The sequence below is a fragment of the Wyeomyia smithii genome, chromosome 2 (genome assembly GCF_029784165.1).
Source record: "Wyeomyia smithii strain HCP4-BCI-WySm-NY-G18 chromosome 2, ASM2978416v1, whole genome shotgun sequence".
In the NCBI taxonomy this organism is placed as follows: Eukaryota; Metazoa; Arthropoda; class Insecta; order Diptera; family Culicidae; genus Wyeomyia; species Wyeomyia smithii.
In genome coordinates, this window is record NC_073695.1 from 124,413,997 (window position 1) to 124,659,021 (window position 245,025).

The 245,025-nt window shown below is 37.6% G+C and overlaps 2 protein-coding genes across 5 annotated transcripts; both read left to right on the top strand.

The window, feature by feature from the left end:
• Positions 1-27,342: 27,342 nt before the first annotated feature.
• LOC129725763 (sex determination protein fruitless) lies at positions 27,343-194,952 on the top strand. Of its 4 annotated transcripts, none has more exons than XM_055681931.1 (10): positions 27,343-27,374; positions 37,407-37,683; positions 37,739-37,903; positions 187,150-187,545; positions 187,610-187,748; positions 187,938-188,555; positions 188,650-188,840; positions 188,903-189,381; positions 190,723-191,008; positions 191,394-194,952. In XM_055681931.1, the coding sequence occupies exons 1-10, from the start codon at positions 27,358-27,360 to the stop codon at positions 191,730-191,732; spliced, it is 2,907 nt and encodes a 968-aa protein (XP_055537906.1). In that variant the 5' UTR covers positions 27,343-27,357; the 3' UTR covers positions 191,733-194,952. The 4 variants fall into 4 exon arrangements, with proteins under 4 accessions (XP_055537906.1, XP_055537909.1, XP_055537907.1 ...); XM_055681934.1 differs by having other exon boundaries at positions 188,924-189,381; XM_055681932.1 differs by having other exon boundaries at positions 187,610-187,742.
• On the top strand, positions 191,751-192,377 carry LOC129719863 (probable serine/threonine-protein kinase DDB_G0282963). Its single transcript, XM_055671279.1, has one exon. It carries the CDS (start codon positions 191,751-191,753, stop codon positions 192,375-192,377), a length of 627 nt encoding a protein of 208 aa, XP_055527254.1.
• Positions 194,953-245,025: the final 50,073 nt, after the last annotated feature.

A 245,025-nucleotide genomic window follows, 5' to 3' on the forward strand; every position in this document is an offset into this window, starting at 1 on the left:
TATCATGCATACCTCAGCAATAATCCCTTGCTTGTAGGAGTAGATTACATAGTAACAAGAAGGGCTGACACTACAAGGCGGTGGGTAAGTAGAGAAATCAGCAATATGGTCTAGAAATCAACATTCGTTTCGCATGTAATAGTGCTTCTCTTCTACCCACCAATAGTACTTGTGAATGTATTTCAAATACGGCCGGGAGTTGTTTAAAACTAAAAGAAAATTGAAAACGGCGCGACAGTGGTCTTTTTTTATTACGCCGTGCAAGAATACATTATCAGTTTTGTTTTTATTCACATGTTTATTTTTGTCGCCTCATACTGACTGTTTGGAGGTCTTTTTCGCATATTTCATTTCTTGAACAAGGCGAAAGGCACGAGGCAAATGTAGATTCGTAGATATTTGTTGTATAATTTCGCTACATCTGTGTGTGTCGCATCATTATTTTCAGCAAAAATCGACGGGTGCTCTAGCATTAAAAGCTATTTGACACATGCACACTTTCGCACAATTAATGGGAATAAAAAGAATAGTGTTTGAAAATAAAAGGAAAAACACGTTTTTTTATCTGCCAGCTCTTCAAATTATGCCTTATCTGGTACCTTAAACTGCGGCAGTGTTGGCAAAACGGCTTAAGTTTTACTTGTTTTATAAATCATTTTCAACGTGGCGAAATCCAGGAAAATCGGGGAATGTCAGGAAACTCAGTTTTCGATCAGGGAATATCAGGGAAAATTTAAAACATACGGGAATTCGTCAAATTCCAACAATACGCCTACAAATGCGATAAGCCTTATTAAAACGCATCCCAAACTAAATCACCGCTTTAAATCTCAAAAACTGGTTTCTCATATTCTACTTGATGGTACCTGAATTAACAGCCATTAAAGTACAACGTGCGTTTCATAAATTATAATTATTTAACAGATTTGTCAGAAATTAACGTTTGATTTTTGTAGTACGTGACGACTTCTGTTTAACTTTTGGAGGTAAATTGAAACAGGTACCCGATCAGAGCTTGACAATGTCTTCATTAATATGGTAGCGTTAGCTTGAGGTGTCGCCGAATGCATTCCTCGGATCCCTGGAACAGATTTAATTGAATCGAACCTGGCAGCACTGACCTCTGGTGGATTTAATCGCTCGTTTTATCACAAATTTGAAATTTTTCTTTGAGTTGCCGAACCATTTCCTCTCCAGCACTTTAATTTGCTGACTAGAAACAGCCTCAAACAATTTTTTTAAAGTTTTTGATGCCTTGAGTAGTTTTTCTCCACTGTATTCATTCGATCGTTTGACGTTCAACTCACTAACAGGTGATTGACCAAGAGATTACAAAACCGTGTTAAGGCAAACCAGCTGTGTCTTTACTATACAAGTAAACGATTAAAACAGGTTCAATACAATTTCAAATAAAACAAAACAATAATGACATCGCAGAAGTGAGCTAATCATTTAATTTCCAACATTTCCATGTTGTAAATAATATAGTGTGAAAAATCCTTTTACTCAACTCATGCGGAGTTTCCAATTCTTCAGCTAAATGATCCAACTCACCAGTATCTATAACAAGGAAATTATGAATGTTAACTATAATGCTTGTAACATTACTTGTGCTGAGGTATACTATTTTCACCGATTGCTACACCTGTTCCCTGATCCATCATACTTGCGAATTAATCTTTACAACCTCCGCTCTCATTGGATGCATGTCTTTCGACCTTCTACTATTTCCTGATTGTTTTCATGAAACCTATCATGAAAACATGACGAAATGATTTTTAAATTTTTCTTACGAGCACCGCCATGGCAATTCAGCGGATTGCAGCATTGTTTATGTCTAGCTGCGAAATATTGGCCAAACTGTTTTTCATGGCTTCCGCATATAGTTTGCAAACGTTGAATACCAAACTTTGACCAAAATCCATTCTCGTGATGTTAAGTGCGATCGATTGTGATTTTCAGCTGTACACTTACTTTTTAAACTCTAACCTATTGAACACACTATTTTTTTCACTGTCGTGAAAACTCAAATCAACCTGCGTATGTTTTGACAGAAACCGCGTTATGAAAACACAAAAATAAACCATCAAAAAGCCGTGAGAAACCCACACTTGAGATGTGAAATAGTGCTTTTGTTTCGAGTGCGTTTCAACATTTGGTCACATTTGTTGTGAGAATTTTACGAACTCGTTATCTTAAAAGTTGAATATCTCCACAACGGCGCATATTGCATTTTGTGGTTAGGTAATTCTTATGTAAAATTTTCCGCTGAACACATTGGTGACATCAGATTTAAAAAAAAGTGGGGGTGTTTTGAGATAAACGAAGTTTTAGTTTTTAAACGTGAAAATATCAATATTGGCAACACTGTTTGCAAAATCTGATGATGCCATTCGATTGTAAATTCAATAACCTTTAAAAAGAGTGTCTAATATTGTCTGTAGCTCTTACGGCCTCTGAAATATGATGTTTTTCTAAAACATGGAAAGTGATTTTTTGTCAAAAAATACAAAAATGGAGGGCCCCGCAATTGAAGGGGGGTTGTCCGATTGACCCAAAACTATGGATTTTTCAGTTTCGACCTAAAACGAGTCATTTTATTCATTTTGAAGCGAATCGGAGAGGGTCGTTGCATTTGCGTGATCACTAGACATGGAATGACCCATATGTTACTTGTAACTTATGTCGAAATTGTTTCTGGGGTGCAGCTAGAAAAGGACAGGGCTACACTTTTGTCCTGTAGCTGTTTGCTCTTTTTTACTTTCTGGACTACACCAGAACTACACTTTCTCTGCCCCGGGCGGCACTTGAAACATTCACGAAAATGTGTTAAAATTACTTTGTTTTGGCTCTTCAATTCATGTGCAAATTGTATGCGGTGCAGACATGCAGCTGTAGTACGAGTACAAAAAAGACATAAAAATGAAGTAGTCAGTGTGTGTCCGAAATAAACTAGAAAATTTTTCTCTGCAATGGCATAGTATGACCAATCAGAAAAAATAAAAACATACAAGGTCTTGAGAAAATATAAAAAATATTAAAACAAGCACATGCGAACTATCTGAGAACCAACGATGAAAAAATCTAAATAGATGGTGATCTTAGCTGATGATTTAAGCACAGACAAACAGACGTACCGCTCAATAACGATTTCATCGACCAAAAATATAAGGATAATTTTGAAATTTTGCTTAGTGGGCAATAATCCGCTAGTGTCGCTATAAGCAAGCGTTATTATCAAAGACAAAAATCATCAGTAATGACGCTTGCAAAGACAAAAACCGTTTACGAAAATAAGTTAGTAGGCAATAAGCTCACATGGTGGCGTATGAGTGTAACGTTTTGAATCATAACGAAGATTTGTCTGTGATTTAAGTTTAAGAAGATAATCTCGAAAAATCACTTTTCATGAAAAAGAGTCTGCGAAGTGTGTGCAGCTGTCAAATTGGGAACGAATTCATATGCAGTAGATATTTTTATAAGAAAGCATTCTGGAGTAAAGCATCCATTTCTCGTCCCGGGATTCCGGAAATGAAAAATATTGATTTCTCTGGAATTCCTGAGAACCCGGGAAGTAAGAAAATTGCAAAGCTAATTAAAAACGCGACGATTTATTTAGCTTGAATTTTATTGTTGTCATATAGGAGAAAAGAAAATAGTGAAAAACGGCGATTGGTGGAATTTAAATTTTATTTTGTCATATAGGCGAAAAGATTGAGAATATTCATTGATTCAATGACTCGAATTGATGAAAAACCATGAAAACAATAAATATAGGTCGATCTTTTACGAAAACAAACTGAAAACTATTTACAATTTCAAAAAGCGGGAGCGATGACGGTCGGTCATTCACGAACCGGAGCATTAGAGTGCCAATGAAAATTGGCTCAAGAGTTTCGTCTTCCCGAAAAAGTTCCCATGCCATATTTGGAAAAACGCGTAAGCACAGGTTTGTGACATTTTTAATGTAACAAATGCTTTAGAAGTGCATGAAACGTCGATATTTGGTGCTATCTGTTAATGTCTATAAATTTTGCCTTTCTCCTAGAAAGGTAAAGCAATCACTTGCAAAACCGAAAGTATAAAAGTGCTCCAAAGGGCCGAATGGCATATATCACTCGACTCAGCTCGACGAGCTGAGCATTTTCTGTATGTGTGTGTGTATGTGCAGATTTTTAGCCTCACTCATTTTTCTCAGAGATGGCTGGACCGATTTTCATGAAATTAATTGCAAATGAAAGGTCTCTTTGTCCCATAAGACCCTATTAAATTTCATTGTAATCGGATTTTTAGTTTAGAGGTTGTTTCAAAATGTAAAAATCATGAAACATCATTATCTCGAAAACTACACAACCGATTTTAACAAAATTGATTTCAAATGAACGGGCTACCTGAAAAACCCTTAACTTTTGAATTGAATGAAGATTGAACATGTGGTCCAAAAGTTATGACAAGAAACGTGTTTTGAAGACTACCTAATCTCACTCATGTTTCTCAGAGATGGCTGAACCGATTTTCATAAAATTAGTGTCAAATGGAAGGTCTAGTTGCCCCATAAGACCCTATTGATTTGTTTTGCAATCGGACTATTACTTTGCCTGTTATGTTAAAAAATGTGAAATCCAGCTATGAAAAGGAACATATTCCAAAGACTACTTGAACTCACTCACTTTTCTCAGAGATGGCTGACCCGATTTCCACAAAATTAGTGTCAACTGATAAGTCTAGCTGCCTCGTAACACCCTATTGAATTTTCTTGTAATCGGACTGTAACTTCGTCTGTAAAGTACTAAAATGTGAAAATCACGAATCTTCATTATCTCAAAAACTGCACAACCGATTTGATCAATATTATTATCAGATGAGCGGGCTAGTTAAGGGTTAACTGATGAATTATGATTGAACACGTGGTTTCAAAGTTTGGCTGCCCTATACGTTCCCATTCCATTTGATTATAATTGAACTAAAGCCACCGTTATGTATTAAATTGTTAATAAAACAATGAAAGTCTATTATTTCACATGACTTATTTGAACATAACTAGTGTCATACAAACGAGTCATCTCTCAAACTTACAAATAACAAACTTCATAACAATTTGATATGTGGCTCAAAAGTTATGGAAAGAAAAGAAATTCAAAGACTATTTAAAACTATACCTGCTTTGATTGATATATTTATGTGGCCTCAACATAATTCAAATGTGGTTCTGTACTATTTGAACGTTCCAAAGTCATTGATTCCTTGCGATGTGTTCAAAGTCTGCAAATGCACGACGAATCGGCCATAGGATATGATCAAAGTCAAAAGACAAATCGTTTGGTTTATCGGTTTTATTGGTTTTATCGAAATGACAACATCCTCGACTTTTGGCTTCTGTACATCGCCCTAATTCTGAATATATTCATATTGGGTGGTATTCGATCATTTTCAGCAAATTTTCTAGCATCAATCTAACACCGGAAATACCCATATTGGGAGGTATTTAGTTATTTTGGTTGTTTTCCAGAAACTAACAGTGGTCGTCTTTAAATTCAAAATGGTGTCAAGGGTCAATGTTTGGTTTCTATGCATCATCTCGATTACGAAAATATCCATGTTGAGTATTATTTGGTCATTTTCGACTGTTTCCCATAAGTTGCCATTTAGCGATTCGAAATGATGCCTGAGGTCAATTGTTAGCTCATTGCATCATTCTGGTTCCAGAGATACTCATATTGGATGGTATTTGGTTATTTTAGGCTGTTTTTCACAAACCGGAAGTCGGCATCTTGGATTTCAAAATGGTATTTAATATAATTTCTGGCCTCTGAGCGTCATTCTGGTTGAAAAAACACCCATATTGGGTGCAATTTGATCATTTTCGATTTCAGCTGCTGTGTATCATTCTAGATCCGGAGATACTCATGTTAGACGGAAATCGGCCATTTTTGGCTGTTTTCCAGAAACCACAAGTTGCCATCCTACAATTCATAATGGTGTCTGAAGTCGATTTGTGGCTCCAGTGCATCATTACGATACCGAAAATACCCATATTGGGTGGTATTGTCGTTTGCCGCTGTTTTTCCGTAGCCGGAATATATTAGGATTCAAAATGGTATATGTGGTCGAATTTAGCTCCTGTGTATCTTTCTTGTGGTCCCCGTGGCTCTGTGGTTAGCGATGTCGAGGATCTTTTTGAACTGGAAATTTTCTCGACTCAGCACTGGGGCACGGTGTATCGTTGTACTTATCCTACACATGCAAAATGTGCCAAAAACAATATCCAAAATGTTGCCTGAGGTCGATTATGGAACATATTTGTTACCACTGAAAACATTCACCTGCCGAATATGGTTCCATTTAGTTGATTAGCTCGCGAGATGTGCAGTGCAGAAATTTGTGCAGAAACATATGCTTCCATAAGAGGGAGGGGCGTCGAACCATTATTGATATATTTATTACCCTTTAAAACATCCACATGCCAAATTCGGTTTCATTTGCTTGGTTTGTTCTTGAGTTGTGCAGAAATGTATGTTTCATTTGTATTGGACCCCTCCTTTCCAGAAGAGGGAGGGGTCTCAAACTATCATAGGAACCTTTATCTGGACCAAAAACCCCTACATACAAATTTTCACGTCGATCGGTTCGGTAGTTTTCGAGCCTATATGGATCAAACAGACAGACAGACGGACTACATTTTTATATGTATAAGTTACAACATCAATATTTTAGAATCTAAAGAGTGACATACATTCATTGGATTGAAGCGTTCATGTAAATCTATTTTTACAAATAAAAGTTTGAATGAGAAAGGCTGGGTCTGACCGCTAGGTGGATTAATTTAGGTTTTTAAGCTAGATACCGATAATTTCATGACTTACTATCTGCCTCTTTTCATCGGTTAAAAAGTGCAACTCTAATCGCTTTGGGACTCCACTTTCCGAAGTCCGACTGAGCTCAAATTTAGCTTGAAGATTTTTTTTCGAATAGTCGAAACCTTCTTTTTTAGATCGACAATTTGTCGAAATCGCACTCTGTTGAAGAAATAATAAAAAATAATGAAAATGAAATAACAATGCACTCAATAAGTGGAACTAGTATTAAATTCAAAAGAGAAACAAATATCACCAAATATTGAAATAAATTTTTGACCGAATTTTGTATTACTTTATTTTTAAGTCCTCAATATGTGCCCTCAAGGCAGCAATTTGGGACCAGAAGCCACATGGAAGCCACCACGTGGTTGACTACGAGTTTTCATTGGCACAAGACTCGGAAATAGTTAATGCGTTACTTATTTTTTGCCGTTCTTCTAGAAAGGTACATATATCAATCATTGGCAAAACCAAAGGCATAAAAGTGGTCCAGAGGGCCGAATGTCTTATACCACTCGACTCAGTTCGACGAGATGAGCATTTTCTGTATGTGCAACTTTTTAATCTCACTCGATTTTCTCAGAGATGACTGGGCCGATTTTCACAAAATTATTCTCAAATGAAAGTTCTAGTTCCTTTCTGAATTAAGAGTGTGTAAAAAATGTAATATTGATGTGCGGTTTTCACAGTCGAGCAAGCGTGGACTAGGGCTCCAAGATTCTTGTGTCTTGTTCGAACTGCGGTGATGGTGATATTTTTAACTGTCCTCTAATACATAAACATGCTCTTGGGTTAACCGTTGGACCGAATATGTACGAGTTTTGCGTGGGATCGGATGCCAACCGCGTCGAAGTCGCTGAGCATCGCATGGCCAATATCACGAAAAAGTCTAGACGCAGCCTTACATCCGACAAAAAAAGGAAGAAGAGGCAAATAAGGCCCAGGAAGGACAACTTTACGGCGCAGGGATAGCTGACTGATGGTGAAAAATTATTAGGGGCTTTACTATTGCGATTCTTAAGATTTAAAGCATTTTGAAACTTTAAACGCGTTTTTCTCAAAACCATGTTTTCAAAATCGGCGAGCAGTAGAACTGAAAAAGTTCACATCCGATTGACTTGAAATTTTAACTGTGGCTTCTTCATTAGATTATCTAGTGAAGTACGCACGATTTTAGCGATTTATTGACAACAACAAAAGTAATAAACAATAAAAGCCGATTTTTTTGTCTAAAAAGATTTTTTTCTTCCAAACCGTTGCGATTTTGCGAAGAAAAAATCTAGAAATATAATCATGTGTACTTCACTAGCGTATCATCTCCCAGCTGGTCTCGAGGTACGATGCTGGCCTAACAAGCCAGTCATCGTAGGTTCGAGTCTCGGCTCGGGAGAGACTGTTAGTGTCAGTAGGATCGTAGCGCTAGCCCCGCAATTGTCCTGTACACTTAACAGTTGGCTGTGAAGTCTGTGTATAATAAACAGAAGGTCGAGTTCCGATACGGAATGTAGCACCAAGGCTTTGCTTTGCTTTACTTCACTAGCGACACTTACGTAGATAATGGAAAAAATTTGGTTTTGGGGATAGGTGGAGTTGGCACGACTTCTACTGAGCGCCGCGGAACAACTTTAAAAAAAGCGTTTTACGGCAATCGCTACACAATCGCCATTTTGTAACAAAAAAAGCAAATTTCTTTTTCTACTCTGCAAGAGTTGCTTAATTCGTTAATATATTATTTATACACCTTACATCTCAAATATCCTTTAAAAAAATAATGAAAAAAGCCTTGTTTTTTGAGCATTTGGTGGATATTATCTTTTAAATCTACATCGCTCGGTTGTTATCTCAAAAGCTTTACGTCAGTTGGGATTTATCACAAAAATTGCTCGAGACTTCCCCACTGCTTAAAAACGCTTTATTGCTCGTTAGTAAGGCCACTGATCGAGAAATTCTCTCTAATTTGATTCCCTCATCAGCTAGTCTGGAGTTGACGCATCGAACGTGTGCAGTAGAGATGGTCGGGTTGGCTTTTTTCAAACCCGTACTCGACCCGTACCCGATTTTTTTTTCAGTTGAAACCCGAACCCGACCCCAACCCGAAACTTTTTTTTTTCGATCAAACCCGAAACCGACCCAAAAATTTTATTTTTGTTAAACCCGACCCAAACCCGAAACTGTGAAACCCGAACCCGACCCGAACCCGAGTTTTTTTTTTGGAGGTCGACTTTTTGTACCAATTTGAGGCTGCCCTGAAGCTTTGAGCGTTTGATGGTATTGAAATATTAATGATTTTTACAATTGCATGAAATTAGACATCATTATCTTATAAAAATGCTTATTTGGTATAGTCGGGTTTCGGGTTTTCAGACCTAAACCCGACATTTTAAAACCCGAGGCCGAATTTTTTTTCCACCAAACCCGAACTCGACCCGTACCCGACACCTTCAAAAACTTTTAGACCCGAACCCGACACTTTCGAAAATTTTCAAACCCGAAACCCGACCATCTCTATGCAGTAAAGGTTTCTGCGATTTGCACTGAGAGATCTTCCCTGGCGGGATCCTGCAAATCTTCCACCGTATGCAAACCGTTGTTGTCTACTTGGCCTTGACACACTGAGACGTCGAAGGAGAATTCAACAGGCTGTATTTATTGCTAAGATAATGAACAAAGTAACTGACTCCCCGAAAACGATATCCATGTTAAACTTCCGGGATCCATAGCGAACCCTTCGCTCTACCGGATTGCTGTAACGAAACTATCATCGTACTGCATTTGGATGCAACAAACCAATGTCTGCCTGTATTCGTACCTTCTCTGTTGTAGAAAACTTGTTCGAATATGGATAACCATCATTTATATTCAAAAGAAGATTAAATGATACCTGACTTTTATGATTACCTGACCTGACCTGACCGCACAATATTCAGTCACAAGTTGAATTACATGAAATAGATAAATAAATAAATATCTAGGGATTTTTATTTTTCAATTTTAACAATTTTTTTACTTAAATTTAGCTTCTCTACTATTCAATGCAATTTTTTCTTGGTTTTGCCTATCTCCTAGAACGGTATAGCAATCACTGGCAAAATCGAAGGTATGAAGGTGCTCCAAAGGGTCGAATGGCATATATCATTCGACTCAGTTCGACGAGCTGATCATTTTCTGTATGTGTGAGTTTGTGTATGTGTGAGCGTGTGTGTGAAGGTACAACTCTTCAATCTCACTCGATTTGGCTGGACCGATTTTCATAAAATTATGCTCAAATGAAAGGTCTAGTTGCCCTATAGAACCCTATTCAATTTTATTGTAATCGGATTTTTAGGTTGCTTGTTATTGATCAAAATGTGAAAATCACAAAAGTTCATTTTCTCAGAAACTGCACAATCGATTTGATTTTAAAGAGATGGCTGGACCGATTTTCACAAAATCAGTGTCTTATCCCTTTCCGACCGAGCTCACACAATTGTGTAGGTAAAAATGACGGAAAACAAAACCCAAATCAAAGCAATTTCTATATAAAAACACTTGCTTGCTCTGGTTTTTTATTTTTCGTAGCATCGCGATGTTGACACTAGCTTTGTGAGCAATAAAACAATGAATAGGATGTTCAAAAAGCGAGAGAGAAGGTTTTGTTTAAGTTACCTACTACCTACGCAATTGTATGGACCCGGCCGGAAAGGGTTATGGAAGGTCTAGTTGCGCCATAAGACCCTATTGATTTTTTTTTATTGCAATCGGACTCTTACTTTGCCTGTTATGTTTAAAAAATGTGAAATCTAGCTATGAAAAGGAACATATTTCAAAGACTACTTGAACTCACTCACTTTTCTCAGAGATGGCTGATCCGATTTCCACCAAATTAGTGTCAAATTAAAGGTCTAGCTGCCTCATAACAAAAGCAAAACCTTGTTGCTACATTTCGATTCGGAACATGACCGTCTGTTTATTTATACACAGACTTCGCAGCCGACTGTTTAGTGTACAGGACAATTGCGAGGCTAGCATCGTACCTCGAGACCATCTGGGAAATTCCTTTCTTCTAAGATGGTCAATAAGACTTTTTTTTATTTATTTTTTTTTATAAAAATGTTACCTAAACAATTATGGTATTTTGAACATGGAGACATAACAACTCTTTGCAAAAAGGTTGTCAAAACGATTTATCTACAAACGGCCGAATCACAAAAGGCCGAATTTCAAGCGGCAAAATTGAGAACTTTGAACAATTTCCTGCAAATTGAATGATGATTATTTGAATAGAACACTTTAATTAATTATACTACTAGCACAGACTAACAGACATTACACTTTGAACAAATTTACAATAAAATCATCGTTCAGATCATACCAGTACTTCACGAATCATGATTAAAAGCAAAGCAAAGCCTTGGTGCTACATTCCGATACGGAACTCGACCTTCTGTTTATTTATACACAGACTTCGCAGCCGACCATTCAGTGTACAGACAATTGCGGGGCTAGCGCTACGATCCTACTGACACTGACAGTCTCTCCCGAGCCGGGACTCGAACCTACGACGACTGGCTTGTTAGGCCAGCATCGTACCTCGAGACCATCTGGGAGATATAAATCATGAATATCACTACTTAAAACACAACACACTCGTGGCCTCCGGCCAACTCGATTGTCCGTAATCCGGGCAATCCAGCAGATTAGTTGTTTGCATACGAGAGGCCGCCGCTTCTGACAGCGGATCTCCGGCCGGCTCGGCCATCGCCTTGGTGCCTTGCCCTTGATTTTGCGGCAGAGCCGCATTGATATGGTTTCCAATAGGGATGTTTTTTTTTTTTTTATAACTCTAATATTTATTTAGGCCCAACCGCGAAGCATAACGGGGCCGAATGTCTTTTGGAGTAGGGAAAAGCCAGCTTGAGTAGAGCCTGTATCCCGACTGCTCCTCCTCAAACAGGCATAAAAACCCTCTCATCTTTTCTTTTTTATAAATACAATTTAAAAATACATGTCATTTAAACCTACGACTAACAATAACATTAAATTTCTTCTCTATGTTAAATATCAATTCTTAATACTATTCATTGAGGTGTGATGGTTCCTTATCTCTTCGAAATCAAAACTTATACCTAAGTTTGGTGGATCATGTCTCTCAGAAAGAAGCAATGATTCATGTTTCTAAAAAAGAATAACACAAGAAAGAAGAAAAAAGGAACAGAATTAGTGTGAAACTTTTTGAGGGTAGTTGTGTTGGGAAAAATAAGCAGAAACAGCAAGGAGATAATCAAATTTGATATTTGATATCTTTTAAAAAGTCATAAATAGGTATTACAAGCGCGGGGTTGCGGCTAGCAAGCGCATCCCGTACCTGAATCGTAGACGTCACTTTCTGTTTTTTGAGAGAATCTTTAAGCTTGGTCCTTGCTCTATGATACTTTGGGCATACGAAAACTATGTGGTCGATGTCTTCGTATCCTCCACATTCGCACATATTACAATCGACCAAGTTAATTCGATAGAGGTGTGCGTTTGCAACATAGTGATTGGACATTAGGCGCGAAATAACTTGAATGAAATCCCGAGTTAAATCTAACCCTTTGAACCAAGCTTTTGTAGACACTTTGGGCGAGATCGAGTGCATCCATCGCCCAAGGTCGTCTTTATCCCACCTTTCCTGCCAGTTTGCCAGGGCCATTTGTCGAGGCAGGTGAAGATACTCGGTATAGGTGATCGGTCTATCAAATATATCTCCTTCCATGGCACCCCTTTTCGCTAATAGATCAGCTTCTTCATTGCCTGGGATTGAGCAATGAGAAGGGGCCCACACAAAGCAGATAATGAAAGACCGATCAACCAGCACTTCTAATATCCGTCTAATTTCTGGGAGGAAATAGGACGGGTGCTTGACCGGTTTAATCGATCGGAGAGCTTCGATAGAACTGAGGCTGTCCGAAAAGATGAAATAATTGCCTGGTGTCTTGAGCTCGATAATTCGCAGCGAATTGTGTATGGCAGCCAATTCAGCTACGTATATGGAGCAAGGTTGTGCCAATTTGCGGGATATGCGATGATCCGTGTTGAAAACGCCATATCCGGAATGTCCATCCATTACAGATCCGTCCGTGAAGAAGGAACTATCTTCTGGAAGGTGACCAAATTTTGTCGAAAATATTGATGGCACAACTGTTGGTCTGAGGTGTTCGGGGATTCCATGGATTTCATGTTTCATCGTCAAATCAAATACAACAGAAGAATTGTTAAGCGATGGTGAAATCTCACGGTATGGAGCAACAGCCGAAGGGTTTATCTCCATAGACATGAACCGCTGGTATACTGACATACAGGGTTTTTGAACAATTTCCAAACATTTCTCATAGTTCTCGATTAGCATTGGGTTTGCTATCTCCGATCTGATGAGAAAACGGAGAGCCAGCTCGAAAAGCCTCTCTTTAAGTGGTAGTACCCCCGCAATGACCTCTAGAGACATGGTATGTGTCGAATGCATGCAACCTAGAGCGATACGCAAACAACGGTATTGTATCCTCTTTAGCTTCAGCATGTGTGAAGCTGCGACACCTCTGAAGCATATGCTGCCGTATTCTATTACGGGCAGAATCGTGGTTTGGTAGAGTCGTATCAAGTCCTCTGAATGAGCTCCCCATGTGGTTCCTGTTACCATCCTAAGAAAATTAATTCTCGGTTGGCATCTTTGTTTCAGGTAATTGATATGTTTTTCCCATGTGCACTTAGAGTCATACCATACTCCTAGATACTTGAAGCTAGGTGACTGAGTGATGGGTTTTCCGGACAGAAGTAGCTCGAAACGAGGTGGTGGTCGCTTCTTTGAAAAGACTACCATCTCCGTTTTTTCAAGCGAGAATTCGATTCCAAGACAACTGGCCCAACCGGTCAGATTATCTAGCGTATTTTGCAGGCTGTTTTTCATGTCTACAGCTAGAGTCGCCGTGACTGATACAACGCAGTCGTCAGCTAACTGGCGCATTGTACAGCCGTCCGTCAAACATGTGTCGATGTCACTGATGTAGAAGTTGTACAACAGCGGACTCAGACAAGAGCCTTGGGGGAGACCCATGTAGCTTGTTCGTGTTATTGTTGAAGAACCGTGGTTGAAAAGTAAATGCTTTTCAGACAGCAGGTTGATCAAAAAGTTTGTCAATATAGGGGAGAATCCTCTTTGATGCAGTTTCTCGGAAAGAATTTCGATTGAAACTGAATCAAATGCGCCTGTGATATCCAAGAAAACCGAAGTCATTTGTTGTTTGCTGCCAAGAGCCATTTCCGCTTCTGTGGCTAGCAATGCCAGGCAATCGTTAGGGCCCTTGGCCCTACGAAAGCCGAACTGGGTCTCTGATAGTTGGTTAGTTGATTCTGCCCAGTTGTCGAGCCTACGCAGGATCATTTTTTCCAGCAATTTGCGTATGCATGAGAGCATTGCAATCGGCCTGTACGAGCGATGATCTGCAGCAGGTTTGTCTGGCTTTTTGATAGCGATAATCTTAACCTGTCTCCAACCTTTCGGGACCATATTGTTCCTGATAAGTGTATTGAACAGTTTGAGAAATCGTATCTTGGCCGAATCCGGCAGGTTTTTCATCAAATTAAATTTGATCCTGTCCGGTCCTGGAGCCTTGTTCCTGCAAGACGCGAGGGCAATTGAAAATTCCAGCATTGAAAATTCTGGTTCTTCAATCGCTGTTGTGTCTCTGAATTTCTGCTGTGATGGGACAGCATCTGGGCATACCTTTTTTCGCGAAATCATATATCCAACGTTCAGAGTATTCATTAGCCTCATTGTTGTCGGACCTATTGCGCATTTTCCGAGCCGTATTCCAGAGGTAGCTCATAGAAGCATCTCTGGGTAACGTGCTTATGAAATTTTGCCAGTACGATCTTTTTTTCAGCTTGTGTAGTTTAGACTGTTTCAGTTCCAGCTCTCTAAACTGATCAAAAAGTTGAATGGAATGATCTTTCCTGAATGCTATGTATGCTGCTTTTAGAGTTTTTTTTCATCTCGGTGCATTCTTTGTCCCACCATTGTTTGTTAGGACGAACTTTCAACTTGTTCTCAGGGGCGGGCCTCGTCTGAGATTGCAACGCGCTATCTAAAACTAATGTTGCAAGGAAGTTGTATTCGTCGGATGGAGAAAGCTCTTCGTTTGTTTCGAGCCCCTGGGATATTATGTTCGAGAATTTTTCCCAATCAATATTCCGGGTGAGATCATACTCTACTTCGACTGTGGTAGCAGACTGGAGCCTGCTCATAATCGAAATACTTATTGGCATATGGTCGCTACCATGGGGATCTTGAATAATCTCCCAATTACAATCCAAAGCTATTGAGGAGGAACACATAGACAAGTCTAAAGTGCTATCTCGTACTGGAGGCCTTGCTATTCTTGTAGCTAGCCCAGGTATATTCAATAGGGTCATATCGAACTCGTCTAGTAAGCTTCCAATAAGAATAGCCCGGCTATCATCACCAGGTGCTCCCCACGCCATACCGTGAGAATTGAAGTCTCCCAAAAGGAAGCGTGGTGTCGGGAGCAGTTCCGTTATTTGTGTTAGCTGCAGCCGATTAATATTAGCTCTGGGTGGAATGTAGATTGATGCGACAGTGAGGCTCTCACCAGCAATTGTTATATGGCAAGCAACAATTTCTATACCATCAATTGCTGGAAGAGGAATTCGGAAGAATGGGTAGCATTTCTTGATACCAAGAGCACTCCGCCATAAGAGTTTCCGCGGTCTAAACGGACGATATTGAAGTTTTGAACTGTTAGTGTTGTATCAGTTGATAACCAAGTTTCCGATAGCGCGAAAATATCGCATTTGCTATCGTGAAGCAGGAGTTTAAATTTATCTAGTTTGGGAACCAAGCTTCGACAGTTCCATTGAATGATCCTTGTTGTCGATTCGTCACTTCTGTTGTCTGGTTTAGACATCGAAGGATACGAACGCGAGGAGGGGCCATTTGGTGCTTAGTTGCTTACCCAACATGCAAATTGTTGGAAGCCAAGCCGAAATCATACTTTTAAGAGCATCGGATAGACCAAAAGTGGTGAATATCCATTCAACAATCATTTTGAATGAAATACGTCCATCAGAAGACGGTATTTCTGGTTCCGATGACAACTTAGCTGTGGGAGCAGCTCGTTTCCCTGGGAGTTTGGTAAATTCTTTGTCGCAATCAACCTTAAAACCTGGTGGTGGCGCTTTAGCATTTTGCTCAAGGGCGGGACCACGTGGGGTATCATTATGCGTCTTCTTCTGTTCCTTTTTAGGGAGTTTAGGAGAAGATGCACTTGGCCGTTTTCGCACAGCTCCGGTTGACGGCAGAGGTTGATAGTCCTCTTCATCATCATTGGAATCAACGTTCTCCAAACTGGAGTAACGATTTTCCTCCTGCTGTAACGCAGTCTTCAGCATCTGTGCGAAGGACTGCTTACTGCGTAGTTTGGTCGATTTTTTTAGTGCGTCAGAGCGTTGTTTGTATTTTGCACAAGTTTCAATTTTGTGTGGGTCGCCACCACATAGAGAGCATTTTGCCTCCTGTTCGCTACAAGCGTGGTTACTTTCTTTAGTTTCCCCACACTTGCAGCATTTAGTTTTGTTGCTGCAGTAGGTTTTTGTGTGCCCTAGCTGCAGACAATTTGTACACGACATGACTTTTGGGATGAAAAGTCGTACCGGTAATCGAAGCTTGTACAGCTCGAAGAAATCGGGGATCACTTTTCCTTCGAAAGTTACTCTAAAAGAGTCATTCGGGGAGTAAGTGCCCATGTTGTTCTTAGAGTACATTCTCCTGCACTCTAGAATTTTGATTTCCGGAAGATTTGGATTTTTAAAATACCCAAATCCTTTCAAAACTTCTTCCTCTGTGAGATCGGGTTCTGTTATTACGCCCTCGATCTCGATTGCGCGTGCCGGAATATATACCCGGTATTCAATTGTAAAGTTTTGATCTTCGACGACCGCATTTGCATGTCCGAGATCAGAAAAAGTCGCTTTTAATTTATCAGCTTTGACTTTATAAACCTCAATCAAGCTGCTGTATTTTGTGCGGAGAGCTTTACAGATCTACACAACCTTGAGGGGTTTGTTTTTTGGCCGGAAAAATACTACCCAGCGGAGCCCGGGTTGACCCTCCTGGTACTTTTTAATCCGCGTTGGCGCACCAGTGGGTGTAGTAACCAAAGCTGTTTTGCGAGGTCTTTTGCGCTTTTTCACAACGCCAAAGAACTCACCATTGTTATTTTCGGGTATTTCCGAAAAGTCCATCCCGGACTCATCCACTTCAGAGGAAGATGAAAGGTCCGGGGTGATAGACAGTCCACCTACCGCCATTTACGGTCGTGAACTGTCTGTTCTCAAATGTTATCAAATGCACAGTTTTAATATGAATGTAAAGGTAATCACTTTATATAAAGAAAGAAATACAATGGGGGATCGGAATTTGTATATATATATATATATATATATATATATATATATATATATATATATATATATATATATATATATATATATATATATATATATATATATATATATATATATATATATATATATATATATATATATATATATATATATATATATATATATATATATATATATATATATATATATATATATATATATATATATATATATATATATATATATATATATATATATATATATATATATATATATATATATATATATATATATATATATATATATATATATATATATATATATATATATATATATATATATATATATATATATATATATATATATATATATATATATATATATATATATATATATATATATATATATATATATATATATATATATATATATATATATATATATATATATGTAAATATAAAATACAGCAGAATGTGTGAATGAATGTATATAAAGGAATAAGAGAGAGAATGAAAGCACTTATCTTGTATGTAGATGTAATTCGCTTGCACCGGTCGCGTTACCGCTGCACTGAATGAACGCTGAGCGGCAGCGCCCCTTACTTTCCTTTGTTGGGGTTCCACCCCAGTTGAGTCGACCTTCACTGCTGCGGGACGGGCAATTTGAAGTCGAACCAGCGCGACACCTTTCAGCATTCGCGCCAAAAACAACCACGACGCCACTACCACTACTGCGCAGGCGAGCACTAAAACAAAACGGTATATGTATCAGCGTTAGCTGTAGAGCACACACGAAAGTCAACTTCCTTGTACGGCAGCCGACTAAGCAATGAAATAGGGATGTAACGCATATCCGCATCCGCATCATGTATCACGAGATATCATGCGGATGTTGAAAAACAATATCACTTTATAAAATTTTGTAGCAAAATTTTCCTTGGTGTGTTTGCTGCTTGTTTCTATAGCTTTTGTACTGGGATGCGATTTGTCATAAGCGAGAATAAGCGAGATGGAACAGCTTAGATGTTACGGATATACGCATTCGCATCCGTAAATGTGGAACACCCGCATCCACATCTGCATCTGTAATCACACATCTGCTTCCGCATATGCAGATGTTTAAAAAATCACACCAGTAACATCCCTGGTTTCCAAAAAAAAACCAAATTAATCCCCCTAGTGGTCAGACCCAGCCTTTCTCATTCAATCTTATTATTTGTTAAAATAGATTTACATTAACACTTCAATCCAATGTAGGTATATCCACTCTTTGGGTTCCAAAATATTGATGTTGTTTCTGAAGTAATATTTGAAGTATAAAACATGAAATTTTACGTAATGTTAGTGCTTACGAAATAGCGAAATAAAAAAATTACTCTTAATTTTGAACAGTAATCACGAGCAACATCGGGAACGTTCGAATAGTACTATACCAAATTTGAATTATGTTCAGGCCATATATTCTGATCAAAGCAGGTATAGTTTTCATGGGCGTAGCCAGAGTTTCGAATAGGAGGGGGGGGCAAGTTCTTCAAAATTTTAGAAGTAAAAAATTTCATTTTTTTACTAACACTAAAATAAACTAAACTGTGGAGACCGAAGTAAAGCACGAACGCGGACGGGCGCAATTTTTCTACTGCGTCACAATTTTCTCGCTGAATATTTTTAATTTATTGTTTTTGGTTGAAACAGCCGATATTAGTCAACACGCAGGTCGCAGTATTAGTCAAAGTGCATGAAGATCAAGCGGATTAAAAAGCCTCTTAAAACTTAGGAAGTAATCGAAACCGCCATTAGAAGAAGTTTTCGCTACAGGAGCCAACGAATGTCCTAAGAATTTTTCTCTTAAATTTATCCAAGCTGAGTGATACTCGACAGATGAGTATGATCGATTAAGGACACAAAATAAGGATTGACTGAATAGGATCTGGATCGAATTGTAGATGGTGAGAGCGTTCTTTTTCTAGCTTAGTATTTTTCTATAATTATGTTTAATATTAGGGCAGTACGGCAGGTGGATTTCTGCAGATCTGTATCGCGTTGTTGGTAGAACTTATAAAAAGTAAAAATCAAACTAACTCGATAAAAATTCATCGGTTTGCTAGTACATATATTCAAACAACGGATTCAGATTCAGCATATGTTCTCGTTCCCCATTGCCTACCATGGCAAATCCTGAATTTGTCTCACCCCATCTTACTACAACAAATAACGGTTTTGATCGCGCAATAGGCTTCTGAACTTTCAAATTTGTATTTCGCGTAATATGCATCAGTTATAATAAAGTTACCAGAGCTGTACCTTATTAAAACAATTCCTATCCTGTAATACTCGTAGAGATGCAGTGGTACCCGCGGTCTCTAAACAAAACGAGTATCACCATCCCTTTCCTTCCCAAGTAGTACCGCCTTTTGGTCGTGGCCGGCGTCGTTATTGGTCTGTGGTAAAAGTTTTCAAGTACTGGCTGTGTTAGTGTAGACCAGACTAGACTAGACTAACGCTAAATTAAACTAAACTGTAATTAAATTAACACTAAATCTACCGTAGAAAGATAACTATAACAACGTCGTTAACTAAAAAACATCTTCCTTTTATCCTCCGTAAATCGCTCCAGCGCTAATTCAGTAAATTTTCTACGATTGTTGTTAACCATCTGCCGATGAACACTCAGCAAGCAGAGAGCACTCAACCATTGTTGACCTCAGCCAGGTTTTCACCCGACGCAATGTGCTAAACGAGAGCTCAATCGTGCTTGTTTTACATGGTGAAGCAAGTTCAATTTTAATTGCTTTCTCAGTCGCAGGTAAGAACGAACGGGCTTCAGCAAGCAAGTCTATAAGATCCCGTTCTTCCTAATTCTTACCGTCTACTCTCATGCATGACTCATGCTGCAATGTTGATACCAGACTTCCACCTCTCCAACAAAACTGTTAACGTCATAAAAAAATACGAAAGCTCCGGTTTTGCACTTTAACTCTTCTAACGACATGCATATTACGTTAGCAGGATGCAGCGAGGACAACGCGTAGGCAAGTGCACTATCTTCCATGAACCGTGTTTCCTGTGAGGTTATTAGAGAATTAAGGTAAGGAATTGTCAATGCTCGATTCCAATACTAAGCTAGTTGATGCAGGTGGGTTTGCCCGGTACTTTTGCCGCTGCAATGTCCTTAGTGGTTCAACTGAAAAAACTGTGCAATTCCACGCAAGATAGGGCAAGCATTTCAATCAATTATTTTTGATCTGGCTGATATTTTACACAGATGTTTCAATGGGCTAAAAATGTCGTTTCGTGCTAACGTATGCGTTAAAAAAATGGATTTTTTTTCGGATGGTGGTAAAAAAATAACTAAGACCGATAATTAGGTTTGATTAATTTCCTATGGAGGAAAATTATGCTAGCTAACGTGCAGAAAAAAATCTACGATCTTGCGTGCGGAATTTCGGCAGGTAACCGGAACGTTCGCCATGGCGGATAAAAACATGCGTGTAGGCATGTTTTTAAATTCTTTTTTCATTTTATTTCGCGACAAAATTGTTGGAGTAGATCTTACGCTTCAGGCTTGCCAGAAATCTTCAACGAAACGCAACTTGGGGACGTTGGGCGGGTTCACCAACTTGGGAACCACATCGACATTTAGCCGTTCCATCTCCTCAAATGATCGCCTCGAATAGTGAGCCGTCTCCAGATCCGGCCAAAAAACCGTGTCTTCGGTCTTATGGTATTTTTTGGTGAACGACGCTACTTCCGGCAGGTACTTCGTACTATAAATTTCCCCGTTCTCGGCCAGTCCGGAGCAAAAGAAGAGCAGCTTTGACATACCCTTCACGCTGATTGTCAGCCACAGCAGCGCCGTCTTGGGAAACTTGGTGTGTAAAAGAAATTTCACCTTAGTACTTACTTTTTTCGTGTGGGAAGTAAAATACAAAGTGCCCTACTAGTCGTTGCCATCCAGAGTGAAAATCGGATTGACCATCTTATTCAGGCGCTGCCGCTGCGTCATTGCTTGCAGCTCCGAGACTAGTGAACGGGACTGCTTACTAACATGTATGGCCAAGCGCTCGCAGCGATGTAGCCACTTTTCCCTCGGTCTTCCTCTTCAGCATTCTTTGGAGCTTCTTGTCGCTCAGGGTCGTCGGCCGTCCGGAACTGGGCTTTCTTTCAATGCTCTGATTGTTGCCCAATAGTGCCAAGATGTTGTAGATGCCGGAACGGGCGTATCCGGTGTCCACGAACTGCCGCACGATGTCTGTTTTCGACGCGACGTGGGTACCGTTATTTAAACGGGCAAATCAAATTTTTTCTGATGACTCATCGGTTAATATGATTGATGCTGCATGCAGCGTTGCCAGGTCATTTTTTAAAAAATCTGGAAAAGGCAAAATAAAAATCTGGAAAAAATCTGACAGTCATTTCGTGGGGTGAAAGGTTAATTTTTCGGATAAAAGTCGTGGTGAACGCAAAATTTGAGGTGACAAAATTGCAAAATTTCGCGCCAAAATTGAAGTGATGACCTTTTGCGGAACAGAGAAAATAAAATCTGGATAAAATCTGGATCATCCATGAAAAATCTGGATAATTTGACATCAAAGCTGTTTACCTGGATACATGTCCAAAAATCTGGATAATCCAGCTAAATCTGGATACCTGGCAACGCTGGCTGCATGCGTAGTTTCGTCAGTGTGTGTAAAAGTAAACCCATGAAAAATTGGCAGTTTTTGTCCATTTTTTTAGCGCAAACGTTTTTAGAGTTATTGAAAAAAAAATTCTGCACCAATGCCAGCGATTAGGGGGGAGCAACGCCCCCCCCTGCCCCCCCTGGCTACCCCTATGATAGTTTAAAATAGCCTTTGAATTTCTTTTGTTTCCATAACTTTTGAACCACATATCAAATTGTTATGAAGTTTGTCACTTGTTAGTTCGAGAGATAACTCGTTCGTATGACACTAGTTATCTTCAAAAAAGTCGTGTAATCTTTGAGATAATAGACTTTCGTTGTTTTTACAATTTAATACATAACGGTTGAAATGTAAGTCCGATTATAAACAAATGAAATGGGAATCTATAGGGTAGCCAAACTTTGGAACCACGTGTTCAATCATAATAATTGATCATTTAACCCTTAACTAGCCCGTACATCTGTTATCAGTATAGTTCAAATCGGTTGTGAAGTTTCTGAGATAATGCAGTTTAGTGATTTTCACATTTTGATACATTACAGACGAAGTTACAGTTCGATTACAGTAAAATTCAATAGGGTGTTATGAGGTTGCTAGACCTTTCATTTGACACTAATTTTGTGGAAATCGGTCCAGCCATCTCTGAGAAAAGTGAGTGAGTTCAAGTAGTCTGCGGAATGTTTCTTTTCAAAGCTGGATTTCACATTTCTGAACATAACAGGCAAAGTGAAAGTTCGATTGCTAAACAAATTAATAGGGTCTTATGGGGCAAGTAGACCTTCCATATGACATTGATTTTATGAAAATCGGTCCTGCTATCTCTGAGAAACATGAGTGAGAATAAATAGTCTCCAGAACACGTTTCTTTCCATAACTTTTGAAGAACATGTCCAATCTTTATGAAATTAAAAAGTTAAGCGTTTTTTAGGTAGTCCGTTTAAAACCAATTTTGTTAAAATCGGTTGTGTAGTTTCTGAGATAATGAACCTTCGTGATTTTCATTTTTTGTTGAATAACATGCAAACTAAAAATCCGATTACAATAAAGTTTAATTGGGTTTTATGGAAAGAAAATCGAGTGAGATTATAAAGCTGCACACACACACACACCCGAACATACACACACATACAGAAAATGCTCAGCTTGTCGAGCTGAGTCGAGTGATATATGCCATTCGGACCTTTGGAGCACTTTGATACCTTCGGTTTTGCCAGTGATTGCCATAGGCAAAAACTAGTTGTGTAATTATGGTGAATGGCGAACGATGAAAAATCGGCCGATTGAAATTTCGGCCTTTTTTAAATATTGATATATTTTGGCCGTTTATGATTCGGCCGTTTGGTGCTATCCCTCAAAGACGGTACATTTTAAAAGTATTCAATTTAGATTTTTGTGTTTCTCTTTTTTGGAAACAAACAAATTATTTTGGGAGGATGAAACAGTTATTGACAACTTGGGGGAAATTTCAACTGCTTTTAGTTTTCATTTCTTCAAATTCAAAAAAAACCGGCATTATTTAGCTATCATTGTTGAATTTTTACAAAAAAAGAAGTATATGAAACAAGTGTACTTTTGGCGTGGGACTACATCTTTGTTTTCTATACTGGGATGCATTCTGTAAAATAGGAAACGAAACTGGCAAATGTTACGTCAGATTTCAAACGAAAATAACAGCATAACCACATGATGGATAACAATAACCAATATATTGTTGGATAGATGAAACGTGTAACAATTTTATAATACGCTAGTCATTTTTATTATTTCACTGCTCAACGGTGAAAACAATAAACCAATCACACGCGAGCATTCCTAGCACAGACGATGTGAATGGACACCAACCATTTCCTGTGATATCTCTGTTTCAATATCAAAAAATGGACAGTCTCCCCGTCCCAACAGGTCAATTTAAGATTGCTTCCATGAACTTAGACTAATTTGAAGTCTCGAAGGTAAAGATCTTTCGAAAAGTTTTAAACAGAGTAGGCAGTGTGACTTTGCCCTCGTATCCAAGTGAGTTTTTAAACTTGCTTGCACATTTATTTTCGGTTTGCACGTAAACCCTACTAACAGTGTTTTACACTTGAGTTGGATTTGAGTTTTAATCCTGTATAACAACAATTGCATAAAAATTGAAATGCGATGAAATTCACGCCTCGTCTGCTGCAACAGTTTGTTGCATTGTCCTTTGAAAGCATAAATTCGATTTAAAAACAAAACTCATCGCGTTACATCATCGCCTGCATCGCTGGATACATCGTGCACTGCATGCATTGCACGCATTTAAACTCAATCGATCACAGTGTGCGGTGCAAAAAAACTCAAACTATCGAGAGGAAGCAGATACAAGTTGGATTCAAATCTGGAAAAGTGTTACTCAGTTCAACTTTGCACGAGTTCATGCCATCACTGGTTTTAAAACAGGCCATTTACTTGAACGATTTCTAAACCTGATGTCAGAGCATAATAAAAATCGATGTCTAGAAAGAAAACATGCTGGTAAAAGCAATAATACCGTACAGTATAATATACATATTATGTAAAGCAGAGCGTCGCTGGTCTCTCGTCGCCTGCAGTGGTACACGACTTCTATTTTCGTGAAATCAAGAAAAACTGCAATGCTCCTGCATTGATAGTGATTAAAAGTTAAAAACATAAACTACTCAGCAAGAATTGAGCATTTCTGCAACGGTCATAAGATTTTTCTTTTGCATTTTATCTTCGATATTCACTAAATGATCGTGATCGAAAGAGTAGATTTTCGAAAATACAAATTTATAGAAGTTTAAGAGCAAGCGATGATATATTTTCTGTTTTCAACTTAACAAATAATATTCTTACGTATATTAGCTGTCTTCGTAATACAGTGAATGTAATTGTTGGCAAGTGAAAAAAACTTGTCAAGCAAAAAACAGAAATTGATCATTTCGAACTTTAACTTCCTTGTAATTGTCGATTGTTATGATTTTTTGCTGGAACTTGTTCATAATTTTGTTCAACATATCTTCTTATGGAAAACATAATGAGTGAACCTATATAACGGCTTCGAAATTATTTTCATAATAAGATTTATGTAATATATTTAATTTGATTACAGTTAAATAAGACAAAATCATGTATTATGATAAAGTGGGTATTGTTGGATTTGGTTTATGAGGAAGTAGAGTTAATCCTGATTCAGACGCATTGCGAGAAATTCTTGGTGCTTCTACAGTAACAACGACATCGACTTGTGCCTTGTTAAATGAATATTGTTCGCACAAATAAAAACACTACACAATATCGTTAAATGTAATCGAAGTTCTTTCGAGTGTTGTTCAATATATTTCTAAAAATAAAATTTATGGGGAGGCTGCGTATAAAAAAATACTTAAACCACAGAACAAACGAATTGTTGCTGTCTGCAGATTCTGTAACCTTTGTAACTAAAAATCCTTCTAATTACAGTGTGTAGTCCCACGTCACCATTTCATACAATCCTAGGGCTGTATACCTTATAGTATTTAAGATATTTAATTATTATTTTTTTAATTGCTTCCTTAAATCATCAAAACAAGTTTTATATATTAGTACCATACATGAATCATCAATTCATTTTGTTCACTCAGCAACGACTTTTTGTTGTTTGTTGCTTCAATTGTTTTTGTTTGGATTATTCTAGGTTGAACACATAATTTTTTCGGAGGTTTTGTTGAAAAGTCATACATATATATTGAAATTGTATATATATTAAAATTATTCAACACATTTGATTTTCTCGATAAATTTTGAATTGAGGTATTAACACCAGTGGATGCGAAAATTTTTAATCTATCTTTCCCGGAAAAAACAAAATAATTTGAATAGTTCATATTATATCAAAATTCTTTGTAGCAGCTAGCAAAAAACCAGTTAAACTTTGAAAGCCAAATTCCGGAGATAATGTCTGTACCGCTTGGTTCGGTTTGGCTGCACAGCAACTTTTAAGCAAAATACTGAAGATAGAGATGTCGCGGTATATTTTGATGCAAAAATGCAAATGTTCCCATATAGGGTTTCTTCGGGGCATCCCGGTTGTTCCGGGAGTGGACATTGCATCCTGTATTCAGAAATATGTCTTTCCGAAGATTCCTGGTGTGAAATCCCGAAGATAGAGGTGACGCATGCTATATCTTGATGTAGAAACGTAAATGTCCACTACTACAGGTTCCTCTGGGGACTTTTGGATAAAAAATAGCCATTTCTTGATGAGTTCTTGGGCGATCACTGACCTAAGCCACATTTGTGGTCAGAAAATGAGACTTATAGTTTCCAAGTTATATGATGTATGGTGTATTAAAATCGAATATTTGGCAAAGTTACAGCGTTTCTAACATGTTTAAAATATTGCCTATCCTACTTATTTTGACTATCCCCTTATAACAATGACGAAAACGAGGCAAATTATCAAAGTACTTGAATGAATCACGATCGAAGATTGTGAACACTTTTCAAGCAAGCAGGAATACACCGAAATACCCGATGTAAATATCTTTAATAAACAAACAAATAAACAAACTATTTCGATTACGATTACTACTACGATTATTTTGACCAATACTGTTATTCGACAGGCATAGGTTAATTCGGTATGTTTACTTTGCTGGGTTGGCTCGAGAGTTTCCCATAGTGTGCTATGAATGTTCTTTATTCAAAGCGATGAATTAATTTGTTTTTTTACAAAATAATCATTTCAAGTGGCACAATACAATTTAATGTTTACCCGAACCAGTTATAAAAACGATTAGTTAATATCTTTTACTGGAAATTTAATGCGCCTAATTCTATTATTAACATACTCAATCGTTACGAAAATGACGATCTACATAAAAGTATCATGGTAAATAAAGATTTTTTTTATCGCACTTAGCAAAAACTTGCAATTTTAATACGTCTATTGTTGATTAGCGTAGAATTTTGTTGTTATACCACATTACTGTACTATTTGTTCGTATTTATATTCGACGCCGACTGTTTGTACTTTACTCTGCAGGGTAGGTACGACATCACTTACGGCTCTAGATCACAGATTATAATGAAAAACAAGTCGCTGTGGTCGTACCTATCGGTGCTGGCAATGCGCGTTGTTCAATTGTATATTAAGGTCGTACTTAGTATGAGCACCAAGTTTATTACATTTTACACCGCGTTTGCCGTACAATGCACAACAAATGTTCTGACGTGTCGCGTGGCCATACCTTGGCGGTTTTGTTTAATTTTCTTATATGTTTTCCTGCTTGTTCTGCTATTTCAACGGGTGTGCTTAGCTCCATGCATGGAGAACTTTGGTTCCTTTAGTCTTACTCTTCTGCGCGAGCTTTTTAGTGCGTCGAAATTTTCCTATCGTAGTTCGTTTTATTTCAAGTTTTTCCCTTACACAGTCAAAGGATGCGTAAAAAAATCATGTAAGCTTTAGAGAATGTGGAAGAAAAGTAAACAGAATAACCCATATTAATATAGATAATAATAGCGTATTCTATACTTCGCGGTAACGACATTTTGTAGCTATACTGTTCACCCGCTTCGTTTCATCTGCTATAATGATCCAATAGTTGACCTTGAGAATGTTTGCATTGAAAATGATAAGATACATCATATGTCACTGGATGGTATTGCATTGTGCAACTATATTATTTTTTATTGTTGTGAAGAATTATACGCAATTTGTTTTGTTCTTTCTATCTTTAGTGAGGAGGACAGATTTATCTTTAATGGGGAAAAAAGATTTTAATTAATTATTATTCCGATCTTATATAAAATTCGTGCTTGATTTTTTTTGGGTATTTCACATATTTTGAGGTATGATGTATTAGACTGGGACACAGTTGTATGGGAAAAAAACTTTGGTGTAATTTTTTCGCTCCCATGCACTTTTCGTGTTCCTTATGGGTCCTGTAACAACTGTGTAACTTTTCAGATCGATCGGTGGAACCCCTGATTTGCGCCCGATTTTAAAAGTTTCCATACGATTTTATATGGGAAAATCCACTTTTTCAAAACTTATCCTCTATAAATTTCCAGTTGGCTCCTAAAACTATACCAGTACATGATATTTGTAGGAAATTTTTCTGGGAATAATTCTTCTGAAGACTGTAAGGCGCTACAAAATTTGTAGAAAAAGTTATTCAGCTTAAACTGATCGAATGTCTGACGAACGGCCCAACATTGAATTTTTCCAGCAACACTGCTGCAGCCTGCTGCTGTTGCAAACTCAACAACGTAATGAGAAACAGTTTCGCGTAGAATTAAGCTTGAAAGCGTGATTTTTCGCTCATAGTATCTTCGGAGAAAATGCTTAGAATACCAATCCCTATATTTGATAGTATTCGTTGTGTGATTTATACCCCTAAAAGTGAGAAATCAGCTTTCTAAACACCCCTACGTAGTGAAAAACATTTTCGTGTAGGATTAAGCTTGAAGGTATGATATTTTGTTCACGTTATCTTCATTATCGGAGAGCTTGCTTAAATTACTAACTATCCCCAGACAACCAATTTACGCGTATAATGCAAACAGTCATCGCATTGAACGTGCATTTATACGTAATAGTTACATCGCACAAGATGCTGCTAATGTTGCTTATACGCGCAAAAGTGGAGGCGATATGCGTGCATTTCCAAAATATCAAAAAACTATTACGATGAAAAAAGTTCATATATGTGACTTTAACTGTTAAAGCTTGATAACTTTTACGAGTTGTTCCATTATTAAATGCCACCCTACAACTTCATATTTGCGATTTGAAACGAAACTATAAGCGATATATGGGTTCTTTTATTACTTTATGCGACTTCACAAGTCAACATTAGCAAATTATTTCAGATATTTATGCGATGTTCACTATGCATTCCTTCGTATTTGTTTATTAAAACGTGCGATTAAATCACCTTCAAATAAAAAAAAATACAGCGAACAGAGTAGCAATTATTATGCATTATTTATCCCTTGCTATTCATATTACAAGGAATAGCAAATTACAAATGTCAGTGTTTAATTTTTACAATTCTTTTCTTTTTCCTTTGGGCACACGCTATAATATTTGGGTATCCATCCGGACTCGAACCTCGGACTCTTAGATTGTCAAGCATCATTCTTTCCTCTTCTCCGTGGTGTCGCTGTAGGAAATCTCTGAGTTTTGGTAATAACTTTCTAGTTTCATCGTATAAATGACCAAAAGACATCGTAAAGCATGAATCTAATTAGATCTCGTATTGCGAGTTAGTTTGTAAATTTCTGCGGGAACGTTCGTTGTTTACATTTCGGTTGAATTGTCATGGCCGCTCGATGAGCTGTGTCATTTGTTTGAACGAAATTGAGTGATTTTACCGCCTTCAACAACATATTATCAACAAAAATATTATGCTAAGTAGTGCATCATTGATCCGAGTTGTCCGCAGATGTTTTCTGTGGCTAATTTTTTGAAGAGCAGCAGCGGCGGGAAGTGACTAAATTTATACATATGTGATACGCTGTAATGCGGATGGTTTTCGATTTTCGCGCATATTCGTCAGTGTGTGGATTTACTGCGAGTTTAACCAAGCATTGGAAAAGTTAATTGGTTTTTGAACCCGGGTTTATTACCTAGTTGTCGCAAAGATTCCACAAAACAACGTTATATGCGAAGAAACATTCACATTGGTCATACAAGCTAATGATCTATCATAATATCTTATGCGATGTAAGCTGTGCAAACATTAGCGGCATCTATAGTTATAGGAAAATCCAGTCGTTTACGGTGTAACAAAATGATGCCTTTTGCGACTAAACATGAGACTTTTGGTTTTCGCGTATATTCATCACTTTGTGGAATTAATAAAAGTTTGAATATACATTATATGAGTTTATCTGTATTGCTGTGTGAGTATGTTACACTCATCGCAAGAAGTTCGCAAAATAACACCATATGCGATGAAACACTTGGTTGCTCATACAGCTATACGATAGTGATGTACCATAGAACTTTATACGAGGTAACCCGTGCAATCATATGCGATTTTTAGTTATCTAGGCTTGTTTTCATGAATTTAGTCATTAACGGTGATACAAACTGATAGCTTTTCCGACTAAATTTATATGCAATACGACGTGATACTGGACTCATCACTTTGTGAGTTTACTACGAGTTTGGACAGGCATGATATAAGCTTATGTGTATTACTATGCGAGTATGTAACACTCATCGCAAGAAGTTCGCAAAATAACACCATATGCGATTAAACACATACGTTGTTCATACAGCAATACGATACTGATGTGCCATAGAACTTTATACGAGGTAATCCGTGCAATCTTATGCGACTTCTGGTTGTCTGGGATCAAGTTTTAATGTAGATTGATTACTCCCCTAAAAGAGGGAAATAAACTTTCTAAACACCCACGTCGAATGACAATTTGGGTTCTGGTGCCAATTTAATAGATCATACCCTGGTATCTTTCAGAAAGGAGTTTGGTAGAAAGTATTAGTTTACGGTGGTTCGTAGTGACCTGCTGGCCATGTATCTGCACAAATTGTAACTATGTATCTACCAAACTCCTTTCTGAAAGATACCAGGGTATGATCTATAAAATTGGCACCAGAACCCAAATCGTCATCCGACGTGGGTGTTTAGAAAGCTTATTTCCCTCTTTGAGGGGGAGTCATCAATCTACATTGAAACTTAATAGTTAATATCTTAAGCAAGCACTCCGATAATGAAAATAACGTGAGCAAAATATCATACCTTCAAGCTTAACCCTACACGAAAATGTTTTTCACTACGTGGGGGTGTTTAGCAAGCTGATTTCTCACTTTTAGGGGTATAAATCACACAACGAATACTCTCAAAATATAGGGATTGATATTCTAAGCATTTTCTCCGAAGATACTATGAGCAAAATATCACGCTTTCAAGCTCAATTCCACGCGAAACTGTTTCTCATCACGTTGTTGAGTTTGCAACAGCAGCATGCTGCAGCAGTGTTGCTGGAAAAATTCAATGTTAAGCCGTTCGTCAGACATTCGATCAGTTTAAGCTGAATAACTTTTTCTACAAATTTTGTAGCGCTTTACAGTCTTCAGAAGAATTATTCCCAGGAAAATTTCCTACAAATATTATGTATTGGTATATTTTTAGGAGCCAACTGGAAATTTATAGAGGATAAGTTTTGAAAAAGTGGATTTTCTCATATAAAATCGTATGGAAACTTTTAAAATCGGGCGCAAATCAGGGGTTCCACCGATCGATCTGAAAAGCTACACAGTTGTTGCAGGACCCATAAGGAACACAAAAAGTGCATGGGAGCTAATATTTATTTTTTGTCCCACCCTAATGATGTATCTAAATATCGTCATTATCAATTATTAACTTTTTAACCATTGGACGGATTTTGGTGACAAAATAAAATCGAATATTTGTTTAGGGGCCATCCACATTCCACGTGGACAGATTTTAAACGATTTTGACCCCCCCCCCTCCACCTTCGTGGACAACTGCCATAAAAGCATAGCAAAGCCTGGTGCTACATTCCGATTCGGAACTTGACCTTCTGTTTATTTATACACAGACTTCGCAGTCGACTGTTTAGTGTACAGGACAATTGCGGGGCTAGCGCTACGATCCTACTGACACTAACAGTAACACCAACAGAGCAATTCGCTTGAACCTTACTTTATCACTATATAGTATATTACCGACACTTGTTTTAGATAATTCGCCCGCTGGCGACTGATCACCTTGACAGTCCAATGTAAAGAGAGCGACGTTAAGATATACTAGGCTCTTTTAGCCACAAGATTCCCGGACGAACCCGAAGTATTTTCGAAAAGTTTCGGTGGCTTTGAACGCTGATTCTACTTCTAGGCTAACCAGACGTACCGCTCTGAACGGGACAGTACCGTTTTTTCGAATATTTTCAACCGTCCCGTCTTTTTGTCATTTTGTACCGTTTTCGGAGACTCTTTGAAAAATTCTTAAATAGAGCTTTGCATTGAAATTTTCCTAAGCGGAAAATAAGTTTCCAAGCAGCCAGGGGCTCATTTCAAGATGGCTTGACAAAGTTTTTTTTTTAAATTCTTTTAGCACCAATATTTAGTGGTTAATTTGTGGTTTCGAAATCCAATTTGTGGTAATTTGTGGTTGAGTAATTTCTGAGAAATTTTCAGAAAACTGAGTCAAGCCATCTCTGAAAATGATTTCGCTTCAAATGAATCGGACAACGATGATATATACATCAATCGGAAGCTCTTAATTTGTGGTTCACGGAAATGTAGTTTTTGTAGGCATACTTCATAATAAAATAATTAAAAATCAATTATTTAAAATTTTTGAACATTGTTTACATTGTTTTTGTGAAGCACTTCACTATTCTTGAGGACTTTCACCGTCACCACCGATTATACAAGTCGAATGTTAGTCAACATTGCGCTTTGAGAAGAGATCTGGCACCTCTGACATATGAAATCCAGTTGCCGAATTGGCGATTTTTTCACCGCGAATCTCTTCCTCTGAGTATTTCTAGGTGAAACAGTATGTAAACAGCAGGGATACTATATGTGCAGATTTGCTGCGAAATGCAAATGTTGATCAATTAGCAGATATTTGTAGTTGACAAGCCTCCGTGTGTTTTACGTAAATTTCCTCAAAATAAGTGAAGTTTTACGCAGACATCGAGCGTAATTTTCTCGATCTTCGATCGAATCATTTCCGCAAATGTAGTTTTGCCGTTTACCGATTGTTTGAAAAAAAAAAAACCTAAATTAATACACCTAGGGGTGTGATCTGGTCTTTCTCATACAAAATCTATTATATGTTAAAGTCTATTAGCACATACGTTTTAACTCTTGGAATAAATTACAGCCTGATTATAAAAAAGAACAATTTTTTGTTTCGATAAATATAATATTTTGGTAACCAACTACGCAACTGTATTCGACTGTTGGGTATTTTAGAAACCGGAATGATGCCTGAAAGTCGGGAATGGGTAGGGAACGGTTGAAACGCATGGTAAATGCCCAAAGGTGTGAGTCCTGACTAGAATTAAAATTCGATATTTTCTCGTCTCAGGAATATGCTACTACAACTACCCCCTGAATAATAAAACAAAAAAGCTTTCTACGGCAGCGACAACTGTATGTCGTATATATGAACGACTGTCGAAATGTTCTAGATAACCCACTAGCACTACCATCGACAGGTGCCAGTACTATGCTCATCCAACGCCGCGTACGGTTGACAATAAGAGGTAAACAATGTTCAAAAATTTAAATAATAGTTTTTTTAATTATTTTAATATGAAGTATGCCTACAAAAACTACATTTTCGTGAACCAAAAATTAAGAGCTTTCGATTGATGTATATATCATCGTTGTCCGATTCATTTGAAACGAAATCGTTTTTAGAGATGACTTGACTCAGTTTTCTGAAAATTTCTCAGAAATTACTCAACCACAAATTACCACAAATTGGATTTCGAAACCACAAATTAACCACTAAATATTGGTGCTAAAAGAATTTAAAAAAAAATACTTTGTCAGGCCATCTTGAAATGAGCCAGCCAGGGTTATTTTTTAATATTACTGAGTACATTTTGTGCCTTTTTTACAGTATCGGACATCCCGTATCGTGAACTAACGAAAAAGTCGCTATTGAAAGTTGAGACCATGATAATTGTTAGTCAAAATCTCGTCATCTATGTGACAAATTTTAGGAACTCATTGCAAAAAATCACACTCTTCTACGCTAAATTTCATCAACGCTAAGTATCGTACAGAATCGGGTAGGTTATCAAAGCAATTAATATTTATTTGCATGCTCTAGTTGGTAAAATTTTTCAAAAATGAATTTTATTATGAATCCGGTTTTTCGAACTCATGATCCAATAGTTGTGGTAGTACCAATAGTTGCGGCATCGCTTTTAAATTCATCGTTTAAACTAATTAGAACCAAATTGCTTATGCTACATGTTGAAGAAATAATAGATTAAACATAAGTACATATGTTACTACAACAATATATACTGAAAATATCCAAATTACTGAAGAATACTGTATTTTTCAGAAACTTACCCGGAAGGCACCACTCACTACCCATTTTCTTATTTTGTCCACGATTGTTTTAAGATATGTGTGTGGTTTTAGTACGATTATTACTCATATAATTGTTTTCCCAGATAACAGTTTATTATGGAAACTGTTGCACAGATGAAGTTCGTTAATAGATGATCATATTATTTATAAATTACGTCCTCCACTATTGGATCACAGGATACACTATGCTCTTATAGTTGCGGTATGTTTCGCAATTCTGATTTACGTTTATCAGAACATATGTATGTGGGACTACTTGTGTATATTAGGGACAAGCAGGTTCTAGGGGACATACCTAAATGATGTAACTTATTACTATTCCATTTTTGAACCCCACCTTCCCCTGCCACCGTGTATTTACCGATACTTCATACATGATCGGCCACAAAAGCTATCGCTCTCACCCCTAAAATGCTGTATTATGCATTTCCTCTTATGCTATTATGCATGACCTCTTAATCGATGCTTACCCACTGCTTTTGGTCTTGTAATTCTTTTAACGAGCCTTTCACAGCTTCAGTCGCTCTTTTAGTAAACACTAACGTCAAAAATGTAAGCGCAAACATGGTACGAAGCAGAGGTAATAGACTCTAACTTCCAGTGTTGAGAAGTCTCCATTTTTGAAAAAAAAAAAATCTTCTGAATATTTCAAAATGAGCACCATTGGTCTTTCTCTTCAGCCAATTTCAGCCCTTTTCAAATGTTAGTCTAAAGACATTTTATAAAAAGTATGCAAAATTTGTTTTATTTTAATAAAATCTACATACCCTCACTGAATTTTGCCAACATCTGACCAAATTGGCGCAAAATCCGTGCATATATCAAGATGGCTTGACAAAATAATTTTCTTTAATTCTTCTATCACCAATATTTAGTGGTTAATTTGTGAGTTCGAAATCCAATTTGTGATAATTTGTGGTTGTGTGGTTTTCGAGAAATTTTCAAAAAACTTAGTCAAGCCATCTTGAAACATGATTTTGCTTCAAATGAAACGGACAACGATGATATATACATCAATCGAAAGCTCTTAATTTGTGGTTCACGAAAATGTAATTTTAAGGTCATAATTACTAGTGTTTGTACGTAAATTTGTGTTTTATTGTTCACGTAGTTCTACGTTTTGTTAAGGGGAGAGTCACACAACATTTTTGGGGCCCCCACAAATCGAGAAAGGTTTTTTCTCTATCAAAAATGAGATTCAAATTTCGATTTTCAGCAAGAAAATTTGAACCTTCCTTCAGTGATATTTTTCGCGAGCGCCAATATCACAACTACCTCCATAAGAGTTCACCTCGGATTCTCTTGGAATGACACATTCTAATACACCAATTGAATCAAACCAGCGCGCATGGGAGGTAAAGCAGAGAAAGAAAATAACCCACAAGTTTTTTTTAATGCATTGCTGTTGCTTACTTGTCCGAATCAGGGATACCAGATGTGCTTTGCAAAATGCAGATTTTCAGAGTCCGTGTGCAGATTTTACGGACCTGCAGAAGCAGGGCCGTATTTAGGAGGGGTCCCACATTTTGAGGCCACCACAAATCAAGAAAAAATAAACTTGTCTCAATAAATAATGGATTTTGAAAGTCTAACCCCCAATAATCAAATCCGCTTTCTATAAGTAGTTTCAGAGTCTAGTGAATATTTCCTTTGAATTACATGAAGAATTTAAATTTGAATAGCAAACTTGCGAAATACATGCTAAACTAAAATTGTATTGCGTATTAATTTGAGTCTAATGGTTTCGAACGCAACTGGGGGAGCCGTCTTTTTTCGAAGATGAAACTAATTAAAAATAGGTAGCGTATGAAAAAATCAAGGCTGTCGTATATGGCATTGTGAATTTGCGAATTGAGCGTTGATTTTATAATTGATAATTTTTCAGCGAAGACACTTTATAAAAAGTTGTTCTGAATTTCTGACAAACTTTTATTAGGTTTTCGTAGATGGATAAAGTTTATTCTGGGGCCCCCACACAAGACTGGGCTCCGGACCCCCCACAATCGTAAATCCGGCTCTGCTGCTGGTTCTGAAAAATAATCCGTCGAATTTGGATTGCTTTCCTTTAAAAGTACATTTTCGTTACCGGTATCCTTTTTACCAACAAATTTACACACATTCATTTTGCGCCTGGATGGCTACCTGAAATAACAAGTGTGTTGGCTTAGTTCCCCAAATCTCGATATTTACCATATTCCCCACACGCACGTTCAGTATAGCAGTGACAAACACCGCAAACAGCCAACGCCGCTATTGGCCAGCAGCGTCAACAACAAATAAACAAAACGTAGAACTACGTGAATTATAAAACACAAATTTCTCTACAAACACTAGTAGTTAAGACCTTAAAATTACATTTTCGTGAACTACAAATTAAAAGCTTTCGATTGATGTATACATCATCGTTGTCCGATTCATTTGCAGCAAAATCATGTTTCAAGATGACTTGACTCAGTTTTTTGAAAATTTCTCGGAAACCACTTTACCACAAATTACCACAAATTGGATTTCGAACTCACAAATTAACCACTAAATATTGGTGATAAAAGAATTTAAAAAAAATATTTTGTCAAGCCATCTTGATAAATGCAAAATCCGTCTCTTAGTTAACTTCGTGCATTTTTGTATTTACTTGCAAACCGACTTATCAACCTATTGAAACAATATGATAAATAGTAAAACAATCAAAAACCACTTCAAGCGAGGCAAATACCTTCTTTTAACCAAGCAAACACGAATGTTTTATATACCGCAACTAAAGGAACACCCATTCACAACTATAGGAACTCTACCGCAACTATTGGAACAAAAGCGTGTAACTTATTTTAGTTAATTTAAACCCTCAAAGCGGGTTTAAAGTCAATTTTAAGGTGCAAAATTATCGAGTAGAACTCATTTCAACAGAAAATAATGAAACGGACCAGCTAGATTCGTTTTTCTTAGCCAAAACATGGCTAAACATGCATAACTCGTGCTTAGCTCCTCCACTATTGGGTCATTTACCCTATGTCCCGTTTTTATTCCGAGAAAATCTGGTCAGCCTTTTCCCCCTGGCGAATCCTAGCCGAAAGAGAGCAGATCGTGAACGCGAAAATAAACAAAGATCACTATGGGCTGGGAACGGATCTTGAATGCAAGATTTGTAACTAAAATTGGATCGAACTTAAATACAATAGACTCTCTACAACCATTGTGGCTGTTCAGTACTGTATATAAAAGGATATTTCATCATTTTTCCCATACTGAATATTCATGTTTACCGAATATTCAATCTCTTTACTGTTCGGAAAGTGACTGTTTGTTTAGAGAAATTTAATAAAATAATAGTGAAAATTCATCAATCAACATGACAACTATTTTATTATCTTTACAGAAGCCGAAACGCCATAGTCCAAGTGTCGACCGAATATTATAAAATATCCAAAACCTATACCAAAAATATGGATGCCAAAGCAGCTACTACAGCACCTCAATCGTACCCAGCGACACCACCCTACGCAAAGGGTGCCCGTTCGTCGCACCAGTATTTTAGTTTAAGATGGAATAATTATCAGTCAAACATGACGTCCGTGTTTCATGAACTTTTGGAAACGCAATCTTTTGTGGATGTCACACTGGCATGCGAATACAATTCATTGAAAGCGCATAAGGTATATCTGTTTTGAATGAATAATAATAAAATTAAGTAAATTTCTCTGATTTAAGGTGGTGCTTTCGGCATGCTCGGCTTATTTTCAAAAAATATTGCTTGATAACCCCTGTAAACATCCAACGATTATTTTACCTGCAGACATATGTTTTTCGGATTTACAGTTTATCATAGAATTCGTCTACCGCGGAGAAATAGATGTTTCTGAAGCAGAACTACAGGTACGTTTTAGGGTATCAGTATAAAAACATAGAACTTTGCTGTTCTCTTACCAACCTCAAAAATCTGTGAAAATGGAATTCCGTAACGCAGTTGATTTTGTTAATATTGTTCCCTCCGTTTTTGAGGTGTGCAGTAACCACCATCATTTTAAACCAATTCAAATGAAAAAACAAATCATGGTTTTTTACACGATTTCCATGAAATTAATTGCAAATGAAATGTCTTGTTGTCCCATAAGACCCTATTCAATTTTATTGTAATCAGATTTTTGGTTGATTGGTTTCAAATGAACGGGCACCTAAAATACCCTTAACTTTTGAGTTTTATAAAGATTGAACTTGTGGTTCAAAAGTTATGGAAAGAAACGTGTTCTGAAGACTAGTTAATCTCACTCATGTTTCTCAGAGATGGCTGAACCGATTTTTATTAAATCAGTGTCAAATGGAAGGTCTAGTTGCCCCATAAGACCCTATTGATTTGTTTTGCAATCGGACTCTTACTATGCCTGTTGTGTTTAAAAGTTTAAAATCCAGCTAATTAAGGAACATATTCCAAAGACTACTTTTCTCAGAGATGGCTGACCCGATTTCCACAAAATTAGTGTCAAATGAAAGGTCTAGCAACCTCATAACACCCTTTTGGATTTTACTGTAATTGGACTGTAACTTCGTCTGTAATGTACCGAAATGTGAAAATCACTAAACTGCATTATCTCAGAAACTACACAACCGATTTGAACAATATTCATATCAGATGTACCGGCTAGTTAAGGGTTAACTGATGAATTTTGATTGAATACGTGGTTTCAAAATTTGGCTGCCCTATATGTTCCCATTTCATTTGATTATAATCGAACTTAAGCAACCTTTATGTATTAAATTATTAAAACGACGAAAATCTATTGCCTCGACTTGTTTGAACATAACTAGTGTCATACGAACGAGTCACCTCTCAAACTTTCAAATACCAAACTTCATAACAATTTGATATGTGGCTCAAAAGTCATCGAAAGAAAAGAAATTCAAAGACTATTTAAAACTATACCTGCTTTGATCAATATATGTGGCCTCAACATTATTTAAATGTGGTATCGTACTATTTGAAAATTCTCAGTATCGCTCGTGATTAAATTGTTCGAAATTGAATGTCATTTCTTTTATTTCGTCATTTTTAAGCACTAACATTAAGTCAAATTTCATATTTTATACTTCAATTACAACATCAATATTTTAGAACCCAAAGAGTGAATATACCTTTATTAGATTGAAGCGTTCATGTGAATCTATTTTTACAAATAATAGGTTTAAATGAGAAAAGCTGGGTCCGACTGCTAGGTGGATTAATGGTTTATTACTAAAAATTGTGATACCATACACAAAACTAAGTAAAACATACAAAATTGTGACTTTTTGGCTCAATTGGCATTTAACTCAAAATCTGAAGAGTAGGCATGTATTTTTTTCTACATTAAAATAATGTTCATTAATGTTCAGGAAACGCATGTGGAAAAGTAATGGTTTTCTGTTTGAAATTGACAAAAATGCGTAATACCAACAAAATCATGACTTTTTATCTCAATTCCCTTTCAACTCAAAATTCAAAGCGATTAAGTATGGCTTTTTTTAGGCTCGTTGAAAAGATTTAGTACAGACATTTGAGGGAATCTGACAAATAAAGCAAACGTGGAAAAATCATACAAATAATGAAATCTGATAAATAGAAATTGTGGAATTATTCTTCTTATTTTATTGAAATATGCACACGAAGTGATGTTTTCAAGTCCAGAAAATAATGGTGCATTTTGCATATCCACCGTATGCTATGTAGACGAATTCCGTTGCTGAAGACATTGTACGTGTTTGACCCAGTTGATCATTTGACATAATCTCTAGAACGATTTGTTGAGCCTAGAACGTCTAAAATATGTGTCAAGGGATCTTAAGCACATTTATTAAAACAGTTCACACTGCTGGACAACGTAATTCTATTCCCTTACAAAAAAGCACATGAAGCTGTTTCATTTGGATGATTTGGAGAACCTTGACCTAGAACATCTGATATGCAAGACCATACCTTTACTTTTACTCGAGCATGTTCTTTGAACATCTGAAAATATTTCCTTGCGGAAAACCCATGTTTTGGTTTAATGTGAGTCAACCATAAAAACTCAACATTTCTAATGGTTTCGACGTTTTGTGAACAGTAGCATCATATTTGAAAGAATTCAGATTTGTTTCTACTTTCCGCTAAACTAGATCTTTGGGAATATTTAAATGCAGAGAAGAACTAAGCGTAAATCGTCATTCTCAATTCTTTTTACGTCGGTTTCTTTTCACGACGCATCAAGAGTGACTTAAGAAGAGATGTCGCTGAAAACGACTGTAGAATGGCCCGAATCAACGTTGCCAGTATACCAGATAAATCTTGATTTTGCCAGATTTCTGTTTGCGCACCAGACAAACAGATAAACCTCAGAATCTGCCAGATATTTGTAAATGAGCCAGATATTTGTAAATAAGCCAGATATTTGCCAGATTTCATCCGCAGCGTCTCGCATAAAGGTCATTACTGCGAGATGGGTCGTGCCTGGCCTTTACCTACCTACACCCGGCGAGAGCAAAAAAAAAGGTCATCACTTTCAATTTTGCCAGGAATTTTATCCAAAAATGAGTGACAGATTTTTGCCAGACTTTTTGTTTTCGTTTTGCCAGATTTTATTCAAAATTTAGTGGCAACGCTGGCCCGAATACCAACAGAGGTATTTTCGAAACTAGGATTTGTGGGGTCATCCAACCCTAAAGAGACAATCCATATTTGGTTATCTATGGAATCGGAATGGTTCTCAGAGACTAATAAACAACTCCAGTCGCTATTTTTGTTTCCGTTATGGCTACATCCGATTTCTGCGCATTCATTGATGTTATATTTAAAGTGAAGTATAAGATACGAAATGTGACTTCATAATTAAATGATTTTTAATTTTGAAAACTTTGATTCCGACCTCGCCGGGAATGTTCAGCTAGTAGTTAACTAGTAGCTTGCTCCATGGAGGCCATAAGTGGGAAAAAATAATTATATAGTCATAGATATAGATAGATATAGACATTAGTAAGTCTCGGGGTGCAATACTAGTTTATTAGGGCTGTCAGTGTCAATGATGTCGTGATTTTAACCCGGTTAATGTCCTGAACAATTTGCTCCATAAAAACAAATCAGATGAAAAAGTTATTTTAGACTCAGAAGTAATTTTCTAAGAGGGAGTGTGTATTTTGTACACTCTTCAAAACACTGTTGTTTCGAACACTTTGGTTGTACAGAAAAGTGTCTAGTAACAAGTTACAACAAATAATACACTCAAAAATTTGTTTCGAACAAGAAAACTTGAAAATTGTACCAAACATTGTATTCCTCTCCGATCAAGTCATCTGCAAAGAATGGATTGTGTTCTATTGATTGCATATTTCAATAAATCTGTGTTTGTTGCTGGAGATCCACAAATAAGTCACGAAGCAGTGTATTTTCAAACAAAACAAAAATTTAAGGGAATATTAGGATATTTTGAAAATAGTTGCATTCAGAGAGTTAGTTTCCAAGAGCTTTATGATTTTAAATTGCTAGAATCAAATTGCATAATTGAAATTTGATTATTCTCAAAATAGTTGAAATTGAAAAAAAATCTGAAACTCAACATTTAAGTAAAAATTTATCTACTTCATTGTCATTTTTATCAAAACTTCTACGACCCTTTTATTTAAACTGATTCTATCGTTCAAAATCATTTATGTAATTATAATATTTTTAAAAATGTCAAAATTAAACATTTGATTAAAAATTTTACTTTCAGTAAAAATTAATTTTTTATTTATCCTGGACTTTTTACCAAAAGTTTCGTTTTGATTTTAAGCTTCTCTAGACATAGAAATAAGAAAAAAATCAACTCATGTTTTTGTAAACTAAAACTTGGTATTGTTTCATAGCCAAAAACTAGTTTTTGGCAGCATCCAAGTTACGTTCCGAGTTGGCTGTCAACGTTTTTAAAAAACTAAACCACTTCGGTACGGAGCTCAAATGAAACTGATTTTATTAAATTCAATTAATGGTGATACAGGTGCATGAGTTACAAATAATGTCTACGCGACACATTCCGTCGCCCTAGCACTGTCTACCTTCTGACTAAGCAAAAAATGTGTTTGAAGCTCGGTGCGCTGGGTTGCAAGTTCCTCCGGTGCCGTGTACCGACCTTCGGTGGTAATTACTCCCCTCCTAGTGTTGAGCCACCTGGGTCAATGGTCCGATTCCTAACGATGGCGGTTGATAGATTCGAATTGGTTTGGTATTTCCGGCCTCTACTGGTTGGTTAGCTTTGGATTCGTTTATGATGACTGCTGTGGTATTAAAATTTGTCTTGAATAAAATGTAGATGATAAAAAACGCTATTATGGTGAATGACGAAGATAACCCTCCAATTAGGGTCCAATGATGCGTTTTCGATGTTAATTGCAGGTTTTCTAGATGTTCCAGATTTCTAAGGTGTAATTTGCGTAGCGTGTTGATATCGGTAGAATATTCAATTTGGTGTTGAGTTACCTCCAATCCAAGAGAAGGCAGATATAGAGGCTGTTGTACGATTTTAATCACATGATTCCAGAACGAGAAGTTCTGAATCGCAACTGAACAATTTTGATAAGTGATCAGAAATGATCCCTGTAGTTTTCGGTCGGATACTCCACAAGTATTCCGTAGCGTGCCGTTTACTTCATTTAAAAGCCATTTGACGCATTTCCGTTACGATTTCGTGGTGTAGTATTTGTTCGTAGCTGCACTCACTATTTCGTCCAGTGATAATGTTGAATCTGCAATCGTCTTCAGTGACATCTTTAAGATCTGATAGGTTGCACAAACTCCAGTTGCTTAACTGTTTGCAATGGTTGTGTTTAAGAAAAAGCTTACCATTGCCGTAGAGATATTCATTACCGTCCAATCTGATTCGTTTCGAATTAGCAACTATTGACTCGATTTCCAGGTGCTGGTACGTTTCGTTGCCAAGATGAGGGATGTTGATAATGTACAAGATGATGTCTCCATTGGTTCCGATGGTGGTGGTTGCGAACCCGAGTGCTTCATCTAAAAATGCTGTATCTATCCCTTGCTTGATAAAAATCTGACCTATGAATTCTAATTCGTCTAGACTGAGCATTCTACTATTTGTCAATTGGAGTTTAGCCATTAATATCGAATTTTGGATGTTAGATATCTCATCGTTTAAAGTTTGCAAGTGTAATATGACATTCAAGATTTCGTATCATTTATCTATCGCGAATCCTGTTCTATTATCTGCCGTGATAAGCTGATTGATTGCTTCTGTTATGTTATTGATATCCTGATACAGTTCTGTGTTTATGAAAATCTGCTTGTTATTATTTTGGGTGAATTTACCAATGTCATAGTTAATTATTTTCAAATCGTCGGCGTCTGGGGAGCCGGACACCCATTTCCAGGCTCGTCCTAGTGCGTCCCATCGTTTGGTTCGTCTGCGTGAAGGTTGGATTTGTTGTAGGTTTGTCTCTACTTCGAGGATTTTTTTGTCTGAGTGTTGTTGTGATTTCGTCGTCATCTTGGCGTAGAAGTATTTTAGTCTTGACATCTTGTACGGTCTGACTGATCTTTGTGACATTGATTTCGTGTATAATTTTCCCATATCCTTCTATAATTTTGCAATTTTCTAGGTGAACTACTGCTACGTGGTCCTGATTAACATTCCGTATGATCAATGTACCTGATCCCGATCGGATCCTGGAATTAGACGTAGATTTATATTTTTTACATTTGTTTTGTGCAATTTTGCTCCGGCTTCGTTCTGAAAGGTTACTTCTTTATTGGTTTGAACGTGCATCTTTTTGAAAGGTTTTTTATGTTTTGGTTTTATAATCTTATCTTTGACGTAAACTGGTTGATCTGTTTCTAATGTTAGTGGCGGCTGTCTAGTTCTATTAACATTTTCTAGCTGTTTCGCTTGTCTTTCTTTGAGTCTAACAATGACTTCGTCGTATGTCTTTTGTCAAATCTGTTCTAGTGCGTCAGGGTCAGTCTGTGCGTTGAGGTTTCTCTGGATGCCAAAAAGGATTTCTTTGGGTGTTTTTTCAAGGTAGATGAATGGATGGAGTTATTGTATTTTTCGACGACTATATGAATTATGTTACGGGGTGGTAGTGACGGAGTTAAATTTTTCTGAATTCTGTATAGCTCGATGATAGTCGAATGAAACCGTTCCACCGGTCCGTTCACTTCGGATTTACTGTTGGGTGTGAGGTAAATTTAGACATTTAAATTTAAAAGTTTTCCCCGGATATCGGGTGATTGAAAAGCTCGTTCGTTGTCCATGACTATGGAACGAGGAACGATGAAGTTAGTGACAGTTTCCCATATAGCTTTTCCAATGTGAACAGCGTGTCTCGATCTGATAGGAATCATTCGTCCATACTTACTGAACTTATCGATGCTGGAAAGGAAATAATTGGATTCGATCTGGAAAATATCTAAATGAAGTATTTCATATGGGTGGTTTGGAATCGGGGTTTCTTGCAAAGGAATAACTAGCGGTTGACGATCATATTTCGAGGTATTACAGACTCAGCACTCTGCGGTAACCTGTGAATGGATTGGTAATAATAGTTTCAGGATTAGCATCAGTTTGTTCTATTATGATTTGTGATCGAAAAGCGTTAAGCGGAGCTTCTGTTGAAATAATGTAATTTGTGTCATCGTCTTCGCCGGAATGTTGAGTCGGCGTTAAAGAATGGATTTGGATACGACTGAGGGCATCAGCTACAACATTATTTTTGCCAGGTTTGTATATGATTTCGTAATCATGTTTTTCGATAAAATTTCTCCAGTTCACTAATTTACGCTTGGTTGTTTTGGACGATAAATTGTATGTGAGTGGTTGGTGATCTGAATAAATTTTAACTTTTTGACCGTAGAGATAATTCCCAAACGTCTTTAATGCCCATACTATCGCCAATAATTCCTTCTCAGTAGCGCTGTACGCTTCTTCGGTCTTATTGAGAGTTCTGAAGCTAAAATGAATTGGTCTATCTCTTCCTGGTTCTCCTTGACTTAGAACGGCACCGAGAGCATAATCTGATGCGTCAGTCGTCAAAAGAAAAGGTTTTGAAAAATCTAGGTAGGTTAAAATGTCGCTGCTTGTAAGTATGTTTATCATGTTCTCAAAGCAGTCTTTTGCTTCTTGGTCGAATTTGATTACTTTGACGCTCTTGTCTCCCTCCCCTCTCAAGAGTTTTGTTAAGGGTTTCGCTATTTTGGCGAAATCTTTAATAAATCTCCTATAGTATCCTATCATACCCAGGAATCCGCGGAGTTGTTTCAAATTTCGGGGTATTTTTGAATGCTTTCGATTTTTTTTGTATTCGGTTTGATTCCTTCGTCTGTAATTACGTAACCCAAATATTCGACTGATTTATGGAGAAATTCTGACTTGTCGAGTTGAACTTTGAGATTGGCTTCCTGTAAGGTTTTCAAAATTATTTTCAAATTTTCGGGATGTTCTTCTAGCGTTTTTCCAATGACTATCACGTCATCAATATACACAAAGCATCGTTTTCTCTTAACACGTCGTCGATCGCGCGGTGGAAAATAGCGGGCGCATTTTTCAGGCCGAATGGCATACGTAAAAATTCGTATTTGCCATAGTTCACTAAAAAAGCCGTCTTTTCTATATCTACATCCTTCGTCTTGATCTGATGAAAGCCAGATGCAAGGTCCAAGGTAGTAAAGTATTTGTTTCCGCCTAGCTGTTCGTAATTTCCGGCATCGGATACTTGTCTGACATTGTTTTGTCATTAAGTTTGCGATAGTCGATTACGAGCCTAAATTTTTTTTCGCCTGAAGCATCATCTTTCTTCGGAACAATCCAGACGGGAGAGTTGCAGGCTTATCTGGAGGGTCTAATTATTTCATCTCTGAGTAATTTTTTTATTTGTTTCTCGACTTCCGATTTGTATGCCATGGGATATGGATATGATTTCTGATATACTGGTATGGCGTCTATTGTTCTGATTTCGCATTCGACGTTGGTAGTGCAGGTTAAATTTTGGTCGGGGCAGTGAAACACTTGAGCAAAATTTTCTATGATCGGGATTAAGCCTTCTCGTTCGGTTTTAGTCAAATGGGCTGTTCTGATTTTTCCTGTTATAGTTTCTGTATTCAACACTGTTTTTCTCTTTGTCGCCGTGGGATAGTAAAATTTCAGAGGTATACTTTTTATGAATCCAGAGTCACTTTTTATCTGCAATATTTGTTCACCTGTAATAAAGTTGAATCTTTTCCCGAAAATCATTTCTGTACCGATGATACCATCGAAAAAGGTATGAAAATCGAAAACTGCGAAGTCGAACACTTTCTGCATTAACGGGTGGAAGATGTTTGATGAATTTTTTTTGTTAACTGTTTCAGTTCCTGTAACTCCTTCAATATTTTGCTTGGGTGTGACTATAATTTTTGAACCGGAGGTTTTCGCCCATTTATTCGAGATGACATTTATGGCACCGCAGTCGACAAGCATTTTAAGAATGCCTTTCGTTGTCGGCACTTCAATATACGGTAAGCATTTGGTCTTCAATTCTATTTGGACAATTTGCTCGCCCAATTGCTTTCTTCTAAAAAATTAGTTTCGTCAGTCTCGTCAGTATCAAATTGTGTATTAGTCTCTGTTTCTTCCTGCGGCGGTTCGAGAACATCGAATTGCTCTTCGTTTTCGTAACCCTCGTTGGCCCATTTTCAAGATATTCGGTTTCTTCATCAGCGTTTACTACATTTGTAAATCTTTTGGGTGCTGAATTATGTGCCTGCATTGAGTCGGATGCTGGTCGTGTCGTTTCAAATGTCGGTCGGTTGCCGTAGTTTATTTGTCGTGTTCTTATAGAATTGTCTACTTCCATTGGCTCGGGTCGGGGTTGTTGTGGGTAAAAAGTTCTGGTGGGAGCGAACATGTTTGGTGTACGATAATTAAAAACGGTTGGTGTTGGTCGGAAATTATTGTTATTATTAAAATGTCTTTGCGGAATCATTGGTTGAGCTGGTCTATTCACGGGATTAGGTTTAGCAAATTGTCTTGGGGGTGGCATTGGTGGTTGATTCCGAGTGGGCAAGTTACTTCGTGGTGCTGGTAAAGGTTGATACGCTTGACATTGAATGGTGCATTTCGAGCATTTACGTTTTGATAATCTAGGGAGTAATGATACGCTTGCGCAAGATTTTTGGGTTTGTAATTTTTGCAAAACATTGAGAGCGGTTCGCCCAGGCCTCTCACAAACGTGTCCAGCGCGATCTTATTATATAACTTAATTATCGCGCTTTCGTGGCCGCGCCACTCGTCGTCCATATTCACAGCAGAGCTAATTAACGTGATCATCTCCGTTACTCTGCTGTAATACGTTTCAATCGATTCATATTTTCCTTTCGCCATATCCTTAAGCTGACCGTCGAGTGTCATTAAATCTCGTTTATCGGCGTAGTAAAGCCGAAGGGTGTCTTTTATTGCATCCCATTGAACTGGTGTATTATTAGTTATAAGAACATCACTCGCCTCTCCTTTGATCTTACGTCTAATAGTTTTGATAATCAAATGATATTGAAAACTTTCTCTTCCGTCAGCGAAGAGTTCTAGAATGTCCTCCACGTCGAGGATCCATTGTGACAAGTTACGAGAATTACCGGTGTAGTCGGGAAGATCCGTTACTATCGTTGGGATTCTACCTCGTTCAAAAAAGCTCATATTCGCGTCAATTTCGAATCTCCTAACGGGAACCGGTGTGGGAGATGGCTCGGGTGTCGGGTTAGCCATATTTAAGGATGTGAATAAATCTATTAATTCTTCCGTTCTAATATTTTTACTGAGAGACAAATTACAATGAAAACTACCCGATTTCCTTATTCTTCACTTTGTTGTTAATTTTTTTGTTGCATTTCTTAAAAATAACGTTGGTTACTTACAATATTATGGCCAGGATATACCACATAAGTATAGCGGGACAACGCCTTGGTCCTGAAAAATCCTATTAGTTCCGGGTGCTGGGTCCTTTCGGTGGGTCTCCTCGTCTATCCAAACCACAAATCACGAAGTTGATTCACGACGGAGCTAGGTCCGGATTTGGTAGATAAAACACTTAGAGCCGCTTCGCGCTCGCGCACTTATACTGTTACCGATTTAAGGTCCCGACTTCGGGCGCCAGTTACGTTCCGAGTTGGCTGTCAACGTTTTTAAAAAACTAAACCACTTCGGTACGGAGCTCAAATGAAACTGATTTTATTAAATTCAATTAATGGTGCTACAGGTGCATGAGTTACAAATAATGTCTACGCGACACATTCCGTCGCCCTAGCACTGTCTACCTTCTGACTAAGCAAAAAATGTGTTTGAAGCTCGGTGCGCTGGGTTGCAAGTTCCTCCGGTGCCGTGTACCGACCTTCGGTGGTAACTTCCATTCTCTACAATTCCTTCTCGCACAGTAAGTGCTCGTCGATCTCGTCGCTTCTACCTTGGCTCACGGGAAAACTCATTCAAGTATCTGAAAAAGTTATCTTTGCTAGGGGCACCAAAACTCACAGGAATTGTTAAAAATCTCTAATATTACATTTTTTCCAGTTAGAGCTCTTGGGCCAAACCTGTGTCTACCAGTGTTATTATACATGTTAAATATCATTTTGATTTACAACAGCGAGATAACAGCGAAAATTCTGTTTAAAATGTGCATAGTTTCGAAATTGCCCCAAAAATTTAATTCTCTTTTGAAAATAAAAAAAATTACATTTAGCCTTTTAAAAATTCCTGAGATTTCATTTAAATATAGATTTTCATAAACGAATATACAATTCAACGACTTTGTCAACAAAAATTTTAATGTTGTTGTTTAAAGTGAGAGTCATCTATCTATAAATTATAGATAGTATTTCGGTTTTGTAAAAATCAGCAATTGATTTTCATTGTAGTGTTCAATTGCATGTTAGGTTTTAGCAAGATGCACTTTTATGTTTACCATACATATCAGATAGATACAGATTTTTGGGATGGAAAGCATAGATATAAATATAATATACATAGTTTCAATACCACCTGCTGTCAGGCTTATTCTCGTTTTCTTGCGAGTCGAACTCGTACGGTAATATCGAAAATCAGTATTTTCATTTTCTTTCAATTCCTTTCAAATTAGTCGAACCATATTCAAATTCAAACGATACAGGGAACAGGGATGCCACATATACAGATTTTTGAACTAAAAAAGCAATACAGAATCTGTATTGCAGAATTACAGATTATTGTCAAAAATACAGATTTTACAGATTTTTTTGTTATACCGACTAGAGATGCACCGAATAGCACTATTCGGCCTTCGGCCGAATAACCTTTTTTCCATTATTCGGTGAGGCGAATATTCGGCCGTATATTCGGCTGAACACAACGTTGATCGTATGATAACAAAATAACCAAATGGGTATTATTTGAAGTTTAAATTGTTTCTTTCGCTTTCCAATTGTTCATGTACGAAAACGATTGAAAATTGTCCGAGCTATTGCACAAGAAATAATTAATTTTGCGTCTATGAAATAAGACACGCTAATCCGTGGCGCACCTACTATTGTTCTTATTTGAGTTGTCGTTTAAAAATAATGTTTTTGAGGATTATGATTAACACAATTTAAAAGTTTGTGTTACAACTACATTTTAAAATAAAATGCGAGAAATGAACGAGAACTGAGGATGTGACTTTGGCTCAGAAAAAATATACATCATCCAGACAAGACATGAAATATTGTGTGGAGATTGCGGTTCGTGTTTCGTTTTAATGAGATATATTCCTTTCTAAGCCCAAGCTACATCTTCAGTTTTCGTTTACCCCCGTTCAAAAAACTTTGCACTATACTTTTATATTATTTTCTGATAATCATTGGCCACTATTCGGCTTATTCGGCATATTCGGCCGAATAATAAACTTACCATTCGGCGAGCCGAATATTCAATAAAATCCAATTTTTGCTGATATTCGGCCCGAATATTCGGCGACCGAATATTCGGTGCATCTCTAATACCGACGAACTGAAATCAATTTCATGGTTAGAATTCGATTACACGATTGTCAAAGTTTTGTAAAAAAACATCAGGATTATGTTGGTATCTATGCAGAAGAAGTGGAATGAGACTTGGACGCAGCGCGAAAACTAACGTTTAGAAATATCTGTCGGGATTTCTATGCAAAGTTCGCGAAACAAATTGCAAAGTGGTGCGATTTCACCGATCCAGTTGTAAAAACGGCAGTAATAAGTAATCTTAAATCGTTCGTGAAATTGGTAAATTCCCCAAATTTGTATCAGCAACTGACCGACAAGGGCTGAATAACGAATATCGCACGTTTAAAACAAACTTTTTGATCGGAAGATTCATTGAAACAAATGACTTAACTTGGTCTGATATGTTGTACACCCTTAGACGGGATGGTAAATTTATGTTTTCGTTACAGATCATTTGTTTGATTTTTCCAAATAAATCCACATTCTTCGACTTGGTTAGAACACATACGTTCAATAACAAGTCTAAAGTCAGAAATTGCATAACCCCTGAGCTAATGATCTCAATTTTAAAAGCTAACAGCTAACATTGCAGACGAAGGAGAATAAATTATATAAAAGAATTTAAAAACCTGTTTGTTTCTTAGTTTGCTCGATACAGATTTTTAATACAGATTTTTTGGCCCGATATACAGATGTACAGATATTTTTGAAGAAAAATACAGATATAAATGTGGCAACCCTGTCAGGGAATCAAACGTCTTAGGTTTTTGCATAAAACTGCTGTAGAAAACCTGGCGCAGAAAACCATTGCCGAAGACGTTAGGAGTCCTAACTTAGTGTGTGTGAAATTTTGTATATGGGAGAGTGGGTTTTTTTTTTTAAACTCTAATATTTATTTAGGCCCAACCGCGAAGCATAACGGGGCCGAATATCTTTTGGAGTAGGGAAAAGCCAGCTTGAGTAGAGCCTGTATCCCGACTGCTCCTCCTCAAACAGGCATAAAAACCCTCTCATCTTTTCTCTTTTAAAAATACAATTTAAAAATACATGTCATTTAAGCTTACGACTACATTAACATCAAAGTTTTTCTCTTTATAACTAAATACTAATCCTTACTACTATTCGTTGAGGGTGATGGTTCCTTATCTCTTTGAAATCAAAACTTATATCTAAGTTCGGTGGATCATGTCTCTCAAAAAGAAGCGATGATTCATGTTTCTATAAAAAAGATGAACGAAAGAAAGAAGAAAAAAAACGGAATTAGCGTGAAACTTTTTAAGATTGTTGTGTTGGGAGAAATTAGGAGAAAAAGCATAGAGATAATCAAATTCGATACTTGATATCTCTTAAAAAGTCGTAAATGGGTATTACAAGCGCGGGGTTGCGGCTAGCAAGCACATCCCGTATTTGCATTGTAAACGTCACTTTCTGTTTCCGAAGAGAATCCATAAGCTTGGCCCTTGCTCTGTGGTACTTAGGGCATACGAAGACTATGTGGTCAATATCTTCGTACCCTCCACATTCGCACAGATTACTATCGACTAAGTTTATTCGATAGAGGTGTGCGTTTGCAACATAGTGATTGGACATTAGGCGCGAAATTACTCGAATGAAATCTCGAGTTAAATCTAACCCTTTGAACCAAGCTTTTGTAGACACTTTGGGCGAAATCGAATGCATCCATCGCCCAAGATCGTCTTTATCCCATTTTTCCTGCCAGTTTTCCAGAGCCAGTTGTCGGGGCAGATGAAAATACTCGGTATAGGTGATCGGTCTCAGGGAAAGTGGGTTCTCGCGGAACGTAAATTCCAAGAACCCTGCACGATAAAATTTGAAGAGTTAATTGAATTTTCTCTGTTTTTGTTGCCTCTAATGATTTCCTATGTTGTGTGCTTGGTACTCTAGCGATACATAAAGAGACGAGAGGAATTTGCTAATATAATTGCATAGCAGCTGATTACATACAATCGTTTTTATGAAACGAACGTTATCATGATGATTGAAAACAACTACGGGTTTTAAAGAACGTTATTGCTATTGTTAGTCGTAGGTTTGGAGGACATGTATTTTTAAATTGTATTTTTAAAAGAGAAAAGATGAGAGGGTTTTTATGCCTTTTTGAGGAGGAGCAATCGGAATACAGACTCTACTCAAACTGACCTATTTTACTTCAGAAGGCATCCGGCCCCGTTATGCGGTTGGGCCTAAATAAATATAAGAGTTAAAAAAAACTACGGGTTTTAAGTTTATGCTTTGCTGCATACTGATATACTGTAAATAGTAAAACTACAACGAAAAACTATAAAAATTAGCAGCTTTAATATACCAGGATTATACGTCAAAATGACGTTGTAGCATTTTGGCGGAATTAATGTTTTCACAGAGCGTGAAAATGTAATTTTCACATGAAATATATCTGTCGTTGCAAGAATGTGGACTTCACAAAGCTGTAGTATCACATATTTTAATCAATATAATACAAATTATAGGATAGGATATTAACAAACAACTTTAAAGTCTCATGTCTTAATTTAATTTTGATACCATTCAAAAAGTTTGTGGCTAATTTTAAAATGAAAAGTCAATGCGAAAATCACAATTCAAGTTTTAATGATATTTCTGAATATTTATATACTTGAAGATGGAAGCTGGAAATTTAGTACTTAGTATTATTTTGATTAATGACTACAGATGTCGTGCTGAATCAGGTTAGTCGAAAACTTTTCTAATTGGACACCCGAAAAATGTGCTACGGCAAGAGATGGCGCTATTCCACTGGTAGTATAATCAGAACTTCTCCGAGTATTTTCTTTTTTGACTAGTAAAACAGCTATCAGTTGCCTTCTATATATCTTATTTTATCATTATAGTACTTACCTCTACTACACGCACTCTTTATTTATTATGAAAACGTGTTTTTTCCATGAAACTCCATGGTGTGCCTTACCGCTATTCGTCTTTGAGCCCGTGATGTTGATTTTTACAACAGCTCAAAATTAAATCGAAAACCGTGTGTTCGAAAACGGATGTGTACAATATTAATCAGCGTAGATTAAAGTTGCAAAAAGTAGATTTTCCCATACAAATCTTCATACAAAATCGAAATGTAATTTGTCAATCGGAGTCACAGCTAATCGACTTCTGGTGAGCTTAAGATTTTTGAATCCTCAAATGGAATCAGTGAAATTTTGTTCTGGCTCTGTGCTATCAAGTTTAACATTTTCTTACAACGATAAAACACTTTAATACCTTTAGCCAAGCAACGACATCTAGTGCAGATGTAATAAGAATAATCGATAATTTCTAACAGTTGCGCTCGCTGGTGTGAAATATTAGCATATATTAGCGGCTGTGTCCTGCATAGAGCTGCGTTCGTATAACACGGCGTTCAAGAATATAATGCCACGCTGAGTTCAGCAGTCCTATAAAAGTGATCAGTATTTAACACCGTAGATTGCGCTACTTTGAGAACATAATAATAAGAACCAAGCTTGTGTGGTTGAATAATTTATACAGTAGTCGCATGCAAGGTTGTATCCTATGGAACTCAACAGTGGTACGTAAGCATCTGCAAAACTCTATAGATAGCGTTGCTTCCTGAATGTAAACGTTATTGACTAACGTTAGTGCAATGTTAATTTATTATTACGCTTTTTAACGATAGTGCTGAATTTCATGAAGATAGCGCTGGAGAGCCATTATATTTAAGATTGATATCTAGTTTTTCGTGCACCACAAAAGCAATTTTCTCAAGCAAAGTTGTTTAAGCGTCCGCTATTATGAACCGTAAAAAGTTAGATATTTTTTCGCTATTTTTTCAGGCTGGCTGCAGTATTGTTAGTTTTCGCCGTCATGCGACAAAATATGATAATAAGCTCGTGAAAATGTAAACTTTTTAATTCAGTAAGCAAAGTAAAGCCTTGGTGCTACATTTCGATTCTTAACTTGAGCTTCTGTATATTATAGACAGCCTTTGCAGCCAATCGTTTAATGTACAGGACAATTAGGTCCTAAAGTTTTACACGGTTTTCTGGTTTTTATATATTAGCTGAAAGAGTGAAGAGCAAAACGTAATTTTTAAAAAATGTTCATCTCTGTGGCTCATCGTTGTCCTTCGTTTTTTAAATGAATAATAAAAAACTGCTCGAAATGCTTTTAATGACAGTTCTCTGTCATTTAAGACATTTCGAGCAGTTTTTTCATTTGCCATTTAACCCTGGAAAGATAGTCTGCGTCAATTTGACTCGTCGCTTTCAGCAAAATTTCACTCATTTTTTCAAGGAGTGCCTCGGTTCTTTTTCTTGTTTTCTTAATCAATGAAGAAATATTATAACCTAAATTCTGGTTTTTGTTATTTATCGATATGTTCACATCGTAATTATCATTAATCGATAATTCATGAAGAAAAATTTGCACCACAGACTCTGTGCACGAAAATCTAACAAATATTGGTTAATTTCGGGATTTGGTATTAATTTCTTCAATAAGGTGCTATTCATAGACCCCCTCGCTCTCCATACCTCCATACCTAATTCTTAACACTTGTATGGATCGTAGACTCTGACCAGACCCTCCAGCTTAAACGTCTACGTTTATGGATGGTCCTTGGGTTCATGTTCACGGTCATCTTTCTGAATTTATATAGATGATTGAGGAGCAAACCGATACTTCCGGTATTAGAAGCCTGCTCACGTGAAATATGAATGATCTTTGGGTATTCACGTAGGTGATCAAGAAATGATTCCTAAACTTTATATCAACATAATGCATAGAACAATTTGTTTTTCAAAAGGGGGATCAACCGTACTTATATGAAACATCAGGCCTTTCCTAATTTCTAATCGAATTCTGTGGTTCTATAAATCAAACACCTCTTTGCGAGAAACTTTCTAAATGCATTTGTTTTTGAGATATTTTGGAAATAAGTCTGTTGAGTGAGATTCGTTTTGAATATGCCTTTTTCGTAAATTATTTGTGATTCTCGAGCAGTAACCATAAATTCATAAAAATGTATGCTCAATGTTACACAATTAAGCACAGCAAACAAATTGAATATAGCCAAAGATTTTATCTAGCTGCAGCGCGCTGTAAATTGTTTTAATTCCGAATCACCTCCTTCGATGATATTAATTGAACGTTTTATAAAAAATGTTTTCATTACTCTATATATAGACAGATGAACACCGTGTTGTTGCACTTTACATGTTTTTCACGCAATTTTCAATAGTTGCATATACTTGACAGGGTGTTCAATAGATTCGAATACACTTTAAAAATTGTGGTAAAATTTTTTTTAAACACGAGACTTTCTTTCCTGAAATAACTTATTTTTGAAGCAGTGTTTATCGAAAACCTTTACGACATATTAACTGGAAGCACAAACCCTTTGTGCTGTATTACGAGCTTGAGACGTTTTTCAAAAAAATATCGCACGCGGTACTCACATGGTCCATCATAATTTCGGCCTAGGTCTTGGAAATAAACTGTATGAATTGACCCATAGTGCTCACTATATGTTCGCTCTGCTTGGCCAGCAATAACCCATTCCCGGCGAAAAATCATTACGTGGTATTACTCAGCAACTACACGCACAACTGGGTTGTTTAGCTATTCACGGATTTCTGATTTTTATATATCAAATAGCTGACCCGGCAAACTTCGTCCCGCCTATTTCAGTGTTTAATTTAATAATTTTAAACATTTCAAATTTATTAATTCCTTGCGATTGGATTATATCGTTTAAAACTGATTGGTTTTATCGGAATGGCAACATCCTCAACTTTTGGCTTTTGTACATGAGCTCTATTCCGGATATATATTGGGTGCATTTAAGTTATTTTCGTTGTTTTCCAGAAACTGAAAGTGGTCATCTTCTAATTCAAAATTGTATCCAGGGTCAATGCTTGGCTTCTTTACATCATTTCGATTACGGACATATCCATTAGACTGGGACACAGTTGTATGGGAAAAAAGCGTTGGTGTAAATTTTTCGCTCCCATGCACTTTTCGTGTTCCTTATGGGTCCTGTAACAACTGTGTAACTTTTCAGATCGATCGGTGGAACCCCTGATTTGCGCCTGATTTTTAAAGTTTCCATACGATTTTATATGGGACAATCCACTTTTTCAAAACTTATCCTCTATAAATTTCCAGTTGGCTCCTAAAAATATACCAATACATGATATTTGTAGGAAATTTTCCTGGGAATAATTCTTCTGAAGACTGTAAGGCGCTACAAAATTTTTAGAAAAAGTTATTCAGCTTAAACTGATCGAATGTCTAACGAACGGCTCAACATTGAATTTTTCCAGCAACACTGCTGCAGCATGCTGCTGTTGCAAACTCAACAACGTGATGAGAAACAGTTTCACGTAGAATTGAGCTTGAAAGCGTGATTTTTCGCTCATAGTATCTTCGGAGAAAATGCTTAGAATACCATTCCCTATATTTTGATAGTATTCGTTGTGTGATTTATACCCCTAAAAGTGAGAAATCAGCTTTCTTAACACCCCTACGTAGTGAAAAACATTTTCGTGTAGGATTAAGCTTGAAGGTATGATATTTTGTTCATGTTATCTTCATTATCGGAGAGCTTGCTTAAAATATTAACTATCAAGTTTTAATTTACATTGGTTACTCCCCCTAAAAGAGGGAAATAAACTTTCTAAACACCCACGTCGGATGATAATTTGGGTTCTGTTGCCAATTTCAGATCTTTCAGAAAGGAGTTTGGTAGATACATAGCTACGATTTGTGCAGATACATGGCCAGCAGGTCACTACGAACAACCGTAAATGAAGTCTATTGAAAAAGAGAAAAAGAGAGTATTGATCTTTGGACGGGATGTTGGTTGAGCGGGCATCAAGGTGGGCCGCTGAAAGATCCGAAACAGCAGGAAAAGGGTAGGTTTTCGAAGTTTTTCTTAAGCTCCCCGTGTTGATTGCAAACCGCTGTCTGTTGAAAATATAAACATCTTTGGCTCAAACTAAATTTTTTATGACTGATAATTCTGCTAAAAAATACACCACGCAGGGCTATTCGTATTACCCTCCGTCGCTAGCTAAAGACAAAACACCGGAGAGCCATTAGTTTTGTAACTTTTTTAACTTCGGCACATGAAGCAATCTCCCAGCTGGTCTCGAGGTACGATGCTGGCCCAACAAGCCACTCGTCATAGGTTCGAGTCTCGGCTCAGGAGAGACTGTTAGTGTCAGTAGGATCGTAGCGCTAGCCCCGTAATTGTCCTGTACACTTAACAGCTGGCTGCGAAGTCTGTGTATAATAAACAGAAGGCCGAGTTCCGATACGGAATGTAGCACCAAGGCTTTGCTTTTTTTACACGAAGCAATCGAGGGCTTGCAGTTTTGGGGAACACACAAGCAGTGGTCGCCACGACGAGATCGACAATGATATAATAATGGATAGTTTGACGGTAGTCATCGCATACAACCACCTGCAATATTTTTTTCATATTTACTTTTGTAAAAATGAAGCGTTTGAAAAAACACGTGTCAGCAAGCGGGCTCCCGAGGGCTCACGAAGTCGGGAACACTCGGACCTGTGTTAGCCGAAGCTTCTGAAGGGCTGTTTTATTTAGAACACTGTGGGTTTCCGTTTTATATAAGCACTGAAGGGCAATGAAAATACCCTCCATGGCATCGCTTAAAACACACACGCAGTGGTGTGGTGGGTTTGGACATGCCTGGTTTCAAATGGCATTTGCTTGTTGACCGAGATCTACGTCACAATCCTAACACCTGCTTCTGTTCACCTTTTTTCGCTCCTAGAACAGACGAATGTCTTCTTCTTCTTCCTCACTTGTGTACACCTCATTGGTTCGTAGTGACCTGCTGGCCATGTATCTGCGCAAATTGTAGCTATGTATCTACCAAACTCCTTTCTGAAAGACACCTGGGTATGTACTATCAAATTGGCAAGTTGTCACACGACGTGGGTGTTTAGAAAGCTTATTTCCCTCTTTTAGGGGGAGTAATCAATCTACATTAAAACTTGATAGTTAATATTTTAAGCAAGCTCTCCGATAATGAAGATAACGTGAACAAAATATCATACCTTCAAGCTTAATCCTACACGAAAATGTTTTTCACTACGTGGGGTAGTTTAGCAAGCTGATTTCTCACTTTTAGGGGTATAAATCACACAACGAATACTATCAAAATATAGGGATTGATATTCTATGCATTTTCTCCGAAGATACTATGAGCAGAAAATCACGCTTTCAAGCTCAATTCTACGCGAAACTGTTTCTCATCACGTTGTTGAGATTGCAACAGCAGCATGCTGCAGCAGTGTTGCTGGAAAAATTCAATATTGAGCCGTTCGTTAGACATTCGATCAGTTTAAGCTGAATAACTTTTTCTAAAAATTTTGTAGCGCCTTACAGTCTTCAGAAGAATTATTCCCAGGAAAATTTCCTACAAATATCGTGTATTGGTATATTTTTAGGAGCCAACTGGAAATTTATAGAGGATAAGTTTTGAAAAAGTGGATTTTCCCATATAAAATCGTATGGAAACTTTAAAAATCGGGCGCAAATCAGGGGTTCCACCGATCGATCTGAAAAGTTACACAGTTGTTACAGGACCCATAAGGAACACGAAAAGTGCATTGGAGCTAATATTTAGGAGACAATTTCCCCTGAGCGTCATTATGGTTTAAGAAACACCCATATTGGGTGTTATTTGGTCATTTACGGCTGTTCTCCAGAAACCGGATGTCACCATCTTAGAATTCAAAATGGTGTCTGTGGTCATTTCTAGCTCCTGTGTATCATTCTGGTTCCGAAAATACTCATATTGTATGGAAATCGGTAATTTTTGGCTGTTTTTTAGAAACCGCAAGTTGCCATCTTACAATTAATGATGGTGTCTGAGGGCAATTTTCAGCTTCATTCTCGTTCCAGAGATACTCATATTGGGTGGTATTTGGTCACTTTAGGCTGTTTTCCAAACACCGGAAGTCGCCATCTTACAATTCAAAATGTTGTCTGAAGTTGATAGGTCGATTTGTGGCTTCAGTGCCTCATAACAATTCCGGAAATACGGAAATATTGAGGGGTATTTGGTCATTTGCCGCTGTTTTTCAGAAACTGGAAGTCGCCATCTTGGATTTCAAAATGGCATTAGGAGACAATTTTTGGCCTCTGAGCGTCAATCTGGTTGAAGAAACACTCATATTGGGTGTGATTTGGTTATTTTCGGCTGTTTTCCAGACACTGGAAGTCGCCATCTTAAAATTCAAATTGTTTTTTAGGTCGATTTATGGCTTCAGTGCATCATAGCAATCCCGGAAATACCCATATTGGGTGGTATTTGGTCATTTGCCGCTGTTTTTCAGAAACTGGAAGTCGCCATCTTGGATTTCAAAATGGCATTAGGAGACAATTTTTGGCCTCTGAGCGTCAATCTGGTTGAAGAAACACTCATATTGGGTGTGATTTGGTTATTTTCGGCTGTTTTCCAGGCAAGGGCTAGTAGCGAACTTGGAGCAAAATAATAGTGACTTTAGGGATTTTTTTCATTAAAATAGTGACCAAATAGAGACTAAATAGTGACAAAATAGTGACCAAAAATATACAATAGAGGGTTTTGGAATTTATTGTTGAACCATAAATGAATTGAATTTTATCTGAAATTTATGTCTTTAGAACATAGGATGTGCAATGATTTGTTCTCATAGAAAATAACTAAAATCTGTATCATAATTTCACTTTGAAATGGTTGTAATAACATCTTGTTCAATATATTCGAATACAAGTTTTCGAGTTATAAGTGTTGATGAAAGTACGTGAACGAATGTATGCATTCTCGAATACGCATTGGTGTTTTGGTGGTCTGTCAGTTATATTTAGTTCTTGATGTGCGATGTAACAAATCCGGAAAGTCGTAGTAAAACGATTTTTGGTCACTGACTGCCCTTGCACAATACTCAAACATCTCAAATCATGTGAAACTAGGCGAGATTTCGTTTATTAAACCATCGAAAAATACAAGGAAACATTCTCTTTGGGGGATCGTTGAAAATTCTGTCGGCCACGATCTGCAAGGATGCCGTAAGTCGTTAAATTGTGACTGTTATGAAGAAGCGTGTCCGGCGAAATGATAAAGTTCAGTTTGTAATTCCCACCCATTTGAGTATAACTATTGAATCGGTCCACAATATGTTGGCCGATTCTTTTAGAAAAAAAGGCTCGATAGAGTGAAAATGATACTTTCACAACTCGCTGTTCGCGAGTTCATTGTTTCTGATGAGTAACTATTTGGCCTGAAGTGTGACTGGTTACACAAAACAATCGAATGTGAGCAGCAGCAAGAGACAACATTTCAAAGTTCTGAAGGAGCGTTCCTCGATTGCAGAGTACAACTTTAGTGATGGTCTCGGGAGCAATTTGCAAGCGAGTAAACTTCCTCTGATTTTCATTTACAAAGACGCCGAATTTAATGCTGTTTATTATAAAACGGTAGTTTTGGAAAAAAACGTTACCCCGTGTCTTCGAAAACTCTTCAGAGCTAATTACTATATGTTCTAGCAAGACGGTGCATCAGCGCATACTGCGAACTTGACTCAAGGTTGGTATAGGGACAATTCGAGGGACTTTTTGAATAGAAATAAATTGCCGTTAAGTTCACCTGATCTCAACTCAATAAACTTTTTTACAAAATCTCCAACTTGTAAAACGATTAAAGCGGTTATCCAGAAAATCTGGGAATCCGTGCCGCCTGTGACAGCTTCCAAAAGCGTTTGAAGTTGGTTAAGCTAACTAAGTGAGGAGTTTTTTTTTAAAATATATTGAAAATAGCATTGTTCGTTCCGAAAATCTGCAAAAACAATACTAAGCCTGTTAGTCCCATCAATGATTTTCCACGCATATTTAACCCACCTGACATTTTCTAATCAAATTCGTCCCACTAAACACTCGTTTGTTTGATCTGGAGCATGGGACAAATATGCGTAGAACGGGTTATCATTATGGAATTTCGAAATGGTATCTGGTAAACACCGGTAGGTTCGGATGATTGAAAGCAAAATCCTACGAATTGAGTCCTCAACACGACTTTGCACAATATAAGCTCGAAATTTTTGAATCCACTTCAACCAGGAGGAACAGTTGATTTGAGACAAGCAAATCAAACTACAAACGTAATTTCACGCACAACACTGGTTTAAGACGCGAGTAGCTTGTAGAATAAACCTTTACATTCCTTTGCAGCTCTTAGACAATTCGTTTGTAACTATTCTGCACTGATCACTTCGATGAGAAATTTGAAAACATTGCCTGGCATGAAACTTCTATGATGGAAAAGTTAACAAAAATGCCTTACAAACCGAACTGTCCAAATATTCTGTAAATGAGAAGCAAGCTTTCTAAAGTATGTTGCAATACAACAATAGTTAATTTATACATTTAAAGCTAAAAAAGTGACTTTAGTGACCATTTTGTCGTAAAATAGTGATTTTAGTGACTTTTTAGCGTAAATAGTGACTTTTTAGTGACTAGGCTCAAAATAGTGACAAAGTCACTAAAAAGTGACTCGCTACTAGCCCTGCAGACACCGGAAGTCGCCATCTTAAAATTCAAATTGTTGTTTGAGGTCGATTTATGGCTTCAGTGCATCATAACAATCCCGAAAATACCCATATTGGGTGGTATGTGGTCATTTGCCGCTGTCTTTCAGAAACTGGAAGTCGCCATCTTGGATTTCCAAATGGCATTAGGAGACAATTTTTGGCCTCTGAGCGTCAATCTGGTTGAAGAAACACTCATATTGGGTTGTATTTGGTCATTTTCGGCTGTTTTCCAGACACCGGAAGTCGCCATCTTACAATTCAAAATGTTGTCTATGGTCGATTTGTGGCTTCAAAAAATTGAAGGGCAACGATAGAAAATTTTTGAAAATCACGTGTTGTTCAAAAAATGCAGCTTTTTCAGATGATATAAAAAACTGATATAGCTCAGTGCGTTTCGAGCCGTCGGACAGCTGTGAGACGTGTTTTCGGTTGCTTGTGGATTGGTTTTTGACTGCCTATAGCTTCAAGGTTTGTGTTTTGTCAGTGCGTCTTTTAAAGATTACCTGAAAGCGTCCAAACTTAACTCCGTTTTCTTCGTCAACGGCAAACTCGGTGATGATCGGGGAGAGGGACTCCAGAATCTGCTCCGGGGTTTGATACTGAGGCTGCTGCTGGGCCGCCATCTGCTGTAAAAGTTGGGTCATCTTGAGAATCAAAAAAAAAAAAAAAAAAAAAAAAAAACAGCGAACAGTTTGGTTTTCGCCATGGGCATTCCACTACTTATGAATTGCTCCGAGTTACTAATATGATACGAGCTGACAAATCTGAAGGTTATTCCACTTGGGCATGCTCTTTTAGGCATAGAAAAAGCATTCGACAGTGTTTGGCATAAAGGTTTGTTGCGAAATTGCAAACTTGAAAGTTTTTCAGTTTTGCTAATCAAAATTTTAAAGAATTACCTTACTGATCGAACTCTGCAGGTTGTCTATCAGAATTCAAAATCTGATAGATTTCCTATCAGAGCAGGTGTGCCTCAAGGTTCAGTCTTGGGTCCAGTCCTGTACAACATTTTTACTTCAGATCTTCCTGATTTGCCTCCAGGACGCACAAAGTCATTGTTCTGCGATGACATAAGCATTCCCGTGAAAGGAAAAAGTCTTTGTGTCATATGCAGTCGATTGCAGAAAAGTTTAGATAATTTTTCTTCCTACTTGCGAAAGTGGAAAATTTCTCCCAATGCTTCTAAAACTCAAATGATAATTTTTCCCCATAAGACTAGGGCTTCTTTCCTCAATCCAAACCATAATCACGTTATCAAGATGAATGGGTTTATTTTAAGTTGGTCTGACAAGGTTAAATACTCGGGAACAAATCACAAACAAATTTTTAGACCAGCAATGCTTTATGCTGTACCGATCTGGTCAAGTTGTTGTTTAACAAGGAAGAAAATGCTTCAAAGGATTCAGAATAAAATTCTGAAAATGATTTTGAAGCGTCCTCCTTGGTTTGGTACACTCGAATTACATAGACTTACTGGTGTTGAAACATTAGAAGCTATGTCAAATAAAATTATTAAAAATTTTCGACAAAAGTCGTTGCAATCCTCAATTGCTACGATAAGCTCTCTTTATAGCCAATAAGTTAAAAATTAAGTTAGTTGTAAGCTTACTTCCCTTTCTCGACAAGTAGGTTTAAATCCCTACGAATGATAAGTCCTTATTGCGAAAGCAAACAAATCAGCAAACAATTAAAATTACAATTTTTCTAATAGTGTTGAGAAGTTACCATTTGTGATTGGACACACATACTCATTATTTATTAACATTTACATAAATACTTAAACTACTAACAAGCCCTCTTATTTAAAACAAAACTGATAAACTGATATAGTGAAAATCACAGGAGGGTTGTGTGCAAAGCCACGACCGCAAGGTTGAAGTAGAATACTTTTACAAAAGAGTTAACCCGGCTGCTTGCGTGTCAGTCATTTTTTCTAGTAAATAAATGTTGACCGCTCATTGGCAGTATTGAAAATTCTGTGCAAATGAAGTTGAAGTACTACTCAATTTCAGTTAATATAAATACGACCTCACTGAACAGGAAAAGTACAAACCCTTTGCGGCGCAAACAAGTTTCAACAGTCAGAGTATATGTACATGTGAATTCAAATTAAGATAATTAACTTTTGGTTAAAGCTCAGAACGAGAAAATTTTAAATATTCAATTCATTTGTATGGTTGTCCTAAAAAGGACAGTTTGTTGTTGAAAAAAAAAATCGGATATGACGCTGATTGCATCTTTGTGTTACGCCGATAGCGGGAGTGGTGAACTTGCGTATGACGAAGGCATCGTATTACCTGTTTTATTGAATGGGAGAAAGAGGAATTTTGTCAAATTTTGTAAACATTTAATTCAAACAATATTACCAAATCGTAATCAGGCACTCTGATAACAAAGTTAAAGGCTGTTTTCACACTGAAAATCAGACAGCCAGCAGAAGTTTTGATTGCCAAAATCCAGAATGCTTGTGTAGTTGCCGAAATAAGGTAGAGCTTCACCGGAGGAAGGCCGAAACCCTCAACCGGCAAGGATGCTCCGATAGCAGGAAAATAGTGGTTTCGCATTCAGGAACGGCATCGTAGTTAGGAATTCTATTCTATTCACCCGGCCGTAGGTTAATGTACAGCTCTACTTACGGCTGTACATTAACGTACGGCCGGGCGAATCGGTTCGCGCCGCTTTTCGCGTTTAGCCTGGCAGAGGCCTAATGCGCACGGCCAACACAATAGTAAGGTGTTTTCACATTGAAAATTAGACACGGCTTTACTGGAGTAAGTGTTGGCAAATGCATCCACCGCTGATACCGCCGCTATCGTACGAAAGCGCGTCGTTTCATGTGGGGAATAATATCAACAACGAAAAATGACGCGCGTCTAAGCACACCCGAACTGTTTCGCCGTGCCGCTTCCATTTACTTCCTTATAACGTCGGCCTAATGGAAGTACCGGCTGCACCTACCGCTGAGGCTGTTACCATACTGCTACTGGTACCCAAAGTTATTAACTCTTCAAATTAAGTGTTTTATCTGTCCTCAAAAGAACAATTGTTCAATTCCATATCGGATATAATGCAATCGCATCTCTGTAATATTACCGACAGTAAAATTCTTCTGAACAAAATGATTCAACTTTTCCATTAGAGGAAGTGCTGGCTGATGTACGGCAAAAATCTCGTCCGATCGCTCGCGTTGGTGTTTAGCCTAGCAGAGGCCTGAGACGTGGTGACCAACCACAGGGCAAGTGATTTGTTTGATTTGAAGGCAGCCACCGCTATCCTCTGTTACTGCTGAGTGCTGATAGCTGCTGCGGTTCAAAATCGGTTGCTGGTCGCAACCTTTGAGCTGCTCTAACAGTGGGGGAATTAAGATACACGGACAACATGCACTGTGGAAGCTATTTTACATTCAGTAAATTAGACGGGCGAGACAGATTTAAAATGCTAGGATCCAACACAGAACGCTTGCTTGCGTTGTCAAAAATTATTAACTTTCAATGACTTGTTTATTTGCCTTGAAAAAGGATTTTTGATGTTCAAAATTTGATTTCCTAATGGCAATCTTCATGCTGCCCCAACACGGGGGGAATAATGGCAGTCTGGCGGCACACGCTGAGAAAAAACCGCGCTGCTCCTGAGACGTGGTGACCAACCACAGGGCTAGTGCTGCTGCTAAGGAAGGACGACTGCTGTTGTCGCTGTCTAGAACTATTATGAGCGGCTTCGGCTGAAACAGGTTCTTATATAAGCCAAATAGCATGTTTTCAATTGCAAGGTATATGATTCTGTCGACCGTGCTTGGGAAGCAATTATATAACGACCAATCAGAGGTCGAATTTTTCGATTTGACAAGGCTTGACTATTTTCAATAGTACAATAGTGTGAGTAATAAAATTAGAATTATCTTCTTTTGGGAAGAATCTTAGAAGATTTTCCAATCTATTGCTGCAAAAACAAAGGAAATCCATCGAATACTAACCGATTTATTAGCCGATTTATTGAAATTGGACATATTTTTCACTTGTTTCGGTTTTAGATTTTCATTTCACATCCCTATGTAGTCGAACTTCCTGAGAGAAGTATTCTACTTCAAAAAACTGATATAGCTAAACAACCCAATTGACACAAACTATATAATTGGTAAGCTACAATCAAAGTTTAGATGTCGGGTGATGCCATACGGCATCAATCGCCGGGAATGTTAAGGTCCGGGGAGCTGTGAGTTCACCGTTCACCGGTGCACCGTCCTGTTAAAGAAATGAACGATTCTTCCCATAGAGGTCCCGAAGTTCAGGGGCCACAATCTTTTCCAGAACATAGTCCTTAAAGCATACTGCTTTTGATAAACACCAGTGAGAGTTTTCCACGCCTGGATACGGCCCCAAACCATTGTATTCGAACTTATTGAACACCTTGAGGAGCAGTTTTCCAAAAAACAGGCAATTTTTTCAATTGACCATTTTCAATCTAGCTGAAACGCGTGAATTCGGAATCCGCGTAAAAAAAAACCTGCGTAAATTCTGCAATTTGAGTGAAGAGAAACCGAAATCCGCGCAAAAAAAAAAATACCGCGTGAATTCCGGAATCCGCGTAAAAAACCGCGTAAATTCCAAATCCGCGCAAAAAAAGTTCTTCCACCGCGCACATCCACCGAGTGTGAGGCCTACCACGGAGTTGACGTTCTCTTCCTGGTTTTCTACTGAATGTAGTTTTGGCGGCTCTCTCGTCAGGTATTCTGGCCACATGTCCAGCCTACTGGAGCTTGCCCCGCTGTATTACCTTCACGGCCTTACGGTCGATACCAGTTGTATCAATGTTCTGCTCTTCGTACTGCACCTTCAGAGGCGATGTCAAACAGTGAGTTAGAGAGCGCATCCCCTGCTTCTGTCCATCTAACGTTACGAACGCGGCTGATATCTCGCCAGTTATCCGCACGAATGAATTCGATCCCTCGAGCATCATACGGCTCAGCCTAACCAGTTTCTTCGGGAAACCGTATTCCAGCATTATCTGCCAAAGCTCGTTTCTTTTCACTAAGTCGTATGCCGCCTGAAAATCCACAAACAGATGGTGAGTCTGCCAGTCATACTCCCGGAACATCAAGGATTTATCGCAGGGTGAAAATTTGATACGTCGTGGAACGCGCTTGTCGAAAACCAGCCTGGTATTCCCTGCCTGGATGAAGGACCCCGTTAATCAATTTGTTCGTCCACCCAGCTGCTCGCTTACGAAGTTCGGATGGGATACCATCCTTCCTAACGGCCTTGCCGTTTTTCAGCTCACTTATCGCCTTTTTAACCTCCTATTGTGGTGGTGGCTCCACAGTTTGTTTCTGTCCCGTTCCTGTTTTGCTTGTCTCTGTCATTGCACGTGACCGGCACAGGGAAATTCCTGCTTCTTACTCTGTTGACTATTCTATCGAAACTCCGCACGTCGGTTCTAGCAAAGTTGTCCTCTGCTTTGGCGAGCACTCTATTTTCGGCAGCTCCGGTCTCCCTGTATCAGGGTCCATTTATGTCTTCCACTCGTTCCCCCTGCTGTTCTGCTTGGTATTGGTATTGATGATTACAAATATTTTTTCAGCTAGAATGGTTGGTTTGCTCGGCGTCACGTCTTCAGTGAAGTTGTAGATAAAAATTTTATCTTTCTGAAAAAAATACGTCGTAATTTAGAAGCAATTAATATATTTTCATCTAAAAAACTTATAGTTAAATTTTTTTTTTTTTAATTCAACTATTACACTGTTTAATATAGATGGTCGGGTTCAGGTTTGTAAATTTTAAAAAGTGCCAGTTACGGGTCGGGTTCGCGTTCGGTGAAAAAAAATATTCGGGTTCGGGTTTGAAAATGTCGGGTTCAGGTCGAGTTTGAGCTTGAAAACGCAAAACTCTACTACATGAAATAAATATAATTATGAGATAATGATGTCTAACATCATGCAACTGGTGAAATCACTAACTTTTTGATACCAATCGAGGTCAATAGCTTAAAGGCAAGCTTAAATTGGTATAAAAAATTGACCCCAAAAAATCTCGGGTTGGGTTTGGGTTTCGCAAAAATGAAATTTTCGGCTTCGAATCGGGTTCGGGTCGGGTACGAGCTTCAAAATCATCAAACCCGATCATCTCTACTGTTCAACACAGAGGTGGCCATAGAGCTCGAACTGGAAACATAATGTTGAAGCGACGAGCCCGGCGAGTAATTATTATGCGACACTTTGACGTCAGTTGTCGCGTTTTGACAATAGTTAGCGGCGCCAAATTTCACAAAAATGATTAAAAAGCTGTGGTCTTATTAGGGCAACTATTTTAAGTTTTAGGGCAGCATTTTTTTCGCTTTTGTCGACGAGTGTTAGTTGAACATTGAGGTTTGTCCGATCATGGAGAAATCAGAAAACTAATGATAAAAATTTTCATTTATTTTATCTGAGCCATAATGGTTTATTAGACAGGAGGTGAGCTCGCAGCGTCTAGGTTTTTGTGTGTGGAACCCCACTGCGATCAGTATTTTTTGTTCTTTATTGGCATTGTCCAAACATTTCTTGCTGTTCGCTGTTTTGTTTTTTTTTTTTTTTCCTTTTTGCAGTGTCACATATTGAAAAATGACCTGCTACGTGTAACACTGCGTATATTCACCCCTTATCATCGCTCCAAGCATGTTATATAAGCAAATAGCATGCTACGGGTAGATGAAGTTTCTGTAGGTTCAGGTTCATCTGGAAGGAGGTTTTCGTGTGGAGTAGCCTGAGAATAAACCCATGTAGTCCTTTTGATATCGGATGGTCTGATTCTACTTCGAACCTATGGCCACTCGCTTGTCAAAGTGGACTCTGTAACCATGCGGTTGCGAAGATCCCCACCTCAAGGGTACAGAGTCCGTTTTTAAAAGCGAATGGTAATTAGTTTGAATCTTAATAGATTCCAAACCGTTCGGTTATTTAAAATCGAAAAAAACTGTCCACGTGGTATGTGGATGGCCCCTACGGTGAATATTTTTTTCGAAAAAAAATAAAATTACTATCTACAACATTACCGAAGACGTCACATTGATCATACAAACCGTTCTGGCTCAAAAAATATTTGTAATCATTAATACCTTTTTTTACATAAGCACTTCTCAAAAATGAGTCCTTACTCAATAACTACAAGGTATACAGCCCTAGGTGTTGTATGAAATGGTGACGTGAGACTAAACACTGAAATTAGAGTGATTTTTAGTTACAAAGGTTACAGAGTCCGCAAACAGAATCGATTCGATTTAGTGATTTACGTATTTTTATTCTCAGCGTTACCTTAAAATCTTTTTTTTTAGAAAGAATTTCGTTTACACTTGGCAATCTTGTGGCTGTAGTGTTGTTTTATTCAAACAACATTTATTTGACACGGCACAAGCGTATCGTTGTTTTTGAATGAGCACCAAGAATTTCTCTTAAGGCATATAAACTAAAATTAATTCTTCAAAACTAAATCCAACCAAATCTCTCGAATCCAACAATACTAACGTTATCATAATGAATGGTTTTGTCTTATTCAACCAATATATATATATATATATATATATATATATATATATATATATATATATATATATATATATATATATATATATATATATATATATATATATATATATATATATATATATATATATATATATATATATATATATATATATATATATATATATATATATATATATATATATATATATATATATATATATATATATATATATATATATATATATATATATATATATATATATATATATATATATATATATATATATATATATATATATATATAAGGAAACATAAACAGTTATGTCAAACAAAATTGTCGACAAGTTCCAGCAAAAAACCGTAGCAATCAACAAATACAACGAAGGTAAAGTTCGTTTTTTTTCATTTGCTAACAATCATATTTACTGTGTTACGAAGACAATATACGTATTTTATTTATTGTGTTAAAAATATAAAAAGAAAATCTCGAACAATGTTGAAAAGATTCTGAATCAATCTTAGTAAATGGACAAAAAATCACGAGCACGAATCTCCGGTTCTTACTCTTCTATGAATTTGTATTTTTAGGAATTTACTCTTTCGATACTATGCCGGTCACGATTATTCAGTGAACATCGAAGATAGAATGAAATGGAAAAACATATTTTTTAAAACGGATGGAAAAATATTTAATTCTTGATAAGTAATTCATAGTTTATCAACATCAGCAGCAGTATTGCAGTTTCTCCTTGATTGCACACGAAAAAAATCGTGTACCGCTAAAATGATAGACCAGCGGTGCTTTGCTGACATCAGCTTTAATTAGGTTCTGATAGCAGGGTATCAAATTATTTAAGAATGGGGGCTGTTTGAAACTTTTCAAAAAATCTTTACCTTCGAGACATCAAATAAGTCTATGTTCATGAAAGCAAAAATTATAGTATAGAGAATGTCACAGTAAATGATTTGTGTCTATTCGTGTTATGACATTCATGACATGCTCGCATTTGATTGGTTCACTGTTGGCGTAAATTTGTCCTTGAAAGTTTTTATCAATATTTACCGCTGAGAAATGAAATGATAATGATAGCTATCGTATTACAAATTTTATCTATAAAACAACAAACTGGTTATTGTTATTCATCATGTGATTATGCTGCTATTATTATTGGAAATCTGATGGAATATCTCCCTGTTTCATTTCCCATTTTACAGAATGTACGTCGGAATTGAAAACAAAGATGTAAAAAATACTAAGAGCACAAAAAGACATTTTGAACCCAAGAAACTAGCCAAATAAAAAATAATAGTGCAAAAATATTAAAATTGGTACCTTTTGAAAATTGATTTATACTATTTCGAACGACAAATCTTCTATATTTAAATATCCGGAGTGATTCGCGTTTAGGGCGCAACTGACAGAATGTAAACAAATCGTTTTATTACACCATTGGTTTCGAAAAGACTCACACAATTCATGGCAAGAATCCTTTCTTTTGTATAAATCGATAAAATTATTTAAATCAAGTTTTTAGTAAAGGGCGACAAAACAGTTTACCCAAAACAAAAGATACTTTGGAACTAGGCCCTTTACATTGTTTTGAAACAACGGGCTTACTTGCGTAATATTTCGTAAACAGGCGACAGTAAAGGGCGGATCAATATTGTTTTCAAAATTAAGGCGCATTTAAAGGGGCGTAACTGAAGAAAAAATAAAAACAAGGCGAAAAAAGGTGGGCATATCTCGTTGTCAAAATGCTTTAAGGCGAAATACAGGTGGGCGAATCTCGTTGTCAGAATGATTTAAGGCTCATTTGAAAAGGGTTAGAAGAAAAGCGCAGATTTTAGCCATGAATGCACAAATTTAATGTAGTATTGTTAGGAAACTATAAGAGAGTGTTATTTTACGTCGATTTTTGGTATTGATGTCAATGTTAGTCACATCTTTTAAAATTACGATTTGAAAATGTACTTGCAAATTTTCAAACTGATATTCCCAAATGTTTATCTTTTGCCAGTTGCGCCCTTATTGCAAATCACTCCGGATATAGTAAGTTTCGACAGGCATATTCTTTCAAAATTTCCAAGAAATAAGTTAACTCGTTCAATAATGACCCTCCCACGTTCATCGTGGTAGTAATTATAAAATTATAATAGTAAATCCAACTCTCTTTTTGCACGGTTTTTTCAACACCTAAAGTAATACGGTTTTTCTTTACACGTTCTTTTATACGGGACGCATAATCAGCTCAAATCGTATTTCGATTTAATTGAAACAAAGGATTTGATTTGATGTTCACTCACGCATCATAGATCTACGATAAAACTCCGAAATCGTGCTTTAACCCGTTTGAATGTCCCGTTTCAATATTTCCATCATATGGTTAGAGCAATGACCACAGATCGATGGTTTTGCATCTTCTACTTAAAATTTGTTATTAGAATAGTAGCGTGTTGTATTTGTTTATTAATTTTCCAGTCGTTACGTCAGCGGTTTTAGAAGTGCACATATTATTTTCAGTTTTGAGCATTATTTTCCAAGCTCTGTCAAATCAATCCCTAGTAACGATGCAACTAGCAGGAACTAAACCGTGGTTTTATTTCTTTTTTTTTTTGTTGTTGAAGGACAACGAGCGTAATCTGTTGAGTTGTGTGCGAGGCCCCATTGGGACAATGTTTTAAACTGACAAAGGCATTCGCTTCGTAAGAAATCGCTGTACAGAACCTCGCGACAATGAAAAAAAGAAGCTTTTGTTCATAAAGTAGTAGAATAGAGATTGAAGTATGTAGAAACTTATGGTGGAAAAACATGTTTGTTTCGTCGTCATCGTCATACCCACCATTTAAGTTGCAGAGTAAAAAATCACGATGTTCTCCCTTGAAACATTACTATGATGCTATTCGCGTGCTCGAGAGGCACTCGCTATACTTTTGTAGCCCTGTTAGCATATAGACAGTGTGATAGGGAGAAAGCCTTCCTTCCGAAATCTTCAAAAGTTCTACCAAAGCATCGAAACATTATGGCGGTGCACTAGTGGTGGTCGTTCAACGTCTGCTGTTGCTGATGTTGAATACACCAACATAATTTCCAGCATACCAATTTCTTTTCATGTCGAACACTTAACCTCGTCCGCTTCGCCCGTTGCCTCAGGCCAATGACATACTGGCGCGTTCTGCGTTGCGGAGACGGTTCGCCTTGCCGTGGGTTAATGTACAGCGCTGAGTAGAGCTGTATATTAACCCACGGCAAGGCGAACCGTCTCCGCAACGCAGAACGCGCCAGTATGTCACTGGCCTCAGAGTGTCCCATCTTGTTCTTAGCTGTTTTTTTTTTTCCTGTACGAACATCGGATTCCTTTCGTGTTTTGTTGAGGCTTTCTGCATAGTTTTACTTATAATTCTCTAGATGCCTCATCATGTGCATACATAAAAAGCCGGTAAACTCATACACATTTACCTACTCAGCCAGTAAGCTCACCATTCATCGCATATGCTTTTAAAACGGCAGTGGTCGTTTTTAGGCATACCAAGGGATACCAACATCGCAGGTTGACTTGTTTAAACAGCGATCTAAGTATTCTAGCATTAATAATGCCAATTGCACACATATTAATCAAAAACAAATGTTTAAAATAAAAAGATCAACCAGTATCTCTCCAAACTGTGGAAATTAAAGACAGTTTTTCACTGCTATGTGCTATGTTTATACACGTTAATAGTTAATTTGAGTTTATTCATACACGTAACAGTTATCTAGAGGATTCATTTAACTAACTTGAAGCAGATTGGACAATTTTTCGGATTCTTTTACCAATAAAAACACGTAAGACGGTGTTATAGATGGTGAACATTTTGTAAATGAAATACGAAAAAAGCATGATCATACCTTTGCACAAAATATGCGTCATAGCTGAAACACGCTATACGTTATCGAGGGAAATTCGTTACAAAAAAACTAGTAATTGTGATTTCTGGAATATTCTACCGTTTCTAGCATAGTTGAACATAGGGTGTTCTACACAAACCTTATGCACCCTGGGACAATTATGCTTGGAACGGTAGTATGTTGTTTGCTTCCACCGTTTAGATTTTATGATTTACAGTAAAATGTTTGCACTTAAAACCATTACATTTTGAAATGGAATAACAAGAGAACAACGGTAAAGGAACAGAAAAAAAGAGATGCGCTAGTACGTACTTTTAAATATTCTAAATATTGTTGAGATTTTTTACAATATTCATGAAAATCAAAGAACATAATAAAATCGGTGTATTTTTAACAAAGTAACAAATGAAAAAAAATGAAAAAACATGTTATTTTAATCCCGATACAAGAGCTTCCTAAATTGGCATGCAAAAATGTAAAACTTTAATAATTTTTCTCTGATCTTCGCAAAATTTCTACAAATAAAATAGCGTAAGTTATAGCTTTTGCTGTGTAAAAATAAAAAGGAAAAATAAAGAAACCATCCAGTATTTTTATTTTCCATTTTAAATTATTTAATTCTTTCAACAACAATTAGACAATTGTTCAGTGCGAATTCGTTTTTGTAGGTAAAAATATTGAGCATGACATATTTTCTCACAGTTTGTCGATTTGTTTTTTGACAAAATGATTACTTACTTTACTTTTAAGGCGACAGACCGATAATAAAAAATAAAGATAACTTTTTCAAAAATGATTCCAAAAATGGTGGTTGACACGTTGACCTACTTGCTTCCTTCTAGAAAAATTGACTTTCGATTTGGTGTGATTTGAACATATTCTTTCCAAATGATGGCCAAGAAAATTGAGTGCACCTTTTTTTATTCTGCACTGAATAATTTTAACATTTAATTCAATTAAATATTAAAAGTGTACAAATGCACAGTGAATGATTACAGGTAGTTATCGAAATACGTCGTATCTGCGGATAAGTAAATTATTTACTTTTGAATTTGGTAGTAGAATTTTATACAAACATTTAGTATTTTCAATATTTAATACCATTCTACTAATACGCTCTAATCACTAATCGGGGTGCAACCAAACCGAACCAAGCGCCAAAAACATTATTTTGAGTATTTGACATTCAAATTTAACCACTCGGTGTGTTTCCTGCAATCCGCTGCACTGTACAAATGATTTTATTTTATTTTTCATAAAAGTTAGATTATTGAGTTTCATTGTGTTAATAACTCAACTTAAAAAAACTGGTTGGGTTTGGTTGCATCCCGACCAATTATTTTTCGAATATAATTCAATCGGAACATCAAAGTCAGTTGTTGATTTGGTAAAAAAAATACATCAGTCAATTGTAGAACTCGGAAATGTAATTTATTATCGTTTTAAATCAATAAGGTGCATGTAAATGATTGGTATAGTAGAGATGCACCGAATAATAGGGCTGAGAAAAAGTTATTTTTGAAAATTACCGAATATTCGAATTATCGAATAATGATTTAAACTAGACCTTGTCTAGGGTAATCCACTTCAATGCATGAGTAATTTGCTTCTTAATTTTTCTCATTTAATCATCATGTTCTGTTCAATATTCGGCCGTCCGTTCGGCCGAATATTCGGTAGAACAGATGACCGAAAATTCAACGAAACATGATAATAAAATGAGAAAAATTAAAAACCAAATTATTCTTGACTTAATGTGACTTACCCTAGACAAGCTCAAGCTAAAACCATTATTCTGTAAACTGAAAATTCGGTACTTTCCACAAAAAAAAAATTTTTCCCAGCCCTATTATTCGGTGCAACGCTATGGTATAGTGTCATGACATGCGATTTGATAATAGGGGTCTTCACATCGAGCTCGTATACGAATACCCAGCCGTAAACTGTGTATCTTTCATTACTCGTCAATGGAGGTGAGTATTTTTACGGCTGGGTATTTGTTTACGAGCTCGACATGAATACCCATAATTTCTCTTGAAATCTCGACTGAATTTGCGTATCTTAATTGAAAGCAGAAGCTTAACAGATGTCTTTTCCATCCCTTATAGATGGATATAACACCGGTAACTTGTCTTTCTGGATGGCTATGATTCTTACCACACCGTTTTTTGAATAGGTAAGAGTCACCAAATGGGATCGGGACTGCAAGAGAAAAAATCGAGTATCGTGTCGTGATTGCACCGAGGGAATGCCTTTTCCTACTCTCTCTTTCTCCTTCTGGTCATTCTCTCTCTCCCTCGTTTATAAATTACTCTTCTTTTCTCTCTCTTCAAATGGTGTGTAGTTCATGATAGACGTTACCTTATGTATTTTACATACTTGTATGGCATTTGTATGTACACAGAATAAAGACTGGCAGCAGCGTCGTGGTCGTTTTACCAACGAATAGTTTGGATTCGAATCGTGTATTCTCCACGAAACCGGCTTCTGCTCCGCAATCGAAATCCAACAACCGCGTACGGTGTTTGTTGTGTGTAGATTTTTCTACAGGGTTTAAAAATTAGAAATCACTGTTGTTAATTGGAATTTGTTCCGAGCCAAATTTGAACCGTTAATCTTTACTTCCAACAATCCTTTTTAGTATTATTTTAAACATCCAATCTTGATGGTCCAGCGAACAGCGAACACTTTATGTTTGCTATTAGTAAAAATATAACATAATATACGATTACAGCTTGTTTTGTTTCCTTTGGTCTTGTTCTGATTTCTATCACTAAAGTTTAGTTTGTTTCCAGTTGGAAGTAAAGCTCCGTTTGACACCGTGATACGAGTGATTGTTTTCTTGGTGGGGTTAAATCGTTTGAATCGCGATATTCATATTTCAAGAGGTATGTTAAGTTTTAAAATGGTGATCAAGCTCAGTTAACAGTTTACCGAAGATTTGGAGGATATTGGATCTGTCGGATAATAGCTTCCTATTTTTGTGTAGTAATTTTTGCCAGGTTCGGTGGAACGTGGAAAGTGTGGTCGTCGACTACGTCCTAATGTGTTGTAATTCAATTATTGCTGTGTTAGAAGGGAATTATACCCATTCTTTGAAAATCCTCATCGGTGTATCAACAAGTGCGGTTGTGTAGGATATTAAATTAAACCTTATTCAGGTAAATATATCAGCTATCTTGTTTTTCGATTCATTAGAATTAAAATACTTTAAATAGAAAGATATCATTTAGTAACCAAAATTCTCTGTTACAATACAATGTAATATTGTATGCAAATATTGTGCGGGCACATGTGCGTGTTTGTTTTTGAGTATGTGGGTGTCAGCATGCAAGAAGCATTCTGCGCGAATGCATATGTGTAGATTAGTAATAATATGTGAGCTGATAAGTGTGAATACTCATTTGAATAAGGATTAAATTATTATCAAAAAAAAGTTTCTAGTCAAAATATTGCTATGTTTCTCAGCACCAAACGATATGATCTTACAGTGGATCACATTTATTTGCGAAAATCTTTAGAACTGTTTCATACCTACTTCTATTGTACACAATGGTAATCTACTACTGGAGCTGCCTTTCTACAATGAAGTCGATCTGAAAAGTTTATTTGCACTCTGATCATTCGTATTGATACCTATTGCTCAAAGCAGATTAACTTCTATTTACGTGCATATTTGGATATAAATAAAAGTGTCAGTGAAAGATTGACTTTTAATCATTTTTTTCAACGGCTCGGCGGGTATCTTGTTAATTACACGTGTAATACCGTAAAAAAAGTAAATAAAAAACCAATTGTCCACTTTTCTCTTAGATTTTATTGAAATAATTTCCGTAATTTCTAGGCCCGCCAACTCACCGCTCAAAATGTGTGATTGCTATCTAAACTCGTCTTATTATATCCATACTTCTTTATTAAGGCAAGAATGATTATTGTTGTTCCAGAAATATGGTCGTTTTATCGATAGAGAATTGTATTAGCTAAAATTGAGAAGCGCTTGCAGTTTTTGCAGTTTGTCTGCGATCAGCCATGAAGCAACGTTTTAAGTATTTAGGTTCAAAATTTAATAAAACAAAATTAATCGAGACGATAATAGTAAAAAGACAAAAATTAAAGCTAGCAGTCCATCAAAATTTGTGACAATTATCCTGGCAGTATATCCTAATACTTAATAATTAGTTTTCGATACAAACAATCATTGTTTTGATGCTCAAAATAATGGTTGGGATTTGGTAGACTGTTTAAAGTTGGCTAATACAAAAGTTTCGAGGCACTCATGATTTCAATAAAATTTCTTCTTGAGATCAGAAGCATTATTGGCAAAAAAAGTTTCGAATTCGTTCGGAATGATGAAAACACAGTATTAGATGCCAAAATGTTCTTATAAAATAAATCACTTAAAATTTTCAGCTAAAAAGGTTGATACAGAAAAAATATACAAACTTTCGTTTTTTTTTTATCTTCTAAGATAGGTACAAAGTCTCCGGCAGCAGGTCTTCTGCTGTAGCAAATCCTGCCGAAGAAAACCACTATTAGGAGAATATAATAATTGACCAAAATATGACGACGTATGGTTGAGAAACGACTTCATACGTACATTTTTTTTTAAAAAAAAAGAGGCCCTATTGTGAAATTTCGATTATAGTACATTTGAATTACAATCTTTTTTTTGGATTTGACTCAATTAGACTTTAAAATTGAATGAATGTTTGATATCATTGCAAGAAAAAATTTCCAGAGGGGAAACAAGGACCACCACACAATATTGTAATAATTCCAATTGAACAATAATAATATACTGTAGAACCTCTAATATAACGTGACGCGTGAATAGTGGTTCAATATCGCCAGGCAAGAAAGAATGAGCCAATACAAAAATTTCATAGATATATTTCTGGCAATATTCATCAGATAAATTTGATAGCATCGGTTGAAGAAGTACACCTAAGCGGCAGGTCATATGAAAGGAAGGTTTCCTCTTAAAATTGCATTTTTTTTTTGGTTACTCATGCCGATCGTTTTCAAAAATATATTATAAAGATATTAAAATTGAATATCTGTGAGTAGTAGGTATTAATGAAAATTAAACCACAAAAAATTCTATGTTGAATAACGGTTTACGATAAACCATTACCTACTTTCGGTACATTCTGTTTCACTAACAGTGTCGAATGCTCTATAATAGCTGAAATGTTTGCTGGCGTCTGGCACGACTGCTGAGTCCCTACGATTAGTACGCGGTTTATGAGAGAGGTTGCAAATAGAAGTTCATGGGTAAATATTTTCAGAAAGCATAACCTCTATTGCCGCACCAACAGGGGCAAGTGCAAAACCGTAATCATGTGACTTCAAGACTCTCGGAAAAAGCCAACTGCACTCAACCGGGCGATAGCAATGGCTAGATGGTTGGCTGGTTTGGAGGTATTTATACCGGTAAAACTAACTGTTTCGGTTTCTGCCTGCGTGTAATAAGAAGAAACGAAAACCCCGAGTGATGCATAGTGAGAAGCTATTTTTCGAAATACTTTCCACCATTGGTTTATTGTGTTCGACGTTTTCGTTTACCTACTGTGCTTCAATGTACCAGCTTTTTCTTGCTTTCCTTACAGCCTATTGTATGAATCATTAAAGAGAAATAACCCAAGTTAAATAAAACTATGGTCCATTGAACAGGTAGCAAGAAATATAAATAAATTGAAGTTACACATCATTGTCATCAGCAAATAAAAACGCATAGATGAGAAACATGCCGATCGACAGTGTATTCTAGATTCTAATTGTCAGCCTGCTCTCCCAGAGACTACTACATCGTCAATAAGTGTAAAACCATTTGCTACTATTATAAATTGATGAAAAATGCTACACTTACCAATTATGTTTTTTCTACACTACTAGGTATAGAAAAGCTATAATTTCACTTCAAAAATAAACATTCGCAATTAGCATTAAGTTTGATTAAGGAAGCAATTTAACATATTCCAATTGATATATTTCAATCAAGATGGTTTCGAAAAAATTGAGCAAAAACTTGCGTGTGTTTCTGATCGCCAAACAACAACGCACTTTGTTTGCCTCTGAGCCAGAATAATAAGAAATATTTGATTGATTTCAAAATTATTTGAAACATTTATGTTTTCTGTTTGCAATTGTTTCAACATCACATCACGAAACAAGTAGTGTAATTAATACAGTAAGGGGCCATCCACATACCACGTGGACAGCTTTGGAGAGGGGGGGGGGGCAATGTCATCGGTCCATACAATTTTTTTAGAATTTATATGGGCAGTTGTCCACGGAGGGGGAGGGGGGGTCAAAATCGTTAAAAATCTGTCCACGTGGTATGTGGATGGCCCCTAAAGTATTTTTTTACACGGCTACGTACCGTGCAAAAAACGGGTAAAAAAGCCGCGTTATTTGCAAAAACGACGTAGAAAACCGTGTTATTTGGAAAAACGTCGTTGAATAAATCGTGTAAAAACCGTGTAAATATGTAACTGTGTAAAAACACCTAACTATAGTCTGTTACCGTTACTGTTACTTACTGTAACTATTCTACACGAGGACGAAAAATCGTGTAAAAACCCGTGTTCTTTAAAAAAAACGACGTTTTATTTAGAAAATCGTCGTAAAAAACGTGTAAAATTAAACCTTTCATGAAAAGAGTATGCAGAAGGACGCACGACGAAACTTCTTCAGGGCATCATAATTGGCGATATTTGGCAGGAGGAAGGAGGTTCGGTATAGTAGAGCGATAGCGTGTAAAAGGAAGAGTAAATTCACATAATACGCAAGCGTGGTTAAAACAACAATAATAAGCACACCACTTCTCAATAGCGGTATTGCTTAAAATAGAAGCGCGGGATACAGCAGACACCCGGGCATACCGGTCTAACAATAGATCAACGATTCTGGTCGCAGTGAGGAAGTACATACAGGAAAAAAATCCATGATACACGTTTCGCTAATAGTTACAGTAAATTTTATATTTCTCTTAAAAGATGAATCAATCAAAAAACCTAATGTTTGTGTTAATTTTGTCATTTTGAAATTTTTAGTTATTGATTACTGAGTTCTTTCATTTGTTTTTGGGGTGACCACTTTTTTAAATATATTTTAGAACATGCTTTGAAACTTTTTCATCAATCATCATACCGTGGTGACTTTCATCACTTCATTGTTTCGATAAATTTGGAATGAAACTTTGTTGCTTTAACAAAGTTTAACGGTCTAAAGCGACTGTGTTTATAAATACATAAAATTATATAGAAACCATTCGGGGGCAATTCACATACCACGTGAACAGTTTAGTAGGCAAATATCTAGTATTCATACAAAACTTTCAGAATATATATAAATGAATCACCAGAAAAAAGTTCACGTAGAATATACCTTATCCAATAGTCCAAAGTTGCATGTTACATGACATCTTGGGTTGTCGTTAAGAAGAAAACATGTAGTATGGTACAAGATTATTGGGATTCAACATTGCCTTTGAGGAAAAAATTGCAAAAAAAATGGAAATCGTTGTGATAATATTTTTTTATCCTAAGAACTAATCTAGGAACAAAATTGAAATACTTTATGTATCACAGCTTGTTGTTTTATATCGGCTTAAACCGTTTGTATGCAATAAAAATTGCTCAAAATCCAGTTTATTTTCAATTCATATTTTAGCATGAAAAACATTCTTTAAATAGCAGGAAATGCATGAATAGTGGCAGTGTACACATATCTTAACACAATCAGTAAAGATTACGACAGATCTTAAGCTCTACGAGCGCTTTTTATGACAAATTTAAAAAAGAGGTTGAGTGGTTAAAGTTACCCCGCAGAACAAAGTCACCTCGGTTTGCGGTATCTGTAACAGTGTTTTTTTTGTCATATCGAAAGGATTTGATTTTTTCAATAATGATTTAGTGAGCTTTTGATAGTCAACACTTTACACTGAATGCTTTCCAATCTATCAACTCAATCGGTTTAAATTAAACCGTAAATTTAAGGCCAATTTCAAATTCGAGTGAACTGGGTTACAACACAGTATTTTAAATCATGTGATACGCTCAGTCTTGGCATACTCATCGTGTGTAACAAAGAGGCTCATATAATTTGCACAGAACACAGAAGCATGTTGAAAAAAACGGATGAGTTGATTATTTTTTTCGTGCGCTGGAAGCAAATGCACACTGTGTAAAGAAAGTCAAACACGCAACATCAGAAGCTTGTATTGTGAAGAGCAAGCGCATAAAGCTCTCGCAGAGACTTTCTCGATTACAACTGCTAAAATATAGATAGCGCACATGTATTGCTATAGTGGTCCTCGTGGTTCTGTGGTTAGCGATGTCGGTCGGCTAGCTCTCCCCACACGGTTGTGATAATCGGGTTCGGTTCCCGATCAGGTCAAGGATCTTTTCGAGCTGGAAATTTTCTCGACTCAGCACTGGGGCACGGTGTATCGTTGTACTTATCCTACAACATGCAAAATGTGCCGAAAACAATATCGATAACGAATTCTCTCAACTAATCTAGTTGATCGAGACCGCATTAGCCCCCCAGGCTAGCGTGCGATATTGTTATTGTACATGTATTGCTCATTGATAAGGGCACTATGATGAAAATTTTAGCTGGTTAAAAACTTTTCTGGCTGTTTCCTTAATAACCTGTTCTGTAGCGTCTACGTAAAGCTCTGCGCAATGCTCACTGTGTTATGCTCACTGAGTTTTTTTACTATCACGGTGCAGGTCTATGATAAATTTAGCCCAGACACAGTTAATTTTCTCAACAGCACGCAGCTTTGGCTCGCCTACTCATATGTGTAGTTATATTCCACATTCTCTACGCGCAAAGGCACCGCTCAAGAACGTTGTGCTTTTTTGTTTGCTCATCACAATGCCTACTAACAAACTGATGTGAAGCAATTTATGTGTTGAAAAATGCACAAAGATGAGTAAGTGGACAAGACTGGATACGCTAGAAGAACTTGTAAAGTAGGCTGTCATTATTTTCGATGCTTTCATAAAGTAACTATGGTGCTTATTACGGGAGTCACTTCACGGTGAAATCAGAGTGAAGTGAACACAGCCCTATTACGGGACTCACGGTCACTGAAGTCAAAATGGAAAAGGCGACTTCACGCGTGGAATTATTTCACGACCATTTTGAACGGTGGAATGATTCCACGAAGATGGGGAAGGTTCAAAAAACGATTGATTTGTGATCTAATGATAAATATTAGATTAATTTTTCAGTAACGAAGCGAATCAGAATTGGATCCGTGCCTCAAAGCGATCAAAGTTACAACTTTTTGACTGATACAAAAAAAAAACTCTTTTACCTGATATATAAAAACAGAAATACCTGAAGGGCTAAACAACCCAATTATGTAACAACGTGTGACCAGGGTTGCCGGAGATGCGAATGTTGTTCTAGATGGGCACGAGTTTTGTATTTTAAAACATGGTCAAATGAGTTTCGTGAAGTGATGAGTGTGTGTTTTCAACATTATTGCATCCGCTCAAAAAAGCAAATGTCTGTGTTTTGCTCTAACGCAGTTTACAGATCGTGATGTGACGGCAAGATGCATATGAAGTCTTTAAAATCATCAACATTTGTATGCTGTATATGTATTTTTTTCTACTCTGTATGCGTACAACGAAAAAAACAAGTACACGCACACCGGCTGAATTGCAGATAGAAGAAGCTAGTAACATGTGCAACATATGCGAAGTATGTGTTGTTTCTTGGCTGGAGATGGAAAAGAATCATTTTCGACAAGTGAAAATTTTGCGTTGTAACGGCCATTAGAAATTAGATAGTCGCGCTTCTGTAACATGTGCAAAATATATGACAGTATGTGTTGTTACTTGACCGAAGAAGAACTTTATTGCTTTTTAAATAACAGATTTGTTACCAATAAGAACGTAGCTCTTTCAAATGACATAAAAACCTAATATAACTAAACAACCCAATTCCATTTAAAGTAAACACTGGGGAACGAAACAGTGGTGTTTCTAATTAGACATCTGAGGCTGATCGGTGAAATTTTGCTTATGCGTGGATAGAAGGGACAGAAATGAACCTACCTTGCAGGTTATATGCAGCGAGTGAAGTCTTGGTTCAACAACATGCATTGGTTCTTGGTTGCGCAGTCATAAGACACAAAAAGTAATAAAATGTTACTCATAAGTAACAAAATCTTCCTCGTTTGTCTTAATTTGTCATAAAGACCGTTCCGATAATTATAAATACACTTACGATCAACCGTCATTTCAAATAACGTGCAGTATTCAACCAAACGTTGGCTGCTCCTGTTTTTTTTTCTTCATCTATAGTTTATTTGACACGGCACAAATACAATTCAATGTTTAACGGCGCCAATTATATCTGGTAGCTTACTTTCTAAAGTATCTTAATAACTAAAAGCAAATTTTTTATCCTCGCTGCCGACTACGAGCTGAAACTAAATCTAACTTAAAGCTAGAATATTTTGCATTAAAAGCACAGGTTTGCTGTTTGATGGTTTTCATTGCCATGGGTAAGCAGCATATTAAATTTGTTCCGCTGCTGGGCCAAGATATTACGGGTTGTTTCCATCGGGCCTTGAGAGTATCGTGAGGGTCTGATTGCTGTTTCCGGATCCGGGGTCTTAACGTGTTCTTGTCATTTGGTTGGATGTAGGCGGAAGGGGATATGACTAAACTGGGGCGTGGATGGATTTCAGGAAAACGTATATAAGGGACATGTAGGATAGGTCACGGCTCGCCAAGACATCACGAACAGGAACAGCCGGCTGCCTACCTTCGGCCTGCAGGGAAGCTATTAATCTAGACCTGGCGTCACGGTGTACAGGGCATGACCAAACAACGTGCTCTATGTCGTGATAACCTTCACCACAGGCACAGATACCACTCTCCCCGAGCCCAACACGACGGAGATGCGCGTCAAATCTATAGTGACTGGACATAAGCCGGGACATCACGCAAATGAAATCCCGACCTACATCCAACCCCTTGAACCACGGGTTCGTCGATACCTTGGGGATTATGGAATGTAACCACCTTCCCAGTTCCCCCTTGGTCCAAGAATTTTGCCAACTGATGATCGTATTCCGACGTACAAATGCGAAAAATTCATTAAAGGCAATTGGTCTTTCATAAATATCACCGTTTGTTGCGCCCACCTTAGCCAAAGAGTCCACTTTCTCATTACCCGGTATCGAGCAGTGAGAAGGGACCCACGCTAAGGTAATCTGAGTAGATTTTTCGGATAAAGCACTCAGATGTTCTCGTATTTTCCCCAGGAAATACGGAGAGTGCTTAACATCTTTCATCGATCGGAGAGCCTCAATGGAACTGAGACTGTCCGTAAAGATGAAATAATGGTCCGTGGGCATTTTTTCGATAATCCCTAGGGTGTACTGAATTGCAGCTAATTCTGCGACGTAAACAGAAGCGGGATTATCGAGCTTATGGGAGACGGTTAAATTGTTATTGAAGATACCGAAGCCAGTGGACCCATCAAGAAGTGATCCGTCAGTGTAGTACATATTGTCGCAGTTGATGTTTCGATATTTATTGGAAAAAAATTTAGGGATCTGCTGCACGCGTAAATGATCCGGGATTCCACGAGTTTCTTCTATCATGGATGTATCGAAAAACACAGTAGAATCAGAAGTATTTGATAAGTCGACACGATTTGGAATATTCGAAGAAGGGTTAATATTATGGGACATGTGATTGAAATACAATGTCATAAAACGGGTTTGAGAATTAAGTTCGATTAACCTTTCAAAATTTTCAATCACGGGACGGTTCAAGACCTCACATTTGATTAGAATACGAGAAGACAGGCTCCAGAAGCGGTTTTTCAATGGTAGTACTCCAGCTAAGATCTCCAAACTCATCGTATGGGTCGATTGCATGCAACCCAAGGCGATACGCAAACAACGATATTGTATTCGCTCCAGTTTGATTAAATGTGTGTTTGCTGCGGAGCGGAAGCAGAAACACCCGTACTCAATAACAGACAGTATCGTTGTTTGGTTAAGCCTTATAAGGTCTCCTGGGTGGGCTCCCCACCATTGTCCGGTTATTGTACGAAGAAAATTCACTCTTTGTTGACATTTTTTCATCAGATACCTCACTCGTTTCGTTTTACCCATTAATTGTGTTTGAAGCTGAGCAGGTTCATGCTTCCTAGAAAAAACTACTATCTCAGTCTTCTCCGGAGAGAATTCGATACCTAGCTGTAAAGCCCAAGCAGACAAATTGTCCAAGGTATCTTGCAATGGTCCTTGCAAATCGGCAGCTTTGGCTCCTGTAACAGAGATTACACTGTCGTCTGCAAGTTGTCTTATCGTGCATGAATTTGCCAGACATTCGTCGATGTCATTTACATAAAAGTTGTAAAAAAGGGGGCTTAAACATGAGCCCTGGGGAAGACCCATGTAGCTAATGCGAAAAGCTGCCAAATCGCCGTGCGTAAAATGCATGTGCTTTTCGGTCAACAAATTGTGCAAAAAATTGTTCAAAATTGGAGAAAATCCTTGTCGGTGAAGTTTACCCGAAAGAATGTCAATAGAAACGGAATCAAAAGCCCCCTTAATGTCCAAGAACGCAGACGCCATTTGTTCTTTGCGAGCATACGCCAGCTGAATATCTGTTGAAAGCAACGCAAGACAATCATTCGTCCCTTCGGCACGGCGGAAGCTAAATTGAGTATCTGATAGTAGACCATTTGATTCGACCCAATGGTCTAAACGACGGAGTATTATTTTTTCCATCAATTTCCGGATACAGGATAGCATTGCAATCGGCCTATAAGAGTTGTGATCAGAAGCTGGTTTCCCTGGTTTTTGGATGGCGATCACCTTCACTAGCCTCCAACCCTGCGGTACAATGTTTTGCTCCAGGAACTTATTGAACAAGTTCAACAAGCGCCTCTTGGCATTGCCGGGTAGATTCATCAACAAGTTGAATTTGATTCTATCTGACCCAGGCGCATTATTGTTACAGGACAGGAGAGCAACTGAAAATTCTGCCATCGTAAAAGGTGATTCTATCGCGTCGTGGCCCGGAGACGCATCGCGAACAATGTTTTGCTCAGGAACAGAGTCCGGACATACTTTCCTGGCAAAATCAAATATCCACCGACTTGAAGACTCCTCGCTTTCGTTGACCGTTACGCGATTCCGCATTTTTCGGGCTGTGTTCCAAAGAGTGCTCATCGATGTCTCCCTCGACGTCTCGTTCACGAACCGACGCCAATATCCGCATTTCTTTGCTTTAGCCAAGCTTTTAAGCTTGGTATTAAGCTCCGAATACTGTATATAGTCGCCAGGTATACCTTTCTTCTTATAGGCCAAAAACGCGTCGGATCTTTGCGTGTAGACATCGGAGCACTCTTTGTCCCACCACGGAGTTGGAGGCCGCTCTTTGATCGTTACGCCGGGATATTTCTTCGTTTGGGCTTGCAACGCGGCGTCGAGAATCAAGCCCGCGAGGAGATTGTATTCTTCAAGTGGTGGATGATGTTGAATCGACTCGACCGCTTTTGAAATTATTTCCTCGTATAACTTCCAATCGATATTCCGTGTGAGGTCATACGGAATGTCAATTGGTCGCATGCGAGTTGACCCGTTATTAATTGAAATAAGAATAGGCAAATGGTCGCTACCGTGAGGATCGAGGATTACCTTCCATGTGCAATCCAACCGTAGCGACGTCGAACATAAGGATAGATCCAAAGCGCTTGGGCGCGCTGGAGGTTTCGGGATACGTGTCATTTCACCGTTGTTTAAAATAGTCATGTCGAAGTCATCGCAAAGGTTATAGATTAAAGAGGAGCGGTTATCATTGTAAGGGGAGCCCCAAGCCACACCATGAGAGTTGAAGTCTCCCAAAATCAAACGTGGCGAGGGAAGAAGTTCTATTAAATCAAAGAGCAGCCGTTGCCCAACCTGTGCTCTGGGAGGAATATATATTGAGGCAATACAAAGCTCTTTACCTTGTATTGTCATTTGACATGCGACAACTTCGATGCCTGGAATCGAGGGGAGGTTAATACGATAGAAAGAATAGCACTTTTTAATCCCTAAAAGTACTCCTCCATATGGGGTGTCTCGATCAAGGCGAATAATATTAAAATCATGGAAGTTGAGATCAATATTTGAAGTAAGCCAAGTTTCACAAAGGGAAAATGCATCGCATTTGTTTTTATTTATCAAAACTTTAAACGAATCAATTTTTGGTAAAATACTTGTACAATTCCACTGTAAGACAGAGATAGAATCCTTCATATACGCAGTTGAATTAGACATCGAAGGATACAATCGCTGCAAGGAGGGGCCATTGGGCAGTCTACTGCTTCAAAAATGATCTAACTGTTGGGAGGAATGCTGTAAGAAAAATTTTAATTGGATCGGGTACATTGAAATTTTCAAAAATCCAGTCCACAATGTCAGAAAATTTCACTAATCCAGAGTTTGTTTCATCAACTGGATGTGCAAAAGGAACAACTGGGGTTTTAGATGTTCCTGGCAGTGCTGGGAACTCCTTCTGGGACTTTAAATTTGCAAGCCCAGGAGGAGTTTGCTTCGGTTTTTCCGCAGCACTGTTTGGTTTGTTCGTACTTTTCATTACACTTTGTGAAATCTTAGGACCTTTACGGGGAAGTTTAGGAGAAGAAACATTTTTCCTCTTCCTAGACTCCCCAGGATTGGCATAAGATGTTCCCGCTGATGAATCGTCAGAATCGGTTTCATCAGAGGGCAACAGATCAAAGAGGTTCGATGTTATGGTAGAAGTGGTCACGGTCTTCTTCAGCATCTCAGCGTAAGAACGCTTTGAACGCTCCTTAAGTGACGCTTGATTTTATCTCTGCGCTGCATGTACACCGGGCATGTGGAGAGCTCATGCTGGTTTTCCCCACAGTGAATACATTTTCCAGCATTAACACTGCAAGAATCTTCCGCATGAGTCTCCCCACACTTGCTACATCGTGCCTTATTGCAGCAGTAGGCGGCTGTGTGGCCTAACTGCTTGCAATTGGTGCAATTCATAACACGGGGTACATACAATCGCACAGGCAGACGAACCCGGTCGATCGAGACGTGGCTAGGGAGTGCAGATCCGGCAAACGTAACGCGAAACGAGTCTGACGGAGTGTAAACTTTTTTACCGCAGACGAGAGACATGGACCGCAATTGCTTACAATCCAAAATCTTCGCCTGTGTTTCGGTATTTGTGAAGCAACCGGTTGCGCTTTTTAGGATACACTCGACAGACAGACTCGAATCGGTTATGACACCGTCGATCTCCACGTCTCGTGCGGGTATGTAAACGCGATACTCGCGTGTGAAGAGCTCAGAGCAAGCGATAGCATTGGCCTGTGCCAGATCACTGACCACGACACGGAGCTTGTTAGGTCGGACCTTGGAAATTTCGGTCACGGCCCTGTACCCCTTCGTCAGGTCTTTAGAAATTTGCAGTATGTTTAATCGCTTTGAATTCACTCCTGCCTTTGGACGAAAATAAACAGTATAGCTGCCCTGTTGAAATCCGTCCGGGTAAAGCCTGGGGCGAGGGGGGACTGGAGAATGAACAGGGGAGGGGGTAACAGAAGGGTCAGGGTCAGGGGGGTTCAGGGATGGTGGCACGGGAGGCGAGGGATCTATATCCATCGCGCTAAATGTAGCGCACTTGCGCTTCCTTCCAGTAGTGGTTGTCCGATCGTTCGAAGCTGCACCCAAAGCAGCCAGCAGCACCAGTACAGCAGCACCAATACAGCCACCAGCAGTGAGCCGGGTGTGAGATCACTCAGCACAGCGACACGGACTCGACTGTCAACTGATGGCCTTGAACTCGAAAGAATAATACACTCTTTTGTTTGGCTATTCGTACACACGGACCGGATTGTAATAGAACGACCACTTTGCACGTCCGTTTCTGTCGAGTGTTCGACGCGGAATGGCTGCGTCCTGTTGTTTACATCCAAAAGAAACAGATGCTATTATATTTTCTAACATTTAGTGCGAAATTTTGAAAATGCGTGGCCTTTCTCCCGAGACAAACTTCTGACCAAAAAAATGTGATGTGTTATCATGGATGACGAAACCTACATAAAACTGAACTATAAGACTCTGCCAGGACCGCAATTTTATACATGACCGAAGGGAAACGATGTCCCTGGACCAGTGAAAGCCATTTACACCGAAAAATTCGGCAAGAAGGTAATGGTTTGGCAGGCCATTTGTGAATGTGGGAAAATATCTCGTCCATTCATTACGAATGACACAATGAATGGTAAAATTTACGTGAAAGAGTGTTTGCAGAAAAGGTTGCTACCCATGGTTAAGCAGCATAACATTCCTCCAATCTTTTGGCCCGATCTTGCTTCCTGCCATTACTCTAAGGATGCACTAGGGTGATATAAAACAAATAATGTCACATGTGTCCCAAAGGAGATGAATCCTCTAAACCGCCCTAAAATTCGCCCTATTGAAACTTTTTGGGCTTTGACCAAGGCAAAGCTGAGGAAATATGTCAAACCAGCGGTCAATGTTGAAAATTTTAAAAAAGGTTGGCTTAAAGTGGTAAAAATGGTCGGAGAACACACTGTGCAAAAGCTTATGAGTAGTGTTAAGAGAAAAGTTAGATAACTCGCGTATCCTACGAAAAAAAATCCCAACTTGAATTGAAACTGGAAAGAAAACACTTATTATCTATATTTCAGAATAAAATGACCCGGAAAAATCCTGTATTTTTTGTTTTATTCAAGAAAGAAGATGTATTTATAATTTTCGGAACAGTCTATAAACTACTAAATAATTTCTTTTCGGGTCAACGCTCAACACCTACAAATGAATGGATGGTAACATATGAACAGTTTCTCAAATATAAAAATTGACTTTGCTTTTAGCTCAGTGTTTTAGTGTACTCTAATGAGGAACTTCTTGAAACAGCTGATTTTATAAAAGAGCTTCGCAGTTAAATTTAATATTAAATATTGCTACTTGTTTAGGACCACAAAAGCTCAAGTTTTGATATTATTGTTTCAAAAAGTGTCAAGTTCTTTTAAAAGCTTGCAGAATATAGAATGAAACTATACGTTTAGCATAAGAAAATGTGGATCTAGTCACATTATCCTTTAGATTCACCATATGCCTATCAAATGTTTTTATTTTTAAATTTGTTTGCCAAAATGCATTTTGTTTTACGAAAATCGGAACATTTTAAGAAATTTTGAGACATTGTTGAATTTTTCTCGATGGAATTAAATATGTTTATTTCCAATTTACTACATTACCAGAATAGCATAGCTGACGAACAGCACGGATTTCTACCGAAACGTTCCTGCACGACGAACCTAATGTGCCTAACTAGTTTTGTTGTCGACAGCTTTATCGAAAGATCACAAACGGACACGATCTACACGGACCTCTCAGCCGCATTTGATAAAATAAACCATCGTGTTGCTGTCGCTAAACTCGACCGTTACGGCTTCAGCGGCCACCTTCTGAGCTGGTTAAAATCCTATCTAATGGGACGTACACTGAGTGTTAAAATCGACGACGAAATCTCCCAATCGTTTTCCGCTACTTCCGGGATCGCCCAAGGCAGTCATCTTGGCCCACTAGTGTTCCTGCTTTATTTCAACGACGTTCACTACTCCGTAAAATGCCCTCGTCTAGCATTCGCCGATGATTTGAAGCTTTTCAACAAAATAAAACATACCACCGACGCCACTTTTCTTCAGCAACAACTTAACATATTCGCCAACTGGTGCGAGTTGAATCGAATGACACTTAACCCATCCAAATGCTCCGTGATCACGTTCACTAGAAAACTCCGGCCACTACATGTTGATTACACCCTTAACGGTTCCCCAATACGACGAGTCGAATTCATCAAGGACCTCGGAGTGCTTCTGGTTGAAAAACTCACCTTTAAACAACATATATCTTTCATCGTAGCGAAAGCTTCCAGACAACTGGGACTTATTTTCCGAATGACGCGTGATTTTAAAAATATCCACTGTTTAGTCACGCTCTTCTGTTCGCTGGTTCGGTCTTCACTGGAGTACTGTTCAACGGTCTGGATCCCTCACTATAACAATGCTATCCATCGAATTGAAAAGATCCAGCGGCGGTTTGTACGTTATGCCCTTCGAACGCTCCCTTGGCGGCAACCTATGCGTAATACTAGGTACGAGGATCGCTGTCAGCTTCTTCAGATCGACACTCTCCAACTACGCCGAGAAACAGCGCGTGCTATGCTAGTATCAGATATGCTGACATCACGAGTTTACTGCCCTGCCATTCTTCGCCAAATCAACCTGAATGCCCCCACTAGAACTCTGCGAAGGATGCCAGCGTTGCTATTGCCTATTCGTCGAACTAACTACAGCTCTAATAGTGCCATCATCGGTATACAACGCGCTTTCAACAGAGTATCACAAGCCTTCGATTATCATTTATCGTTTAGTGTTATACGCTCGAAATTTTTGTTACTGTTCCGTCGACTTCTATATTAGTAGTGTTAGTATTAGTAGTAGTAAATAAATAAATAATTACTAATCTTGAAAATTGTCTATTACTTATATTAGTTTGTCAACATATAAAATTTTTACCCTAACGCGACAATCTTCAATTTATATTAGAAAATTAATATTACAAGAATACCACATCAAGTTGAAGTTGATATTTGATTGATGTAACCATAATTTACATGTTCGAAATGCGAAATCTTACTAAATAAGTATTAGTTGTATTTACGTTACGGACAGAAACTGGTTAAAATTTTCAACCACTTGTAATCAATATCTGCAACTGCCTGCTTGCAGTCCGTGAGGTCCGATTGCACGATTCGTATTTCCGAGCATCTCACATTCTTGGTGGGTATCGTAATGTACAACTTCGTCTTCCAGCATCGAAAAACCATATGCTTTATAACAACATACGAAAGGCAAGTATTGGGTTGGATCGGCTTGGGCTGCCGCTGTTTTCCAAGAAATCGATTTTTTTTTTAGACGTCAGTCCAGTCATCTATATAACATTATGCGAAACGTGTAATTTTTTGTGCTTGAATCAGCCGAAATCGTGATTCCTGGCAAATCGAACAACGCGACACAATGCCGCCTTGAACCCAAACCTGAATGGCTTCCTCGTGGTGTCCGGAGTTGAGTGGCTATCTGTCTGCTGCGTGACTTCGATCGTTCGGCTTTCGGAATGTGTGGTGATTTCGATGAACAAGCCATAGATTTGTATATGCCCATGCCGTGCACAGACAAAAACCGACTGCTCGGTAGATTTTTTTCGTTTAATTATCAAAGAAACAGAAGATTTGTATTCTAAATAATAAAAACAATAATCTTTTCCATTAGTAAAGTAGTTGCTAACTCAAATAAAACAAATCGTTTTTAAAATCGATTATGAGTTCTTTTTCACTTGCGAACAGATATCTCAATTCGTAAAAACTCCGTATGCTTTCAACTAAGGCTGTGATTTGGATATTAGTCATCCTATATTTTATCAAAGAAGAATGTAGTTGCTTTTTCATTATTTTCACAACAAAATTAGCAGTTGTTTATAATTCTTTAAAAAAGCGCAAATCTGTATACAGCTCTCAAACATCGTAATGAGAATGGTCCATAAAACACAGGATGAAATACTGATATATTCTACTTTACTCGCATGTTGTTTCCATCTTTGTTGTCGAATGAACGCTGTACAAATGCGTAGAAGTTATGCATTAGGGTGGCAATGGAAATCAATTTTCCGAATTTTGCTTAAAAATAGGGCTCAACAGTTTTGTCTTCTCGAGAAAAGCTTCCATGCGAAATTTCAGCTCAATCGGACTTTGGGAACACGTGTCTGAAAGCGCTCAAAATTTCACTATTTAGAACGATGAAAAGCAAAGCTCAGTAGAACACATCTATCACATTTACTTTAAAAGAGTTCATGTTTGGCATGCAAAAAACAGTATTATCAACTATTCTAATCATTTGTGTTTTTAATTTCGCTCCGTTTACAGTTAACCGGAGTTTGTTACAAATGCCATTTGAAACTAGATTTAATTAGTCACCTTCGACAACATTTTTAAAATGATTTCTAAAACTTTTAACTATTTTTTCACTATTTTAGTAAGCAAACATATTCCGTTAGTTTAAAAAAAATGAACTCAAAAAAAAGCTTTATCTTTAACAAAATAGGTGTCCCAAAAGCCTTTTTTTAACCTCTTCAAGCTTTTTCGGAAGATTGCCTTTGAATCGTTATACTAATTCTACCTTTTTAACTTAACGAAACATTCTCGTAAATCTAATCAGTTTACAATTATATCCAGAAATATCCAGAAAATATATTCCACAGCATGTAGTTGGCGAGAATGCGAAAATTTTCGCATTCTCGCCAACTACATACATTGCCCGCTTTATTAAACTTGAAATGTAAGTCGTATGACAAAAATGAAATTAGTTCGTAAAGTAATATTCCACAAATTAAAAGTACTGCTCATTTGTACTGATAGCTAAGATACGCAGGCCACTACTAATTATTTCGAAATCAGACCATGTTATGCTCTGGCTAACAAACAATGTAAATTTGTTTGGTCAAGGTAACATACATCCAAATAAAATTAAATAACATTACAGCGTAAACAAAGAAACTCGCTCAAAAAAAGGTGTTGTGAAAAAGAATATAAGAAGGAAACACCTGATGATGAAAATGTAGAACAGACAACTTTATCAAGCGCCATAAGAATAAGTACTCATAAGAAGTCGAACTTGTTCTAGACAACATAAAATATGTAACTACTTACGAACCTGCGAGAGGAAAAGTGAAAACGATGCATAGACGGAGAACCGAGAGACTGCGACGCTAGAACTCGGTCGTGAAAATTTCACTTATACACACGTGTTTGACGTGCAATGTGTTTCGTACGCTGCTGATAGAGCTACGAGTGAACCGAGAATCAAGTTAGAAGGAAACGGAAAGGACGCGAATCGACAGTATTTATTATTTTGTTATTATTTTGATACGCTTTCCGTCACCTTTATAACGTATATGCATTTACGTATTGCGTGTTTTTGTATGACAGGATAACACATGTTTCCTGTTTGTAAACAAAAACTTGCTAGTATGATTAGGCATTTGGAATAGCTGCTAGCTTCTATTAATAGGTAAATGGTTTTCAATTTCCTACGCTTTTCAATTGTACAATCGTTAAGAAGATATTTTATCCTAGAACAAATGTGTGTGGGAGTAAAGAAATAAAAATGGCTGATGTAGATTTGATCTTTAATTTTTTTTCACTCAATATCTTCTGGTTGCATAGTTTAAGTTTGAGTGGGAATTTACAAAAAAAAAAAAACGCCAGAAAGAAAATCCGTTATCTAACCATTTCCTGCATATTTTTTGCAGCTAAATTCCAACTCGTTCTTGCATTGGTCTTTTAGCAGTGGCATGTGCGCCTTGAAGTGCTATTGGTGATACTGCTATGTTCCATATAGTGAAAGAGTGAGATTTTTTTTCGAAAATCAATACCCTATAATTACTGAGCCAAGCGCATTCAGAAGAAATAAAAAAAAGTGCTAGTACATAACAAGCTGGCAGAGTGCGATTTTCAATATAAAATTATTGGTATACAAGTAAGGGTCGGTATTATTCATATTGCTATATGTCTTTTTTTTAAGCAAACAAGGTTTTTTTCGTTGTGTGAATGCATTGGTGGTTGTGGAATGGGCAAGGGATTCATGCGGGAACCTGGAACGAATTTGGTTGAATCGTTCAGGATTCGGCTACATACGAAGGACTGTAGGCGAGTAAATTCGCGCAGGCGTGCATCGTTGTAACCAGATATGATTATAAAATAGATTTTTTCTTGTTTGTCGTGTGTTTTGCTCTTGCCTTTGGTGTCTTTTTGTACGAGAGAAATATTTCCTATTTATGTACGATGTTTTGTATATTCTTGGCAATACTTTGAGCACATAAACCACTCATACAAATTCATTCAAGCATTCATTACTCTTACTATTGACACGCATACAATGCAAGTAAGAAAAAATCGGGCCAACAGGGAGGTTTTATACTCGCGTGTCCATCCGATTAGAACCGTTGGTTAGTGAGAAAAAAAACGATGCTCTCACGACAACGACGACGTATAATTACGGTCCGAGAAAACGAAAGACGTTTTTTTATCGGTCGCCAAATCGCGAGAACAAGTGGACATTCGGTCGGCGAAAGGAAGTTGCGGTACCTGTCAGATGCAGTACACGATGAGTAGGGTGGGTTATCACAGTCAACGACGAAGGCACCAAGCAACCGACTGTGTTCTGAGAAACGAGACACCCGTACACAAAGTAGTGGCAGATGGTCCGAGAAAACTGCAAAAAAATATCCGAAGTGAACATGAAATGTCCCACTGCTAGCTCTTCCTTTCTCACTCATTGGTTGCCATAGCCTATCGCGATAGCCGGAGCCAAAGACATAGAGTGCGTGGTCAGAAGAAAAAATGCGCTCTGAAAAGCACATAAACATTCTTATATTTTTTCCTCTCACTCATCTACGGCTTGGGATATATCAGCATTTTGCCCACTAATAAAAGGTGTGTTTATGTATTACCCAATGCACAACTTGTCCGATTCTTTCGAAATATGACTCCGGCTCAGAGAAGGGCGTCTATTGTATTGATTATTTCTCAAGAAAGAAATTCTAAACTTTGGGAAAACTTATTTCGGTACGTTTGAAATGTTTAAGTTAAGAGACAGTATTTTTAAAATGCAACTAGAAAACTTTTTTACCTCGGGGCATAAGATTCTAAAAAATCAATTACTTATTTCAACTTATAACTTTCCTCCGGGTATTTAGAAGACTTGACTTTGAACACGTGTTTCGGGTTCATATTTTAGTTACTGATTATAATTGCAGCAGGTTCGAATAATTTACAAGGACTTCTCTACGAGACGCGCAGTGGCTCTATCTAACAGTTATGCAGTGTGAATTGCCATTGCTTGGACAGCGCCTCAAGCATTGGGAGCTACAACGGTACGTACGTATGCATGAGCTGTAACTCATGTGAAAGTATTGCAAAGCATGAGAGCCGACATGATAACCACGGAAACGCATTCACAAGAACGACGGGAACGAACGGTAAATGGTACCGTCTGTTTCCATTCCCTCTGGTTTGTTCGTGGTCTAGCCAGCTCTTTGAATCATGAAATATTATGTATATGTGCTAAAGATAGAATGACGTTTAAGCTTGACGAAGAGGGAAACACGCGTAATCACATACGTGGCAAACGAAAAGTGGTGTAAATAGCGACGCAAACAACAAACAATAAAAATCAGCTGTGCCTAAGGATTGGGGTTAAAACGCAAGCAATATTTTGCCAAAGTTCACAATCTGGGAAATACCGATAAAATCGAAAGAAAACATTGCTTGTTTACGAACGTCTACCAGAAAACGGAACATTCGATAATACAACAGTAACATGCACATTATTCTTGAATAGTATACACACACTTTCATATATATATATCTGTGATTCTGCTACCTGGTATATTTTGCATCTATCGAAGATCAAAAAGGGAACTGGAGTTTACTGCATTGCAACCTACTATTTATGATTGTTCTACATTTTACCTAATTGATTAACTGCCAGAAATGGTAAATATAACGTGACAACTATTCATTATTTCATCCATATTGTGTTTGTAAAGGTCTATGGTTCAACAGTAAAAAATCACATAAACAAAAAATACAAGCCTTGCTCATAACGGAATAAATCCGTTCTTATCGATTATTATGAATTTCGCGCATTCTGTTATCTTAGAACTACCTTGTATATTATTATGTTGTAATTGAAATCATCTTTTATTTTATCAGACGTTTTTTCGGTTGCTTGTGGACTGGTCTTTGACTGCCTATAGCTTCAAAGTTTGTGTTTTGTCAGTGTGTCTTTTAAAGACTACCTGAAAGTTATTTCCCATCAGTCTTTCTCAAGACTACCTACTTTTGAATTTAACATTTGTTTTAACTTTTTTCGTATCACCTGAAATGGCTGGACGGAAAAAGAAACCTCGCATCGCTGCGGGGAGGAAAAGAGAGGCATCTCTTTCTGACACTTCGAGTGTCTGTAGTGATAATCCTTTTGATATTTTGCCTGAGCAAGAAGCTGGTGAAATGGAAGTTATTAATAATGAAACTATACAAAATATAAAATCTTTAAAAAAGGAGAAAGTTCCACCTATTGTGGTAACTATTTCTTCTGAATTTAATATATTCAAAAGGAACTTTCAACGTTTGTTTCTGACGTTAAAGTTACCTATCAAATTGGCCGTAGAGGTGAATGCCGCTTATTAGCCGACTCAGTAAAGGGTCGTGATCGTCTTGTTCAGTATTTAACTGACAAGATGTACAAATTTTTTACATATGACACCAAGAACGCCAAGCCGTTCAAGGTTGTCTTGAAAGGTCTCACCAACGATCAAACCGTTGATGAGATCAAACTTACTTTAACAGAATTACTTGGCATAGCCCCTACCCAAGTAATTCTAATGAAACAAAAATCACGAGGCGAAAACAGTCAGAGAACTGGAATTTCCCTTGTTAATTATTGAATTCATTTTAACCGCAATGAGGTTAACAACTTCAAATTTTTTGAAAAAGCACATGCTTTGTATAATGTGCGTGTAAAGTGGGAAATTTATAGGAAGTATGGCGGAGGTGAAAAGCATATCACCCAATGCCGTACTTGCCAACGTTATGGCCATGGTTCCAAATTCTGTAACATGGACCAAAAATGTCTTAATTGTGGAGACTCTTCTCACAAAAAGGACACATGTCCTGTGAAAGAGAGTAAAAATTTTCGCTGTGCGAATTGTAACGGCAACCATATGTCAAATTTTTATCAATGCCCAGTCCGTTTAGCAATTGTTAAGGCAAGGCAAACAAAATTCAATTTCTCAATTAAAACCAACTTCAAAACAAAATTCTCCAAGCGTACCAGTGACGCATAGTTTACCTACTCCTTTGCATACCCGTTTAACATATGCACAGGTTACAGGTAGTTCGAACATTATACCGCCTAGTGTTGGTAGTTCGAAAATGACCGTTAATATGGGTAAGCAAAACACGCTAGAAAATAATTGTACACCTATCACTCCAGCTAATATTGCTACCGAAAATATTTTTTCTAATGTCAACTGCCTGGGGCCTATTACGGCAGGTAAACTTTCTTTTTTGCAACAGGCAATGTTCGATCTTATGAACGCCATGTTGCAGGCAAAATCAATGTTTGAAGCCATTCAAATAGGCACAAATTTTACTATTAAAATTGTTTCTAATTTAAAATTTAGCAATGATTTTAAATAAAACAATTAAAATATTAAATTGGAATGCTCGCTCATTGAAGGCCAATGAGAATGAGCTTTTTAATTTTTTAACAGTAAATAATGTGCATATTGCAATTATTACTGAAACATTTTTGAAACCTAACATAAAATTAAAATATGATCCCAATTACGTGGTTCATAGATATGATAGGATTCAGGGTTCCGGCGGTGGAGTTGCAATTGTTATTCATCGCCGAATCAAACATCGTGCTCTTCCCCATCTTGAGACGAAAGTTATTGAAACTTTGGGAATTGAAGTTCAAACTGAACTTGGGATTTTATTTATTGCCGCAGCATATTTACCATTTCAATGCACACGCGAGCTCAAAAACTATTTTCAAGGTGATTTACAAAAACTCACCAGAAATCGTTCGAAATTTTTCATAATCGGCGATTTTAACGCTAAACATCGTTCATGGAATAATTCTCAAAGTAATTGCAATGGCAAAATTTTATTCAATGATGGTTCTTCAGGATACTATTCTATTTTGTCTCCGAATAGTCCTACATGCTTTTCTTCTGTAAGAAACCCTTCAACAATTGATTTGGTGCTAACAGATCAAAGTCATGTATGTAGTGATTTGATCACACATGCTGACTTTGATTCTGACCATCTTCCAATAACTTTTTCTTTATCACATAAATCAGTTTTAAACCCTATGAGCTCTGTTTTTAATTATAACAAGGCTAATTGGGAAAGATACAAAACTCATATTGAGAGAAATTTCAATAATGAGCTTGATTTGCAAAACGAAGTGAACATTGATTCCGCTTTGGAAGCATTAAAATGTGCAATTGTTGATGCCAGGAATTATTCTGTTCCAAAGGCTCAAGTGAAATTTGATTCATCAATAATTGACGAAAATCTTCAACTTCTAATTCGTTTGAAAAATGTCCGCAGACGTCAATATCAACGTTCTCGTGACCCTGTTTTTAAAACTATTTATAAAGATTTACAGAAAGAGATTAAGCATAGATTTACTCTTCTGAGAAATCAAAATTTTGAGACTAAAGTTGAAAAATTGAAACCATATTCAAAACCATTTTGGAAGCTGTCGAAGATTCTTAAGAAACCTTCAAAGCCTATTCCAGTTTTAAAAGATGGTGAACGTTTTCTTGTATCCAATGAACAAAAGGCTCAAAGACTTGCTCAGCAGTTTGAGAGTGTTCATAACTCAAATTTGAATTTTGTGAGTCCAATTGAAAATGAAGTCACACGTCAATTTGATTTAATTTCTTCCCAGATTTTTTTACCTGCAGAAATAATTGAAACTAACTTGAATGAGATTAAATCAATTATTAAAAATTTCAAAAATATGAAAGCACCTGGTGACGATGGAATCTTTAATATACTAATCAAACATCTCCCTGAGAGCACAATGGAATTTTTAGTGAAAATTTTCAATTGCTGCTTCAAAATTGCATATTTTCCCAAATTATGGAAAAATGCAAAAATTACTCCCATTTTAAAACCGGATAAGAACCCAGCTGAAGTTTCAAGTTATCGACCAATCAGTTTGCTTTCTTCAATAAGTAAACTGTTTGAGAGAATTATTCTTAACAGAATGATGTCACACATCAACGAAAATTCAATTTTTGCAAATGAACAGTTTGGATTTCGCCATGGGCATTCCACAACTCATCAATTGCTCAGAGTTACTAATATGATACGAGCTAACAAATCTGAAGGTTATTCCACTGGAGCTGCTCTTTTAGACATAGAAAAAGCATTCGACAGTGTTTGGCATAAAGGTTTGATTGCGAAGTTGCAAACTTTTAATTTTCCAATTTTCCTAATCAAAATTTTAAAAAATTATCTTACTGATCGAACTCTGCAGGTTGTCTATCAGAATTCAAAATCTGATAGATTTCCTGTCAGAGCAGGTATACCTCAAGGTTCAGTCTTGGGTCCAGTCCTGTACAACATATTCACTTCAGATCTTCCTGATTTGCCTCCAGGATGCACAAAGTCATTGTTCTGCGATGACACAAGCATTTCCGTAAAAGGAAAAAGTCTTCGTGTCATATGCAGTCGATTGCAGAAAAGTTTAGATATTTTTTCTTCCTACTTGCAAAAGTGGAAAATCTCTCCCAATGCTTCTAAAACTCAAATGATAATTTTTCCGCATAAACCTAGGGCTTCTTTCCTCAAGCCAAACAATAATCACGTTGTCAAGATGAATGGGGTTATTTTAAGTTGGTCTGACAAGGTTAAGTCCTCTCATTAACAGGAATTCTATACTTTGTTTAAAGAACAAACTTTTGATTTACAAACAAATTTTTAGACCAGCAATGCTTTATGCTGTACCGATCTGTTCAAGTTGCTGTTCAACAAGGAAGAAAACGCTCCAAAGGATTCAGAATAAAATTCTGAAAATGATTTTGAAGCGTCCTCCTTGGTTTGGTTCACTCGAATTACATAGACTTACTGGTGTTGAACCATTAGAAGCTATGTCAAATAAAATTATTAACAATTTTCGACAAAAATCGTTGCAATCCTCAATTGCTACGATAAGCTCTCTTTATAGCCAATAAGTTAGCAATTAAGTTAGTTGTAAGTTTACTTCCCCTTTCCTGACAAGTAGGTTTAAATCCCTACGAATTATAAGTCCTAATTGCGAAAGCAAACAAATCCTAACAATTAAAATTACAAATTTCTAACAGTGTTGAGAAGTCACCATTTGTGATTGGACACACATACTCATTATTTACTAATATTTATCATAAATACTTAAGCTACTAACAAATCCCCCCTTATAATAGAAAAAAAAATCTTTTATTTTAATGCAACATTGATTAGTAAAATGTGGTGTTTAAAGTACTTGGTGATTTTGTTTAGGCAATTTGGATCTTATGGTAACTGAATTTTCATTTTACACTAAGATCTTTTCAACTATGTCGGAACCAAAAAGTCAAACAAACATAAAGATAAATTTCTATGTCTCTAAACGAAAACATTTTTTTTTAATTCTTAGCTTTTTTTAGCCGTGGTATTTCATAAGCTCAGTTGTAAGCTTATTTATACGATTGAAATGATTTAAATGTCACTAAAAACAATAATCTTGCTCAGTGCATTGAGCGAAGTGACCCATAATTGTTATAATGTTACATTCTTCGGTGCACAATTATTCAGCGTGCAACCAGACCGAACCAAGCGCCATTTTTTTTTTCAAATTTGAGTTATTAATACCATTGGATGTGAAAATTAATAATCTATCTTTCATAAAATGATATACTAAAAATTCTCTGTAGCAGCTTGCAGAAAACACAAGGGGTGGTTGAACTTTAAACACGGATTACTCGAAATAAAGCTTTTGGCACTTGGTACGGTTCCCAAGTAACAATTCTATAGCTACTTGGTTTTCTAACGGTTTTATCACAGCAATGAATATCACCAACGATTTTATGGCGGTTAAACCCGTTGCCAAAAATAGCAAGTCGTAATGAACACTGATAGCTGTCAATAAAACTCTAATAAAACTTCCAATAAAACCGGCAAGAGTCAATGCGATTTTGCTTTATTATTGGTTTTATTATTACTATCTATTGCCCCATAAAACCACTCCAGCTTGCTGTCATATAACATAGAAACCAGTTTTATTGCGGTCATTCAAATGCCCAGTTTTAACCTGTCAAACTTGTAAACAAATATATGCAGGCAATGATATACATAAAGGTGAGACAAAAGCGGCTGAGTTGGTTTAGTGTGATGCAGAATTCTGTCGCAGTCTCCGTAAGATGTGTGTAAAATGCTTTAGAGCATCTTGCAGCGCATTTGTAAACATGATGACGTAGAACTCCAAAAATCTAATAAAGTAACACAGCAAACTTAGTACTTTTCGGTAGTTTTTTTTTAAATTTTATCGCCAGTTTGGCTTGTTTTGGTTGAAAATAATTTCCTATGTCGTTAAATTATGCGTCCTTAAAAATAAGGTAGGGGCAAGACACTATTGATATATTTCGAAATATATTCAATATTCAATTAAACTAAGTATGTATCGTTGCATTTTTCGTGCACCTCTCTATTTATATCAATGTTTGTTGATTCCTCATTATCGTCGGTGTGATGTCAGATTTTTCATATAAATAAAGTTGTCTAGGCCCCAGGGATTTACCATATTTTTCTCTAATAATACAGGTATCCAACCTTTGCCGCACCTTACAACATATGTATCATTGAAATAGGCTTATTGCGGCTACGATGAATGCCTACTAATTACCAACCGCGCCATATTGATATTTTTGAAACTTTTTATAATCTTGAAACGAAAATCGAATCGTCGACTGACTAACAAATAAATTTAATATCCTAAGTTGATTTTGATCTATCTCTGTATTGAAGAACACGACTAGATTTTTTTTCTGAAAAACTGAGCTGAAACAATCCAATTCATTTTTGCTAACAATGAGATCATTTTTGTAAGCCCGTACTATTTTGATGGCGCATAAATTTTAAGCGCCTATGATCTCAAAATGCACGACAAAATTTCATGCGCATATGCTTGAGAGCTACAAAACCTACCAAAAACCCCTCCTTATTCCTTATCTTTCTACAATATCACCATCAAATAAAATCGATGCACGATGATAACCAACACAGGTAAAACATTTCTCCCGCGACGAGAGATTTCCTTATTAAAAAAAGTGGCGTGATGTTCTGGTGTGTGTGCAGGAACGGCACAACAATTCAACTTATTACGGTTGCTGTCAAGCAATGAAAAGTTGATTTGGACTTATTGTGGCAAGTAGCAGAGCGCAATAATGCAACCAAACTTATTGCGCTCTTAAAGAGGTAATGCCAGCTGCTTATAGTATGCGGTACTCTTTCCATGTGGTTTCAAAGTAGTTTTATTGCCATTCTTATAATTGATTCAATAGGCTTGGCAAGGGTGGGCCACCCGGCTGTAAAGCAAACCTATAGCGGTTATCAGGAGGTTCTGATAGTATTTTTAGTTTTAACAGCAATTTTGCGAAATTGGTCATGAAAACCGCTAAAAGAATGCAATACGACTTAAATAATTACTTGGGTTTGGCTGCACGCCGATCAATTGGGTCTTAAAGCCATCCCGATCAAACGATTATAACAAACGGGTAGCACAAATATATCTGAGCTTGATAGAAATAACAAAGCCTGTAATATTCTTGATAGGCCAGAATGATAAAAAGTACATAACTATATCAAATTCCGTTATCATACACTTGAATGTTCAAAAGTGTGTTTTTTAAAGCATATTTATAACAAAATTTGTTATTCAATTAAGAATATATTGTACATTCTAACTAATTCTGATCTTTTTCCGTCAAAAACCTTACAAAACTTGCTATAATTTGTAATGATCAGTAAGTAATATTGATAGATTTTGATATTTAAATTATTAACGAAACCAAGTTTAGAACACGAGTTGATACAAAAAGTTCGTGACAAAATATCAAGATTTGTTATAATCCTGATATTTTTGGCTGATCGGAATAGCAGTTTTTATATATTATATGAAAAAGCGGTGTTTTCTGAGCAAAACATGATTTATGAAAAATGTTTATCGTTTTCCTTCGATTACACTGTGCTACAAATAAAAAAAAATTGCAAGAACTTCTGAAGTGAGCTAGTGTAGGTTGTAGGTCTTGTTGAGTGTAACATTCGCTCATACTAGAAATTTTCCAAACACCCCCAAAATCTGAAGTTATGGTCAACATACGGTTTTTGGACCTCAGCGCATATAGTATTTTTTAACTCAGTAATTTATCAACCGATTTTCAATATATGAGCAGTTTCAGAAAGAGGACAAATAGAGATTTCAGAATATATACAGGTTTGTTCTAAGATGAATAAAACCTGTTAAGTTATTTGAGTTTATATCTAAATTTTTAGACTTTTTCACGCAATTTTTCGATTTAATTTTAAATTTGCCGTTTATTTTTGTAAGAAACATACCACAAATACACTATAATTTTGAAAGTATATTCAATTCCGAATCAAATGAGAGTAGTTTTGTGGAAATCGGTTGATATTTGGTACTAAAAAGAACTTTCCAAATTTTACAGCAATTAATCATTACAAAAATGTGTGAAAAATTGCGAATAAATTTGGAAAAATTTGAAAATAACATAAACCATCTTATTTATTTTAAAAGTATTCATCACATAAAGGTAAACTTTTTAGACATATTTATATATTTCAAATGCTCTATTTTTCGCCTCTCCAAAACAGCCAAAATATAAAAAATCGGTTATTTTTCGCCTCTCCAAAACAGCCAAAATATAAAAAATCGGTTGAAAAATAACCGTATTAAACATAAAAATGTGAGCTAAGGTAAAAACAGGGTTTCGAACATAACTTATAATTTTCGGGGTATTTGAAAAACTTTAAGTAAACGCGCAAGTAACATTTGACTAAAGCTACAACTCACACTAAGTCACAGCAAAAGTTTTTGCATTTTTTCATCATTTGTAGCTCCGTGAAATAATTGTGCGATGGAAGCCAAAAATTCTGGTTTTCCTAGAAAATATATAACTTAGCCAAATATCAACCGATTTTCAAAAAATTACTTTCGATTGATTTGGAATAGTATATAGTTTCAAAATTACAGTATATTTGTGGTATGTTTCTTACAAAAATAGACGGCAAATTTTAAATTAAATTGAAAAATTGCGTGAAAAAGTCTAAAAAATTAGATTTAAACTCAAATAACTTAACATGTTTTATTGATATTAGTAAAAACCTGTATATATCTTGAAAGCTCTATTTGTCTCCTTTCTAAAACTGCTCAAATATTGAAAATCGGTTGATAAATGACTGAGTTAAAAAATACTATATCCGCTGAGGTCCGAAAAACCGTATTTTGACCATAACTTCAGATTTTGGGGGTGTTCGGAAGATCTCTAGTATGAGCAAATGTTACACTCAACAAGACCTACAACCTACACTAGGTCACTTCAGAAGTTCTAAATCGCTGTAGCACCGTGTTATTGAATAAAGAATGAAAACTGCTCGAAATGTCTTAAATGACAATTCGTCCAGTTCGGTATATTCTTCATTTAATTTTTGTTGCCGTTCGTGTTTCGGCCGTTTGTAGGTAAACCGGGTTGAACCAACTGGAACTCTTCCAGTCTCCAGCATTTATCTTCCCGGGACGCCAGTTCAGTGTCAAGATAGGAAATGGTTTTTTGTGCTTATGCACCCTCTTTACTCTTATATTTTGGAGTTAAACACCTGCAGACTAGCTACCACTGGCGTGTTGATGGATGACCTGCCGCACACGATGTAGCTCTAGAACTATTTGAGAGGCGATTGCACAAACTGTACTCCAGGTGTCCGGATCTTCGAACATCTACCGAATTAAGTTGTCCAGTGTAGTGTCTGGCCCGCTCACTACCATCATGCAAAAAACGAGGGCATACGAATACCCCGCGTGCTCAAACCTATGTAGATATTGCCTGAAGCAACCATGGACAGGATTTGTGCCAGGGGGAAGTTCACTTCTTCATGGCGCATCTCGACCTATCCGGATACATCCGGAATAAGTCGGTGAGTCCATCCACCCTTCGCGGAATTGGACCATTCCCGCTGCCATCAGATCTGATCATCAAGATGTTCTTCTGGTACCTCGTATGTCCCTGTCACGTTGATTGAATCACTCTACATGCTCCTTAATGAAGATGCTGATAGGCATCATGCCGGACAAGACGCAGATCGAATGACACTGTTCGTTATGCACTGGTTACCTACGCGGCTTTTGAACGTAAGTTTGTCGTCAACCATAACTCCCAAGAGTTTCGATGATAGCTTTGAGGTAAAGATGCAATCTCCGACTCTGACCATTGCCTGTTGCTCTGATTTACGGTTATTCACAACCGTGACCTCCGACTTATGGTGCGCTAATTCCAGTTTTCCAGTCATCGACTTTGCGTATGCAGTGTGCGGCCGTCAACTCGACCTCTTCGATCGACTCGCTGTAGACCTCCAGTGCTGTGTCGTCCGCAATGCTGACGATCACAACTCATACAGGGTCCTTTAGCACTCCGTTGTACATAACAACACCAGGCCATGAAGATTAACCTAGTGTGGGCCATAGGTTGAGTCAGCAAATAGCTCTAACAAACTCTACTATCCGCGGATGGAACATTTAGCGGAACATCGCAGAACGTGCTTTCGTGTAGGCCACGAGTCAAGTTCTTGGCTTTTTTTCTGTTGATCCCTCTCATGTCCGACGTTCAAGTATCACAAACACAAACCATGTTGGCCAACCTGCCGAACATCCCAAACTTGAACTTAAAGTAAACATTGTTCTACGATAATCTGAATTATGTTTAAAATCTTTTTGTCTCTAAACTCTTTGCGTGAGTAAAGAACCTAGCTTTGTTCATCGAATTTTGTTTCAACGCTAAATCGTTTTTTTAGACGATGTTTAAATTTTAAACTAGAAAGTGAGCAGCGCGTAAGAGAACAAACTGTACGGGCTATACGAGGTTCAAGTTTTCGAATGAACAAAATGGATAATAAGGCTTGAATGAAAACTACACATCAACGAAAGTACACCAACACATGCACTCGTTTTTCATTTGCATTACGAAAGCTCTTGAGTGATCTGCGTACGTGGTCTCTCTTATGTCGAATTCGTTTTCGCGGTGTAGCTACACCGTCCCGGACTTCACTTTGCAGCTTGAAATGAAACATTTTCAGTGTCATTGCATTGGTATGCGTAATAATGGGATAGCTGTCAATTTGTTTTGTTTTGGTCATCATCGCCATCGTCATTTTGTCTCGTTTCCATTTGATATTTCCATCTCGCAAATGTGCTGGAAAAAATTTACCTGACACTTTACCACGTGGGACGAGAACCAAAACAGACCAGTTTTGACACATACGTGTGAATGTGTTGGTAGTATACTCTACTTTTTTCGGGTGTAGTCCGGAACAAAAAAGATGTAGTCAGAGACAGAAGAAGTGTAGTCCGAATAGTGAAAGAAAAAAAACATTTACGGGGTAAAAAGTGTAGTCCGAGTGTAGCTACACCGCGAAAACGAGATCGACATTAAATTGCAATGACGTCGAGAGAAGAAACAGAAAGGCATAACGAAACAGATGAACAGACAATGAAGGGAGATGGGGCGTAATGAATGTTTTCTCTCGTTGCCATTGGCTTCGTTCAGCAGAACGTTTAAACTTAAAATGTCTCGCCAAACATGTGAAAAGGGCCCATGTGCCATTTGTAAACAAGCCGCAGTTTCACATTTTCCAATGAACACAGGCTCAATCTACCCGTACAAATAAAATTGTTTGATTGGAAAATTTTCCTTCAATCAACAAATCTTATTTGTAAGGGTAGATTACGCTTGTATTATTCGAAAAACGAGAAAATTTGGCTTCCTTACGAATGGCCCTTTTCACATGTTTGGCGAGTTACATTTTTCTCGGCGCGTAAGTTTCCACCAAGTTGAAAATAAAATAAGAATGTTCATAATAGCATTTGAATTACAGATAAATTACCTTCGATGATTTTTCATACACTCTACTAATGTTAAACAGTTCCTTTTTTCCTGAGATTGTCTACCTGTCATATGAACGGAAGAGAAGCCTCTGCACGAGAGACCATCGTCTTGCCTTGAATCTCTTTGAGTTTCACCTTGCCTTAAAGCTCTTTAAGTTTCGAAGGGGCGGTCGTCCATGAATCCCGTCTGGTAGTGCTCCACGAACTGTTCCGCGAATGGTGATTGTCGACAGTTATGGCCCAGTGCAGCACTTTTTGCAGATGGGACACAATTCCTTCCATCCACTCCTCCGGCACTCGTTCCTCATCCCAAATCTTGACCCAGTGCAAGGCTCTAGCCAGTGTTTCTCCACCGCTCGCTAGGAAATTGGTTCACTTCAGCAGCTTTATTATTTTTCAGTCGGCTAATATTCTCCTTCATTTCCAGGAGATCAGGTCCTGGAATCTTGTTTTCTACTCGTGGACCAAGTTCAATTGTTGCGCTCTGCTGGATCGCCGTACAGATGCTCATCGGAAAGCTGCTTACACCTTTCGATCACCTCACACTCGTCCCTGAGGAGGTTGCCGTCCAAGCTCCTGCACATATCGGCTTGTGGCCAATGATGGTGATCGGCGATAAATATTCGATCTTTTTCAGCGTGCGAGTCAACTTCGTCTCTTAGTCGGTTCTAGCATTTATCGTACGATATGCCAGTCCGAGTGAACCAATTCGGAGATTCGCTGAGATAATTTATTCTCTCTCAGAGATGGAATTTCCAATAGCTCCACAAACCGATGATTCACTCTTCGCTGATAGAATCCAAGTGTCAACACAAAAGACGCGAGAAGAATCGCGGGCGATAATTATCGGAAAAGAGAAGTGTTTGCGATCGCTTGGACAATTATCCCCCTTTCTTTCTGAGTCGCAAGTGTTGACAGTAAAATAAGTTTTTCATCGTATAACAAAATGTTGCTTGCTGTTGTCATTGTCAAATCAATATCCCTTTGTTCGTCGGTTTTATTTGCATCGAAGTTTTGTTCACTGATGTATGTTGGACGATATCGAAGTTTTTTTAAATGAGCAAAAACCTGCACACATTTTGGAAAAAAAAATCCGCAAATATAAATAGATTCGAAAAACTTTGCAAGCTATGCAAAAAGTAACAACAAATATTTGCCATTTAAAAAAACAAGCACGCCGACCACATGCAACATAATTCTGAAACAATCGATTAGTAACAATTTACGATTTTTAACCTTGTGGCCATCGTGTGTCATAAGTGATTTCGTTTTCTATTACATAAAAGTATGTAAAACAACACTGCTCGACAAAAGCGAAAAACAAATATTGCTCTAACGATTTTTTTAAAACAAGTTACCCTAAAAAGTTTATAGCTTTTTAATCGTTCCTGTGAATTTTGGTTCCCCTAGTGTATGCAAAAGTGCGTCAAATTGCGGCAGAGTAATTGATCGCCGGGTTCGTCACTTCTACGTTGTCTTATGGGACAATTCATTTAAGTCTCTAAAAAGTTATCTTCACTAGGGTCACTGAAATTTACATGAATTGTCAAAACGCTATAATCTTTCATGTGTTTCTAGTTTAAGCTCTAGGGCAGCGGTTCTCAACCTGGGGTACGCGTACCCTTGGGGGTACTCGAAAGCCCTCAGGGGGTACGCGAAAGCAAAATCAGTAATGGCGGACAAAGCAATTTTTCTCTAAAATACTTCGTTTGTTTTTCAATCTTGCTCTTAAAACATGACTGCAGCAATCAAACAAACCATAGTTTTATTTGAAACCTAAACAAGACTACCACAACATGATCTAACACTACTCTCTCCCACTCTGCGAAAACATTCCAAGCCAGGGGGTACAACCGATATGAAGAATATCGCCAAGGGGTACGCGAACAAAAAAAGGTTGAGAACCGCTGCTCTAGGGCAAAAGCTGTGTTTACTAGTATAATGAATTCCATGTAGCATTGTCTTATTAATAGAACTTAACTATTTAATTATTTGTAATTATCTGTAATTAATCTATAGACGATTATTTATACATGATTTTGATTAAAAGAAATTTGATATTAATATTTTTTCAGGTAATAACAAATGATTCAAAGCTATATGCAGGTATGTTTTGTTTGCTTATAAAAACACATGCAAATAAATCTATTGATGCCGTAATTTAAAGCCCTAAACCTAATAGCAGATAAGTTCAACACCGCATTTATAAGAACCAAACTGATTATGTACAGTATTTTATGGTTTCCAATTTGACTTGTGTTGAGATGTTAGTTCTTACGTTGCACAAAACTACCAAATATTTATAATTTTTAATTTCCTTGAAAAAATTGGCACCATAAGTTTGAAGTGATCCGACGTTACGCGTTTTTCGGTACAGTCCCGCGTTTCAGCAGAAAGTCCCCCGTAAAAATACGTTCCGCGGAATGTCCTGCGTTCATCTAGAGTGTCCCGCACACCGTGTTTTTTTTGTTTCAAAAAATTTGAACCGCCAGATGTCACACATTTTCAATGGGACAGCGTTACTCTCTGAAAAGTGTCTCTACTACACATTGAACATCTACTTGAGTTGACTATTCTAAGCATTTATATTCTGATAGTCACATTTGTTTCTCACTTCGCTTGAAGTGTAAACTCGTGGATTTCACTTGACATGAACTGAACTGTAAACTACAAGCTTGTGAAATATTTGTGTGGTTCACAACGACTGATTTTGCTAGCGAACATTTATGCTGCTTCACTTGTTAAATTTTTCAGTTCGTATCAAACTGTAAGATTTGCTTTAGGGGTATATACCTTTTTACTCGAGAAAAACGAGGAAAGTTGGGATTTTTTTAAGCGTGTAGCACCTGTTTTATTGCATAAAAGTAGTAATTTTCTGAAACCTCAGTAAACCGGCATCAAAAAACACGTTTTTTCATATCATAAGAAATACCAATTATTTGTGAAGTAATGGCCGTTTCCCCAAAACCCTTTTTTTTCAGAGGTTTGCGGTGTTAACGATAAAGACCCAGCAGATTTACTGAAATAAAAAAAACTCATATTATTTCATTAGTTTAGAACTGTGCCGGGTATCTGAACGATCATTTTCATAGGTATTTTGTTTTGAGCGCTAAAAAATGGTTTTTCGGTAAAGTTAAATTTAGTGTATCAAAAAACGATCGTTCGAACGAACGAACGACCCGGGGAATGTCGCTACGAACATTTAGAAATATATGAAGAAAATCGGTTGAGTAGTTTCACCGCAATCGTAATTTTTTGAGAAACACCATTCCGATATAAACAGTACCTATAAAGTTTCAAGTTTAGCTTATGTGACCATCTCCGAGGAATTTGAGTGAGTTTAAAAAGTCTTCGAGTGAGTGAGTTTTAACAGCCTCCGAAACACGTTTCTTTTAAAGACTTTTGAACCACATGTTCCTTCAAAATAAAAATGATTGGTTAAGGATTTTCATTTGACACCAGTTTCATAAAAATCGGTTGCGTAGCTTGATGTTTCGTGATTTTTACATTTTGATACATAACCTCTAAACTAAAAAATTACATTACAATGAAATTTAATAGCAGCATATGGTGCAACTAGACCTTTCATTTGCAATTCATTTCATAAAAATCGGTTCAGCCGTCTCTGAGAAAAGTGAGCGAGAATAAAAGTTGCACATACACACGTACATACAGAAAATCATCAGTTCGTCGAACTGAGTCGAGTGGTATATGACATTCGGCCATTGGGACCACTTTTATACCTTTGGTTTTGTCAGTGATAGCTATACCTTTCTAGGAGAAAGGCAAATAGGAGTAATAATGTTTCACTTGTACGCAAACTACATACTACTGAAGAAAACAAATAACCATAAGTTTGTAAAAAAAAAACTAGATAAAGACGATTTTTGGAACTATTTACGTGTAAATTTTGACTTTGTTATTTACTAGAACCCAAAAAAAACACACAAAAATATACGGGTTGTGATTGAGGCTCGACCGAATAATGAACTCAGTTCCTGCCAGAATAATGAACTGAAGAAACTTTTAAAGCCGGATAAGAATCCAGCTGAGGTTTCAAGTTATTGACCAATCAGTTTGCTTTCTTCAATAAGTAAACTGTTTGAGAGAATTATTCTTAACAGGATAATGTCACGCATCAATGAAAATTCAATTTTTGCAGATGAACAGTTTGGTTTTTCGCCATGAGCATTCAACTACTCATCAATTGCTCAGAGCTATTAATATGATACGAGCAAACAAATCTGAAGGTATTTCCACTGGAGCTGCTCTTTTAGACATAGAAAAAGCATTTGACAGTGTTTGGCATAAAGGTTTGATTGCGAAATTGCAAACTTTTCCTGTACAACATTTTTACTTCAGATCTTCCTGATTTGCTTCCAGGATGCAAAAAGTCATTGTTCTGCGATGACACTTGTGTCCGTAAAAGGTAAAAGTCTTCGTGTCATATGCAGTCGATTGCAGAAAAGTTTAGATATTTTTTCTTCCTACTTGCGAAAGTGGAAAATTTCTTCCAATGCCTCTAAAGCTCAAATGATAATTGTTTCTCATAAGACTAGGGCTCCTTTCCTCAAGCGAAACAATAATCACGTTGTCAAGATGAATGTAGTTATTTTAAGATGGTCTGACAAGGTTAAGTACTTGGGACTAATTTCCGATAAAAAACTTATTTTCAAAGAGCACATTGAAAGTATACAAGCAGGGTGCATCAAATATACGAGATGTTCATATCCTCTCATTAATAGAAATTCCAAACTATGTTTAAAGAACAAACTTTTGATTTACAAAAAAATTTTTAGACCAGCAATGCTTTATACTGTACCGATCTGGTCAAGTTGTTGTTTAACAAGGAAGAAAACGTTTCAAAGGATCCAGAATAAAATTCTTAAAATGATTTTGAAGCTTCCTCCTTGTTTTGGTACACTCGAATTGCATAGACTTACTGGTGTTGAAACATTAGAAGCTATGTGAAATAAAACTATTAACAAGTTTCGACAAAAATCGTTGCAATCCTCAATTGCTACGATAAGCTCTCTTTATAACCAATAAGTCAGCAATTAAGTTAGTTGTAAGTAGGTTTAAATCCCTACGAATGATAGGTCATGATTGCGAGAGCAAACAAATCCTAACAATTAAAATTACAATTTTTCTAATAGTGTTGAGAAGTCACCATTTGTGTTTGGACACACATACTCATTACTTACTAATATTTATCATAAATACTTAAACTACTAACAAAACCCCTTTATCTAAAAAAAAAAATAACAAAAAAATGAACTGAAAAAACAGACAGTGGCATTGTAGCTCAAAAACCTTCGGTTGTATAGAAAACCTGTTTGAACAAAAAAATTCAGGATGAACACGAAATTTGTCATTAAAACAATTTGAAAAAAAATAAAAGAAAAATTTTAATCTGTTTTCAACTGGTAGTTCTTCGTTCGAAAAAACGAAATGTTCGGATTTTGCAATCTTTTTGCCTTTCTCCTAGAAAAGTATAGCAATCACTGGCAAACCCGAAAGTATAAAAGTGCTCCAAAGGGCCGGATGGCATATATCACTCGACTCAGCTCGACGAGCTGAGCATTTTCTGTATGTGTGTGTGTGTATGTGCAACTTTTTGTTCTCACTCACTTTTCTCAGAGATGGCTGGACCGGTTTTCATGAAATTAATTGCAAATGAAAGGTCTTGTTGTCCAATAGGACCCTATTCAATTTTATTGTAATCGGATTTTCGGTTTAGAGGTTATGTATCAAAATGTAAAAAATCATGAAACATCATAATCTCGAACACAGAACCGTTTTGAACAAAATTTGCTTTCAAATGAACTAGTTACCTGAAATACCTTCAACTTGTGAAATGGAATCCAGCTCACATTTCATGTGAAATCCAGCTACGAAAAGGAACATATTCCGAAGACAATTTGGATTCACTCATTTTTCTCAGAGATGGCTGGCCCGATTTCCATAAAATTAGTGTCAAATGAAAGGTCTAGCTGTCTCATAACATCCTATTGAATTTCATTGTGATCGGACGGTAACTTTCTCTGTAATGTATCAAAATGTGAAAATCACGAAACTTCATTATATCAGAAACTACATAACCGATTTGAACAACATTGATATCAAATGAACGGGCTGAGATAAAGATGCCTCATGATTTTTACATTTTGATACATAACCTCCAAACTAAAAATCCGATTACAATAAAATTGAATAGGGTCTTATGGGACAAGAAAACCTTTCATTTGCCATCAATTTCATGAAAATCAGTCCAGCCATCTGAGAAAAGTGAGTGAGAATAAAAAGTTGCACATACACACACACACACACAACACACACATACATACAGAAAATACTCAGCTCGTCGAACTGAGTCGAGTGATATATGCCATTCAGCCCTTTAGAGCACTTTTATACTTTCGGGTTTGCCAGTGATTGCTATACCTTTCTAGGAGAAAGGCAAAACGTGTTCTGATGACTTTTCAAATTCACTCGTTTTATCAAAGATGGCAGAACTAATTTCAACAATCTTATTGTCGAATGGAAGGTTTCTCTACCCTATAGGTTCCCATTTCATTTGATTATAACCGGACTTTTATTGCAACCGGTATGTATTGAATTTTAAAAACAACGTAAGTCTACTATCTCACGACTTATTTGAACATAACTACGGGCTGTCTCTTAAACATACAAGTAACAAATTTCATTACAATTTGATATGTGGTTCAAAAGCTAAACAAAGAAACGAAATAGATTGATCAAAATATGTAGCATCAACATAATTCAAATTGAGTGTTGTACTAATGAAGTATGGAGTTGACTTCCATTCTATCAGCATTCTCCCAGTTCTTAAAAACTCACATCAATGTTACCCTATTGCGTAATATTTGTTCTTTTTATGTTGTTCCTTGAAGCCGGAAGCTACTATCTAAAATTTTTAAACGGCGTCTGAAGTTGGTTTTTGGCCTCTGGGCAGGCTTGTAAACGGTCACCATTTTCATTTGATCTCGCGTCCTTAGCGTGCGTCACAGTCGGCTTTCGCTCATAAATGTAAAACAACCAAACCATCGCCGCTCAGCTCACAGAAAGAATAGGATAGTCAATTGACACTCGCGTATCACAGAGATGCAAATACGTTTGAGGAAAAGAACGTCGTGATGGCGATACTCATTTGACATGTTCGTTTAAGAATGTATTCAGACAGCGAGCCTTGGTAGCGTCAGAAGAAGAAGAAGACGAGCCTTGGTAGCGTCAAAGGAAGAAGATTTTTTCGTATATTTTTATTATTTTCATTTTATTTTTTAATTTTTATTCGTAGTTTTACTTAATTTTGAATTTTATTTTTAAATATTTTCTGATATTTTTATTTTTTTTCCAATTTTTTTTACTTAAATTCATTTTTTGCCTTTCTCCTAGAAAGGTATAGCAATTACTGAAGAAACTAAAGGTATAAAAGTGCTCCAAACGGTCAAATCTCGTATATCAATCGACTTAGTTCGACGAGCTAAGCATTTTCTGTATGTGTGTGTGTATGTATGTAACGGTCTCCCAATCTCACTCGATTTTCTCAGAGATGGCTGGACCGATTTTCATGAAACTAATTGGAAATGAAAGGTCTAGTTGCCCCATAAGACCCTATTGAATTTTATTGTAATCGGATTTTTAGTTTGGAGGTTATGTATCCAAATGTGAAAATCACAAAACTTCATTATCTCAGAAATTACAAAACCGATTTGAACAAAATTGGTATCAAAAGAACGGGCTTGTTTTTTGGACCATTTGTGATGATGATTTGGACCATTTGTGTGATGATTGGACATGTAGTTCAAAAGTTATGCAAAGAAACGTGTTTCAAACGCTGTTTAAACTCACTCACTTTTCTCAGAGATGGCTGGACCGATTTTCACAAAATTAGTGTCATATGGAAGGTCTTGCTGCCTCATAAGACCCTATTGAATTTTATTGTTATTGGATCGTAACTTTGTCCGTTATGAATAATAATGTGAAATCAGGCTATGACGAGAAACATGTTTCTAAGACTGTTTGAACTCACCCACTTTTCTCAGAGATGGCTGGACCGATTTTCACAAAATAAGTTGCAATAGAAAGGTCTAGTTGCTTAATAAAACCCTATTGAATTTTATTATAACCGGACTGTAACTTTGTCTGTTATGTATCAAAATGTAAAAGTTATGAAACTCCATTATCTCAGAAACTACAAAACCGATTTGAGAAAAATAGGTATCAAATGAACGGGCTGTCTTTCAAACCCCTAAATAACGAATTTTATGATGATTGAACATGTAGTTTGAAGGTTATGAAAAGAAACGTGCTCAGAAAACTTTATCAAATTCACTCGTTTTGCCAAAGATGGCATCACTGATTTCAACAATCTTAGTTTTAAATTGAAGGTTTAGTTGCTTTATGACAAGTTGACAAAATCGAAAAAATGCTGCTCTAAAGCTCATAATTGTTGCCCTAGAATGTAAAAAATTCACAGGAAAAGCTATAATTTTTCATTTTTTCTTAGTTTGACCTTCGGGGCAACATTTGTGTTGACCAGTCTAATCGGACTTTTATTTTATCCATTATGTGTTAAATTGTAAAAATATTGAAAATCTCTTCTTTCAAAGGTTACACGACTTGTTTAAAGGAAACAGGTGTCGCGAATTCGGATTTCAAAATGAAGTATGAAGTTGATTCCTGGTCTCTGAGCATCATCCCGGGTACTGGAAAACTCACATTGGGTAATGTTTGTCCCTTTTAGACTGATAGAAACCGGAAGCTACTGTCTAGAAATTTAAAATGGCGTCTGAAGATGATTTCTGGCCTCAGGGTATTATACCGCTTCCCCAAATCGTATTGGATGATATTTGTCACTTTAGGCTGTTGATCGGAAACTGTCGCCATCTTCGCCATTCGCCAGATTAGGCAGTTCGGCAATTTTATGATGGATTTTATGATTATCAGGCAACCAGAAGTGGTCATCTGAATTGAAAATTGGGTGTTAGGACGGATTCTGGCCACTGGGTATAATCCAGGTTTCAAGAACCCATATTGATTGGTATTTGGCCATTTATTAGATGCCTCTCAGAAACGATCAGTAATATCAACTGCGTTAAAGAATTCCAAATTCACTGATAAGATCATTTAAATGAATGTATAAGAAACAACATTTAATTATACATTATTTGAAATCTAATGATTAACGTTGACTTAAAGAATCTGAATATTTATAGGCAGTATATGAGTACAGATCGATTATACCACAATCTAAAACAAAATCGCATCATATAGTTGAAAAAAATTAATGTTATTTTCATGTATATGTGTTAATTTATATTCATATCGTCGGTTTCGTGCAACACTGGCACAACTCAAAAAACATAGTTTCGAGAAAAACGCGTTTGAAAATTTGCGTCAAAAATTTATTTTTCGATTTTCAAGAAAACTTTGAAGTTTAAGATTACCAATACCTATTAAACACCTTTGGGTCTATCATGCTCATATTACGTGCTCACGTTGTCCAAGTTAAAACCTTATTTTTACCAACTTTTTGGAGAAATTTCGATTTGTGCAGCAAAGGCACTCAAAAATGCAAAATTTTGAGTTGTGCCAGTGTTGCACGAAGCCGATGATATGTTAAATTTCAAATGTTCGGTATAGTTGTGCTGTTGGCTACCAAAAATTTGTTGTTTAGAATGAATAACAAATCCAGCAGAAATAATCAAGGTGTATTTTTTAAGTGTTGGAGTAAATATATTTTAACAAATTATAGGTTTGAAGGAGAAAGGCTGGGTCGCACCGCTAGGTGGATTAATTTAGGTTTTTGATATAATTTTTAGTTTTTTAATTTATTTTTAATTTCCTTCAATTTCTTTCAAATTGTTGCCTTTCTCCTAGAAAGGTATACCAATCCTTGCAAAAACTAAAGGTATAAAAGTGCTCAAAAGGGCCAAATGTCGTATATCACTCGGCTCAGTCCGATGAGCTGTGTGTGTGTATGTGCTTGTGTGTAACGCTCTCCCAATCTCACTCGATTTTCTCAGAGATGGCTGGACCGATTTCAATGAAATTAATTGCAAATGAAAGGTCTAGTTGCCCCAGAAGACCCTATTGAATTTTATTGTAATCGGACTTCTAGTTTAGCGGTTATATATCAAAATGTGAAAATCACGAAACATCAATATCTCAGAAAATACACAACCGATTTGAACAAAATTACTTTCAAATGAACGGGCTACCTAAAACACCCTTAACTTTTTAATTTCATAAAGATTGAACTTGTGGTTCAGAAGCTATGGAAAGAAACGTGTTCTGAAGACTATTTAATCTCACTCATGTTTCTCAGAGATGGCTGGACCGATTTTTATTAAATCCGTGTCATATGGAATGTCTTGTTGCCCCATAAGACCCTATTGATTTTTTTTGCAAACGGATTATTACTTTGCCTGTTTTGTTTAAAATTGTGAAATCCAGCTATGAAAAGAAACATATTCCGAAGACTACATAAACTCGCTCACTTTTCTTAGTGATGGTTGAACCGATTTCCACAAAATTTGTGTCAAATGAAAGGTCTAGCTGCCTCATAACACCCTATTGATTTTTGCTGTAATTGGACTGCAACTTCGTCTGTAATGTACCGAAATGTGAAAATCACTAAACTTCATTATCTTAGAAACTACACAATCGATTTGAACAATATTGATATCAGATGAACGGGCTAATTAAGGGTTAACTGATGAATTATGATTGAACACGTGGTTTCAAAGTTTGGCTGCCCTATACGTTCCCTTTTCATTTGATTATAATCGAACTTAAGCAACCGTTATGTATTAAATTGTTAAAACAACGAAAGTTTATTATCTCAAGTATTACACGACTTATTTGAACATAACTAGTGTCACGCGAACGAGTCATCTCTCAAACTTACAAATAACAAACTTCATAACAATTTGATATGTGATTTAAAAGTTTTGGAAAGAAAAAAAAATCAAAGACTATTTAAAACTATACCTGCTTTAATCAATATATATGGCTTCAACATGATTAACCCGTAAAGACCCGGGACGGAACTTTTTTTTAGAAAATGGTCGTTCTCAGCGATGCTGCGGCCGATTTGAGTAAACTCGGAATATTATTCAAGGGGAATAGTTGCTCTAAGTTTTAGTAAGGGTGCCACCCCTCTGAACCCCTCCCAGTTTATGTGAGACCCAAATATGTCTGTGCCTTTTTTTATTTTTTCCTACTGATTGAACAAACGCATGGATTTATCATACGTATCAAATGTCCTTTGCATCAAATCATGCCGAGTAGATGAAATACGATTAACAAAAGTAAATTTTGAAGTTACCAAATTATTTCAGTGCAAAATCACATAACTACGTATTTTCATAGAAAGTCAAAAAAGATGTTCTACTGAGGGAGATTGTAGCTGTGTCCTTCAAGTTTTCTACTCTACATTTTAAGAATTAGGTCTTCTAAGTCCAAATATGTTAAAAGATTCATTCTAGCATATACAGATTTTGAGAAAAACAAGTTTGAATTCACTAAAGTACGAATTTTCATGGAAATTCGATTTTCTCAGTCTCTCACAGTAGGTTTCTATTTTGTTTTTCCATTTTTCAACTTTACATTTTTAGAAAAAGGTCTTCTGAATTCAAATATGGCGAAAGATTTATTCTAGCATGAACAGATTTTGAGAAAAACAAGTTTGAATTCACTAAAGTACGAATTTTCATGGAAATTCGATTTTCTCAGTCTCTCACCATAGGTTTCTATTTTGTTTTTCCATTTTTCAACTTTACATTTTTAGAAAAAGGTCTTCTGAATTCAAATATGGCGAAAGATTTATTCTAGCATGAACAGATTTTGAGAAAAACAAGTTTGAATTCACTAAAGTACGAATTTTCATGGAAATTCGATTTTCTCAGTCTCTCACAGTAGGTTTCTATTTTGTTTTTCCATTTTTCAACTTTACATTTTTAGAAAAAGGTCTTCTGAATTCAAATATGGCGAAAGATTTATTCTAGCATGAACAAATTTTGAGAAAAACAAGTTTGAATTCACTAAAGTACGAATTTTCATGGAAATTCGATTTTCTCAGTCTCTCACAGTAGGTTTCTATTTTGTTTTTCCATTTTTCAACTTTGCATTTCTAGAAAAAGGTCTCCTGAATTCAAATATGGCGAAAGATTTATTCTAGCATGAACAGATTTTGAGAAAAACAAGTTTGAATTCACTAAAGTACGAATTTTCATGGAAATTCGATTTTCTCAGTCTCTCACAGTAGGTTTCTATTTTGTTTTTCCATTTTTCAACTTTACATTTTTAGAAAAAGGTCTCCTGAATTCAAATATGGCAAAAGATTTATTCTAGCATGAACAGATTTCGAGAAAAACAAGTTTGAATTCACCAAAGTACGAATTTTCATGGAAATTCGATTTTCTCAGTCTCTCACAGTAGGTTTCTATTTTGTTTTTCCATTTTTCAACTTTACATTTTTAGAAAAAGGTCTCCTGAATTCAAATATGGCGAAAGATTTATTCTAGCATGAACAGATTTTGAGAAAAACAAGTTTGAATTCACTAAAGTACGAATTTTCATGGAAATTCGATTTTCTCAGTCTCTCACAGTAGGTTTCTATTTTGTTTTTCCATTTTTCAACTGTACATTTTTAGAAAAAGGTCTCCTGAATTCAAATATGGCGAAAGATTTATTCTAGCATGAACAGATTTTGAGAAAAACAAGTTTGAATTCACTAAAGTACGAATTTTCATGGAAATTCGATTTTCTCAGTCTCTCACAGTAGGTTTCTATTTTGTTTTTCCATTTTTCAACTTTGCATTTCTAGAAAAAGGTCTCCTGAATTCAAATATGGCGAAAGATTTATTCTAGCATGAACAGATTTTGAGAAAAACAAGTTTGAATTCACTAAAGTACGAATTTTCATGGAAATTCGATTTTCTCAGTCTCTCACAGTAGGTTTCTATTTTGTTTTTCCATTTTTCAACTTTACATTTTTAGAAAAAGGTCTCCTGAATTCAAATATGGCGAAAGATTTATTCTAGCATGAACAGATTTTGAGAAAAACAAGTTTGAATTCACTAAAGTACGAATTTTCATGGAAATTCGATTTTCTCAGTCTCTCACAGTAGGTTTCTATTTTGTTTTTCCATTTTTCAACTTTACATTTTTAGAAAAAGGTCTCCTGAATTCAAATATGGCGAAAGATTTATTCTAGCATGAACAGATTTTGAGAAAAACAAGTTTGAATTCACTAAAGTACGAATTTTCATGGAAATTCGATTTTCTCAGTCTCTCACAGTAGGTTTCTATTTTGTTTTTCCATTTTTCAACTTTGCATTTCTAGAAAAAGGTCTCCTGAATTCAAATATGGCGAAAGATTTATTCTAGCATGAACAGATTTTGAGAAAAACAAGTTTGAATTCACTAAAGTACAAATTTTCATGGAAATTCGATTTTCTCAGTCTCTCACAGTAGGTTTCTATTTTGTTTTTCCATTTTTCAACTTTACATTTTTAGAAAAAGGTCTCCTGAATTCAAATATGGCGAAAGATTTATTCTAGCATGAACAGCTTTTGAGTGAAACATGGTTAAAACTATCAAAGTATGTACGTCTTAGACAAGTAATTATATCTGTATCTAACTAGATACCAGCAACTCGGTATCAAAGTTTTGGTTCATAGCATAGAGCAGAATTCGTATATTTATAAACCATACGGAATCTCGGGTTGGTTTAGAAATATACGAATTGAAAAAAAAAATTAAAGCCTTTCAAGTTTTAAAACAAAAAAAAGAGTCACGTGGCTTGTGATTAGTCTTTAGAGTAAATAAAGCGGACGATAGAGTTTTTTTTTTTGTTTTCTTGGACAATTTATACGGAGACTACGGTCGGAACTACGAATAACTAACCAAGTCAACGAAGATAAAAAAAATCGATGTGAGCACTGGCACCGCAAAACGTTTGTGTTAGTGTGTACCTTAGTGTACCTTAGTCAGTACCTTAGTACCGTAGTGAGTTCAAACTCGTTTTTCTCAAAATCAGTTCATGCTAGAATAAATCTTTCGCCATATTTGGATTCAGGAGACCTTTTATAAAAATGCAAAGTTAAAAAATGGAAAAATAAAACAAAAATCTACTGTGAGAGACTGAGAAAATCAAATTTCCATGAAAATTCGTACTTTGGTGAATTCAAACTTGTTTTTCTCAAAATCTGTTCATGCTAGAATAAATCTTTCGCCATATTTGAATTCAGGAGACCTTTTTCTAAAAATGTAAAGTTGAAAAATGGAAAAACAAAATAGAAACCTACTGTGAGAGACTGAGAAAATCGAATTTCCATGAAAATTCGTACTTTAGTGAATTCAAACTTGTTTTTCTCAAAATCTGTTCATGCTAGAATAAATCTTTCGCCATATTCGAATTCAGGAGACCTTTTTCTAAAAATGTAAAGTTGAAAAATGGAAAAACAAAATAGAAACCTACTGTGAGAGACTGAGAAAATCGAATTTCCATGAAAATTCGTACTTTAGTGAATTCAAACTTGTTTTTCTCAAAATCTGTTCATGCTAGAATAAATCTTTCGCCATATTCGAATTCAGGAGACCTTTTTCTAAAAATGTAAAGTTGAAAAATGGAAAAACAAAATAGAAACCTACTGTGAGAGACTGAGAAAATCGAATTTCCATGAAAATTCGTACTTTAGTGAATTCAAACTTGTTTTTCTCAAAATCTGTTCATGCTAGAATAAATCTTTCGCCATATTTGAATTCAGGAGACCTTTTTCTAAAAATGTAAAGTTGAAAAATGGAAAAACAAAATAGAAACCTACTGTGAGAGACTGAGAAAATCGAATTTCCATGAAAATTCGTACTTTAGTGAATTCAAACTTGTTTTTCTCAAAATCTGTTCATGCTAGAATAAATCTTTCGCCATATTTGAATTCAGGAGACCTTTTTCTAAAAATGCAAAGTTGAAAAATGGAAAAACAAAATAGAAACCTACTGTGAGAGACTGAGAAAATCGAATTTCCATGAAAATTCGTACTTTAGTGAGTTCAAACTTGTTTTTCTCAAAATCTGTATATGCTAGAATGAATCTTTTAACATATTTGGACTTAGAAGACCTAATTCTAAAAATGTAGAGTAGAAAACTTGAAGGACACAGCTACAATCTCCCTCAGTAGAACATCTTTTTTGACTTTCTATGAAAATACGTAGTTATGTGATTTTGCACTGAAATAATTTGGTAACTTCAAAATTTACTTTTGTTAATCGTATTTCATCTACTCGACATGATTTGATGCAAAGGACATTTGATACGTATGATAAATCCATGCGTTTGTTCAATCAGTAGGAAAAAATAAAAAAAGGCACAGACATATTTGGGTCTCACATAAACTGGGAGGGGTTCAGAGGGGTGGCACCCTTACTAAAACTTAGAGCAACTATTCCCCTTGAATAATATTCCGAGTTTACTCAAATCGGCCGCAGCATCGCTGAGAACGACCATTTTCTAAAAAAAAGTTCCGTCCCGGGTCTTTACGGGTTAAAATTTGGTAACGTACTGTTTGAACGTTCCCGGTATCACTCGTTATTAAATTGTTCGAAATTATGAGTCATTTCTTTTATTTCGCCATTTCTTAAGGACTAACATTACGTAAAATTTTATATTTTATACTTCAATTACAACATCAATATTTTAGAACTCAAATGGTGTATATACCTTTATTGGATTTAAGCATTCATGTAAATATATTTTTACAAATAATAAACTAGAATGAGAAAGGCTGAGTCTGACCACTAGGTGGATTATTTAGGTTTTTTTCTTTTTATGAATCAATTAGGGAACGTCCATTGATTACGCACAACAAAAATAGATAGATCCTCCAAAATTTTCGCATGGGTGGCAACACTTTATCAGATAGTCCTCCCTCCCTTCTTCTCAAGCGTTACATGTTTTATGAATATTTCCTTTCGACAGCTTTAGAAAAGTCATACTTGAAAAAGCTCCTACTATCATTAAACGAATCTAAAAAAAATATATAATTGAATGACATACAAACGAGTCTATTATAATCGAGTGACGTTTCCATTATACCATGATCAAAAAATCGCGTCATATATTTGAAAAATATTTATTTCATGTTATATTCATGTATTTGCGTTTAGGTATCTTCAATTGCGCGTGAATGTTAAGTTTTAAGTGTTCGGAATAGTTGTGATGTTGGTTACCAAATGTTTGTTATTTAGAGTGAAAAATAAATGCAGCAGGAATTATCAAGGTTTTTTTTTTTCTAAAAATTGGAGTGTTCGTGTAAATCTATTTTGACAAATAATAAGTTTCAATGAGAAAGGCTGGGTCTCACCGCTAGGTGGATTAACTCGGGTTTTTATGTAAATGATTATACCTTTTGACTTCAGAAGATAATTCAAGATGTAATGCTCTTAGTGTTCACATCCCTAAGCTAACCGTTGTCGAGATGTTTCAAGAAAATGCTTTATTGTCATTATTTCTTGTATTACATACGCGGAAGACCTTAAAAATTTAAAAAATAAAATAAAATAAAATTTTTAAATTAAGTTTCAAACAACTAGTTTAAATTCTTATTCACGATTCAATGTGCAAGGTGTAGGAAAACTGAATAGGTAAGCTAATTCTGAGAACCCAACGATATTATTCTTTGGTACCTATTCGTGATAACATGGCAACAGTGATTTTATTTCTAGTTGGTTACGTTCCTGAGGCTTTTCTCGAAATTATTTTTCAAACTCTTCCATGTTGGGTATTATTTACATTCACGGAGGTCCGTATTCCGATCAATGTGACAAGCACCATTGCACTATAGTATTTCACGCGGACCGAAATCCGAAAAGTGACTGTCGCCGAGCTATTTCGCTATATTTTTTATAGAAAGGAGACACTTCAACTGAGCAAAGTTCCAAATTTTAGGACTGTAGCAGGTACTATACCTGAGATATCGAGATATGAAGATAAAAAATGGTAAAAAGATGCACCTTTTTTGAGAAAAAGTAAAACTTTAAATTTTTTTCCGTTATGATAACAGAATAACTATTGAGTGTATTATCTTTTTATGAAGGTTATTGTTTGTGCTATACAAAAATATACAAAATCTAATATTTTTTTGTATATGTTGATAACAGTATTACTAACTATCATGTGTATTTTATTCTCATAAACTTTATTGATTAGCAGTGGTGGGCACCGCTAACCGAAAATTTAGCGACGCTAATCGCTAAGTCGCTAACCGGAAAATTTAGCTCGATAATCGCTAAACGCTAAACGCTAAACCCACAATAGCGGAACTTTCGCTAATCGCTAATCGCTAACTTTTTAATATGTAAATAGTCATATCGCTATATTTATTGCTCGTGTTTTGTAAGATTTGGACCACTTTGATCTTTTGTGGTAAAACGACCGAAAACAATTACTTTTTAAAGCTATTTACAGTAAGAGGTTCACGAAACGGTATTCATATTTGATTTTGTAAAAACAAGAATAACAAAAGTTATTTAGCTTGCATTGAAAATAGATTCTCTTAGGAATGTTTTCATAAAAATTCAATTATTATCTGAATCGAAAAAGTAGAACCAAAGTTGCCATAATTTCAAGCGCATTGCGATTTACCAAAGTGCCGAAAATTCAATCTAGACCTTGTGCTTGTTCTTCAAAATGCTCCTGTGGCTTGTAAGATAACTGGAACTCCATTCAAGGGTAAAAAAACTGACAAAAGTAACTTTCGCAGTAAAGTATGTTCATCTTTCGAAGCAATTTACGTACGCCATCAACAATTCACAGTTTTTCTAAATATTTCTATTGTCGCTTCTCTACAAAATTTAGCGAATTAGCGATTAGCGTTTCGAAGGCCAAAATTTTAGCGACGTAACAGTTTCGCTAACCAGCTCAAAAATTAGCGAAATTGCTGAATCGCTAACTGAATTTTAGCGTCGCTAATTAGCGAATTAGCGGAATGGTGTCCACCACTGTTGATTGGGCGTGTGTTATTGTGGCTTTATGGGTGGGAAAAAGATAAGCACAACATAGAGAAAAAAATGAGAAAAAAAAAGAGAAAACCAAAATTAATCCACCTAGCGGTCAAACCCAGCCTTTCTCATTCAAACTTTTATTTGTTTAAATAGATTTACATGAACGCTTCAATCCAATAAATGTATATGCAATCTTTAGGTTCTAAAATATTGATGTTGTAATCTGTACATATAAAAATGCAGTCCAGTCTGTCTGTCTGTCTGTCTGAATCATACAGGTTCGAAAACTACCGAACCGATCGACGTGAAAATTTGTATGTAGGGGTTTTGGTGCCGATAAAGGTTCCTATGATAGTTTGAGACCCCTCCCTTCTCTGAAAGGGAGGGGTCCCATACAAATGAAACATAAATTTTTGCACAACTCAAGAACAAACCAAGCAAATGAAACCGAATTTGACATGTGGATGTTTTAAGGGGTAACAAATATGTCCATAATAGTTGGACGCCTCTCTCTTTCCAGGAAGGGAGGGGTTATACAAATGAAACACAAATTTCTGCACATCTCGAGAACCAACCGAGTAAATGAAACCAAATTTAGCATGTGAATGTTTTCAGGGTTAACAAATATGTCCATAATGGTTCGACCCTCCTCCCTTTTCTGGAAGTGAGGGGTTCCAAACAAATGAAACACAAATTTCTGCATATCTCGAGAGCGAACCAACTAAATGGAACCATATTTGACAGGTGAATGTTTATAGTGGTAACAAATTTTTTCCACACTCGACCTCAGGCAACATTTTGGAATATAAGATGGCAACTTCCGGTTTTTGGAAAACAACCCAAAATGGCCGATTTCCACCCAATATAATAATGTCCGGATCTAGAATGATACACAGGAGTTAAATCGATCGAAATTGTCTTCAAATGCCATCATGAAATCCAAAATGGCGACTTCCGGTTTCGGAAAAACAGCGGCAAACGACCAAATACCACTCAATATGGGTATTTCCGGAACCGTAATGATGCACTGGAGCAACAAATCGACTTCAAACAACATTTTGAATTGTAAGATGGCAACTTCCGGTTTCTGGAAAACGGCCTGAAATGGACGATTCCCATTAAATATGAGTATCTCCGGAACCAGAAAGATGAACAGAAGCTTAAAATTGATCACAGACACAATCTTGAATTTTAAGATGGTGACTTCCGGTGTCTGGCAAACAGCCGGAAATGACCAAATACCATTCAATATGAATGTTTTCGGAACCAGAATTACGCCCAGATGACAGAAATTGATTTCACAGGCAATTTTAAAGTCTAAAATGACGACTTTCGGTTTCTGAAAAACAGCCCAAAGTGACAAATACCACCCAATATGAGTATCTCCGGAGCCAGAATGTTGCAAGAGGCTATAAATTGACCTCACACACCATTATGAATTGTAGAATGGAAACATCTTGTTTCTGGAAAACAGCCAAAAATGGCCGATTTCCATCTATCATGAGTATCTCCGGATCTAAAATGATACACAGCAGCTGAAATCGACCACAGACCCTATTTTGGATTCTGGGTTGACGACTTCCGGTTCCTGCGAAACAGCCGAAAATGATTGAATAACACCCAATAAGGGTTTTTCTTCAACCAGAATGGCGCTCAGAGGTCAGAAATTATCTTAAATACCATTTTGAAATCCAAGATGGCGACTACCAGTTTGTGAAAAACAGCATTAGATAAACAAATACTATCCAATATGAGTATCTCTGGAACCAGAATGATGCAAGGAGCTAACAATTGACCTCAGGCACCATTTAAATTGCTAAATGGCAACTTCTAGGAAACAGCCGAAATAACCGAATAATACTCAATATGGATATTTCCGTAATCGAGATGATGCATAGAAACCAAATATTGACACTGGACACCATTTTGAATTTAAAGACGACCACTTTTAGTTTCTGGAAAACAACCATAATAACTAAATAACTCCCAATATGAGTATTTCCGGTATTAGATTGATGCCAAAAAATCTGCTGAAAATGACCACCCAATATTTGACTTTGATCATATCCTATGGCCGATTCGTCGTACATTTGCAGATTTTAAACACATCGCAAGGAATCAATGAATTTGGAACGTTCAAATAGTACAATACCACATTTAAATTATGTTGAGGCCACATATATTGATCAAAGCAGGAATAGTTTTAAATAGTCTTTGAATTTTTTTTCTTTAATAACTTTTGAGGCACATATCAAGTTGTTATGAAGTTTGTTATTTGTAAGTTTGAGAGATTATTCGTTCGTATGACACTAGTTATGTTCAAAAAAGTCATGTAATCTTTGAGATAATAGACTTTCGTTGTTTTATAAACAATTCAATACATAACGGTTGGTTAAGTTCGATTATAATCAAATAAAATGGGAACGTATAGGGCAGCCAAACTTCGAAACCACGTGTTCAATCATAATTCATCAGTTAACCCTTAACTAGCCCGCTCATCAGATAATAATATTTATCAAATCGGTTGTGTAGTTTCTGAGATAATGAAGTTTCGTGATTTTCACATTTCGGTACGTTACAGACGAAGTTACAGTTCGATTACAGTAAAATTCCGTAGGGTGTTATGAGGCAGCTAGACTTATTATTCGACAATAATTTTGTGGAAATCGGGTCAGCCATCTCTGAGTGAGTGAGTCCAAGTAGTCTTCGGAATATGTTCCTTTTCATAGCTGGATTTCACATTTTTGAACATAACAGGCATAGTAATAGTCCGATTGCAAAACAAATCAATAGGGTCTTATGGGGCAACTAGACCTTCCATTTGACACTGATTTTATCAAGATCGGTCCAACCATCTCTGAGAAACATGAGTGAGATTAAACAGTTTTCAGAACACGTTTTTTTTCATAACTTTTGAACCACAAGTTCAATCTTTATAAAATTCAAAATTTTAGAGTATTTCAGGTAGCCCGTTCATTTGAAACCAATTTTGTTCAAATCGCTTGTGTAGTTTTCGAGATAATGATGTTTCGTGATTTTTACATTTTGATGCATAACTTCTAAACTAAAAATCCGTTTAGAATAAAATTTAATAGGGTCCTATGGGGCAACTAGACCTTTCATTTGCAAATAATTTCAAGAAAATCGGTCCAGCCATCTCTGAGAAAGGTGAGTGAGAATAAAAATCTGCACATACACACACACACACACATACAGAAAATGCTCAGTCGAGTGATATATGCCATTCGGCCCTTTGGAGCACTTTCATACTTTCGGTTTTGCAAGTGATTGCTATTCCTTTCTAGGAGAAAGGCAAAAATCATAATTTTAAATATTGTTGACTCCCAGGATGGGAAAAACACATCATTTTCAACTTAGCTGGAGCTTCCAAACTGGGTCCTTGTTTATTTTCAAGGTTTGAGAATCTACTAACAAGTTCTGAAGAGTTTTCCTGCGATCACCTGCGACCAAGCGATTTGAAACGTAATGAAAATGTTTGGTCATTCTAAGAAATACACTAAATCAAAAATCTTACACCCTATTTCAATACTGGATACCCTTATAGGCAAATGAAAAAATACGAGTCTGTTGTTTTGAGTGATGATCAACCTCTTCAATTATGAGCAAAATTGATGCACTTGAAAATATTTTTTTTAGTCTATGATCCCTGTGTAATGTATACATCTTCTACCATATTTTCGGAACGCCTTAACCGATACTCACCAAACTTGCCATACATGCTTCTAACATATTAGAGAAAGTCAAAAGCATGAGTACGACTTGAACTGCCTTGCAGAACGGTCGCATTTTACCAACAGCTCGAGGCTTGTCTTAGACTACCGAGAGATATTGGAAATTTTTCGCTTTCAACAGGTAATCTTTTTTAAAGAGTATCTGTTGAATCGCAAAGTAGTGAATTTGTTTTTAACGTTAAACGAGTGATTAATGTGTAATTTTGTGTTGATAAAATTTGTGTAAAGTAAAAGTGAAGTGGAATTTGTCCTGAAATGCCAGGACGAACCAAAATAGCTCGCTTTGATGCGGCTACGAGGAAACGTGAGGCATCTCCTCCGAGTGATTCAGAAAGCAATAGGTATAAGATTCTTTCTACTATAGGGGATCAAGAATTTGAAACTTCTCATTCTGAGCAAAATGCCGGTATGAAGAAAGCTAAAGTTCCACCTATTGTGGTAATCGTTGAATATTTTAAAGCTTTTCGTTCAGAACCTTCATCATTTCTTTTTGAAACAGATATTGGTATTTTATTTATAGCCGCAGTGTATTTATCTTTTAAATGCACTGGTGAGCAGAAAAATCATTTCAATGGAGATTTACAAAAACTCACGAGAAATAAATCTAAGTTTTTTATCATCGGTGTTTTCAATGCAAAACATCGATCGTGGAATAAGATTTATTCAGATTTTATTCAGTTTCATTCCCAAATGGTCCTACATGTTTTTCTTCTGTTAAGAATCCATCCACCATTGATTTGGTATTAACAAATTAAAGTCATTCATGCAGTGATTTGTTAATTCATGCTGATTTTGATTCTGATCATCTTCCTATAACTTTTTCCATATCCCGTGAAACTGTTTTAAATTCCACTAGGTCTATGTTTAACTATCACAAGGCCAATTGGGATCGATATCGTATCGAAGAAAGCTTGAATTGTGGTATTGTTTTACAAAACAGTGCTGACATTGACGGAGCATTGGATGTTTTGTGCAGTTTAATACTCAATGCCCGTAACTTATCAGTTCCTAAGGCTGTGAAATTTAATACACCAATAATTGACAACGAGCTTCAACTTCTTATACGTTTGAAAAACATACAGAGACGTCAATATCAAAGAACTCGTGATCCTGCTTTGAATGTTATTTTTAAAGATTCTCAAACGAAAATCGAACATAGATTCACTTTCTCGCGTAATGAAAACTTCATGAGAGAAGTTGAACAACTAAAACCATACCAAATCTTTCTGGAAGCTTTCGAAGGTTCTTAAGAAACCTTCAAAGCCCAATCCAGTCCTCAAGGATGGTGACCACATATTTCTTAGAATGAACAAAGTTCAAAAACTTGCTCAGCAGTTCGAGAGTGTTCATAATTTCAATTTGAACGTGATGAGTCCTATTGAAAATAAAGTATCACAAAAGTATGATCAGATCACCACTCAAGAATTTCTTCCTGAAGAGGTACTAGAAACTTGAATGAAATACGAACTATTATCAAGAACTTTAAAAACATGAAAGCACCAGGAGATGATGGGATTTTTTATATCCTCCTCAAAAGACTTCCCGAAAGCTCTTTAAGTTTCTTGGTGAGAATTTTTAACAGATGCTTTGAATTAGCATATTTTTCCTCAAAATGGATAATGCCAAAGTCACTCCAATTTTAAAACCTGAAAAAAATCCAGCTGAAGCATCAAGCTATCGTCCAATTAGTTTACTCTCTTCTATAAGCAAACTTTTTGAAAGAATGATTTTTAATAGAATGATGACACATATCAATGAAAATTCAATTTTTGCAAATGAGCAGTTTGAATTTCGCCATGGGCATTCGACTACTCATCAGTTACTTAGAGTAACTAATATGATTCGTACTAATAAATCTGAAGGTTATTCCACTGGAGCTGCTCTTCTAGACATAGCAAAAGCATTCAACAGTGTTTGGCATGAAGGTTTAATATGTCCAATGTCCAATTTCCGTTTTCCTCTTTACATCACAAAAATGATACAAAGTTACTGACAGACCGCACGCTTCAGGTTAACTATTTGAATAGTAAATCTGATAGATTGCCTGTTAGAGCTGGTGTACCTCAAGGAAGTATCTTGGGCCCAGTCTTATATAATATTTTTACTTCTGATCTTCCTGATTTACCACCAGGATGTAAGAAATCTCTGTTTTGTGACGATACAAGCATTTTTTTTTAGTACCGCATTTCCGTAAGAGGAAAAAGCCTTCGTGTCTTATGCAGAAGGCTGCAAAAAAGTCTTGATATATTTTCTTCATATTTGCAGAAATGGAAGATTTCTCCTAACGCATAAAAAACACAATTAATTATATTTCCCCATAAACCAAGAGATTCTTTTCTCGAACCCACCAATAATCATGTTGTTATGATGAACGGTGCAATCTTAAATTGGTCTGACCAAGTTACATATTTAGGCCTAATTTATGATAAAAATCTTACCTTCAAGGAGCACATTGAAAATATCCAAACAAAGTGCAATAAATATATAAAAGAGGATACCCTCTTATCAACAGAAATGCTAGACTTTGTCTCAAGATTAAACTGGTTATTTACAAACAAATATTTAGACCAGCAATGTTATATGCTGTCCCCATCTGGACAAATTGCTGTACAATCAGAAAGAAGGTGCTTCAAAGGATTCAGAACAAACTTCTGAAAATGATATTGAAGCGTCCTCGCTGGTTTAGCACGAATAAACTACACAGGCTTACTAATGTGGAAACATTAGAAAATATGTCAAACCAAATTATCAATAAATTCCGACAAAAATCGTTGCAATCCTCAATTACAACGATTAGCTCACTTTATAGTCAGTAAGATAGATGTAATATTAGATTAAGGTTTAATTTTAAATCCCTTTTTTTCTCGACAAGTGGGTTTACAATTTTCCTACAATTATATTCACGTAACTGCGGAAGCAATTACAATCTTTTAAAGAAATAAAGCTTAGAGTATATGTAATAGTGTTGATATGACACCGTTTGTGGCAGAACACACAATAAAAATTCTCAATAAATATTAGTAAATAATTAATTCATCACAAAACATATTCCCCATATTAAAAAAACCAAAAGCATATGAGAAATGGGCGGGCAGCCACTGGGGGGGGGGGGGGGGGGTATTATGTTATGAAAAGGGGTAGGGTATGAATTCCATCCATGTATAATTTCGCTTTTCGAACAAAAAAATACACTCCTCTATAAAAATTTGACCGTGATACAGTTACAAATGATCTTGTTATGTTAATAAGTAGAAAAAATACCAGATGTGTTGAAAAAATTATGCAAATATTTTTGTCCGCTTGCTTGTTGTAAATGTCCCTTAGTGCATAGTATTGTTGGTTCGAGGAACATTATTTTTATATTGTCAACTCCAAAACACACGGTTGAATCATAAAACGTGTTGGAACAAGTTGTCGGAAACTTAAGTTTCGTTTAAGACTTTCAAGGCCTTGATGGTACATCACGAAAAACAAGTAAAAAACGTGAATTTAAAAATTATTTTTACGAAATGTTATATTATACTAGAAATATTTTCTTATAATATTTCGATAACGAATACCTTAGGGATGTATTCCCTAAAAGAATCTATGATATAAATTACATCAAATCTTAATTTATATCAAAGTGTATAGTTTTCATAAAGATACAAAAATATGCATTTCAAAAATACACAAAAATTCGGTCTTCTGAAAAATTGAAACTATTTTTTTCTCCACAATGACTTTATTTGCTCATGAATGTTCAAAAAATATATTCTTTTACAAATTAAGGCTAAAATTTGCATTTAGTTTTGAAATAAGTTTTGAGGTACAATTTTCCAATGATTTCATCTACTAAAACATATATGCCTTATTGAAAAATAAGACTTAAGTCAGAACGATTTTTATACCTATTTTTGGTCTAGTATTTAGTTTACTTTAACACTGTTTTAGTTTGTATTATAGAAGCCGTGAAAAAGCCATACCCCCGGGTGAATCAAAACGGGTTTCGAATCCACTGTTCTTCTTTCTTTGTATGTTCTTATCAAAATGCCACTGTTGAAGCTTAAAGCTAACTCATAAGATTGTCTTATTCCTCAAGTCAATAATACAATGAAAACTTTCTGCAGCTCACTAGGAAGACGGTTTTTGATTCCCACACATAAAAAGAATTACATTTATATTGTGTTTAGTTATCTATAACACAGCAATACACCACACTGTTTCGTTTTCGGGAAGCAGTGTAACGTATTTAGAAAACTACCACATGATTGCTTGTGTATATAATGATGCTTCATTCTTATTTTTCAAAATCTGAGCAGCGATCTAGAATTTGTATTTAATCAATCATGCGAGAACAGAAAAAACCGGTTCTTCACCACCGGATATATTTATGTGTATGTATACGTGTGAGAATCAGCGGTTGCTTCACATATCATGCCCTTTTCACCGGTTTCTCCCGGATGCACAGTGCGTCTGAAGTTCGTTTCGATGCTTCACTATTTCTGGTGTACGGCTATTCTGTATGATGCCATGTTTATGTACCTTTACTTTTTGGTCAGTTAAAACATTAAAACTGTAATTTTTTATTTCAGGCAGTAAATGTGAGGTTGACAATTGAAAAATGTACTAACTGGGGAAATAGTTGATTAGAAATTTTCGAAAAAATATAGTCCAGCAGGTGGGACTTGATCCCACAACTTCTAATCTTCGGTTAATTTTTAGGAAGAATATTTGTTGATTTTTCTATTTCCTATAGTTGGAACTTCTGATGTGTATATTATATTGCTCTACTAGGTCGGGGGTCTCGATCAACTAACGTGATGACGTAGAAAAGGCATTATATAGCATCTTTATAGCCATTATACAGTCGCCGTTCGATAACTGCAAGACTTAACTGCAATGCTTTTTAACTGCAAGACCGATAACTGCAACAACTTTGCAGTTATCGGACCGCAATCCGTCAAATTTGATGTCAAAGTCATATTTGACATTGAAGTGACAGATCTCGCGGGGGGATTCTTAATGCATTCGAAAATGAAAGTTGTTGAACCTCTAGAAACGTTTCAAAAGGACTCTTTCATTTCTCTCGATTTTTTTTTTCGATTTCGTTTACTTGTCTCTGCATTCTATGGGAGATTATAGATCTCCACTCCGTGCTGGATCGAAATCCGTACACCTAAGCACATGATAATCTTCGACGGTCAATATAAAATCAAGAAATTACATACTGCTTTAAATTGACATGTTTACTTATAGGTCTACTCACTTTTTTCAAGCAAAATGATTTAAATTACTCTGAAACTCGGAAAAATCATGTTTGAATAGAACATGTTTTGAATCGAAATCCGTACGCAGTTTTTCGTCTGAATCGAAATCCGTACACTTCTGAATCGAAATCCGCACGCACGCGATATAGACTGATAGATATAGAAGTACAAAAATGAATGTTATTTTTCAATTTATCTTCAAATTTACGAATAAAGATATTGTGACAGTCAATTGGTTTTACACGGTTTTCTAATTTTTATATCAGCTGAAATAGTGCGATTTTCTGTGCAAAACATGATTTAAAAAAAAATGTTAATCGTTGTCCTTCAAATTTTAAATGAAGAATAAAAAACTGCTCGAAATGCCTTAAATTACAGTTCTCTCGTGTACATGGGCGCACTGTCATTTAAAAAATTTCGAGCAGTTTTTTATTCTTCGTTTAAAAAAACGAAGGAAAACGATAAACTTTTTTTGAAAATCACGTTTTGCACTATGCGCAGAAAGGCTTTCTTTTAATGATATTTAAAAACTGGAATAGGTTTAGGTCCCAATTGAATGATTCGACAAAAAAAACATGAAATTTTTCTCAACTACCAGCTACGAGACGCCTTCTTCCAGCCCCAGATTTAAGGAGGGGGCAAATGCCCCGGCCCCCTCCCCCCCCGATTGCTATGCCCATGCATAGCACCCACTTCATGATCCAAATCTTCTTCTCCAGCAGTGATGGTTGGTGGAACTCGTTTTGATTGAGATTCGTAGCCATTCGTTACGGCATCCTTTATCGTAGTCACCAGAACGCCGGAACCTCTCGAAACTTTCCGGTACGACCGAAAAACGTTTTGATCTGAAGAATGTTTCCTTAGTGAATTCTCTAACGATGCGAAGAAATGACAACTGAAACCGATACACAATTGATTTTTCATTTTTAATATTTTTATTCCATGGCCTACTGGCGCATAGTTTAATTTAACAGAGAGCCAACAGTTCGACGGACATGTACATGTAACTGTCATATGAATTTTTATTTCTATAATGCTTGAAACTGAAGACTGAAACATTAAGCTTCAATATTTGGTATTTTCGTGCAACGTAAGAACTGACATCACTCATACGACGCGACGCGGGACAAAACACAACACTTAGCATTCTAACTACATGTAGCACAAAACACAACACTTATCGTTCTAACTACATGTAGTAAGAACGATAAGTGTTGTGTTTTGTCCCGCGTCGCGTCGTATGAATAAAAACATCAAGGTGTACGGATTTCGATACTGTACAGTTTTCGATCCAGCACGGTTAATCAATAAAGCAAAATCATTATGTTACACTGGGGTCGCTTTTACGCGGTTGGTTATACCGCATTTAAAACATTAGATTAGATATATTCTTACTTAACTTATTTGATACCGCGTACAAATCATCTTCCGAATCGAGTAAAAATAATCCGCGTTATTGTAGAAATATCCCATTCAAAAAAACGCATAAAAACCACCCACGTAAAAGCGACCCCAGTGTATGTGGTTTACCTTCCGTAATTATTATAAAAGAAAAAAAAAAAACCCTTGTGTATCGTTCGGCTAGCTTTCACTACTCAGCGAGGCAGTGCATACTAGATCACAAACAATATTTTGTGACTTAGCGTTAAATAGACCATTTTACGAACTGACAGGTGTCACGGATCCTGCTGACATTGATGTTGCTTTTACTTGCGTTATGTCAGCGGTTCCGAGCTTTCTGTCAAAATTTCATTCATGAATTGAGTTCAGAAACGTCTCGTAAAATGGTCTATTGTAGTGATGAACTTTATCTTCGCCTACATATTGGTTATGTAGTTACTAAAACGCAATGAATTATGATGCGAAAACATGAATATCAAATCGATCAATCGAAAAGCTTGCCTATTTTAGTTTTCTGCTATTTTTTGTCACTATTCCATTCAATATATACATATCGACATCATTGAAAACAAAAATGGTAGTGACGGACCCCCCTCTAAATTTTGGTATGTGTCAAGTGTTGCATTATCGAACGGCATTCAATAACTGTAATGTAAACATGTTGCAGTTATCGAACGACGACTGTAGTTCCTTAGTTTTTTTTTACTGGGACTTAAGATTTTTAATATAATGAATTAAAAATAAAATCAATAATTGCAAAACACACTGACTAGGATTTCAACGATATAATAGGTACATCACTACCAAGCCGCCGAAAATGAGTCTCATACTCTATAAAAAATGGTTGTAGCAAAGTATAAAATGTTTTTTTTTTTTCGTTCCAAGGTTAGATTGTGTTGCAACAATTCAGATCAATTTTTATATAAAACCCAAACCTTCTTCGTTCAAGCTGTTTGTACATACATGCAGCATGAGGACCCTTACCACAGTTACAGTCTACTGTGATCGCGATGAACTACATATAACGCGCCGAAGAATTATGTTGCCAATGTTGTTTTTTTATACTTTATATTTACTCGACAAAATGGATAGTCAGTATAAACGTCATTGTCACAAGAAAGGGAAAAAGTGGCTTGACCACGATTTTCGCAGTCTCACACTAGTTCCAGCATAAGTTAGCACGGCACTGTCTCGTTGTATCGTTGTATGATTTGTATTCACTCATACACATGCATATATATGCGTGATTATCGTACATAGTACTTTCAGTAACGTCTCTGCGCACTCAACGTGGAGGAAGTATTGACTCGGATAACTTAGCCGGCTTAGCTTAAGCATAAATGAAGTAAAGCTAAATCATACAAACCGGCGAAGATCGCGCCGGCATCTGTCTCTACATATATTTTAAATGTATTGCTTTACACGTTCACATTTGTTTTTCTTATTTGTCGTGGTTATACATCGCGGTCACCGCTACCACCAGGCGATGAACTTGAATAAAAGCCGGTGCGAAACCAGTCATGCTTGATGGAAAAAATGAAACGCAAAATTGAGTTCGTAGGCATGACAACAGCAGGTTATTTGTTATTTGAAATGCCGAGACAATCTTGTTTCATACTTAGGTACCAAAACGATCTATTTTTTATAAACCGTTGTTTATCAAACTTCAAACAGTCCCAAACTTCGAACACTCGAGAATAAAAATCAAGTTTTTATGGCTAGTGTAATAAAATGTATGATTATTATATACCATTTCGTTCCTTGGAATGTTTTTTACTCAGTCATCTCTTAGTGGTTAGTGTTGAAGTGTTCGAAATTTGAATCAAAACTAAATTCTTTATTCTCCTTATTTTCATGTATGAAACATGTTTAAATCTATATAAATAGCACCTAATTGTAATAAGAATAGAATAACCAACATGATGAAACTTCAAGACCGACGAGGAAATTTCTTTTTCGTTGACATTTTAGTGCAGGGCAGGTGCTTGAAGTTAAACGTCCGTTGTTAGTGTTTTATTCATAATGTTAGAAATATTTTAGTCGAACAAATTTTTGGTTGAATGCTAGAGTCATAAAATAATTACCCGAATGACGATTAGTTAAAAGGTCCTTGAAATAAATATTAATAATAAAATTATTTTTATTTTTTTATAACTTCGATCGCATGTCAGTTATTATGAATAAGTTTATAAAGCTACCTGATTAGCAAAATTTGAAATACACTTTCTTTGATTGCTTTATTTTCGGCAAGTACTGTGTTAGAACATCGCGTTCAAAAGGTTTTTGAATGTACAAGCTATATTACCTTTTAAATTTGGCTGTTTTGAAAGCGGGATGGTCGTAAATCCATAGCTTAGTAGTGTCCGGCAATTGAGGTCAACCCCCTTACCATCGTTAACCAGGTGGTCTTCTCATTTGATTTAAAATGTGCTTTTTCATAACAGTGCCATGAAACAGTATATTCTACGTTTCGATAACAAAAAATCTGTTTAGAATCGCTATTGTAATTTTTGATCAAACAATAAATTTTTGGGAAAGTAATTATAATAGGGTTGTCATTGTTCAAAGATTTTAAATACAATTCAATTTATTTATCACCTGGTAGTGTAAGGTTAAACCTTTTAAATTACTACCTCCGAGTAAACAACACTTGATTTTTTCAACTAATATATTATTTTAAGTTATAAAACTACAATTATAGGTATACCTTGATTTTTTTAGGGGAGGGTTCGAAGAAGGTAATTACTTGCGTTACGTAACTGATAGATATTCCCTAATGGACCATGTATGGCAGGGAATTTATCTAGAACATCTGGAAAATGCTTGGAAGGAATTACTTAACACAATGAATATGGGCGTATGTGTATATATGTATGTGTATGTATGTGTGTTGTGTTTTTCTAAGGTGGCGGGGATATCTGCGAACAGCCACCTGAGTGGCTTTTGTGCGTGATGCACCCTTATTACTCTTATAACCTAGCTAACTACCTGGAGACTGGTAGTTAGCTACCACTGGCGTGTTGGTGGTTGACCCGCCACACACGTTGCAGCTCCAGGACAATCTGGGAGGCAGCCGCACTGGCCGCGCTCCAGATATCCGGGCCGTCGCACATCCTCCGGACTAGATTGTCCGGAGTAGTGCCAGGCCCGCTAACAGCCATCATGTCGCTCCTCGCTCTTACGAAACGGCGGCATACGAAGAAGACATGCTCAGCAGTCTCTTCCATCCCACGCACTCGGGACACATGGGAGACCCCGCGTGTCCGAACCTGTGCAGATACTATCTGAAGCAACCATGGCCTGACAGGATCTGTGTCAGGTGGAAGTTGACTTCACCATGTCGCCTCCCGACCCAGCCGGATATCTCCGGAATAAGTCGGTGCGTCCATCTGCCCTTTGTGGAGTTAGACCATTCCCGCTGCCAGCGGAGCATCGATAATGACCTTCTGGTACCTCGTATGCCGCTTGTGTCACGTTGGTCGAAACACTCTCTGTCCACCTTGATGGCGATGCTGATAGGCATCACGCCGGACAAGACAAAGATTGCATCATATGACACCGTACGATACACACTCGCAACTCTCAGGCACATGAGCCTGTAGGTACTTTCCAGTTTACCGCGGTAACTGTTAGTACCTAGCGCTTTGGACCACACTGGCCCACCATACCTAAGTATGGACGAAACCACGCTGGCAAGAAGTCATTGTTTGCTGCTATAAACCGCTGAGCTATTTGACATCATACAAGATAGTGCTGCAATAGCCGATGAGGCCCTCTCACAGGCATAGCCGACATGACTCCCGAACGTGAGCTTATCGTCAACCATAACCCCCAAGAGCTTCAGAGATCGCTTTGAGGTGATGGTGCAGTCTCCGACTCTGACCACCGCCTGTTGCTCCGATTTCCGGTTGTTCACAACCGTAACTCCGTCTTATGATGCGCTAGCTCCAGTTTCCTGAAGCGCATCAAGTCCTCGACCTTGCGTATACAGTGTGCGGCCGTCAACTCGACCTCCTCGATAAACTCGCCGTAAACCTTCAGCGTTATGTCGTCTGCAAAGCCGACGATCACAACCCCTACAGGGAACTTGAGTCTCAACACCCCGTCGACATTCATGACATTCCACAACACCGGACCCAGGATGGAACCTTGCGGAACTCCTGCGGTAATTGGGATACACTTCTGATACTTCCTCCGTGTTGTAGACAAGTATTCGATTCTGGAAGTAATTTTCCAGAATCCTGTATAGCAACACCGGTACATGGATGCACCTGAGCGCGAACGCTATGGAGTCCCAACTGGTGCTATTGAACGCATTCTTCACGTCGAGCGTGACGATTGCGCAATAGCGTATTCCTCTTCTCTTGTGCTGGAGTGCTACCTCCGCCGTCTTGGTGACGGAGGAGATGGCATTTAGCGTGGACCTGCCTTTCCGGAAGCCGAACTGGTTACTTGCCAGACCGTGTACACTAGACTGGGACACGGTTATATGGGAAAAAAGCGATGGTGCTATTTTTTCGCTCCCATGCACTTTTCGTGTTCCTTATGGATCGTATAACAACTGTGTAACTTTTCAGATCGATCGGTGAAACGCCCGATTTGCGCCCGATTTTTGAAGTTTCCATGCGATTCTATATGGGAAAAGTCACTTTTTCAAAACTTATTCTCTAGGAATTCCCAGTTGGGTCCTAAAAATATATCGATACATGGTATTTGTAGGAAATTTTCCTGGGAAAAACTTTTTTGAAGACCGTAAGGCGCTACGATGCTTGTAGAAACAGCTATTCACCCCAAACTGATTGAATGTCTGACGGACGGCTCACAGTTGAAATTTTCCAGCAACACTGCTGCAGCATGCTGCTATTGCAGACTTGCTTAAGTATGAGAAATAATTGCGCGTGGAATTAATTTTCAAAGTGTGATTTTTGCTCATAGTATCTTCGGGGAAGCCTCCAAGATAAATTTAAGCGATATCATTTCTCATCACATGGTTGAATTTGCAACAGCAGCATGCTGCAGCAGTATTGCTAGTAAAAATCAATGGTGAGCCGTCCGTCAGACATTCAATCATTCTGCACGGGAAAAACGAATCGGTTACACTTCAGTAAATGAGAAAGCCGAAGTTCTACACCTAAAACCGAAGTTTTGCTCCGCAAAGCCGAACGATGGCACGTGCGTCCGTCATATCATTGACATGGCTAGTGTGATTGATTTTCAAAGCCGAGGTAATTTTTTCCAGCGTTCTGCATTTTTTCTACCTGACAAGACAAAATGACTCCGGAGATTTTCTGACCAAGCGCATCGGGCATAACATGTTGAGCGCAAATGCAACTGATGTATGACAATAAATGTATATATGACAAATGAGTACTGAACTCTAAATAGCCACTCTAGTTTTGCAGCTATTCATAGCCTTTTGCAAACATCCGCAGCTTTTCTTTGCCAGTTCTTACTACCCGTGACTTGTCAGCCATCTCTTCCGGATCAGAAGACTAGTTTTTCTAGGTTAAATATTGGAGGAAACTTATTCAAAAAAGTTTGGTCTTGTGACCGCCATGAGATGGCTGACGAACAATGGGTTTGTATGGCAAAATCTCACCCCCACTAGCACACTAGCACAATGATGGTTCAATTCACAAACGCAATGATTACTATCCGTGAGCCCAATTCGCAGTAGATATGCGTCTAACCCGTGGTGGAAGGATGAGTTCTGCTAGTTTGAAGGCGTACTCTGACGAGAAAATTGCAAAAACTCATTGTAGGCAATTGGTCTTTCATAAATATCACCGTTTGTTGCGCCCACCTAAGCCAAAGTGTCCACCTTTTTTTTGCCCGGAATGGAACAATGAAAAAGGGATCCACACTGAGGTAATCTGAGAAGATTTTTCGGGTAAAACATTCCGTTTCCGTACGGAAAGTGCTTTGCAACATTCATCGACGAAGAGCGTGAATAGAACTGAGACTGTCCGTGAAGATGAAAAAATGGTCCGTGGGCATTTTTCGCGGCGTAAAATCTCTGTAATACTTTTGTTTTCTAGTCATTATTGCACAAAATTCAAGTACTCAACATGTGTGATTGAACCATTTTTTCCAATATAAAAGCGTAGATTATTAGTTTTCTCGTTTGGTTTCATCCATCTACACGGTGCACCCGCCGTGTACTCGAGAAATAACACGCGCGCACCACCAAACTAATGCGAGTTCACGGCGTGCGAAGAAAATTCTCTTCGCGCGAATCGAGTAGTCTGCTCCTCGTGCGAGTCGACGGGTACACGTGGTGCAGAGAAATGCCAAGTCTGGCTGCTAGGATTTGACACTTCAATCAGTTTAGCGAATTTCATGATCGTAAATTGAAAAGGGCTGAATGTTTTCAAATTTTGAATATGCAGGTGCTAAATTAGTTTGACATAATAAGGATTTCATAAATATTTGTGTACTCTATTCTTTTTTAATACGTGATTTTATAACTTTTTAGTGATAAATTTTGTGATTTTTGCCCAAATTTATATTTTATTCGTACGGATTGAGTTGGCTATCATAAATTTTCATTAATGGGGTATCATGGTTATGATTAAAATTAATCCTTGATGGAATTTCAACTTCAGAAAAATAAAAATTAAAGTAATTACTATCGCTTTTTTCACTATAGTGACAATTTGCGCTACAGCGGACAGTATGCATTTGAAAGCTTACGTTTTTACCTAAATTTTGAATGTAGTCACAACCGTGGCAAACTGCGGCAACTAAACTTTTAAGCTACTTTTCTACAAAAATCCTTTTTTTTTATTTTTTTTAGTGTTAGGCCTACTATGACTAAATTTCACAATATCTAATGAAAGAGGTTTATTTTGCACAATATTTACAACAACTTTTTCTTTGACGTCAAAAAAATCCAAACTATCATTGAAGCAACAGAGCGTTTCAAAGTAATGTACTTTTTTTCAAAAAAATGTCAAAAAACGTCAGTATGCCAAGCTTTGAAAAGTCATAAAAAATTCAGATTTCATGATGTTGCGCCCAAATTTTGGATTTAGATACTTGAATGTTATAGCAATAAAGGAAAAATATGCAATGGGTTCCGTTCCGGCCCGCCCAAAGTCTGGGAACGAAAATTGTCAATTTTTTCAACCAAGCGTTATTTCACTGAAAATAAATCATCAAGTCTATTATGCATGTTAGAAACAGTTTGATTGAAACTTGACTTCTTTAAGTGTTGTTTTTGTCAAATTTAGAGTGACACGTTGTTTCTCAACCACTGAATATGTACTTTTGATTTTTTTTTGAAACGTTGATTATAAATCAAATAAAAATTCGTTTTTTTTTTTGAATAATTCAAATCGGATTCGATCATCCGGAATGTCAAAAAAAATTACATTCCAGATAATCGAATCACAGAAAAAATATTCGAATTTGCGATTAACGAACATAAAATAAATATTTTCTTTTTTTATTTCACTTGTATGATGCAGTGGCGTAACCAGAAATTATTTCTGAGGTGAAAAGGGGTGAATTCTTGAGAGTAAAAAAGGTAAATTGAACCTAGGGGCAAGACACTATTGATATTTTGCGAAATATTTCCAATATTTGATATCACAAAGTATTTATCGTTGCATTTTCAGGCACCCCTCTACCTATATCACAACTCCTTGGCAGCATATTATCGTCGGAGTCTGTCGGAGTGATATGAATGTGACAGATAAACGATAAAGACCAAAATATATCCACCAGCGAGTGGCGAGTGTTTGAAAATTTAGTTTTTACACAAGTTTTACACAATAGCACTTGGGGAAACAGAAGAACAAAAGATATATTTTATAAAGTTTAATTGATTAGATTTCTAAACTTTAGCGGAGCTTAAAAATGTGAAAAATTTGGAAAAATTAAAATTACTTTATAGCACGTTGTATTCCGATTGGTTACATTTTAATTTTAGTTAGCTACGAACAACTCTAATGAAAAAACAAGTTTAAGACACCACATGAACATTAAAATAATTTACTTCTGGCTTGGAACGAGTTTTGCAAATGACCAGAAGCCAGTTTTAGAGTATTCCATATGAGGCCCTCGGTTACCCAAAAAACGGCTAAGTCTCAGAAAGTCGATTTTGAACAAAAATATTTTTTCGGGATAACACTAGATCTTGACGCTTTAAGTATTTTCAAGACATTTGGCATCGAAAAAAAAAGTTCCGATTTTCCTAATTTCATGTACTCCTCCTCCCTTAGTAGATTCTCAAGGGTCGAAAAATCACAACTTTGAGCTCTTTGAGGCACTCCTAAATCATGTCCAATTTAGCTGAAAATTGGCATAGATGTTTTTTTGGAACAATAAACAAAATATACATCCTGTTTATGAAATTCGATGATGAATTTTTTTCCATACAGTCATTGCCACCCTATATAATATTTGCTTTAAAATATGTTACTTGGTTTGAAATTACGCCCATTCTTAGAAATGCAAAAAACCTGTAAGTCTGCTGCTTGTGATTAAAATAACGTTGAGTTTGATTTTTAACCGGACTTTTCCACATTCTGGCAACATTACCCGGTCTAGATAGCTCTGTTCTGATCCGGTCCGGAATTGAATCGGACATTGAAACCGAAAAACTTTGGACCGAACTCTCAAGAATCCAGGTCCGATGTCGAACATAACTATTAATATACAGTCAGTTTTTTTACGCGTTTTTTTTACACGGTTTTTTGAATTACCGCGTTTTTTACGCGGATTATCGAATTAACGCGATACCGGCCGATACCGCGTCAATTAAAAAAAATCACGGGTTTTCGAGTTAACGCGGGTTGGGAACCAAAAACTGCTGAGTATTTATTAAGTAATAGACTTAGTCAAAACAAAAAACCTCTGCCCTCCGAATGACCCGAAATAACCTTCAAAGAGGACAATTTTAAATACTGGTCGTAAAGCGTTCCGGTTTTTTTTTCTAAAACCTTTCTTGGTGCTTTACTTCACGCGGATATTTGAATTAACGCGGATTTTTTAGTTAACGCGTTTTAACGCGGATTTTCGTATTCACGCGGTTTTTTACACGGCTTTTTACTAGGTACGTATCTCCCGCGTAAGAAAAACCAGACTGCGAACGAAAAAATTAAGAGGGGCTCAAAAATAAATTTTCGCCTGCAGCTCAAAGCAGTCTTTGTCCACCCCTGACCGTAAGCCGGAGGGAGATTGTGTCAGTTGGGGTGAGATTGTGCGATACAAACTCATTGTTTGTCAACAATCTCATGGCGATCACAAGACAAAACTTTCTTGAATAAGTTTGCTCGAATACTTAACTAAGAAAAGCCCGACCCGAAAGACTAGTCGTTTGACCAGAAAGAGATGGCTGACAAGTCACGGATTGGATGGCACAATCTCACTCCCACTGGCACAATCTTATCCCGGCTGACGGTATATAAAACTATTTAACTTTTTAACTCTAAAACTGTTTTTTTTTTCTTTTGACTTGCAATTGCGGGAGGTAAAAATATATAGTATATTCGATCATAGCTGTGTTGATTATTCTTGAAACTCTTTGAAAAAGTTTGAAGAATTATTTTATTAACAATATTGAAGACAAAAGAATTTTTTAAAATTTTGTTCATTTTTCATTCGTTTATTTTCGCCACTGTTGTTCCAATCATCAACTCCCGGGGAATTAAGACCACTCAGAATCCTAACTAATGAAAGCATAATGCCAGATCCTCTTACTTTACTGTCTGGTGTTTGTATTTTAACACGACGTACGACAGCCATTTGATATAAGTGAACCTGTCTGTTAATAAACAAATGTATATTTTAGTGTGGGTACACTTGTTTGACTTGTCATTTACACTGAGCTGTTCATTTCCCGAGCGAGTCTCAGCCGGTCCTTCTACCGGGAATGAAAATTTCATGCGTTCAAAGATCTTGATATACTCTCTTGGATATGTGATATTAGTTTTACACAGCTTTTTTTATGTTCATGTAATGGTTTCTTTGTTAGTAAAAGCTTTCGATTTGCGGGTAAAATTAGTTAGAATTCTCTCTAGACTATGTTTAACGTCGTGTCCTTGTGTATCCGGTAGCGGTAACAAGTGAACGCAATCGAAGCATTTCCGCTTTGCTTTGAAATAACACACTTGTTGATTTTGTTTTCAAATCTTTATTATCAGGCGTTGTCTGGCATCTGGGTTATACGATACGTGTATTTTACTGTGTGGAATGAAGAACAGTGAAAAGAGAAATATGTTTGGAGTTGATGATGCTATATACACTTACTTTCCTATTTTTCATCCATTCGGTCTTTTTTTCTACCATCTTTTTATTTCTACTGCACCCAGATAACATATAGTCCTCTGTTTTCTTTTAACCTTGACTTCAATATTTCCACTTGTTGGTTTGGTTATTATCTGTTTTGTTTTGATTCCCCTCCTCAACATGTTTCTCAGTCGCACATTTTTATGAGTTTACAATTCAGCGATTATATGTTTGTCTCTGCAAGTTATAATCAGTGATAAGTTTCATCCACATTTTCATACATGTGTTAGATGTATCTGTTAGCTAAGTGCTGTTGCGGCTTTCTAATGTATCTTTTGTTTTGCCATGATGCTAAATCGGTATAGCACGTTCACACATCGAACGTTGTCAGTTTTGGTTTTTATGCTGAACTAAAAATACACTTTTTCTGCTCCATATAACAGAATACTCAAAATATAACAACTGGGAGTTCGAGAGACATTGGTTATTTAACAATGACAACCTAACTAAAGAGCCAAAAAATATATTAATATATGGTTCTTATGCTGAACTAAAAATACACTTTTTCTGCACCATATAACAAAATACTCAAAATATTACAACTGGGAGTTCGAGAGACATTAATTATTTAACAATGACAACCTAACTAAAGAGCCAAAAAATATATTTTACAAAGTTGCGAAGGGGGCTTAACTGAATGGATAAAATCTTAAATCAGTTGAATTGTTTTGACCATCACAGCGAAAATTATAGACAAAAAACTAATTTTGCGGAGGGGTGTTCCACGACGTCATGTCCAATGTAAAAATAGAATTCTGTAGTATTCAGCAATGTTTTTCCTTCTGAATTTTTCTACAACTTGGCTGAGAAAGAAATCTGATATATTGAAGATTTGAAAACATGTTTTTTATATCTAACTGTTAGGGGGATTGATCGGACAACCAAAAACGTCAAAAGTAACGCCTTTTTTATGACAAACTTGCTGAAGACAATTGGTACATAAAATCAATTTTTCACAATCAAATCTAAAACTATCACAATTTTTTGAGTTTAAACCACTGTGCACTGTGCGATTTTCAAATTTTTCCACTAACCAAAAAATTTATTCCGTTTTTGTCAACAATATTTCAAATTTCAGTTGCCAAAACTGGAACCGCGCCAAAAAAGAAAACCTTTATTGTCATTGATATATTCAATTTGAGGCTTCAAATTAATTATGAAAATTCATTTATATATATGATTCAATAGGTTTAACAAAATCAGTCGTATATTACGTACAGTAATAACAAATTTTAAATTTGTCGTCACTTTTATTCTCCCGCAGCGCTTGTACAACAGCGAGTCTGGCGTCAAACTCTCTGCTCCATTTGAAGTCGTTTTTTTATATCAATTTGAGCCTGCCCTAGAATGGTATTAAAATGTTGATGATTTCATAGTTGCATGTTATTCGACATCATTATATTAGGGAGCATGCATAAATGACGTAGCTTTTTTAACCCTCCCCTCGTAGCATTTCGTCACAAAGTCAGACCCCCCTCTAGATAATTACGTAGCTTTAAAAAATGTCATAGAAGGGGGGGGGCTTCTATGACATTTTTTTTGCAAATTTTATTTTCAATAATCATAAATGTATCATATTAATAATCATAAATGTACATGTATCATAAATGAACGAGAAAAAAACAAGAAAGTACTAAGAATGATCCTAAACAGATAAAGCAGTGATAAAAAGGAACAATTAAAACAAATCTAAATTTTTTTCTTAGTTTCATATTTGCTATGTAGCTTGGCTTAACCCCCCCTCCCCCTCGTCACATTTTGTTACAAAACTGCAACCCCCTCCCCCTCTTCCCTCGAATGCTATGTCATTTATGGATGTTCCCTTATAGTTATGCTTATTTGATATAGTCGGGTTTCGGATTTTTGAATTCAAACACAACCTGAACCCGACATTTTCAAACCTGAACCCGACCCAAATTCGAGTATTTTTTTGATCACCCGACCCGACCGGCCTGTACCCGATACTTTCAAAAAAAGTTTCGGACCCGACCATCTCTACCCTAGACCCTAGAAAAATATCGACTATAATCAAAAACATCATATCAAGAAGACTGGGAACTCTGCCTGAGATTGAGCGACAGTTTTGGCAGCACAGTCTTTCGAGTAAAAGTAGAACTGATGCATGCTAGTGTGTGTACTGGCTATACGAATGCAAGCCGGACGCACAGGTTTGACCACAACATACGCCCATTCTGTCTTCGCAGCGATGCAAACTTCCACCTTTGATAGATGGAGTGCGCTGTTTGATGTGACGCTTGTCATTTGTATGGGATCGATCCAGAGATGCCAGTCTTCTTGATATGATGTTTTTGCTATAATCCTACGAGGGCAAGTCGTTTTCAACCTATGTAGGGGGATTGTGGGTAAAATGAACAGGGGTAAAATGGACACCTGCTTAAATCTCGACTATTACTTTGAAAAAAAAAAGTACAAACTCCAATGGTACCTTATCTTAGATGAACTGAAAGCTATTTAAGACAAACTATGTGACATGAAATAGTCAAACAACGAAAATAATAAACAAAAACAAAAGACACGTGCACATTCGTGGTAGTGATGTTATTTTTGGTTCACAAGAAATAATCTTTTTTCGGTGTAAAACAGTTTTTCGTAAGGACTTTTGTCCATATATCTGTACTCAGACTACTAAACACCAGAAATCATAAAAGGTTAGTAATTGTTTGAATGATTTTTTCAATAATTTTGAGTATTTTCAAAAACATTGTGTATGTGCATTGAGTATTTTCAAAAATTGTGCAATTTTCCATTTAAAACTATAGATGCTTTGTGTTTGTATCGGAAAACGCAAAATTAAATCTGGACTGATAAGTAGATAGCAGCGGCTAAGCGTGCCGTTGAATGCGGCATGTTCATAAAACAAGCTTCCACCTTCTCCCAGTTTCTTGCGGATAAGGTCATATATTGTTATTAATTCTACGACAACCGGTGGAAATTGAACTGTAGGTGAATGCAGAACTGTATCACGTATAATCGAACAACATTTTGCTACCAGTAAAGCGATAATTAATGTTCTTGTCCAAGGTGTTCATATTACCACCTCTCTATGTTAATTTTACACACACGCGTCCATTTTACCCCCAAAAACTCTTATTAAAAAAGCTCAAAATAACTTCGAAAAATACTATAGTAGAGTATCTCTGCCTATTTTTTGCATCAATCATTAGTTGCTCAGTTAATGTGCGCAATCGACTCATGGTTTGGGTGTTTAGTTGTGGAGAAAATTGAGAAATTGCTTAGGGTGTCCATTTTATCACCCCTTTCCCTATATTTGGAGAAATTGATGAAATATGGAAAACGCATATTATTCGAATTGTCTTTTTCGTGAAACTTCACTGATTCACCGATTTCGGGAACATATTCGTTATTACTGCCAGCTTAAAAGTATTCATCTCTCGACTTTTCTGAGACTAATTTCTTCATTTAATATTTTTTTCAATTCGACTCGATATTTCAACGAAATATTTTTTTTTTCGTTCGAAATAGTGTTCATAATAATTCTTTGAGTATAAACAACTAGTATTTGAATGAATAATGGAAAACTACTCGAAATGTCCTAATTGACGTTCATAGGCAAACTGCCATTTAAGACATTTCAATCAGTTTTTTATTCTTCATTAAAAAATCAAGAAACAATGATAAACATTTTTAAAAAATCACATTTTGCTAAGAAAACGAATCTCTATCAAATGATACATAAAAACTGATATAGCTTTGGGACCCAATTGCGGGGCTAACGCTGCGATCCTACTGACACTAACAGTCTTTCCCGAGCTGAGACTCGAACCTACGACAACTGGCTTGTTAGACCAGTATCGTACTTCAAGACCACCTGAGAGATTGGCGTCTTAGTATAATACAAAAAGAAACAAGAGGAGTTTGTTTGCGTGTAATTCCACTATTCGACACAAAAGAATGAGAAAAGAGCAAATTCTATCTAAATTCGAAATTGAATGTAAATAATCGTAATTGTAATGTTACTAAGTTAGTCGGGAAATTAAATAAACATCAGTAATTCGTCATAAAATAATCAATATTTGAAAACTTGAGGCTGAAAAACTTCAAAAATTTTCAGTCCCTCGAAGCTTTGTATTGGCGTTGAATTCAAACCGTATTTTGGAACTATGGTCAAAATTTATTTTTATGATTCAATTTTAATTACGATCAACAGTCGTGATCAAACGAAGTTGGTGTACCTACCGTTATTATCCAAAAACAAAAATATCGAATGCCGCGCATGCCAGTTTACAGCATTATCGGTGGCTTATAAGGGCAACTCTTATTTCATCTATCAAACCAGTGTGCAAAAAAAATTCGATTGAGCTGTGCATCGCTATTGCAGTAAAAAATGCTCGAATAGTTTCACTCAATCTCATTTTTTGTCATTTGTTATATGCAACGCCGTTTTTCTCTCTGTTTTCTCTACATGATATTTTTTGTTCACTCATTGTTTGCACATATATGTTCATGCTTTAATCGTACCATTTGATTCATCACAATATTAGTTTGAATTAAATATGTTGAATAAAAAAATTTATATGGGTTTTTCTTAATCATATGTAGTCATTCAATACAACTAGTACTACTGAGCAAAAGAAAAAAAAAATGTATACTCATAGCAAAATCGATAATTACTACAACCAACCATCATCCATTTTGTTCTTTCTCTACATAAATATTTATACATAATACAGCATAGCCTAGTACTTCTCGGTTGTCGAGTTTTTTTTCTGGAGTGCAGACGAACAAGCATGTAAGAGAGGGAAACGACTGGATCAAGGGTCGGATGTGGATGTGGAGTGAGCCGACAACATCAAAAGCAGGCAGCAGCAGCAAGTGGAGGCAAATACATTATATATGGTGTATGTCTCGATTCGAAAGAGCGGCTATTGATTTGGTTCATCTTATACTTTTCGAAATAATATATGTGTTTCCCATCACCCAATCACCAGAAGCATACCACCTTCGAGCTTACCAATCAAATATAAATGTATATCAATCTATATACAGTTTTCTACAGTCACCACCAGGCTGCAAACCCCTCGATCAAGAATAAGTCAGACTCTCTAAGTGAGGTGTAGTGGCTTCATAAGACGTTATACATAACACCAGCTCTAAATTCAACTCCTCTCCTGCATTCTTCTATCCGCAAAAGGGGAATAAAAAAAACAACCATATCACCTTTGTTAGGGTGGTTCCCCTTAGAGAGATTCTGGATAGTTCCTTCGATTTATACTTGTAGGGGCTTGAAATATTGTTTCGTACACTACTCTGATTTTTACAGATACTACTAATTCATTATTGTGTGTGTTTTTTTTTTCGAATGATAAGCATGTTCAACTGGAAGATATATTATTGCAAATCTGATGTTGAAATCTTGTACTGTTTCTACCCTGACTTCACCATCCTATCTGATTTTCCCTTTGAAGCAGTTCGAGAATGAGAGTAAGTAGCTGAAGCGGAAGAATGGGTTGAGTGGAGGCCAGTTGGGTTGCATGAGTGGGTGGAATTTTGCACGAAAAAAAGAAATCGGATGTAAATGACTGTGCTTGTATTTGTGTGTGTATATCAAGACTGCCTTTGTTTTTTCAGTTTTGGAGGAACAAAACATAATGATATTTTTTTTTGGAAAAAAATTACCCAACTTGTTCTCTTTTTTTTTCTTTAGTTCTCTCACTCTCTCCGATATGCTGCATTTTTTTGCTGTACAAAAATCAATAAAAGTATAATTGAATTAAGCGTACTCGCACTCGACAACGGCTAGCGTCATGTGGGTTGAACATTTATTGTAAACAAAAGCTGGCGAATATAGAAAAAATGCATTGACCGTTAGTAATTTTCTGTCCATACGTAATCACGTGCTATAATCTTCGTTCATGGAAACAGGGCAAAAATCGATTCAGATTGGCAGTTGCGGGAGACGAGTTCTGAGCTACGGCGCTTCGTGAGTAATGAAAGAAAAAAACCGTAATCTGTACAATACATGTAACAAACACTATGGGGCTATGTAGTTGCTAAAAAACTACAACATAGATAGCTGCTTTACTATTAAATTTCCAAACCTCTTCACCATATCGGTCATAAAATGAAACATTCAGTTTGCAAGTATTTATCTCCATTTAGTAAACTTGGACAAGAATATGCTCTTCACATGTAAACTAAAAAAAGAATTTAAAAAATACTAAATGTCAATTGTTTTGGTTCGTCCATAAGGCCTGTGGTTTTTTATTGTATCTTGGAAATATTTTTGAATCAATGCACTTTTTTTATATTTTTATGTTTCATTATTATATAATCATATTTATTTTTGAAATTCGAGCCACTTTAAGCATTTATAAAAGCTAATAGATGTTTGATTTTAAAAATACTCGGAATAACACTTCTTTATGCACAATAGTATAAAACTTTCAAATGATAAAGAACACCATCCAAATATATTTTAATGCAACAGAAAAAAACGTGGCAAGCCGCGGAACTGTGATATACATACTTTCATTGTTGGAAATTGAATGACTGTCAAAAAAAGCCACTAAAACTTTCCAAGTAAGCCAGAATTGTAATTTAAAAATTCATTTTTCAGCATTTACACGACCATTTTTCATTTGAATGAAACTTCGCACACGTATTTGACTAAGTAAACTAAGTATTTTCTGTGCAGAGCTAACGCTACAGTACTGACACAAACAGTCTCTTTCAAGCCGGGATTCAAACTCATGACGACTCCCAGCTGGTTTTGAGGTACGATACTGGCCTAACAAGCCAGTTTTTATAGGTTCGAATCTCGGCTCGGAAGAAACTGTTTTTTTCTCTGTTTGGACTCATCACTGCGACCAGAGACATTTGATCTATTGTGATATTGCCCAGGTGTTTTTTGTATTCCGCACTTCACTATCACTATTGAAATAAATGATACGCATTTTTCGTTTATTTCCGTGCTTGTGTGTGAGATTTTACCCTTCCGTTTCAAGCTTACTGCTCTACAATACCGAGCCTCTTTCTATCCTACCAATATCGCCTGGCCTGGCCAGGTTTATTCTAAGAGGGACTTATTATGTCAAGAGGAAGGAGTCTTATCGAAACCTCGTTTCCCGTGCCAATATCGCCAATTACAATTCCCTGGAGAGGATAAATATTCCTATGATCAGTTGTATTGTAAGAAGGACTTATTTTGTAGAGAGGAAGGAGCCTTATCGAAACCTCGTTCCTCCTACCAAAACCGCGAGACAATTACAATTCCCTGAAGAGGCATTTAGTGCTTTACCTCTGATAGTTTTATTATAAGTAGAACTTTTTGTTTGTCAAGAGGAAGGAGTCTTATAGAATCTCGTTCCTCCAGCCAAGATTGTACCATAATCACAATACCCTGAAGAGAACTGTTATACGTTACTCAGACCAGTTTTATTATAAGAGGGACCTATTATTGTTAGGATGAAAGTCAGCAGGGATACTACAGAATTCAGCTTGAAGCAGAAAAACCAGAAAAATCTGCTTGAAGTCTGAAAAAATCTATTCGTGATTCGAAAAAATTTCGCTCGCGCTGGTAGAAGTCTGTAAAAATCTGCACTGTCGATTAAAATGTAATTTATTTTTTGTTAAACCCTAATAATGCAACATGATTCGAATAGTAATTTCAAATCATAAAATTCTTGGCGACTTACTTTCTGAATGCATCCGTTTTTAAAATATTTCAAAATTAGGTTTGGCAGATTTGAGCTTTTTATGAAAATAGGTTTTTTACAGATAATTCGTTGTTCTCCAGCAACAAACAAAAGTTCATTAAAATGTTCACAAGAAAAGTATAACCAATAAAACTAGCCATATTTTGATAGCAAAAAGGTTGGATGAATAATTCAGAAGTTATGGTCATGACCACGTTCACAGAAATTTATTTCCGTGGTTTGAACAATTTAAAAGACGGAGATAACGTTTGATATGAAAATGCTTTAAGTTGAAGAATGATCAAAAAGCTAAAGTGAAGTAGTTCTTTTTCACTATTTTGTGTAATTTATTAGAATCCCAACCCTTGAGTATTTTCTAGTATATTTCTATTACTATTTTTATAAAAATCGTGCTAAAATATTCTGTGTGATTTCTAAAAACCATGCGAAATTAGTATTGTTTTCCATGTAATATGGTTTCTTAAAATAACGCAAGTAATTTAGGCATCAATTTTTTACAATACAATTTATAGCAATTTTGCCTTCTCTAGTTCCTGTCTAGTTCTAGTTGAGATTTTCGCTAGTGATATGAATAACGACAAAATGGTGATGCAATATGTTGTGATTTTATCTCTATGCAACTAAAAATGGACCGACAACTTATAGTTTCACTGACTTCGATTTCATTACACCGTGACATACATAAAAAAAAGATTTTTTCAGCATTGGCAGAACCAGTTTTTAAGAATTGAAAGTTGAGCAAGATTGCAGCCTAGTTTATTATGACCACAAACAATTTTGCTCGATATCCTCGGTGATGCTTGACTAGAGCTTCTTATCCTCATTCATTTTCATTTTCTTGAGTCTCGGAGAAGAAAAATTATGTTTTACAGGTATAAATTTTAATTTTTGTTTAATATAAGTAAGGGGGTGAAATTGATCACTTTTTACAATAATTCAATGCATGAAAATCTCCATAGCTTTGGTTGAAATTTGTATTATGTTCTAACATCGTATTTTATGAAATTGATCATTCATAAAATCCATGCATTCAATATTTTGGTAAAAGTACATACTTCAACTCGATATGTACCTACAAGGTAAATGATAATTTTCGAATGAAAAATATCAATCACGGTCAGTTTGAAAATGAAAGTAACGATGTTTCAGTTTGAAATTTATCGAATTGATCGAATTCGATAATTGAATTGATTAATTTTGCTCTCATTCGGTCATCGTTAGATTGATCTCAATTCGGTTTGATGCACAAGGGCAAAATTACTGAAATTTAAGTTTTTGTAAAAAATAACGATGTCATGATACAAACATCGCTGAAACCTATATTTTTAAACTTTTATCAAACTTCATGTTAACTATAATGAAAGTTATTGTGGTTATCTAAATATTTGAAATATTTATATCATGTTAATAATAAAGGGTTTGTTGAATCCTTTTGAGTTATCAACATAAGAAATTTCGAGTAAAATCAGTATGTTGCTAAAGTTATAATGGCCGATTTTTCCAATGGTCCGTTATAGCAAAGTGATGCTAAAGTTGTTCTTTTATTTAAACAAGATGTTAAATCCAAATCATTTGTTTCCGTCATTGATTTCAACTCAACCTTACTGCCAAGTCTATGACGAAACGGCTATGACGAAACAGGTGAATGGAACAATGAATTAATTAGCCTCACCAAAATCTTCTCGTTCGTGCCAGGTGGTTTGGTAGAGTACTCAAACAAACAACCTGTAAGCGTCCACAACCGTTGTTGGTTTTCATTTTGTTCCATCTGGTTGGATGGTGTTCACTCTGATCTAAACACACCACATGTTTTTTTTTTACTTTTTTCGCTTATTTCATCGGTAATCTATCGGATCGGTTGCTCCATAGTGATGAGAAAAAAAGATCATTCAAAGAAGAAATAACAAGTTAGCACATAAGTTATTTACCTACGTTCTTCCGATTCGAAATTATGGGTGAACATTCTCTGGCTCTGACTGTGAAATATCCAGCCTAATTACATGGTTTGCATCTTAATTGATAAAGCGTGGCTTATAAATACATGAGACAGTTTTTTGCGAATTTTTTTTTGGCTTATGAATATTACAAAAAATTCACACAGTTTTACCGCAACATTGCACAGTGAGACTATAGTGTTGTTCGAAGGCTAATCAAGGCAAGGCTGACTGACAATGGAATAAAGAAGGATAATTTTTTTGTAGCCGGGCAATTATCGAATCGGTAATGTAAGATCAGAGAACATATATGGAAATTTTCAGTTGTATCGAGACCTTCTGCATGAGATTTTATTTAATGAAGCAAATCAAAACACATTGAGCGATCTATTGCTTGACTGTCTTAAAACTGTCAAAATTGATGTCAATGTTTGAAGCCTTGCGGCGAAGACCCTATCCTAGTCCGTTTTTATGACAAAAAAAAAAAACATACAAAACATGTAATTCGAAACTCCTAGCTGATCTCGAGGTACAACAGTGGTCAAAAAACAGTTGTACTACTCCCTGTTCGGGAGTGTCTATTAGATGACGTAGTAAGAGCGAAGCAGTTCGCCTTACTGTAGGTTGATGCACAGTCCTAAGTACATTTAACCAGCGCACGGCGAATTAAAGTGGCCAACTGTCTTCCAATCAGAGGTATATGCAATATACATCTGTGCTACGCGTCTCAGGCGCATCTTTTTTCAGACATATCATGTTAATAGGCAGAGCTGCATGCCACCACGGGTCGGCGCGTGGCGACCGCCGAGGTCACGTTATATGAGGGCGACCGCTGACAGTACCTAACAGCCCTGGACCAGCAGCGGGAGATTGCCTAGGGGTGGTGAGGGTCGGACACTGGGCCGTCGACTCCTCGTAAATGCCACAACTACCCGGAAGCATCTCTGACGGAGCGAGTAGTGCCGCTCCCATCAACCAATTGCACTCCCTCGTCCATTGGGGCCGACACCAGTAAGGTCCCAATTATGGCAACTGGCAGCGAACGAAACGGATTCGAGTCGGATACGATAAGGAACCACGACCAAGGGCTGGCACCTGCATCGAGCTCCCTTAGTAAAGTAGCGTGACAGCGGCTTGAAACGGCGAGATGGTACCCGGTGCAGGGGTCTCCGTCCCGTAAAACCTGGCAGGCCTTCCAGTACGTTCCGCGTCCATTGCCTGGTGGGAACCAGGCAGAGAAGGATCAGATGGGGGGGAACTAGTCCTAGGACAAGATGCCCCTTTCCTGACTTACGCGGGCGGGGGCGTCATAGTGCTCATAAGGTACTATGGCGACCCCCCTTACCCATGGCCTCACTGCTTCGGCATAGATTACCATGGGACCATACAAGCGACTTCTCATCTATGGACAAGGATAGCGGCTGGAAGAGGGACCCAATTAACAAAAAAATGAGCTCGAAGAACCAAAAAGAGACGGGTGCGGAGGGGTTACCAAATCCCTTCGCACGAGGTGGCATCCAGCGGTCTCCGCAGAAGAAGGCGGAGACGGATGCGGCGAAGTCTGGAGGTGGAAAAACGGCGAATCCGTCGGTGTCCACACCAGACATCTCGGTGGACGGTCCCTTGCTAGTCAAGGCCGTCGAAAGGTGTATGTACACGCGGCCAAGAGTGGCGGCGCTGTCTGAACAACTCGATGCCATAATCGAGTTCTCGGCGAACAGGCGAAACATCGCTGGCGACCTGAAGCAGAGCCTCCTCCTGCTTCGGAGCACCATTGATGAAGCCAGAAAGGAGCACGAAGAACTCGTAGCTCGGGTGAAGGCGGCCGAGAAAGCGGCCAGGACCGGGAGGGCGACTGCATCTAAAGAGGTGCAGACAGACGCCCCCTCGTTCGCGTCGGTCTGCTCCACGGGGCAGGTCGCTAAGCGAACGAGGCAGTCCCCGGGGGAAACGGCCCCCGGGAACACCAAGAAACGATTGGTCGTGCTACTCCCACGGGAACACACGCCAACCGGTTTAAGGTCCACCGCGGAAAAGGCACAGGTGGAGGCTACGGGCAACCCTTGGACTACCGTAGAGGGTAGGAAGCGTCGGGAAGGTGCGACGCGACCGGATGGCGGAGCAGCCAGAGGACCAAAAAAGGTCAAAAAGGCGCGGAGTAGGGGTGATGCCCTAATACTCAAGACGGATGGGTCGAAGTACTCAGAAGTCTTGAAGAAGATGAGGGGGGAAACCCAGCCCAAGGATCTGGGGGCGGATGTGCGGAGTATCCGCCGATCTCGCACTGGCGAGATGATACTTGAGCTACGGAAGGACGCCAAGAACAAGGGGGCTACCTACAAAACGGTAGCCGAAAAGGTCCTAGGGAAGGAGGTGCAAGTGCGGGCACTCACCTCAGAAGTGACTCTCCAGCTTAAAAACCTGGACGAAATCACTGAGGGGTGCGACATTGCACAAGCCCTAAAAGCGAAGTGCGGGGTGGAGGTGGCTAAGGAGTCAATCCGCCTCCGCAAAGGTCCGGCGGGGACCCAGATAGCTACCTTCCGACTACCGTCGGCGGACGCTAACCTGGCCCTGAAAGAGGGCAAGTTGAAGGTCGGCTGGTCTGTATGTCCTCTGGGCATACTACAGCAACCAGACATTTGCTTCCGGTGCTTCGAGGGCGGACATAAGTCCTAGACCTGCAAGGGGCCCGAAAGGAGCCAGCTGTGCAGGCGATGTGGAGGTGCAGGCCATAAAGCAAAGGACTGTGGGGAGCCTCCCAAGTGCATGGTATGTTCCGGGAAACGGGACGCCAAGCACTTTATGGGAGGCCCCAGGTGCCCAGCCGGTAAACCGGCTGCGAAACCACGGGCGTAAGGGTGACGCAACTGAACCTGAACCATTGCTTCGCGGCTCAGCAGCTGCTACACCAAGCAGCCACTGAGTCGTTGTCGGACATCGCCGTTATATCGGACCCCTACCGCATCCCTCCCGGAAACGGTAACTGGGTTGCGGATAAGTCCAGATTGGCGGCCATATGTACGACAAGCAAGTTCCCGGTTCAGGAGGTTGTCTCAACCTCAGAAGAAGGGTACGTGGTTGCTAAGGTGAACGGAGTGTTCTACTGCAGTTGCTATGCTCCGCCACGTTGGTCTACCGAAAGGTTCACCCAGATGGTCGACCTCCTATCCATGGAGCTAACGGGCCTAACGCCGTTGGTGGTGGCGGGCGACTTCAACGCTTGGGCTGTTGAGTGGGGAAGTTGCTTCACGAACCAGAGGGGCCAGATCCTGTTGGAGGCTTTTGCAAAGCTCAACCTAGATCTGGCCAACGTTGGGAACAAAAGTACATTTAGCAGAAATGGTGCGGAGTCGATCATCGACGTGACGTTCTCCAGTCCAGGACTGATCAAGAACTGGAGGGTAGACGATGCCTACACTAATAGCGACCACCAGGCGGTCTGTTTTAGTGTAGACAACAACGAGAGGCGGCAAGCGACGGGTAGAGCCAACACTCCGACCGTTCGCGGGTGGAAGACATCGCACTTTGATGCCGAGGTATTCGAAGAGGCAATGAGAAGGGAGCGCGAGGGGGGCAGTTGGCTTCGCCCGACTGCTGACCAACTAGTTGCTATGCTATCGCGGGCGTGCGACGCCACCATGCCTAGGACTCGCCAACCTAGGAATGGAAAGCCACCGGTTTACTGGTGGACGGACGCGATAGCCGACCTTCGCAGTGCGTGCCTCCGTGCAAGACGGAGGATGCAGCGTGCGCAAAACGAAGAAGAGAGGACAGAGCGCCGCGCAGCATTCAGTTCGGCAAGATCGATGCTAAAGAGTGCGATAAAGGCCAGCAAGAGGGCCTGCTTCGATAGCCTATGTGCGAGTGCCAATACAAATCCGTGGGGTGACGCCTACAGGATCGTAATGGCCAAGACTAAAGGCGCGCTGGCGCCTGCAGAGCGATCACCAGCGATGCTGGAGCGTATCATCGAGGGACTCTTTCCACGCCACGAGCCAAGTCCTTGGCCTCCGGCGGTCGAGTCTCACGTCCGACGTTCCAGTGTCTCAGACATAGACCAGAGATGGTCGGCCAACCTGCCGAGCATCCTATCCGTGAGCGACGACAGCCGTGTCGAGGCAGGGGAGGAGGCAAGGGTTACGAATGAGGAACTCATCGTGATCGCCAAATCCCTAAAGGTGAGCAAGGCACCGGGACCGGATGGTATCCCTAACCTGGCGATCAGGCTGGCGATAAAAACGGCCCCCGGGCTGTTCAGGGCAGTCATGCAGAGGTGCCTGGATGACTGTCTCTTTCCGGACAGGTGGAAGCGGCAGAGACTGGTCTTATTGCCGAAGGCTGGGAAACCGCCAGGGGACCCATCGGCATACAGGCCTATCTGCTTGCTGGACACCGCGGGCAAGGTGCTTGAGAGGATCATCCTCAACAGACTGGTGAGGTACACGGAGGGTGTACACGTCTGGCAAGTAACCAGTTCGGCTTCCGGAAGGGCAGGTCCACGCTGGACGCAATCTCTTCCGTCATCAAGACGGCGGAGGTAGCAATCCAGCGCAAGAGAAGGGGAATACGCTACTGCGCAATCGTCACGCTCGACGTGAAGAATGCGTTCAATAGTGCCAGTTGGGACTCCATAGCGCTCGCGCTCAGGAGCATCCATGTACCGGTGTCGCTGTACAAGATTCTGGAAAATTATTTCCAGAATCGAGTACTTGTTTACGACACAGAGGAGGGTCAGAAGTGCGTCCCAATTACCGCAGGAGTTCCGCAAGGTTCTATCCTGGGCCCGGTGTTGTGGAATGTCATGTATGACGGAGTGTTAAAACTCAAGTTCCCTGTAGGGGTTGTGATCGTCGGCTTTGCAGACGACATAACCCTGGAGGTTTACGGCGAGTCTATCGAGGAGGTCGAGTTGACGGCCGCGCACTGTATACGCAAGGTTGAGGACTGGATGCGCTCCAGGAAACTGGAGCTCGCGCATCATAAGACGGAGGTCACGGTTGTGAACAACCGTAAATCGGAGCAACAGGCGGTGGTCAGAGTCGGAGACTGCACCATCACCTCGAAGCGATCCCTGAAGCTCTTGGGGGTTATGGTGGACGACAAGCTCACGTTCGGGAGTCACGTCGACTATGCCTGTAAGAGGGCCTCATCGGCTATTGCAGCACTATTTCGTATGATGTCCAATAGCTAAGCGGTTTATGGCAGCAAGCGAAGACTTCTTGCCAGCGTGGTTTCGTCCATACTTAGGTATGGTGGGCCAGTGTGGTCCAGAGCGCTAGGTACTAACAGTTACCGTGGTAAACTGGAAAGTACCTACAGGCTCATGTGCCTGAGAGTTGCGAGTGCGTATCGTACGGTGTCATACGATGCAATATGTGTCTTGTCCGGCATGATGCCTATCAGCATCGCCATCAAGGAGGACAGAGAGTGTTTCGACCAACGTGACACAAGGGGCATACGAGGTACCAGAAGGTTATTCTCGATGCTCCGCTGGCAGCGGGAATGGTCCAACTCCACAAAGGGCAGATGGACGCACCGACTCATACCGGAGATATCCGGCTGGGTCGGGAGACGACATGGTGAAGTGAACTTCCACCTGACACAAATCCTGTCAGGCCATGGTTGTTTCAGGCAATATCTGCACAGGTTCGGACACGCGGCGTCCCCCATGTGTCCCGAGTGCGTGGAGGAGGAGGAGACTGCTGAGCATGTCTTCCTCGTATGCCCCCGTTTCGTAAGAGCGAGGAGCAACATGATGGCTGTGAGCGGGCCTGGCACTACTCCGGACAATCTAGTCCGGAGGATGTGCGACGACCCGGACATCTGGAACGCGGTCTGTGCGGCCGCCTCTCAGATTGTTCTGGAGCTGCAACGTGTGTGGCGGGTCAACCACCAACACGCCAGTGGTAGCTAATTACCAGTCTCCAGGTAGTTAGCTAGGAGGTTATAAGAGTAAAGAGGGTGCATCACGCACAAAAGCCACTTCCCGACGTAATACTTAACCGTCGTTCCGGGAAGACCAGGGCTGGAGACTGGAGGGGTTTTAGTGGGTCGGGACAGGGATAAGTAGGTGTCTGGGGGAGTGTAACTACCCCAGCATCTCTCCCCTAGTCTCATCCCCACACCCTGAGTTCTCTTCTCAGGTGTCTGTTTGCAGATTTCCCCGCCACCTTAAAAAAAAAAAAAAAAAACTGTCTTCCAATCAGAGGTATATGCAATATACATCTGTGCTACGCGTCTCAGGCGCATCTTTTTTCAGACATTCAGGCTGCACTATTTAAAGTAAAGTCTGCTAAAAGGGTACCCGGTCACTGCAGAATGGAGGGAAATAAACAGCCCTCCCACCTCTCCTACCTCTTTGTGCTGTATGATAAGCTTGAGATATTTTTCAAAAACAACGCAAGCAGCACGCACCTGGTCCTTCTGGATCTCGTCCCAAATCTAACAAATAAGCTTTGAATTGATCTATAGAGCTCATTTTATATTCGCTCTGCTTGGCCAGCATGTACGACTATACATAAAAGTTTAGGAGATTAGGGTTCGGGAAGCTGGGAAATCAGTCAAACTCTCCACGGCACTTCTATTCGCCACCACGCTTGAATAATATTCGCCATGTGGATCGTTGCATCATTCTATTGAAGGACGTAATGATCCTTCCCGTAGACGTAGAGGTACCGAAGTGTCGGGGCCACAACCTTCTCCAGAACTTCGGCATTATAGCACGACGCGTTGACTTTCACGTTTTCACTGGGGTTCGATCGGGAAAATACATACTGGCCAACGTCGGCGCCCACAGTTGTCATTTTGAATATTGTGCGGCTTTTGCAAGACAAGGAGTTGCTCATCTGAAAATACGTGCCGCAAACAACTTTACTGCGGCGTTGCGGTACTCTTTCATCGTGCGCAGTAAACAAACAACATTTGTCAGTAAGTCGACACCATGCGCGTCGGTTAGCGTATACCTATATGAGGCTAAAGCTGACACCAATACTTCCACGGGTGGGGATATTGTTTTCGTGTCGTGAGTAACTTTCTGAAAGTTCTAATCCACTTTGGCATACATTTTTTTAAATGCATTGTGACTCAGAATATTCAAATTTTAATTATGTAAAACCTTTTTGCCTTTCTCCTAGAAAGGTATAGCAATCACTGAAAAAACTAAAGGTATAAAAGTGCTCCAAAGGGCCGAATGTCGTATATCACTCGACTCAGTTCGACGAGCTGAGCATTTTCTGCCCGTGTGTGTGTGTGTATGTGTGTGTGTGTGTGTGTGTGTGTGTGTGTGTGTGTGTGTGTGTGTAACGCTCTCCCAATCTCACTCGATTTTCTCAGAGATGGCTGGACCGATTTCAATGAAATTAATTGCAAATGAAAGGTCTATTTGCCTCTTAAGACCCTATTGAATTTTATTGTAATCGGATTTCTAGTTTAGAGGTTATGTATCAAAATGTAAAAATCACGAAACATCAATATCTCAGAAACTACACAACCGATTTGAACAAAATTAATTTCAAATGAACGGGCTACCTAAAAAACCCTTAACTTTTGAATTTCATTAGGATTGAACATGCGGTTCAAAAGTTGTGGAAAGAAACGTGTTCTCGAGACTATTTAATCTCACTCATGTTTCTCAGAGATGGCTGAACCGATTTTCATAAAATCGGTGTCAAATGGAAGGTCTAGTTGCCCCATAAGACCCTATTGATTTTTTTTGCAATCGGACTATTACTTTGCCTGTTATGTTTAAAAATGTGAAATCCAGCTATGAAAAGTAAAATATTTACAAGACTACTTAAACTTACTCACTTTTCTCAGAGATGGCTGAACCGATTTTCACAAAATTTGTGTCAAATGAGAGGTCTTGCTGCCTTATAACACCCTATTGAATTTAACTGTAATCGAACTGTAACTTCGTCTGTAATGTATCGAATTGTGAAAATCACGAAACTTCATCATCTCAGAAACTACACAACCGATTTGAACGATATTGATATCAGATGAACGGGCTAGTTAGGGGTTAACTGATGAATTATGATTGAACAAGTGGTTTCATAATTCGGCTGCTCTATACGTTCCCATTTCATTCGATTATAATCGAACTTAAGCAACCGTTATAAATTACATTGTTAAAACAACGAGTCTATTATCTCAAAGATTACACGACTTATTTAACAAAACTAGTGTCATACGAATGAGTTATCTCTTAAACTTACAAATAACTAACTTCATAACAACTTGATAAGTGGTTCAAAAGTTATGGAACGAAAAGAAATTCAAAGACTATTTAAAACTATACCTGCTTTGATCAATATACGTGGACTCAACATAATTTAAATGCGGTTTCGTACTATTTAAACGTTCCCGGTATCGCTCGTGATGAAATTGTTCGAAATTAAGTCATTTCTTTTATTTCGCTATTTCTTAAGCACTAACATTACGTCAAATTTCATATTTTATACTTCAATTACAACGTCAATATTTTAGAACCCAAAGAGTGAATATACTTTTATTGGATTGAAACGTCCATGTAAATGTATTTTTACAAATAATAAGTTTGAATGAGAAAGGCTGGGTCTGACCGCTAGGTGGATTAATTTAGGTTTTTCCTTTTAGGTTTCCTTTAAAAAATCGATGTTGAAAAAGTAAGGATGCTCAGCCCTAAATTGAAATATAATGTTATTCATAGCATTTTTGTAGAACATTTCGACTTTTTAAAAAATTGTTTTCAGGTTGCCCAAACGTGATTTATGAAAAAAATGACTTTTTTAAGCTCCAAAACAACTCTTTTGCACTTTCTTTCAATGCGGTTCGATTCCCACATTTTTTAATATATTTTTTTATTTTTGAGAGGTTGTTTTTGAATAATTTGCATGGCAACATCACTTTCAGTTATTTGTCTCACAGAGCCCATTAAACATCATAGAAAAATTTATTTTTCCCATAATTTTTAGATAAAACCCTTCAAAACACAAATAAAAAAAACTTTTGATCGAAAACTGAAATTTTCACTGCGTAGCGGAATTTATGACGAAATTATAAATGATAAAAGACCTTTGATATCTTATCGGGGGGCTGAGATATTGGCATTTTTATATGGGATGGAAAACTATGCATTTTTACAAATATGTCAAATAACTGTTTTATTTTGGAAGATGAAAAATAACAATGTACAGAAAACAAATGCATTTTTGGATGGCTGATAACTTAGTCGAAGGTTTGAAAATTCGGGAAAATCTGCGAAAAAAGTTAGAACGAAAATTGTGATTTTTAGTGCCTTCTAATAGAAAACTTTATGTTGCTCGTAAAATGTAAGAGATAGAAACATGATGTCTTCGGCAATGTTTCTTTTTTTAAGATAACCTAAAACTTTGTCGAAGGCACCTTGCGTCTATCTTAATCAGATTAAAAAGTAAATTTTTTATCTCACTAATTGGTGAATCGATCACCCATATTTCTACATTAAAAGATGCATTTTCGAATATCCTGAAACTCCTAGAACATACCTTATGGCTATAATTAACATTTGAATCACTATTCAATTTATCGCACAAAAACGGCAGAATAGTAGCATTTTTGTTAAAATGCTCAGTTTTCCATCACATGTAAAACGCCAATATCTCAGCACCCCGATAGGATATCTATGATCTTTTTTCATGTAAATTTTCGTCTTGAGTCCCGCTTTGCAGTAAAAAATTCAGTTCTTGATCAAAAACATTTTTCATATGTGTTTTGAAGGGTTTTATCTAAAAATTATGAGCAAAATTCACTTTTCTACGATGTTCAATGGGCTCTGTGAGCCAAATAATTGAATGCAATGCTGAACCAAACCATGCAAAATGTTCGAAAACAACCCAACAAAAATAAAAAAATATATGGAAGAATGTGGGAATCGAACAGAGTTGATATGCAAAAGAGTGGTTTTGTAGCTAGAAAAAGTAATTTTTTCATAAATCACGTTTGGGCAACATGAAAACAATTTTTTAGAAAGTCGAAATGTTCTCCAAAAATGCTATAAATAACATTATCTTTCAATTTAGGGCTGAGCACCTTGACTTTTGCAACATCGATTTTTTTTGGGTCAGCCTACTGTAGAGTTGTTTCATATCAACATTTTCAAGAATAATCGTATACCGATGATGTCACTTTATGTTTTTATATACAACTAGCTGACCCGGCAGACTTTGTACCACCTTTTTTTTTTTATTTAATCTTTAACGTTCACGATTCCACATGTTTTTATTTCAAATATTCGAGGCTTTTTTTTTAGTTAGTCAAAGAAACAGTTTTCTCTGCTCACACAAAAAAACAGTTTTTTAAGTTCACATAGGAAAAACAAATTTAAATTGTTTAGTTGGACGACGACCTTTTTAAAGAATAAATAAACAGGAGGACTTTCCAATATACAGTTTTACCTCGATATAAGGACACCTCGATATAACGTAACTTTTACCTCGATATAACGTAACTTTTCAAAATGTATTGAAAATGAAAATAAATGATACAGCAACTGTTTTTGGGCTATTAATTGCTTCAAGAAAATGTTTGTAGTAAGTTTTGAAACCAATGAAACCAATGCGAAAATTGTCCAAAATGGGCACAAGTTAGGTTTAGAAATACTAAAAGGTGATGGGAAATAGGTTTTCATGCATCTTTCAGTAACAATTCACAGTCTTGCATTTAATAAAATTTGTTTTTTGCTTGTTGAAATTTTCTTTAAATGGGCATTTGAAAGGTTTAAAAATACTGAAAGAATCAGTGTTTTATAGAGTGCAAGTTTAGTACGGATTTGCAGACTGCGGGACCTTAGCTGATTACGTGATCCGTAAAAGGCCCTGTTTGCGGTTGCTATCAGCCTCTTTATCTCACGGCTAACCTCGTTGTCACACGTCACTTATTTTCCCAGGTAAATAAATTCGTCGACTACTTCAAATGTTCCCCCATCTAGCACCACCGCAGCACCAACCTCCGACGGACTACCACGCACTCTGCCATATTGCCATATCTGAAATATTGCAGCACTGTTGCATAGTCCCTTGATATAACAAGGCACAAAAATGCAACTCTGCATCGACTTTATATTTCGTTCTCGTACTTTTGTATTACGAGGCAGCTCTATCAGACATAAATTCCGCTATCTTGTTTGTTAGTTTACAATAAACGCCTGAACCGCAACGGTATTATGGTGAAGTACAATCGATGTTACGGAAAAGCTGATAGGTTCAAATGTCCCGGATTCCGGATATGAAAGGGATGAATGGTGGCTTAACAAAATTATTCCAATTAATATTTTGAGCGGCATTTAAAGAACAAATGAATAGTTTCCTAAAAATTACATACTACTTGTTAAATTATTTCTCGTTTTTTTGCAAGTAATTTGAGTATTCAGATTTATTAAATTAAGCGGTTATATACCTTTTTAGTTTTCAAAAAAATTGAAAATTTTTTTATTACATTATCTTGAACTACAACATCTTGTGAACATTTTTTCAAATTTTCATAAAGATCTGAGCAATGGGGAAAAAGTTAAAGTGATTTGCAGCACGCCTCGCTACGGCCGCATAAGCTAAACTTGAAACTTTAAACGTAATTATCTTGGAATATTGTTTTTCGAAAAATGACTTTGCCGTGATCCTGATTGCGGGAAAACTAGTGAACCGATTTCCTTCATCTTTTTTTTTTAATTTTCGTTATTAAATTCGCCGGTCCTTGAACGATCGCCTTTTGAAACATACAGTTACATTTTGCCGCAAAAAAAAATTTAATTCAATTTTTAGCGCTCAAAACGTGCATTTTTTGAGAAAAAGAATCCCGTTTGCACTGAAAACAAAATACTCATAAAAGCGATCTTTCAAGGACACGGCACTCTTCTAAACTAATGAAATAATATGAGTTTTTTTAATTCAGTTGACCCGCTGAGTCTCTATCAGGATCACCGCAAGCCTCTGCGAAAAAAAGCGCTCCGAGGAAACGGCCATTACTTCAGTAATAATTGGTATATCTCAAAATTAAACGTATTTTTTTTTGTTGATGATAAACTGTACATTCAGAAAAATACCACTTTGAGGCAATAAAAATTGTGTTATGCACTTAAAAATAAATTCAAACTTCCCTCATTTTTCTCGCCCAAAAAGGTATATAACCCCTTAAAGGTTAGTAAAACAAGTTACTATTTTATCAACCGGACTTAGGAATGTCTCTAAATTACATCGATCTGTTGAAATTTACTGTCCGGAAGATCTTTGAAACGCATTTCATTCCCCGAGTTCCTTGTAAAAACTATTTTTAAAGTCCAAAGACTTGAGTTATGCCCACTGACACGAAGATAGCTTTTAAATTCTTCATCCAATCAATCATCTTGCTATGAAAAAGTGAAATGTGAAATATTCACCACAAATTTCTATTCAATCTATGATTGTTGTTGGAGAATCATGAATAATTTAATAATTATTTATTTTTATGAATAAGTGAAATTTTCTAAATTTGTGACCAAACTCTTTGACGGTCTTTATCTTTACTCCTATTTATATTTTTTTTTTTTGTGTTAGCAACCGCAGTGCCAGGTCCACAATTTGTGTTTGACGATGCCTGTTGTTTGTTTACGCGTATAAATAATTGTCAGTAAATGTCTAAGCAAAAATTTTGCATATACATACTCCATTGTTATGTTTGAGTTTTGTTTAATTTTTGTTTAATAGCCTCGTTTGGTGTCATTTTGCTTAGTTTTTGTATATAAATTATTTCTATTGTTCGTTTATAGGAATTATTTATCTAAACTATTTTGTTGTATTTTGCATGTATATAAAATTTAAATTTAAGAGAAAACAAGTCGTAGATTAGGTCAAATCAATAAATTGTTCTAAAAAAAAATTTAAATAATGATAAATAAAACCCTGGCACCAGACTGAACGATAAGTTTATAAAAGCTTCGAGTCGTCGGGTACAAACAACGGGGTGGTACGCTACGCGGCAGAAAGGGTCTACGATGGAAAGCGGACAGGTTGTAAATAAAAAGGTCGGATAGCAAATATGCGGGGGAATTTTTGATTATAACCCGGAGGAGTGTAGTCGCGCGTTGAATATCCAGTTTCGAAGTTTCTGCGGAATAACGCCCTAAGTGAGACCTTTTGTGGCCAAATTGGAAGGCCATTTTGTACGCGAAGTTTCGGCGCGTTGTTGAAAACCGCGGCCGTGTTGAAAAGCGAGTTAAAGCCAGTTGAAGCCATCCAGTTAGTGCAACAGTGACACCCTCCGGGTTACCCGCCAGCCGATTATCCAGCGATCAACAAGCCGGTGCTACGCTTGTGACGCCCCACTGGTGACCACCGACGCCGCTGCGTCCGATACTACAACGCCCAGCTGGCCAGAAGACCGGATCCGACCAAAGAATCCACCGCATCTCTAAGGCAACGAAGCAGCCACCCGATCAGCATCTACACCACCCCCATCGAGCGGAGTGCCCGACGGACGTCTCATCGTGAAAAAAGATATGCGCAAGTAAAAATAAATCCCTACTAACTCTCCCTTCCCGCGAAAAGAAATTTTAATAAAGATTTTGTATGGTCTCGTAATTTTCAAGCTGTTCTTTGTTAAATTAATTGTGAGTCCTTTTGACTTGTTTCCGCTCAGTATTAGTGTGTAATCCCTGAATTTCGCACAGTGACCAACGGTATAGGTGGGTTGAAAGTCCGCCCGATTGAATTTTCTACAGGAGACGAAAGTAACGACCCGAAGCTGGGAAGTAAAAAGCAACTAGAAGCAAGTGATCTGTAACAAATTTCAAGTTCAAATACAAAACTAACAATGCACAAAATCATTTTTTTCTGAAAATTCACCGCCAGGGCTGTCACGATATATCAGTAAAATAAAGTTTTTTTTCTTAACAATTGTATGTAAAGATTACTATGAAAACATACAGATTTATCACAAAATCTACATATATTATGCAGTTTCTTTGTTAACCAGATAATTTTTTTTAATGCAAATTCAATATAAAAAGACGGGCCCTGTTTACAGTGACTCAGGACTCACTCCACTTTTTAGTCGATTGATCACTATTTTAAGGTACTACTAAAAACTTCACTAAAACATCCTCACTTTTTATCTATTTTGATGATAAATAAAAGGGGGGAAAAATGTCTCCAAACCAAAACATTTTTTTATATTTTTATTGTTTCCATTAAACCCTCCTAGCTGGTCTCAAGGTACGATCCTGGCCAAACAAGTCAGTCGTCGTAGGTTCGAGTCCCGACTCGAGAGAGACTGTTAGTGTCAGCAGGATCGTAGCGCTAGCCTCGCAATTGTCCTGTACACTAAAACAGTTGGCTGCGAAGTATGTGTATAATAAAACAGAAGATCGAGTTGCGAATCGGAATGTAGCACCAAGGCTTTGCTTTGCGTTGCTTATTGTTTTCATTAAAACTGATTCTATCTTGAAAAATACATCTTTTTCACTGTTGATTTGATGTGTTAAAACACGGCAGTTTCATATGCATTTAAAATGAACCAAAGGTGGAATAGATGTGTGTCACGGTAGTTTGTTAAAGATTAGTTTTTTTTGTTTTATACAGTAAAATATTTTTTCTATCTTACTAGAATATATTACTAGAATTTTTTACTAGAATAATATTACTAGAATTTTTTATCTTGCTAGAATATCAAGAAAGCAATTTGGTGTTAGGACCCTTATTTTGTTCACTTTTCAAATGATTGGTCACTTATTAAGATTCTCTTTAGCGGGGGCCTAGTGTGGTTGGTAACGTCTCCGCCAACCACGCTCGACGCCTGGGTTCGAATCCCACCGCCGACATAGGTGTCGATGGTTGTGAGGTGGCGTGATCTACTCACAACCAACCCAACTGGTCTAGATTCAATCCAACCGACACCGGGAGATTTTCTGAGGCGAAAAATCTCTGGGATCACGCCTTCCATCGCATGAGGAAGTAAAGCCGTTGGCGCCGGTCCGTTAATAAACGGGTCGTGAGTTAGGGTCCTGGGTGTGGAGTCGCCTCCCTGGGCGTCGGTGATTGGCCACAACAGTGGCGGAACTAGACCGACGGAAAATAAGCGAGAATAAAAAAAAAAAAATAAGATTCTTTTTTACTAAATTTTGAGTCACTATTTGGTTACTTTTTTACTGATCACATTACATCGGTTTCTCACGTCGAATTTGTATTTACGGTGTATGTAGTTACTTCTCGATTCAAGGTAATCTCTATATAACGTAACTTTGACCTCGACATAACGTATTTTTTTAGATTCCTAAAACTAAAGGACAGTAATTGTTTTTGGGGTATAAATTGTTTCGAATAAATTTTTGTAGTAAGTTTCGAAACACGTAAAATAGAGTAACATTGACCTGTTTTTTCCAAGATTATTGCCTAATCATATTTTTCTACTGAAAATTGTCTTATATGTGCATGAAAAAGGTTTGAAAACACTGCTATGTGATAGAAAATAAATTTTCGCGCACGTTTGAGTAACCGATAACAGTTTTTCACCAATATAATTTTTTGCTTTGATATAACGTTTCTCGATATAATGGTAATGAGAAAATAGTACAAAGTATAAAGCCTTAGGGGTTGCATGAAATAGTGACGGACTAAACACTGCAATTAGAGGAATTTTTAATTACAGAATCCGTAGACAGAATCAAATCGTTTGTTAGGTGACCTACGTCTTTTTATACTCAGCCTTCTCTGAAAATCCCTTTTTTCTAGAAATATTTTCAGCAACACTCGAAAGAATGTCGTTTACACTTAGCGATATTGTGCCTGTAGGGTTTTTTTTTTGTTCAAACAACATTTATTTGACACGACACAAGCGTATCGTTGTTGTTTAATAAGCATCAATTTTATTTCCTCAAAAACCAAATCTAACCGAATCTCTCAAATCCAACACTACTCACGAATGTCTTGTCTAACTCTGATCAAATCAAGATTTTTATATGAATGACACTCTGAAAATAATTTTGAAGCCGTTACACAGGCTCACTAATAGGAAAACATTAGAAGGTATGTCAAACGAAATTATCAACAAGTTCCAGCAAAAAATCGTAGCAATCACCAATTACAACGAAGTTAAAGTTTTAAAAGATTTATTTTTGTTCTTTGCTTGACAAGTTTTTCTTTTCATTTGCCATCAATTACTTCTACGAAGACTGCTAATTTGAGTATATTATTTGTGAAGTTAAAAATAAAAAAATATCCTCTAACAATTTAATGTTGTTGTTGTAACATTTCAATGTTGAAAAAGGTTTTGAATAAATGTTTGTAAATGGACAAAAAATTCACAAACATTCACTGGCTCTTATTTTTCTATAAGTTTCTAATTTTAGGAATTTTGTCTTTCGATATTATGCCAGTTCAGCTCAATCGGACATGATTTAAGGGTGCCTCAAAGCTCTCAAAGTTGTGATTTTTCGACCCTCGAAAATCTACCAAGGTACATCAAATTGGGGAAATCGAAACTTTTTTTCGATGACAAATGTTTTAAAAATGCATAAACGTCGAGATCTAGTGTTGTCTCGAAATAAAAAATTCTTGAGTGAAAATCGACCTTCTGGGACTTTCTGGTCGTTTTCTGGGTAATTGAAGGCTTAATATGGAATATTTTGTAACTGGCTTCTAAAGTGACTCACAACTTGTTCCAAACCAGATGTGAATTATTTTAATGTTCATTAGCTATCTCGAACTTGATTTTCATCAGGGTGGTTTATTTATTTTTCACTAGGGTGGTTCCGATGATTGTTTCAAAATAAAATTTATTGCTATTGAAGGGGAAAAAGCAATTATAGTAAAAAACTTATGTCATTAACATTGAGTTACTTGCGCCATGTCTATCAATATATTTGAAATGAAAAATCAGTTTTGTACAAAATATAACAGTGAGTATTACGAAGGGTTAAGAGGTTAGGTTTCTCTTTTCCTTTAAACTGCCGGTAACCGCAAGTCAGTCCCATCTGTAATTTTGTCAATTTTGAGTTAGTATCGGATTTTAGCCTATCTTTGAGTGTATTTTCAGATGTACCGATAAAAAATAGGGGTAAAATTGTCCCATTACAAAAAGCAACCGCAAGTCAGTCCCAGAATAAAAATAATTGGAATCCCAAATGAAAAAAAAAAAAACATGTGTAATACACTATAGGGACCATCCATTATTGATGTCACGCAAAATTTTGCAAAAATGTTTGTGATAGGCATGCTCGCATGTGATTGGTTTATTGTTCGCGTTGCTATCGTTTAAAATCTGACATAACATTGCCAGTTTCATTTCCAATTTTAGAAAATGTACATACCCTATTTCTCCAACAAGCCTGATGTCGTAGGTTCGACTCTCTGCTCGGGAGAGACTGTTATTAGTAGTGTCAGTAAAATCGTAGCGCCTAGCCCCGCAATTGCCCTGTGAACAGTTGGCTGCGAAGGCTGTGTAAAAAAACAGAAGGTCAAGTTTCGAATCAGAAAGTAGCACCAAGGCTTTGCTTTGCTTAGAACGCGGAAGGTGTATTATGAAAACATCAACAACAAATACACATGTTGCCGAATATGATACGAAACAAAAGGATTGCCGGGTAGAGCTTCGCGTGTTTATTCGTTTTTCAGTTGCAGAACTGTTGTTGGCATCACCGCAAAAACGAGTTCAACATAACTAATACAATACTATCTCGCTCGTGACGGCTACGAGTGTGATGCGATTTGTAATAGCTCATCCGTCTTTTGCTATTTTTTTTTTGTTCATCTATAATTTATTTGACACGGCACAAATACAATTTAATGTTTAACGGCGCAAATTATATCTGGTAGCTTACTTTCTAAAGTATCTTAATAACTAAAAGCAAATTTTTTATCCTCGCTACCGACTACGAGCTGAGATTAAATGTAACTTAAAGCTATAATATTTTGCATTAAAAACACTGGTTTACTGTATGATGGTTTTCATTGCCATAGGTAAGCACATGTTCCGCTGCTGGGCCAAGATATTACGGACTGGCATATTGGGTTGTCTCCCTCGGGCCTTGAGAGTATCGTGCGGGTCTGATTGCTGTTTCCGGATCCGGGGTCTTAACGTGTTCTTGTCGTTTGGTTGGATGTAGGCGGAAGGGGATAGGACTAAACTGGGGCGTGGATGGATTTCAGGAAAACGTATATAAGGGACATGTGGGATAAGTCACGGCTCGCCAAGACATCACGAACAGGAACAGCCGGCTGCCTACCTTCGGCCTGCAGGGAAGCTATTAATCTAGACCTGGCGTCACGGTGTACAGGGCATGACCAAACAACGTGCTCTTTGTCGTGATAACCTTCACCACAGGCACAGATACCACTTTCCCCGAGCCCAACACGACGGAGATGCGCGTCAAATCTATAGTGATTGGACATAAGCCGGGACATCACGCAAATGAAATCCCGACCTACATCCAACCCCTTGAACCACGGGTTCGTCGACACCTTGGGGATTATGGAATGTAACCACCTTCCCAGTTCCCCTCTGGTCCAAGCATTTTGCCAACTGATGATCGTATTCTGACGTACAAATGAGAAAAATTCATTAAAGGCAATTGGTCTTTCATAAATTCCACCGTTTGTTGCGCCCACCTTAGCCAAAGAGTCCGCTTTCTCATTGCCCGTTATCGAGCAGTGAGAAGGGACCCACGCTAAGGTAATCTGATACGATTTTTCGGATGAAGCACTCAGATGTTCCCGTATTTTCCCCAGGAAATACGGAGAGTGCTTAACATCTTTCATCGATCGGAGAGCCTCAATGGAACTGAGACTGTCCGTAAAGATGAAATAATGGTCCGTGGGCATTTTTTCGATAATCCCTAAGCCGTACTGAATTGCAGCCAATTCTGCGACGTAAACAGAAGCAGGATTATCAAGCTTATGGGAGACGGTTAAATTGTTATTGAAAATACCGAAGCCAGTGGACCCATCAAGAAGTGATCCGTCAGTGTAGAACATATTGTCGCAGTTGATGTTTCGATATTTATTGGAAAAATTTTTGGGGATCTGCTGCACGCGTAAATGATCCGGGATTCCACGAGTTTCTTCTATCATGGATGTATCGAAAAACACAGTAGAATCAGAAGTATTTGATAAGTCGACACGATTTGGAATATTCGAAGAAGGGTTAATATTATGGGACATGTGATTGAAATACAATGTCATAAAACGGGTTTGAGAATTAAGTTCGATTAACCTTTCAAAATTTTCAATCACAGGACGGTTCAAGACCTCACATTTGATAAGAATGCGAGAAGACAGGCTCCAGAAGCGGGTTTTCAATGGTAGTACTAAAGCTAAGACCTCCAAACTCATCGTATGGGTCGACTGCATGCAACCCAAGGCGATACGCAAACAACGATATTGTATTCGCTCCAGTTTGATCAAATGTCTGTTTGCTGCGGAGCGGAAGCAGAAACACCCGTACTCAATGACAGACAATATCGTTGTTTGGTGAAGCCTTATAAGGTCTCCTGGGTGGGCTCCCCACGATTGTCCGGTTATTGTACGAAGAAAATTCACTCTTTGTTGACATTTTTTCATCAGATACCTAACGTGACAACCCCAGGTGCCTTTAGAGTCGAACCAGACACCAAGATATTTGTGTACCAAAACCTGAGAAATCGTTTTACCCATTAATTGTGTTTGAGGCTGAGCAGGTTCATGCTTCCTAGAAAAAACTACTATCTCAGTCTTCTCCGGAGAGAATTCGATACCTAGCTGTAAAGCCCAAGCAGACAAATTGTCCAAGGTATCTTGCAATGGTCCTTGCAAATCGGCAGCTTTGGCTCCTGTAACAGAGATTACACTGTCGTCGGCAAGTTGTCTTATCGTGCATGAATTTGCCAGACATTCGTCGATGTCATTTACATAAAAGTTGTAAAGAAGGGGGCTTAAACATGAGCCCTGGGGAAGACCCATGTAGCTAATGCGAAAAGTTGCCAAATCGCCGTGCGTAAAATGAATGTGCTTTTCGGACAGCAAATTGTGCAAAAAATTGTTTAAAATTGGAGAAAATCCTTGTCGGTGAAGTTTACCCGAAAGAATGTCAATAGAAACGGAATCAAAAGCCCCCTTAATGTCCAAGAACGCAGACGCCATTTGTTCTTTGCGAGCATACGCCAGCTGAATATCTGTTGAAAGCAACGCAAGACAATCATTCGTCCCTTTGGCACGGCGGAAGCCAAAATGATTATCTGATAGTAGACCATTTGATTCGACCCAGTGGTCTAAACGACGGAGTATCATTTTTTCCATCAATTTCCGGATACAGGATAGCATTGCAATCGGCCTATAAGAGTTGTGATCAGAAGCTGGTTTCCCTGGTTTTTGGATGGCGATCACCTTCACTTGCCTCCAATCCTGCGGTACAATGTTTTGCTCCAGGAACTTATTGAACAAGTTCAACAAGCGCCTCTTGGCATTACCGGGTAGATTCTTCAACAAGTTGAATTTGATTCTATCTAACCCAGGTGCGTTATTGTTACAGGACAGGAGGGCAACTGAAAATTCGGCCATCGTAAAAAGTGATTCTATCGCGTCGTGACCCGGAGACGTATCGCGAACAAAGTTTTGCGCAGGAACAGAGTCCGGAAATACCGACTTGAAGACTCCTCGCTTTCGTTGACCGTTACGCGATTCCGCATTCTTCGGGCTGTGTTCCAAAGAGTGCTCATCGATGTCTCCCTCGACGTCTCGTTCACGAACCGACGCCAATATCCGCGTTTCTTTGCTTTAGCCAGGCTTTTAAGCTTGGTATTAAGCTCCGAATACCGTATATAGTCGTCGGGTATACCTCCCTTCTGGAAGGCCAAAAACGCGTCGGATCTTTGCGTGTAGACATCGGAGCACTCTTTGTCCCACCACGGAGTTGGAGGCCGCTCTTTGATCGTTACGCCGGGATATTTCTTCGTTTGGGCTTGCAACGCGGCGTCGAGAATCAAGCCCGCGAGGAGATTGTATTCTTCAAGTGGTGGATGATGTTGAATCGACTCGACCGCTTTTGAAATCATTTCCTCGTATAACTTCCAATCGATATTCCGTGTGAGGTCATACGGAATGTCAATTGGTCGCATGCGAGTTGACCCGTTATTAATTGAAATAAGAATAGGCAAATGGTCGCTACCGTGAGGATCGAGGATTACCTTCCATGTGCAATCCAACCGTAGCGACGTCGAACATAAGGATAGATCCAAAGCGCTTGGGCGCGCTGGAGGTTTCGGGATACGTGTCATTTCACCGTTGTTCAAAATAGTCATGTCGAAGTCATCGCAAAGGTTATAGATTAAAGAGGAGTGGTTATCATTGTAGGGGGAACCCCAAGCCACATCATGAGAGTTGAAGTCTCCCAAAATCAAACGTGGCGAGGGAAGAAGTTCTATTAAATCAAAGAGCAACCGTTGCCCAACCTGTGCTCTGGGAGGAATATATATTGAGGCAATACAAAGCTCTTTACCTTGTATTGTCATTTGACATGCGACAACTTCGGTGCCTGGAGTCGAGGGGAGGTTAATACGATAGAAAGAATAGCACTTTTTAATCCCTAAAAGTACTCCTCCATATGGGGTGTCTCGATCAAGGCGAATAATATTAAAATCATGGAAGTTAAGATCAATATTTGAAGTAAGCCAAGTTTCACAAAGGGAAAATGCATCGCATTTGTTTCTATTTATAAAACTTTAAATGAATCCATTTTTGGTAAAATACTTCTACAATTCCACTGTAAGACGGAGATAGAATCCTTCGTATACGCAGATGAATTAGGCATCGAAGGATACAATCGCTGCAAGGAGGGGCCATTGGGCAGTCAACTGCTTCAAAAATGATCTAACTGTTGGGAGGAATGCTGTGATCGGGTACATTGCAAGTTTCAAAAATCCAGTCCACAATGTCAGAAAATTTCACTAATCCAGAGTTTGTTTCATCAACTGGGAGTGCAAAAGGAACAACTGGGGTTTTAGATGTTCCTGGCAGTGCTGGGAACTCCTTCTGGGACTTTAAATTTGCAAGCCCAGGAGGAGTTTGCTTCGGTTCTACCGCAGCACTGTTTGGTTTGTTTGTAACTTTCATTTCACTTTGGGAAATCTTAGGACCTTTTCGGGGAAGTTTAGGAGATGAAATATTTTTCCTCTTTCTAGACGCCCCAGGATTGGCATAAGTTGTACCCGCTGGTGAATCGTCAGAATCGGTTTCATCAGAGGACAACAGATCAAAGGGGTTCGATGTTATGGTAGAAGTGGTCACGGTCTTCTTCAGCATCTCAGCGTAAGATCGCTTTGAACGCTCCTTAAGTGACCGCTTGATTTTATCTCTGCGCTGCATGTACACCGGGCATGTGGAGAGCTCATGCTGATTTTCCCCGCAGTGAATACATTTTTCAGCATTTACACTGCAAGAATCGTCCGCATGAGTTTCTCCACACTTGCTACATCGTGCCTTATTGCAGCAATAGGCGGCTGTGTGGCCTAGCCTCTTGCAATTGGTGCAATTCATAACACGGGGTACATATAATCGCACAGGCAGACGAACCCGATCGATCGAGACGTGGCTAGGGAGAGCAGATCCGGCAAACGTAACACGAAACGAGTCTGACGGAGTGTACACTTTTGTGCCGTTGACAAGAGACACAGACCGCAATTGCTTGCAATCTATGATCTTTACTTTTACGTCGTGACACAAAGCATTTTTGAAGCAGCCAAAACCGCTTGCCAAGATACACTCGACCGACAGACTCGAATCGGTTATGACACCGTCGATCTCCACGTCTCGTGCGGGTATATAAACGCGATACTCGCGTGTGAAAAGCTCGGAGCGAGCAATAGCGTTGGCCTGTTCCAGGTCGCTGACCACGACACGGAGCTTGTTGGGTCTGACCTTGGAGATTTCGGTCACGGCCTTGTACCTCTCCGTCAGGTCTTTCGAAATCTGCAGGATGTTTAACGGTTTCGATTTCGGTCCTGCTTTTGGCCGAAAGAAAACAGTAAAGCTGCCCTGAGATCCGTCCGGGTAAAGCCTGGGGCGAGGGGGGACTGGAGAATTAACAGAGGAAGGGTTGGCAGGAGGGACAGGGTCGGAGGGGTTCGGGGATGGTGGCACGGGAGGCGAGGGATCTACATCCATCGCGCTAAATCTAGTGCACTAGCGCCGACAGAACACGTACCTCTTTACTTCTCCTTTCAGCAGGGTTGGTTGTCCGAACGGTCGAGGCTGCAGCCGTTACAGCCAGCAGCACCAAAACAGCAGCTCCAAACAGCCACCAGCAGCGAGCCGGGTGTGTGATCACTCAGCACAGCGACACAACTCGCTGTCAACTGTTGGCTTCTTCTTTTTCCTCCTTTGTGTTGAGATTCTCGTCCACTGCTGTAGCACAAATCACTTAGCAGCCAAATCGGCTTACGCACCAGCAAACAGCCACGATGCGAAACAGTTGCACAAAGGCGGGCGACCTTGAACCTTCACTCGACCAGGCAAACAATGCCAACACTTGCTCGCGCGTGATTTGTTTTATATTCTATCGGAGCGATCACCAAACACATCCGATACTGATGCGTGTTCGGCACAGAATGTCTTTTGCTATGTTCAGTTATTATATTATTACACCCAATCAATATCAGTTACGCCAAAGAGCTCATTAAACGAATAAAAATAATAAAAACAGTAGTGTGTATGTAGAGCATAAATTGATTCTTGTCAGTTAAGATGACATTGTTAGCTGTGGGTGGCTAAATGTTTTATTCGTGAAGCAGTATCAGAAGGATTTCAGTGTGTTATCCGTCATATGTATGCAAACATAGATAGCGCACTGCAGGCACTATAAGATGCGAAATACCGCTCTTTGCAACATCATTTTCGTTTAGTGATGGAAATATCGCCCAAAACGGACATCGATAATTCCGTGGCTTTTATCGATATTATCGATAAGAATCGATAATTTGACAGCTAACGTTTGGAGTAAAAAAAAAATTTCAGATGGTGATGAAAAAAACTATTTCAGATGGCGATGAAAAAATACTATGACAGATAATTGAGTTGGATAAATTTCCCATGGAAGGTTATCATGTTAGCTTCCTCACAAAAAAATATTACGTCCTTGCGTGCAGCCTTTTGCCGGCAGTTAACCGGAACATTCGCTATGGCGGACGAAAACATGCGTGTAGCTATGTTTTTAAGCTCTTTCTTCGTTTTTTTTTATTATTTCCTCCTCCGTTTTCGCGATAAAATTGTTGGAATAGATCCTGCGCTTCAAGTTTGCCCAGAAATTCTCGATGGGAAGCAGGTGGGGGACAAGGATGGAAAAACTCGTATCGCATAACAATCATTCGGGTATCATTTCTGAACGTGCTATTTATAAGCTTTCAATCCTAGCAAACCATCGCTATTAAAAGTTACACATACTCACGCATGCAAGAGACAACTTAGTGCAAAGAAATATAAGGTAGCTTTCTTTGATGATTTTGTTTCAGTATTGCCTGCTTTAGGCGGAGCGAGCAACATATAGCGAGTGTTTCACGAAAGAATCGTAAACGATTGCACTCAAGCGATCGCAATGATTCTTGCAAATGTTGGTTGCTTGTAGGCGGAATTCGGCTACTCCACGTTGTGCTTTCACCTTGATACACCACGATGATTATTGGTGATTTCAAGTATCACATGGTGCATTTTGCTACAATTTCCGTTAGCATTGATGATACCTGCTTGCTCCGGTAAGCAAACAATTGAACGCAATCTAACGTTCATTTGGATTCATAATTTTGTATCACTGGCGATAATATCTCAAAGATTCTCGCGATAATGTTGAAAGCAAGTGAACTTGGATACAAAAAATACTATCGTGTTTGAATCATTCAGTCTCCTTCTATGGTATTCGGAACTCTCAGAAGCGAAAAACAATCAGCAGCGTTTCTATGGAAAACTTTTACGCGAGTGGAAATAGTTGAACGATAACTGATGAATCAAAGAACACATTTGCATGAAATATTGCTAGTGAGTGAATTTTTCCATGCTTGGTGGGGGACATTGGGCGGATTCGCTGACTTCGGTACCACATTCTACTCCAACTCCTCCAACGATCGCTTCGAGTAGTTGTCCGACGTCAAATCTGGCCAAAACACCGTGTCTTTGCTCTTATGGTATTTCTTGATGAACGACGCAACTTCTGTCAGGTATTTCGTACTATAAATTTCCCCGTTCACGGCCAGCCCGGAGCGAAAGAAGAGCAACTTTGACATCCCTTTCTCGCTGATTGTCAGCCACAGCCGCACCTTCTTGGGGAACTTGGTCTGTGAAATAAACTTTACCTCGGTGCCACTGGCGTAGCGTGAGGGGGGTGGAGGTGGCGGTCCGCCCCGGGTGTCACCCCCTAGAAGAAAATTTTTTATGCGTGTCGCCTTCGAAAGGGTGAGATTAATTACCATTTAAGTGGAGGTCGAGCTGAAATTCTCGAAAATTTATAATTTTTTCGAAAACAGGTAGATTTAGTGCATTTGAAAACGAGCGGACCTAACTCTCGCCATTTTTGGTAACAAGATGATTTAACTGCAATCTGGTGGGGGTGACACCCAGAGGGAAAGGGGTGAAACCTAAATTTTCCGCCCGGGTATCACCCGGTCACGCTACGCTACTGCTCGGTGCTCGCTTCCTTCGTGGGGGAGGTAAAATTCGAAGAGCCCTGCTAGTCGTTGCCATCCAGGGTGAGATAGGTCTAGTCGTCCAATACCACTGCCGCGTCGCGATTCGCAGGAAAAATCGACTTGACCGTCTTATTCAACCGCTGTCGCTGCGTCATTGCCTGCCGCTCCGAGACCCAGACGTGTGGACGATTGAATTTTTTTCTAAGCCTAAAAGTCACACCTTCTATTCCCGTTCATTTTCGCATCCTCGCAAACTGCATACATTGCCCGCTTTACTAAACTTATAATATAATACTGTTTTCTAGTGAAATGAAACCGGTTTTCAAAATTGATTCATTTTTCGTAAAGTTCTGGCCATTTAAAATTCGAGAGAATTTTATTTATCTCAATTATTTTGTCTACCCCCTGTATAAATCAGGATACTTTTTTGGCGCAACAATTTCGTTGATTTGGATTTTTAGTGGAACTAAAAATTGTTTGTTGGGTAACAGATACTTTAAACTTAAACAGTTCCAAGTTAAACTAAAAATTACCAAAGAATTACCAATAGACTGCCGCTATGCATGTCCATCATATTATAAGAGTTGGCAAGCCAAAGAAAATGCATTCTATTACAATTTAGTATCATTGCTTTTTATGAGATGGTGCAAAAAGTTTGGATATTGTTATAAAGTTCACCAGTACTAAGTTGTCGAATTCATCTGTTCTTAGGAAACGAAAAACTATAAATACCTTTTTAGTTACCATTATTTCTCAGAAACTCAGTGACACCCGGGGCGAACCGTTACACCACCCCCAACAATGCTAAGTCTTGTCGAATAGCAGCGCCCAACAAATACCTAGCGGCAAAAGCAACTCCTGGGGTAGGGTAAGTGAGGTCTCCTTCTCTTGGGTCTCCTCCAGTAACCAGCCGCACTGACTTGTGCTCACCCTTATAATATCGATAATTATCGTTAACGTAAAAAAATTAACGATAATATCGATGACGAGCATTTATCGATATTATCGATAAGTATCGATAAGTTTCCCATCAAATTTCGTTTGGTAAGTTGAAGTTGATAGACTGCCGGTATGCACATATGGTCGACCGTGAAGTACACGTACAGTCAGTCGTACACATAGTACCTGCTTTTGTTCCATACAGTATGTATATGTGATTAGAACGTAACACTAATACAACATTCCACTTATGCTTCCGTTCGTGTCAACCGGCGAGAATCTTATGCTTACAGAAGTCCTTCTTCGGCTTCTTTTTGCTCTGTCTTACAACCACAACTACAAATGACGCGTGATAGGTGTAGTTAGTGGATGATTTCTATCCAAATCTAGCATCAAAAAAGAAAAGTACTTTCTGATGTAATAAGAGTAAGAGTACGCGATTTAGTTTATTCTATCGCTAATGGCCTTGTAATTCCCGAAAAAAATGTTAAGGTTAACCCTTACTACACTCTCCATTTTACAATTACATACAAGTGTTAGGATTTTGTAAGCTTTTATTAAGCATTGATGTTTTGAATTATTACCTTGAGCATTAAAAAACTATCGTTTAAATAGAACACTAGGTATATCAACAACCTATAAGATGTTGAGACGATTAAAAAAGCATTCGCTGGATGTTTGTTGTTTTTTTTTGTATTATATTTAATAATAGTTGCTTGAGTAAAGTTTTATATCAAATGTTTCAACGGAACAGGAATTTGTTTAAAAAAAACGGAAAATGCATCACAATGCATATTCCTTGCAGAGAGTCATATTTTGCTCATACTGCTCATGTTGTGTACGACAGGAGTGAGGTGGGTGGCCTTTGTGGGTGTGCACGAATAGAGGTTTGTAGTCGTGTTGTATAAACGGCAGATAGCATAGCAAAGTGCAGTGCAGCTTCTTCCTTCGATAGTCTTTTTTCCATAATATCTCTGCTGAACCAGCAAAAAATCGGTACGATGTCTCAGTCACTACGGCAGCCCCGGTAGCGTTCATGGGTGATGCTGCCTGATTTTGTATGTAGTGGTTCTGGCGCCTCGATCTCGATCTCGGGTAGTAGTCGTGTTCAAGTTTTAGGTAAAGTTTGCTACAGTTCAGCAACAGAGAAAGAAAGAAAAAGGGAGAGAGAGAGCGTGAGTTGGCCTGATGGAATAAGGTTTGTAGCATTTGATTCTGTTTGTGTGCACAGAGACGGTGTAGTTTAGCACGGGTTAGTTTTTAACCGTATGTTATGTAGAGTAGCACTGTCACCAGGTTCAGACAGACAGTTGTGAATAACATGATATGGTCCAGTTAAAAAGTGTGTGGTATAGTGTATTATAAATGAGAGATGTGCCTCTGAATGTGATCACGTTTGAAACGAACGATCAATTTATTTTGTTCTCTAAATACATTGAAGTGATCAATGCAAAGGAACTGCAAACTGCATCTTACGACCTTATTGAAATAAGTGTTTATTGTGGTGTAGATTTTTGAATTTTAAGTAAGTTTTGTTAGTTTCAGTTTTACTATGCGGCATTTGAATGATGAATTGAGTTAGTAGAGTGAGTGCCGTTGCTGTAATATTTTGTTCCATAACGTGTTATTTATTCATGTCAAATGTATTACATACGACTGTGAGAAAAAAATCCAGAGGTTTTTCTATGTCTATTTTTGGACACCTAATTAATCAATTATTTTAGAAGCAGTTGTATTGTTGTATTTAAAGAAAATATAACAAAATGGCGGAATATCGCTAAGACAATATCTTTCCTATATTTTAACGTTAACTAAGGTTGAACAATATTGTCGTTAACTCATTCGCATTTTTATAATTTCTATTGAGTATTGTTGAAAGCATCTACTACTAATATCGTGATATTAGAAAATGGAACAAAACAGTATGTCGTCGACCTATGCTCAAATTATCTACGATTCCGCTAGCGAGCGAGCTGAGTTACCGACCGAACATCGGACATCGTTTTGTATAGAAAAGTTACTAAAAGGAAACAGAGGACAGAGACCCCAAAGAGAGTTGTAATCGCAGCTATACCAACCTCACAAATACTTTGAACGTAGAGGTTTGTTTCTGCGTCAATGTATTAGAGAGTTGAACGGGCGTACATTTATAAAAAATGAACCTGCATTTGCCATTTTTTCGGTGGCTGTACGTAGAGTGAAGCCAGTCGCGTGTGCCTATCGGAATTCGGCGGGTTGTATTGCTTGTGTACCGTAATTGGATTAAATTAGACTCTCGGATTCAACCGCAGTGTTACCTGTTACTTATCAAAATTTAAACATAAGACTGAAATTTCTGTTTAATTTAACTGTAACGGTGATATATTAGTTACACAGGTATAATTACGTTATGCGATATGTTCTCAAAAATAACCTTTCCGTGCATAGGTTGCCTAAAAGCTATATACACTTTACAGTTTGCAAAATATAGCAATATGCGCGTGTGTAGGTTTCTCATTACTCAACACAGTTAAAATATGTGGAAGAAAAAGTAACAAAATTAGATTCATAGCATGTAAAAAATTGCCACCGGACACGATATTGGACAGTTGTATGCAAAGCAGAAGAAAACGACGAATGCCGATATCTGTTACCGTTGAAGTCGATATTGATTACGAACAATTAATAATGTGTTTTTAGAAAGTATTGCACCTAGCCTAAATTTTGATCTATTTGTCATAAGACAATCAAAAATATATATCAATTCAAGTCCAAGAGCTTGGTGTCATCACTTAACCTCTTAGGTTTATGTCACTCGGTATTGCTTCTGCTTAATAGCAATAATTATTACTACAAACGTTTCGTTAAGTATTCACCCTATCATAACCGTTATTGAAAAGAAACCAGTTATACTGAATAAAAGTCCACCATTCCCAGTCGAACTGCTTCTGATGAGCGAAAACGAAAGCAAAAAAACGCTTTGAAAAACTATTTTATATACTCTTTTTTTCAGCACTGTTCGTTCCCATTCCCTATAAGCTATCTCGTTCTTTTACAGAACGACGGCAACTACGATGTGTACGTAGCGCAGGCTATATTCCGAGACGAGACGAAGATTTTCCTTTCCTGAACCCGCATATCCTTTTATACACTAAGGCGTTTATGATGGTGTATTTTTTTCTTGTATCTTTTTTTTCTCTTTAAGGGGGAGTTATGTAAAAAGTTGAAATAAAAATTAAGGGGTGGCACTAATCAATACATGAACACAACGTGGCTTCGTAGTACTGAGGTAGAAAAGTTTTTTTTTTCTCAAACCAGAACCTGTGAGCTGTTTCTCAACGGTCGGTCATATACATTTGGAGCTCCAATTTTCCTGTTTTTTTCTGTTACCGTACTGAATACTAGCACTGTTGGCTGCCGCTCGTTCCGGTAGACCAACAGCAATGGAAAGACATAGAGAGAGAGCATGCTTCATGAAGTGAGCTTGGATAACTGCTGCTGCTGCTGGAGGTTCAAGGCCGGTGAGCTTGAAAGAAATAATTATACTGGAGTGTTGTGAAATCGTTTGGGTCCAGTCATTGTCGCTTTTTTCGATGCTCTGTTACCACTGATGCTGCCTCTGTTGTTACCTGAACTGAATCCGTCACAACAGGGTGATATGCAACCTTTCTTGAAGTACCTTACTTAATCTGTTAACATTATCTTAGCTGGGATTGTTTGGCTCCCATTCGTTTTATCTTCCAGTTATTTTAAAATAGTATAAGGAAAACCGTAAAAGTATCGAGAGAATATTTTGTTTTACAAATGGTTTTTTGTTTAATTCTGATACCTACAATGCAATTCTTGCGAGGTATTTTTGTTTTTCTAGATTTTCAAACAACTCCCATAATTTCAAAAAGAAGATTCTTTGGCGATTTATCATGTCGTTTGTCATGCAACTCATATTATGTGATCATGTAAAACATTATACAAAATCAGGAATTTGCGGAGTACACCGCAAGATAATAAGTCTAATATTTATAAAGGGCCATCCACATACCACGTGGACAGATTTTTAACGATTTTTTCACATCCCTACCCACCCCCCGTGGACAAATGCACATATAAATTCTTTTTTTTTTTGTAAGGACCGTGGACATTACACAACCCCCCCAAGTTGTCCTCGTGGTATCTCGATGGCCCCTAAGTAACTCAACGTTACTTTCAAATGTTGGTTTGCTATTTTTTTTCAAGGATGGTGCCTATTATTTTATTTGCGTAGATATATTACTGAACAAATCAGCGCGCGCTTAAAAGTAAACTAACGCAACTGCTTTGCAATGTCTCGAAAAACAAACAATTATAATATGTAACACTTCGACGATGTTGCACTTTTCTTTCTTAACATACCTACAATACATTTTTTCTATTTGCAGAGTCTGTTACGAACGGCAGAGCAGCTAAAAATCAAAGGACTATGTGAAGTAAGCGAGCCTCAGTATGAACAAGACTTTTCGCCATCTATAAAACGTTACAAACCGTATCGTTCCCGATCACCAGAAAATCGGCATCCACCGCCGCCAGGCTCACTATCTGCTACAAACACGCGGAGCGGCCAATCTTCCTCACAGCACAACAATAACCAAAGTGGACAGGATTCCAAAAGTGGCCATAAGTCTTCTTCCGGTAGGAGTCACAGTAGCACCTCAGAATCGGTTCCAATTGATAATGGATCATCGCCTGTTGTAGTGTTAGAATCACGTGATTTAACTCCAACGACAGGCAAGGAAGCAAAAGGCAAAATGACGAGCCTTGGAATGGGTGTTGGAATAGTGAGTAAATTATCAATTGTATTTCTTTTTGTTGAGCATTGTTAGAGCATTTTTTTCTTTTCAGAACGGTTCAGTAATGGGCGTTTCGATGGGCTATCTAGATTTTGCTCCGGAGCCTCCTGCGCCGACAGCAACACCAGTGACAGAACATGTTGATATCAATTGTGCTCCTAGCCATGACACACGTGATCTGTCTAGTAAGTGTTAGTAGTCCTTTTTTACATACATACACATCATATATATATATATATATATATATATATATATATATATATATATATATATATATATATATATATATATATATATATATATATATATATATATATATATATATATTTATATATAGAATTATAACGCACTAACGCATCCATAACACATTTTTATACCAGATTCTATTTCCAACAACGGTGACATCCGTGTGAAATTCGAAACACTACGATCACTAGACCCACAAGACGCGATACAACTGGATAATCAAGTTGCCCATCAAATGCACTCGCAGTCACAACAGCAACTACAACACCAGCAGATGTTGCACCAGCAGCAGCAACAACAGCATTTAATACAACAGCAACATCAACATCAACAACAGCACCAGCAGCAACAAGCTCACCGACAGACGCCTCAGCCTCAACAAGTCGACCAGAGGTTATCGCCACATCAGCCTTCTCCACAACAGCAACCACAGCACCAGCAGCATGTCCTGCTCATCGATCAGCAATCGCAACACTCTCACCTTTCCACTCACAGCCCTGCATCAAATGCATCGAGTTCGTCTAGCCAGCATCATCCGGAAAATCTCGTCACCGTAGCTTCCTCTACCGCAGATAATGGTACGCCAATGGAAATGAAAACTAGAATTACGCTAAAGCAAGAGATTATAAGTGAAACCGAACATCAGCAGCAGCATCAACAGCAGATGGAAGTCGAGCAAGATCAATCGTCGATGCACGGTATGGTCGTGACACCGGAGATCTCGGGAATGATGAGCCAGAGCCAAATGAGTGGTATGTCATCTTACCTATTACCTACTCAACTAAAAATCAACAATTATTTTCACTATACTCATGAATATAATGTTTTTTAAATTTTTGTTCATAGATATTTATCAATCAGATGCTAGTGAAGATTCAAAGGTTGGCATTCTGGACAGCTCAACGATGCAGTATACTAACCTAACCAGTCCAAATGCTAGCGATCCAAAGACACCAAGTGGTCCAAAAACATGGACGGCGGAAGATATGGAGTCTGCTCTGGACGCCCTACGGACTCACAATATGAGTTTAACGAAGGTGAGTGCACTTTACATGCGCATACTTTTTTGTCTTCCGGAAAAGTTCTGTACTAATTGCAGTCTAAAAAAACTAAATTAAAGGCTTCCGCTACATACGGCATACCATCGACGACGCTATGGCAACGGGCTCATCGACTTGGAATAGACACGCCAAAAAAGGAGGGCCCTTCTAAAACGTGGAACGAGGACTCGTTGAACAGTGCCCTGGAAGCACTAAGGACTGGCACGATATCAGCCAACAAGGCATCAAAAGCATTTGGCATTCCATCTTCCACCCTGTACAAGATTGCTCGACGGGAGGGAATTCGACTCGCTGCACCATTCAATGCTGCTCCCACCACATGGTCCGCAGAAGATCTTGATCGTGCCTTAGAAGCAATTCGGGCTGGTCAAACGTCCGTGCAAAAAGCAAGTACCGAATTTGGTATCCCTACTGGTACACTGTATGGTCGTTGCAAACGAGAAGGAATCGAACTGTCTCGATCCAACCCTACCCCTTGGTCAGAGGATGCTATGATGGAAGCTTTAGAGTCAGTCAAGTGAGTAAAACTATTCCTGTAGAGTATTTTTTCTACTTGATTTTCAAACTGGTTTTGTTTCGAAGGTTGCATTTGAATATTTTGTTCAATGTATATAATTGCAACTCAATTCAGTGTGATGGAAATCAGGGAATGCCACGAAATATATTTATAGTCAGAAAAATGGGGGAATAATCAGGAAAAATAAAAAAAAATCAGAGAAAAATGTTGACCAATACGCTGCAATCGAGTTTCGAGAGGCATCCGGTTGTGAAAGGCCTGCAAAATTTAATCAGTGTTAGAGTTATCAGTTGCAGTAATACGTATGGTAAGGTTAACAAAAAAAAAAAAAAAAAAAAAAAAACAAATATTGCTTTGGAAATAACGCCAGAAATATGGCAACTAACTTTTAATTTCAGGGAAAATCCGGAAATCTAGTTCGGAAAATTTTATAACTAAACGAATGATTATCTTATTTGAGCTTGAAAGGTTTTATTCGTCCTTATTTCTGTTTTCGGCCATATCCGATATTTGTTCGAAAAGATCAATTCGAAAATATTGGAATGCGAATATTCATATGCATTACTATCATATGCATTTGATAAACATCAAATGACATGTGGTGGTTCACCAACCCCTTGGTTCAGCCCTGTGTGATGTGTTGAGTTGGAGAAAAAGAAAACGGCTAGTATGTAAGTTAGTTATATTTGCGCGTTCAGAGAGAAGAGTCTCAAATAAAGAGAACCAAATTATTTCTTGTCTTTAACTTGTGATCGCTTGGAAATTCCCATAGACATATTGTTGCAGAATGCCGCAAAAATTTGAAGTTTCGAGTTATTTATTAAGCAATAACAAAATCCAGCACTTTTGCAAACTGTTTGAATATAAAAAAATGAAGTCCTGTCGTACTTCAAGAAGTCGTACACATAAAAATCGTTTGACATTTTTCGTATTATAAATTTATCAGATGGTGGGAAATATAAAAAATAAAAAAAAAACATTGATGCATCTTTCAGAAACACACGGTGCACTACAGAGGCAGCAAGGCATTTGCCGTTATTGTTAAAAAGCAAATCTAAACGGCGACAACACATTGTCGTTAAAAGTTTTATATAAGCATCAAAATTCTCTAAGAAAAGTATGCTTACTGTGTTATCGCTGTAAGTTATCTTTGAAATGGGCTAAAATGTAAATAACTTAATTCCCTACTAGATAATTCAATATAATCCTAAATAATTGTTATAGACCGGAACTATGAAAATTGTTTTTTAACATAAACTTTAGTTTCGGTTCAATCTGGTGGTGGTTTTTCTTCAGGTAATTTCTTTCTTTGTTTTTCTGTTTTGGATAAATTCTTTGTAGGCAGGGGCACATGTCGATAAACCAAGCTGCCATCCATTATAATCTACCGTATAGCTCGTTATATGGTAGATTCAAACGAGGCAAATATGACACACCAAACAACGCCAATTCGTCACATTCGAATCACGGAGGAGGGGGCGCCGGCGGAGGCGGTAACGTCGGCGGCATCGGAGGCATCGGAGGTAACGTGGTAACATCAGCGGCGACGATGGCCGGCGTTACCAGCAGTCCGCAGATGGAATTTAAAATAGAACCTCAACATAGTGAACATAGTCCAGAGAACACGGTAAATTACAGTTATTATTAATTCGCAAAACAACAAAGAAGTAAAACATTAGCGTGTAGAAATCACTAAGTACCACTTTCAACCCTCCCAGTAATCATTTCTTTTGTAGTAGAGTAATCACACACTTCAATATATGAATATAATTAGCCTATAAATCAATTTCAAACTAATGATCCAAACAGCAAAAGATAGTAATGATCGTAAAAAATAATAAGCAGCAAATCGAAACCAATCAGCCTATTATCCATTAGCGTACATGTGATAGTACACATCTGTATTATCGAGAGTAGAGATTGAAATGAATTAAATAATCGATTCCTTCAAAAACAATACAACAATTTTGTCAGAAGAAACCGGAACAAATGATATAATAACGATATTCCAGCAACATTATAATCCTGCGCTAACAACATCACTAACAACGTCGTCCGCGCCGCCATCGACCCAAACCCACCACGTCGTACCGTCGCAATCGCCAGTCAACATTCACATCATAAACGCCAATCATCACCATCATCAGTTGCAGCCGACTCCGCCGCCGCCGCATCAAACTGTTGCGACGACGCATCACACTTTGCAGGGAGCGCAACCACAGCTGATTCAACATCACATCATTCCGCAGCAGCACCACATAATATACCAGCAGCCGCTCCAGCAACTACAACAACAGCCGCAGTACCATCCGATGTATCACATCATAAAACAGGAAAACGATAGAAGTTGAAACTATCGCCACCCAGGAATGACGATATCATCGTCGTCAGTATCAACGCTACCGTCGTCATCGCATTTGGCAACAGGTACTGGCGGTAACCAGGAGCATTTGCAGCATCTGAGCCACTTGCAACACTATCATCAGCTGCAACATCATCATCATCATCACCTCCCACCAACATCATTACAAGTACCACATTCTTCTATACCTAGTTACTATGATCGCAGTAATTGCTATGTTTCTGACAGACCTGCAACGTCTTCTACCGTTGTGCCTAATCAACGTTCTTGTAGGCAAACTTTAGAAAACAAAGAGTCGAATTACAATCACAATGATTATCAAACATTGAACCATAGTTTGCATGACGCTAGCGATCAAAGTAACTGTGATTATGTCGCAAAAAAAAGAAAAAAAAGGTACAGCCCAACGAATGCTATTGGTGGGGATGATGGTAATGATAATAATATTGACGATCATGATTACGCTGATAAAGTGACACGTGAACAGTATGTTAAGTATCGCAATAGCGAACATGGACATTATTATAATGATAATAATAATAATAACAATAGAAATAAAAATAATAACGACGATAGTAACAATAATAGTAGCAGTAGTAGCATTCGAATTGGCAGAATAAAAATACAAAACTAGTAAGAGTAATAAATCATTACTTTTCATTGTAATGAACTCATGCACCCCACATGAGTTCATTACAACTCATGACACCCACACGTAGAGAAGTTGTTATCAAATAATGAAATACATTGGAGATATTATTTTAGATAAGCAAAGAGAAGCATAACAAGCAGTTTGATTATCCGGCTCTCAGGATTTATTTTTAATTTTTCATGTAACACGCATTTTAAACAGCTTCTCCAAAATCATGAGAAGTGCTTTAAATATTCTTCCAAATATGCAAGTAAAAGTACGGTAGTCTAAACGTAAAACAAAAACTGATATTGTTATATTATTACTTACTAGTTTATAAAGAGAACGAGCAAAATTAAAACAGATTGATAATCACTATTTTTTATGGAACACATTTAAGCCTGCACATTTATATGCTTCCAGGTTATCGATATCTTATAATCTGTTCGGCAGAGCCTTCACCCAAACACACATCATATATGCAGTTTTTCACCCAAGAACAATAATAAACCTCTGATTGTTACAACGCTTATGTTTTGTTGATCTAAAACGCATCCCGATTGTAACAGAAACAATAGTAAATAATTTTAAGACAAGGTTTAATTATTCCTATTTTTATCGTTATTTTTTAGCGTTTTATAATTTATATAAATATGAAATCTATGTGTAACCTTTTTAGTTCCAACTAAAAAAACTTAATGGTAAAATAAATCAGGTAGAAGCAGTGTGCACACTCCCATATCAAAGTAACATTATTATAAAAGGGAAGCTACGAGAACATTTTCGTTGCTATTATTATAACACATCGACTTTTTGCATAATTTGTATTTGAAAACTGTTTTAGTTCTCATGAGCATATTTCCAAGAGAATCAAAATGCTGCTTTTGCTGTGTTGTTTTGTTTTAAATTAGAAGCTTGTTTTTCCTTCAAATATATGCTTCAGAGAAAAAGTAAATAAGGTTGAACATAACATAATGGCAAATCAAGTATTTCAAAAAAAAGTTCTGATCGTGGCGTGAAATGATTAAATTACTTTCAATCAGTTATCATCCTTCATTGCATTGCTTCCTTTATACTAGATTTCAATCATACCGTTGTAGGACGATTTCATCTAGAGAAATAAATTTTTAATTGCAAAAAAAGTATTTGGATCATTGTACGTCATCGTTAGTTCTACCGAATGCAAATGTTGAACATTGTTTAATTTAACATATAATTCGATGGTGTTGATTGCGAGAAAATTTCTAAATGTAAAACTGAATATCATTTCATATGTTGTAAGATACGACGTGGTAACTGATTTTTTGTTAAACAAGGAAAATTTTTAGTTTGCAGGGCTGGCTACTAAGTCACAGTGCAATGGTCGTATCGTTGAAATCAAATTCAAAGATAAAATCAGACACCACCCGTTACGACTAAAATCTTATCGGATAAATTGAAAATACAGCGCGTGAAAATAGTACGCAATTTACTTAGAATTTACCATGAAAACAGGTCAAAATTAGGGCGCAGAATTAGGAAAGTGCGAGTAAAACTAGCGATTTATGAGATTGAACGATTAGAAATCATTGAATCTTTAGGCGTAGATAGATAGAAACCCTTAATCCATTAAAAAACTTCCTCTTGTGAAACGTTTTCTTTTATCAAAGTGATCAGTAATTACTTGCTATAAGCAGGGTAGAAAAACTATTCCAGGATTGGTGGAACAACTTATAGCTTTTCATTCTGCTTGTTTTTGTTCCCGAAGGCCAAGTGAAGGAAAAACTAAACAGAGATACATTTAGTTACAGGACACTAAAAAGAACAAGATCATAGCTACTGTTGCAAATGTATGCATATTTGTGTGTATTCAAGTGGTGATTCAAATGTGAATAAACATTGGTCACTTAGCGCAAGTAGAAAGTAAAAAAAAAAACTGAATACAAGTATGTTGACTGTCAAACAATGTCGTCAAAAATTACAGCGTTGGTGTTTTATTTCACATTTTGCAGCCCTTTTTAGTTATCTAAGTTTCTTTTTTATCCATATATTTCATGTTCTTAAACATTTGGGTTTCTTACTTTTTTCTGTAGGTATTTCTCACTTTCTTCTGTTGCTTTTACTTCCATCTGCTACGGGACTTTGTTGAAAAGAATCCATTGGAAACATAGATCCCCACCAAAAAAAAAAAAAAAAAAATCAAGAAAACCCCAGGCTAGATATACCAATGGGAAATAATCGTTGAACAGAATTAGACTCGGTAGAGACAAAAAATCAAAAAAAAGCTACAGCACATCAGTTTTAGCAAAAATGAGACGTCTTATGTCTTATATTTAGACAACAAAATTAGTGAAACTGATAAGTAAATGAAATAAAAGAAAAATCTATTCACAACAGTATGTGCAGTACACTAACAATAGTAGTATCGATAACGTGTACATTTTAATAAGAAAACTGAAAACAGTGGTAATAAAAACAGAAGAGCAGTAACTAACAACTGATATGTGTACAAAATAAACAAGAAAAATATATACATCCATACCTTATATTATATATATATATATATATATATACATATTATATGTGAAAATGAAAACAAGCAGGATATTTTAATTGAAATAATTTTCAATTTCATTGCTATTTAGCGCTTTTCACAACTCCTTGAATAATCGTATTCGAAAGAATCACAGCAGGAAAGGAAAATCGCAAGTATAACAATGGCCACTATTACAGAAGACGAGACGACCGGCGAGTTACTCGTCTGACCAATTTTGGTATTACAGATGGCAAGTCGACTGGATTCTGGACGAGTAACTCGTCTGTCATTCAGCTGTCACCAGCCGAATTTCACTCGCGTTCCCTAATACACAGCGATGCCAAATTGGAAGCCATGTCTTCAAATGGAAGACATTTACCCTGCGATGAAGACATACTTGTTTGTGAAGACAAATGGAAGACATTCGAAAATATGTGAAGATATAAGAAAATATGTGAATATGACCCGCATTTTGCACAGGTGGTGACCTTTTTTTTTGCTCGACAGTTTTCGATTTGCCGGTGATTTATCTATCTCTTCCATCTCGAGTTGAAAGATATGTGAAGACATTTTTTATTGGAACGTGAAGACATTTGGAAAAATGTCCTGGCATCCCTGCTAATTCAACAACTCGCTCGCCTCGTCAATGACTGTGGGCGAGGCGAGTTGCTCGCCTCGTATTCTGTAATAGAGGCCAGTATTATTGCGTGGGAGCAGAGGTTGAAAGGATAGATTGTTTGCGAGAGAACTTGTGTTATTAACCGTTCTGTGCTCGACGATAAAAACACCCTTGCATGCCCGACTCGGGCCCCCGGGCGACTCCATACAAATGCTGGCCAAGCAAAAAAATATCTTTAAATCATGGAAAATACATGGTTTTTATATAATTTTGGGACGCTGAGTGTGCAAATCATAAATAATACTGACTGTCGAACTCGTTACTACAAACGCAAATCCTCAAACCCGTAACGGTTTGGCATCCAAGACGGTGAACAAAATCTGATCTTTTACGATTTTCATCAATGGTTTTAAGTAGAAAAATTATAATTTCAATAATTCATAATCATGAATCAAATTCCAACTTATCAGAGTGATGAATCCAATTCAAAGTTTATGAACTTTATCCTAGGTTTAATGAATTGTTATTGTAGTTTCATGAAATAAATTACTGACTTCATAAACCAAAACACGAATTCAAATATAATGTCAAATTTCATTCGTGGAACGCTAGATCACATGAATTACCTATATTTTCAGTTTCGTGATCGATAAATCATGACATTAAGATTCAATAAACCAAAGCGAAGTTTCATAAATTAAATATACATCCAGTCCGCACAAATGACATGTTGGTGACCTTTAAGAGAAGATTAATATTCGTATTAGGAATATGTTCTGTAAATGATCAGGAATGCTGAAAAAGCGTCGAAAAGGCGGGGCTTAGAGCCTTATACAAACTTTCAGCAATTGTCCCAAAGTGGTTTGTTAGAAATTTTCTACATTTACATGTTTTCAACTGGGTGATATTTATAGGAGAAACCAGAAACTAACTCTGGTTGTAATTTTGATACAAAATATATGAAAATTATCAAGGAAATCTTCTAAATCATCTTAGGGTTTAATTTTATAATATATGTACTACTTTCGTCAAGCATTGCCTCCATTTTAGTGAGCCAACAAACTTTAGGTGCTCGTCACCAATTCTTGGTGACTTTCGTAAAAAAGATGCATTCCTCTTAATAACGGTTATAGATCATTTCTATATTCTCCAATAAACATCAATTAATACGGGGACTCTTTTGAGACTAATCGAACGATAATTTCAAGAAATATGTGACCTTTTTAATTTCAACTAATCTTTTCGAAGTTACTTGATTAAAAAGGATAGTTACTGAAATTCCGCAAAATTTTTGAAAAGATCACATATTCATAACAACATTTGACATATTCTTTACAAAGTCACGGTGACTAACAAGTAACATTTGTTAATTGAAGCCCGATGTTCACTTTTTCTGATATTTATTTAAACTGGAAGAGATGATTACCAAAGTCACTGCGACAATGTTAATAACTTAAGTTTTTTATCAATAGTTCACAAATTCTGTTGAACAAAACTTTTGACAAATATTCTCTCACAGAAGTTACAGTGACTAACAGGGGAAACTATCAGAAAAATTTAAATGTACCTCTTAATGACTTAGTGACTATTCTAAGACAACATACCATTTGTACTTCAAATTATCACCGTGACTACTCAAGGGAAAAAATAATTTCGTTTCACAAGTGGAATAATTTCGGCTGTGACCCTTCAGAGAAGAATACATCAATTTTAGTTCAATTATCACAGAGACAAAATAAAAGAAAAATTTGTTTTATAATCATAGCGCTAGTGTCTTTTGTAGGAAACTCACACAAGTTTTTCTATAAAAAGTAATGGTTACTCGCGTACAAAAACTATTTCCATATTATTTTTAAACATTCGGAGGACAATTGTAAGAAAAAAGTCTTATTTTATTTGTGACTCTCGTGCGGATTGGGCAATTTCGTGAATCGGATCGCACAAATCATGATTTCATGAAACTAGCCCAATCAATCATGAGTTTAATTCATGGTTTCCTAAATCAAAGCAAGGTTTTATAAATCGAACAACCGATTTCATGAGTCAAATGCTATATGTCCTAACTCGCAACTCATGATTTCATAAATCAAAATCATGGTTCCAGTAGCCAAAGCAAGAATTCATAAATCGAACACCCGATTTCATGATTCAAATGCTAAATTGCATAACTCGTGACTCATGATTTCACGAGTCCAGCTCCTAATTCCATGGGTTAGAATAAGCCAAAGCAAGAATTCATAAATCAAACACCCGATTCCATGGGTCAAATGCTATATTTCATGACTCGAAACTCATGATTTCATAAATCAAAATCATGGTTCCAGTAGCCAAAGCAAGAATTCATAAATCGAACGCCCGATTTCATGAGTCAAATGCTAAATTTCATGACCCATAAATCATGGTTTCAATCCGAATTGCTCATGATGCCAGCAAAACAGTAACGCACGGGGTGCGTTACGAACAATTGGCTCATGATTCCATGAGTCTTAACTCATGGTGTATATTCATACCATGAAAATACAACCAAATCATGAAATCATGAGTCATTTTGCCCGTTTTCGAGATTTTATTTCTACCCGTGTATAGCCCAAATGCCTTATCTCTTGTGCCGAAGCTGAAGCGGACTATCGACCTTACCAATACAAGCAAAATCATCATCATCTACATCAACCAGCAAGTTGAGAACGAAAAGACCACCGACTTTCTTCCCAGAAACAATGACTTCCCCAGATCTCTCGGCTATAGTTACGCCGCGATCATCGAAAGATACACATTTACCGCCGAAAACAAGTTTAGATACGGACAGGAGATTATATTGTAATTTCTGAATAAAAAGAACATCGTACAGTTCAAACCTTTTTTTTATCCGGCTTTACAATAATGCCTTTCAATTTTATTACTCCTCGCTTCAGCCCTACCATCACTTCTCCGCTTTTGGTTGTGGAGACTACAACTGGGTCCACAGCAGTCCTTCATGACTGCTGTTTCACCAACCATATGATCACTCGCCCCCGAATCCACTATCAGAGGGACTTTGCCGGTCGACGCTGTAGGTTCCATGGCATCTGCAGGAGTGTCGCCGCAGTCCTCCATCGGCGGGATTCTTTCCAGGCAGTGTAGCAACCTCCGCTGCTTCAGGTAATGAGTCACCCGCACCTTCCAAAAAGGATGGTCCTTGCTGACCGCTCCCTTGAAGGTGGAAATCATCCTCAATAGATAGAGACAGTAGAGATTATTTCCTTCTTCGGGTATTTCACTATCTTCATTACAATCTTAGTATCTAAAAACCTCGTTTTAGGTCTTCACTAAGACCAAAAACAAACAGCAAGATCTAGTAGTACGAGTACCTCCTAGACTTGCACTCAGTGATTTTTATTCAATGATTTATCTGACAGTATGTAGTCTTAATAAATAATAGAAATAGCGTCAAGTTTTTAAAATATTCGAATTTTTCAACTTATTCACAAACTTGCGGGATGGTTCGCCAAACTCAAACAAATCTTCTACGGTCGAGAAGGTCCTGATTGCAGCGGTTATAGGTTCGTTAAATTTGAACGACGTCCGGTGGAATGCGGTTTGTAGTAGGCCAGTTGAACGTAAGGAACGTTGAGAGGCGCGGAAGTTTAGCTGAAACAAGAGCGTCGGCGAATCTACTTCGCCATTCAATATTTTGGCAACAGATGCAGCTTGCTGGATTTTGCGACGACGTTCGAGCGTGTCGAGGCCAAGTAATCGACAGCGCTCGAAATACGGGGGAAGATTTTCCGGATCACGCCAGGGAAGGTCACGTGATGCTTGTCGGACAAATCTCTTCTGAACACGTTCGATCCGTAGACACCAAGTTAACTGATTAAGGTACCAGATCGAGCTACAATTTTCAAGAAGTGGTCGTTCTAGAGAGCAGTATAAGGCTTTGAAGCAGTGAGGGTCTTTGAAGTCACGGCCAATTTTGCAATGAATCCCAGCTGTCGACTCGCTTTTGAAATTAAGCTGGCATGATGTAGGTGGTAAGTGAGTTTAGCGTCGAGCTGAATACCGAGGTGGCAGACACGGTCAACTCTTCTCAGCTCAAGTCCATCAATGAGCAATTCTCGCTGAAACCAGGCCACTACGTGCACAAGGTCTTTCGAATTTGCAATAAATGCACATATTAGTTAGGAATAGAGAGAAAATGATTGTGCCATTTTTGTTTGATTGAGTTTGTTGACCCATCGGTCACCAAGGGGTGAAATAGTTTCTAGAAAAGTGGAATTTTAACAAATCTTGATGTTTTATTTGAGCTACATCTCTGAAAATCGTCATGGAACCTACTACAAGTAGCACTTTTCTGTAAAGAGGAATGATAGGGCTTTTATTTGGAGCGATCAGAATTTTGGCCACCATCTTGAATTTTGCCGCCATCTTGGATTATATTAGAAAAATTCGATTTTGACCCTGTTCGCAACAACTTTTCAATCTGAGACCAGCATTGGAAAGCTGAGAAAAAATGCTATAAGATGCAAGGGAAAATAAGGCGAGCATCAGTGTTAACCTACCAATTGAACGTATTTTTCGAACGAAGCTTCAAAATATTCAATGCATTCCGCGCAATCAACGTAGTAGCCATATGCTGAGACCAAGTGGATGCACATGTTATAACCCGACCATATCAATATATATATATATATATATATATATATATATATATATATATATATATATATATATATATATATATATATATATATATATATATATATATATATATATATATATATATATATATATATATATATATATATATATATATATATATCGTGATCAGTTAATTATGCAACTAGTACGCCCATACTGTTTGTATTGAGATTAGTAAGAAAAATATATGTAACACGAGTATGTTAGATATTAATTTTTTTTTTATTAATATTTATTTCTGTCCTTTTTTTGGGTTATTTCAATTCTCGGAGAATATTGAATATTGTTTAGTATTGATTACGGCATGGAAATTTCACTCTACGTACATGTGAAAATCGTTTTTCATAAACGGGTTGTGGGTAAAGTTATATTTATTTTTGTGGGATTTATCTTAAGAAAATAAAACAATATGGTGAAGTAACAATAGACAAGTACAGAAATATGGTCCAAAATGGAGGATCAATGTTTTGTGATGTCAAACCCCTTCGGCACAGTAGTAAATCGGATGAATGATGACAATTTGTTATGTATAATAGTGAGATTGCATCTCATTTTGAATTGTCACCCTAAAAAATCTGCAAATCTGCATACACAATGACTTCATTCGGTTTAAGACTGGTAATTCTGTGGATTTAAAAGTGCAATACGAGATAGTCTTAATAAGTTTCATTTTACTTATGTTAATTTACCTTAGGGACAGGAAATTAGCTAAGCATTATTTCAATGAACTACTAAATGTGTCTACGGACTCTTCAAATAAACAGCTCTTTCGAACTAGTTGATACTGATTCTTAACCTGCACTCATTTTCTAATCGATTTTGTAAAGTTTTGTTTACCAATTTATTACTGAACTCATAAATATCCAGAAATTTATCACATTTCAAAAAATAACACTGGAGGGAAGAGTTTCTACATATGGCTACTACGTTGATTGCGTGGAATGCATTGAATATTTTGAAACTTCCTTCGGAAAATACGTTCAATTGGTAGGTTAACACTGATGCTCACCTAATTTTTTTTCTTGCATCTTATAGCATTTTTTCTCAGCTTTCCAATGCTGGTCTCAGATCGAAAATCGGTAGTTGCGAACAGGGCCAAAATTCTGATCACTTCAAATGAAAGCCCTATCATTCCTCTTTATAGAAAAGTGCTACTTGTAGTAGGTTCCATAACGATTTTCAGAGATATAGCTCAAATAAAACATCAAGAATTGTTAAAATTTCCACTTTTCTAGAAACTATTTTACCCCTTGGTGATCGAGGGGTCAACAAATTCAATCAAACAAAAATGGCATAATAATTTTTTCTCTATTCCTAACTAATATGTGCATTTATATCAAATTCGAAAGACCTTGTGCACGTAGTGGCCTGGTTTCAGCGAGAATTGCTCCAATGTGGTATTCGAATATGATCGGATTTAAAATGCGGTGGAATGTCATTACCTCACATTTTCCAATACTAATTATCAGCCAGTTCTTATGGCACCACTCGACGAATAAATTCAGCAAATGTTGCAAACGACGAAAATCGTCGATTGTACGAACTACCAGATATAGCTTCACATAGGCGTAGCCAGAGGGGGGCATTGACATTGACATTGGTGCAGAATTTTGTTTTCAATAACTCTAATAACGTTTGCGCTAAAAAAATGGACAACAATCGCCAATTTTCCATGGGTTACACGCACTGACGAAAACGAACATCGTGCGGCAGTTCGTAGACACCGGATACGCCCGTTCCGGCATCTACAACATCTTGGCACTATTGGACACCAATCAGAGCATTGAAAAACAGCCCGATTCCGGACGGCAGACGACCCTGAGCGACAAGAAGCTCCAAAGGACACTGAAGAGGAAGACCGAGGGAAAAGTGCCTACATCGCTGCTTGCGCTTGGCCTGGAGGTCTGTGCAACCGATCGAACAGTGCTTGGCGAACATGGACATACATGTCAGGCGAACATGGACGGCCAATACCCGTTCACTAGTCTCGGAGCTGCAGGCAACGAAGCATCGGCAGCGCCTGAATAAGATGGTCAAATCGATTTTCCCGGCAATTCACGACGTGGCAGTGGTGATGGACGACGAGACCTGTCTCACCCTGGAAGGCAACGACTGGTAGGGCACTTTGTATTTTACTTCCACCACGAAAGAAGTAGGCACTAAGGTGAAATTTCTTTCACTCACCAAATTCCCCAAGAGGGTTCTGCTGTGGCTGACAATCAGCGAGAAGGGGATGTCAAAGCTGCTCTTCTTTCGCTCCGGACTGGCCGTGAACGGGGGAATTTATAGTACAAAGTACCTGCTGGAAGTTGCGTCGTTTATCAAAAAATACTATAAGGTCGAATCCACGGTGTTTTGGCCGGATCTGGAGTCGGCTCACTATTCGAGGCGATCGTTTGAGGAGATGGAACGGCTAAATGTCGTTGTGGTACCCAAGTTGGCGAACCCGCCCAACGTTCCCAAGTTGCGTCTCATCGAGGATTTCTGGCAAGCCAGAAGCGTAAGATTTCCTTCAACAATTTTGTCGCGAAATTTCAGGAGGAATTGATAAATAAAACGAAAAAAGAATTTAAAAACATGCCTACACGCATGTTTTCATCCGCCATGGCGAATGTTCCGGTTAACTGCCGGAAGGCCGCACGCAAGATCGTAGATTTTTTTGCAAGTAAGCTAACATAACTACGTTCCATAGGAAATTTATGAAACTCAATGATCTGTCTTAGATATTTTTTACCACCATCCGAAAAAAGTCCATTTCTTTTACGCATACGTTAGCACAAAACGACATTTTTAGCCCATTAAAACATCTGTGTAAAGTATAAGCCAGATCAAAAATAATTGATTGAAATGCTTGGCCTATGTTGCGTGGAATTGCACAGGTTTTTCAGTTGACTAAGGACATTGGAGCGGCAAAAGTACCGGGCAAATCCGTGTTGATCACCAACTACTAGTATTCATTGCTATTTTTCAAAATACCATTTTTTTACTTCTAAAATTTTGAAGAACTTGCCCCCCCCCCTAATCGAAATTCTGGCTACGCCCATGGCTTTAGATCATCCGCATATACCAACCTACAACCAACTCATAACCGTAGCATTGCATTGAAGAATAGAGCGAAAAGCAAAGGCCCCATATTGCTACCTTGCGGAACTCCCGATTTATTAGTGAATTGCGACGAAACACAAGAACGAAGTTTCACACGCAGTATCCTTCCACATAAATACGAACTTAACCATTCCACAAATGGACGTGATGCTCCTAGTCGTGATATTTTACCCAAAAGTATGTTATGGTCAATACGATCGAAAGCTGCCTTCAAATCAGTGTAGATGGCATCAACTTGCGCTTTTTGCTCGATGTGTGAAATGCACATCGAAGTAAATTCCAGTAAGTTACTATGAACTGAGCGGTTCGGCATGAAAACCATGTTGCGCGGTAGAGATGTAATTTTTCAGTGGAATCGAGCATTACGTTACTAACAATAATCTCGAACAACTTAGAACCAGCTGAGAGACCAGTTATGCCTCGATAATTTCTGACATTTTGACGATCACCAGATTTTAGGACTGGGAACATAAAAGATTGTTTCCATGTCTCGGGGAATTTCCGTTGCTCGAACGACTTGTTGGAAATGCAGCGAAGTGGGTTTACTAGCGCATTGACACAATGGCTTACAACTATAGCGGGGATGCCATCGGGCCCCGGAGTATAAGATCGCTTAAGTTTCTGTGCGGCATCCATTATCAAGTCAGTGGTAGTTTCAAATGTTGCCAAATCAATCACATCGGCCTGAACATCAGCCGCCGCAATATCCGCCTCGGCATCGGAGGCAACTCTATTAGCAAACATTGATGCGAAAAAAGTTGCAAAAAGCTCACACGATTCCGATTCTGAAGTCGAGTCTAAATCATCCAAGCGAACATTTACGGGCACCGATGAACATTTTCGTTTGGAGTTGAAAAAAATCCAAAATCCTTTGAGGTTTCTCCTAAGGTCTGTCTGTACACGTAATACGTAGGATTTGTATAATTCTCTGTTAAGACGGCGGTATTCGTCGCTGGCGCTTTTGAAATTACGTCTCGCAACCTGTGTTTCCAAACGGCGATATTTTCGCTGGGCATTGTTTCGAACCCGTTCAACTCATGCAATCGACGCGTGCTCCAAGCAGAGATGTTGGGACGCTTCGCTAGCGGTACATTTGCATTCAACCACTGACCAATTATATCGCATATACATCACCTAAGTATCAAAAAAAGACTACACGCAAAAATTATAGTGTGCGTAACCAGATCATTTATGGGTTTTCTTAGAGCATTTAATGATCTATCTTGGAACCAGTACAACTCATGTGCGTTGGGCATAACGCATTTGGTGCTCTAGCGTATTTTGAATGTATTTGACAGCTCCGAACCACTTCGCTTAGAACGATTTTATCGGTGTTGGTATCTTCATAATGATTTGTAGTGGTATTGGTAACGTTTTTCAGGAGACTGCTCTTGTTGATGCAGTGTAACCAGCATTGGTTGCTGATAATTGAGGTACTTTTTAGTTAATTGAAATATTACCTGATCGATCAATTTTCAAGAACCAGATCATTCAAAAACAACATTGAAACAATAATAATAAGAGAAGACATTGCATATTTTCATAAAATTTTGCATGTTAGTGTTTATTTGTTTGTCGACTGTAGCGGTTAATTCTGTAGATTCATCGGCTTACTGTTTATGTTGGTACCGATGCAGATAAAGTAAGCAAAATCATGTATAAACATCACGTAGAGAAAAAGGAATAGTCATCAGTTAATACATTTAAATATCGCCTTACTTATTGAAAGTTTAAGACAAAAAAAAAACACGAAGGGTTGTGTGCAAAGCTACGACCGCAAGGTTGAAGTAGAATACTTTTACAAGAAAGATAATTCGGCTGCTTGCGTGTCAGTCTTTTTTTGTAGTAAATAAACGAACGTTTTCGAACGTTGTGAAATGATGGAACTGGAAAAATAGGTGTAACCTAATTATTTCCAGGTATACCATTCTACAACGTTCGAAAAACTTTATTTCGTATGTCGTAATACGAATGTACGAAAAATACATCTCATTCATTCTGGTCCCGCCTTTATTTTCAGTTCCTACAGATTTTCTCAGTTTCGTAACACGGATGTACAAAAACGATTTCTTGTGGACATTCTGTCGAGCCGGACCGATAGAGCTCTTATTAAGGCAACAAAATAACATGTATTGTGTCGTGTTGCGCGGCTTGGAAGAAGAAAATGTTCCCGTCCCCGTGTCGCATGGATGCAGATTGTTGCGTGTTTGATATTGCCAATGGCAGACATGAGTATGAAGGTCGAAATTCTGCTGTGATGTCAAACTATAACCGTCTTCTTCAAGACGTTACATCCTTGTTAATGAAGTGTTGTGAATTTTCTAAAACAGACTCAGCATCGTGAGCAGAACGTGCCGAACTTTTTTGTTGGAAATCGGATTTGTTTCGTATATACCGCTTGTTAAGCACAGTATCAACAAATCGTTATAAACATCACACTGCTGTGCATTTGCAGCAGCATCAAACCTCAGTTGCAGTTTATTAATAACCATTCATTATGCTCTTCCAAATACATTTATTATCCTTGAAAAAGGCCGATTGCTGCAATTGCAATTTTCATTCAATTATTGCATAAATGTCTCATGGTCAGATATACCCGCTGCAACTGCTACACTATCCGTAGTCACGCCACAGTTGTGGCCGCTATACGCTGCCATTGGTATCCTCTGCCCCTGCATCACCTGGCCCAGCTGCTATCGATGCTGAGATCCGCTGCAACTAGTACGCTATCCATAGCTATGCCACATCTGTGGCCGCTATCCACTATCGCTGGTATCCACTGCACTGCTACTGCTGATGCTAAGGGATGACTGCTGTTGTCGCTGTCTAGAACTATTATGAGCGGCTTCGGCTGAAACAGGCTCTTATATAGGCCAAATGGTATATTTAAAATTGCAAAGTATATTATTCTGTCGACCGTGCTTGGGAAGCAATCATATAACGACCAATCAGAGGTCGAATTTTCCGTTTTGACAATGCTTGACTATTTCCAATAGTACAATAGTTTGAATAATAAAATCATAATTATCTTCATTTGGGAAGAATCTTAGAAGATTTTCCAATCTATTGCTGCAAGAACGAAGGAAATCCATCGAATACTAAACGATTTATTAGCATTTGAAATTGGATATATTTTGCAGTTTTTTCGGTTTTAGACTTTCATTTCACATCCCTATGTAGCCGAACTTACTGAGAGAAGTATTCTACTTAAAAAAAAGCAAAAAAAAAAACACTAATATGTTTACATATATTCTGCATGAAAGAATTTTTCCATCCAACATTCTTAGTTTTCTCGATACAGATTTAACGGCCCGAGATACAGTGAAACAGATTTCGTAAAAAAAAGAAACAGGTTTAAATGTGGCAACCCTGCTTACACCACAGCTGAGCGGGAGAAGAGTGGTGAATCACTCTAGAGAGAATGCATAGAAGAATGCCGCACGGAGTACACTGCTGAGATCAGTTCGATATAATTCGAAGAGCAAACATGCGTGACGGACGGCTGGTTTTTTTTCCAGTTTCAAGATGCATAGTAAACACCGTTCTATACTTTCCTACCTATATGTTTCTCTCACAGTGAAAGCATGATCTGCAGTGATCTCTGTTGTTTTTGAGCGTATTGAGCAAAATCATTTCAAATGACCTGGAAATACGCGAAAATTTAATCGACCATTTTTTATTTGAATGAAACTTTGCACACGTATTTGGCTTAGCAAACTGAGCATTTTTTACAGATGGAGAGATTTTTTACACCCATGAGTTACATTCTAAAAGGGCGTATGTTTTTCGGCATAGGTTTTATTCGAAGCATTGTAGTCCAGAAACCGTTGGTTGTATAGAAACAGGAGGGTTGTGTGCAAAGCCACGACCGCAAGGTTGAAGTAGAATACTTTCACAAGAAAGATAACTCGGCTGCTTGCGTGTCAGTCATTTTTTCTAGTAAATAAACGTTGACTAATCAGATCAATCGAATTTTGCGCTTCAACGAGGATTGACCATTTTCAATAATATAGTAAGGTGCTTGTCATGATTGAGAATTGATAGTTTTTAAATTTTGACTATGTGAAAAATTGATTTTAATGCAGATAATGAAAGTTTTTCGGCTGTCGTGCTCGTGACTGAAGGAAAAGATAATTCAGTACGTTCTGAGACATGGAGATAAAGTAAAATTTATAACTTTTATAAATTTAAAAATGTAAATTAACTCATTAGAAAATATTACCTCTTCAATCAGGCTTTTATTTCATCCTGAAAAGGACAATTTGTTGTTCAATTCAATATCGGATAAGATGCCGATCACATCTTTGCATTACCACTGATAGTGCGAATGAAATATTCCTTGTGATAAAATAAACAGTGAAAAGCTGATTTAACACTCAAAACTAGACGGCTCACATGTTGTCAAAATAAGTCAACTTTTCATTGAATGCATTTACTAGTGCCCGCTATCGCACAGAGGCATTTCACTAAAGTACCTCACTGCATCAGCTGCTATCGATGCTGATACCCGCTGCAACTGCTACGCTATCTGTAGTCATGCCACAGTTGTGACCGCTATACGCTGTCATTGTTACCTGCTGTCCCTGCATTAGCTGGCCCAGCTGCTATCGATGCTGAGATCCGCTGCAACTAGTGCGCTATCCATTGTTATGTCACAGCTGTGGTCGCTATCCGCTATCGCTGGTATCCACTGCACTGCTACTGCTGCTGCTAAGGGAGGACTGCTGTTGTCGCTGTCTAGAACTATTAAAAGCAGCTTCGGCTGAAACAGGCTCTTATGTAGGCCAAATAGCATATTTTAAATTGCAAGGTATATGAATTTGTCGACCGTGCTTGAGAAGCAATCTTATAACAACCAATCAGAGATCGAATTCCCCGTTTTGACAAGACATGACTATTTTCAATAGTACAATAGTTTGAATAATAAAATTACAATTATCGTCATTTGGGAAGAATCTTAGAAGATTTTCCAATCTATTGCTGCAATAACGGAGGAAATCCATCGAATACTAACCGATTTATTAGCATTTGAAATTGGACATATTTTCACTTTTCCCGGTTTTAGATTTCCATTTCACACCCTTATGTAGCCAAACTTCCTGAGAGAAGTATTCTACTTCAAAATGTCTGAGAATGAGTTGTAGGGAATTAAAAATGCATCATAAAAAAAATACACTATACAAAAAAAATTTTTTTAACCAAAAAAAATTAGAAAATAAACATTAAATTTCAATTTAAAAAAAGAGTTAATTTTTTTTAATATTTTTTTAGATAAACTTGATGTAAAAAGCAACTAAAAAAAAAATCCAGGATGGAGAAATGAAATATATTTTTTTCATGGTAGATTGATTTTTTTATAAAAATTCTAATTCAAACATTTTTCAAAAAAAATTTTTTCTGTTGATTTTAAAAGCTGCAAAGAGTCATTTTAAGGTGAAACGGGACGTGGTCGCGATCAACTTGAATTTTGCAATCTAATTTTTTCTTGATTTATGAAGACTACGTACATGGAACTGTGATCAATTGTTTTCACAACTGTTGCATGCCTAAAGTAGCAATTTGAGTACTGTTTATTTAGTGGAAGCCGAATTTTTTACGATCAAAACACAGTAGTAAAAAGAACTCTAACCTCAAAATTGTATAGGAAGAGGCCACAATCCCGTTTCACCTTAAATCAAAAAGCTCTTGGTAGTGGTCTTAGTTTGTCCGTGGTTCTTCAGCAAAAACCATACGTTCATTGGAATGCTTGGTCAAAAATATACAATTCATTTTTCGACAACAAGTTGATTGGGCAAACGGTTCTCAAGAAAAGAGCTCTGAGAAATAACACACTATAACAACTTCACCATCTTTCAAATTATTTTTTGCTTCTCTCATGTAAGGCGTCGTACACAAATTACGTAACGCTAAAAACCTAGATTTCAGACCACCTCCCCCCCTATGTAACGTAAAGTAACGTTCGATATGACCCCCCCCTAAAATTACTTAACGCAGGACAACCTGTCCCCCCCATCAAATTTGCAGTTTTGAGCAAACATCACAGTTACGTAACGATCTCAATTACCCCCCTCCCCCCTATGTAACAATAAGTAATGCAGACTTAACCCCCCTCCCCCCCTTTCATGCGTTACGTAATTTGTGTACGACGCCTAAGTAGACTGTTGAGTTTTTATGTGATCGTGGATTATCAACTTTTCCAACTTTTCACAAAAATAAGATAAAAATTCATCAATTGATTTCACAGGTGTCTCTATATTACATCGATATGTTGCAATCAACTGTTCGAAAAATATTTCTCTCACACAACGTTCCTCAAGTTCTTTGAAAAAACTGTTTAAAAAATCTAAACGGCTTGGGCATTGTTCACATTTGCGGAGATAACAATATTTGGATCGTGTAGTTGAGCTACATAATAGTTGTTCCAAGTAAAATTTAGAATCATTTTGGAATGAATAATTCTTTAGACTGTGTATCATCAATTCAGTATTCTCGTGATCAGTACAAACACAAATAGTATGAGATCCTGAGCTTCCAAGTAATTTACAATGCTTAGGTTTCAAAGCTCTAAAAGAAGTCAACCCAATATCAGTTTTGCTGATATCTTTAAAATAAACGTAAGCCGAATTGAATTCATTGAGAGTCGCTTTTGCACATGCTGTCGCTTACCATTTTTCCTCACTGAAACGTAGTTGTCCTGGCATGGCTCTACTGACCTGGCCACTGTCATAAAACTGCAATACCTTGTTTTTTACTTCCAGGGGCAATCCATGTCCAAGCCTCACGTCAGGAATAGCCAATATTCCACTAACCTCTGATATGCGCCAAGTCTGTTCCACAATGTATTCCGTTGTTTCAAACTATTTTGTTATCGTTTGTTGGTTCCAAGATTTCGTTAGAATCGAAAGTATTCTTACTTGATCTTCCCTCGAGCATTCGGGCGCAGTAAATTCTTCTTTTAACTGCAAAATCATCTCATCGAAGTCTCTCGCTTTACGTTTCAATAAATCGAGGTCATCTTCAGCGTCAAAAACGAAAATTTTTTTTCTTATACCATCAGTAATGTTCAGATACTTTTTTTAGTATTTTTTTCTTGATTGAGCTTTGCCAGTGATATCGGTGAAACGTTGATTCCAGCTAAGCCTTTGTTGAATAACTCAATTTTCTGTGTTCTGGAGTATTCTTTTTGAATGCTTTTCTGAGAATATGATGATACGATTGATGGTATCGCCGCCAATTCGTATACAGATGCAGATGGTTGCAACTCCGTCGGTAGAATGTTTCTTCCACATCCTGATGTTGATGGTAGGGATGGGCGATACTTGTATCGATACCGACGGTATCGATACATGGAGCCGAAGCATCGAGTATTTCGGCATCGATGCTCGTTGCTAGCGATGAGTAGCGGTATCGATACTTTGCCAACGATACTTTGAAACGATACCGATACCACCAATGTCTTCTATTGGGGATTGGCGATACCAGTATCGATACCAATGTTATCGATACTTCGACCTGAAGCATCGAGTATTTTGGCGTCGATACTTTCTATACCGATACCACGATACTTGGTATCGTTTTGTGCAAAAGTATTCGAGTACTCAGGTATCGATACTTCAGACAGTATCGCCCATCCCTAGTTGATGGTTCCATAAATGAATTGTGTGGAAGCTCTCCGAGATAAAATTCATCTTTCACTTCGATACAATATAATCTACACGAATCACAAATCGATAAAGACGTATTAAAATGAGCTTGACAGTTCAATATTTTAAATTTTGCAATAACGTTTCCGTTTAATTTACGTAAGCTTGATGAGCACCGATGATCAGGAAAGGGTTTACAGCACTTGGGTTTGGTGTATTCCATTTTCACTTTATTCATCTTCACAAAATGCTAACTGTTACTAACACTTCTAAAGAAGTGCAATCGTATTTATATTTATATTGGTAGCGTACATGGGCGCAACTACGTGTTTAGCCCCCCCTAGAATTTCCCAGAGAATGATTGTATTCAATATATATACATTCCATACTACTTATCAGAGCATCAAAATCAACACAAATTGAGATGTCGTCATTCATTGGCTAAGAACTAGTTCTGCACCCAGGATCGATTCTCAACCCTTGCTCTCTTACTCACTTTACCAGTCAGACGAGAGCTGTAGTAACTCGTGCTGTATCAAGAAGTCGCCAGTTTACTCGGTTTTGGGCTGTGTTTCACCAGTTCCCCAGACGTCTCATCACTCGCAAGTCTCTTTCGATCTGGTCGAGCCATCATGCACGCTGCGCCCCTTAATTTCTTGTGCCGGTAGGGTTGCTGAAAAGAAGTGATTTCACATGGTTGTCGTCCGGCATTCTTAAGATGTGACCGGCCCACCGCAACCTATTGTCTTTCGCCAGGTGTGCAATGGGGTTCTCTCCAAGCAGCGATTGTAACTCATGGTTCATGCGCTGTAGCCATTATCCGTCGTCCGCTTGTGCTCCTCCGTAGATAGTCACCTTCTGTTCGCCGATAGGCACCTTCTGTTCGAAAATATCAAAAGACCTTCCATGGAGAACTACCGGTTATCAGGGTTTTGTAGTTTTTTGTATCGAAGTGGTCATGTTCGATCATCACCGTGATTGGTGCGTACGTTTGTAATGTCTGAGAAGAACGGGCCGTCGTTGAGAACGTGGTCAATTTGTTTTGCTGTACGTTGGTCGAGGAAAGAAGTGACTTTGGCTGTGCGGGCCGATAACCGGCTTATATAAGGCTATCCTTCCGTTCATGTCCCCAACGACGATCTTGATATCTCTACGCGAGCAGCTATCGTAGAGTTTCTCCAGCTGTGCGTAGAACGCTTCTTTCCCTGCATCAGGTCTTCCTTCGTGAGGGCAGTGCACATCGGGAATAGTGTAGTTGTGGAACCGGCTCTTAATTCTCAACAAACACAACTTGTCGCTGATTGCCTGCCGCTTTGCTGGTACTGTGCCTTGCGGCGTCAAATCCACCGTACCTTCTCTCCTTTCAGGCGAAGCTCCTGGAGCGCGACGATGTCGAAGTGGCGGGGTTCTAGCTGATCCAGCAGAATTCGGTCGACATCCGGGTCGTTAAGCGATCTACTGTTACATGTACTGAGCTTCTAATCGTCGTCCTTATTTCGTCGGCTGGGTCATTGCCGATTGTTCCGGTTCGTTTTGAATTCTTGATTCTCCGTAGTATGTTTATTTTAGTATGCTGCCTCACTAGGGCTGCGATACCTAGTCTCGCGACGGAGCTGCCGCCATGGATGTAGCTGGCGAGACACCGCATTTCATAGTTCAACCATCCGGTCCGGATCAGTCGCTGTTTGAGCCGCCCCTAGCCTGTGAGGTAGACGCGCAGACAAGCTGCTCTCTAGGAGAACAACTACCCCACCGGTTTACCGGTTTTTCCTTGGTTGCTCGTATCCCAGTTGGTACCACGTGGAGGTAGGAATAGGGCAATATGCCTTGAACCACACTGGGGTCTATTTTCTTCTAACTAGTACGGGTGAACTGTTAAAAAGCACTGCCCAGCCGTTTACCAAATCTAGCTCTCCTCAATATCGAATCATTGTTGCTGAAAGAGCTTGGCGTTGACGATGTGTTCAAGATATTCAGTACATCTTCGGAGATTCTAACCCGAAGTGATTTTTTTCTGCTTTTACGAGACTATTTTAAGCGTTATTAAATAAGCATATTCAAACTCTTTTTTCTCTTTTTTAAGGACTAGCCCCCCCTAGAAATTTTCCTTAGTTGCGCCCATGGTAGCGTACTTTACAAGAAGGTAGTGTTGCACGACAAACATATATTTTTATAAAACATTCGGCAAAGGGGAACGTGTAGGAAGGCTAAGGTACAGCGCCTGAGTTATTTATCTAATTGTTTTGTTGTCATAGAATGAATTGTATATTTTTGATCAAGCATTCCAATGAACGTATGGTTTTTGCTAGAGAACCACGGACAAACTAAGAAAAACGTGTATTTTCCTAAATTTTAATAATTTTTTGAGCTTGAATTAGGAATAAATCGAAAACCAATGTCTTTAGAATGTTAAGTACCAAGAGCTTTTTGATTTAAAATGACTCTTTGCATCTTTTAAAATCATCAGAATAATTCTTTTTGTTAAAAATGATTGAATTAGAATTTTTATAAAAAAATCAATCTACCATAAAAAAAAATATTTTTCATTTTTCCATCCTGGACTTTTTTTTAAAAGTTGCGTTTTAATGTCAAGTTTATTTAAAAAGAAATTCACTCTTTTTTTTTTTAATTGAAATTTAATGTTTATTTTTAACTTTTTTTGGTCAAAAAAATTTTTTTTGTATAGTATAGACATACGCCCTTTTAGAATGTAACTCATGGGTGTAAAAAATCTCTCCATCTGAAAAATTCTCAGTTTACTAAGCCAAATGCGTGTGCAAAGTTTCATTCAAATCAAAAATGGTCGATATTCGACCATCGGTCATTTGGCGCGATTTGTCTCTATTGTCCTTTCGTGTGAAAAAGATCACACCAGGTTGCTATCTCTCTGGAGAAATATTTCAGTACGATTGGCTGCTCTCTTCAAGCAAGTACGTCGCTTTGCTTAGTTGTGTGAGGCCTCTGTCATGCTGAATGCCAACGTGAGCGATCGGACGAGAAGCTTGCCGTGGGTTAATGAACAGCTCTACCTACGAATGTTCATTAACCTACGGTTGGGTTCTCGCCCGATCGCTCGCGTTGGCGTTCAGCATGACAAAGGCTTGAGGGTCTGGTTGTAGTGGACGTGAATGACGGCGCAGGACGATTTGCCTTGGCGTGTAGTAATGATACACATTTGGATTTGAATCATGTCTATGTATTCCTTGTGCAGCTGATGTGTTTATAACGCAGAAAATGTGTGAACTGAGAGGACACAGTGGCTGCGTAAGACTCGAAGTTTTGCGTGTATGTACCCCGAACTATATGTTCTCTGGGCCCATAACCCGTTGAATCGACATACTAAATAACTATGCGTTTTAGTTCTGTCTGATTCCAAAAGACAGATTCTTCAGTGTACTTCAGTCTCTCATATCTAAATATCGTACCTGATCCGTTAGCGATTGCTAAAGTGAAACACAATATTGCGCACTTCCCACCAAAATGGACTGCACAGTTTGAAAGTGCAACAAGAAAGAAGTTTGCATCAAAGTGCCCACACTGACACTTATGAATTCGTTTTCGCGACGGTACTACCCAAGTAACCAGTAAGCACTAAATCATTGCCCTACAACAATACTATATTTGATTACAGAATTCTGGGTAAGAACTTATTCTGACCTAAATGCTTGTATATATCTGATATTATTTCAAAAAAGGCGAAATAGCGAGCTGATAAAGTGCTGCAGGTGGCAACCATTGATATGCATCACTAATGTTGATTTGGAGCACTCATGAGATTTCTCTTTTCTAACATGTGAATTGAGAAAACAAACGAAAAAAAATTTAGAACCTTATTTATTTGGTGTCTGGAACGAATGCAAAAAAAAAAATTCAGAAGTAATACATATGGTTTATTTTGTGCATGTGTTCTTCCTCAACATCGTTTGGAATTCAACAGAGCCTTTTTTCATCTTCTGATATTGACGGTTCTGAAACCACGAGCCCAGGAGATGTAGATCCTGGATCCAACTCCCTAGTTTGCAATTGTTTTGTATTGGATATTTCGGAAAGTTTCATGCTTTCATATACCCGAACTTTGCGTCGAAAATTCCCACTCTAAAGTTTAAAGTTTTTTTTCCATTTACGTGGAGTATCCATGTTCCGTCTATTTTTGATTGACCACTCGATATCGCTCGTTGTTGGCACTTACGAAAAAATGCAATGCGTCTTCTATATGCATTTAAAACACTACATCGTAGCACTTACGGTAGTCCTTTAAGCGCATATTTTGCTCTTACTAATACTAGTTCAGCATAATGCAATAAACATTAAAAAACATGATATAAAGCTATTTGGTGTGGTCCCCGTGGTTCTGTGGTTAGCGATGTCGGTCGGCTAGCTCTCCCACACGGTTGTGACATCGGGTTCGATTCCCGCTCAGGTCGAGGATCTTTTCGAGCTGGAAATTTTCTCGACTCAGCACTGGGGCACGGTGTATCGTTGTACTTATCCTACACATGCAAAATGTGCCAAAAAACAATATCGATAACGAATTCTCTTAACTAATCTAGTTGATCGAGACCGCATAAGCCCCCCCAGGCTTGCGTGTGATATTGTTGTTTTTTTATAAAGCTATTTGGCATTAACAAGACTAAATTAGTGCTGATAAAATGCTATCTACTAATGCTTATGGTTACTTGGGTACACCTTTCCCGGAGTTACAAGATAAAAAGTGTAACACGAGTGCAGCTACACAGCAAAAACGAATTCACCATCACCCACCATACTTTTTGACAGCTTGCTTTCATTCGTGTATTAGAAAAAAATGATAAAAATATTGGAAATTTCAAAAAATCTTGTTTGTGGTTGTAGTAATTTATTCATGTACGGATATATAATAAGTGTTACGCAATACATTCAATAAATTCCACTCTTGATTGAACATCTAAAAATCTATCCACGCACACAAACAAATCTCGTTTTAAAAATTTTCGTGTTTTGTATGGAATTCGGAACATTTTTGGAAATTTCTCGTTTTATATTGTTTTATTGTTTTTATATATTGTTGAAACACACCCGAAATATTATTATAAGATTTAGTGTGAAAAATTGCGACAATATGTCGAAATAACATATATAAAAATGCTATATTTCTCATAGTTGGAGCATAATCTTAGTCATTGTCATAGCTCAGACTTTTGTTACTGTATGCTCCAAGGGGATTGGTGCACGGCGCAACGGTTGAAATACTAGTTCTTTCATACGGATCTCGACCTTCACTCCACTAATATTACTAAATGGTTTATTTTTCATACTGACTTCATTCACCTGTAGACCCACTTTTAGAACACCAAGCTGCTTTGCTGTACTATCACATAAATATCTCGTTGTCCACCTTGTACAACAAAAAAAAAAATGCGCTTCTTTTTTTCATCTTATGATTATTCCAGCACGAAATGAACCAACAATGTTAAGTGGCATGTCGCTACCGTAGCCCTTTAGGACTTTAGACGAGCCTTTCTCGGAACTCTTTACGTGAACATTTTGGTTTGTCATGAATCCCCACGTATCTGGTTTTATTAAATTCGCATCTGCGCCGGAATCAACCAAAAGTTTTACAGGTACGCCACCAATGATTCCCTGCAGGACGTTTGTTTGATTTCCACTGTAGAATGCGTAGTACACGTTTTCGTCCTGTTTATTCTTTGTCATAGAGCTGCACAAAACAGTCTCCCCTTTGGTTACGTTGTAGACATTTTTAGACTTAGCAATCGATTTCGTGTAATAATTTCGTTTACGACATGTTGTTTCAAAACGCCCCAACTGTCGGCATCGGCGACATGTCCGACCTCGTGCTGGGCAATTGGCGGGTTTAGAAAAATGACCTTGCTGACCACAGGCAAAACAGGATTGGTTTTCGATTCATAAGATTGCCAAACGTGAATGATTCGTCTTGTTTTCTCTTGAGTGGTTCTTTCTTAACATCTCTTCTTTCATACGCAACAGGCGGCTGAGATCTGTTTATGTTTCGCACATTTCCAACTTCACTCGGCACGATCTTTCAGAGAGGATGCCGGTTTTTTTCAAGTTCATCATTTGAAGTTCCGTGTTTTCAATACTCGCGGCAATCTCCACTATTTCGGTTAATGAGCTATCCTTCTTCAAAATGTTGCTTTTCAACTCATCTGAACGACAGTTTTCTACTACAACATCTATCAGATATATTTCCTGTAAAATCTCACTAATTTCTCTACATTGTTTTTCGAATCCACAGCTTTTAGCTTGCTGTCGTAGTCTCATAGCAAAATGTGAAAACTTTTCACACTCTAGTTGTTTGATCTGTCGTCATTTTCTCCTTTCGATCACGTATTGCCGGCATCATACACTCGTGGATTTACAGCAACCAATGGTACCTTGTCATGACCAGGCAAACTTCGAAATACTCGCTGAAGCTCAACTCCACTGAGATTCAACAGTTTTGCCGTGAGGTAAAATACTCTTTCCATGCCATGGAAGGTATTGTCTATTTCATTGCTAGTAAGACTTTCTGCCTTTTATTCATAGATGTCAAAAATATTCACCCAACTATAGTTGTTATACCACAATTACATCGAGCTGACAAAAAAAAACACAACAAAACAAAACAATGTCCGCTGTCCTTTAAACTTCCGCTTTTGAACCAGGAAAATGCAGAAAAATGAATCGTTACGACTATTTACTTCTTTCCTGTCACTGCTCCTGCTGTTGTTGCTTTGATACCAGTGTAAAGAGCAGTATGAGCATATTTTGGTGTGACAAAATTATTTTACTGTGAGTCGATTTAGAGGTAAAATGCGCAATACGGTCCCAGAGATTAATTCCACACTCTGGACGGGACTCACGTAAGTGATAAAAAGGTCGCAAAGAGCCATCTGCCCTGAAATCTGATTTATTATGAGTGTCTCATATTACTGAAGTGAAAACGAAAAAACGACGTTTCGTGTGGAATTATTTCACGACCATTTTGAATGGTGAAATGATTTCACGAAGATGGGGAAGGTTTAAAAATCGATTATTTTGAGATCTAGTGGTCGGATTTATTTTCCAGTAACAAGACCAATCCTTTTTTTTTCGAAAAAAAAATCGACTCTGAGATTTACAAATTTCGGTAAGCGGTAGGGCTCAAAAGTTTCGTCTCCTCGAAAAGTATCCTTATACAAAATTTCAGTTTAAACGACTTTCTGGAACTTTGAACTGAGAAACTCCTACATTTCACTTGTCCTGTTCTCATTTCCTGTTCTCACGGAGCTAATTTTTGTCACCTCACTTTAGGTGGAATCGGGAATAGGTCTCATAAAACGGAGTGAGCGTGAGAGTAAAATTAATTTCACCGTGGTACCTATCAATAATAAGTACCGATATCTTATTAGTTGTTGTGTTTTAATGTTGGATTTAGCAGCCATCACAGAGAAGCTCTCTCACAATTTACCATATTTCTATTTATTTAAATTTATTTGGAATACATATTTTTCTGCAGCATTTTTCCAGTTTAATTAATATTTTTATTAGCAACTCTGCTTGTGAGTCATTGAAACGCTCAGTTGGTGGCGAAACTTCCACCGAAATGCGTCTAATTTAAGAGCTCCATTATGCTGAGTTACTTTACGAACTAATTTCGTTTTTTTTTTAATTTTTGTACTTAAAAGTTAAAGGGTATGTGCTTGAGTGCACAAACGTAGGCTTGCCGTGGGACTATGGTGGGTGTAATGATTTAATTCTACCATATCCATAGTGTATAACACACACCAAACGTACAAATACCATACACAATAATCCATGAACATTTCACAAAAAACTACATACACCTGTCATAAACTACAGCATACAAATACCAATACCCACATGAACTGCCCATAAATGCATAACAGTCCCATGTAATTTCTTATCACTTTTTGCTTAAACCTCAAAAACTTAATCACATACCCGGTGTTCTCAAAAAATCGCAAGAAATAGCTTTTTGTTGCTAAATTGATTAGAAATATTGAATTTTGGTCAGTCCCATGTTACAAATAAACGCAAAACAAGCAGTGCTCAGTGCTGAAAATAACTAGCATAGAATTATGGTCACTATGATAGCCAATCACCAATTGAAGTACTAAAAGGAAAAATAATAAACTTGTTGCCTATACAAGTATTCTGTCATAAATATATTTACCTCGGATAAATGCTTTTCTGCACACACATGTTATACACACACGCTATACACACACACAACACACACAAGCTATACACACACACACTACTCACACAGACACACACAAACACAGACACACACGTACACACACACACACACGCACATACACACACACACTGACACACACACGCACCGACACACGCACACACACAGACAGACACAGACACACACACACGCACGCACACACACATACACACACGCACATACACACACGCACATACACACACGCACACACACACACACATACACATACACACACGCTTGATATACGACACACCATACCTATACTATCGGCAGCACCCAAACGGCTTCAAAGTCTTCCAATGGTCCCCAGTGCCGTTCACGTCCAATTTCGGGCTGTATTCCAACAACGATATCTGAATTAGATTACCACTGATGGGGTCCAACCCAGATCGAAGGGAAGCCGAACTGTTTGCCTTGACGGTCGACCAGGGAATGATCTTCTCCCAACACGGAATGTCCTTTTATAGCGTCACTCTGCGTGGGGAACTTGGGTGATTGGGGAAGAACCAATCACGTGGAAGCATCTCTGCTTTCTTTCTTCGTCGCTTACGTTGGGTGATGAATGCGATGCCAATTGGCTGGCATTGCTAGCCAATGACTGAATGCGTGAAATCATTTCGTCTAAGTTTTTGAAGTCTGTGTTAGGGAAATATACCAATCGTATGAAAATGTATGTGGATATCCGACCTTCAAACTTTTCCGCAATTTTCAAGGAGTAATAAGAAAATGGTAACTAAAATTATCATGTTATACATATCTTGTATATTTTAGCTTTCCAATGGTATATTAACTATTGAAATCGGAACAGTTGTTTGAGCGCTATTAGCATCTAAAATCTTCCATTCCGCCAACCAAAAACGTTACATGTTCAATCCAGTTTCCACAGAATGTACCTTAGTATAGTGAAGAAATACGTAGTCCCACGTCAAAATGTAAATATTTGAGTATAGAAACACACACAGATCAACCACATACACAGTTCCGCGTCTGTCCAGACACTATAGCACTGGATAGTGTTCAGCAAAATGCTATTTGATAGTTACGAAGTTTAGTTATCGGTAACGTTTAAGCCAACCTATTCAGATAATACTTGAATCATTTATTGCCTACCAGAGTCTTTGGTAGATGAAAACTAACTTCTTTCGGACCTTCCGGGTATATTTATCTGATTTTTGTGTAATTGAACCGTTCTCGTTCATTCAACCATCGAATATGAGCATATTCTACTATGTACACCTCTTGTACCATGTAGACCGAAGCACTCTGCTTTCGCTTTGAAACTCATGAGAATACGCACTCACAAACTAGGCACATAAGTCTATAAGGGGCCATCCACGAATAAATTCTAAATTTTTTTTATTACCCAGGGACATTACGCGGACCCCTGCCCCCCCCAAAGTTGTCCACGAGAAATGCGGATGGCCCCTAGGTACTTTTCAGTGTATAGCTGTTAGTATCTAGTTCCTTACATAAGTATGGACAAAGCCACACTGGTTGCATCTGTACTCCGAACTTTACATTATTTGCTGCAGTAGGTATAACTATTAAATTCGTTCTTTCTACCAAAATCGCGTCTCAACCACAATTCTCTTCAGTTACCTTACCAAACACTCCCAAGACGTGATGTGGCCTTTGCTGTACGTAAAAGTCGTCTCGCCAGTTCTGCAGTCTGTGTAGGGTCCGTAAGTCGTCTCACAATACCTTCCATCCAAACCTTATTTTTCCTCCAAAAACTGCTTCCCCCAAAATCTTGATAATGACCCAGTGCACGGCTCTACACACTTAGATTTTATTACTGAGAACTCAACAGCTGATAAATTCAGCGAAATGTTCTACAAGTTTTCGGCGGAATTCTCAAGAACTTTGGCAAATGAAATGTCAGTACTTAATGGTTTACGGGAAATCGATATATTTACTGAGTGTTCGTCGGAATATATTGCTGACATTTGTTAAAAATTTCGCCGAGCTCGATCAGCTGTTGGGAAGTTTGCCGAGATAAATTAAGTGTGTAGGCAGACATTCAATATTCGGTCGCGTCGTTCGACTTCGGCAGGTGTTATACCGTCGAGAGTTTTGAGCGCAGTTACTAGGTAGTGGTCCGATTCTATATTCGCTAGAGTGCTAATCATCGTATGAAAAAAAGTGACCAGAAGTTTGACTTTTTTGAAATTTGAAAAATCACCTACGTGGAGGGGAGGGTGGTACATGAAATTTCGGTTTTCGAAAATTTTTTTGATGCCAAATGACTTAAAAACGCAATGACGTAAAAATGACGTCGAGAACTGGTGTCATATGATTTTTTTTAAATCGACTCTCTGGGACTTGGTCGTTTTTTCAATTGTCGGAGACGGAGTTGAATTTATCTTTTGAAATTGATCGCTAGTCTCTCGAAATAACCTGTTTAATGGTATACACTATTACTAGCATCGAATACATTATGTTTCATTAGGGTGGTTCATTTATTCGACATAGGTTTGTTCATAATATTGTGAAAAAATGAGGATAAAATGAAAAAAAAATCACTTTCCACTGAATACCACTAGAAAAATTAAAAAAATTACTGCATTGCCTTGGAGCATTGCATTGGAGTGGCAATGTTGAATTGGAAAAACTATAATGTAAAATGGCAAGATGTTAGAAAATAAATCTACAAAATGTTTCAAAAAACTACTCTGTGTTAAAAAAATATTAATCTCACCCGATATTAAGATTGTTTCTCGCTGAAAATGTTGAATACTTTCGTGTAATTTACAAAATCACACACGGGAGGTACAAGTAATTTGAATATTTGAAAAATGTTTTCGATTCCAAGTGTCTTAAAAGTACATGAAACTGTGGGAACGGATGGAATATGTTTTTTTAATTTTGTTTGCAAAAATCTACTCTCTAGGACACTTGTACTTGTTCTTTTTAAATATTGTACCAGACAATTTAATCGTTTTGTTTACCACAATAATGTCCATTGCCAACACTTGATCGAATCCACAGTGCTTTGGCTGATATAATCGGACAATAGACTGTATCGATGTTATTCAGCGATAAGGAGAGTATAGGGAACTCAATCAGATACGCAACACAATAGACTCCTTGTTTCTAAGCTTGCGTCAAGTTGACAACTCGATCATACATTTTCTGTCAAGTTTACATCATTAGAACGTGAACGTGCCCATTGCATTTGGCCTTTATAGTGTCCTATACGATCGACTGGATTGATGATCGTTGGCTGATAGAGATTTGCAATTATAGTAGTGGAGTGTTCACTAGCCTAACACATACGAATGTCTTGATGGTAGGGTGTGGTACTAGATCGTCATAAACTTGATTCACTTTGACATGTAGGTATGGGGAAAGAGTCGTTTGATAACTTTTGTTCATAACATCCGACTAATCGCTAGTGAAAGCAGGAAATGCAAAATGGAAATATCTTGGGCAAAGTTGTAGATAATAATTTTGTCTTTAAAAAAAATTATACACTCTAAAAAATATTTATTCTTAAAAAAAGTAATTATTTTTTTATAAGAACTACAAAGATTACCTAAACAATGAAACCAGTGTCGGTGTTCAGGGTGAAATAAAAAATAGATATATTTTTTTTTAATTTTATTTTTTTTTGTCAGGGTACATTTTAATGGAAGGAAAAAATTATTATCTACAACTTTGCAAGAGATAGTATGTCAATAAAACAAGCCGTTTTGACTGTAAAAATATTTTTAACTCCCCATAGAGTGCTCTGTTGGAAATTCCCACAGTCAAAACGGTTTGTTTGATTGGCAAAGTTGATTGCTGAAGACATCACACCGATAAAACAAACCATTTTGGCTCTAAAAATATTTCTAATCATTAATACCTTTCTAAAACCGCATTTTTCATTAGCTTCTCAAAAATGAGCCGTGTTCCAAAAAATTTCAGCCAATTCAAAAATGGTCGATTGAATTGGTTGCCCGTTTTTTGTGGAATTGCTCCACAATTTGAGTTTCGTCGTTACAATCAAGAATTTTGTCTTGTATTTCATATAAATTCATTTTCCAAGTGTTGTTTCGGCCAAAGATGGAAGATATTTGCTTTGTTGGAAAATACTTGGAAGCAGTGTTGTTAGTCTCGCTCGCAAGCAGCATGCATGATGCAACACCTCATGTGAGGTTCTCGGTGCCGCCGCTTCGACACAGTAGAGAATTCTCCATTCAAGCTATTTCTTGTTCTTTCTCGCTTTCTTTCTTGCTCGCATTTACTCCCGAGATCATATGCACACACTCCCGTCTTCTTTCCTCCTGTGTACCTACTCACCAACTCGCCAGAACGACCAACCGAAGACAATTGTTTCAAGATGCTTTGCGATGGTTGCAGAGGGACAAAAAATGATAGAGTATCGGACTACTTCGGCAGCGGTTCATATCAAGAAGACTGGGAACTCTGCCTGAGATTGAGCGACAGTTTCGAGTAAAAGTGGAACTGACGCATGCTAGTGTGTGTGCTGGCGATGCGAATGCAAGCCGAACGCACAGGTTGGACCACCACATACGCCCACTCTGTCTTCGCAGCGATGCATACTTCCACCCTTAACAGATTTGATTTGACGCTTGTCATTTATATGGGATCGATCCAGAGATGCCAGTCTTCTTGATATGGTGTTTTTGCTGATACCCTACACGTTGCCCCACTGTCGGCTGTCGGTGCATGTCGGGAAGAAATCATTTTCGTTTTCGAGCACATTTTTTCAAGCACTCCTCCTAGTCAAGCAATTTTAGTCGAGTACTCCTACTCACTAGCAGGAACTCGCCTACTCTTTTACGGTCGCTGAGTAGCAATACGAAAGAGTTTGTTCGTGTCAGTGTGTGCTTCTTGCTACTCAGGGGAATTCATGATAAAGAAAGAGTATCCCTAAAGCGTGTGTGCAAAAGATTTGAGAAGCGTAGCATATGTCTCGTTCTCAAGCAGAAAGGAGAAGAAAGATTTGCTTCTCGCTCGATTTGCAACGCTGCTTGGAAGAGCAAAAACCTAAAATATTTTGGTAATGATGTCACTATTGGACTATTGAAATCTAAGCACCGAATCTCGGCAAAAAATACAGAAAAAGAGAATCTATCGATTGTTTTTCTTGATGACGAATAATAATTAAAAATATTATATTTTGTATTTCTATGTGTTTTATTGTTCAAACAACCAAAAATTCAAAAATGGATTATCTCATTACCAAGTGTTCCACACAGTGCATTATTTGTGCGCGAAGTGATTTTTTTTTCATTTTATCTTCATTTTATCACAATATTATGAACCACCCTGTGTCGAATAAATGAACCACCCTAATGGAACATAATGTATTCGATGCTAGTTATAGTGTATATCATTATACAGGTTATTTCGAGAGACTACCGAAAAATTTTAGAAGATAAATTCAACTCCGTCTCCCACATTTGAAAAAACGATGTCCCAGAGTCGATTTTTTCAAAAAAAAAAAGTTTTCAGATGACACCAGTTCTCGACGTTTCATGCGTTTTTAAGGCCCCCCTCGGGTAATTTTCAGATTTCAAAAAAGCCAAATTTTAATCGCTTTGCGCCACCCCATTTTGAGTCCGATTGAGGTGAAATTTTGCACAGGGCGTTTTTTCGGGCAGGTGAACATTTTGTGTAGGGTTTTTTTATGAATTCGAGATGATCATTTTGGTTGGCACCCTAATATTCGCACTGCGATAAGTGCGATCGTTGATGATATCCGAAAAAAACCTACCGTCGATTAAAACGGGGTCAATTTGATTCTCTGTCTGTTGGTCGGGTGATCTTCAGGTGGTTTTGTGAAAATCTTTGGGGGGTAAGAGGTACTCCGGACTACCATATCACTGCAAAGTTAACTCAATGATGACCGTTATAAATAGACACGGCGTGCAGGCTATCTGTCCCAATTACCGGTCTGTACATTGCCTTCCGTCCTACCTGAGCATTTATGTCCTTAATGACTACTTTCACGTCGCGAGCAGCTATCGTAGACCTGCTCCAGCTACGCATAGAACGCTTCCGTCTCGTCGTCGGGTTTTCCTTCATGTGGGCAATGCACCGTGTTCCTGCAGCGCTACGACTTCGAAGTTACGTAAATGTAGCTCATCGTAGATTATTCTATCGCATCATGGAAAGCAGAGCGATTTGCAATTCCATACTGACTGTCCGATTCGTATTATCTCTTACGTTGCTTGTAAAAAATGTTTTCCAGGGCGGCTCGTCGGACTTTCCCTAACTCCCTATCAGCCTATTTTTCTTTACGTCAGATGTTCGCAATATTTTTCCTTTATTGCTATAACAATCAAGTGCTTAAATCCACAATTTGGGTGCAATATCATGAAATCTGAATTTTTACGACTTCTCAAAGCTTGGTATACTGACGTTTTCTGACATATTTTGTAAAAAAAAGTGCATTACTTTGAAGCGCTCTGCAGCTTCAATGATAGCTTGAATTTTTTTGGCGTCAAAGGAAAAGTTGTTTGAAATACTCTGCAAAATAAATATCTTTTAAGAAATATAGAAAAATTTGATCATAGCAGGCCTGACACTGAAAAAATTAATGAAAAAAGTGTTTTTTTGTAAAAAAGTAGCTTAAAAATTTTGTTCCTGCAGTTTGCCACGATTGTAACTGCTGCAGTTTGCCACGGAAGTGAGAGCTTTGAAATGAATACTGTCCGCTGTAGCGCAAAACTGCGTAAATTGTCGCTTTATTGAAAAACGCGATAGCAGATTATTTAATTATTTTTTTTTAAGCTTGAAATTTTATCTAGGAATAAATTTAATCAAACACATAATACTCCATCGATGAAGATTTGCGATGTTGATATTAATTAATCAATTAAAATATACATTTAGGCAAAAATCACAAAATTCACCAATAAAAAGTTATAAAAATACGTGTTGTCATTGTTTCGTACAATGATTGTTGCAACTGCGTCAATTCCTTAACAAATACAACTACTGCTCAACGTTGTTATGCTTGTCTGCAATATCGGATTTCAATAACATTGAAAATATGTGGACATTGAACGTAACCGAAGATTACTTGAATTACGGAATATCTTCGCTTCATTATTGGATACGCTATTCTGAGTGCATGATTCATTATTCCATATCGGCTGGGATTCGAGCGCTGACGAAAATCTGGGATCAAATTACAGTATGACACAACCAATAAAAAAATCAGACTAGTTCAAATCGGTGTTTCAGGTCAGCAATATCAATCAAACCGCAATACTATAGGAGATAGGAAGGATGACCGAAGAGACTCGAGAGAAGAATAATCAAATAATTATATAAGCCCAACAACATTTCACTCGAAAAAATAGTCTAGAAAATACTAATCATGATACATTCAACCATCTTTTTATTTCCACAGATCCAATATTTAACACTTATTTTGAAAAGGTGAAAGTAACCGTAAGAAACTTCCATATGAAGTGATATTTCTATTGAAGAATTGTTGTATTGAATTGTTGAATCTAGGGGTGTGCGAAACTGGCTTTTCTGGTGTCGAAACGAAATTAACCCTTAATTTCGGTTTTGCCAAATTAGTCGAAACAAAATCAAGGTGGATTTCGAGTTCTCGAGACGAAACGAAATTGGTCTCTAAATTTCGCGAAATTTCGAAAAATAAAATAAATGTTTCTGAAACATAGCATTACAATCATTTGAAACGTTGTAGCGTACGCTAACGAAGTACCCTTCAGCAGCTGATCGCAAGGTGCTTACCTGGTCGACGAAGAGTAACGTAGGTATTCAGATATCGATAAACCGACAATGACGAGAAAATCAAAAATGTTAAAAACTAAAATCTTGATGTATTCATTTATACAGATTATATTGCAGGTAATAGTAGTGCGATAGATACAAATGATATAAAGGTCAAACTCGAAATGTCTTTGTAAATAATAATTTAATAAACTTCTGAACTGATTCTTTTGGTTTGAATGCAACTATGTTTAAAATAGTAATCCTTCTTTCATAGCACTTTCATCATTCAAAATCCAAGTTTTGTCCTAGAGTTCGAACTGGAAAACATGAGAGATGGTAGGTAGGTTTTCAACCATTCCTGCGAGTTCTGGTGTCCCTAGCAAAGAAAACTTTTCCACAGAGTTTTTCCCTATGCAAATGTAAAAGCGACGAATCTGATAAGCAATTCCTCGGCGGCCTTCTGATGTATTTCTGCATTCTTCAAAAGCAGCAAAATTCACAGGAATGGTTAAAAAGCTGTAAATCCTTTGGAGGACAACCATTTTGAGCTTTAGGGCAACTTTTTTTTCGCTTTTGTCGACCGGGTTTATTGAATTTTTTTTAACACCGTTTAGTCAGACTAGACTAAGTGACATCTTTATCAATTAGAGGAAAACAAAATTTAAGTAAACTATTCTGTAAACTTTGAAGTTTTCAATATGTTTTCGCGAAATTTCGTAATCGTCGAAATTGGAAGTTTAATTTCGCGAAATTTTAGGCGGAATTTAGCGAAATTCAACGAAATTTTTCGGCAATTCCGCAAAACCGAAATTTCGCGAAATTTCGAGTTTTGCGAAATTATACGAAATCTCGCACAGCCTTAGTTGAATCAGGGAAAGCTGAAAATGAATCTGATCACAGTTATAAAGAAAGAAAAAGAAGAGAAAGGTGATGATGGTTTTGATTTGTAATTAGTTTGTATTAGATATTTAGTTGTTTAGTTTATTTGACACGGCACGATACATCTTATGTAAAACATAAGCCAAATGAGCCAAATACGGTTCTTATTATGTCTAAGTTAGCAGGAAAAAGAGGGAGGCACTTTTTTTATTTCTCGCGGCCGACTACGAGCTAGTGGGGATTAAAGGTGAGAGGAGGGGAGTACAATTTTGACATAAAACTATTTTAACACTTGTGTTAGCTATGTTGTTTTAATTTTTAATGAAAAAAAAAACACATTTTGTCGAAAAATCTGGTTGATTTGAGGGGTCCTCCAAAACCGACGTAATCATTTTTAGTAAAGGAGACGTCCTGTTGCGTTGGTTGTGGTTAAAGATCATATAATTCTATTTAATAAAAAAGTAGAAGGGAAAAGTACCAAAAACTCATTAAAAATTAGGTCACCGGCTTCATGGACGACCTCGAAACAAAAATGGATGCCAGATTCGTGTTAGAACTCCAAAATTATGTAAATACCATATTTTTGTCGCAATTATCGACACTTTTTGCTTGGCCAGCCTTTGTATGAAGTCGCCCTACTGTGCCCTGTCTCGCTCAAGGATCATCGCTTCAGCCTTGTTTATGGTTCCACATAGACACCAGGACGTTGATCAGCCACCTTAACATGGAGTTCAGCGTTGCAAATCGAGCGAGAAGCAAAACCTTCTCCTCCTTTCTGCTTGAGAACGAGACATATGCTACGTTTCTCAAGTTTTTTGCACACAAGCTTTCGAGATACTCTTTCTTCCTTATGCATTTCCCTGAGTAGCAGCAAGCACGTATCGACACGAAAAAACTCTTTTGTATTGCTACTCAGCGACAGTAAAAGAGTACGCGAGTTCATGCTAGCGAGTAGGAGTACTCGACTAAAATTGCTCGGCTAAGAGGAGTGCTTAAAAAACTGCTCGAAAACGAAAATGCTTTTTTCATCTACCCGGTTTTGCTTCATGCACCGACAGCCGAACGTGGGGGAAGAATCTGTAAAGTATCGCATACTGGAACGTGTAGGGTATGGGACTGATTTGGTAGGTTTTTTATAGCAGTCTAATGTAAAACCTGCCGAAGACAACTGCTACCGAAGTAGTTCGATACCCTGTTTGGAATATTTTCTTTTGTTCCTCCGCAACTGTCGTGATGCATCTTGAAACAATTGTACTTTGCTGGTTGTGCTCGCGAGAAGGAGACTACACCCGAGTAAAAGAATAAACGCGTGTGTGTGCATCAGTGTTGCGAAATTTCGACACAGAAAAATTAAAGTGATCCAACAGCAGTTTCACTCTCACTCACTTCAAACTGATATTGAGTGTGACCCAAGTCAACTATCAGTCAATAATCATGTCAGTCATATAAATGATATATCTTAAATATCGAAATTATTTTATCTGAGCCAATCTATTGCATGAAGTCAATGGAGTAGGTAGGCACTTTCATCCTTCACCGCATAAACATCGCTAGAGCAACATAGCGTGTGCGAAATCACAGTAATGCTGCTAGTCAGCATTACCACTGTCAACTGATTGGCGCTGCAAGCAATTATCACTGTCGGCTCGTTCGTGTTGTATTCAGTTTCAACTGAGAATCTATCACTGACAGTGAAAATTTGCAACCCTGGTGTGCATATGATCTCGGGAGCGAATGCGAGCAAGGAAGACAGCGAGAAAGAACGAGAAATAGCTGTAATGGAGAAAACTCCAGTGTTTGTATCGGCAGCTGCGAGAACCTCACTTGAGGTGCTGCATGCTGTTCATGAGTGAGACTAACAACACTAATGGAGATCAGGCGTTGTTTTGAGCCGCACCATCTTGGTGAACAGACACTCGGGTTGGCGAAGCATTTCTTCTACCGGTTTACACGCCAATAATCGCGTCGCACCTTCTTACTTACCTATTGGCGGAAGTCTAGCGGCAGTCTAGTGTAACCATATGACTCGTGGAGGTGTGAGATAGGAGCTTTTGAGGGCCGGAGCTATGTTTGACGCTCCTTCAAGTTTGTTAACTCACTATTTGAAGCCCAAATCCCTTTAGAGGACTGCTATGACTCTGGTCAGTTTGATTGTAGGAAGGATTGATATTTTGGCAAAAGTAAGGAGTTTTATCATCTATCATGTTTTATTATATTTATTTATTTATTTAATTGTAATATATCAACAGACATAATATGGTCCTACTGATGGATCCTGAGTAATCTTAAAAAATTAGTTTTAATGTAGTCACGTGAAAGGTTAAAATCGAACACCGAAGATAGCCTGTTAAAGGTTCGTTGCAAACCGATGATAGCGCCTTGGCTCTGTGGTTGGTACGACTAAAAGGTAATCTAAAAAAGACACTGTTGCGAAGAGCTCTAGAGCGCACATTGATATTTAATTCGCTGAGGAGTGCAGGGCAGTCGATGTTATTCTTGAGAATATCTGCAATTAGCATGGCACGTGAAAGGTCCCACCGTGTTTGTAGCGAATCAAGTTCGATAAGAAGCCTACGACTTTCATAGTTCGGCAACCGGTATGGGCTGTTCCATGGCAATTGTCGAAGTGCGAATCGAAATCTACGTTGAACTGTCTCAATTCGATCAACACCGTTGAGATAATGAGGTTTCCATACTGCCAAGTATGGAACAAGTGAGCAGTAGAGAGATTTCAGGCGGTTTATGTCACTAAGCGTTGTGACTATTCTCATCACGAATCCCAAATAGCGAGATCCTTTGGCAACGATTTACGTTATGTGCTGTTTGAACGTCAATTGATCGTCGAGGTGTACACCCAGATCTTTGATACATGTAATATTTCAGGATTCAGGAAGGAGTGGTTTATGATTGAGAGCCTGAAAATTACCTCATGTTGAATTCATGATATAAACAAGTAAAGATATTCACGTTGAACGGAAAACGTTCCCTTACATGCTGTCGTATCAAGTTGTATTGTCCAAGAACATATTGAATTGCACGGTTTTCTGTTTCATTTGGAAGATTGAAGGTACGTATCGGATAACACGGCAAACTTGGTAAACTTAGATGGTGGTCTGCGTTTTGTCTCTATTATTGCTAGTTTACCGTTCCTTAGAGCCCGCGGTGAGTGCGGAGAAAGTTGGGCCGTCCAAAAGATTCACACCATTTTCTTTCTTGTAAATGTACCCTGCTGATAGATTCAGATTACCAATTGAGAAACTTAGCACTTTCAAATGCGCTGACGCTGCGCTGTTGAGATAGAAAACTAGATACATTATGTTTCTTTTCAAACTGTTCACCCTTTTTCCAGGTAATCCTCTCCCTCCAGAGAAAGATTCCGCTATGTGTTAAAATGCATATGTAGAGTGGATAGTAGAGTGGCCATTTTTGCAACATTATGCGCTTTCGATGAGCGCCGGGCGGAAAAAGTTTTCTTTTTACACCAAAACTAAGCTATGAAAATTTAAAGTTGATCAGAGTTCAAGAAATGCGCGTTTTTATATTAAAAAAAAAAAAAAAAAAGATTCACATAATAATTGCTGTTTTTATTTTTTTTTTATTTTCTATTTTCTTTTTTGCAGTGTTTTGCTTTTGATTCCACTAAATTTTACTAGAAATATACTTGTACATTCACATACACTCATATGCGTTTACACGTCTGTACATATACGAACATATTTTCACATTCATACACACAAATACGAACATACATACACGCCCATTTTGAATGCGTTTCTATACACTTATGCTTAAACTTGAATGAATGAATTTTTCTACAGCCCGTTAAGATAATACTTTACCGGTCATGGTGTTCCTGAGATAATTATGTTTAACATCACTTTTTAACCAAAATGTCCGAACATAACGAAATACCATAAAATAAAATACAATTTATTTCGACAAAAATCTTACTGACCTAATCTAATTACAATATTTACGCATGTGATTCCATTTCGCAGAATTTACTATCACTCTAATTATATAATAGATATGATAAAGTTGTTCTAATCTTTTTAGTTCATGTAAACCTTTGCAGGAATAATTTGCAACATCTACCTATTTAGTAAATATCCGACACTTCATTCTGATTCATACCGATTGTATGTAACTAACAGTATTGAACTGAAAAAAATATTAATGGATCCGTTCGGTAGATGGTATACATTAGCTATTCTGATACGCTTTGCGCAAGTCGATTCTATTTTGGTAGATGCGTAATAGCCAGCGATTGTAAATAAGTTGTTACTTGTTGATCTTAAATTAATGGCTTCACACGATCCGTACCAATCGAATTCGCATACGTTTTAGTAGTCTTGATGCACTTGTATTTTTATTGCGGTATTTTCCAGATTTCTAATAAATCTTTTACTTTTCACACAATGCATTTAATGTTTTTATTCCTAGGATTTATTGAAGGCTAAAGATAATTTAAAAATATAAAACTTAAACTAGCATGTTTGGTTCAATTTGTTATTTTATTTATTGGTTCAATTTGTTCTTCGGTTCAAACGACGTGTTGATGCCCCAACCCAATGATCCGATGTGAGTGCAACTTATAGAGGTTAGACATAATGTGGGATCACGCGAATGGAATGTCGTCCAGCATCCAACCCCTTAAATCGAGATTCGGTGGATACCATGAGAATAGTGTGTACCCACCTTCCCAGTTTTCCCCCTCATTCCACGAGGTCTAGAAGGCGTACTCTGCGTAAAAATTGCAAAAAACTTATTGTAGGCAACTGATCTATCGTAAATACCACCGTTTGTTGCCAGAGCTGCCAGATTTTATTTTGAAAAATCTGTATGCACCCGTAAAAAAATCTGTATTTTTCTGTATTTTGTTCGTGTGCCTACTAGTGCTCTGGTTTGGGGTAACTGGGCTTGGCGTTCAACCTTAAACTTCGCCTGAAACCGTAAAAAGGTATATATAACCGTGTTTTTTTGCTAGAACGGCGATAGAACCCGGTATTTTTGTTCCAAGCTTTCCCGCTTAGCCAAATGTCGAATGTCCAGAAGAAATCAAACAAAAGGAATTTCCCGCTTGGTAAATGCCAGACGCCCAGCAGAATTCGAACAACCACGCTCGACGCCTGGGTTAGAGTCCCACGCCGACATAGGTGTCGATGGTTGTGGGGTGGCGTGATCCACCCACAACCAACCCAACTGGTCTAGGTTTAGTCCTAGCCGACACCGGGAGATCTCTGGGCTCACGCATTCCATCGCATGAGAAAGTAAAGCAGTTGGCGCCGGTCCGTTGAACAACGGGTCGTAAGTTAGGGTCCTGGGTGGAGTCGCCTCCACCAGTGGCGGAGCCAGATCGACGGAAAATAAGCAAGAATAAAAGAAATCGATTGCTAAAACTCTGTACAAATCTGTATTAAATATCAAAGTTCTGTATGAATTCTGTATTCTGTATCATTTCTGTATCGTGGTCAAATAATCTGTATAATACAGAAAAATCTGTATACTTGGCAGCCCTGTTTGTTGCATTCACTTTAGAGCAAGCGCACCGGTGAGTTGCCATTTGAGTTGCTATTTTCACAACGCTGGCCGTTGCTATTTTGGATAAAAACCGATGTTCGCACCGGTCGTTGCTATTGGGGATTACCAATTCATCTTTTTCTTTTTAACGCCGGCAGTTGTTAATTTTTGAAGACCGTCACTAGCTAGCATTAGCAAAATGTTTGTGTGTGTCGTATTTCTCAAAAATTCTGCGCATCTAGTAACAACCAATTTATCTGTCCGTCAATTGTTTCCGGAATGATCTGCGTTCTTTCTGCTTCATAAAATATCCCCTTTATTTCAAGCAACTCTGTTTTAACTTTGTTTCCCTTCTCCCAAATTATCGATAACACAATTCTGTTGCAGGTTACTTAGTTTAGATTTATAGATTTTTTTTATCCTTGTATGTTTAATTAAAGTAATTGCGTTAGACCGTAGAACGTTTCGCAACGTTGCCTTTAATAACTATTATACTCAAAATTGGCGAACTGTCAATAATTGTATTTTGTACTTGTGCTGTCTCGATTCCTACAATTTGCTATTAATATTTGCAAATTTGCAACCAAACAAAATTTAAAAGTAGAACGCGGAAATCGTTCTCGAGTATTTGGTTGATTCTAGTGACGAAAAAAAAGGTTTCGCGAAACTTTTCTTTTTATACGCGAGTATGAAAAGGATTTTTGGAAAGATTCGGGGTGGCTCTCAGCCTGGAAAACGGTAAAATATTGACCGCTATACTGAGAAAGTTTGCCATATAGTGTTTTAACAATGTTTTTTTTTTCGGAAACACCGGTCTATACCGAAGACCATTTTCGACGCCGCTTTCGAATTCGTCTTACTTTGTTTCCGAAGAATAAAACAGCTGTAGATGCGAAAAATGGTTTTTCATTCAACAACCGGACGCAACGGGAAACCGAGACTAACATGCCTTCAAAAGAGTCAGCAGTAATAGTCGGTAATACTCCCGAGCAACTCGCTCAAAGCTACCAGGTTTATTTAAATAATGACAAGGTTGACCAATCTTGTGAGGACTTGAGCTTTATGCTTCGTGTAGATTAGAGTGCCAACCAAAATGGTCATCTCGAATTTCAAAAAAAAAAAAACTATAAATGTTTATCCGCCCGAAAAAACACCCTGTGTAAAATTTCAACTTAATCGAAATTAAAATAGACTGGTTAACGCCGATACTTGCGTCCTACGACGTGTTTGTTTATTTATTTATTTATTTCATCAATCATAGTAGACTACATTTTAAAAACTATTGCTAACATCACATATATAGTTATGTAATTCTAGTGTTCAATATTTTTCTAAGAGCATTTCGTGACATAGTTAAATCAATAACTTCACAATATTTATTAAAAAGACTCATCATACTATTAACTGGCCCGGCCATGGCATATTCTTTTCTGTAAGAATTTAATGCAAAAATTTTTCCCGTTCTTAATGAGCGTGTAGGAGCATAAAAGTTGAGTTTTCCAAGCAAATTTTCCGAACTTACGCGTTGTGAAACTAAATCGTTGACAAGAGTTACCGAAGCAATTTCTCTTCTTTTTTCAAGCGTTTCTATATTAATAAGCATGCAACGCGATTCATAACAAGGGAGAGGAAATGAATTCCAACCTAGTTTTCTTAGTGCATATAACAAAAACTGTTTTTGTACGGATTCGATTCTATTGGAATGGACGTCTTGATAAGGCGACCAAACAACACAACAGTATTCTAAAATAGATCTAACATATGTAACAAAGAGAGTTTTAATAGTGTACGGGTCTACGAAATGATAACTGAACCTTTTTATAAAACTTAGCATACTGTTGGCTCTATTGATGATCGTATTGTAGTGATCGATGAATGTTAACTTAGAATCCATAATTACTCCTAAATCTCTAATTTGATAACACCTTTCTACAACTTGATGTCCAAGAGTGCAACTGGCATGTTCAGGATTTCTTTTCCTTGTGTAGGATATAATATTACATTTTTTTACGTTGAGATCAAGAAGACTTTTTTTACACCTAATGTAGAAAATGTCAACCTCTTGTTGGAATTGTTGGATATCTGATTTGTGTTTTATTTCCTTGTACAATTTCATGTCATCGGCATATATCAATACTTTGAGACGATTCAACACAAGGGTAACGTCATTAACAAATAAAATGAAGAGCAATGGGCCTAAATGGGAGCCTTGTGGAACTCCAGATGTCATTTTTACTGGCACAGAAAGGTGTCCCTTAAACCTAACCGTTTGTGTCCTATTCGTCAAATAAGATTCAATCCATCTAAGTAGGCCTGACTCAAATCCCAGTTTTTTTAATTTGAACATAAGCATGGAAATATCTACTCTGTCAAAAGCTTTACTGAAATCCGTGTATAGAGTTTCCACGTAGTTGCCTCTGTCCATAGACGCAAGAGAGAAATCAACAAATTCAAGTAAGTTGGTAGCCGTAGACCTTCCTTTGTAAAAACCATATTGATTACACGTTATGCGATTCTTTACCTGATTAAATATTTTTTGGTTTACGATAGCTTCAAAAAGTTTAGGAATACATGCAATGCCACGATAATTTTTGATGTCAGATCTCTTACCTGACTTGAAAATCGGTATAAGAAAAGATTTTTTCCAGACTGATGGAAATTGTCCGGACGTAAGGGATAAGTTGAAAAGCCAAAACAAGGGTTTTACGAAAGCAGGAGCAAGATTTTTCATAAGTGAGGGTGGAATTCCATCTGGACCTGGACCTTTTGAAGCGTCCAGTTCTTTTAGTGTTGCGAGGATTTCTTGAACAGTTATTTGCTTAATAGATACGTTATTTATTTGTTCATGCAAGTGCGAGAAATACTCAAAGTCCCTGACTTCGTCGCTATTTTTATAAACGGTTTGAAAAAAACTCGCAAACTTGTTGCAGATTTGCTTTGAGTCAGTACTGGCAAAGTCTTCATATTGCATGCGAGATGGGAAGTTATTAGACTTCATTTTATCGTTTGCAAATTTAAAAAACTGTTTTGAGTCTGATTTAATGTTATTTTCCACCCTTGTGTTGTAGTTCTCATACGCAATAGATATTTTAGTATTCAGTTCATCACATATGTTCAAATATTTGTCCAAATTTCCTTGGTCTTTAAGTTTTTTGTAAGTTTTATGAACTTTTTGTTTCCTATTCTTTAAATTTTTGATTTCTCTGGTGAACCAAATGGGATCTTTTGAGCTAACCGTTTTCTTTTTTGATTTTGGTACAGTTGAGTCTAAAACACCATAGAGACCAAGGCGAAGCGTTTCGTCTTCCGGGGCCGACCAATTATGTTCGAAACACTCATTAGTTTCATAATATTGTTACGAACATTTACTATCGAGCACAACAAAACAAACAACAGTTTGACATTATTCATCAAATAGCAACGATGCGGCACGTGACTATCGCGTTGCCAAATTTAATAACTCGCTACTACCCGAGGTGGGGATTGCTATTTCCCAAATCAACATAGCAACGCCCGGTGCGGTTGCCGCGATATGGTGGGAGTTGCCAAACTAGCTTTAGAAACTTCAATTTAGCCACTGGTGGGCTTGCTCTTAGGCAAGGTGTCCGCTCTCTCACAACCTGGAAGGGAACCACTAAGGTTTGTCGAATAAATCACTCAGATGTTCTCAGTTTATTTTCTTATTTCCCTGTGAAGATCCGTAAATATTAAGTAATAGTGGCCATTTTTTCGATAATTTCTAAGGTATACTGAATTGCAGCCAGATCTGCGAAGAAAACAAAAGCTGGAATAATCGAGCTTATAGGAGACGATAAAATTCTTATTTTATATTTGGTAAGACATATTTTGGGGATCCTCTGCACGCGTAAACAATCTGGGATTCCACGACTTTTGATTTTTTCACCTTATTTACAATGCGCATAATGTCGCATCTAGTGCGCTGTACAACGCATCTGATGCGCAATTCATGGCACTAAATGAGACATTATGCTCAACTCTGGAGAGACTCTCTAATAACACAAAATCTCTGGAAAGACTCTCCAAAAACAAATATTTTTATTAGGCAAATTCTTTTTCAACGTTACGTAATTTTTATGAAGGGGTGGGTGTTGGTGTTACATTTCGTTACATATGAAGAGTGGGGTTTCAAAAATTGGGATTTTTTCTGTGTTACGTAATTTATGGATGTCACCTTAGGTAAAAAACATTAATATATTACATACATCAACTCAACTCATTTTAACATATGTTCAAGAAACTCTCAAAATGGGATTTAAATAAACGATGACTATTCCATCTTTTATATCTAATTTTTTTTTGAAAATGATATAATGATCCGGATTCATAGTGCATTAGTTTATAAGGAAACAAGTTTAATAAACGTCTCTTGGCAGTGACGGGAGGTTTTGTAGCAAGTTAATTTGAATCCCATCTAACCCAGGCGTGTTATTGTTGCAGGACGGAAGGGCAACTGATGTTCTGCCTTCGAAAACGGTACTTCGTTCGCTCCGTGATCCGGGACGGGAGCCTATCATGAATAATGTTATGCATAGAAGCAGAGTCAGGATTGAAAACTCTTCGCTTTCATTTCGTTGACTGTTGACGTTGACTGTTTAAGTAGCCGAATATATTAACGTCGCAGTACTAAATCGAAATCGCGACTTTCATTGCGCGCGACTTTTCGCTGCGACTTTAAATATCCTTACGTGGGAAGTAGTGCGCTGTATCCAAGCGCTGTGTACTATTTGCGACGTAAGGTATAATGTTCGGCATGAGAGTAAAATCAATTGTCGCCAGTCGACAACTTCAATTTTCAACTAAATGGATAATACATGATTCCCGAAAGACCACAAACGGGATGGGCTTTTTTTTGTAATCATAGTACCGTGGAATGGGGTGAAATTGATTACCTGGAAATTCGTGATAAAAAATACTAATCAAAGAATACTGATCTTACAAAACTGGGCAATGTTTACGAGTCCTAAAATGCAACTTTTGAAAGAGTCACATACCGGTCAAAGTTAACCCTTGCATGCCCGGTGCAATTTAACATATTTCGAAAAATCTTCTAACTCAGTCAAAACTCAATCAAATTTGATCGAACAAGTTTCTAAATAACAAAAAAAGTATTGAATTTACTTGAAGAAACCTTAATTAGGGGTTATTTACGTTAAATTTGGAGTGAGTAAAGTTTGATAAAAGCTCAAAAAATATAATTTTCAACAATGATTATTCCATACCATCAAAGTAATACTGATGAATTCATTCACAGGAAACCTCAAAGATTTCAATTTCAGAGCTAGTTTTTAAGCTTTTGCAACAAAACGAATTGAAATCAATCTAATGCCTTGTTCAGACTACGCCGTATATCTCCTGATATCGCCAGATGATATCGGATATCACCTCGGGTGCTCACACAGCAGCAAGCTGATATGATTTGACATTCGCTTTGGCAATCGAAAAGAAAAGAAAACAAAATCAGGTCAAAGCAAAACCGAGACAACAAGAGCAATGCAATTAGAGTAGAGATGTCAGCTAGTTGGCTCGCACCAACGCGAACTCTCATATGCAATTGTCAAAATGTGCGGGATGAAAATAGCAAAAATATTTCCTTCCTTGTTTTTTGCATGCAACGCGAATTTTGAAATTTGTAGGGTTGCGTCAAATGTCTTTGGGCCGTGTTGCCAACTGCTACAAATCTAGTTTTTATTGGTTTTCGAGCATGATATCCGCGATAGCATGTAACCGAGGAAAATATTATAAAAATTGATCAATTTCACCCCGTTCCATGGTATTTTTTGTACTGCCAGGCAGTGAAAGGCCGTATGATGATCTTCACACCGAAATAACATTTCGTTTGGGATTGTAAGCGGCCGGCACGGAGAATCAAGCCCATGGAAAGATTATATTCTTCAAGTGGTGAAAAATATTGAATCGAGCCGAAAGTTCGTGAAATGTTTTTTTCGTATAACTCCCAATCGATCGATTTCTGGTGAAGTCATATGGAACATTATTATATTGTGCGCGATTTGATTCATTAACAATATAGATTAGGATTGTAGGGCGATCGCTACGGTAAGGATCCAGGATTATCTTCCACATGCAATTCCTCCGCAGCAATGTCGAACAAAAGGTTAAATATGAAGCGCTTGGTTGCGCTGATGATTTTTGGAACACGTGTCATATACCCACCCATATGGCGAGGAAAGGAGTTCTATCATATTATCTAAGAAAGTTAGCTGAAGAACCGTGAAAGGTAATGACCGTATAATTCTGCCACCTATCCGCGTTTTATTCACTCGCTCTATGTGTCCGATTCTGTCGATCAGACAGTAAAATATCAGTGCGCTACAAACGAACCCGGATGTTTTATTCGGCATGAAAAATATTCCAAACTGTTTGTATAAAATACGAAAGATGTCATTCAGCCATATACAATTATTTTTGAGAGCCTTCTTTTTACAAGTTAAAGAAAATCTAGGAATTTATTCTGTACATAAAATCTTTATTGGAATCTATAAATTGGTACTTTTTTGTTCATCTTTTATAAATTGGTACTTGTCATTAGCTTTTCAGATATCACTTCAGCATTTCTAGCATTTCTAGCATTTCGGCCTGAATTCCACTAATTAAACGTGTTATGTTGTCTTGTTATACGATTTCACGTAACCCCACAAATAAATGGCCAACTTACAGGGTGAAAACGAGAAATAAACTGCTCACCAAATTCATTCCTTGAAATGTTCATTGTTTTGCTATTTTTCGTGTTGGGTATTTTCGTCACTGCGACCAATTTTTTGATATTTTGTGCCATATTCCCCCTTTTCAATATTGCTAAGTCAAGATAACGTATCACTATTGGAAATGGTCGTTATAATTTGACCAATAGCATTAACCCAGTCCGGTATTACACTTCGTATGAAGCGCACAACCGTACTGGGATTTGTTCTCCAGATTGCAGAGGGTTTACTACAAGTTGTCGGACATCGGCATAATAGATGTTCCAAGTCTTTTTTTTCAGTATACGTGATTAGATGTTTCTTCGAAAGTTCCAGTGTTTTGCGAGTCATAGAAACATTCGGTGTGATGAACTACCAATAAAACTATTTGTCCAGTTGGATTTCACTCTCAGAGTTTCCTATGCTTTTAGTTCCATTTTAAGAGAACAAGCGGCTTCTTAGTGTATGAATTGATGCAGTGGAAGCATAAAAAGTAGAGCTTTCAATGCGTTGGTAGGTGTGCTTCTCATTGCACCCGTTATTGAGATTGATAGCCGTTGAAGCCTTCCTAGCTGGTCTCGAGGTACGATGCTGGCCTAACAAGCCAGTCGTCGGAGGTTCGAGTCTCGACTCGGGAGAGACTGTTAGTGTCAGTAGGATCGTAGCGCTAGCCCCGGAATTGTCCTGTTCACTTAACGGTTGGCTGCGAAGTCTGTGTATAGTAAACAGAAGGTCAAGTTCCGAATCGGAATGTAGCACCAAGGCTTTGCTTTGCTTTAGCCGTTGAAGTTTATTTGACGTTATCTGAAAGTTCTAAAAGCTCACCTTTCAGTCTAATATCATCAAGCATATGTTTTTTTTCTACGTGTAAATGGGATGATAGTGATTTTTGAAGGATTTAAGCCTTCCCTATCGCACCTTGAAGAAACAATGGCAATTTGCATTCGGTTTGCGATGATATCACTATACTTTCAATTATTTAAGCTACTGAACATAGATATTTTAAATGTGTGCGAGCAGTCCGTGATATCCACCATTAAGAGCATTAAATCATCATTTTCGCCTGGACCGTAAGTAATCCCTGCAGCTCTAATGAAACAATGCTTCGCTACACCAACAATCCTTTCCTGTCGCTTGGGAGAAATCATGTATGTTTCCAGTTTTAAAAAAGGAGATAAATGTAACGTCGTCAACTACAGAGGAATTACCTCCTTGTGCGCAGAATATAAGGTATTTGAGACTATCATCAACAACACATTTTTTGCTGAGTGTCGCAACTATATATGGGTCATTCCATATGAAGTGTACATGCCACTTGGACACGACCATCACAGATTTTGCTCAAAGTTGGGGAAATCCTCATCTACTGTCTCTTTGGAAAAATCCCAATTTTGGTATCGATTGGAATACCACCCGCTCTCTAGGACCCCCCTCTTTATTGCAAAGTCACGCAACTTTTGGCAAAAATCTCTTTTTTCTTTTTCTCACGATTCATAGACGTAAAATGTCCGAAAGATACTGATAGATGATTTTTGGAGAAAACGAACCAAGGAATCCAAAAAAAATATAAGTTTTGGCCGGAAGTGTTGCCTGATAAATTATTTTTGTATTTTAAAATTAAATTTGCATTTTTCGGCCAATGCAGCAATTTTTATTTTAAATTTGATAATTTCATCGTGTTCCTTGGATTACGACATTTTAACGAAAAACTTATTACGAAATTCAGAACTATTTTCGTAAAAATGCTATATCTCGAGATTGGCTCATATTACCTCGGGATGATAGTTGTTTCTTATGTGAAATTTTCCAAGGACCAGATGGAATTATCAAATTTAAAATCAAAATGGTTGCATTTGCTGAAAAATGTAAATTTAGTTTTCAAACACAAGAATAATTTATTAAAGAAAAAGAAAAAAGAGATTTTGAACAAAAAATGCGTGACTTTGCAATAAAGAGGGGGGTCCTACAGAGCGAGGGGTATTCCAATCGACACCAAAATTGGGATTTTTCCAAAGTGACAGTAGATGAATAATTCCCCCAACTTTGAGCAAAATCTGTGATGGTCGTATTCAAGTTTGTGCTTTTCGTGGTCACTTCGTATGGAATGACCCATATGCAAAGAACATCATGGATTTTTCAGAGGTCGTACAGTGGAAACAAATCTTATAAAATTCGTATCACTTTGTATTCAAAATATTGGCTATAAAGCTCAAGCTGATACAGTGTATACCGATTTAAAAGCTGCCTTTGATTCGGCCAATCTTTCCATTCTCTTGTCTAAATTAGAGAAACTTGACTGCACTGCGCGCTTTTGTAAATGGACAGAATTGTGTCTTGTTCGTAGGGAATCGTTTATACGAATTGGGAACTGTCAATCCGCCTCTTTTTCAAATTGTTCAAGAGTTTCGCAAGGCAGTAATCTTGGGCCACTGTTATTTTCCATCTTCATTAATTATGCTGCACTGTAACTTAACTCAGGAGGAAAAATGTTTTTTGCTGACAATTATAAGATTTTCCTAGTCTTAGGGTGCTTCGAATACTGCAAGCAGTTACAAAACCTATTAAATTTGTTCAGTGAATGGTGCTCTCGAAACTGCTTGTTGTTGAGCATTGAGAAATGCTTTATTATCAGCTATCATCGCACACGAAATGTGTGCTATGATTACGAGATTTCTGGCACAAAACTTAAAAGAGTTGAACAAGTGAAAGACTTGGGTGTAATACTGGGTGAAAAATTGTCATTTAAACCTCACATCTTTGCTACTGTCGATAAAGCAAGTCGTCAACTGGGGTTTATTTTTTAAATCGCCTGAGAATTTGTTGACCCGCTCTGCTTTAAAACGCTATACTGTGCACTTGTTCGTTCGACTTTAGAATTCGCCAGCATCGTATGGTGGCCTTATCAAACAGTTTGGATAAATAGAGTAGAGATTGACCAACGCAAATTTGTTTGGTATGCATTGCGAAATCTTGCCTGGAATGACACACTGAATTTACCTCCATACGAAGACTGCTGCCGCCTTTTGGGCATAAAAACCCTAGATCAACGACACCGAGTATCACAAGCTGTATTTGTTTGCAAGTTGGTAACTGCACAATTCGACGTTCTGGATCTTTTAGCTGAAATCGCTCTCTATGCGCCATCCAGAACGTTACAACCCAGAGCTATGCTGCAAGTGGATTTCCAGCCAACACAGTACGCCGCAAACTCCCTGATCACGTCTATGATTCGCCAATTCAATGATTTTAGTGAAATGTTTAACTTCGACGAATCTTCAGTAATGTACCGCCGTAGATTATTTTACAATAATTTGTTGTGATAATGATATGTATTTTTGCTTCATTTAATCATGTTATGTATTGTTATGTTTGAGTTTTGTAAGGTATGTTTCAGACTAAAAGATGGTGAGATTTTTACGTACATTTGAGGAAGGTTCTCGTGACCACCTCAAGTGAGCTTTTCCTCACTCAACACTCATGGGGACCGATATTCGTCTGATGCTAAAAAAACGAATGAATGAAAAAATAAATAAATGAATGAATAAATAAATACTTGCCACGAATAATTATGACTATATCATCAGCGTATTCAACTTTTTTTTCTTCTTTTAGCTGGTTTGCCTCTACTGCGCAAATCCAACTATTTCAAAGCCTTTTTCTATCAATTTTTTGAGATATCATCAACTATTAATGATCATAGTAGAGGAGATATCACTCCTGCTTGCGGGTACCCTTTCATAGCTTTTGCACATATAACATCTCGTTAATCCAGTGAATAATGCAATTGTCGAAACCACGTTTCTTCATTGCAGCAGTCATTGAGTCATGAGATGAGTTATCAAATGCTCCTTCAATATCAAGCAACCCCGCAAGTGAGATTTCTTTTGCTGCAAAAGATTTTCCTAGTTTTGAAACTACAGTATGTAGTGCAGTTACCGACGATTTTCCCTCCTGGTATGCAAATTGATGTTTGCTAAGAGGAGTTAAAAAAAGATGACCTAATGTACTCAGTGATTATTTTTTCCATTGTTTTGAGAACGACTGATGATAAGCTGATTAGCCTAAAGGGTTTTGGTCAAGATTTGTTCTTTTTATTGGCCTCTACTTTCGGTAAAAATCTGATTGGTCAAAGTAATTACATCACCCCTAGTGCTATGTAGGCCAGTATTTACTGTTTCGTGAATTTCTGTCCTGGTTACAAGAATTCCAGTACTTGATGCAGATGTACTTTGGTCTTCATTTGAGTTAATGATCGACCCGGGAAAGTGTGTTCACATCATTTCCTCTACTGTTTCGCTAGCAGAGTTAGTACAAGAACCATCTTCTTTTCTTGGAGTACCTAACTCATTTGAATTATCTTTCTCAAGGATTCTTTGCAGCCTGGCGTTTGCTGGAGTATTTTCGATGTTTTCACATGTATGCCTCCTATGTATCCATTTTGATCTTCTGTTTTTTTTATAGGCGGTGAGAGATTGTTTGCTTAGCCCGGTTGAAAAGTTTCCGGCTTTTTCTGAAGTTTTTGCAAAGATTGGAGCCACCAAGGTACATCTCTATTTGTAGAGAATACCTTCGTAGGGCAGCAATCAAGATAGGGTTGTTGGATCAAATTTGAGAGATGTTTTGAGATTGTTTTGCATGCTGTGTGGCATGTGGCGCCGTCTTGCAACTTGCGCAATAAAAAGTCACGGATCATTCTATCACCGTGGATGGCAACGTCTTATTCAAAGACTTCAAACAATAACGGCTCAATAGTTCACTAGTTCATAAACCACATCAATCAGTAGCGAGTCCATGGTTTGATGTCCAACAAATTTGGTGAGAAATGTGGTAATAATCACGTCACTATGCTTCCGTGAACTGCATATCAGTCCCTTCTTGAGATCATAGAACGGACAGCGATAGAAGAACCGAAATGTTTAATTTAATGAAATACGATCACCTTTCAGTATTGATATGTTTTCTTATCAGATTGATGAAATTTTAATGTTTTTGATACTTTTGTTTCATAAATAATCATTTCATAACAATTACAATGAA

Coding starts and splice junctions, on each gene's coding strand:
- LOC129725763 (XM_055681931.1), top strand. Junction 188,841..188,902: donor ACAATATGAGTTTAACGAAG/GTGAGTGCACTT, acceptor TACTAATTGCAG/TCTAAAAAAACTAAATTAAA. Junction 191,009..191,393: donor AACATAGTCCAGAGAACACG/GTAAATTACAGT, acceptor ACGATATTCCAG/CAACATTATAATCCTGCGCT.
- LOC129719863 (XM_055671279.1), top strand. CDS start 191,751: ATGACGATATCATCGTCGTCAGTATCAACGCTACCGTCGTCATCGCAT.